General features: G+C 33.9%; 5 protein-coding genes across 15 annotated transcripts in view; 3 read left to right on the forward strand and 2 right to left on the reverse strand.

The window, feature by feature from the left end:
• Window positions 1-69487: 69487 nt before the first annotated feature.
• CDC73 (cell division cycle 73) lies at window positions 69488-189212 on the reverse strand. Its single transcript, XM_051998727.1, has 17 exons — window positions 188836-189212; window positions 183693-183798; window positions 180746-180815; window positions 179315-179377; window positions 179174-179226; window positions 173189-173277; window positions 168264-168480; window positions 150319-150417; window positions 148673-148751; window positions 142292-142356; window positions 90764-90821; window positions 84915-84950; window positions 83921-84008; window positions 76194-76355; window positions 74725-74825; window positions 71802-71943; window positions 69488-69782 (listed from the first exon to the last, which is right to left on the reverse strand). Exons 1-17 carry the CDS (start codon window positions 188964-188966, stop codon window positions 69746-69748), a joined length of 1596 nt encoding a protein of 531 aa, XP_051854687.1. The 5' UTR covers window positions 188967-189212; the 3' UTR covers window positions 69488-69745.
• Window positions 113903-123156, forward strand: B3GALT2 (beta-1,3-galactosyltransferase 2). Its single transcript, XM_051998728.1, has 2 exons — window positions 113903-114509; window positions 119233-123156. Exon 2 carries the CDS (start codon window positions 119367-119369, stop codon window positions 120633-120635), a length of 1269 nt encoding a protein of 422 aa, XP_051854688.1. The 5' UTR covers window positions 113903-114509; window positions 119233-119366; the 3' UTR covers window positions 120636-123156.
• A 15902-nt stretch (window positions 189213-205114) lies between the features above and the next one.
• GLRX2 (glutaredoxin 2) lies at window positions 205115-218943 on the forward strand. 7 transcript variants are annotated; one of them, XM_051998738.1, is made up of 6 exons: window positions 205276-205293; window positions 206587-206743; window positions 208114-208203; window positions 211075-211138; window positions 216497-216673; window positions 218659-218943. In XM_051998738.1, exons 4-6 carry the CDS (start codon window positions 211076-211078, stop codon window positions 218794-218796), a joined length of 378 nt encoding a protein of 125 aa, XP_051854698.1. In that variant the 5' UTR covers window positions 205276-205293; window positions 206587-206743; window positions 208114-208203; window position 211075; the 3' UTR covers window positions 218797-218943. The 7 variants fall into 7 exon arrangements, with proteins under 7 accessions (XP_051854695.1, XP_051854697.1, XP_051854698.1 ...); XM_051998741.1 differs by lacking the exon at window positions 205276-205293 and adding an exon at window positions 209626-209724; XM_051998737.1 differs by lacking the exon at window positions 206587-206743 and having other exon boundaries at window positions 205195-205293.
• A 1710-nt stretch (window positions 218944-220653) lies between these two features.
• RO60 (Ro60, Y RNA binding protein) lies at window positions 220654-266130 on the reverse strand. 4 transcript variants are annotated; one of them, XM_051998731.1, is made up of 10 exons: window positions 266042-266130; window positions 264866-264929; window positions 258665-259287; window positions 248427-248647; window positions 248137-248283; window positions 245007-245144; window positions 235527-235643; window positions 234204-234317; window positions 231711-231857; window positions 220654-230625 (listed from the first exon to the last, which is right to left on the reverse strand). In XM_051998731.1, the coding sequence occupies exons 3-10, from the start codon at window positions 259242-259244 to the stop codon at window positions 230473-230475; spliced, it is 1617 nt and encodes a 538-aa protein (XP_051854691.1). In that variant the 5' UTR covers window positions 259245-259287; window positions 264866-264929; window positions 266042-266130; the 3' UTR covers window positions 220654-230472. The 4 variants fall into 4 exon arrangements, with proteins under 4 accessions (XP_051854691.1, XP_051854690.1, XP_051854689.1 ...); XM_051998730.1 differs by lacking the exon at window positions 266042-266130 and adding an exon at window positions 265777-266023; XM_051998729.1 differs by lacking the exons at window positions 264866-264929; window positions 266042-266130 and adding an exon at window positions 265777-266021.
• Window positions 266131-266293: 163 nt separating this feature from the next.
• The window catches only part of UCHL5 (ubiquitin C-terminal hydrolase L5), a 36981-nt gene continuing 14916 nt past the window's right edge, over window positions 266294-288358 (forward strand). Inside the window, exons 1-3 of one of the 2 annotated variants that reach the window (XM_051998733.1) lie at window positions 266294-266385; window positions 269944-270007; window positions 275617-275722. In XM_051998733.1, the coding sequence (XP_051854693.1) occupies window positions 266310-266385; window positions 269944-270007; window positions 275617-275722 (246 nt within the window). In that variant the 5' untranslated portion in view covers window positions 266294-266309. Of the gene's footprint in view, window positions 266386-269943; window positions 270008-272347; window positions 272464-275616; window positions 275723-288358 lie in introns of those variants that run through there. The other variant, XM_051998734.1, reaches the window with a different exon arrangement.

The raw sequence follows: 288358 nt of genomic DNA on the forward strand, positions 1-288358 counted from the left end.
AATTAATGGGAGTTACTATCCTTCAGTGTTCCTGTTATGGCAGGAGATATTATCATTTCTCTTCAAATACAGGGAAAGATGATTGTGTTTAATGAATAAATTCTTAATTATAGACAAGGTCCTCAATATTTTTTCCAGAGTCTTGAATATAAATATAACAAAATTAATCAATTAATCAATGATCAACAATTTTTTAAGTGCCTACTTTATACCAAGCATTGTGTTTGGCACTAGAGATATAAAAACAAAAATAAAATAGCTTCTGCCTCCAAGGAATTTACATTCTAACATATACCCAAATGAATGTCATTCTTCCAAATAGTCCTTTGTGAAGCCATATACTTATTCAAATTATAAATTTCACATTTTGAAGAATTATTTTAGAGCCTATTTATGAACCTCACAAGAAAATTACATTATTATTTTATATATATAATTCCTTTTTTCTTTTAAAAGAAAAGCAATGTTCCCCAACTTGATCCTTCAATTTATCTATAAAAATTGATTCTAAATTACCTTGAACTATTTCCAAAGTCCAAATTTTCCTTCTAAAGATAAAGATCCCTCAGTGAGCAGATTGTGATTATTATTAATAAACAATCTTAATAATTCATATTTATTATTTGCTAGGCAATTTTAAAGCTTTACTCTCTAAAATACTGTGTATATAATATTTTAATTAAATTAAATTAAACTTAATTAATTTAGTTAAAAATATGTAATATTTTTACCCTCAATTTTTAGAGGGCACTGAATGAGGTTGTTATTTACTCCAAATCCCATAATAAGTGGCCAGAACTTGAACATAGGCCCTCTTATTTTAAGGACAAGGTTCTTTCTGCTAGGCCATGAATGAAAAAGTGTATAAATTAATGAGCACTTATTTAACTCTTACTATGTGCAAATCAAAAGTGATAGGAATACTAATAGAAAAACAAGACAAATCTCTGCTCTGAAGGAGTTCACATTCTAATGGGGGAGATTATTATATACAAGAGGTTTCAGGTATAAGTCAGATGGAAAGGCTCCACAGTCATTAGGGCATGTCAGCAAAACAAATGGTGATGCATAATAAATAATAATCTTTCTAATGATAGCTAATGATATCTCTTTCTGATGTTAAATTATTTGATAGCATCAAGGACTTTAACATGGAGAACTTTCTTTTCTGGGCTTTCAGTTTTTTTCAGGCCAATGAAGAGGCTACAACATCTGGAGAAGTCATTAATAGGTAACATCTTCAAAAAGATTGTTCCTTGTGGTTCTTTCCAACAATGAGATGATTGGTGCCAGTTCCAATGATCTTGTGATGAAGAGAGCCATTTACACTTAGAGAGAGCACTGTGGGAACTGAATGTGGATCACAACATAGCATTCTAACTCCTTTTGTTATTGTTCACTTGCATTTTGTTTTCTTCATTCATTTTCTTTTTTTTAACCTGATTTCTCTTGTACAGCAAGAGAATTGTATAAATATGTTTATATATATATATATATACACACATAACATATTTTAACATGTTTAACATATATTGAATTGCTTGCCATCTAGGGGAGGGGGTGGGGGTTAGGAGAAGAAAATCTGAAATACAAATGTCAAATTACCCGTGCATATGTTTTAAAAATAAAAATAAAAAGCTTTGTAGAAAAAAAAAAAGAATGAGTCGGTGAACAATTAAAAAAAACAAAAGATTGTTCCTTTGGATGATGAGCTCAAGATCTGAGCAGATAACAGGCACTACTCTTGGGCTTACTTACTTCTTGGTTGCCATTAACTAGTGGTCGGTTTTGGCTAGTGTTGGAGATGGATGACTTCTCCACAAGGCTACTCCCCTCTGATGATGAATATGGAAGCCAAGCTGGAAATAGTCTATGGTTTGAGGCGCACTTCAATTCTTAGGTCTCTCTCTCTGGGACCTGGACTATCTCTACCAATTTCCGAGGAGAGGTTGGTCAAGGTGAAGGCAGTGATTTAACAGGCCAGATCAGGACAAAAAAAAATGTTTAAAAGATTCATTAGATCCAACTTTAGTACCCTCTCTCAGCTCACTTTCCTAACTGAGTTTACTGATACTGGCAGGTTGGATTCACATGCCATAGGCTCCTTTAAACCCATTGCTCTCAATCCAGACCCACCAATGTCATACTTCAAAAGTGTCAATCCTTTCCATTGGGCTCTCTGGAATATTTTGTCCATAGGTAATAAACTATTTCTTTCCCATTTCCTCTATCATTTTGTACCTCCTGATGACACAGCTTCCAATTCTGGAAGTACTTTTAATCATGCTTCTCATGGAGGGAGTTGGATATCACTTGCTCATTGACACCTGTCAGCTCCCCCTCTACCACCATCACTCAGTAACTTCTCTTCTTTTGAAATTCATACAATCCATATTTATCACCCAATCATAATTCCAGTGGTTATTGTCTATCAGTCTCCAGAACACTTTTCTTCCCTCCTTAATGAGTTTATTACTGCATCACAATCTTTCTTTTCTCCTTAACTCCTGCCTTTAAGCTAGGGAACTTACTTCAATATCCATGCTGATACTACCTTAAACTCTAACTTTTCAAACCCTTAACTCATTTCCTGTGACTTACTGTTCCACCCTACCCCAGCTGCACACAGAAATGGTTATACCTTTGATGTTGTTATCACTCACAAATGCTGCACTTCTACATTTATGAACTCTGAAATTTATTTGATTGACTTATCATGATCTATCACTCCACCTCTTCTCCAATGTCTTGAAATCCAACTTAAGATAGAGAGCTGAGCCTGTGATCAAGATGACCTGAGTTCAAATTCAATCTTAGATGTTTACTAGATATGTAAATCTAGGCAGGTCACTTAATCTCTGTATGCCTCAAATTCCTCATCTATAAAATGAGCATAATAGCAGTACTTCCCCAAGATTGTTGTAAAGAACAAAAGAGATAATATTTATAATGTACTCAGTGTCATTCCTCCTACATAATATGCATTTAATAAATTCTTGCTTTGTTCCTTCCATTCTCATCATGATCTCCAATTCTTTTGCTCCTCAGTTTTCCCCCAGGTTTTTACCCCTACACCAGCTTTACTTTCCTTCCTTCTTCATGTTGATCCCTTATATCAACTATTGATATAGTAGGGATATACTATATCTTCATGTTGCTGAACTATTTCAAATTTATATTGCTCCCTGACTCCCTTGTTCTAATAAAAATCTTTCATTGTTAAGCCTCAACTTTGGATTACTCCTACCATCCACTGTGGCCTTTTCTCCAATTCACATGTTATTGAATAAAGTTGTAAAAAAATCATGAAACAATGCTGACTGAATTTATTATAAATTTGTGTTGTATAATCTCAACTGAGTCCTCACTGTAGCACTCTCTAATTGACTCATTATTCCACTGACCACTGTTGCTTTTCTATATCTTTTTATTCTTTCTCAAAGATCCCATAGCTCTGCCTCCCCCACTCTCTCAAATGAGAACCTTACTTCATATTTCATTGAAAAAAAAATTGAGGTCATTCACTGAGCTCCCTATTCTTCCCTTCTCCTTGTTGCACATAACCCAGATGCTTTCAGCCACTTTCTCTTCCTTCCCCTCTGTTTCACATGAAGAAATGGCCCTTCTTGCCAATGCCAACTATTCCACATACACAAGTGATCTTTTTGCCACATAGGAAGTGATTGCTTTTTCTACTGTCCACAATCTCTAACTTTTCTTCAATTTCTCCCTATTTAATGGCTGCTATCCTACTTTTCTATTATCTACAAACATGCTCACATCTCCACCATCCTCAAAAAAAAAAAAAATCCTCATTTGATCTACATATTTTCTCCCTTTTCTGGCTAACGTCCTTAAGAAGGTTATTTAGAATCGTGCTGACCTCTAGTTTTACTGAAACTACTCTTTCCAAAATTCCCATTCATTAATAAGTCTAATGGCCTTTTATCAAACCTCATACTTCTTGATAGCTCTGCAGTCTTTGATACTGTTATTCACTTCTTTTCCTTCACATTCTCTTCTCTCTAAGTTTTCACAAGACTAGTTCTCTTAGTTCTCCTAATGTTCTGATCATTTTTATTCAATGTCCTTTGGTGAATCTTCATCCAGGTCCCTCTTGCCTTGTTTTGGGCTCTTTTCTTTTCACCTTCTACACTTTTTGTCACTTTGTGATCTCTTTGGCTCCACAGATTCAAATATCATCTCTATATAGATGATTCTCAGATTTATTTGTCTAGATCTAAACTCTTTCCTGACCTTTTCAATCTTACAGCTTCAACTGCCTTTCAAACATTTCTAACTGTGTGTCTTGTACATACCTTAAACTCAATATTTCAAAAACTGAATTCATCCTCTTTCCCTCCTAAACTCTTCCCTCTTCGAAAATTTCCTATTACTGTGAATGGTATTACCATCCTCGCATTAAGCCAGGCTCACCACTGAATGAGTTGAGGTGAGATTTTTTAAGCCAGTTGTGAAAATCTAGTAAGGCTTCATCGACTTCAGAGTTTGAGTAGGTCTGAAGGACTTTAAGCTTTAAGTCAAGGGCATACTTAAGTCCCCTCCCTGTTACCCTCCTAAGGGCATACTTAAGTCCCCTTCTTGTTATCCTCCTATGACATCAGTGTCTTTCTGTTGCGGTCAAATATGGGCAACTATGTATTTATTGGTCAAGTTCAATTTCTTGGGTAGTTCCTGCCTTTAGAATGTAAGATCCTCGGCCAATAAGGATTATCTGTTCAATGGGTGGGACGCCCAATTCTCCAGAGAACGTGTAATAAACTTTACTTTGCTTTGCTTCTAGAGCTCTCTCCAGGTTTTTTTATTAAATGATTTCTGACCCACACACTACCTAGGTGTTATTCTTGACTCCTCATCTTATCACCCTCTCCCACATTCAATAAATTGCCTAATTTATTTTCATCTTTGTAACAACTCTAATATAATTCCCCTGAAACTACCTTGGTGCAGGCTATCATCACCACACCCCAGGATTCTTACAACAGCTTGTTGCTTGACCTACCTGTCAAACAAATCTTTTATTTAATTTTTAAAGCCCTCAATAACCTGGATCTTTCTTACTTTTCCAGTGCCCTTACACTTTACATGTACTTCAGACTCTTCCCTATCTCACCCTTGGGTGATCCAGTTATTCTGGATTCAGTTACACTGGCCTTCTTGCTGTTCCATGTTCTAGACACTCCACCTCCCAAATCAAGGCATTTTTACTTGCTGTATGCCATCCTTGAAATTCTCTCCTTTCTCATCTCTACCTTCTAGCTATTCTGATGTCCTTCAAGTTTCATCTAAAATCTCACATCCTACAAGAAGCCTTTTCTAATTCTTCTTAATATTAGTGATTTCTCTCCATGGTTATCTCCTGTTTATCCTGTATATGTCTTTTTGTACATTGTCATTTGCACAATACTACCTCTATTAGACTAAAAACTCCTTGGGAACAAGGGTCTCTTTTTTGCCTTTCTTTATATCCTCAGAATTCAACACAGCACCTGACATTAAATAGATCATTCATAAGTGCTTGTTGACTGGTAATTTCAAAAGTGAAATTCCAAACACATTTCTGTAATGGTAGCATTGTGAGCAAAATTCATTAAAATTCTTAAATTCTAGTGTGTTTTTTTTTAATATTAGTCTCATTCCCTTAAAATCACTTACTATCCTTTGTTCTAGAGAACCAAAATAACATCATTATATTGGAATCAAAGTACATGTCTGAATATGGCTGATCAGACCAATATGAGCTTGGACCTTGAACATATCCTTCATCCCTCCCCTAAAGTCACAACTCATGTATATGCAATGAATTAAACACATTTGTTTGGAAGACTGAAAAAAAGTAATATTAAAACTTTTAACTGTAGGTTTTAAGTTCTGCAGCATAATTATCATAGACATAAGTCAAATGCAACTGAACTTCAAATAAAGCATATAATGTAATACTCCTTTGCTTGCTTGGTAAAAAAATTAAAAAAATAAAAATGTATCAGGTGTAGCTAAGTGGTGTAGTGGATAGAGCACCAGACCTGAAGTCAGGAGGACCCAAGTTCAAATTTGGTCTCAAACACTTCACATGTCCTAGATGTGTGACCTTGGGCAAGTCACTTGACCCCAATTGTCTCAGCCAAAGTCCCAAGCTGGAAACAAATAAAACCCTAAAATCTCATCCACGGTAAAGCCAAGACTAAGAACAGATATGAAGATCTTCTGGATCATATGAGCAATAGTATGGCAGACTAAATGTTTTCTTCACAACCTCTCCAACAGAAATTATGCACCTAAGAACAACCAGCAATTACCACAGAACTAGCGACAATCAACCAACAGGTGTTCAAGATCAAGGGGTAATGACTGACAAAAACTATATTCAACACCCATACATCTAGAAGATTCTGACAATGAATATATCAGTATTCATCAATATTCATCAGTATCAGTAAGACAAGCAGGGAGAAGTCCTGGTAAGAGCATCATAATATCGCTTGAAAGATATCATCAATCCAACAGTGTCAAAGGCATGGCGTCTCTTTCTATACATGTATCCTGATCATAACTCTTCTTTATATGTGTGCTTCTCTTTGTTGGTTCTGTGTGGTTCCATCTTTTCATTCTTCCTATTGGTTGAAAATAGTGGTAGTATAATATGAAAACACACATCTTTTATTTCTGTTTATCTGTCTGGATCTATGATTGCATTGGTGCAAGGAGTTCGGATAAGGTGATTCTTTCTGCCTATGCAGATCAGCAATTGTTTAGCAATTTATTTAAGGAGAACTGATAAGTTAACTAACTTCTCCAGAGTTATGCAATCAGTAAGTATCAGTGACAATAATTCTATTAGGTCATTTTGCTTAACTCTTTTCAGAGAAAATAATTTGTATGTCTGGTGAGTGTATTTGTAGGTAATGCTTGTTTGTTAGCCTAATGTCTGTTTTTTCAAACCAAAAGATATCAATGACTTTTTTGAAAAACATTTCTTTGTTTACTTACCATATAAAATTTCATACTTCATGTAAAATAACCACGTTTAAAGTAGTGACCTTTTTCTAGAACAGAGGGGGTTACTTAGATTCTTTTACATGAACTGATGCTGAGTGAAATGAACAGGACCCAGGGGATCATTATATACTTCAACAACAATACTATATGATGATCAATTCTGATGAAATTGAACCAGCTACACCCAGCAAAAGAACTCTGGGAGATGACTATGAACAACTACATAGATTTCCCAATTCCTCTATTTTTGTCCACCTGCATTTTTGATTTCCTTCACAGGCTAATTGCACACTATTTCAAAGTCCAATTCTTTTTGTACAGCAAAATAAACTGTTTGGACATGTATAATTATATTGTATTTAATTTATATTTTAACATATTTAACATGTATTGGCAACCTGCCATCTGGGGGAGGGGGTGGGGAGAAGGAGGGGAAGAATTGCAACAAAAGGTTTGGCAATTGTCAATGCTGTAAAATTACCCATGTATATAACTTGTAAATAAAAAGCTATAATAAAAAAGTTTTCACAGATTATAAATACTTTGATTTTTATGTCATATCAATAACAAAAAAAAAGTTAATAAAAGTTAAATAATTAATGACCAGGAAAAGATAGATGAAAAGGGGGGGAAGGGAGACAAAAACTTCTCCTTTCAAAGGATTGCCTAGTCCAAATAAGTTCCCAAGATTATGAGTTTCTTTCAATAGGAGCTTGAAATTTGGGATCAATTGAAAGTTGACCCTATTTCATCAGATGAGAAACTAATTTATTCTAAATGAAAATTTCTCTAATGGATTCCTGAAGTAATAGTACAGTTCAAATGGAGATACCATACCAAAATGTTTCCAATAAATCTGGTGGCACACAGGACAATCAAAAATCCCCTTTCCTTCATGTAGGAGTTTAGATTCATATATATCAGAAGTGAGTGCAAGGGATAATGTTGTAAAAAATTACCCTAGCATGGGTTCTGTCAATAAAAAGTTATTAAGAAAAAAAGAAAAAAATAAGAAAAATCAGGCATAGGCATGATATACTTGGCCTAGAGAGATAATTCAGTGAGTCAATGAACATTTATTAAGCTCCTACTACATCTCAGGAACTATATTAACTTTCAGAATACAAAACTGAAAAATAATCTTTGCCTTTGAATAATTCACAATCTAATGGAAGTAGGACAACACGAGAAAGAAGGGGATATGGAGAAGTCTTGAAGTTGGATTAATGTCCTGGCCACCCTCCCATGGAAGATCTGTGTATTTCTAATGTCCACCTTATTTTATTTTATTTTATTTTATTTGCCAATCTAAGGCAGGGAGTGGCCCACAGGTATGAGTTGCAGATATGTTCCAGTCTTGCAAAAATAAATGAGTTTTTTGGAGACAATGATGAAGTCCAAGAGAGCAGTCATGTGAGATATGATGAGGTGAGAGCCCTGGGGCCCATGAAATGCTCACCAATGTCCATGCTCCAAATTTCTCCAATCAGAGGCAAGAAGGTATCTTTGGAAGCATAGGGGAAATTTTATGGAAAATGTTCATGAAGCCAAACTCATACAGATGACGGAATTTTGTTGTTGGTGTTTCTTAGGAAGCACAGGTTCAAAATTTAGCCTTTTTAAGAGAAGAAGGGAGATTTGTTGAGCAGCATCCTATGAGTAATGCCAAATTCAAGAGTTTAAGGATCAAACAAAGGTAGGGAAAGAAAGAGGCTTCCTGATGGAGCATGCTTCTTGGAGAAAGAAGAGAATTGTCTACATAGCTCTTCTGAAGCAGCTAAGTGTCAAAGTGGAGAGAGTGTTGACCCTGGAGTTGTAAAGATACAAGTACAACTGTGACCTCAGATAATTTCTAGTTGTGTAAACCTGAGCAAGTCATTTAACGTCTACCTGCCTCAGTTTCTGTAACATAAAATGGGGGTAATAGAAGCCCCCATCTCTCAGAGTCGTTGTGAGGCTCAAATGGGATAATATTAGTACTTAGCATAGTGCCTGACATATAGTAGCTGTATAAGTGATTATTTTTTCCCTTTCTCTCATATTATTTCAAGAGCAAAGTGATTTTTCTGGATAATGAAGGTTCAATAGGAAGAAGACTGTTTATTCAGCAGCTCCCAAGAAGACTCTAAAACAAAGTCATACTATAACTCTTGGGTAAGGAAAAATGAACTCACCAGAATGTTAAAGGATTCTATTTTGGGGCAAATGGAGAATGTAATTTGAGTTCCTTATGGGTTTTCTATTCCTGTTTATAATTTCCTTTGAATATTTTGACTCTTACCCTTTTTTTTTTTAACTTATGGTGAAATAAAATCTGTCCTTTAGCCAATAAGAATTTATATCTTCGGTGTTTATTTTGAAATTAATGACCTCTTTCACCAGGAAATATTTACCCCAGGTTCAAGGATCTTATGGATTTACAATTCTAAAACTGTGGTTTGAGAGTCCCCATCAATGAGTTTACTTTCAGTAGTTAGCCATAGAGCACAATTAGCTTAAAGCAAAGGCATTTATTGGAATAATATATTCAGAAACAACAACTTCTGCTACAAACCTGGGACACACTCCAACAAATAGATACAGTGTCAGTAGGAAGAGTGAATAGAGTTCATAAGTAAGAAAGTATATATAGAGAGGATACATGATACCAAGGTATTTCAAGGAGGAGCAACTCAAATTTCTAATGCTGAAGGGCTGCTGATAACCTCAAATTGATTTCATTGACCTTGGTCACATAGTATCCATTGAATGATGTTCCTCTGGTTGTCAGTAATGACCACTGCCTCCACCTCCTGCCCACCACCCCATAATTCCCATGACCTTAGTTGAAGAACTTCTTCAATTCTTACCGTTAGATTGTAGTAAAATTCAATACCTCTTTTTCATCATATTTTTTAAAACTTTTTTAAAAAATCTTCTATTCCTTGTAATAGAAGTTAATTTCAATAAGTTAGAACTAGAAACATAGCATTGGTTGTCTAAAATGCAAGTTTAATTTACTGCTCTGCAATTTTCTGGTAAAAGCCTTACTCTGGTATTAGCAAGTGGCTCTGGTGCTTGCAGGGTCTTAGCTTTAAGCAACAGACACTACATTCTCTTCACTAGTCTGATCAATTCCACTGTAGAGACGGACTCTCTAGAACTCTATAATCCTTGAACCTCTACATAAATATTAAAGGTTCAGGAAACAATGTCCTTGAATTCCCTTTTTAAGCTACATAAAAGATGCCATTATCAATGATGGAGCTGGAATTCCAGAAAAGACTTCCTTATCTTGTTACACTCTAGAAGAAAATGATGGGTAAGAATAAATAAGGGCCATCTTGGGAGTTGAGTTCTCCTTCCATAGCTGACTTCTCAACTTCCAGAGTTCACTTTGCCTTTTTTTATATAGGCTCGAGAGACTGATCCTCACAGCCATTACTAAAAATAATCTATGTGGTTGCTTCCAACCAATGCCCACCACCCCATAATTCCCATGACCTTAATTGAAGAACTTCTTCAATTCTTACCGTTAGATTGTAGTAAAATTCAATACCTCTTTTTCATCATATTTTTAAAAACTTTTTTAAAAAATCTTCTATTCCTTGTAATAGAAGTTAATTTCAATAAGTTAGAACTAGAAACATAGCATTGGATTATGAGAAACTGTACATAGAATCATAACTGGAAATGTTGCCTTTGTAACCCCTTGTTGAAAAGAATTTCATAGGGCATGCAGCAATAACCAGCAAATCAGTTTCTTGGAACAATGAGGCATAATCTTCTAAAACAGTAAATCACTATGATTTCTTTCTTTCTTTTCTCACCTTGAAGAACTGCTACTGGGTTCACAGAGACTGCAGGACTGTATCACTCACTCCCTGCCTTTATAGCAAATGTGCAATTTGGAGAGGGTTCAGGTCTATGGAGGCTGCCTCTAATGACAGGGGTTAAGCTCCCTATTCTCACACTCTTTGGCCTATTAAATCCCCTTACCTGTGCCCCAGGGGATGATTTACTTTTTTGGCTCATGTCTGATACCTCCTCAGAAAGGAGAAATGAAAGGGAAAAAAAAAGTATACAACAATCAAGAGGAATCAGATATGGGGCAGGTAATTTATTCATACACACAAAAAGAAAACTAAATGTGAGACATTTACTTATTTTGACCAAAATAAGCAAAAGAGTATTCCATAATAATTTGTAATTACTGATAGAATTTTCTGAAAGACTAAAACTTAAACCCCATTAGAACATATTGTAGTTTGTGGAGCTGCTAATAAGTATCTTACATTTTATCTTATTTTTGTACTTTCGCCCTATTCCAAGCCCATACCGCCTCTGAAATTTCATACTAAGCTGATTCTACAATCAACCATGTTTGCTTCTGCCAAAACCAATTGCTCTTATTGCCACAACCAACATTCCTCTCATTAAACCCAAGATCTCCAGACTTATTGTACTCTATGTTTCTAAGCCTTGATATATTTGACCGTAGACTAATTGCTTAAGAAAGAAAACATATACCCAATAGCAGGAGGAAAGTCAGAGATTGAGCTATATACTATTCCTTCTTTTAACTAAGGCAGAATCACATAGCCTCTGTCATTGTCATAAGGAAGAAGTAGGACTATGGGGATCACTCAGAGTTCATCATAATAGCTTCTAGCACTGGGCCATGACCTTTTTATGAGACAAAACTCCCTTGAGCTAACTGGAAGCAAGCCCCAAAGTTCTCATGGAATAGAACAGAGACAAGAAAGATGTTTCTGAAAATGCTTGTGAGATGGCTCCTTTGCTCACACTCTCTGTCTCTTTCTCTGAGAGAGTCTGTCTCTCAGTCTCTTTTTCTCTCTCATTCTTTCTACCCTTGTTCTTCTTTTCTTCCCTACCTCCTTCCCTTTCTCTCTCTTTCTCCCCTTCTCATTCTCTCTCCTGCCCTAAGCAATATAACATTTAAAAATAAAAAACAAAAACTAAACTACAGCATCTCAGGAGTTACCCATCCAGAACACAGAGGTAACTAAGATAGAAAATAATCTTATCATCCTCTTCAGAAAAAATCCTGGCAGTGCCAGGTTAGAATCACTGCAATTCCTTCTCCCTGCCAAGCTTGTCCTTTAAGTAACCTCTCCCTATACAGGATGGATTGAGCATCTCTCAGCAATGCTGACCAACTGGAAACTGAATAAACTGTCTACTTAGAAGAGTACTACTCAGGCCATATTCTAAAAATGACATACAGATGGCACACATAGCACATGCAAGATCTTAAATAACTGCTTTTCCAAATGGGCAGGCTTGAGTTACAGCAGAGCAAGGGAGTTTGTTTGGCATGAAAAGGACTACACTTATAGCTCCCCCAGAGACTTCACCTGGCTCCCCAGAGACCTCAACAAAATTTTTGGTACTTTCTGGCTGAGTCTTTCCCTTCCCCAAACATAGACATTTCCACATCAGAAATTAGAAGAGCACTGAAAAAGCATTAATGACAGAAGGAGCTTATAAAGGTCTGGATTATCTCAGTATCCTCTCCCTATCTAGAGCTAGCCTAACTATTCTGGGAACTCAATTCAGAAATCTGAAAGGCTTTATCTCCTCTACTCAATAACTAAAAGAATGTACTTGACTTTGTAATAATCCTAAATGTCTGAGATGTAACTAAAACAACAGTGGTGAGATAATTCATCAAGTCATTTTTGTAAAGTATTTCTAACTCCTTAAAGGAGAAAATGTATAAACTATTATGGTATGTTATTAATTACTATGCAACTTTCTCATATAGCAGCAATGAGTCAAATTAGAGACAAGCTTCATATAAGTCAAGAGACCTTGATCTGCAAACTTGAACATCTGTTAAAGCTTTATAGTGAGATCTGGACCATTAATTAAAAACTGAAATATATAAAGAGATTGTCATAGATGACTCCTCTTTGCTAACACAAACACTAAATGGGAGGAGGAGAGAAATACCAACTAGAAGATTAAATTTCTTTAAGATGTCAAAGACCTTTAATTTAACATTTTAATAAACCTCTAAGGGCAATGGGGTAGTTTTCTGCAGTTTCCTTTTATAATTCACACACACACACACACACACACACACACACAAGAATAACACATAATTAGGAGCAAAATATGCTTAGGCTGACATGTTTCTCATATTAATTCCTTATCTTTATGCTAAAGAATTAGACACAAGGGTAAAGGGATTAAAGAACTGGCTTTATTAAGGTAACTAGTTCCAATGAGAAGCTAATATTTAACAAATGCAACAGATACATTAAAAACCCAGCATGGATTAATCCTTGCTTTCCATCCTACAGAAAACACTTTGAGGGATTCATGCAAGTATAAATAATTGTACTCTGGGAATAAATTCTACAATTAAATACCTTCTAATTTTTAATCTGAAAAATTCCCAAACAGGCATAGTAGTCATACATTTCCAGGGATTTCATCCTTCCCTTAAATTAGGTGTGGTGTATCCTTCCTTTATATTCCTGGATCTTATCTACTAGTTCTAAAAAAGTTAAACAAAGGCCACTTTTCTCTGCAGCATGCAGCACTGCATTTTGGTGACAACTGCAGCAAACAGGTTCTTCCCTTTTGAGTACTTGGATTGTATATTCTGAGTTCTCAGTTGTGATTCCTCCAAAGAAGAAGAAATAATAGCGCTTCATAAGGAATTTTCTCTTACAATGAGCAAGACATGCCACTTGAGGAAAAATCCCATTTGTTCAGGCAGAGTCTGAATTTTAGCCCAAAATCTTTCACTGAGTGCTATTAGAAAGCTTATATCAGGGTTAATAAAAATGTTAAAGTCTGTCATAGTTGGTTAGCAGGTGGAATTTTAAGAAAGTTACCACTCCTTCATTCACTTAAAGGGTAAATGATTCCTCAAAGAAAAAGAAACTTGATGCTATATAATTATCATGACCACACTTGGACTCAGAGAAAATTGAGAAATTACCTTCCTCCCTTCCAAGCAGAGGTAGAGACTAGCAGAAAACAATTGATTGATGTTGGTATTGGTTGGTTTTGCTAAACTGCCTCCTCCCTCTCTCTTTTTTAAGAGAGGTAGAATTACATAATGAATAGATGTGCTGGCCTTAAAGCCAGGAAGACAATTGTCTGTGATACATACAGGCTATTCTGTAAGCAATTCTGTAAGACTATAAACAGGCAGCAAGGTAGTGCAGTTGTATAAAATACCAGACCAAAGTCATCTTCCTGAGTTCAAATCTGGCTTCAGACACTTAACTAGCTGGGTGTAGGGGCAGAGGAAGAGAAAATATATTTGGAAGGAAAGTAATATAAAAATGAAAGGTACCAATAAACATGAGACAGAATTTGAGAAAGGAGAAAAAACTAAAATGAGATAAGAGGAAAATAAAATGTATTTTTAAATTGTAGAAAAGATGTCAGTTGGATAAGAATAAAAAGATAGTAACAATATAATTCTAAGCAACTTATCCCCTAACAACCACTGTGCTCCTAAATACAAGCACTGAACGTGAGTTTCAGTTCAAAAGCCACTTAGAAAAATGTCTAATAGCCTGTCCTCCAAAGTTCTGTATTTCCCATGATATATAGTTATTGCTTAATGCTTCTTCTTCAAGCTGACCCCAGATGATTGTGTTTGTTCTAATTCTTTATATTCCTAGAACTTAGCACAATGACTGGCACAAAGTAACTACTTAACAAACACTTGTTGGTGATGATATGTGAATACAGGACCATAGATTTAGGACTGGAAGGAGTTAATTTTGTTTCCCAAAGATCAATTTGAACATGGCCCTACTCTTAGATGCACATTGGCTGACAGAGATCCTAATTAGTTTCCAGTGAAAAGGGATGAATTTTAAATGGTTGACTGAGGGAGCCTTAAGCAACTGAACTATATTTGTAAGCGGAATTCCTTTATGCCAACCTATAATGCAGAACAATAGCCTACTCTCTGTCCAATTTTGGTCTTTTCTAACTTTTGTCCTTTTTATCCAATATACCCTGTATCTTCCTCCCTACTACTCACCCCAATCTTGGTTATTTATAGTAATTTATAGCAGAAATATACAAATACAATATTTCAATGGGCTCAGGAGAGTTGAGGCTCCATCTGGTGCCAAAGTCTCTACCATAGTGCTCCTCTTACACATGTATCCATATAAATCTTGTTCATTTCATTCATGTGTAACTCTTAAAGATGCTATTTGGGGTTTTCTTTGCAAAGATACTGAAGTGGTTTAGCATTTCCTTCTCCACCTTACTTTGCAGATGAGGAACTTTACAGTATTAAGTGACTTGCCCAGAGTCACATAGCCAGTAAGTGTCCGAGGCCAGATTCAAACTCAGGAAGATATCTTCCTGATTTCATGCCTAAGACTATATGCATTAGGTTAAATCTTGGGAGATGCTGATTCTCTAGAAAAAGGAAATGAGGTCTTTTTTTTCTAGAATTCTCTGGCTCACCTTGGATCCCTAATAATCATTTTGAAGCTTAGGCTTTACTCATACTCCGGGTCTCCCTAAAATGAAAGGATACTCAATGGACAATATGAATGAGGAGTATAGAATAGCTTTCTATTTCCCTTCCACCAAAAGGAAAGAAAATGCTTACCACAAAAATATTCACAAACAGCCATTAACAAAGCCTTTAAATAAAAGTAGTAACCTATAACTACTGCTATTCTCCCAAGAGGTTGAGATTAAAATTTTAAAAGATGAAATATCATATAGGACTGCAGAATAAGCATTTTACCTTTTCCCCACCCCTTATGGGACTTTCCATAGTAGTAGTCATCATGATTCACATTCTAGAGTGAAGAAGGGAAGTAGACAGAGATAGAAACAAAGAGAGAGAAATGGAGACAGACAGACTCCCTTTTTAAAGTCTACTGAGTCAGTAGTTCATTATATAGGTACCTCCTGTTACCAATAGAGGACCAAGGAAATAACAAAGTGGGTGCCTGTATCCTTATGAGTCAGTACAAGTGACCAGCTGGAATCATCCAGGACCGCTAAGTACATCCCCACTCATGCTCCATGGGATGTATTCTTAACCTCACCTTACTATGTAGGAATCACAGAATCATTGATTTAGAGCTAGATAGATCATTTACTCCAATCCTCTCTTTTTATAGATTAGGAAACTGATTCAGAGACTGTAACTTGCCCAAGATCACACAAGCTGGATAGTTAAGACTTCAGCTTGCCCATGGCCTAAGAATGCCAGTGTATAATTTAACCAGGATAAAAGAGGTCAGTATCCAGAGCACAGATCAAACTCCTTTAAGAGCACATGACAGAAGCTGACATGTGAGTCCCTTCATAGCTCAAATGGGTAGTCTGTGGGCAATGTCCTGAACACAAACTTCTTAATTAGAAAAAGGGAGGAGAGAAGAAATCATGTAATTTTCTAAACAGCACAACATCAGAACTGGGCCTTCTAACCAAAGTGGGAAAATTTCCTGGGGAATGTCAGTCTTAAGGTTACCTAATAAATGATTCTTGGATTTAAGTTTGAAAAGCTGATTTTCCATATAGAGAAATGGATTACCTAAATAATACGCTTCTTAAACAAAGAAGAAAATCACCCAGAACACACACACACACACACACACACACACACACACACACACTCTCTTCCACTATTACAGGTGTGATTTGATCAGTGCCAGTCAGGGGTGTTGCTTGTTCAATAACCCCCAAATATAAAGTATCCTTGTGATGAAAGGAAATTTATGGGCCATTTGAATGCTTTGTTTATGTGTTCTGAATCTGCTTATGAACTCCTGTAAAATCTTTGAGATCTTTATGTGTTTTTTGGTATCTTTTTACAGGTCCCTGTGAGTGAGTCATTACATTTTCTGTGGAGTAAAATAAAGGCTTCCCCATACCTGATATCTATATTGTTACTTTGAGGACTTGTATGAGAGCTAGGAACTCCTTTTAGACATTTCTATAGAAACTCAGACTCAAAATATAATGAGTTGTTATATTTGATCCATGTGAGCCCAGAGTCTATGGAGGCAGGATATATGGCAGGGTCTTAATCATGAGTTAAATATGTCGAAATGCATTGCCAATAGTAGAGGCCTATATAAATGCTAAGAAGCAAGCAGCATAGTGTAGTAGGAGGGAGTAAACGTTGAAGTCAGAAGGATCTGATTTCAAGTCTTGCCTCTGACACATACTGCTTGTGAGAGTTAAATTTGGGCTGAATATGAATATGAATATGATGACTGAGTTAACAATGAGATGACCATCTGCATCAATGATGGGAGTTTTCACACCAGGAGTTAACCACACAAATGAAAGAGATATAACAGAAAGACACATTTAACCTTAGTAGCACTAATCATTTGAATGTGAAAATGGGTGAAGGCAGATTGCAGCAAAGTGACCATATTTTTCGAAGGTAAAATCAGGACACTTGATCTGACCAAGGATTTTTCTTCTGATTTGCTGGCAGTAGTGGCACTGCATTTGTGAATTTTATGACTAGAAATGACATGGCCAATCAGCATCACTGCAGTGCTGCCAGGATCTCACCATCTGCACTCCATGCATAATATATACTCTATGCATAGCAACAGACATCCATATACAAAAGAGCATGTTCCCATCTTTGTGGAAAAGTTTTGGGTTTTTTTTGACTGTGAGTTTTTACGTCTTTTATGGCCCTCCACACTTTAGTGAAATACCAATTTTATTGTAAAACAGATTTCTTATCTGAATTTTAATTGATAGTTGACTATCAAAAAGCATTTGTTTTAATGGAGCAATATAACACCTGAAAGGCTCTCCTTAAGTCTCCTATGCATATATCAATATCACATAAGGCTTCTTGATAGATAAAAACAAAGATAACTTTGCTTGATGGTCCTCTGATGACTAATTTCAAGCAAAATGCAAAATAGGGAGATATATGTTTGCCAAAAGTGCCTGCTGTAATCATGGAAGACACAGTACATATGCAAGAAGAATTCCTTAGAAATGAAGAAGTCCTCCAGAAGCTCTTGTTTTCAGGTGATATTGTTCATTTTATCAAGCCATTGAATGTTCCAGAGACTTCCAAATGAGATTCATAACCACTAAAAAGTAGCAATCTAATTATCCATATTCATAAAAAAAATCAACAACAAGGAGGAAAAGAATATCTACTGCTCAGATTATACAATATATTAGTAGCCGGGAACTCACTGGTCATCATTGTGGCAGTCATCACTATATCACTTGAATATATCTAGTTAGACCATCATCGTTAGAACAAAATCAAAATCAACATTAGATTAAAAGGAATAAAAATGAGAATATTTGGTATGCATTTAAAGCAGCTCCAACTTGACCTGTTTTTTTTTTTAAACTATTAATGTAAATCATTTTTTAAAGCAATACAAAGAAATAATTGGAAAAAATATTCTAAATCACAAGATGCAAATTAAAACAATCCTGAAGTATCACTTTACACAAGCCAACAACAATAGGAAAAGATGTGAAAACATTGCTGGAGGTGCTGCAGAAAGATACAAAGACTAGCTCACTATCCGTGGAGTTGTGAATTAGTTCAACTGTTTCTGAAAAACAGTTTGGAATTATTCAAGAAAAGTTACTAAATTGTTCATACCCTTTGACATGAATTCTACTATTAGCACAATCACTAAATAAGGTTGCTGACAGCCAGAAAAGATGCATTTGTTTAATGTTCACAGAATTTTTTATGATTAAAAATCTGGGGCAAAATATATGTATGTGCTCACCAGTTGAAGAAAAGCTCAGCAAATTATGGCCTAAAATTGTAATGGAATAGTTAATACTGAACTAGTAAATATGGATTACACAGGTACAAAGTCTCCTTTTTAATCCTAAAAGCAGTATTGATTCTCTACAATTCTTTGAGTAGAGGAATGACTTGGTCAGATCTCTATTTAGGAATATCACTTTGACCTCTGTGTGGATGGATTAGAGAGGAAAGGAGAAATGAGGTAGGAATATCAATTTGAGAGGCTACTGAAATAGCCTGAGTAAGAATTGTTGAAATCCCAAACTAGTAAGTTGTACATGAAGATAAACAGAGGAATTTGAGAGAATGTCTGATTTAAAGCAATTTAAAATGTTTTGAGGGAAGACGATGGAAATTTCCAACGCAAAATATTCCAGAGGTTGTTTAATCTGGAGAAAAAAAAATTAATACAAGCAATAAATATCTTCAAGTACAAGAAAAAGTGGCCAAGTGGAAAAGGGATGAGACTTTACGAAAGTAAAGGCAGAACCAAAACATAAACTCTGATGACAACAATGTAAATAAAGACAACATGAAATGATAAACAAAAGTCTGATCAAATACAATGATATGACTGGTACTAACTTGCTAACGTTACATACCTCTTCTAACAAATAAAGTTCATTCATAGAATGATACATTTATTGTTTTTTGACAATACTCTTGTATTCTGTTTTGCGAAACTATTTGAGTGGAATATACTATGTTGGTGATTTATTTGTGTGTTTGTTCTGTTTGATCTTTTCTGTTAAAATAAAGGTCATCAATAACCAAGGAAGTTGTAAAAAAAAAAAAAAAAAGACCTTTTGAGGCTCTATATAAGAAAAAATGTTATAGCAATTAAAACTACTCAAGAATAAAACAAGATGCCTTGAAAAGCAGTTAGATGGTACAATCAATTGAGCAGTGAATCTGGAATCAGGAGTGCCTGTGTCCAAAACCAATCTCAGATATTTTCTAACTATAGGATACTGAGCAAATCATTCAATGTCTACTTTCCTCAGTTTCCTCAATACTGAAATGGAGTCAATAACAATGCTCACCTTGCAGTCTTGTTGAGAAGATCAAATGAGATAACATTTATAAAGTCCTTAGGTTTATATAATGCCTGGAATTTAGTAAACACAACATAAATGCTTATTCCCTTCCTCCTCACACCTTAGAAAGTAGTAGGCTCATGCTTACTGAAAGTTTTCCACAAAGGGGATAGAGCAATTGTTAGAATTGTCATAAAAGGAATTTTTGTTCAAAAACAGATTGGAATGGGTATCTTCTAAGATTCATTACAAGGCTGAGAGTCTGCTATCCTTTGAAGATGGTGCCTTCCTTTAATAAATTAATGGATATTTAACCTGACTCCCAGAGAAACTTCTTCTATTTGGCAGTATAGGACCTCCAGGCTGAGCCAAGTGAGATGAAGATCTTAGGGGTCCTCAAACTTTTAAAATAGGGAGCCAGTTCACTGTCCCTCAGACTGTTAGAGGGCCAGACTATAGTAAAAACAAAAACTTTGTTTTGTGGGCCTTTAAATAAAAAAATTTCATAGCCTTGGGTGAGGGAGATAATCGTCCTCAGCTGCCGCATCTGACCTGCGGGCAGTAGTTTGAGGACTTCTGATAACTTAATGGATAATTACAAGAAGTTAAGAGGGCTTTTTAGTGAAATTGGAAGTTTAGTAGGAATGTCCAGGAAAATATCAAATAAATTGATGTAGAATAGAGAGAATGCCCATCGTAAGAACTTATTAGAGTTGATATGATGATGTAATGATCTATTATCTCTCCCTAGTCACTAATATGTTTAAAGAATTGCATCGTCTATCCAGGTTCCTTGTCTTGGGATAGTTCTGTCTTTCTAAGGCAAATCCTAAAACAACATCACCTAAAAAAGGTCAAGTTTGGGTTACAAAGTTTGGGATCCTGTTTCATCCATTAATTAAACAGTGATCAGAAATTAGTTTGAACCTGAAAATCACACCCCCTAGACTACCAACATATAAGGGAACAGATAGATATAATGCTAGCCCATACCCCCACCTTTTGTTTTCATTCTTGGCAGGAATCAAAATTTCCTTTGAGGAAGAGTCAGGGAGAAGAAATTAGATGTCTACTCTACTTATTTTTTGTCACACAACACCTCGATGCAATATATAGAAAATAGCCCTCATAACTCATAGACAACTTCTTTTTACCACTTAGATGTTTTGTGACCTAATTGGTATAGTTTCTCTGATGTCATAGTTGATGTTTAAGAGGAAGAATGACCCAAAAAGCAATTCCTTTTCAAGAAACTGCTTTTTCTTCCTCTTCTGACTCTTAACTATTAAACCTAAAATCTTCAAGTCCTAAACTGGAAGCTTCCACCTCTTGAATAGCAAGCTCCTAAACTAACTTGCTATTTTTTATACATAAAGGGTATGATTTATTCTTTCTAACAATCACAAAATGTTTCTTATGTATTGATATTTACCTTTATCCAATAGCCAAAACCCTATAATCTTTTCAAATTAATTAGAGATTTATTCACATATTGTAGTGAAATTGTAGAAAAATCCTTAACACCAGCTTTACACTTTGTTATTAAAATATTCTGGATCTTCTTTGATTAAATTAATTGAGGTGGGGGTATGCAGAACCCTCTCCTTAGCAACAGGAAATGCCATACAACGTTTGGCAATATAAAATTACATGCAATCCACTCTTGCTGAAATGGATCCCCCTTATGATAGTTTACCCCTATTGAATAAAATATAGAATCCCATTTGTCTGACTGGCATTTGACCTACTTAAAAAGAAGACTATGAAACACCACAAGTTTGGGCCTAGAGTGAATTAATATACAAACAATAGGCACATTGATTACCAACAATAGGGATCTGTCCTTGGCCCTGTTCTGTTGAACATTTTTTACCATAAGTGGCATAGCTACCCATTTTGGACCAAATACAAAACTGAAAGGAATAGTTAATAAATTGGATGAAAAAATTGGAATCCCAAAAGGAATTTTTCCAGGCTTAAATGACATAACTGACAGCTTAAATGATGGGATGAGTCTAATAAAATGAAGTGTAATCGAGATGAATATAAAGTCCTATTCCCGAGTTTCAAAAATCAACAATACTATAAAGGGCAGAGTTTGCCTTTACAAAAGTTCTTTGTATAGCACTTTCATGATACAAATGTTCATTTTAAAAAAATTGAGGATTTTAATGAGCCAGCACTTTGACATAGCCAAAAAATTAAAATAAAAAAAATCAATATAACATAATATCGGACAGCATTAATGGGAGCATAATGTTTAGAATGAAAGAGATTAGCATCTTCCTGGACTCTTTCCTAATCAGACAATATCTGAAGCATTGTATTTATTGTACTTATTTTTTAAAAAGACATTAACAAACTAGAATTTAGTCATCAAAGTGGTAAGGGATTTCAAAATTACAATATAAAAAAACTGGTTGAAAAAAATAGGCATAGTCTGGACAAAATAAACTCAAGGAAAACATGTTTATAATCTTCAAATATTTAAAAGCTTGTCATTTGAAAGAAAGGTTTGACTTTGTCATGCAAATTTGGGTGGAGTTCAGATGAATGTCTTTCAGGGACAATGAGAGAGGTTAGAATGTTTTATTGATAACACAGTTATGCATTGAATTATAAGGTATATATAATTCAGTTTAGGAAAAAGTCACTAGTGGCCTCCCTTACCTCCATAATCCCATGATGCAAATGCTGGCCAGTACACATACACATATAAGTCCTTTTGGATACCTTCTTCACATCACAGGTATAAGTAGTGTAACTAAGTCAGGGAAGGTATGTCAATAGAGAAAGGTGAGGTTTATGAAAATTAAGCAATAAAGACTACTCAAGATGAGAGATTTATAATTGTCATATTGATGAGGTTAAGATTTGGAGTACCCAAATGAAATTAGGGTTTCTGGTGGTCAGGGAGTTAAATAAGGTCTAAATGAGGTCTAGTGGTGGCATAAGGATAAGGAGTTCTGGGATTCCCTTCTGACGGTGCAAGAGTCCCCTGTAAAGGAATTTATAGACCCAAAAACCTAGATTAATAAAAGAGGTTTATTATGGGGATTGGAAGTAAGGTTAAAGTCTAGTTAAGGAAATAGGTGAGAGTAAAGAGGCACCAGAAACAATATTCCAGTGGGCAGAAACCCTTGGGGTTGGAACCTCTGCAAAGACAGGGTTTTAGTTTGGCTCTTTTATAATAGGGGCCTTTGGCTACAAGCTGAAGGGGCTCATGGGTGGAGTCCCAAGTTGGTTTCTTTTAGCTAGGACTAGAATTTGAATTGAATTCAATGGGTTTCGGGACTGAGCCCACCCTACCCAGATAACAAAGATGAAACTGTTTGTGCTTGGGATGAAGTCCCCTCACTGAGGCAGAGTCGAAGAAGGCTTTCTCCTTTAAGGATTTTCAGTTGTGGGGTTCTCTCTTCAATATCAGCAAGCATTTGGAAGAGTAACTAATTTTAACTAGAATTGGATGCAGTTTACTTCTTCAGCATACCAGAATTCTGTGATAAGAGACTGTCCTAGGAGAGTGAGACCATAGAATACTCTGGTTATACAGACTTTATTTTGTTCCCAGAAAGCAGAATGGAAAATAGTTGGTAAAAGTTGCAAGAAATAGACTCAGATTTAAGGATCAACTTGCTAATAATTACAAGTGTCCCAAAGTGGAAGGAGGGTCAAATTATTTCATTCTCAGTATTTTCATTCACAGTATAGCTTCTGGCACATAGGAGGCACTTAATAAATCCTTATCAATTAAATGATTAATTAAGTGAGCTGCTCTAAAAGGTCATGAAGGATAATAGAGAGCAAAGAGTAGAAGATCATTTGTCAGGGATGTCATATAGGACTTTTCTGTCTAAGATCCCTTCTAACTCTGAGGTTACATAATTGTATGATTGTGTAGTTGTTAGTTTAACACTTCTGTCGAGGCAGCAAAGTGATGGCCAAACACAGCAACAAAACAGCCTGAGAATTGCAGTCTATGGAAAAGCAACTTACTGGCATAATGTAGCTTTGTCAATTATCTTGTCACACAGCAATTGCAAACAGTAACTGTCATACCAAACTATAAGTGATTTATATATGAAGCTACAAGAGCACTTAAAATCTGAAATGTAATGAAATGAGATATACTAACAGATTGCATGTTCTGTGGTTATTACCAAAGAGAATAAAAAAGAACAACTTTCAACAAGAAATAACTATTTAAGAGCAATCAGCTCCAAAGTATGAATCGCTTCCTAACTCCCAACTCCAGGAATATTCAACCAATAGATCAATCTGACTAGTTTAATCATCCCTTGGTTTTTCACCCAGAGTAACAATAGATACTACATTCCTATTGAGTACCAGTTTGTTTGCAGCTGACAAAAATCCCAAAGTCTTTGCTACAGGCAAGAAAATTAAAGATAGGTTATCAGTTTTAGTTTCAGTGACCAAATGTGTGATGATCAATTATGTAGGAGCCAATCTTCGCATTTCTGGAGGTTTAATCTTCAGATTCCCACCTTTAGATAGAAGTATTTGAGCATTTATGCTTCCTTTTGCTAAAATCCAAAATAAAGTTAGTTCAAAAACAGGTATTGATCACATAACTAGTTCATTCAGTTGAGGAGTATGGGTTGTTCAGGGAGGACCAACTCTGTAATGACCGAGTATTTAAAATCAGCCGGAGTCAGGAATTCAGCTTAAGGGAAAAATCTTCGATCTTTATTGAAGTGAAGAGGTGAAAAAAGATTGCGATAGCAATATGGGCAGCTGCGACAGGAAGCCACCTAGCAGAGAGAGACCTGAGCTGACAAGCCGTCGCAATGGCAATGCAAGCAGCTGTATCAAAACGCCAGCCAGCAGTCTCTCCTTCCCCTTCCTTTTCCACTCCCCTGCCTCCACCCACCAAAATCGTCATTTCCTATACAACACATCAGGACTTGCACAAAGAGTGGGCGGGGGCCATTCTTTCTCCAAGCTTATATATTAATAGAGTATGGTCCAATTACTATTTAGCCTCATGTGCTTGGGACCTCAGTGCATCAACATGAGCCTCAGCCCATTACACAATTCCTCTTATGGGAGGACTTGCTGAAACCTTTTCGAAGCTGCTTGCCCAACTTTGTTATCTACTCTCGCCTCTCACCTGTGGCTCTAAGAAACTATAGAAGCCAGTTCTCTAAAAAACCATAATGGACAAGTCTCAAAATTATTGATGAATTAGGGGAGTATCTACCTAAGCACTGAAGACTTTTTCCAGCAGAATGAGTAGTCAAGAACTATTTTATTTCAATGGCCATGAAGGTGACTGAAGCAGGTACCATGTATTGCTCAGAACTCGTCACTGGATATTGATGACTGGAAAACAGGGTGAGGCTGATGACCTTGTGCAACTCTGACTCACTTAAATCAAATTCACATGCAAGTCAAGACATTGGCCTTCATGTACAACTTTATCCATCTTGAAGTCCTTTGGTAACTGGCAGGTGAAGAAACATCAGCTAAGAATACACTGGGAACTCTAGCCACCACCCTACACATAGGTGGCTCAGAGAATCGGGTGATCTTCTAATTGGAGTGAAGCTGTAGAATTCAAAGCCCCCCTGCATTCAACAGCAGCCCTTTTAAGGACCACCCTGATCAACATAATAGGAAAGGTCTGAAAAAGCCACCATAAAAATTGTCTGCTTTCCCCAACCCTGACCTGCTTACTGCTGCAAGCAGGGAATCCCAAGCTGTAATTGAAATACACACACACACACACACACACACACACACACACATTTTTTGGTAAAGGTTATTCCACATTCTATCAGTTTATGGAGTGTGCATACTCTCACTGACAACATGAGATCCAGTAGATCTGAGAGATCAACAGCTCTTGTTGTAAGAGAACTCGGTAAGTATAGCAGCCCTGAGTGAAACAGTGGTTGGCAAAGGAAATACCAACTTGCTGGAAATAAGTTTTTCTTGAATAACACCATGAAGAAGAACACTGTGAAACAGAAATAGGTTTTGCAAACAGATCTAATCTAATCAGCAAGACTGCATGTCTCCCAAAAGGAGTGAATAATAGACTTACAAGAATGTAACTAATACTTGCAGAAAAGCTCCATTCTACCATTTTTAGTGCACATACTCCCACCATTGACAAACCCTGTTGAGGTTAAGGAAAAATTACATGAAGACTTGGAAATCCTCATCATCAGTGTGCCAAAAGTGAACAAGCTTATAATTCTGGACGATTTTTAATACCAGAGTAGTCACAGACTTGGGAGAAATAGTTGGAAATAATACCACTGCTCACTTACTATTGAAGACTTGTGCATCTCATGACCTCTTCACCAACACTATCTTAACACCAACTTAACCACAATAAAAATGTCATGGATGCAACCTTGTAGCAAGCACTGCAATTTAATAGACTCTATCATTGTTAGAAGAAGAGACAAGCAGGATGTGAAATATTGAAAATGATGTGTAACACAGAGTACTGGACCTATCACAGATTCATCCTTTCCAAGCTAAACATTTGCATTCAGCAAAAATAGTCCCTCCAGGACAAGACAACTGTCAGGAAATTCAACTTCAATAGATTAAAGCATCTTTCCTTATGTGAACAGTTTATTGCTGCTCTGCAAGGAAAGCTGAATCAGCACACAGTCAGCAGCAGTGCAGCAGAAGAAGACTGAACAGCTTTCAGAAATTCAGTGTATAGTACTGCATTTGCTCATCTGGGGCAGAACACTTGCAAACACCAGGGATGGTTTAACAAAAATGATAGGAAAATTCAGAAGCTGTTAAAAGAGAAATGAGAACTCCGTGGGGTTTATCAGATGGAGATCCTGTCCAGTCTCTGAGAAGGCAGCTTTAAACTCCATTAAAAACAAAGTGTAAGTGAAGTATACAGGGAGATCTAGTATTCTTTTATCTGCAAGAAGGCAGATGATATTTAATTATATGCTGATAGCAGTAATCCCAAACACTTAAAAAATATATAACATATTACAAATTATTTATATTTTTATTAATTTTTTAAAATCTCAAATTAAAATTTTAATTAATTAATTTTATATTAAATTATATAATTATATATTGTGTATATATAATTTTCCCCAATTACATTAAAAAAACTTTTAAGTTTTGAGTTCCAAATTCTATCCGTTTCTTACCCCCAGTCTTCCAATCCCAAATACTTCTATATATATAATTTTCCCCAATTATATTTTAAAAATTTTAAGTTTTTATTTCCAAATTCTATTTTTTTCTTACCCTCATTCTTCCCCTTCCTGATCCAATATAGCTTATGCATGTGCAATCACATAAAACATTTCCATATTAATAATTTTGTATAGGAAGAATCAAAAGAAAAAATAAAAGAAAGTGAAAATAGTATGTTTCAGTCTCTATTAAAACAAAATAAATTCTTTCTGTAGAAGCAGATAATATGCTTCATCATCAGATCTTTGGAACTGACTTGGATCACTGTATTGCTGAGAATAACTAAATCATTAACAATTCTTCATAGAATAACATTATTGATGTTGTAAAAAATTACCCATGCATATGTACTGTCAATAAAAAGTTATTTTTAAAAATAATAATAATAAACATATGTGCAAAAAAATCCAGAGAGAGAATTATAAAGACTAAAAATCTATAAAAGCATACTATTTTTAACTTAAAAAAAAAGAATAACATTATTGTTACTGTGCGTAATGTTTTCCTGGTTCTGTTCACTTCACTTTGTATCAGTGCAGGTATGGTGTTCTTCTTCTTTTTTATAATATAGGATTGGTTCTCTGGGAGCAGGTTTTTTGGGGAGGTTTTCTGGAGGCACCTTTAGTTTCAGTTCAGAGTAATAATCACCTCAAATATAGCCAGCTGATAAAATCCAAACATTTATTTCTTATCTCTTTCCTTGGGCCTAGTTAGCTTTCTTAGAGGCCTATCTCTCTGCTTAGTTCCAAGAGCTCTTGCCCCTAATCTTTTGCCTCTGCCAGCTTTGGCTTCTCTTCTTCCAAATGTCTCCAGCCAGCATCAAGGTAAAATCTGACTTCGCCTCTGAGAGTGGGCTTGTGGGCTTCCTCTCAGACTGCTCTGTGGCCCTAAAAACTCTTGCTTATATGAGCTCTCTAAAGGTGTGAACACAAGCATTGTTTCTATCAGTTCCACTTATTACCTTGTTTCAAGTTCTGGCCCATAACATCTCCTTGTAAGATCAGATCAATCATACTGAACTATGCTAAATTAGATAATTATTGTCTCTATCAATTCTAATGACTTAACAGCTTGTAAGGATTCTAACATGCAGGTTTTTCTGAAATCATCCTGCTTGTCATTTCTTATAGCACAATAACATTCCATTACAATCATATGTCAGCTTGTTTGGCCATTCTCCATTTGATGGGCATCCCTTTGATTTCAAATTCTTAGCTGTTGCAGCCAGCACAATAAATGGGCTAGTAATGGCAGTTGAAAATAAGGAGACAGGGTTGCTGATAATTCAACAGAGCCGTTTAATGAGAGAAATCATGTTGCTTATATATCTTAAAACAATATGTTAGTATGAAAAGCATTGTTCTATACCAACCCTGGTTTCCATTTTCTATGATCTAACACTCTGAAACGCTGTTAGTTTCTAGGGACTCAGTCTTATTTAAAATTCACAATGCCCCAATAATTGTGCCAGGACCTTATGTTTTTTCATGATTTCAAACTTAAATGCACTCTTGATTAATCTTAGAAGGAGAACATCCCAATTACTAATGTTTCTAGTTTTCTGAGAGTTCTCTACACTTAGCTACCACAAAAAGAACTGCTATAAATATTTTTCTACAAATAGAACCTTTTACCCTTTTTTTTTTTTTTTTTTGGATATCTTTGGGATATAGACCTAGTAGTGGAATTACTGGATCAAAGTGTATGCATAGTTTTATAGTCTTTGGGGCATAGTTCTAAATTGTTCTCTAGAATGGTTAGATTAGTTCACAATGGCACCAACAATGAATTAGTGTCCCAGTTTCCCCATATTTTTCCCAACATCCATCATTTTCCTTTTTTGGTCATATTAGCTGATTTGATAGATATGAGGTAATACCTCAGAGTTGTTTTAATTTGATTTATTTGATCAATAGAGATTTAGAGCATTTTTTCATATGACTATAGAGAGCTTTGATTTCTTTGTCTGAAAATGATCTTTACACATCCTTTGGTCATTTATCAATTGGAGAATAAATTGCATTTTTATAAATTATACTCAGTTCTCTATATATTGAGAAATGAGGCCTTTATCAAAGATATGTGTTGCAAAAAAATATCCCCAGTTTTCTCCTTCCCTTATAATTTTAGTTGCATTGGTTTTGCTTGTCAAAACTTTTTAATTTTATATAATCAAAATTATCTATTACATTTTATTTTACTCTCTATAGCTTCTTTGGTTACAAATTCTTCCTTTATCTCTATACCCAACAGATAAGACTATTTCATATTCTCTTAATTTGCTTATGGTTATTACTCTTCATATGTAAATCATTTATCCTTTTTGATCTTATCTAAAGTATAAGGTATAAACTGTTGATCTATATCTAGTTTCTGCCATACAGTTTTCCAATTTTTTCACAAGTTTTTATCAAATAATGAGTTTTTATTCCCAAAACTTACATCTTTGGGATTATCATATGCCAGATTACTATGGTCATTTACTATAATGTAATTTGTATCTAATCTATTCCACTGATTCACCACTCTATTTCTTAGTCAATACCAGATTGTTTTGATAATTAACACTTTGTAATATAGTTTGAGATCTGGTATGGTTAGACCACAGTCCTTCATATTTTTTAATTGATATCCTTTACCTTTGGTCTTTCAGAGGAATTGTACTATTTTTTTCTAGTTCCATAAAATAAATTTTGGTACTTTGATTGGTATGACATTGAATAGATAATGATATTGAATAGATAATTTATGTAGAATTGTTTTTATTATATTGACTCAGCTTATCCACAAGCAAATAATACTCTTCTAAATGTTTAGATCTGACTTTATTTGTGTGAAAAGCATTTTGAAGTTGTGTTCATATAGCTTCTAGATTTGTCTTTTACTGTTTTGGCTTTTCTGGTTTCGGTTTCAACATCATAATTCATAAAAGAAATTTTATAGGACTCCTTTTCCTAGACGGGAGGCTCCCCTTATGTCTTGTACTGGGGGATGCGGCTTCCTCGGATGTAAGGTTTCTCTGCAGGCCTGTGCCAGGGACAGGGTGTTGCTGGATTCCTATGGAAACAATTTTTCTGCTGGTTGTCCCTGAGGGAGGGATCTTGTTGCTGGTCTTCCCCAAGGACGAGGTCCTATTGCTGTGTAGCTGTGGAAAAAATGGTTCTTTGACGGAAATCCTTGGGGACTGGTCTCACTGTTGATTAGCCCTGAAGTAGAGTCTCACTACTGGCTAGCAAAGGAATCAAGGCTTGGATAGTGGTTTGTACTGGGAGTGGAGCTTCTGGGATGGGGCCTAACTGTCTGCAGAGACTGCTGGTTTGCCCAAGGAGCTGCTGGTGGGCTGGTAGATTGCCCAAGACTCAGCTCCCTACCAGAGGCCCTCTGTTATGAGGCTGGCTGCTGTTCCTCTCAGACTTTGCTTTCCTTCTACCTCAATGAGGCAGTCCTTTCCTCCTATACTGATAAGCTGCTTTTCTATTCCTAATTCAATTCTGAGGCAGTTTTCAAGTTATTGGGAGGGGAATTTTAGAGGGCTTCAGAGGGCTCCTTCCTCACTTTGTCATCTTGACACCAGAGGTATCTCAAGCATTTTTATCATGTACTGAAGACAATTCATGGCCCAAAGACCTTTGGTATATCTCAACTATTCATCACTGATGGAGTCACATTGGTCACTGACAAGAAGTAATGGGCTGCATATCAAACTGAAGGTCTACAATGACATTGTTCTGACTTCATCCATTAACTATGCTGCATTTGGAAATGGGAAGTGAGATGAATGCTTTGTAGCAGCCACATTAAGTCTGATCACACTCTCCCAGGACCAGAGAAATATAGGAAATAGTGAACCCCCAGTTCAGGGAGGATATTTTGTACTCCTATTCTTCCTATATTTTGCCACTAAAAATCTCTTTGTAAAAGTTAATTGATATGAATTGGTTAAATGAGGCAATGAGCATTAAGCCAATCAATGACATAAGGAAAAATTAGCTATATCAGTGTGGAGGGCTGGAAGGATTGCAGAGGGCTGGAACTCTGAAAAGGTGTACTTGAATCTAAGACTGCAGAGCACTTAAGGCTAATTACTTACTCAATGTGAGCTAATGGCTCTATAAACATATATTTAGATGATATGGAGATATGATGACTCTCCTCACCATTGGTGTTTGCTGAATGTGTTGTGGTGAGGTAATCATAGAGAGGGATTGGAGGGCTGAGGGAGAGAGTCTTCCAGACTCCAGAGTCCAGGATCCATCTTTGACAAGCCACGTGGCAGCTTGCCTGCCTCCTTCACTTCTCCTCCTAAAGACCAAGGACTTTGACTGACCCTGAGGCCCTCCAGAGAGCTAGCCCAGACATTATAACTCGGAGATTGATTTTGAGGAGAAAAGTGGAATGGAGGCTTGACTCAGAAGGATTAGAGAATAATTCTAAACTCTTTTGGGCACCCAGAGAAAACTAAGGAAAGATGTGATATTATTCTTGGAACCTAACTTCCCAATGGAAAAAAGACCCAAAGATTTGGACAGACCACAGACATGTTATTTTGTTGCTGTTTAATTGTTTCAATCACATTTACCCCTTTGTAAGTCCATTTTAGGGTTTCTTTGGCAAAGATACTAAAGGGTTTTGCCATTTCCTTCTCCTGATCATTTTATATATGAGAAAACTTAGGCAAACAGGGTTAAGTGACTTGTGCAGGATCACATAGCTAATTTCTGAGGCCAGATTTGAACTCATCAAGATGAAGCTTTCTGACACCAGGTCTGGCATTGTATCCACTAGGCCACCTAGCCTCCCCAGGTCCAAAAACATACTGAATATAAAAAAAATAAATTTTACTTATCCTCTAGTTTTATCCTTTAGTTAGGCTTAGTTCCTAGAATGATTCCTGAAAATAACCTACAATTTTTTCTTAATTTCTAATTTTTCCATGTCTAGATCCATAAAAGAACACATTTGAATATTTAAAATTAAGGGATGTACCTAGCAAAAGGCATGATTTGAAGCAAGCCAGAAAACTGAACTGCTTCTACTTGAATTATCTCAGGAAGACCCTGAAAATTACCTGTCAAGAAAAGATACTGGACACAGAAGTCCTCTCTAAAGCTGAAATACCAAGTGCTCAAATTCTATTGCACAGATTGCAATTCCACTGGGCTGACCACTGGTAGTTTCAATGCCAAACAAATACTTACCCATTAGTGTATTTTTATGGAGAGCTTGCACAAGGTAAGAATACGCATAGTGGCTAGACAACTTGGTATAAGGACACTCTCAAGGTATTTCTGAAGAATTTTAGCCTTGACTAAGAGACATGGAAAATGCTGGCACAGGCCAATGCACAGGCTCACATCAAACAATGAACAAAGCAGAATTGAAATGGCCCAAAGGAAATGTGAGCCCAGCAAATTCAGAGCTGCCTCCACTCTAAACATTCTAACAGACCTCTCATATCTGATCTATAGTAGTGCTTTATGAACTTGTTTTGAACTAATCATCCAGAGCCAAACACACTGTACTCTGACTCCAGCATCATGATGTCATTAGTTTTCTTTGAAAATAAAAGGTGAACAACTGCAGCTTATTCAGTAAATGCTATTGCATTCAAAGTTTCTAATACTTCCTGACTATCAATGTTACTTTAGTAGGCATTTAATAAGTACTTAGTGACTCACTGATTTCTACATTTCTCTCTCTTTTCAGTTACTTTTCTTTACTCCAACTTTTGTATATGATCTTTGTATATGGTGTACTGGTTTGGGTATCAAGAAGACTATGGTTCAAATCCTGCCTCTTGCTAGTCAAATCACTTAATTTTTCTGAGCCTGTTTCCTCATTTATGAAATGGTATAATAGTACCAGCCCAATAGGGTACTATGAGGATCACAGATAAACAGAAGTCATATAGTTCATCCCTTCATTCCCATTTTAGAGATAAGGAAAATAAGACTCCAAGAAAGTAGTGAATTGCTCAAAGCCAGAGATTTGGGGATTTGAATCCAGGTCCTCTGCCTCCCAATCCAATTTTTTTCCTCTACCCCATGATCAAATGAGAGAATGGGAAAAAATTGCTTCAAAGACAGGAAAGTGCTATGCAAATATTAATTTTCATTATATATATTACTCTTACTCCTGCACTATTTAAAAATTTCCCATTACTTGTATTCTTTTGGACTAAACCCCATCATAGTCCCATCACCAGGAAAAGAAACAGCATTAGAGATTTCAACAACCTTCCTCTGCTCACTCATCAGTACTGACTGCCCCTTTAATGAGAAGGCTGGAGGGAAGAGCAAAGAACTCTTTTTCAAAGAGAGTTCCCAGGCCAACTATCTCTTCATTTTCCACCAGCTCCACAATTTTGAACTAGATTCCATCATACACTAGCACCTTGTGTAGCTTCTCTCCCCTTTTACAACTTCCTTTTGTGAGATGTCTTCTCCTATTAGATTGTCAATTTCTTGAAGGAATTTCTTTTTTACATCTGTATTTTCAGAATTTAGCACAGTATCTAGTACACAGTAAGTGCTTAATAAATGTTTATTGGCTGACTCCTTATTTTATTTATTTCAATGCTAGATCACTTTAGATGCATAGATTTTTATCGTTGTCTTCCTGCCCTTTGTTTGATATCATTCCTTTTAATTCTTATTCTATTTTCGACTTGTTCTTGCAATTTTTTTCTTGTGCTTTATGGTTATTTTTCTTACTTTCTCCTCTGGCACTGTCCACTCTCAAGTTCATAAGTGTAAAGAAAATGTAAAGTTGTCTCATGATACTGTTTCTAGTCTTCCTCAGTAAAAATTCCCGCTTACTTTTCAGCTGTCCAACTTGATGCCTTTGCGTTAAGCAAAGGAGACTAGGCTACCTCAGCTCAGTCAGAAATCTATCATACATAATTGAAGATAATATGGAACAATTGTGAATTATTCTTGCTCATTTGGAAGAGACATTGTGTTCTTTATTTAATGGAAAAGACAGAGGGGGAAGGAGAGACACAAAGAATAAAAAGGGAGGGAAAGAGAGACAGGGAAAGAGGGAGGGAGGGAGAGAATGGGGGGCGAGAGAGAGAGAGAAAGAGAGAGAGAGAGAAAGAGAGAGAGAGAGAATAAAAGGAAAGATCACATTCTAGATCCTAAAAAAGAGAAAGAGATGAACTACTGAAGTGAGAATTATTATTTTTATGGAATTCAGTGAACATTAAAACAACAAAGCAAAAAAAAAAAAAAAAAAAACCTACCCTTGTAAGTAGGCACAGAGAATTTGCTTTAAAAAATGGAAAACATGGGAAGAGTCTGATGCTTGAAGTTGAGTTTGGTGCCTGTAGAAGAAATTGCTTTTTAATTCTTTCACTGCCAAGGGGCAATTTCAATCTTGGCACATTTTATGAATCAAGGTGATCTATTGTATACTCTTTATTGTATTTTTTTTAATCACACATATCTTTTCTCAACACATCTTGTACTTTATTTTTTATATTGAAAGTAACTTTTGGTAATTCCCATTAAGGACCAGAAAAATCTCTTGAAAATGTAAAATTATTCAGTTCTACTTGACCTATACTGCTGAACCATATTGTCCCAATATCAACAATGCCACACTGAATATAAATTAGAATAAAACATATGAAGCAAACTTTTCTAGTTCCTAGATTACTACCACATCTGCTACTGGACTCTTTTAGGAATTTAAACACTATTTAATAGATTGCTAAAAATAATGTTATTTGGGGGTATAGCTTCAGGGAATTGTGTTTAAGGCTTACCTAAGTCATAAGAAGCTTTTGCAATCTGCATTGGTGGAAGGAGTTTCCATGCCAGAAATTCCCTATGTTGACAAAATAGCATAACCTTTGCTAATTCATATATTGGGTATTAAGAGAAGGGGGTATGGCACAGTGGAAAGAGCACTTGCTCTGCAGAGGATATGGATTAAAATCCTACCTCGGAAGCTTATGTGACCTTGGGCAAATTATTAACCATCCTGTGCGTTGGGGATTGGATTTAATGGTTTCTGAGGACCTTTGCAGTTCTAGGGCTATGAGCTTATAAATTATATATTCCCTGGGAGTAAATTGTTTATTATATTTGTCCCAGTAGCCTCAGGACTTACTATATTTAATGCAAATCATTAAATTTTATTTTAATATTTCAATTGTATCCTTGATTTCAAGAATTTAGGGCTATATCCAGTCATTTTAATCTATATCTTGCTACTGGACCCAAATGGCTCTGGAGGGGAAAGTGAGGCTAGTAACCTCGCACAGCTCTCCCTCACTTAAACCCAACTACTTAAATGTCAGGGCATCTTGTTATCATGGTCATCTTCCTGAACAAAGGACAAACAACAAGATCTCTCCAGGAATACAGACTGTAGCCCTCTTCCCACTCAATACATTTTGTCAATATGATTCTTGCTTCTACCTATCTATAAATTCTCAATAGAATATAAATCCAAATCACTGGAGGACTTTTTCTTGTTCCTTTGATATTTCATGTTTGGTGCAATCTCAATCCCTCAGTATTCATGCATGCTAACATTACTCACTCTACCTCCCACTTACTCCTAGCCTTTTGCTGAATGGTGTGGTAAAAATGAGGCTCAGGGGTGTATTGATTCAGCCAAGATCATTCTGTTGTTTGTATTTTCAGATTGTATGTTCCTTGAGCTCAGGGACTTCATTAGTCTTCTTTCCCTGTCTGATTCAATAAGTATTTGTTGAATGAATGAGTGAAATATACTTGTAAATATAATCATCAATTCCACAAACATCTATGGGAAGTTGTAGTAAAATCAACTTTAGCGATTACACAAAACAATGGGAGAAAGTTATATACTATCTTACAGCCACAATAACCTCAGTTTGTCATTTGGTTGAAAGAATGCTTGTCATTTTGTAATTAGAGAAAGAGAAAGTTGTAGGAAATAAATGTCCTTTCTTGAATCCCACATTATATACCTGAACTGATTTGACATAATGTCTTCATAATCTACTTCTATGCAAATGCTATCACAAAGACTTTTAAAGATTAATCAAAGACACTTAAACATTTGGTTGTACTTACTTTCATTTATAATGGGGGAAAAAGGGAATTTTTATGAGAAGGCTGATTTGTGATAATTCCATTATTTCATAGCTTACATCTGTATCAATCAACTCCACAGCGTCCTAACTTTACTTTTGATGATAACAATAAAGTTAACTAAAAAGGAAAAAAATCTCTTACCTTTTCATATGAAATTTGCTGTCTTCCAGATTGACTGGTCAGGACGTATAGACTCATGAAAAAAGCATTACTTTGAGGTGGAAGAAGAAGAAAAAAGGAAAACTTTCTGAAATCTTTTTCCATTATCTAGAATGCCCATTCACCTGCTGAACTCAGGGGAATACTTCAGGAGTCTGCTAGATAACATTGGTTATTAGCTGTCTTGTGATGTTTTATCTGCTATTCCAATATTTGGCTCTTGTGAGAAAAGTTGTAAGACTAAAGGCATTTTATCGTAAGTGGAAATTTAAGTAGAATCTGTGCATATGACATTGAATCCAGGTATTTACTGGGCTAGTCATGTTATAGAAAAAGTGTAAAAAATTAATTTCTTAGATAGAAAGGAAGAAGCAAGAAGAGATGACATGCACAGTAGTACATCTGCCCACACATAAGAAAAAAATACAAAATGTAAGAAATTGATTTTTGATATTTGTTCTGACAAGATAAAATTTATTTTAAAAAAAGTATATGATATAGACAGTTAGGATTTTTGACCTGGAGGCTTTGACAAGTGTCATTTATACAAAGCAAAAAGAGTAACTTCCAATAGGTTGTTTCCCCACTCATTCCTATGGGAAACTCATTCATCAGTTGAAGTCATTTATAATTCAACAATGAATAGTACGTCCAAAGTTATAGAATCTGAGAATTGGAAGGGCCAGAAATAATTTAATCTGATCTAGACCCAAGTAGGAATCTTCTCCACAACTTCACAAGGTGGTCATATGATCTCTGTGGAGACCACCAATGAGAAGGACTTTGGGATATCACTATTTTTTTTTTTCATATCAGTCTGAAATCTTCCACTTTGTAATTTCTACCCAATAGTTAATAGTAAAATGGAAAAACTATCAACTCTGAAGTCAGAGGACCTGAGTCTGAGTTTCTGTTCTGGGGAACTAGTTTTAGGGTAAACATCTTGGCTGTTACTCATCACACCATCTGGTAGCAGGTGATCACTATATCTATATTTCTTGAAATTTTGTATCAAACTGCCTTTCCTCCATAAATCTTTCCCTGAACAAGACAACCCAGTGATCATTCTCTCCACTTTGCTCTTACAGCAGAGGATAATAAGTTTAGCACTTAATTATTCTTAATTATTTTATGAGTTAGTCTTGCCTGCTAAATATATGGTAAATTCTTTTGAGAAGAAAGGCAATATTTTATACTCTTTCCTTACATAACACATAGTTTAGTACGAGGCATGCAGTTAATGTTAAATTTGTTGATGATTAATCAAAAATGCTCATACCTTGATATAGCTTTGCTAATTTACAATAATTATAATAATATTTTATATTTATTTAGCACTTCAAGGTTTATACAACATTATACTCAGGACCAATTTCTGATAGGATAGGGAGATAAGTAACATAAATATCATTTCTCCATTATTACAGTTGCCATGTGTTGGCACTGGAATTTAAACCAAGATTTTCAAGTCCAGTTTGATTTCCATGGCATTAAACTAATTCTCTTTAACTTTTCCAAGTTTATTTTTATATTTCTTGTGAGAGATCACCCACAGTCTGATTTGTCTTTCAACAATGTTATTATATTAAAGACTAAATAATAATTAAAATGTGGAAATAATTTTTGTGAGAATCACTGACCGCAATTAAAGAACAATTCTTAGCAATTAACTACGATTATGACCAGAGTAAGATAAATCAAATCAAATAGCAAAAGATCCCTTCTCCCTACTGTCTTAATATTCTAATTACCAATATGGTGTCTGTGTAAGTATGTTTATATATAGTGTGTATAAATATCATATTTGTAAATTTATGCATATTTGTGTATGTGTGCATGTGTATGTGTGGGGAGGGAGACACTAGATGGCTCAATGGGATAGAGAACTAGGCCTGGAGCCAGGAAGACATGAGTTTAAATATGTTCTTAATCACTAGCTATGTGATTCTGAGCAGGTAATTTAACTTTTGTTTGCCTTAATCTATGGGAGAAGTAAAGGACAAACCAATCTCGTATCTTTTCCAAGAAAGCAGTATGGTCCATGAGGTCATGAGAGTTGGATACAATTGAACAACAATATGTGCATATAGACACACACACACACACACACACACACACACACACACACATATATATATAATATTAATTATTTTATATATTCACATGTATGCTAAACTTTCCCCCAAAATCTTGCTTCTTAAATTATTCATACATATATTTATGTATGTATATAGTATGTATGCAGTATATATATTAATAAGAATGGTTAACATTTATACAGCATGTACTATATGCCAGACATAATGCTAAGAACATAATAATTATTATTTCACTTTATCCTCACAAAAATACTGGGAGGTAAGTGCTATTATTATCCCCATTTCACAGATGAAGAAACTGAGGTAAGACAAAGATAAAGTGACTTTTCCAAGGTCATATAGTTAGTATCTGGCTGGATTTGCACTTTAGTCTTCTTGATTCCATATATTGATCAAATGGGAGGTGAACAAGAAGATGAAAAAAACATAATGTATGAGCATAAGTTGAAGAAATGTGTCTGTATAGTATGAATAAAAAATGATTTAGTGGGGTAAAGTGAAATTCAACATTTTCAAATATTTGAAGATCTTGTCCCATAGAGAAAGGAATAAACTCTATTTGGTCCCAGAAGACAAAAATAGGAACAACTGATGTTTCCAAAGAAAGTTTTCAGCTTAACCTAAGGATAATTTTTCTACTAGAAGTCTTCAATCAAGCGCTGGCTAATGTTTGTATGAGATATTATAGAGGGAATTCCTTTTTGAGTATGGGTTGAATTAGATGATCTCTGAGGTCTCTTCCTAATCTTACATTCTGCATCTCTTGGAATTTAGCTAGGCAAATGCTTGCCTAGCATCTATATAGCATATCACCACATTTATATCCAATGACTGCAGTTCTGTAGGACTTCCTGGAGTTTGTACTTCATTACCAATTCCTTTGAGAACCTGGGACTAACACCATACTACATTAAAATATTGAGGTAAGGCTTTAAAGGAAGAGATATGACTTCAGCCTAATAATGCTTTTAAATTTAAAATTAAAATCATACTACACTTATGTCAATTAATAACTATACCAACAAGTTTACCTATAGTAATTACCAACAAAGTTAGAATGTGTTTTCCCTTAGGAATTCATTCTAATTGTGAAGCATTTCTTCTTTCTTCTGACTGTATTTTCCAAAGGTATTATGCATTTAAAAATATAACAATCAGGCTTTTTTCAAGTGAAAAAAAAAACATATATATTTTTTTTAACTCTGTTGTAATTGTCTGCATGGTCATGCATGGTGATCTCTTGTTCCTGTGCTCTCTCAGGCACAGAATGTGTCCAGTTCCAATCATCTGTAAACTCTCTCTTGAGCTGATATTTTGACAAGTGCCTGCTCTGCTAAAGTTGTTGTAAGACATTTTTTTCTTTTAGTAGAGGAGTTGGAGTAACCACAGATTTCATGTATCACCTCCCTGCCAATCCATATTTTCACTTCTGTGGTTTTCAATGACAGGCAACAGTTTGATGTATACAACACTGTATGAAAAGGCAGCAACCCTTTCATCTCCTCAAATTTGACTTGAAAACTAGATGGGAAACATTCTGCTTTCATCTTCACTTTTGATATCACAATGCCTCCACTTCCAATTAGATATAACCTATGAAATTAAGGTTGTCATTAGAAAAGATGTCTGGTGAAAATGAAAACGTACTTAAAACTAACATTTGGAATTCCTCCTTGGATGTGTGTGTGTGTGTGTGTGTGTGTGTGTGTGTGTGTGTGTGTGTATTTTCAGGTGATCTTTGATTTGGTCTGTTTTGCAGATCTAAAATTATTCAACATTTTCTATTTAAGGTAAAAAGCAGAAAGGAAAACAAACTACTTTTTGAAGGGCAATTCAAAACATATATACATCATTCTGACCTTAAATGATAGGAAACAGAGCTATATATAACTATATGATTATCTAATCCAACTCCATTTTATAGATAAAAAAGTAATACCTAGGATGTCAAGTGACTAGACCAAGCCCACATAGCTAGCCAGGATTTAAATCTATAATAATTTATTGGTATTAAGTTCTCAAAAGTTGAAAGCAAAATTAAGGACTTGCCTCCAACTTTTGTAAGGAAAACAAGGATGTGTTTTAGCTTCAGTAATGAAGAATCCTGCCTCATCCAGTGGTAAGTGCTTTCTTGAGACTTACCAAATCACTGCTAATTCGTGTTATTAGTTGTGACCTTCATACTCCTAGAATCTCTTGTTTCTGTCAAGACTCATCTCAATAACTATAATAATAATTAATATTTACCTATAATTTTATGGATTAAAATTACATGTATTGGTATATTTGATGCTCACAATAACCCTGGAAGTTAGGTGCTATTATTATTCTCATTTTATAAATGCAGAAATTGAGACTATCAGATTTGCCCAGCATCCCACAGATGTCTGAAAAACAGAAGGTGAACTCAGGTTTTTGCAATATGCCAACCAGTTGCCATCATCTTCTATATGTCAAAATCAAGAGAAATAGCCAGTAACCCATGCATAAGTATCCCTAAGGGCTTCATATTGACAGTTTCAAAATACAATATTATCAGTGTTTTATTGTATTCTATTTATCTTGTTAAATATTTCCAGTTACATTTTAATCTAGTTCAGACCATACTCAGGAGTTTCTGGACTACATATGTTCTAACACCTTTGTTCTACACGAATCCTTTCCTGATTCCTGAAGATTCTAAGATAGCATCTTAGATTTGGAGGTAGGAGAATCTAAGTTCAAAACTGATTTCAGTATAAAATGGAAATAATAATAGCACTTACCTTTCAGGGCTGTTATGAGAAACAATATTTGTAAAGTTTCTAGCACAATGACTGTCACATAGTAGACATTTTGTGTCCTTTCTGGCTCCCAAAAGTGATAATAACAAAACTAGCATTTATATAGTGTTTAAAGATTTTCAAATGTTATCCTTACAACAACCCTGGGAAGTGCTAATATTATTCCAATTTTCCAGTCTAGAAGACTAAGGAAAATAGGTTAAGTGACTTGCCCAAAGATATACAGTCAGTAAGTGTCTTGAGGCAAGATTTAAACCCAAATATTCCTAACTCTGACAGTAGATACAGTGAATCACCTCATTGTTTTCTATTTATAATATACATAATGTGTGTATGTGTGTATGTGTGTGTGTGCGTGTGTGTGTGTTTGTGTGTTATATCCCCTATTTAAACACAAACTCCTTGAAAACAGGGATGACTTCATTTTTTGTTTTTTCATCCCCAAAGCCTAGAAGAGGGAATTGCAAAGCTACTCAAGACAATTTCTGCAAATGGAATAGTTACTTTTCAGAAAATACCCTGAAAATCCAACTGTGCTTACAAATGCACAAGAAAGATGGAATTGGATTAAATCTCACTACCACTCCAGTGCCAACCAAAAGACATGGAAGTTCTGAGCAACATTAAAAGGAGAGAGTAGGACAAGTGTTCATATCCCAGGCTGATACCTTGGAAGAAAACCAAATAGGTACATGTTGCCCAGGATTCAGGTCAGGACTCAATAAAGAATAGGAAGTGCCTGCTTTTTTTTTTCTCAACCAGCAGTAGGACAATATATGTCAAATATTTACCTGTTCTATTTTTTCAACCAGAGGACATGCAATATAGGTCAATTGTCAGATGCCTATTCCTAGGTTCAGATTGCCCTTTCTAGAAATGACCTTTTTCTAAGACCTGTCACTAATCCCAAATCCTTCTAATACCTTAGTAGTGAAGTTGCCATCTGAACTCTATATTGGCCTATTGCCAATATGAGCATTTACACCTCCGAAATGCTACAAACCAGGGTTTGATTTATTGTTCTATTGATTGTCTAGACTTAAGAAAATGATTCAGAAAATGTTAATTACAAAGATTAAACCGAAAAGTATATTGTGCTTTTTAGAGAGTCAATTTGCTGGCATAATGTGCCTATAGTCCTCTGATTCCCTAGGAGTTATTGCTCTTTAGAAGATAGGTTAGTTTGACTCAGAGAATTTTTGTGCTATCATCAACTCAAAAGATACTCACTTGTCCAGATAAACCCTTTTCATTTTCAGTCAGGTTTCCCAGATCCAAAAAAGGGCACAGCTAAGAATTGCACAAAATCAAGGTTTTATACTACACCATTGAGAAAGTAAACAATCCAATAAAATAATAAATCCCATGTCATAGGAAAAGTAAATATAATTTTGCCTACCTCATTTCAGATCAGAAAAAGTCTATTTCTCAGGAACTAATATAATAATAGCAGTTTATATTTATTTAGCTTTTCACAGTTTATAAAGCTCTTTTACATAAATTATCTCATTGGATCCTTATGATTAACTATGAAGTAGGCAGGGTCATACATTATTAACCCCATTTTTCAGGTGAAAAAAATAAAGGTTCAGAAGCATTTGCCCAAGGTCACATGACTAGTAAGCAATACTACTACAGTAAAACCAAAATTGTCTTTCCTTTTCCAACCAAGGTCTTTCCAGGGTAGATTCTGTATTATGAACACATAAAAAAAATTCTTTGGTGAATTTAAGCTTGGATAGAACCTTTTTCCTAATAATAACATATCAGAATCTAGTAATATCTTTTCATAATATAAGAATCTTTTAAAACATGGAAGATAACATTTAGGTATAGTTTTCCATCTGAGACTTTGTGACACTGCTTTCCTGGCTCTCTTTCTATAGATCAAACCTTTTTCTCATTCTCTCTCTCTCTCCCTGACTCCCTTCCTCCCTCTTCCTTCCTCCTTCCTCTTCTCCCTCCTCTCTGCCTCTCTCTCTCCGTTCCCCTCCCTCTTTCCCTTTCTCTCTCTCTCTCTCCCTCTCTCTTTCTCTCTCTCTTCGTGTGTATGTGTGTGTGTGTGTGTGTGTGTGTGTGTGTGTGTGTGTTTTGAAGGCATTGCCATTCTGGTTACAAAGATGAACAATTTTGGAGCCATTCATTCATTCATTAATCTTCACTTACTCAACTTCCATAAGCAAACAATTGCCAAGTGTTATTTACTTTTATACAGCTATAATGATTCTTATACCTGTCTCCATTCTCTCTCCTCATATGACTACCATTCCAATTCAGGATATCATTATCTAAACTCTTGCAATATCAGATCAGTCTCTTTTCCTACTCCCAATCCATCTTCTATTCATAGTTTTCTACCTCTCCTGTCCATACTCCAGGTTAGTCCTACCCCCTCCCTTGGTAACAACAGCTTCCCAGCAGCAGCCTCATGATCTACCCTTATCTTATCTTATCTGTCTCCCCTCAGCAGCATTATTACTACCTCTATAGGGCCTTGTGTCCCAAGCTCCAAAGTTTCTTTTAGCCCAAACTGAATGTCTTAGTACTTGTCCTAGGCCCCAGAACTGCTAGTTATGGCTTTGTGTGCCCTCAGCAAAGTGTAATTTTCCAAAGTGCAAGGAACAGTTGCCCATAAACAGGTGTTTAATTAATACTTTGCATTATAATGAACTTATTGAACTAATGAGCAAGGTAAGGACTAGAGGATCAAAAATACCCTTTCCATGGAATAAAAACATGTTAACAGGTCCTGCATAAGAAGGATCAATTAGCTATGAAGTTCAAGTAACAAAGTTCCCTGAATATTTTTTAAAGAATCTTGACAAAAAATATCTAGGAAATATTCAACAACAAGTAAAAAAGGAGCCTCCCTAAAAACCCATTTTATACAATTCATGCTTCAACTCTTGAAGGTAGTGATTTTACCCTTTCTTGACCATGCCTTTTCCCTTTGTATACTTTTTTTTTTTTTTGCTTTTCAAAGAAAATGAAGAAAAGTATTTATGTGTTTGTGGAGGAGATAGCTATTATAATTGAAATAGAACTAGACTTAGAATCAGAAGTTTGGGGTTCAAATCTGACATCTATATTCTAATGTGTGACCTTGGGCAAATCACTTAACCTTATGGTCTCAGTTTCTCTATCTGTAAAATTAGGAAATAGATGGCCTCTCCAATCCTTTCTAGCTATGATACCATGATACCATTTATTTTTCTATAAAGGAGTCTACCTTTTCATCAAGACTGGAAATGATCCTAGTTTTCCAAGGTGAATCCTAAACTCTACCAAGCTAGAAAGATAGATTCTATTAATCTGGAAGGCCTTAGATTACAGAACTATTAATAGAACGTGGTCTGAAGATTGGTCTAATTTCAGAAAGCCTCATTTCCAGAGGTTTGGCTACAAGTTCATACAATTTTCCAGGCTTCAAAAATGTTTATAATCCATTTTATGATGTATATGTTGGAGGTAAAGTTGTCAATGGGACTGAAATCTGCATGGCTAGAAGGAATAGCCCATAAGTGAAATCACAGATTTTTTTTTTCCTGAAGAAACTACATCTTTGCTGAATTTTCCCATTAGCGACCATTTGATATCTCTATGATTTTTTTCAGAGATTAAAAGAAAAGTGAATTATAGATATAAATATAGACAAGTACAGATGTCATTTTAGATGATATATATAGATGATAGATACTTGCATACATCAAGATAGATAGATGACAGAGCTAGCACCTGATTAATGTGAATCATGAATTTCCCCTGAAATAGTAATATTATTTGACTTTTAACTGAAGATATTTATTGGACTGGTACCAACTACCATTTTAAAAAATATGATTATAACTTCTATGAAAACAAATTTTAATGCATAAGACCACTTCAAAGGGTCTATTATTTGCATTAATTAGGACCTAGTTTATATCTATATGTGTATATACACAAGCATACACATAGCTATGTATGTATATATATGTGTATATATGTATGTATGTATACATATACAAACATATATATGTGCACAGATATATACATCTAAGTCAATAGTAATGGAAATAGGTCAGATTTTAACTTGTAGTTTAAAAAAGAAGTAGAAGTTTTCATCAAGCTTTTTTCATACTGTATAGATTCACATCCAGTAGTAAATTAGTAAGTAGTTCAGTTTTTGTGCTCATTCAGGTTTGGACCTTTCCTGCTAAGACTGACAATGAGGAAAGCTATAGCAGTAGCAATTTTTGTGATGCCGCCATTAGTCTACTAGAAATTGGATTGAGAACAACTCATTCTGCACAGAACATCCAACCATCTGCTGATAACATTCAATCAGTATCAAGTTGTACTAGATTTGGAATAATGAAAAAGGGGGGGGGGGGCGGGGAGTGTGTGAAGCTATTGCTTATATTCCCTTGGAAATCCTGACTCTATTTTGTCCCATTTTTCATTTGAACATTTTTTGACTTGGAATACTGACTTGATTAGATTAATTCAATAATTAATATTACTTTAAGGAGCAGATATAAACAAACGCTTGTTTTATAAGAAAAGGGATGATGGACAGATCAAAGAACACCAGCTCTAGGGTCAAAAAAACTGAGTTTAAATTCTTCCCCTTTTGCTTACTACCTATACTTGATACCTACCCTCAGTTTCCATTTGGACAATATAATGTCTGAAATCCTTTCTAGTTCCAGATCTATGATCCTACAAATTTAAAGAGATAGAAATTAGATTTTTAGTAATGGTATGCCATAACTATATTTTAAAGTTAATTATCAAAAATACTCATTTAAAAAAATTCAGTCTCAAGTTGATGAACTCTTAAAACTTAGAGCCTTACATTAATCCTTGGAGATTGTTTAGCCAAAAATTCTTAACCTGGGATATGTAAACTAAAGAAAAATTTGCTTATAATTTTTATATAATTTTCTTTTCTAACACTATGTATTTAATTTTATGCATTTAAAAATGTTATTCTGAAAAGTGATTCAAAGATTCTCCTAGATTGCCAATTGTCCTCCTTACCAAACCCCCTTTAATACCTCTATTACTCTGCCTTTTCATTCTAATAGCCTAAGAACAACTCCATTCTATGATCCTTAAAAAAATAATAAAGTTGTTACTTCTTCAAGGACCTATGATTTTGTTGATGTGAGTAACTACTTCCCTTCCCTGAACCAGATCTCATGTCTAAATAATACAATTCATTAAAAGAGATTTTATATATATATATATATATACACACATAAAATATATATGTATATATAATATACATTATCTTGTAACTCTAATGGTACTATGAATATTAGCCATTATTATGAAGACAAATTACTAAGATATATCAATGTTGGAAAAAATTATAGTACTTTTCATATTCATTCATAGATTTAAATCCACACCAATGGCTTTTTTTTAATATGAACTAAAGAAAAAAACATTTGCATAGAAAAATATAAACAAATAGGCAAAAATTCAAGATGCTCTTTTGAGAGAAATAAACAACATTGCATGGCACACAATAAGCACTTATTAAATACTTGTTATCTGACCAGCTGAGTGGCAAAAAGTTGATTAAGATAGACTTGTTCTCCTAGACTTTAAAGCATATTGAAAAGTGGTTATGGTACTTTCAAAGATATTTTAAACAAGTTAATGAAATTCTCTAGTGCCACCCTGATACTCATCCAAATGCTCAAATTATTTTTATCAGTGAATACTAGCATAGGGTGTGTATTCACCTATGTATTTATGTGTATATGTACCCATATATACACATATACACATGTATATGTTGATAATAATGGAAGTGGAAGCCTATATTTTAATTTTAAGGTAGTTAAAAGGCATTTTCCTACATTCCTTGAACAACTGCAAACTCATAGGATCTTTTTGAAGAGCAGCACAGCATACTCAAGAATACCAGAAATAATCATACCCTTTGACTCAAAAAATCCCATATAAGGAATCAAGTGATTTTGGTTGCTAATGAAAAACTGAATAAAGATCACCTGTTCTATCTGGGTCTTTTCAACATTGCTGTCATTTGCACATCAACCAAATTGAAAATGAAGAGATCCATGCTAGTGACTTAAGGATTCAACAAGACTTAAAAGAAAGTTCAGATCAAACAATGGGAGCTAGCAAAGACTTTGGTTTGACATTTTCAGTCCCTTACAATTTGTCTCCAGGTTACCTTTCCATGTTTATTTTACCTTTCTTTAAAGTACTCTATATCGCGGCCAAAGGACTCTTCTACTTGATAACACTCTTGCGTATAAATTCCCACCTCCATGTCTTTGTATAAGCATGCCCAGAATGTTTTCTCTTACTTCTACTTTTTTTTTGATCAAAGCTCAGTTCAGGTGCCACCTCGTATACAAAGTGTTTCTTGGTTCCCTATTCCCATTCCCAAATTGTTACTATTCTTCCCTTTGGAAAATTACTTTGTATTTATCTGTGTATATGTTGTATCTCTCTCTCTCACACTCCTTCACTAAAACAAATGCATTAATATGATAGGGCCTGTTTTGTTTTTGTTTTTGTATCCTCAGAGGTTAGCTTAGTGCCTTGAACACTGTGGAGACTCAAAATATTGTTGAATTTAACTTGTCAATAGCCAATTGTGAGGATTCAGTAGCTCTACAGAGAAGCAAGTCATTGACATGATCTGTGTAGAATCCAAACAGCCATTTACCCAAAGGACCATAATGATTTTAATCCATTCTGCTAACTAATTCAGTTTTATGGGTGAGTTCATAATGGGCATAAGTAGTCTATAGCACAATTTTAGTGATGACTTCAGCAAGAGGACACTGGCTCAAGGGGTAACAAGAGGATAATCTGAGTAGTACAATGAGTGTTACATGCAAAATATGGTTAAATCCTCTTTAGAATGTATCTGAAAACAAGGATAAATGAAAGTGGATAGATTTTGCTTGGCTAATACTCAAATCAATGAAATTGGCAAGTAATTGTATTATTAAGGTATTCACTCTTATAATCACTGCTACCTTGCATCACTTTGATTAATGTTTCCTTCCCCAAATCCCACAATCATTCAACCAATCAGCATTTTCTCCATTAGCTATGATGTGGAAAAGGCAGCATTTTTTGAAGCAATACAACATAGATTCTGGATCTATGTAAAAATGCATAAACACGTATTTATATTCATATTTATGTAAATGTAGAATCTATGGCTCAATTGCTTAAAAAAAGTTCCTTTCCTTTATACATATGTATGTGTGTATATATATATATATATGTGTGTGTGTGTGTGTATGTGTAAATCTTCATATCCATACCCATACACACACATAAATCCCCCTGAATTTAGAATTCATTTGTAAAATGGATCCACCAACAGTTCCTTAATTTTCAGGGTCAGGAAGCTAACTATAACACTGTCTTTGAAAACAGTACCTGAAGGGGTTTATTCATAACAGCTTTTATGACTGCAGTAGTGATTTTTTTTACCTTGCTTTATAGTTCTGATTTCAGTGATGTAATATTCTTAAATTTGGGGGTAAGATGCCCTTGATATATATTTAAAATTAGTAGTGTCTTTTATAAAAGAACTTGTCTTACTACTTCATAAAATAATGGAGTAATCAATAATCAAATATCCATTGATTCTGAGGCCATTCAACCCCATTCTTGACATTTCTACATTTGTGGCAATTGAGGAAATTTTATCTTAAAAATGTTTGTTACTTCAGTATAGATAATATTTCATGACTACTAAGCATTGTATCTAATGCTCTTTACAAGGCACATTTTTCTCATTCTCATAGACTTCATATGGATTAGATTTTATTTTTTTTCCTCACATGGTTGTGTTTATTATCATATCAAAGAATACTAATGTTTCCTCAGTATTTTGAATGTAGCTAAGAACTTACCATGGCATTCAACCAACTCTCATTGAAATCAAATCATAATATTTATATACACTTTACTGTATGTTATGCACTCTGCTAACCATTTTAGAAATGTTATCTCCTTACAACTACTCTGGAAGGTAGATCCTCATTTTACACGAGGTAACTGAAGCAAATAGAGGTTAAGTGACTGCCCAGGACCACACAGATAACTTTACATTCAATTCCTTTAGAGATCTATCATATTTAACTTTTCCAGAATTTTATTCACCTTTTTCCTTTCCTTTTCTTTCTTTTTAATTTTTCTAGTTTTGGGAGGGGAAAGTTGAGGTCCTCCACTAGTATAATTTTAATGTCTATTTTCCTCTTGTAATTCATTCAACTTCAAGAATTTAGATTTCACATTTGTATATATGTATTTAGTGTATATATTTGGTATTGATATAACTTCATTGTCTATGGTATCTTTTAGCAAGATGAAACTATCTGTTTTTGCTTTTGTTTTGTCTGAGATCATGACTGATACTCCTGCTTTCTTTGCTTGAACTGAAGCATAATAGATTCTGGTTCCAGCCCCTCAACTTTATCCAATGTATATCTCTCTGCAATGAGTTTCTTAGAAATTACACATTGTAGGATTCTGGTTTTAATTCATTTTGCTAATTTAGTTTTATGGATGAGTTCATCCCATTCACATTTATAGTTTTGATAACCATGTATTTCCTTCTAGGCTATTTTTCTATTCTTATCCCTCTCCCTTGTTTGTCCCCCTTTTTTTCCCTTTTCACAAGTGTTCTATTTCTGATCGTCTTGCCTCCTTTTTATCAGTCCACTCTGCTCTATTATCCTTGTCTCTTTTTTACTTCTTTATCTGATAACTTGGATTTATATATCCAAACTGAGTATGTTACTATGTCTTTTGAGTGTTTTGAAGAGAGTTCAGTTTAAGCTTTTTCCAGCCAACCTTCCCTCCCAACCCCATCTTCTTCTCCATCAAAATAGCTTTTTCATATGTCTTTTTTTTTGTGGGATCATTTACCCCTATTTATTCTCCCATTTCCTTCTTCTAGTGCAATCCCCACCCCATTTTGGGGAGGTATAATCATGTCATTAAAATCACCTTATATCCACACCTTCTGTTTACATGTACTCCATTCAGTTGCTTTTATAATAAAGTTGCTGTTACAATTATCTTGTCACATAAGGAATAAAGTTTAACCTTATTGAATTTCTTATATATTTTTTTTTGTTTCTTGTTTATTAGTTTGTTTCCCTTAAGTCTTATATTTAGAAGTCAAATTTTTTATTTAGTTATGGTCTTTTAATTAAAATGCTCAAAGCCTCTCATTAAATTTTTTTTTTTTGCTTAAAGATCATATTTAATTTTGCTAGATGGATTATTGGCTGTAATCCTAACTTCTTTGCCTTCTGGTATATCATATTTTAAGCCCTCCAGTTCTTCAATGTGGAAGTTGCCAAATTCTGTGTAATTCTAACTCCATAATATTTCAAACTTTTCTTTTTGGCTGCTTGCAATACTTTCTCCTTGATCTGTGAGTTCTGGAATTTGGTTATACCTGGGAGTTTTCATTTTGGGATGGAGGTGGTGATTGCTGAATTCTTTCAGTTTCTATTTTGTCCTTTGGTTTTAATATATCATGGCAGTTTTCCCTGATAATTTTTTGAAAGATGTTATCCAGGCCTTTCTTTTTTTAATCATGGCTTTCAAATATTTCAGTAATTTTTATTATCTCTCAGATTTTCTAGATCAATTATTTTGCCAATGAAAATTTAACATATTTAAAAAAAATTATGATATGTCATGAAGTGTTTCGTTTCCACTTGTTCAATTCTAATTTTTAAGAAATTATTTTCTTTAGTGAGTTTTAAAACTTTTTTTCCATTTAACCAATTCTATTTTTGGGGGGAGTTGTTTTTCTCGATAAATTTATGTATTTTCCCATGCTATTGACTTTTTTCATGCTTTTTTTTTTGCAGTGCTCTCATTTCTTTCCCCAATTTTTCTTCTATTCTATTTGCTTTTTAAAATTCTTTTACACTCTTCCAGGAATTCTATGTCCCGCCTAGACCAAATCACATTTTTCTTTGAAGTTTTACACGTAACTTTTTGAACATGTTTATCTTCTAAGTTTATGTTTTCTATAGTTAAACTTTTTTTTTTTGGGGGGGGGTTTGCTAATTTTTTCTGCCATTTTGGTTATTCAGTGTTTTTATGTGAGAGTTGGGTTCTGGTTCTGCACTGTCCCAAGCTTTTTGTGCTGGGGCTCTGAGTCTTCCTGCTGCTTTCATGGGACTTCAGGGCTTAGTTGCTTGCTTTCTCAGGTTAGACTTCTGTACTGAGGGAGTGACGCCAATCCCTATTGGCTTTCCCAGTGCATGGGATTTAGTTGCTAGTCTGCTCCAGGAGTGTGGTCTTGCTTCTTAGTCGCTATGGTATCAGAGTCTTTTTAGTGGCTAGTCCAAGAGTAGAGATCTTGTTGCTAGTCAGCCCCAGGGTGGGGACTTGCTGTTAGGTTGCTACGGAAACAGTGCCCCTCTGTTAGCTGACCTTGAAGGAGCCATCTTGTTGCTGATCTTACAAGTGTAGTGCAGGTCCCCTACAGTAAGGCGGGTGACTACTTTTGCTGCTGTTCTTGCTCTTGGACTTCACTTCCCCTCCCACCCAGTGAGGTAGGCCTTTCCTGACAAGCTGGTAAGCTGCTTCTCTGCTCCTAGACCAATTCTGAGACCGTTTTCAAGTTGTCTGGAGGGCTTCAGCAAATTCCTTTCTTATTCCACCATCTTGGTCTCTTTAATTTTTAATACACATACTTTCCATCAATACCACAGTTCCCTTCTCCTTTCCTATTATTTGTGGTTTCAGCATAAATTAATGACTGCTGCTTTAAAGTTTGCATCGCAATTGCATGTCAACATCCAGCTCAGAAAATTCCTTTATTTGATCAACAATGTTATCTATATTATATGAGATGAATCAGTTTGTAAAATGCTTTACCTATATTATCTCGTTTGGATTTCACGGCACTCTTTATAAAAGGGAGATGCTACAGGTATGATCCACCAAAAAGTATGTCAAGTTCCACACAATTCCCAAGATTTCATCTTAAATCTTACCTTCTTCACAAGTGGTTGAACCCGATAACAGATTACAGATGAGCTTTGTATGTCCCAAATATATTTGGGGAGATGGAGGAGAGCAGCAAGGAAATATGATCTAGTCTTAAAGTATAGTAATAGAGAGGAAGTAATATAAGGTGGGAAAATAAGGGCCATATCATAAAAGACTCTGAGTGCTAGACTAAAGAATTGAGACAATTTTACAAGCAAAAAGGGGTTGCTTTGCAGGATTGTAAGCAGGAAACATGACCAGAGTTGCATATTTGAATGGTGATGCTGGTAGTGGTGTGTAAGATAGATTAGAGTGGACAGAGATTGGTGGTAGGGAATCTAAGAAAATGTTACAAGAAATTATTTAACATAAAAAATAAAAACAAAGCAATTGAAGTGGGACACTAGCATCTTTGGGCTGAGAGTGGGGAATGATAAAAGTCTTATGTAGAAGATGACTTTTGAGTTGACTTTTAAGAATACACCAGAGATTTTAAGATAGGGTGGAGGGTAGCCATGGGGTAAAGTCAGTGCAAATGTTCAATATGAAAATAGCAAAAAAAAAAAAAAAAAACAATAAGACCTGATAGTATAGAGAAGGCAATAGTTTATGTATACAAGTATATAATTATTATATATGTTATATATGCTATTATATATTCGTCTTTCTCTCTTCTGACAATGCCATCACTCCAGCACAGGTTCCTTATAACCTTGAACCTGGATTATTTCAATACTCAACTAGTTGGTCTCTCTTTCTAGTGTCTCGCCACCCTACTCTATCCTCCATTCAGCTGTCAAATTGATCTTCCTAAGGACAGGTCTGAACGTATCATTCTGCTATTCAGTAATCTCTAGGTATTCTGCTATAATAGTTATTTTGAAAATGCAAATTTGTTCCAAGGCCATCGACATGTAGGGGACATATAGAGTATATTTTAAACACTTATTTATGTCTATTTCTTCACTAAGAGAACCAAACACAAAATGAAAACATGCATATACTTCAAATGGGTTAAAGAGGGAATAACATATACATACAGAATGGTATAAAAGTCTTCCTACACTCCTGTAGGTCTGTAGGACCTCCCATTTTTAAGGGACACCAAGCACAGCTGTGCTGAACAGAAGTATCTTGAAATGGGTTGCTGCTAAAGGAAAGGAATGTAGCTAGCATACACCAACTGAGTGTAGTAGCAGAAGAGCAGGACCTGATGGCTGTAGGTACTTGCAGATGAGCAGAATCTCTGGTTTCAGTTCCAGGCAAGGAAAGACAAGTGTAGTTTGAAGCCACTAGAGTGTACAGGGAGTAAGTGTGACAATGGGCTCCAGAAGAGAGCAAGGTTAATCCTTGGGACAGATTTCAGAAAATAACTGTAAGAAGGATATTAAGTTTGGGGCACTATTCCCCGTATCTCAGAACTAGAACTTGATCACATTAATAGCTGCACAATATAAAACAAAAAAAATAATAAAAACAAGCAAAGAAGAAAGAATCTAACCATAAATAGTTACTATGGGGATAGAGATAAGGGTCCATGTTTAGAAGAAAATAACAAACTAAAAAAGCCATTTCTTTTTCAATGAGAAAATGAAGAAAATTATGAAATGAAATGAAAGTCAATTAACTTGAAACAGAGAACCAAAAACTTAAAAGAAGAAAATAATTTCCTGAAAACTAGAGTTCAGCAAAGGGAAGCCGATGATATTCTAAGACACGAAGAAATAATAAAACAAAATCAAAAGGTTGAGAAAATAGAAAATATAAAACCTAATAAAAAAAATTGATCTTGAGAGCAGATTGAGAAATAATACAAAAATAGACTTCCTGAAAATTATATAACAAAAAAGAATCTTGATACAATATTACAGGAACTATAAAGGAAAATTGCCCTTTAGTTCTAAAAGAGGAAGGCAAAGCAAAAGTAGGAAAATTCATCTGAAAGAGATCCGTATTTGGGTAGTTAGAAAGAAAGGCTTGGGCTGAGCAGAGTATGATGGGGATGATTCTAAAAAAAAGTAGGAAACTGTAAGGAGAGAGATAAAAAAGGAGCAAATATCTTTTAGTAATGAGGCAAAAATGGATTAATAAATACAAAAGAAGCTAGTAGGGGAATGGTAGGTAATGCTGAAACCTTACTGATTAAGAATGGTTTAAAAAGAAAACGACATGTACATAAAGTATATGGTATAAAAGTCTCCTAAATTCAGAAACAAATAAGAAGGCAAGGGATAGGGTTGGGAGAGGATAAGGGAGCATTCTTGGAAAGGTGAGTAGGTTAAGAAATAGGAGAGCAAGGTAGCAGGTAAAAGTAAGCAGAGGAGTGAGGAAGGATAGGAATAGAGTAAAAAGGATAGGGAAGAAAAGTAGGAAGGAGGAAAATATACAAGTAATTATATAACAGGATATGAATGGAATAAATTTAGCCATATACAAATATAAACATAAAACACTTTTTATACCAATAAAGTTAGATCTAAAAAATTGAAGTAATATTTATTATTCATAGATCGGGTAAAGTCAGTAATGACAATTTTATTTAACCATTTATACAATGCCATCCTAATTACTAAAAATTATTTTACTTAGAAAAAAAATACCACCATAAGGTAAAAACATTGTTGAAGTGTAAAATAGATAATTTTGATTATTTTAAATTAAAATTTTCTTGTATAAGTAAGATCTATGTAGCCAAGAATAAAAGTAACAGAGAAAAAAGGGGAGAAAAACTACAATCTCTCAGAACGTGGGTGGGTTTGGAATACTGCTGTGTTCTACATGCATGTATACACACACACACACACACACATACACACACGTGAGTGTATATATGTATCTTTATAGATAGCAATGGCTATATGTAAATATGTGCATATGCATAGATACATATGTAGTTATACATACATACATACGTGTATGTCTATATTTAACTATAGCCTTCTTTGGGGAAGTGAGTTGTGGGAGGAATGTAGGAGAGGGCAGAAAAAAATAAAGTAATAAAGTAAAAATTTCAATGCAGAGAATAAAAGAAAACCTGTAAGGAAGCAAAAAAAAAAAGTTGGATAGCTATGAAAACGTAAGGTATTTATCATACAGTTTTCTTGAAATGGAAATTTATTGCTTTATACTGAATCTTCTCTTATGTTCTGCTGTGTACATGACAATGTTTTCTTTCTTTTCCTCTTATTCTATATTTAAATTTTAAATAAATTTAAAATAATAAAATAAAATGAGCTTCCAGGGAATTGACAAGAAATCAGAGAAATCCCAAAGTGGTACATCCAGGTCTGAGCTGAGCTCCATCCTTAAATGGAAGTTTTGGAGTTCATGGCTCTCCCCATCACAAGCTGCAATCCTTCCTACATCCACTTCCATGAGCAAACATCTATGTCTTTTTCAAGGTAAAGTGTCATTATTTATTGTATATCTTCTGGTGCAGTAGAAGAAGCAGGCAGAAGAGGACTGATGCCTTTCCACTACTCTTCTATCTCCCTCCATTAAATAAACAGGTTTTCTTTGATAAATAATTCTAACCAAAATCAAGTTCTTCCTCTCCTGATTACAACGGTACTTAAAGATAAAATGATATTAAGAGTAATAGTAGGTCTTCTGAAGCCCAGTTCATCCTCTGGGGGGAACCAGATGAGTGAGGACGGGGGAGATGAAAAATTTGCCAAGTTAAGAGAACACCAACAAAAGCAATGTCAAAGAGGGACTTTGTGTGATCCGGGAATGCTCTAATAGCTGTACAGGCCTAGGAAATACCCTAAAATCTTGAACATGTGGAGTCTAGAGAGACCATATTGATTCAGTATTTGATCACTGTGATGAATTGCTCCTAGGAATCTAAGAAATAGACTAGGCAGCAATAGTATTGCTAACTCATCTGACATGAAAATTTCATGATGACAGCATAGTGACTGGCACTCATTTATATTCTGGTACCACAAAAAGGCATGATACAGCAAAACATTTTTTTAATGCCACATTCCAAAAATAAGTTCAGTACAGATATTTCCCCTCCCTGATAAAGCAGGGAAACCACTATTGCACAAGAAGTAGGTTCCAGTACTATACTGAAACTGGATACAGATGTCAACATTTTAGCAAATACTCTTTAAGTCACATAACAGGATACGGACAATATTGATTAAAAAAAAATAAAACCATAAATAACTCTTTTTCACTCTAGAATAAAAATAATGAATGATGAAATTCAGGCGCTATTAAAATTTGGAGGAAAATTTGAAGAATCTGAGTCTTCACTTAATGTGATCTCCTGAAATTATTATTAATAAATATAAGACAAAATAGCATCAGTATCTCAAATAATTTTGAAAAAGGAGATAGATGTATTTATACTAGAATTTTGAATAGAGTTTGGTGGCAAGAATCCATAAAAGTTGGTCGCATACAAAACCAAATGATTTAAGAGAACTATGAAAGAACTGAAAAATGATTTTGTTCAATTATATCAATACATCTAGCATGTAAACAGAGCTAAAAAAAATAAAACACAACCTTAAATGACATGTTACTTGATTAAAAACATGTTTACAAATTCAATGGGGAATAGATACATAAAAGAAAGCAAGAATGGATAGGGGATGAGATAAATACATTGTTCTGTGGAACTGAAACCAAGTAGAGCTGGAGAGTAAAGTAGAATGGGTTGGAAATCCAAAATCTGCCCTCTATAAAGGAAAGCTTTGGCAGGAGTTTTAAACATTCTAGAAGGAAGGTGTGGATTATCAAAGCCTGAATTAACAGCATGGTGATAAGATCAGAGATGATCAGTTATGTTCCCTGGAGTAAAACCAAGCAGAGCTACGTATGAAGAGTCTGGATGTCTGGAAAATATTCCTTCTGCATCTTTGCCTGATATTCAAGAACAAATACTACTTGTGTCTTCTCACTAACTTTTGTTGTTGTTTAGTTGTTTTTCAGTTGTGTCTGATTCTTTGTGACCCCTCTGGAATTTTCTTGGCAAAGGTGAAGTGCTTTGCCATCATTTCCTTCTCCAGTTCATTTTATAAATGAGGAAGTAAGGCAATTAGGGTTAGGTGACATGCTCAAAGTCAGAGCATTAATAAATGTATGAAGTCAGATTTGAATTCAGAAGATGAGTCTTCCTGATTCCAAGCCCAGCTGCTCTATCCTGCTGTACCCTACTTCTTAATAGATTTGAGCTACGTAACTATAATCTTAAATGAAAAAGAATGATGTCTCAATTTGAGTTTTGTTTACACCAAGTAAGTACAGATTTACTAAAAGTAGTTACTGTTTTACTGTTTGTTTTCTGAAGCCATAGGATAAAAAAATCCCTCTTTCTTAAATAATTAATTTATTACCAAGTAGTTGGACCTCATTTACAAAACCTCAACTTTTAAAAATGTAAAGTTAAGACTTGAATCTGATTACTCATTTCTTAATTAGAAATTCAGACACTCATTTAAAAACAGAAAGATAAAAGAATCAAAGAAGAGACTAAAATCCACATATTAGAAAGCATCTATAAATTGAATGAAAATTAAATTCCAATATAGTTCATTAAATATCATAAAAAGAATTCTTATTACTTCGAGTTACTTAAATTATGCCATTGATGATCTGATCATGCTCAAATGATTATTTTACTTTTTAATTGGTTAAAATCAAAACTTTAACAAAAATGTAAAGACAATGCTATTAATAAGGATATGTCCCCAATTTATTAGAGTGAGGAACCATATAACCAGACAAGAGCATATACTTTATTACTGTATCCCAAGGTCTTAGCATGTATCAAAAGAACAATTAAATATTATTTCAACCTTATCATCTGACTAAAATTCCAGATAACTTTTTTTAGTTTTCTTGGAAAAGAAGATACAGCCTGATGCTTTTAAGAAAAGCTAACAATGATACTGGTAAGATGCAACAAAATTTATTTGGATTTTTAGAGTCACAAATAAAAACTGCAATGGGATTAAATCATCTTTCAATCCAATAATCATCTAAATTCTGCAAGGATTTAAATATAAAGAATGAAATCCTACTTTGTCAGGAGCCCCAGACAGACAAAAGTTCTGTATATTGACAAATTTCAAGAACTATTTCATTTTTAAATTCACCTATGTCAGACACTGGATCTAGAATCAGAAGACCTGTTTGTTTGACTCTTGGTTTTAATACTGAGAAGAGGCATGCTCTTGGGCAAGTTTTTCTTTGAATCTTCGTTTCCTTCGCTGTCCAATCTATGACCCTCTAAGGTTCTGCCCTATATTACAGATTCTAACCAAGAGACAAGAGTCCCTTCTTTCTGAAATCCAAATGCAGTGTTTTATGTTTTCTTAAAACAAGCATTGAAACACAAAAGAATCCAGGTTAAAATGGCATCAAAATAAGAGTATTTTGATTAGGCCATATGGCAAGTTCAAATTTAAGCTTTGTTAAAGAACTGCTTGCTCAAGGAGGAACACAAATCTGCCCTCAGAATGTGACACAATTTGATCATTAAACACTATTCCTGCTGTGTGTATGCTGACTACAGTATATATTAAGCACTATAATCAAGTTTCCCATTTAAGTAGCTTTTAGATAAATTTAAGTAGAGGGAAACAGAATTAAATAGATGCAAACAAAATCCAAAAAGAATGACAATTTGTTGAAGATTTTACATACTATCTACTTACTTTTAATTCTGGCGACAAAACTTTAAATTCAGTAGCTTTATCCATTTAAGAAGGCTTACAGAATTCTGTGTAAATGTTCACATTTATGAGTCTTGAAATGCTTAGTATGGTATCTGTAAGTACATCTGCAAATCCTAAAACGACATTTTAACATCAGTTCTGAAAAAACACAGAGAATCTAAAATAATTCAGTACCTTGAAGCTGCCCTCTTCCTCCGACCCTCATCCATCATCATCTGATTCTTAGCAGTTAACCCTAGTAAATGTCATTTCTATCATAAAAATCAAGGAATGACTTTTTCTTTTGTTTGAAAAATTTCCTCAAACACCAAAGTCCTGTGCAATACACCATCCTCCCAAATATTCCCAACAATGTGCCTGATACTGTATTAAGGATGGGGGAGATAAAAAGAAAAGGTAATCTTGTCCTTGAAGAATTCACAATTTATCATGGGAGATAATAAGCAAATAATTGTGCAGAAATAAGTTATATATAGGATAAATAAGAAATAATCAATGGAGAGAAAGCAGTAGAGAATTAAGAAATGTTGAGAAAATTTTTTCTGAAGGTTGAATTTTAAGCAGGTTCTTGAAGCCTAGAGGTCTTGAATGAAGAGGTGGAGAGTTCCAGACTTAGGGAAAAATCATTCAAAGTCTGAAAAGTAGGGAGATGGAGTATCTTTTTTTCAAGAAACAGCAAGGAGGGCAGTGTGAATGTATCAAAAAGTACATGGGGAAGAAAAGGTGTAAACCACTGAAAAAGGTGTGCACATTGGGAGAGCAGTTTGGTTATAAATAGCACTGAAAGCCAAAAAAGGATTTTTAAAATATGATCCTGAAGGTAATAAGGAGATACAGGAGTTTACTGAAAGACATGGTTAAACGTGGAGTATTTTTAAGGTAGGCAGACCAAACCACAAACTATTTCAATAATCCAGGCATCAGGTATCGAGGTTCTACACCAAAGTCTCGTTAGAGGAGGGATATTTATTAAAGAGGTTTATCAAAGGTGAAATTAACAGATCTTGGCAACAGATTACAAATGGAAAACAAAGGGATAGGATTCAAAGATGATGGCTAAGGATGGAACTCTGGGGCACTGGAAAAATGGTGATTCTCTTGACAGTAACAAGGATATGTAGATGGGAAAGGAGGGGATTTGTGGGGAAGAGGAAGATGAGTTCAGTTTTGGAAAGTAAAACTTAAGATGTTCAATAGGTAGCTGAAAATATGAGATGGAACACAGGACAGAGGTTCTAGTTTAACAAATCAAAAAATAATTTGCATAGTGATCACTGAAACTATGGGAGTTGATAAAATTACAAGTAAAATGATATAGGAGATGGTAGAGAAGGCTTAGGATAGAATACTTTAGGATACTTATAGGATGTGATCTAAATGAAGATCCAGCAAAGGAGACTGAAAAAGTGAATCAGAGTAGTAGTCTGAAAATACAAAGAGAAGAGACTATCAAGAAGAGTATGACTGGCTATAGAGAAGATTGAAAAAGGCTGCTGGACTTGACTATGAAGAGATCATTGCTAATTTTGGAGAGAATGGCTTTACTTCACCGATGAAGTCACAATTGTAGAATTAACAAGTAACAAGAGAGTGAGAGGAGACAAAATGGAGATGGCAGGGATGAAAGGATCAAGTGAGTAGGAGGAAACACAGGCATATTTTCAGATAGTATACAGGATATGACTGAAGATAAGTGAGAAAGTAAGGATGAAAAAGGAGTAAATTTGAAACAGGAATAGAATGGGGTCACCTGTGCATGTAAAATAGCGAGCAAGGAGCATCATCACATGAGAGTGAGAAAGATTGGGAGATGCAGAGGAACTTCTCTATAAAAGGTCTCAATTTTTGAGGTTTTACTAATGTGAGCCAAGAGAGTATGGGGGAAGAGCCATGATAGGTTGGAGAAGCATGAACAAGAATGGAAAAGCCATTCTAATGAGTGGGATAGTGATTTAATTACTGCCAAACCACAAAGACAGCATTCCACGGGTTCACCGGTGGGTCAAGGAGGAGCAGATGGTTAGTGCATGGCTGATGGCAGGGGAGAAAAGGGGCCAGGAGATAGGAAGTCTTGATACAGATGAAAACCAAAGGAAAGGAGAAAGGGAGGTGGAAATCCAATAATGATCAGATAATTTCAGTGTTCATGGAGATGGTGTGAGAAAAAGCGGATGGTATGGTCATCTTTGTAGGTGACTTCATTGGGTAGAGTAAATCATGGGAAATGATGTGATGAATTGAGAGGTTTTAGTGTTTGGAGGATAGACACTTGGTGAAGCCCCCTGCTTCAAGAGTTTGCAGAGGCTGAGAATTTGGTATTAAATCCATTGAGGAAGGGAAGTGTTCTCCTGGAGCTCCATATATTTCAGTAAACAGGATTTTGATGTTCAAATGGTCAGTGTGGATTATGTGCATCTCAAGAGAGGGGTTACTGAGTAATGGGAGTCACCGGAAACAAGTATTTCAACTTCTAACCATCATCAATGAGTTGGGGGGAATGAGTAAAAGTACAGCTGGAAGTTTGCGTCATGAATGAGCCAGGTCTTGAGCAGGAAGACTTAAGATGAAAGTACATTTGCTGTCTGTGGATCACTCATTCAACAGAACACAATGGAACAGGCTGGAGCCTTTTTTTTTTTTTTTTTTTTTTTTTGAGGGGGGGAGGTTAAGTCTGAATGGAATAGGAAAAAGGAATCAGGCAATGGGAAGTACAGAATGGATTTTGGATGATGATCTAGAGGGTTCAAAATCATTTAAATAGTACAGTATAAGCAGTGAGGAGTTAAGCCTTACAGCATTATAAACTGAGGGTGGGAAGGGCACGATAGAATGGCACTTCTGAGGCTGAAGATCAGGCAGGAAGTAGTATGGCCCCCATCTTGTCCCTTCTTACCCACACCAGAAGCACAGTATCTAGCCATACCCTTCCCACTCTCACAAGGAAAATGAACTAGGTAGGAAAATTGAGAGGTGGGAGAGGAAGGGGAAGGACATGATGGTAATGCACCTTTCTCATTTCTTCTCTCCAGAAGCTGGGGGTTAGGCTGGAGATGGAGAATGATGGCACAGAACCCAACTGTCCTTCTCCCGTGGGAGACTTATGGAGATTAGGAAACAAACCAGGAGCAAATTCTTTCACATCCACAGTGACAGTAGGATAAACCATGCACAACAGCTAGCATCCACAACTATGACATCTCTTAATGTCCAATCACAATGACCCTCATGGAAGAACTATACTTAAACACAGGAATATTCTTGCTAAATATGTAATGAAAATCCAGGAAGAAATCCCAAGTAACAGAAAGGCAGCTAGCAGGAAGAGAATTGAATAAAAGAACAGTAGATGGTTGAGTTTCACTGGGCATGGAAAGGCAACAAGAAATATTTTGCGAGACATTTCTGTAATTCCTTTTCAGGCTTTTGCAGGTCACCACAAATACATAACTACCATTCAAAAAATTGCTGCTTGTGTGCTAACAATCCACTGCACAGGATGAAGAATAGAAAAAGTTCTATGATGAACTAGAATATTCAAATACGTAATTCAACAGATACCTTAATATTTTTAAATTTTATTTAAGAAAGTGGATCCAGGGGAAAATGATGAAAACAATGTTGGAAAACATGACTCAGAATTAATAAATAAGAGGGTAAAAACATGGGGAATGTACATCACAGACTCTTTTTTGGAAAAGCACTGCAAAGTGATAAAGCAGGGTGAGTGGCAACCAAGCAGCATCATAAGAAAATTCTATCTTAAGAGAAAAAAAATGGCTAAAGCAAGTGTCAAAAATATCATTTTTTTAAAAGGATAAGATGAAAAACTTATTCCATGGAATTAATACCAACTCTAGTATCTTAGGATGCTTTTTTTTTGGATGTCAACACTGAACACATACAAAGAAGTAAAAGAAAAAACTCCAACATATACCACAAACATTCTTAGCATATCTGCATATTTGTGTATACGTGTGTATACAAAGAATTATCGTATACAAACATGGGAGTTAAATGGGCATGGAAGTTTGGGCATATCCCGAGAAACAGCATAGACCACTAGTTTGACAGCACTAGAAAGTGCAGGAAAAACAAGTTGCAAAGTACTTGTGGATCTGTATTGGTGAAGGAAATGTCCTTACTGAGAGGTCTCTTTGGCACTGGAATTACAGCTCTATATCCCTGCTTTAACCCAAGACATAAGATGTTTAACAGGAGCAAAAGTCCAATTAATTCTACTGACTAATCTTAGAACCTGGGAACAGATTAGACATATCCTTCCTGCCCCTGACAAGAGGCAAAATGCTATAGGTGCAAAATGTTGCATATGCTATCAGAAGAGGATCTATTGTTTTTGTTGGGGAAAAAAAGAGCTTTTATGTTAGGGAGTGGGATGCTATAATCAGAAATGATGATGCTTTTAAGGATGTAAAAACAAAAAGCATTTCAATAGCAAAGATAAGTAAATCAGCTATTTTTGGTTTTTTAAAAAAAAAATCTGGATCTGTAATTTCAATAATACAGGTATGGAAACCATCTCCAATCAATGCAATTCACCAACGCTATACCTTATAGTTTTAAATAATTGCTTACAGCACAGAGAGCTTAAGTGATTTACTCATGGTTCACCAGAGGCAGGACTTGAATCGTTTCCCAAGACCACTATCTCAAGTGGCTTCTGACTCTCAAAAATGAGAAATGCATGAAAAGACATTGGTTTTTTTTTTTTTTTTAATCAATCCCTAGAAAAAATTTAAAACATGTACAAGTCATCACAACGAAATAGAACGACTTCTCAGCATCACAAACTTGCTGCCAAATAGAAAAATGACAGACATGGACAACTTTCCAACTTGACAACAGCAGAATGAATAAATAACAGTGTGTGTGCACACACATGGTCAGAATAACTTGATGGAAAGAATGCAGTATTTGGGAGTCAAAAGAGATAGGGGACATAAATATTAAACATCACAGGTGTGCCATATGCTCATAAGTAAGTCAAACTGTGAGCCTTATTTTTCCTCATTGACAAAATTAAGATACCTATAGTACATCTCTATCACAGGATGGCAAAGATCAAGTATTGTGCTGTGCCTCGTAAACCTTAAAGTGACAAGTCAGTTGATTATAAAGATGTATTTGTGCAAGGAGATCCTGAGAAGCATCAGGAAGAACATTTGGGCAAGGATCAATAAAGAAGAAAAGCATAATCAATAGTTTTCGGATTTATTTATAGTCTGGCTAGCAAGTAAAATGGATGATGAGTTCCAGGAGCAGACAGCTGTCACATAAAAAAAGGATATGGTAATGATGAAGAACTTCCAATTATTTGGACATCTTAGAAGTTGAATTAGTAGTATTCTCTAAGATAGCAAGATCCCATCAAGTTAACTTCATCTCCCTCCCTACTCCCCCCCCCCCCAAATCCTCTCACCCTCTGGTCTTAAGTTTAATAGATTGGTAGAAATGTCATATAGGTAGTAGTTTATTTGAATTTAGTTAACACATTTAAAAATGTCTTATGACATCCTTGTGGACAAGATGGAAAATTACAGACTGGAAGTAGCAAGAGATGTTTTTAGCACTTGTTAAATGATTGAGCTGAGTTATGTGTTACCTCAAAAAGGAGGACGAGTTACGTAGATTTATGAGATTTAATTATGAGAGCTCAAGTCTTACAGTGGTATCTTAACTTACAAAAAAGTAAAAAAAAAAAAAAAAAAAAAGAAAAAAGTTTGGAAGATGAAAACTCCTGGAGTTAAGATCTGCACTAATCAACATAGTGCCTATATTCCCCCCATGTTGGATAAATGACAAGAGATGAAACATAAATTAGATCTTAGATCTACAATTAAGTAGTAGCAATGAACTGGATCACAATTGGGAAAGTTTAGTACTTTGTGAAATGAGGGCGTTGCATTTACTAATTCATAAGTCAACCATTCCTCAGAATCTCATCTCTCTCTTTTCATAGATTTTTCTAGAGGCCTGTTTCTTTCCTCCTCTTCTTTATTTTTCTTTTGCAGGACAACTGGGATTGTGATTTGCCCAGGATCATATGGCTATTAAGTGTCTAGTGTCTGAGGCTGGATTTGAATTAAGGTTCTCTTCACAGCAGGTCCAATATGCTATCCATACACCACCTAGCTACCCCACTTTTCTTTATTAAAAAAAAAAAAAAACACAAAAAAACTTTAGGCTATCAGTAGCCCATGAGCTATCCTTATCTCATATTACTTTCCATATTAAGTCCAGAAAAGGTAGTAGTTTGATTTTATATTGAGAATGTGCAGCCTTAAAGAGCAGTACTGATAGGCCTGGGACATAAAACGAATCTAAAGAAAACCTCTAAAACTTTGGGTGGATCTTCTACTTAGTATTTGTAGGGAGAAATGAGCAATAATCACAAAGGCTGAAAAGGTGTGAGAATGACTAATTTACATCAGTGGTTAAATTTACAGACTCACCTTAGTATTCAATATGTAGTCTTATTTTTCTTTAATGAAGGAATTTTTTACGATCTAGAAAGTTGCATACTACTCAGAAACAGGGCACTTTACCTAACCCAGTGAGTTTTAATGTCCACTTTTAATGCCCTACATACTGAGGCAGAGTAGAGAGTAATTTAGATTCAAGTGCTATTCCTGACCCACCCCAGCTGTGTGACCACGGACAAGTCACTTCACCGCTAAGAATTCTAACAGGCTCTCAAACTGTAAGAGTCTCCCCTGTCTTGTTAAGAAGGGACTACTTAATAACAGTGAAATATCAGGTCAAGTCAGTCTCATCTTCTCACTCCCTCATTCCTATCTTCTTTGCAAAGAGAATCTTCCATGAACTTAGTCATTCTATTTTAAATAACTAAGAACTAAATTCAAGCAGAAGGAATAGATACAATTTTAAATAAAGCAACTAAAGCTAACAAAATTAATCTTTTTTCTACTGTTTTCTTTTCCATAAAAAATTAGCAATTTACTGCCAACATTTCAAAATACAAAAAGCCAAATTTCTATGGCATTTGTTAGTTTACAGATGATTTGTTTTTTCACATTGTGCACAAACTTTAACCTAATAGGCCAACTATTTCCTGAGGCTGGGATTTTAAATTTTTTTCATGAACACATTGCTTTAAATAAAGTAGTCTGCATGAGCTATAGCTTTTGCATTAAAATGAGCAGCCTCAAAACATTAAATTTTAAAATCACAATATAAACCATTAATTATGACCTTTTTATAAAAATATTTGCAAAATAAGACACAAGTCATTTTTAGCCTTTTGTTGTTGTTCAGTCATGTCCAACTCTTCTAGGACCCCACTTCCATCCTCCACTATACTATCTTCTGAAGTTTGCCCAAGTTCATGTTTATTACTTCCCTAATGCTTTCTTTCCATCTCACCCTCTGTTGGATATCCCCCCTTTCCTTTTGCCTTCAATTTTCCCCATCATAGTCTTTTCCAAAAAGAGTCTTATTAAGCATTTAAGTTTCAGCTTCAGTATATGACCTTTCAATGAAACAGTCTGAATTAATTTCTTTAAATATTGATTTGATCTCCTGACTACCATGGAACTCTCAAAAGTTAACTTTTTTTTTTTAAGTAATGTTTAAAGTTTTACATACTAATAAAATGAATCCAAAACCAAATAAGACGTTCAAAGAAATATTTATCTGACAGAAATATCACATTATCTTTAACCATCAACAAGCCACTTTAGAAACATACCCTATAGTATATTAATATTACCTTTAGGTGATAAGAATATGGGTTAATTTACAAAAAAGAAAAAAATAATAATAAAATAAATAAAAGCTATAATTCCCATTCTTCCCCAACCTTTTTTTAAAAAAAGAAGCTTATAGTTCAAACTGACTTGTGAATCATAAAAGAATTTTATTTAGGAAAAATATTTCCTGGAATTGACCACTAGATAATTAATCCTACTTAACTGAAGGATTTAGCTTTTAATGTACAGATTCATTTTAAAATGACCTTTTTATTTTCAAAAGCAAAGTGCTTTTGTTTTATTCTGCATGGCAGATAAGAAATGGTTTTACTTCTTTCCACCTTAAATATTCAAGAAAAGTTTCCTTTTAGAAATATCCTTCCTGTTCCACCAGCACCCCAAACCCCATCCCCAACCTTCTAGGATTAATGAAATATTGCCTTGTCTTTTAAAGTTAACATCTGATATGGAAACACGGGGAACAAACTTTAAGCTTTAATACTAATTAAATGAAACATATATTAAACATTGTTTAAATATTAAACAGTAAAATGCTTTCTTCTACATTAAATAAGTATTGACATCTTAGTTTGTAATTAATGGAACCCTGAAAAGACCACTGCCCATATCGCCACCAAGTGATCCAAGGGCAAAGGACAGTAACCAATAGAAAAAATAAGAAACATAATATTTAATAATTATGTTTTCCGTTTTCAATGTCAATTTACATTTGAAAAGAAATTTCTCAAAAGCACCAAATTTAGGAGCATATCCTGCACAAATGAAATCCAGTTTTCCCTTTATAAGGCCTGAAAAGCATCTCTATTTATATTAACTAAATCTTATAGTCATATTTATTAATTCATAATTCAGTTTTTTAAAAATTTTGCTTATGCATCTTCATTCCTCATAAACTGTTTTTGCATACCAACACCAAGCAGTTGTCCAATCAAAGAATTCTGTGAAACATGAGCTGCACTAAAAGTGTATCATTCATTCATGCAACAAATACTTACTGAGAGCTTACTATGTGCAAGGCACTGTGCTGTGTGCTGCTCTAAGACTCACAATGACTTTTTTTACGTGTGAATGAATAGTGATTGCCTGATAACTGCTTCCCATCCAAAGTTAGCCTGGACTGAAATCAGGTACCCAGCTTCAAAACAAAAAGCATACAAATCCACACAAAGTATAGAATATTTCCATTTTGTCTCATGTTCCTTACAGCATTTGAGTCTGTATAGATGTAAGGCAAATAAAAGAGGGGGGAAAAATCCTGTTGAAAGTGTATGCTCCCACGTCTGCATAAATTGAAATTCATAACACACATAGGTATACATACTAAAAATATTTATGGAAAAGGTAGTTGGTACCTACATATAGTAGTCTTAACAAATATAATTAATGGATATTTTACCATTACAGTTTACAACCCAGGACTACAGTATTTTATCATGGCAAGAGTTTTACAAAATACATAATTATGCCTCAAGACTCAAAAACCAAATCAATACTGTTGAGAAATTGTGCTGTGGAAAACTCAAAAGTATATCTGGGGGTTGGGAAGGGAGTGTTAGAAGGAGGAGAAGGGATTGTCCCAATTTTTCAAAAATAGAAAAACCTTGTAATACAAAATTCAACCAGAAAACTTGCTACAGAGTTTGAGTTCCACACAGTAAATATACTATTTCCCTCTTCATTACTGGTGTGGATTTTTGTGACTAAAAAGTTTCCAATTCTATATTACTTTTAAATTTCAACATGAGCCCTAAGCAATGCCCAGTCTAGCACAGATGAAAGTGCATTTTTTAAAAAAAGCCATGCTACCCAAAAGAAGTGATTTGAGAAAATGATGTAAAACAGAATGATTATTACTCAATTTATGAAGACTGAAAATCTTCACACTTTTAATTAATGAAAGAGGAAATCACAAGTGAAAAATGTTATTTTGTTGTACTTCTCAGACAACAATGGTCTAAAGTGAAGAAAGAGGAAAAGTGGTATATACCTAGAAACTTAAAATTACAATTCATACTTATTTTGTGTGATATTGAAGGAACACACAGAAATACCAGTGTTCTTTTACTTCCATTATGTTCATAATTTTGAATTATTAAATGTGTTCTTTGGTGTATAGGAAATTTCTTCAATACTAGTGGATAGCATGGGATAGGAATCTAAGACCAAAATATAATGAAAGAATCACTTAAAACCTTTTTTGCCACAAAAAATAAATGAAAATGATGACTGTTAAGGATTTTACATCTGTATGGCTGATGCACTGAATGAAGATTCCATTCCAAAAATCATACTCTGGCTCTCAAAATAAAATGTATTACAATCTATTCAATCTGGGGGTTTTAGACTTCTATTTAGAAAGGTACTCCAGTATATGCCATTATAAATATTCTAAGTTTTCATCACTGAAGTCAGTGGGAAGAATGAACATTCTTAAATGTTCTCATAATAAAGATTTCTTAGAATGAACAGTTTAGCCACAGCCAAAGGGCAGTTCTTGATTTTTCATTATCCCTTTTTAAACAAAGACTAACAAAATATTTAGTACATATACAGGTTGACATTTTGATTCACTCAAAATAGTCATTTCACTTTGCTTAGTTTTTCAAATTCTATGGCTAAAATTTAATATCATTCACAACATAGTATTTTCAAAAAGTAAAACAATGAAGCAATGAAAAAAAATGAGAAAATCAGAAGCAAAGTGGCTAACAGCCTCATTACATCTACACACACACCCACACACACACACACACACACCCACACCCACACACCCCACACACACACCCACACCCTGTATTATCTTCTAAAGAGGAACAAAACTTTTTAAGTGATGCTAATTTAACCAATGGAGAAAACTTCTATCAAAATATACAATTTCCATTACAGACTAGAAGGCTAATATTATTATTATTATTAAAAAAATAGTCGTAAGCAAAAAACTTTTGCTTATAATGGTGACAGAAATCGGCCTGTCAAAGCACGAAACATCAAATAAGGTCTTAGAAAAAAAGATTCATTTGTGACCTCCATTTGCAAAGTTCTTGACAAATTCATAAATCAAGAGCCTCAGTTCCCAGAATGGAGCAGTTTCATGCTTCTTAATCCAAATTTCTAGAGGAGAAATGGTAGTCAAGTCATTCAGAATCTCAAATGGGATTTATGCTTCACCATGTACCTATAAAATAAATAAAAACAGAGCATTATTGTAAATAAGTATAATCTTGAGGCAAAAAAGCTGGGATTAAATCCTTCCCTTACCATTATCTATTTATATATAACCTTTGCCAACTATCTAATCTTAACAATCTAAGTTTCCTACTCATAAAAGGGGCTGGATGACCTTTCTGAGGTATCTTCCAGCTGTAGATCTATGAGCAAATATGAAATGTAGGTAGCAAAAAAATTTTGAACTACAAAGTATGCATATTAAGCAATGCATATGGTCACTGAGTCATTGAATTATAGAACTATTCCTTAAAAAGATCTCAAAGCCTATCTAATTCACAGATTCTGAGTTTGGGATCTGTGAACTTAAAAAATATATATTTATATTTTGACAACTACATTTCAAATTCCAATGCATTTTTTGCATTAAACATTCTAAGAAGGGGCCTGGCCTGTATGCTTTACCAGATTGCCAAAGGGGTCTATGGAACAAAAAAAGTTAATAACGCTTGATGAATCGCAACCTCTTCATTTTTTCAATTAAGGAAACGGAGGTCCACTTAAAAAGGGTAAATGAGTTAATTGTCCAAGGTCACAAAAGTAATAAACATTGGAAATGCTTGCCACCTAGCCAAGTTCTTTGATTGCAAAGTGAGGTTTCACTTACATTCTGATCAAGTGTTATCAGTCAAAATAAACAAGTAAAAATAAAGGAATTTCATATCATGAAAGTATGACACTTATAGAAAAAAGCAAGATCAAGAGTGTGACTTTACCTATGTTTTGCTGAAGGCACAGTGAAGCACATGATCATGGAAACTGAGTACTTCAAGAAATTGGGAAGCTATGTTACTTGAAGGGACAGTAATCTGTACATTGATATGCCCCAGGAGGAGGGTAAGAATTGGGATAAAGAGAGAGAATGAAGGTATGAAATTTGTTTTATATCTGAGAGGGGGAAAAGTGTCCATAAATATCTAGGAGACCAGTGAGATCTATTGGAGGGATACCTTAAAATTATGTGAGCCATTTCTAGAGCAAGAAGTGAGGAAATGAATTCTAGGCATGGGAGGACTGCATGTGTAAAGGCCCAGAGGTAGCAGGTAGAATTTTATGTATGGGCTTTAGGTGGTGTGATGGTTCAACTAGATCACGTCCATTTGAGGATCCTTCCAAGGAAATCCAGAGAGTACTATATAAAACATATACATATTTTATATAGTACTCTAATTTATATAAACATTTTAGAGCCTTGGAAGTTATGGGAAGAGAATACTCAGAAAAGTAGTACATGATCAACAGTGACAGATGCAAAGTAAGGATTGTGAAGCGTATTCCTCTTTGAAAAACTAGTAGCAGAAAAGGAAGGGGACAAAGCAAGACTGCAAGGGTTTGACAATCAAGCAAAATGAAAAAGCAAAGACACAGGTACACACAAACACACATTCTTGTAGGTAAATGGAAAGGCATGGGGCAGATAGGCAATACAAGTCTGAATAGGCTATTCTTCAAAGTTCCTTCCAGCTCAGCAGAGAGAACCTAGAACTGAAGTAAGGAAGACTCATGTTTAAATCTAGTCTCGGATCCTTCCTAGCTTGTGACCCTGGGGAGGTCACCAATCACTGTCCACCTCAATTTCCCCACATGTAAAATGAGGACAATAATAGCACCTGTTTTGCAGAATGATTGTAAGGATCCAATGAGACACTTATCACAGTGTCTGGCACGTAACAAACACTTTTATTATTGTAGAGAGAAATGAGAACGTAGCATAGCTATGACATCTTCATATAAAAGGACAGAAGGAATGAGATTGAGGGATCAGTATGATCAAATAAAAGGGAGAGCGGTTAATCTTAGCAATTTGGAAAAATACTTTATCCTCTCATATAAAAGGAATAAGGACGAAAAAGTAAAATTAAGTTTTGAGAATTTTGTGCTACTTTCAAATTTATAATCTAAATAGAAAAACAAACAACTTGATAACTAAATAGCAATACTTTTTACATGTTTTACTATTTAGATTTACCTGTCCAATGTTTCCCAAAAACGCAAAAACACTGGTCTGTCCAAATGACGTTTGTGATAGCTTAATTCTAATACTGTTACATCCCATTTCTGTACATTTGGATCTAGGCGTACTTCATCATACTTTAGATGGAAGGCTTTAACTAGAAGGGAAATAAAACAAAAGATTACATTGAAGAAAAAATTATGATATTTTACATGAGATGAAAAACAAATTCATTTATATAATACAAGAATAAACCAGAAAATTTACAAAATAATTTCAATAATTTTTCCACATATGCACTATAGTTATGGTTAGAAGAAGTTAAGATTACTATTTTCAGAGGGGGGAAAATCTAGGTCTCCAAAAAGAAATCTGCAATTCACTCTAAGTAAGGCAACATAAGATTTCATTGTATTTTATATTTTAATATGTAAATAAGGAGGTGGGTAACAATTCATATGGTAACAAATCTGATAATAATGTGGATTAAAAGCACAACTGTGATATGTGAGCACATAGTCTTTACTCATTGAAAAATCAGAAATACACAGCATTTTGAAAATATCGAGTGAAAAATACCAATAGGAAACAAAATAACATGACTAGTATTTAAAGCTGATACGTCTTTTATATTCTGCCATTAAAAAATCAATTAGTCGGTAAAATTAAGTATTTTCTAACATGTTAAATTTGATTCACATCATAATAAAATTTCTACTCAATAGAGCCTATCTCTCAGAATTATTTAGAAAATTATACAAGAATAACAAACTGCATGGAAACTTAAAGTCTTCTACTTTTGATGGTTAAAAAAAAATAATCTATCAACATCTTTACTAGTTCTCTTCATCTGAGAATGTCAAAAACATACAGCATTAAGCATCCTATAATGATAGTTTATTCTCTTGGTTCAGATTTTTGGTTTTACTGGAAAAATGGAAATACTAAAAATAAAACTTCTTTTACCAATACAGACGATAAAGTCAATTGCAACAGTCAGAATGGCTAGGGGTACTGAGAAATTATGTTACTTGACTGATAGTCAAACCAGTCTGTCAATGGCAGGGTATGAACCAATACCTTCCTGATTCCAAGACTAGCCCTATGCTACAAAATATTAACCCTCAATGATGATGATGAAGATAATAACAATAATGACAACAGAGCAGGCACTTAATGACTATGTGGAAACATTACTAAGTGGTATTAGGATAAAGTGCTAGGCCTGGAATTAAGAAGAACAGGTCAAATCTAAGACACACTGACTAGCTGTGAGAAAGTCATGTAACCTCTATTTGCTTTAGTTTCCTCAATTGTAAAAAGATATAATGGTAACTATTTTATAAGATTACTGTGAAGATCAAATAAGGTAATATATGTGCTCAGTATATTTCACTAAGTCACCAACAAAATATCACAATATCTCAAGTAATCATTTTGTATTTTTATATTAACCTATACCAACATTCTCAACAAAAATGCAAGTAACTGAGTTTTGCTTATAAATCCATTCATTCAAGTCAACTCAATAAATTCTTCTTCTATGAAACTATTGTGCAATGGGAAGAACTAAATTTGAAAGTAAATGAGCTGGAGCAGCTGGGTGGCACAGTAGATAGAGCACTAGTCCTGTATTCACTAGGACCTGAGTTCAAATCAATGCTCAAACAATTGATACTAACTCTGTGAAACCCTTGGCAAGTCATTTAATCCCAAAAGTTTCGAAAAAACAAAACCAAAACGATCTGTGCTAGGAGCTTAAGGGCCATCTTGCATGACTCATTTAGTCTATTTTACTCTAATTTTTAAATTGAAAGTTTTGGACTAGAAAATTTCTAAGCTTAAGTTTGAAATCTATCATTCTTTGTGTAAAGTACTATGAATATAGATAAAAATGAAAATGCTTGCTGTCTTTAAGGAACTTACATTCCTACTGGAGGGGTGGAAGGGTCAGAGAAGGAAGGCAACACACTGTCAAAATGGTAGAGCATGAAAGGGGAGAAGGAAAGGAAGGAAGATAAAGATTTTCAAAGGCAGAGAAGAGGAAAGCACTTACTATAGGCAAAGGGAGCTGGTTTGTTTAAATACACCATGGCAAAAAATGTTAAGTAGCCCATCAGCCCAGTTTGGAAAGCAAAGTAAAAAGCTAGGTTTACAGCCAAACATCTGAATACTTTGAAAACCAAGTCAAAATTTTAATTTCATCTCAGAGCAAACTGGAAGCCATTGAAAGTATAATTTTAAAATGAATGAAACAAATCCAATCTAGGCAAAGTACACAATGAAAAACTTACTGTTCAAATTAAGGCTGAATGAAATAGATTTCTACATGCATATGAAAAATATAAGCATATAAAAAATCTTCAAATCAATTTTTCACATTCATAATTAAAGCCTTTAAGCTTATTTAATTTAAAATTAAAAATAAATCTTACAGTTACAACAAACTATTACTAAACCCAGATTGGTATTATAGTCAAGAAAAGTTTGATCTACTCAATTTAAAAACTTCTACCTGGAAAAGTTACATGTAAAGTTTTACAAATGACCAAAATGGGAATGAATGGATTAGCTCAATGACAATTTCTTGAGTACTAATGACATAAAAAAATACACTATTAAGAGTTTGTTGTATCTTCTAAGTGTGTGAATATAAAATCAAGAACAGATAACTGCCAATATCAAATACCAAGGTCTTGCAGGGACTGTACCTGAAAGTTTCAACCATGTATTCAGTGCCTGCTCTATAACAAAAATTATGGTAGGTGCTAGAGATACAAATCAAAAGGGAGACAGTTCTAGCCCTCAAGGATGGAACATACAATTGACAGCTACCAAAAATACAATCATTCTTTTTTTTTCTACCAAATTTCTAGGAGGAAAAAATAATTCATAAATAATATAAGGGGAAAATTATATAAAAAAGAGAGAAATTCACTTTTAGCAAATATGTCAACTGGTGATCCATCAGGTAACAGCCATGGCCAACCTTTGAACTGCCATGCAGGGCCCTGTACAAAAACTGCCACAACACGATCCCTATAAATAGAAAAGAAGGAAAAGACACTCTTATTAAAGACCTTGAGTTTTAGTTACTGTAAATCCCTAAGGAACCACTCTTATAATTATTCATGTGACAGAGTCTGCTGTCAACACTACTGTGAGGCAAACAGCACATTAGCATAATTTCTCTTTATAATGTCACTGTTATAGCACATTAATGACTACTATACCACTAGTGCATCTGCTTTTTTTTTTTTTTTTTTTTTTTGCAGTTATAGGTCTTTTCAGCATAAATACACACAAAGCTATTTTTATGTATGACCCTAAATTTGTGCCTGTTCCTTTGCTAACTGCAAAGTGATCTTAAATTTTACTCTAAGACAAATCTTTTTTGATTGTTACCAGAATTAACTGACTTTAATAAAGAAATCACATTGATCTTAAGTGAAATTTTACAATAAAATAGACACTGAATATATTGAAAAGAAAGTGAGCTGTATTTCTTTTTTTAAAGCAGTGGAATAATTTGTAATCTCTATTTTCATTCAAGTGGTTGCAAGAACTAATCTGCTGATATTATATTCAATAGTGACATTAAGGAGAAACAATACCAATACACTGCCTTTTTCACAGTGAGATTATAGATCCAGAAAACAGATCCAAAAAGGAACTCAGAAGCCAAGAAGTCCTAAAACTCCTTTTACATAGAAGGAAACTGATGTCCAAGGAAATTAGGTGACTTGCCAAACATCATACAGTATTAAGTACATGATCAATATTTAAGCCTGGTTCCTCTGACATCAGAACCAGCATTCTTTCAATTGCACCATAAATATTACTGTGCTTTTATAATATACTTAACATTATTAAATTTTTCTATTTCTTCAAATGTAGCCTTATGGTTAAGGAAAAACATAGCTTCAAACTTCTATTAAAAGAGATGTTTAAAAATGTTTTTCTATTATATAGGATAAGTATTAAAGTCATCAAGTTTTTTAAATCTTTGAAGTAAACTATCATTTAATTCTACTTTGGCAAAACATACTGATGACCAGATTCAAATATAAATACTTGAAAATATCCAAATACTGGGGAGAAAAAAAATAATTTTAAATACATTATAAAAGGAGAAGGTATGTAATGTGTGTTGTACATGTAAGCACAAATTATTTATACTGATCAAACTTTCAGAAAGTATTTTATAATTAAAATAAAAATTCATATTATCTAACTTTTTCAAATAAAAATGCATATATTATTACAATGAGAAACAAACCAGTTTTTCTAAGTTATTAAGATAGACTTATATTTCAAAGATCAAAAAGATTTGTTTATATTGAAAAACTAAAATTCAACTCGAAAGATTATAAATTAAACAATAAAAAAAGTTAAAGGCATATTTACCAGTCTTGAGGCATAAGTTTGAGAGGCTGATCTACGACTCGATAGGGGACAGTTACACTTATGGCAGTACCTCCAGGCTGCATCTGATCTTTTCGTCTCTGGATAAGTGTTTCATTTTCTCGTTGGCAGCCTTGTTTTTTCTTTTCATCTGATGGAACAAATCTTCCAGAAAACAGGGATATTCTGAGATTAACTTAATAAATTATCAGAGTTAGGATGGACTAGATATTATCTAATCCAAGCATACTTAAACAATGTATTTTAATTTCTACAATTTTATCACAGACTTTAAAGTAATACCAATTTTCAAATATTAATAATCTAAATATGAATATTAAAGTCAAAAGAGAAATATAAATCTTTTTTTAAAAGTACAAAATTCAACATGGTAAAATTCTATGTATTTATGTATACATATCTTATGTATTCTGATAGACAATACTTAATTCTATTCTAATTTACATATCCCATTTGCTCTGCTTTAAACTGGCAACCCAAATTCAACTTTTAAGACTTCAATGCTCTCCAAGTGCTTCAGAGAAATATGAATACTACAGAGAAATAATTAGATTATATTACCCACTAATAAACAGCTGACAATGGCACCCAAACCATGACAAACGTTTAGACACTGTACCAGGGAGAATGAAAAGGAAGCACATATTAAATCAAGGGGCGATAGATCAAAGGAATATTGTCTTTATGCCTGCTCTCATCACTTTAAAGAAGGGGAGAGGAGAGGGCTCATCATCAGGTATTCTATTAATGCTAAGTGCCTAACACTTAAAATCAAAGGTCAAGAACATGTTTTAACAAAAGCAATAGCTTTAATATGTTATATATTAAAGCTATTATAATTTATTTAACAAATATTTAAGCTTCTCATATATAATGTTCTGTGTCAAGCACTGTATAAAATAGCAAAAAGAGCTCTTGATAAATTGCATGACAGTGCAAAATAAAAATTATATATTAATATATCTGCTCAGTTGCTAGGACAGGAATATTATATAAGAGCAGCTTTAGGAAAAAATGTTATTCAAGATTAGATTGATTGGCCTTTTAATTTAATAATTATTAATACTTCAAATTGATGATTTTCAATAGAAATCTCTGAAATAATAGTGTAAATATCAATGAATAATATAAAATACTATTCCATGATCAATGCTAAAAAAACATTTATACCTAGACAAAACATTTTATCAATTCAACTTTCTGGTTTATTTATTTCTAAATAACACTTCTGCCAAGCAAGTTTCTCCATATTTCACATGTCCTAACTCTCTAAAACACACACACACACACACACACACACACACACACACACACACACACACACGAAAATAAGGAAGAGGAGGAATGATAAGGGGAAAGAGAAGCTAATCGTGGGAGTTAGGTTTTTCTTTTCTCTATTTCACTTGATTCTTTTATCAGTTCCCAAAGTATCAACTGTCATCTCTATGCAGATGAATCTCAGATCTAATTGCTCAATTCTGTTTTCTCTCTGGATATCTGAACTTGCAACTCCAACTATCAGACATTTTGAAATTGATGTCCTATAAACATCTTAAACTCAACATGACCAAACTTGAACTTCTCTTTCCCTCCAAATCTTCTCCTCCCTTCTAGACTCCTTTATTACTTTCAAGAGAAATACATTCCTCCTTGTCACACAAACTTGCAACTTAGGTAACAATCTAGTGAAACAGCTCCTGTCATTTCTACCTTCCTAATACCTTTTGAAAATACACCTTCTTTCCTGACATTATCCCCAACTGAAGTGCAGGCCCTCAATCACTTTTTGCCCAGAGTGCAACATAGCCTGATGTTTGATCTCCCTGCCTGAAGCCTTTCCCTACTCCAATATATCCCTCCACTCCATTGTTAAACTGAACTTCCAAAAGCATAGGACTAAACATATTAATAAACTGCATTCATAAGTTCAATAAAGATCAAACATGAAATCTTCTTTTTGACTTTTAAAGTCCTTCATAATCTGGCCTCTCCTTATTTTTTCAGTCGTTTTACCATTACTACACTTCATATACTTCATAATCCAGTGATATTTGATTTTTTGCTGTTTGTTCCTTACATAGAATACTTCTTTTCCTGGTATTGAGAATTTTCACTTAAAAAACTGGCTGTTCAACAAAACTGGAACTTTCTCTCTTCTCTTCTCTCTTTCAAATATTAGCTAAAATCTAAATTTTGCAAAAAGCTGTTACCAGTTCTTCATATATCAGTGTCTTCCCTTCTTGGATGATTCTCAATTTAATCTTTTTAACATAATGTGTTTGTACATAGTTGTGTGCATGTTGTCTCCCTTATTAAACAGTGAGTTCCTCAAGAGGGGAGACTGGTATTTTTTGCCCTTCTTTGTATCCTTAGCAAAGTACCTAGGCACTTAACACTGATGATTCTACCAAGGAAATTAAAATCAACCTGATAGGAAGCTATTTCACTCATGCAATATCAAAGTCAAACTAAGGATACATCAGTTTTGCTATCTTTATAACTGCAGTTCTAGAATCTTGTGACAATGAAGCTCTTCTCCTGTGGAAAAGTGTGTGTGTGTGTGTGTGTGTGTGTGTGTGTGTGTGTGACAGACACACCTACCTATACCTGATTCAAAAGTCCACTTGTCTCAGAAGTAAAGGTAAAAATTCAGCCAATTTTTTGTATTACCCTGGCTAGCTTATTAAAAAAAAAAGAAAAAGAAAAAAAAAAGCCTTATTTCATGTCTTTTGCAACAATCTCAAGAAATCTAAAGTTATCATCCTTTACTACTTTCCTGTGTGATTAGTACTGATCTATGTTATAAAAAACTCAAAGCAAATGATCATAGCATACATAACAGATTCACAAAAAACTTAAAAAATGAATTTCATTATTTGAATTTATGCTTTAATTTATTTTGGCAGATTGGCACAATGGATAAACAGTACTGGACTAGGAATCAGGAAGATCTCAGTATAATCCTATCTGACATTTACTGTAAAACCACAGATAAGTCATATAAAATCTATGAGTCTGAACTGTAAATGAAGGACACCAAGAGCTGCATTTGTAGCATTCTGTTTATCATAGGATAGCTGAGTTCAGGTAAGATCAAAGTTGGACAACATTTTGGATACTGTAAAATCTTACATAAATACCAATTACTGTTACTATCAAGAACATTAACATTTCAATGCAGTAACTAGGTTTTTAAAAGTTGGCATGTTTTAATTTAAAAATTCATATAACCAAGATAAATTGTTTAATACCTATTTAGCATCATATTTGAAAAAAGCAAAGCCAAACAGCCCAAGAGGCCACAATCTTAAGGAAAAACAGTCTTAATTTTACTTTTAAGCTTAAGTATTTCAATGTTTAATACCTCAGTGCAACTGACAGCTTCCCTGTAGTGTAAATCAGCTGGAGGCCTTGCTATATAATTAATGCATAATTGAAAACCCCCCTCAATACAATTATAGAACCAGCTGTAGCCCATAGTTCATGTTGGCATAGATTCAATTTGGGTTCTGCATAAAGTTGAGTATTCTTTTTTTTTTTTTTGGGGGGGGTGTTATTTCTTCAAATAGTCCCAATTTTTAAAAATGCCTAGTTCAGAACTTGTAAAATTTAAGTTTATAAATTAATACTATAACCATTATCAATTATTAAAACATATGATATGGAAATAAATTTTATTTTGACTCAAAATATCAAAACAAAACATGCATTATAAAACAAAACAATTCCCTAATTAAAACACCCTAAACACTGTTTTAAAATACATTTTTAAAGAGAATACAACTTTCTCCTCTATAATACTTGTCAACCTTCACTGTTTCCCTAAAGACATATCAAAAAAGGAAAAGTAAAATAATTTCTAAGGAAAATAATAATTTTGGAATGTTGTATAAGTAATTTACAATTTACACTGTATAAATATGCATTTATACATTTTACATTAATATCCATAGCATTCCTAGGATTACATTATACCAATTCATCAGGAAAATCCAATTCTCACTTCTGTTGTTTGTAAACACAATCATTTTAATCATCTCAATTCAGAAAGCAAAGCACTAAAACTAAAGACAACATTACTTTTCCATCAAAATTACATTACATGTGATGTAAAAAGATTAAGTTAGAAATAGTTAAGTGCATTAAGTTGGTTTGAAAAACAAATTGCATGATAATTGCAGTTACAGCTAAATTTAAATTTCTTACTCCTTTTCTAGTTCCTAAAAAATCATAAATTAGACCCAAATCAGATCTGTAATAAATATATTAGAACTAAAAACAAACAAAAAAAACCAAAATTAATTATTTAGGAAACTAGATATGAAGGTTAGCTAATAAGCATGTATAGCATATTCTATGCTTTTTTCTATTAATGATTCATTAATATGAATCAAAAATGTTTCTAATAGATAGTATAACTGTAGCAAGTTTTAAGGATGACATCTTTATAAGGCCACTACAAATCCTTATAACTATTAAGTCCTTCTCTGTTGCCTCAAACATGGTGTTTCAATGTGGTATGGAAATGACTATGAGAACTCAATGGCTAATTACAAGAGGATCTATCAAACTGGAAAAGGCTCCTATAATAATTTTAGTGACAGACTATGTCAAGTTCCATACAAGGAACTCTGGTATTGAGTTCCTGGCCGTGGCAAGCCAAGAAACAAACAAACATCAAAAAATGAAATAATAGGTACTAGGGGAGGATTGTAAAAAGTTATTAGAAAAAGGCTCAGAATAAGACAAAGGCTTGTAGATTTACAAAAAAACTTCAACTCACATATCACAAACACTCTCATCAAGAAGCAGGGAGACTTTCAATATAGGTACATCAAACAACATCATAAACAGTCAAACAATGTATCTTTAACAGAAAGGATAAGACTGTTTCTCAAAATCAGAGTATATTTGAATTGGGAGAGAATTTTCTTCCAACTACATCTGAACAATAAAACTTTATCAGACAGATCCTATCTCTGACACAAACTAGTTGTAGGTCATTAGACATATGTGAAGCTTTACAATGAAGATCACGTCCTCTCTAATAATACCTATCTGATTTAAGGATCCAATGAAATAATGTACTATATATGGCACTTTGCAAACTTTAAAGCACTCAACAAATGTTCCACCTGTAGAACATTTTTTTAAAAAACACTCAACAAGACATTTTACCTCTATGACTCATTTTCATCTATAAAATGGAAAAATAATTCTTGTGCCACATGAATCTGTATTATGTAAGATAATTTGTAGCTGAAAAGAGCTACATAAAAATGAGCTATTTGTTAAAAGTAAATATTAGTAGATAATGGCAATGAAGATAGGCTGTTCCCAATACAAATACAAACTTTTAATAAAGTGAATATATTTAAAACTTAAGACTTCTGTGAATGTAGAAGCCATTTCCAAAAAACTCTCTCTACATAGTAGATCATCACAGTATGTCATAACAAAGATTAAAGTTAACTCAAAATTATAAGACTAAAATTAAGAAGATATAGTTTATATCTAAAAACAACTCCATGCTGGCCTGTACCAAATAAAAGGATCTGTATTTTGTTCTACAATTAAGTGCGTGCCACTTTTTTACACAGAGTAACATGGAGAGGCCTGTATTTTGTGAGTTATCGGTTTAGCAGTACTATAGAAAATGTGGTGTTAAAGAGAAACAAAGACCTACACGGTTGCATATTGACTCAGAAAACCACAAACTGACAATCTTTGTTCAATTATATTTTTATGTATTTTGTTAAAATATTTTCCAAAAACATTTTAATTTGATTAGGGAAATTCTAGATTTTGACACTTATGGGTTAGAGAAAGGAACTACCAGACCAGGAGACCAATCAGGATGCTTTTGCAGTTATTGGGATAAATTTTAAGACCAGAGCCAGAAAAGCCACATGAGCAGAAAGAAAAAAAGAACAGATGAAATAGGTCTTGTGGAAAATGACTTGACAAGGTTTGGCAAGTGATTAGAGAATGGGAAGAGTCAAACAAACCAAAAAGTTATAGATTTGAATAAAACAATAATGATGAATTAGTATGGGAAGGAAATATAATGAGCTGCTTGGTGATTTCAGCACTTGACACGTTTACTGAACATTTAGGAAGAGATGTCAGCTACATTTATTAAGCATTTACTGTGTCCCATGTACTGGGATAAATTGCAAAGAAAGACAAAAACCTAGTCCCTGTTCTCAAGCAGCTCATTGGAGGAGACCACATGTAAACAATTATGTAAAAAAACCAAACAGCATAAATTTAGGGGTAATCTCAAAGGGAAGGCATTAAGTTTAAGGATTAGCCACATTTACTTGTTACAGAAAGGAGGTTATTATGAAGGCATAAATGACAAGACTTGGTAACTGATTGGATGTGGGAAATGAGACAAAGTGAGAAGTGAAGACTGACTGGCATCTCAACAATACTGGAAGACAGCAAGTAATATGAGAACAGAATTCAGATAACAGAATAATTGTTGGCATTCACAGAATGCTTTAAGGTTTGCAAAGTTATCTCATTTGAGTTTCACAACAGTCCCATATTACTATTATCACCCCAATCTACCAGATAAGGAAACAGAGGCTGAGAGAGGTTAAGTGATTTGCCCAGGATGACACAGATGACAAGTGTCCTTGGTTAAATTTACACTCAGGTCTTCCTTACTCCACATTCCAACACTCTTACTCACAATGTCATCTCCCTGTCTCTAAGCAGGAAGGACCATTTCTGAGCTAAATGGATAAAATTAAGTAAGATTTATTTTTAAAATATGCACACTCACATTGATTTAATATTGATATTTGATGCAATTGGTTTCCTTTGAAATCCTCTGCACTGTATTTTATACATTTAGAAATAACATTCTGAGAAGGAATCCTATAATGTCAAAGTAGTCAATGACATACAAAAAAGGTTAAGAACCTTACATAAAATTTAAAACAAACAAAATTTATACATTTTTATTATAAAAGTTTTTTTTTTTTTTTTTTACTAGAACACCTAGTAAATCAAGTGTTGGTCCTTCCACTAACTGGCTGAAAGAGATTTAATTATATTTAAATTGTATCTTTTTTTATAATCACTAAGTTACTTGTTTCCCTAGCCTTTTAACAGTTAAGGACACAAAATACACCTGAATGTTGAAACTTCATAAAATTAAGAAAGATATATACCATTTCAGATAGCTAAATGGTAAAGTGGATAGAATGCTGGGCCTGAAGTCAGGATAATTCATCTTCCTGATTTCAAATCTGGCCTCAGAGCTATCTCACAGATATCTGTGAGACACTGAGCAAGTCACATAACTGTGTGCCTCAGTTTTCCATCTATAAAATGATCTGGAAAAGGCAATGGTGAACCGCTCCAATATCTTTGCTTTGAAAACCCCCAAAAGGAATCATGAAATTGAACACAACTGAAATGAATGAACAACATTATATACTATTTAAAAAAACTTACTTTATGAGTCTTGATTTAATTACATGGTTGATATTATATGAAATGTTATGACAATGTTAAAGACATTAAATAAGGGACAAATAACATTTAAATATTTTTAAAGTCTCCAGTCATACAGGACTAATGTCATTCTAAGTGATAAGTACACATCATCCCACTAGGAAAAAAAAAAAATAAATGGAGTCACTTTTATATCTGAAGATAATCTTTTAGAAAACACATGTTCATCAACTACTTACTTTAGGTCCTGGAGAAGGTCTTTTGCATTAAGCATAGTTATTAAAGAGGTGGTAGCTGCTGGAATAATGATAATAGGTGTTCGAGATCCTAGAAACAAGAAGAAATGTAACAAATGTTTTGTTATATAAAAGAAATGAAAATCAAAAACAGCTATAAAGTGCTACCTCATCTGAAATACCCCAAACAGAAAAGGCAATAGTTATTTTTAGAGGGCTTGAAAGACAGTTTGTAGAACTATGAACCAGTCCAACCATTCTTGAAATTAATTTGTAATCATGCAAGAAAGGTCACTAAACTGCTCATACTTTGATCCATTCTGCTACTGGTTATATAAATCCCAATAATGTCAATGACAGAAGAAAATGTTGCATATATACCAAAATATCCAGTCATACCTCCTGTGGTAAACAAAATAAAACAAAAATTCATCTGGAAATAAAAGAAGTACCCAATGAGTAGGGAATAGTTGGGCAAACTAAAGCATATGAATGCAGCAGAGAATCATTATATTGAAATGAATGGAAGAATTCAGAGAAGCCTTATATGAAGTGAAGGAAAGTTGAAGTACAACTAGAATAAATACACAGAGCAACTATAAAAATGTAATAGAATACAATATTAAAAGATAACCATAGATCAAAGGCACTAGTCAATACTGCTTCCAGAAGGATGAGTTTGGAATATATTTAGTTATTTCTAACAGAAAAGTAGTAGATTATGAATGAGTTAGAAAATGTTATGTGCTATTAGTTGTACTCAACAGTATTACAGAGATCTACTTAGCTTTTATCATGAAGGAAGGAAGAATTAATGCATAATTGAGGGTGAGGAATTAGTAAGGAAGTAACAGTAAAATATACAATGAATTTAAGGTATTTTACAACAACTGAAATGGTGATCATTTAATCAAATAAATTTTCTTCCTTTGCTGAAAACTATCTATAGTGGTCACATTTATTTTTGAGGGGAAAGAATTTAGAACCACATACATACCTTTCTTCTGGTTTGGAGGTGGTCTTGCTTGGGAAACTGTAAAATTTGGAATGTTACAAAAACTGAATTATTTTTAAAAAGTCAAGATGATCTAAAAATATGAAAAAAAAATCACAAAAATGAGACTAATATAATAATGGTCTAGTGAAAAGAACATAATAAGCCCCAATTCAAGGACTGTGATAATTCATGACAGTGATCATCAATTGATAATGACATATGGTAATGATAATTCATTATCATTTCTCTACAAATACATCAGAATCTCAAAGTACCAGATTTAGCCTCTGCTCAAAAGTTATCACAATATAACAATTTTATGAGATTTTCTGTTGAGAATTCATCCATAATCAAGTTTCACAACATTATTAGTTTTATAATAAAGATATTTAAGTTTTGTCCCTTTTTATGTGTAAGAAGGCTATCAACAGAAAAAGAATTAATTTTTGTAAAGGATTGTTTAGCCAATATCTTTAATATGGTGTATAAAATAAGATGTATTGCATTCAGCCCATCAAAATAAAATAGGTAATTAAAAAAATAAATGCAGATGAATGATATATTATTCTAAAAACTCTAGAAATAGCCTTCAAGACAGAATACATAGAAGGGAGAAAAGAAGTCCATGCCTAAATCAGTAGCTAGGTAAAAAAAACTCTTTAAGAATAACTGATTAGGTAGTTTTGCTACTTGTCAGTAATTAAGGCAAAAGATTTAGTTTCAAGCAGGTTTTAAATTACTGGCCAAAAGAAAAATATATACATTACCTGTAAGCTTCTTTGACCTTGTCAACTATTTCATTATCAATGGAAAACTGAGGCCATCCCTTATTAGTCCATTAGCTCCTATCTAGTTCAGGCCTTTATTACCTCATGTCCTGGTTATTATTTCAACAGTTGCCAGTTTCTTTTCCCTCTCTACGCCATTTGCCTTCTTCCATGAGACTAATTTTGTTCAAGAACACACTCTGATCTTATTGTTTTCCTACTCAGAATCCATCAGTAATTCATCTATTAATACTGATCCATCAGTAGTTCATCAATTAATACCCTCCTGAATAAAGTTCACATTTTTTGGCATGATTCTATAACCCGGTTTCAAACAATAGAAAAAGTGGATTAAGTTGGGAAGCAGAAAACACATGTTAGAATCCTAACTCTACAAAAGGGTGAATTTTATAAAATATTTCTTCTATAAAAATTTTTAACAATATTTATATTACTTCACAGGGCTTTCCATAATGATCAAATAAGTAAACGTGTTTTATATAATGTCATATAAATCTAAGTTGCTATTATTAACTTCCTATGCTGTACTCCAATTGTTCTACTCAAGTAACAGCCACAACTTCTAGAATGTTACTCTTCAAAATCACACTCATAATATAATAGCTTTAGAATTGGAAGGGATCCTAGATATCATCTAGAATCCTAGAAATCATCATTTTATAGATGAGGAAACTCATATGTAATGACAGAAGCAGTTACTAAATTTAGTTTCTCTGAATCAAAAGTCTGTGGTCTTTCTTGTTACTCCCTCCTTGTCCCCATACTTATTGCTTCCAAAATTACCTTTCATTTACACTGTATTTATAGGGAAGTTATGTTTGACTTTTTTGTTTATTTATTCTCTTTTGTCTCTTCCTGTATTAGAAGGTTAAGTTCCCTTAGATCAAAGCTGGTATATATAACCTTTCTTTGCACCCTCAGAGCTTAGCACAGTACTTAATTTTGGTCACCTTTCATTTTCAAAGAGGACCAAACCAATGATATCACATGTCTTGCATATAAATCTAAGGATTTAGATTTAAGTAAGGCAAAGTTGCACAGAGCTGTCAGTCCCACTCTACCCAAGTACTTGAAATCCAATGGCAACACAAAAGTCAAGACAACTGGATGACGGCCAGGATGTAGTGGGTATATAATAAATGTTCTCTTTTTCTGCCCCTTAATTTCATCCCATCCCATTGTACCTACTGAACCTGTTTTTCAAGGGCCAGTTCAAATGATATCATCTGACATTAAATGATGATTGCCTTCAAAACTTTTAGAGTTTATTATTTGTGCCCCATGTAGGCACAATTACTGAATGTACAGAAAAGAAAGTTTTCTGCAGTCATGGGAATTGTGAAATAGTTCAACAATATAAATGGACATAGTTTTATCAGTGGAAATGACCTCAAAGAATATATTATCATCTCTTTTTCCATAAAAGCTTTACCATCTAACTTACTTGAACCTATATATGCTGTGTTTACCTCAGAATGTGAATTCTTTAAGAGCAAGGATTGCCTCTACTTTTCTTTTTGTATCCCAGAGCTTAGCAAGAGCTTTAGAGCTTTGCACACAGTAAGCAGTATTAAACATATTTTTACTGATTGATTGCAGTTGCCTATATAAACATTAATGTATAATTTGTGTACATATTTAATTCACTCAACTATATTATAAATTCATGTTTTAAACTTCTTTTTTATTCAATTCAGTTCCACAATTTTTACTAAGCTCTTATTCTGTACATTAACATACTAGGTGCTAGAGACGCAAATAAAAAATTCATAGTTCTTGCTGCTTGGATGTGGGTGAGGAGACTGGACTGTAGAGAAAAAATGATATATACAGAGTATGATACAAAGTAGAAAATGGAGTGAAGTGCTAGAAGAAATTACAGCAAGGCCAGGCCTTATTTGTCAGAAGCAGTGGATGCAGCACATTACAAGGTAGAGATGGCATATACTTGTATATTTTAAGAAGAGAGGGTCTTCAATTCTTTCCACAGTGACAATAATAGAACTTCTCACATGGTTTGGATTCAAAAAGGAAGAGAGTGTGAGATGGGAACTGGAACTACGATTTCACTGGTACATAAAACTCCAGATGAGAAAATAACTTCTATTGCTATAAACTGGAACCTTCTCTGCAATTTATATCAAAAGTGTTGCCTAGGTTATGGAGAACTTAAGGGACCCGCTGAGGATACAAATACAGTCTATCAAAAGCAAAGCTAGATTTTCCGGACTTTAAAGCAAGATCTATTTACTCATTAAGCATCTGCTAGATGAGGAATGGAGTATATGAAAGGAAGATATTCTGTTCTTCTATAAAACTACAGTGAAGGAAAATTTGATATGCCCTGTTTAACTCTAGAAAACATAACTTAAGAAAGGCAAAATTAGGTTCTAGGAAAGAAAATGTCCTCAGTAAGATAGTATTTCAATAAGACAGTTTGGTAAGATGGATTTCCAACTGGACCCAGAGAGAATAGTAATTAACGGGTTGATGGCTACTTGTACCAGTCTGAAGGATGAGCTCTAGAGTTTAATGTCATACAACTCAGTTTTTAGCCTTTCTTTTTCTCCACAGGGTTTTCAATGAATTGAAAATACAAAGATATAATATATGCTTATCAAGTTTTGGGGATCAAGTTGACAAGGACTGCTTAACATACTAAATGACAGAAGTGGGTTTAAAAGCTCTTTCAAAGATAGAAGGATGGACATACTCCAATATGAACCTCACAATCAGTCAAGAAAAATTTTAAATGTCCTTAATTATTGGCAAACATGGAATTTTTGACACTTTCCCCTTGCTCACCACGAGGCTAGATAATGGGGGGCGGGGGGAAGAGGGAGGGAAAGACGGAATCAAAGAAGGAAGGAAGAAAGGAAGAAGGGAAGGAGGCAGGGAGGGAGAAAGGAGGAAGGGAGGAAGAAAAGAGGAGGGAGAGAAGGAGGAAGGAAAGGAGAGAGGGAGGGAGGAGGGAGGGAGAAAGAAAGGGAAAGAGGAAGGGAGGAAGGAAAGGAGGGAAGAAGAAAGGAAGGAAGGAGGAAGGGAAGGAAAGAAAGAGGGAAGGAAGGAAGGAGGGAGGAAGGGAGGGAGGAAAGTGGGCATGACTGTAATTGTACTGACCAAATCTAGATCTGGAGAAAAGTGAAGAAAATTTACTCACTTTTCTTTATTATGCCTTTGGGGTGATGAATACTGTATATAATACAGACACCTTGGCTGGTGGTCATTGGTTTTACTGCTCAAGACTTGGAAGTTCAACTTTAGCATCTAACAAATACTGATATATGATCCTGGGTAAAACATTTAATTCCTCAGTGCTCTAGACAATTTTCTAAGACTGATTCTAAGTTTCAAAAAAGGTTCTGACCTGAACTGGTAGGAACACCTTATAACTATCATAAATCAAGTCCTTATTCTCTATTCCTAGCCCATTATTAGAAAAGTAGAATAAGAAAATCAGAGTAGTACAACTTTAGATACTAACCTTCTCACTTCAATAATTGTAGTCCTTAAAATCAGTGTACAAGGTGAAGCATATGAACATATATTTGAAGGGCAAGTTTCTTTAAAAAAATCTATTCAATGACTCAGGCTTCATTGCTTCATTTAATGGAATCCCAAGATAATATATAACATGGGACCGACCACACACATTTAAATACATCATACAATGCCAATAGATCTAACTGTATTACCGATATAAGTGAAGCCCAATTTATATGTACTATGATTCAGAAACTTTGGTTTTTAGATAGTTAGATATAACTTATATTATATGCTTTCCTACAAGTGAGTTTTAAAAACTGGTAACTGAGTTTCCAGGAGAGTATACAAAAGTAAATTTAATTCATGACAGCACACTAAATAATGCTTTAGAATCAAACTATCATTTCTATGGGAAACTTATTCTGAATTTAAAACTTCTAGAACCTTTCTATCTTCTTACCACTGAAAGCTTTAAAATGTCATTTTATTTATAAAGTTGTTTTATTTTTAAAAACTCTAATATGACTGTCTTCTTTTGTCTCTTTTTATTTATATGGTTATTTATAAAAGCAGAATCACCAAGACACTAGTAGCAATAAGCTAAAAAATAAGAAAGAAGACAGGCATTATAAAGTGGTCAAGCTTATGTAATACCAATGCATAGGAAAAGAGAAATTTCAATGGATGATCAAAAAGCAACTACATTAACTAGGAGAATATTAATATTTAGAACCTGAATTATATGTGACAAACTAGGCTAGACTGGAGAAGGGCAGGTGCAGAGCAGGGAGAAACAATTGTAGAAAATAAAGACAAAGTAGAATAACATTGCAATAACAGAAAGGAAAATATGCTTGCTAAATATTCTGAAACAATGATCTTCCACATATCACATGATCACATTATTTAAAGTTAAGAGACAAAATAATACTAGAGTTTTAAAATTCTAGTGGGATTTTCTTTTAAAAGGATGATTTAGAAAGTGTTGAGCACTAAGGATTTAAATTAAAGCTACATAAGAAAAATTTCTGCCTAAATACTATGTTTTTTGTCCTTCTCATAAATGAAGAACACTTTCTGAAAAATTTATGCCTACTCAAGTTTCAAAAATGTCATTCCACAAACGTTTTGGCTGTATCCTGTATCTTATTTAAATGTATTCACACATCACTGGGGAAGACTTTTTTTTTTTTTTAAAGGATCAAGTTAAAAAAGCTTTAAAGTTATATTTAACCTATGATAACATCAATCAAAGTACTAAATGAAGAAAAGAAATTACCTTTTAAAAATTATAAAGCAATTGTTCACTTGGGAGATTTATACAGCAAGACAGGAATATGTGTACTATGCATCTTTTTTAAAAAAGGTATTATTGCTTGTACAAAAACATAAGGATAGGACACAATTCTAAAATCCCTTTGTGTATCCTTAAAAGATTTTAAGAACAAATTTTAAGAATAAAATGCATTAACACACAATTTCTACATACTGAATTTTTAACTTTTCCAAGTCATTAAATATAATTTTCACTGGTATATTAGTTTTAAAATATGGCACAATTCATAATAATTTTACCTGGTCTTGGTACTGGTTGTGCAGCTGGAGTTTGAGTCTTACGAGCTGATGCGCCCTCCTTTAAAACAAACAAATAAAAGTCAAAATTTCAAACTATCTCAACCAAAACCAAAACATTTAAATGAATGAAAATACCTAAGGGCTAAAATATCCATCTTTAATGCTTAATTAAAGCATCTGTTTTATTCTTGGCTCTTGATGCCAAAAAACATTTGGGTTAGAAATTTTAAAAGATTTAGTGAAAGCCAAAGAATTTTGTTACTCCCTGCTTCTGTGAAACACCTATTCTCCTTTTTATCCCTTGTACAAATGGATTTAGTAGTATGGCATCCCCTTCCCTTGACTAAGATCACAAGTGATTGTCCTTGCTTACTTTCTGACAGGGCTACTCGGAAGCCTCCAATAAGAAGCAAGTACAAGCAATATGGCAACAATACAGTTCAAAAGTTTATTTAAAAGCAACACATGACTTACTACCAAAGATTTCTGGGTGCCATTTCCAGCGACAGCTTCTACAGGGAAATGACCACCCACCATGCTAGTCTTCCAAAATCAGATTTAAGCCATCATGGTTGGACAAACTTTTTTCTTTAGTTAGTCCAAGTCAATAATTTATAACAACTCTACTAGAATCTTCAAAGTCCATAGGAACTTTGTAGGTTGATTCTAGCATTATCATTTGGGACCTCTCTCAGGTCACCTTGATTCAGTGACACTGGCATCTTGGCTATTCCTTGAAGAAGACACTTCCATTTCCTGACTAAGAAGACTCTATGCATGTAAAGATTTCTGGAGTGCAGATGCCTCATTTATTTCCTCAGAGTAGGCTGAAAACCCAACAAAGGTCCCTTTCAATTCTCAATCTGTGAACTGATGATTATCTAATTTGATTTCTACAATGGTGCTATGAAGAAAGTACTATAGATAATATTATTTTTCCTTTTATATATAAAGAAACTGAAGCTTAGAGAGGTAAAGTATTTTGTCTATGATCACAAAGCTAGTAAGTTCTAGAAATGAGGTATGGACCTAGTTTTTTCTTAACTAAAAATCCAGTCCTCTTACCATTGCATCATGATGCCAAATTCAACAGGCATTTCAAATTTTTAAAGATTTATTGTATACCAGTGCATATTCCAAGCTATGTTACCTTTAAGTTTGGCTAAATAATTGGCTTATCTTTTTCTTTCCAATAGCATTTTTATTGATTTTAATACCACAACATTTCTTTTGTACAAGTCAAAAATAAAAAAATTATATCTTACTTAAGTATGATATAGATCTCCAGTAGTATATGTATGTATGTACATATAAAAATGTAAACTTAAACTCAAACATGTAATTAATTAAATATACTTCTTAAATATTTAAGAAAAATGATTAAAATGTTCCAAGTTTGTGAATCATACTTCACCTTCAATGGACTTCGAATCATGATTTAAGAAGATAGCCAAGTCGTACCTATGCTATATTTGGTCAAGGTAATTTTTCCTCTCAATTCATAATGAGAACAAAATAGGAGAACCAGAAAATATTTAGAAATTGATGCTTAAATGAGATATGGTACCCTTATGACATTGCTAAGTGGTTTTTAAGATTTTATAAACTATTCCAATCTCTTTACTATCGCTACTTCCATAACAATTCACAAGACCTCTTTTATTTTTTTAAGATACAGATAAGATATTTATTAAAAACAAATTTAATTATTTCAGAGTAATAGCACTACCAGATTGTTATTCTAATAACATAATTGACTTATTTGTGTTAAAGTCAGGAAGGCCAAACGCAATTCTAAAAAATATAAAAAGATGCTTCTAAAAGTGCTTGAGAAACTTAATAAAACCTGGTTTCTTACATCGAATAATACAAATATGTCCTAGGTAATCTTATTTGAACAATTATTTTGCTAAAGAAACTATTTCTTCAGAGACTACAAATATAAACTTTAGTCCAACTATGCTTGATTCATCATAAATCCAGTAAAATTCAGTGAGTTTTAATTGTACATGTACAAAGTCAAGATTAACACTTCCATCAGACTTCAAATCAATATTTTATTATGTCCATTGTATAAATTATTCTACAGTATTAGAATAACAGTAGTTTCAAATACTTATTCATTTTATCATATGAAATTATGTACCCTCTTCAAAAAATGAGCGATTTAAATTAAATGATAAATTGTCATCATCTGGTACAACATGTTGTCATTTGGCATCTGTTTTGTTATGAGTGATAACAAAAGCAAATCCTAAGAATATATTTCATTCTTGATGAACAGATAGATTAACTCTTAAAATTTTAAGAGTTTAAGTTTATTTTAGTTATTCCAGCAGCAACTACCTTCTCTTCCCCCTGTAAAACACAATGTATTTGGAGTCAGAAACTCTTAGACCTCATCAATTTAATTTCCTCATTAATTTATTTGGTTTCTGTTTTCTAATCTATAAAATTAGGTTGACGGAGTAGCTGAATTAAGAAGTTCTCAGTACATTACACTTTTGGATAATTCTTAATGTCTTTTTTTTTTGGGGGGGGGGAATTAAGGATTTCCTTATGGAAGCTGTAGACTAAATCTGGGTGGGTGGGAGAGTACAGTGCTATATAACATTTGATTTGTAATCAAATGATGCTGAGTTTGAATTTCTGGCTACTATAGCATATGACCAAAGACAGGTAACACAATCTCTCAGCTGTTCAATTTCTTCATCTAAAAACTAGAGGGCTGAATCTTTAATTTCTAACTCTAAATGCATTGCTCTTATAATTTCAAATTTTCATATTTCATGCCTTTACATCAAATAAGAACTGATTAGCCTGAAAAAGGTCACCAGCATTAAACTTATTTCAGAAGAAAAAGTAAATCAGTACAAAAAATATAAAACAAAGTTCTTAGGGATTTTGTTTGTGGTAGTACTAGTGCTTAATGAAGGAAAAAATAAATGAGGCATATTTTTAGTCCTGTGTCAAATCTAAAGAAATGTGCCATACCATTCCTAACAGCTTTATATTATAAACCAGCTCTGGTTGTGTTGTCATTTTGTCTAAAAAATATTTCACTCATTATTGACAAATGATTATAGCATTCTATTCAAATAATTCATGTTTGACAGATAGCTATGAATTAGCCAAAACAGCTGAGTATGTATTTTCTGCAATTTTTTGTATTTTTATTCTGGTAGAATGGTAGAGATCCAATATTACAACAAGAAAAAAAAACAACAAACATTTCTAATTAGTGGAGTGGATCCCATAACTGGAAAATACTAGCAGTTGTGAAAACCAAAAAAGATCCTATCATAAAGAACCAAGTGGTATAAGTGGTACTTTTTTATAGGACAGTAAGGTACTTCACCAAGACTTTAAAAAACAACAAAACTTTTAATAGCTTAAAGTACACAGCACAGAGATTAAATGGTCTCATACTTAAAATGACAGAAGCATTAGTTAAACAATATGGATACTAGAGTATTTGAGAGAATAAAATAAGATGAAATCCTGAAGGCAAGAAATTTCCTGGTTTTCTTAGGAAAATTGAAAAAAAATTTTTTTCTTTACCCTTTTTGAATCAAAGATTAATAAAAATGAAAAGATATTCTAAACAATCACTTTAAACAAGTTTTTAATCCTATTAATTATTCTAAACCAAAAGTTCTTAAAATGAAATCACTGAACTTTAAAAAATAACTATTAGTTCATAATTGATTTCTTGTGTAATCTGTATTTCATTGTATGCATTTAAAATATAATTCTGATAAGAAATCCATAGACTACAACAGAATGCCAAAAGGCCCATGACACAAAAGATTGATTTTTGTTCTAAAATAAATACAAATCATTAATAATAAATTAATTAATTAAACATGACTTTGAAAAACTTTTTTTTAGCGTTCTTCTGGCCTTGAGTAATATGATTTACATTCTATAGGCTCACAAACTCAATGGAGGAAATGACTATTCTATCCACATCACAGTGAAGTTATGAGGAAAGAATTTTGAAAATTTTAAAAAGACATTTTACACATGAGTTATAATCAGTATAATAATCATTAAACTAACAACTATTAAGTACCTTCTATGGAAAATCATGAAGTTTTGGATTTTGAACAAATCTTATGAGATTATTTATCTAAATCTTTTTATTTTAGCAAAAATAAAGATTCAATAACTTGCCCAAGATTACATATATATAACTGATATGAATCCAGAATTACTGATATTTGACAAAAAAAAAAACCCTGATCATTATGATTCAATATTGAGTTTTTCAAAATATTTGGAAAACATGTGAAAAATACTATCTAGCAGGGGGCAGCTAGTTGGTGCAGTAGATAGAGCATCAGCCCTGAACCATGATCTGAGATCAAATTTGACCTCAACTTAATACTTCTTAGCTATGTGACCCTGGGCAAGTCACTTAACCCCAATTGCCTGAGCCCTCCCCCCAAAACAAAACAAACAAACAAAATAAAACAAAACAAAAACCCTCTATCTAGCCAGGAGAAGAAAGGCATCAGCACAACACACACAGAAAAACTCTAAAACAATTGTCTTGGCCTACAACAACAACAAATCCTATCTAGCCAGGAGAAGAACGGCATCAACACCAACACACCAAATAAAATCTTTAAACAAAACAAAACAAACAAAAGGAGTTGACAAGACATGTTAACTAGAGAGGAAAACCTGCTTTTTTCACTAAAGTGAGAGAAATTCTCATAATTTCTGCCAAGACTCCTGGCAGTTTTAATAAGAAAAAAAAAAGGGGAGGGGGAGAAGGGAGAGAAACACTTAGAATTAAAATAAAAGGAGCCAAATACTAGATTCACAATTGCAAACTGGCAGAAAACAGCAGGACATAGAACACCTGGTATTTAAATTCTCAATGACTTTTTCAATAAACTAATATTATACCATGTATCCCAGAAAAAGTAAATAATATGTTATTTTATCAGAGAAGCAGGTAATTTAGTTTTCAAAAAAAAATACAATTTATATTAATAATATTGAAAAATATGGTATTATGTAGTTTAAACTCCAGGAATTATACTGTGTTTAGGGTGGACAAAACACAAAAACACCATGCCTAATTCATATGCCAATATTGTGCAAGCTAAAGTTAAGGCTACTAAATAGTACAATATGAATATTCATAAAAAACTAATTTAGAAACAAAACCATGCAATTTGAACAAAAAACTTCTGTCTTTAAAAGATTACTTACATCATATTTGAATAATAATAAAAATGAGTATGTTAAGTCTGATTTTCCTACTTTACTAGGAAAGTTATGTTTAAAAACTTAAAAAATTCTTAATCATTTGGGAGTAACAAACTAATGGGTCAATGAAAGGATAAAAGCAATGAGTTCTAATTGCTCAGTATTAGTCTGAAGATATGGTTTATTGTTAAATATCTAGACATGCAGGGCTCAATTATGTCAGTCACAGCAGTCCAAACACAATCTAGCATGACAAAATTTTCATTGCTATGCTAATAGTGTCTGAAGAATATTCAACTTTAGTAAAATATACTAAAATCAAAACCAAAAAGGAGGGATTCAAAGTAATATTCAATATTCTTATTTCTTTAAAAATATTTATTTTCTAAGAAATAGAACAAGCTATTAATCAACTCCTTAAGAAAAAATTCCCAGGACCAGATGGATTTACATGTGAATTCTATCAAACATTTAAAGAACATTTAACTCCAATGCTATATAAACTATCTGGAAAAAATAGTGATTGAAAGAGTCCTACCAAATTCCTTTTATGACACAGACATGGTACTGATACCTAAACAAGGTAGGTTGAAAACAAAGAAAATTATAGACCAATCTCCCTAATGAATATTGAAATTCATTAATATTCCACCCCCAAAATATTAAATAAAATATTAGCAAAAAGATTACAGAAAATCATCATCAGGATAATACACTATGACCAAGTAAGGTTTATACCAGGAAGCAGGGCTGCTTCAATGTTAGGAAAACTATTAGCATGACTGACTATATCAATAACCAAACTGACTAATCAAAAACCATATGATCATTTCAATAAATGCAAAAAAAGCATTTGATGAAATCCATCAAGAATATTTATTTTCTTTATATAACACCTAGATTATAGTGGATAGGCATTTCCAAAGGGAATGATTTTTTAGAAAAAAAGAAAACTCTCCCTCACCACCTACTTCCAAGCATCACGGGAAGAAATTTTGCACTTTTAAGATAGGCACATAAAGTCTAATTCTACTGTTGTACATAAACACAAATATATTAATTTAAATGAATATTTTAACAATACTAGAGAGTTAAACCACAAAAACATCATAGCTATAAGAAACACCAGAGATGGAAGTATCAGAACTTTGTTAATATAAACATTTAAGATTAGATGAAAATTTCATTCCTGATGTAAGAATCTATTTTTTTTTTAAATTACAAAAACCTTATTTCCCTTCCAATATTTACAACCCATTTCTTGTAGTTTGCTTTGGTCATTTTCTGTTGAATTCATTTTTTAATGACTGAATGATATAAATAATGTTTTATAGTCTAATAATTTCCAAAACATTTTTCCTTTTGTGTCGTGGGATTTAATGGTTCTTAACTGATTAAATTTCTGCTAAACTTCATCTATTTTTGTTCCCCAAAACTATTTTACCATTGTTACTACTAATAAAAAAAAATAGGTATTTCACAACTATATAATTTTCCTTTTCTATATAGTATAGAGAAACAAGATTTGGGAGAAGCAAAAACATTAAAAAATTGCTTTAGTTAGTTTAGTTAGTTATCAGAGAACACAACTGCCTTTCAGTCTCCTTGTATCATCATCCTCCTCTCACATGAAGAGATGCATTCTACAGGTCTGAGTTAGACCTCCAGCAGCCACTGGCAGGTGGCTCCTATATGACAATAATTAATGGAGACAATACATACATGTGCAGATAATACAAAATGTATATAAAAAGGTAATTTTGAAAGATAAGACATTAATAACTGAGGGGAATTAGGAAAAGTTTTAGGGAGAAGATGCCACAATTCTGATCTGGAAGGAACCTTGTAAATGACACTGTGCTGATTTCATCAAGTCATAGAATACTTCAGAATCTCTTGGAAGAAATCTCTCTTCCACTCAAGAACCTGGCTAGTGCACCTACCTCCATAACCAAGAGCAAACACATGAATGTAGATAGGCAGTACAGTAAATAGAGTACTGGCCTAAAGGCAGAAGGATCTGAGTTCAAATATCGTCTCATACACATGACACTTATGTGTTACCCTGGGCAAGTGACAAATCCAATTGCCTCCCAGCAAAAACAAGCCAGAAAACAGACAAACAAACAAACAACAACAACAAAAAATGAAAGAACTGAAAGACTGAGCTATCTGGATGGGGCCTGGCAATTTTTCTACTCAATTCTTAATTTAATCCCTCATCACTTCTTTTGCCAACATCTTTAAAATGATATACTTGCCTCAAGTTTCTTACCAAACCAATGAGTCCCACTGTCAAAGTATTTTCCTTAAACAAAGATATGACCATGCCATAATTGTTTTCCATCAAATTCAGCAGTATAAAATATAGAAATGTTCTATTTAATTTGTAAAAGCTCAAGTGAAATGACCAGAACTAGAAGATCATCATTGATGATTCAAACCAGTTTTAATTATTCAGTAATAAAGAGTCATCTATACTCTATAGGAAATGAGTATGGACCACAACATAGCATTTCCACTCTTCTAGTATGGACCACAATGTAGCATTTCCACTCTCTATTATTGTTTGCTTGAATTTGTTTTCCTTTTCAGGTTTTTTCTTTCTTTCTAGATCTGATTTTTCCTGTGCAGCAAGATAACTGTGTAAATATGTATACATATATTGGATTTAACATATATTTTAACATATTTAACATGTATTGGACTACCTGACATCTAGGGGAGGGGGTGGAGGGAAGGCGGGGCAAATTTGGAACAGAAGGTTTTGCAAGGGTCAACGTTAAAAAATTACCCATGCATGTTTTGTAAATAAAAGCTATAATAATAATTTTTTAAAAATTAAGAAAAAATTAATTTGTAAAGCTCTTCACAACTTGACTCAAACTATCTGGATATTATTCTCCTTCCTGTTTCTATAACCCAGGCAAATAGGCCTTCTCTTTATTCCTCACAAACAACAAGTATTCCTCTCTTTGACTGAACATAAGTTTCTTGAAAATTAGGGTTGCTTTTGATAGTTGTATCCATGGAGCTTAGAAGAGTGCCTAACCCACAGCAGATGCTTAATAAATTTTTGCTGACTGACAGCGCAGACAATCAGTTCAACCTACATTTGTACAGGAAGAGGAGAGTAGAATATGAAAATTAAGTAGCTATAAAGCTACTTAAATGTCATCAAGTTTCTTCCAGAAATAAAGCTCATCTTTTTAAAGCCAATATTATAGTGGTGTTGCTGTGTGGCAGTGAGAACACAACAGTCTTTAATAAAAGAGTTTAAATGAATTCATAAAAATGCATATCACATAGAGGATAATGGAGAGGCACAAAATGGGGCCGAGGTCACTGATTCATATAAACAATGAGGAACTTTGAAGAACAAGAGTAAAAAATACAGGGAGATTCATGCCAAGTAAAGAAAATGGAAAAGAGCCAATGATAATGGCTAACAGATAGAGAGCCAAATATTCTAGTAGGATATAGCGGGAATCTAATAAATGCTTAGTGATTAACTGATATAACATGAAGTTAATTATGATGGTAAATTTAAATATAAGTTCAAAATCCTTTATTTAAAAAAAACAAAAGTGAAGTTATCTTTATAATGTAGAAATTATTAATATTATATACTTAGACATAGTTATGATATTATGTATTAACAGTATGTGCAGTTTTAGGAAAATAATGTCCATAAATACTTTAAAGGTCCTTTTAGTAACTGATTCACCTTTCTACTTTGCAATTCTTCAGCTAGTCTCTCCAAATACTTTAAAAAGTCTTCTCTATTTAAATACATAATAGTATTATATTACTAAATTCACCAATTACATGTTATACATGATTACTACATATAAGGCACTGAAAAGACCTGAAATCGTAGTAAGAAAATCTAAGTTTATTTTTCAGTCATCTAACCTACACACCATTTAATGTTCTCCAATTTCCTCTACCTTATATCTCTATGCCTTGAGCCAACATTTTCCTGCCCCTTGCCTATTATTATTGCCTATTATATATCTGCAATTCATGTTCTTTCACTGACTCTAGAGCTACATCTTCCAAGTTTTCCCAATTCTGATCCTCAGAGAGTAATGACATTCTCTCTCTTCTAAGCTATTAAACTACTCTACTTAAAACTTCTATATATTTATCATGATGCTATTTATGCAGTCTTATCCCTTTTTCTATAGACTAGAAACTCATCGAAGATGGTCTTTTTTTCATTTACATATCTGAGATGCATTGGATAAAATAATTAAATTATTTATTCAACTAAATAGCAGGACTAAAGTCCTCAAGACAAAATGGTTAATTGACTGAATAAATGCTTTATATCCCAATTTTATTCCTTCATGCAATTGTACAAAAGCTTTCTATACCTAGAAATTAAATGAGAAAAGAAAGTGAACTTAGTGTTTCAACAATGACTTGACTCACTTAAAAGGAAAGGGGAAAAAAAAGATTCTAAACCAAAGTAATTTAAAGAATGAGGAACGTGATGGAGACAAAAAAGAAAAGGAAAGAAATTTTGTTTCTACTGCCTCAGTAAACATGGTCAGAAAATGTTGGCATGCTCACTGAAGCTTTCCCCCTGTGCGTCACTGAATCATACATAGGTTATATTCTGAGAACAGCACATTCTCTAAGCTACCAAAGAGTTACTGCTGGAGCAAGTATGCATTAGAAAATTGAAATACTTCATAAAAACATGGGGAAAAAAATTGAAACATTACCCTCTTTCTCCAGCCCAAGACTATACTTTACAAAATCTCTGCAATCTATTCATTCTTTTCCTTTCCTACTTCCAATTTTCTATTTCATATATCACAAACTACTCAAATAATCTCTTTAAGTAGTGACCCTCCCCGACTCTCTCTAGGACCTCCTGCCTCCAATTCATTCTGCATACCACTACCAAATCAGTTTTCTCATCAATCAGCAAAAGTATTTATTAAATATCATCTACACCTTGTATACTAAGTCCAGGTCAAAATTCTCAATGGCTCCCATTACCTATCTTGTAAAATAACATACCACTCAAGATTCTGCCTGACATGACTTTCTAGAATTATTTCTACTATTCCCTGTCACATACCATATGTGCTAGACGTTTCTGTAGCTTTATTAATTCTATTCCTTATGTCTTGCCACCTATTCTTTGCCACCTATAGCCCTAAATCTGCCTATGTTGTGTATTGCCATTTTACTCACAAGTTAAGGCCCAGATCAAAGTTCTTCTTCTATGCCTGGCACTTGGATGAAACTTTTCTTTTAACAGACCACTCCTAAGCTCATCATTCAGTTTATAAAGAAGACCAGTTCATTAAATGAGCAGTGTTTAGATTCTATTGTCTGGCATATAATAAATGCTTGTTGACTAATTAATTAGGCCAAGGAAATGAAAAAATTCAACTTTTTCTATACTGAAGTTATTTGTTGTCTTATTCCCTCTCCTGTTCAGCTGATGACAGTTGTTCAGTCATTAAATTGTATCTGACTCTTCTTGACCTCATTTTAGGGTTTTTCTTGGCAAAGATACGGAAAAGGTTTGCCACTTCCTTCTCCAGCTCAATTCACAGATGAGGAAACTGAGGTAAACAGGATTAATGATTTCCCCAGGGATACAGAGCTACTAAATATGTCAGGCTACAGTTGAACTCAGATCTTCCTGACTCCAGACCAGTATTCTATCCACTGTGCCACCTTGCTGGGCACTGACAGTAGTAGAGCTAATCAATGGGTAAACTGGAATGTTTTAAATGCATGCAAAAAGACAAAACATATAAAGAAAAATATAAATTATTTTCATTATCTCATTTGTCTCTACTGATAAGAATCTAAAATTAAGTTCCATGAATTTTCAGTTCCAAGTCACAAAACAGTTCTAAGGAGTTAGTACAAAATAAGCAAAAACACTTTTTTGTATCACTGTCGAGCACTCAAATTGTTAAAATTTTTTAAAGTTATATTTATATATGGGATGATATGGCTTTGTCTGAATTAATGGGATAACTTTCTTCTCTGAGAAAAATAAGAGAGAATAGTACCTAGAGACACAGATTTGACAGATGTAACACAAATAACAAGGTAGACAAGTCTACAACTGTAGGAAAATGTCTAGAAATTAACAAGATATTTTAATGATTCTGAATTTTAACTCAAAATTAATTTCAAATTGCTAAATATAATTCACTAAGCATATTTCATTAAGAATAAGCTCAGAAGATAACTTCTTACATCAAACAAAAACTTCCAATATTTAACATTAAATTACTCTCATACTCCAAAATATGACAAAATGAAATGTTGTAGAAATCACATTAATATTAAAGAAAAAACAGACCATTAATACAATGAATGAAAATTCATCCTGTACACTTTTTTCAGAGAAATGTGCTAACATAAGAATCTTTAAAAAGAAACAATATACCACAAATTCAGAATATGTGAAAACAAACATATTTAACAGTATTTAAGCAAAATCAATCTACAAAAGCATTTATTAAGCTCCCCCTAAATGCCAAGTTTTGTGCTAGGCACTAGAAATGAGTCAAGTTGACAGAGACTCAATTTCTTCAGTTACTTAAAAAGAGGGGAGATGACAACCAAACTCCTAGAAAAATCTCTTTATTTCCTTCCCTTCCCCCTCCTCCATTCATTTCTAAAACCTTTTCAATCTGCCCTTCGATCTTAAATTCATCAATCCCTTTCTCTATGGTTGCCAATAATTTCTAAAGATAACTAATTCAGACTGACTTTTCTCAAGACACATTTCTTTACATGTAAAGAGAACATGGAGAACAAAGAAAAAGAGACATATAAGGGAAATATATAACGATAAATAAAAGAAAATGTGATCATAAGAGGCTGGAGAAAAATCAATTATGTTTCAGCTGAACTCAAAACACAAAAGGAGCAAATCAAAATCTCAGACAAGGCAAAAGAGAAGGAAAAAGAGACTCGATTAAAAGGGATGAATGGAGAAATAATATTTTAATAGAAAGACATAAATATTGAGTCAATTTCAATGAATCATAAAACATATGGGACAGCCACTTAAATATTTGTAAGAATACCTAAAAGGGTTAATGGAAGAGTTAATAGTTTTACTTTCTATTTCCCCTTAATTCTATCAAGTGAGAAATTTCAAGCTACCCTTTTTTAAAAGCTAGAGAAACAAACAAAAACATGACTAAGAAAGCACTTAAGGATCTAGAATATAATTCTAGAACATTTAAGACACATATCTCTGGAAATGGGAATAAAAAGGAATATACTTATTTCTCATTGTGCATTGAACCTTTATCAAAAATGAGTATTGTATATGAAAACCCCAACAAAAAATTGCAGAAATATTAAACACACCCTTTATTAACCACAATGAGATTGTGGGAAAAGTGTTCAATACATAATAACTGAAGAATGGATAAAAAATTAAGAAACAAAATAACTTAATCCTAAAGAACTGGAAGTCAAAGAACAAATCAAAAACAATAGATCATTTCACTAAAGGTAAAACAGCAATGAGACAACATAATATTTCTGGACTTGTAGCCAAAGCATTACTTAAAGGAAAATTCATATTTCTAATCATTTAGATCAACAAAAGTCAAGAACAGATCTGAGAATTAGGAATAGAATTTAAAACATATAACCAAAAAAAAAAAAAAAAAAGTTTGAAACTCCAATTAAACAACAAAACAAAATTTTAAAAATCGGAACCCTATCCTCCAAAAAGAAAAACCTACCACATACTGATAAAGCTGGAGGCTGGTTTTCTGAAGAAGAAAAAATGAAACAGATAACTCATCAACTAACAACTTTTCAAAAAAAGAAAACCAAATAGCCAATGCAATAATATGGGAAATACGAACAACTTTGATAAAATAACCACCCATAATTTCCAAAGGACTCATGATAAAACATGCTATGCACATCTGATAAAGAGGTGATGGACTCCGAGTACAGACTTGGACATGACATGGCAAATATGAAAGCCCAGCGTGGGCTCAATGAGGGAATTTGTTTTGATTTGCTACAAATGGATTTTGTTCTTTCTTTTTGTCAATAAAAGTACTATAAAAAAGATGCAGCTAGGTGGCATAATGGATCCAGGTCTCAAGACTTATATTTCTGAATTCAAAACTAGGTTCAGACATTTATTATCTATGTGGCCCTAGCAAAGTCTTTTAATCTTGTTTGCCTCAGTTCTTCATCTGGAAAATGAGCTAAAGAAAGAAGTATCTGTGCAAGATAACTTCAAATGGGTTCATGAAGTCAGACACAACTGAAAAAACAATAGTATCAAAAAAAGTAAAAGAGAAAAAGCAGATTTTCATTTTTTTAAAAGTGTGTGTGTGTGTGTGTGTGTGTGTGTGTGTGGTGTGTGTGTATGCGCGTGTGTTTTTAAACATTCCAATCGGGAGAAAACTACACATAAAAGGAAGCATTAAAATAAGGAGATTTGTTAAAGACAGAGAGGAAGCATCCATGCAGGGATGTGATGCTCAAATTCAAAGTGGCAGAAGCAGAACCAGAAGGGAAATAAAGAACCAACTTGGGGCTTTCCTGAAAATAGAGGTTCTAGGGGAAATTCATTAGTGGAAGCGAAAAGGGATGTCCCAAAGTGTGAAGGTTGTAAGAGATGAAGGAAATTCTGGGATGAGAAGACAGCTGAAGTAATATGGGAGCAGAATCCAGAAAGTTAGAAAGAAAGCCAAAGGAAAAGTAATAGGGGCCAATAAATAAGCTAAGCTTGGGGATACAAAGACAAGTATAATACACCCCCTTAATGAATTCACTTTCTAATCCTATCTAAGAAGAGGAATAATAAGCCCTTATGTGATACTTTGTCCAGGCACTATGTGAAGGGCTTTTTATAAATATCTCATTTGACCTTCTCAATAGCCCTGTGATATAGGTGCTATTAACACTATTTTATAATTGAGGTAGTTGAGGCAAACAGAAGTTAAATGACTTTCTGAAAGTCATACAACCAGTAAGCAACTGCAGATGGGTTTTAATTCAGTTCTTCTGGTGCTCAAATACTTTCCGGCCTTTTCTGCAAAGAGAAGCTCTTCCATCAACTTCAGGCCTTCACTCTCCTGTCACACTTATCTTTTGGGGACAAAGGAAGGGCATCTTCTACTCAAAAATGAGCATCCTTATACTCCGTCACACCTATTACATCCTAATGAATTTTAATTCCTGAAAATCTTAATCCAAACCCCATTCCTCATTACAATCTCTCTCTTCTCAACTCCTCATCCCAGGGCACTTCAATCTACTGTTTATTTTCCTTCAAACACCCCTCATCACTCAGTTCTTCAACCTACTCCCCTCGTATAAGCTAATCCCCCACCCCACGTAGACAACACACATCTTGCCACACCTACAAAGGTACTAACTCCACATTCAAGAATTTTGAAATCCTCTTCTCTGATAATCATGTTAGATTTTTTGCCTCTTTTTCTGCCTTCCTCCCTTACATAATTCTACTCACAATCTGCACTGTACCATGACTTCCTGTCTCTTGACTCCTCAATTCTCTTCGAGGCCATTTCCCCTGAACTAGCCATCCTATTCTTCTCTCAATCTTGATTACTTAGTAAGCTAATTCAGCTCTGCTGTATTCTCTCTTGAATCTCTAGCCCTTTTATATCAATAATAGCCAGTCAAGTGTCAACTTTGGATCACTCTCACAATTCATCACCTTTATGACTACACATGTGCTGTTGAACAAGGATGGATTAGGGAAAAAAAAAAAAAACCAAAAAAAACAAACAAACCCTGTACAAGTCTTCTGACTAGGTGCACTACAAATTTATATTATATAAGCTCAAGTTGGTACTCACTGCTGCTAGGAAATCCTACTATATGACATCTTCATTATCAACTATTCCATTCTCCACTGGCCCTTCTAAATTTTTTCATCACTCTTCAAATGTGCCATGGTCACCACTTCCTTCCCCCTCTTTAGCCAAGAACCTCATTTCAGAAAAAACTGAGACCATTTGACAAGAAATCCCTTTACTCATTCTCTCATATCCTATCCCTTGGATACCTTGCACCATGTTCTTCCTTCACCTATGTCTCATGTGATGGAGTGGCCTTAGTCCTTACCCAGGCTAACCTTCCTCCTACCAGTCCTGTCAATTCCATCCCATCCCATCCCATTTCCCTCTACAGATTTTCTCTTCTGTCAACCTTGCCCCCAATCTCTTTGATCATGTCTTTCTGCCTACAAACACATGCATGTTTCCCCTATTCTAGGGTAGGGGGAGGGAGAATTTGATTCCTCTATCCTTGGTAACTATAGTTCTTCTCTTCTGCCCTTTGTGGCTAAATTCCATCTATAATAACTGTCTCCACTTTCTTTTCTCTCACTCTTTTCTTATACCCCTATAATCTGGTTTTCAACTTTATTCCAAAGAAACTGCTCTCTCCAAAGTACTTAGGATTTCTTAAGAGCTGCCAAATTCAATGGCCTTTTTCCAATGCACATTCTCCTTGATTTCTTTGTGGCCTTTTACACTTTTGATCACTCGCTCTTCCTTAATACACTCCTTCTTTCTAGGTTTTCGAAACACAAAATGTCTCCTGGTTTTCCTCCTAACTGTTCCTTTTTTATATAAGCTTTGTTGTATCCTTCTTCAGATTACATTCTCTAACCAGAAATGTCCCTCAGTATTCCATCCAGGACACTCTTTTCTTTTCCCTCTATACTATTTCATTTGGTGATCACTTAGCTCTCATGGATTTAATTATTTATCATGTCCAAGCTAATGATTTTCAAATCCACCTTTCCTGTTCCAATCTCTCTGCTAAATTCTAATCTCACAATTCCAAATGTCTTGCATACTATCTCAAACAAGATATGCAGTAAACTTCTTAAACTCAATATGTCCAAAACAGAACTCATTATCTTTTCCCCTAATCCCTTTCTCATTACCTATCTTCCCTATTACCGTAGGGGACTATAGCTTCCTTCAGGCTTGCCATCTAGGAGTCATTGTGGATTCCTCTCTCAGTCCACCAAGCTGCTGCCAAGCCATGTCAGTCTCACGCATTTCTCTAATACACCCTTTCTCTCCTCTGAAACTACCACTACTCTAGTACAGTCTCTCACCATAAACACTTTGACTTGTGCAATATCCTGCAGATGAATCTGTTTACTTCAAGTCTCCAATTTTCCACCATTCAGCAACTAAAATGATTTTTCTAAAGCTAAAAAGTGACCATTCTATCTTCTTCTCAATAAACTCCAGTGACTTCCTATTGCCTTCAGATTCAACTGCAGCATCTTCTACCATAACTTAACTCCCTCCCTGATACAACACACTATGATCGAGGACACTGCCTTCTTGGCTGTACACCATACAACACACTACATTTCTCAGACCTAGGCATTCTTTCTTGCTGTCATTCCCCCACTCTTGGAATGCTCTCCCTTCACTAATCTAAGACATTCCTGGCTTCCCTGAAGGCCCAAATTTCTCAGTTTCTCCTAATTCTGGTGTTTTCCCTCTACTATTTACTTCCAATTTACCCTGAATAAATCTTGACATATATATGTATGTATGTATGTATGTATGTATGTATGTATGTATTCGTTTGCATGTTGTCTCTTTCATCTGGAAAAGCAGAAAGAGAACCATGAGAGTATAATATAAAAGTCAAGGAAGGTGAGAATATCAAAGAATCAGGTAGTCAACAAAGTGCAATACTGGAGAGGGGGGAGGGGAAAGGGAGGGAGGGATGGTTCATGGATGAGAAAAAGAGCTATGAACTTTTGCAAGCAGGAGGCCATGGTAATCTGTGAAAAAGAAGTTTCAATAGGATTCAAAAAGTAAGAGTTCAAGGAATATCCTTAAAGTGATTGAGGAATAGACTGAAAATTAGAAGCAACACAGAGGCTACTCTTTCTAGGAATTTTATAAGATGAAAACAAAGTATCAGTAATGTGAAAGAATAGTAAAATCACAAAAAAGACTTTTTTAAAAACAGGTTTGTAAACATAGGTAGAAACTGATCATAAAAGGGGGGGAGAATAAGCAGTTGAAGAGGGAGAAGAGGAAGAAAAAATATATGATTACAAAAACTCTAAAAGAAATAAGGGATGAAATAAAAAACTGTCATTGTCAAAGTGTTACCCATCCATCTTTAGTATGTGTCACACACACACACCAAATGAAAGACACACCCACCATAAAAATACAAGTATTAGATACAGCTTTTTAACATAAAGCCAGCTCTGGCAGAGGGAAAGGAAGTAGTGCTACCACAGCCTGTTTTCAATAGCTGACATGACCTAAAGAACCCCATGAATAAATGACAGGTTAATAAGCAAACCACACATATTAAAAATATTCTTACTACTTACCTAAATAACTAACATAAATTATGGGTTTGCTAAGTGCTTTACATGTAAGGAAGCTCTCCTTCTAACTAACAAAACAAATAAAAATTCTAAGCATAATAAAGCTCAGAAGATCATTGAATCAGGAGTAGTCAAAGGATTAACATTTGAATTCTGGTTCTGTCACTTACTATCTAAATTATCTTATACAAGTCACTTAACTGCCCCAAGTCCTAGGACTCCTAATTTTACTAGGAGGGCCTTAAGATCACTGCTGTTTGAAGAGTTTCATATTCCATTCCAAATGACTTCTAAAATCTTCTTAAATCTAGATCAATGATCTTAATATAGTACAACATACAGTTGGGGATATGTAATCACACATGCAAAACTAACAAATACCCAGTACCTTCCAGCTTTTCATGTTTGGATTTCCACTACTACATATTAGAATATAATTGGTGCACTTATGAATAACTCATATATGGAATCAGTCATAACTACTATACCAGTCCATGCTGCTCCTTAGAACTCTTAGGAAAAATTAGAAAATTTACAGGTTATGAAGTTTAGACTTCTCAGGCAAATCTAAGATTCTCCATCAGTGATTTTTTTTTTTAATTTCTCTTTGTTAGACAGCTAGAAATTTTACCAGAGATATTTATCCACCTGAAAAATATATTCTTTTAAAATCTCTTAAAGTTTTTTATTTTCAAAACATATGCATAGTTTTCAACACTCACCCTTGCAAAACCTTTTGTTCCAAATTTTTTTCTCTATCCCTTTCCTCCACTCCCTCCCCTAGATAGCAAGTAATCCAATAAATGTTAAGCATGTGCAATTCTTCTATACATATCTCCACAAATATGCTGCACAAGAAAAATCAGATCTAAAAGGAAAAAATGAGAAAGAAAACAAAAAGCCAGCAAACAAAAAGAGTGAAAATATTATGTTGTAATTCACAGTCAGTTTCCATAGTCCTCTCTCTGGGTGTAGATGGTTCTTCTCTTCATCACAAGACTATTGGAACTGGCCTGAATCATCACACTGGTGAAAAAGGCCACATCTATCAGAGTTGATCGTTGAACAATCTCTGACAAATATATTTTCTTTTTTCTTTTTCTTTCTTTCTTTCTTTTTTTTTTTTGCTGAGGCAATTGGGGTTAAGTCATTTGCCCGGGGTCACATAGTTAAGCAGTATTAAGTGTCTGAGGGAAGATCTGAACTCAGGCCCTCTTAATTTCAGGGCTGGTGTTCTATCCACTGCGCTACCTAGCTGCCTAGACAAATAAAATCTTAATAATACAAATATTCCAGAGAGAACTGGGTAGCCACCAATCACACATTGGTATGAATTATTATAAATATTTTCCTCTTAATATTTAGTAGAAATTTGCTTCATAAAGAGTTTGTAAATTCTCACTGGGGGGAAATGGATATAGGTTACTTTGGTAAAGCTACTGAAGTGAAAGGATTAGGTAGCTTGAGATTTAAAATATATTGCAAAAAGTTTTTTTTATTTTAATTTTTAAATTTTTATTATTACTTATAGCTTAACTACAGTTACCTATTAAAGAGGATTTAGTGAATTACTCTAAGAAATCAACTACACACTATAACATCATTTCTATGGGAAAATACCTTTTCAATTTCCAAATTATCATTTTCCAAACATAGTATCAGAATACAACACATCTAGTGAATTATCAACTACATAAGCTATTCTTAATAGATAGAACAGAATGAGATTATTCCTCATATAGCTGTGTCTCGTCCCTTAGATACATATTACGTGAAAATATTCAAAGCTCACATGTACTTTTTAACAATTTTTATTTGAGTACTCTACATCAGGATAAATCACACTAAGTTAAAATGATTAGCTTTGAAAGTAATATTTTAAAATATTGCTTCTTTTAAAGTCAAGATTAATCTTAATCAAAACACCTCATCAGGGTACACCATAACATCACAGGTACTTAGTAATTATTGAAAGAATGAAGCAATAGTTTTTTTTTGTTTTTGTTTTTTTTTACTACATATTAGTTTCTGAGCAACTGGGAAAAATCTCAGCAAGAAAATAAGTCAGGCAACACTGACACATGTGGTCGTTTTGAGATTGCCAATTTGCAAAGAGTTAAGCTAATTCTTAAATTATCTAAGTTAATGCAAAGGCAAAACAACCACAAAACATTAATTCCTTTTCAAATAAAAATACTAAAAAGGACATGTATATCTGGTGTGTATATCTGCATTTGTACACAATAGTATAAATTAATTTCCTTATAAAATGTAAAAATATTACCATTTACCCAGAAAATAAATTTAAAAATTAAATCTCAAATGAAAAAATTTATACAAAAAGAAATTTGCTGTATTTTTGCTTACTTTAGCTATATAGAATAAACTGATGAAAACAATGACTGCAAATCTTCATTTGTCAGCAATAAAGCATTTAAAATGGTCATTAAAACAAATTATGAATTATTAAATACATCACAATTTATAGACTTAACCATTTAAAACAACAACTCCTCTACAATTGAGGAGTCACATTTCCAAAACAGCATCATGAGAAACACACCAGAAGCACTACAGATTAGTAACATCTTACTTTCAGAAATTCTTATCTTTATGAAAACTTTCACAAGAACTTTACAAAATAACAACTTAAATATTTAATGCCAAATAAACTTTTTATATGTCAAAATCTAGAATAGTTATATGCCACATAACATTACTCTAACCAACATCATTTTCCAGTACATTATAAATAAGTCCACTTAATTAGCCCTGTGATGAATATAGGAGAAATAAAGATAAAAGTAAAAGTGTTTGCTCTCAAGAAGCTTATATTCTACAAGAGTAAAACAAAAGCACAAAATATACACAAAGTACTTACACACATTCACATTACGCAAAGTAATTGCAAGAGAGTGTGGGTGTCCAAGTGACAACTCATCTGAGTCTTGAAGGAAGCTAGGAATTCCAAAAGACAGAGGGAGGAAAACACCCCAGTCATGAGGCACACAATATCACATATAGGAAGTTACAACTTATACCCATATAAGTAAATAGTAGTCATTAATACTTGGTATAAAACTATTCATACATGAAATACTTAATAAAACATTAAGACAAATTAGTCATTTTACAGGGAGGGATAGAGTGCAGGGTGTACAATTTATCTACCATCTGAGTTCAAATCCTTAGTGGCTGTGTGACAGTGGGCAAAATCACTTAACTTGTTTGACTCAGATTCTTCACTGTAAAATGGGGATAGTAATAATGCCTATTTTCCTGGGGTGGTTGTGAAGCTCAAATAAGATGATAATTGTAAAGTCATAGCACAACATCTGACACATGGTAAGTGCTATATAAATGTTAACTATTATTACTATTCTTATTAATACCTTTGTGAAAGGGAACAGAAGAATTTGTTGGTTCTTCTCGAAAGCTTTGAAAAGATTTTTAAGAGTGCTATTAAAATAAATAGTTACAATATGTGTCAGCTAGGAAAAGCAGTAGATAAAGGACAAGTCTTATAGTTAAGATACTTTAATTCTAATCACTTCAAATTAATAAATGTGTATTACTTATCTCTCTCAGCCTCAGCTTCTTAATCTGTAAAAATGAGGATATTAACAGCTGCCTCCTAAAGGCTCTTGTGGGGATCAAATGAGATAATATATGTAATATTTTTGCAAACATTTTGCAAAATGTCTTTAAAGTGATGACAGTTATTATTTTTTAAATTATTAACAAAAGGATTTGGAGACTTCAGCCCTTCAACTGCTGCTTCCCAAAGTTATTTTTTTAAATTCCCAAATACATAAAAAACCATCATTTACATGACATTCTTGCTTTTTTTGAAATTATCCTGTACCTATACTCTACATTAAATGTCACACTGTCTCTTGAAACAGTTATAAATAGATTAGCTCCAAGTGTGTATACATCAATAATGTTTAGGTGTACACCTACATTTTGTCATGTACGTGTACTTGCATGACAGAATCTAAGACTATCAATAATGTCTGGGGAGCAGGAATTCACTTTCTGGACCCAAATGGATTTATCTCAAATGTATGTATGACAGAGGTAAATATTATAATTAATGTTTTCTTCATAATAATTATCACTTTTGGAGAACCAATTATTTTAAGGAAGTACTCTAGAGTTATTACTAAACTTCTCAATTTTATCTTATAGATAGAATAAAATACCACTTGAATTAGAAAACCTGGTTCTATTGGTCACTGTGACTTTGGGTTAATCATTTAATATCTCTGGAACTCAGTTTCCTTCTCTAAGTTTTCTTTCTGCTCTAAATTCTATAATACTGATATAAACATATATATGTGCATGCAAATATGTATATATTTAAATTTTTAATGGGACTATATATAGAACATCAAGTGGAGGATAAAACATATCTTAATGCAATTGAGGAGATAAGATACTTCCACAGATATTTAAGGGAGGGGATGTGCTCAGCACATTTTCTGGGACTTGTAGGAACCAGTTATTGTTCCAAACTCTTATCACTAAAACTTAAAATGGAAACTATTACAAAGACAATTTTCCCTAAAGCTCTTTAAAAAGAGAGAGAGAGAGAGAGAGAGAGAGAGAGAAGAGAGAGAGAGAGAGAGAGAGAGAGAGAGAGAGAGAGAGGGGTCCAGAAGGAGGACCAAAGAAAATCTTTTATATTTAATCAAAACTTTAATATCTAAAGTTGTCACATGCTGGCAAGAAAATAACATACAACCATTTTGAAAGTTTTAAATATGTAAATATAATAAAACCCCATTACCCTATAGAAAGCATCTTTTCCCAATAAGCCCCATCTGATCTAGTAAAATGATAGAGAATACATTCTAACATGTTTTTAAGGAAAAATATAAAAAATTTTAAAAATTCAACATTAAAAACTATTAATTACCCTCACGCATACCAGAAAAGCATGAGGTAAGACACTGACAATACAACAATTAAAAAAAAAAAAAAGACTACCTTATATCCTGATATCAGTAAAGAAATTAAAACCAACTGATTTAGATCAACTTCAGAAATGAGGAAAAACTTCTAAAGCTTTGGCAGGGGAGAACGTGAATAGTAGTATTTGGGTCTGAGATAGGAAACAGTAAATGAAAAAATTCTGGGGATGAAGATTGAAGGAAGAAACTGGTGCTATAAAGGGTTAAATCAAACTAAGTTACATAAAAAAGCTTTTTATTTCTTACGCACTGCAGAAGTGTGTTATGAATATGAAAACAAATATCTAACATTAAAAGCATTTAGGAATCCACAGTTTAGGAACAAAGGAAAATAAAGGTAATATTTTAAAAAATGTTCATAAACCATGTATTTCATGATCTTCCCACTTTCATATTATTCACTCATCACTACACTTGTACTGAATATGGATCATTTATCAAATAGAAGTAAAACCTCCAAGCCTCCTCCCTGCCTTGGGATTTTAGTCAAAATGAATGCAAACAATCACGTGGGATTCAGCCAAGCAGTGACGTTAAATTCTGCTCTGTCAGAAGACAGCATCTGTCAAAGCCCACATTTAAACTGCTGCCTGCCCGTGCAGCAGCTGAGGAACCATGGATTTCATTTTATAGAGCAAAACCACAGTAAAACTGCTCAAAATCCTTCCTGCAGCTGTTTGGCAACAATGAAAGAAGAGAGGTAAATCCTATTTTTTAAAAAATATAATCAGACCAATACATTCTAGCTCTAGCTGCTTCACATTGCAGCTCACCACTAAAAAATATGGATACTGAGAAGAGAATACAGCACTGCATTGTCCGACAAGGAAAATACGAGATGTAAAAAGCTTCAATGCATCAATTGTGGGGGGTAGACAGAAGTGCTCCAAGGAGAATGGACAACTAAAGCTCTTTTGTTTAAAATTTAAAAGGAAAAGGGAAAAACCCAAAAATATCTCAGAAGACCACCACACATATGAACAAGGAAGATAACTTGGAGACAAGCAGACAGATGGACAAATTGGATCCTGTGAAAAGCAATCGCAGGAAGCAGACTGTTGGGGGATGTGCGCATGTTCGATAGCATCTTTTTTGCTGAAGTGATGGCGTGCCAAAAGTATTTTCAGTGAGCATAATCCTCTCACCATAAATGGCTTGACCAAGGAAGGTATGTCAAAACCGTGTGTGTGATATTCTTTTGATTTTGTTACCTAGAGGTACAGAGCACTGAGCATGCTTAACACTGAGTTCTATAAATTACTGTGTTAAAACAGATAATGGATTTCTAATGTGTGCCTTTTTAGTTTTGTATTGCTTTGAAAAAGAAAATATATCACTATTTTATTCAGTTAAGTTTGTAGTGTATAGTCATTTTGTAGTACATAAGTACAAAGGGAAAGAAATTGACAGTACTAACACAGATATACTTGCAGAATTCATCGGGAAATTCAACTTTCAAAAAATCTCCAAGAGGGAGGTGGGGTAGGGGAGAGAAGAGAATGGAATATTAAAACAATCCTTTATTAACTCAATTCACCCTGAATCATTATCTCAAGAAAATTAAAGTAGTGATTTAAAAAAAAAAAAAAAAAAAAAGGGAGGGGGGGAACGACTATATAATCCTATCATTAAACCATCAATCTATAGCATGTAGACAAATTATACTAAGTAGCTTCAAATTGTAGTACTATGAAATGTTTTTCCTTGTACTTTAAAAATATACAAATGTCATATACAAAATTAGGCTTAGCTACTATTTAATGTTTTCTCTAACATAATTACCTCTACTTTAAATATAAAAATAATAGTCTCATACACTAGCTCTATTAGTTAGTTACCTGACACACTACTGAGCTGAAGATCTTCACTAAAGAAGAATCTTCACTATAAGATGGAAGTAACCTACAACATGGCATCACAATAAATTGCCCGTTTTCCAACTAATGGCTAAAATGCAACTCTGTATAGACACTAATATTATGTAATTAAAGTAATTTGACTTGACATAATTATCTTTTCTCTCTTAAATATACTTGACTGATAAAAATACATACATACATACATGATATTAAGTTTACTAGGAAAAAACCCATCAATATCAAAATTCAAAGAAATATGCAGAATCCAAGTGATTTCCTACAAAATTTACCAATAAACCAAAATAAGAAATTAGAAAGTTAAAATTACTCTGCTTATAGGTTATGCTAAAAATATAATAAAACTGATGCAACTCTGTGCTGAGTCAAGTATGTTGAAATCCAATTAAATATTTTAACAAATTACTATTAAGAATAAGAATGAAAATTTATTGTTAAAGATTCCAAGTGTATTTCTCAAACCTGCCAAGGAAATTGGCAATATCCAACATGGTAAACTTTTCTTCCGTTCACTAAAATTGCTAAATAGGGTGTCCATGTTAACTAATAATAAAAGGTGAACAACATGTGCAAGAATTAAGTAGATTACTAAACTCCAAGGTCTATTTTTGATTGATTTTTGGCATGATGCAATAACAATTATGAGTACTTATTTAACAACTCCCAATCATTCTATCAATTTTCTTTTTAATAAAGAGCTCAGAAGGTAAATATAAAAATAAACTCATTCCATTATCCTAATAGTTAAAAGAACAATATCAATATGATTCCATTAGCAAACTACAAACTAAATATTTGAAAATAAAAATAATGCTTTTAAAAGCTGGAGCAATTAAATTTAGCATTGCTTTAGTATGATAAAGGAATAACAAGAACAGTTTTCAAAAGACAAATGAAAATACTTTGAAATGATATTTACTATTAAATAGAATTTTAAAAAACCAAAATGCAAACAGAAAAAATAAAAATTTCACATAGTGAAATTAATAATTTTCCAAAGCACCATATACTTTTAAAAACAAACACCACTGCCTTATCGTAGAATACAAAAGCTAGATTTCTTTTGACAGCTGGATAATATCTAGCCTAACCCAATATTTCAAACATATAAAATGAGAAAATTTAAAGAGAATCAGAATGACTTACTATAAATTATTATAAAGTGCCCTTATCATAACAAATATCTTTCAAAATTTTATTTTTCACAAGCATGAAACACCTCAAAAACTTCTAATAGGGCATCTAAAAGAGCTACACATATTTTTAAAAACAGTTTCATTTTTAGAGAGAACTAAATTCCATTATCTAACTACAGCATTAGGATGTATAAGTAAAGATACAGACTAATATTTAACATGTATAAAATGTGAATGCAATGAGATTCTACAAATGTAAAAGTTATTATTAGATTCTGACTATGAAGTTGCATGGGATGCTTTTCCATAAAGGGTTTATTTTTAAAGATCTAAAAATTCTTTAAAGATTTGAAAGATTAAAGAGCTATAGTTTTTGGCTTATCTAGGTTTTAAGAATAAGAATAATAAAAGCAGCTGTAATAAACTGTCACTTAGGCTGATAAGTAATAATTTATTTTGGGCTCTGAGAAGGCACTAATTAAAGTTCATTTCCTCAAAATAAAAAAGAACTCATGAAATTTAAGGAATCATTCCTTTGAAATAAAATGGTTGGATATAGTTTCCTATTACAGAAATAAATATTGACTAAGTATTTATAAGTTAAGTGGGGACATGTTAAAATGAGAACATTCAGCACTAACTTAAATAGGGCATAGTTGTAAGAAAATGTTTTTCTGATAAAATAAGATAGCTTTGCATTTTCTTTATAGTATAATGAAATCATGTAATTAAATTCCAATTAAAAAAACAATTCCACACAAACTATCTAATCTTAAAGTTTTTAAAGAGGTCCAATTCTTTTGTTTATATTACTTATATTGAAAATGTACAAATAAAATTCTCACCATGAAAACAGCTGAAAAAAACTCAAAATACTTGCTAAACTCAGAAACTTAAAAAGATCACAAACTATGGCCTGTATAGTAGCATGGAATAACTAAGAAATCAGTTAAAATTTCCTATTTTCTTGCTCCCCCTAGTGGCTGTTAATAAGACAATCACAAATCACTTTCATTCATATACTCCAACCATTTCATGCAAGTATCAAGTTTACACATGAATGACAAGTAGATTAAGTAAAAATCTCATTAGCAAATTAAATAAAAATGTCTACCTTGTATCTAAGTTTCTATTTCTAGGTATGTCCATTTTCTTTTCTTTGTCAAGGTTAGTCATGAAATTAAAATTAGTCATGAATTTAATATAATCAAAATCTAACAATTCCCAAACATATTATCAAATTTATCTACATTAAAATTATCCATAATTAACTAAGAATAATTAGATATTTCAGATTGGTCAGAAAGATCTTTGGAAGACAATAAGTAAATCCCAAATTTAACAAAAATATTTTCTAACTTATAATGAAATTCACGCTATGATTACTTGATTTTTTCCCCACCCTGCTCAGAAATGAGTTCAGCGTAAACAGGAATTTTAAAAACTATAAATAAATCTGTACACACTGTGCAATAAATGGATTGATTTTGTTAAGTGATCACTTTTTAATATTCAGCATCATAAATTTGCCCCAATGATTCCCTTTAAGTTAAAAAAAAAACAGTATATAATACAACGGAAAGTTGTAATTATGTAACTTTCTGTGTGCAAATAAGATGCAACACTGAATTTTAAGTTTCTGGAGTGAACTGCATATAGAACTATATGGCTCCTCCTACAATAAGAGCCATATCCTAGGCTTTATATTTTAAGCAACAAATCACTAAGAGTAGTTCTTTATTCAATTCTATTTAGATTATAATTATAAAATCATCTGTTTTGCCAAAACCAGACAACATAAGATAATTAAATGTTGAATTTCAAAATTAATACAAAGACCCAGGCAACAAAATGTTGTTAAAGAGACAAAGTCATGGTAGAAAGGATGATGGACTGGGAGAGGGAATGTGAGAGAAGACAGGAATGATTTCTAGTGTGAGCCCTGCTACAAATTAGCTGTTTGATTGTGAATAAGCCATGTTATAACTCTGGGTCTCAATTTCCTCAAGAAAATTAAGGACTTTGGTTAGCTGATCAATCAATAAATAACATTAAGTGTTTACTACGTAAATACTAAAAGAACTTTCTGAATCTGAAAGTTGATGAATATGTTTTTTTTAAGTATTTAAAATTATTCACCATTTATTGCTGTCTAAAAAGCTCAGTACAGAGGTTACCAGACCCTGAAAATTAATTTTGACAGGTGCATCTTCTCATTGACTTTCTGAACACAGTAGGGGCCAATGGAAACATGCCAAGCAGTGTACTGTGACTAAGTGAACTCTGTTATAATCAACCTTGTACCGTCTGTCCCACTACTAATACATGACCATTTTACCCCCCCCAAAAAAAAAGGAAAGAAAGAAAGAAAGAAAGGCAGCTGACTGTGCACCATACCACCCCACTATATGTCAAATCAATTTTAATTAATACCAATAAACCTTCCATATGCTAACAAGGCACTTTTCAAATGGACTCTCACAGGACATGGAGAATAATTCTCTCTTCAAAATGGATACAGCTGCTTTAAGTCATTAATTTGGGTCAAATGTACAACTATGCCAGAGCTTCTGTGAGCAATAGAAAATGGCTGAAAAGAAAATCCTTTTAAGGATTTAAGAAGTTTACTCAAGACTAGTAGTTTTGGCTCACTTTAATTTAGTTCAATTAGGTGAAAACAGTTATATTTCATTCCAATCAGTTACTGTATAATCTATTTTAATATAATGCATTAACAAACTTTCAGTATGTTTTTGTAATTCTCTTTTCAAAATTAAAAAAAACTTAGCCGAGTTCACTAATATAATTCTGAATCAACCTAACAAGACAATTAAAAACCATGAACATTTTGAAATATTTTATTCTTTCACTTTTACAGAGTGATTTAAGAGGAAAGCCCTTAAGATCGGACACAATTTAAAAATGATTACCAAAGAATAGCACTGGTTCAGAAGAGAGAACCGTCATTTTGTTCTGCCATTATCCCATCCCCCATCATTGGATATTTACAACATGCTTCAGTGGAGGAGGCGACATTGCTGCTTTGCTAAGATGACCTGGAACGCCAAGAGGTCTCTGTTCCGCACCCACCTCGTTGGTCTGCTCTCTCTCGTCTGTCTTTTTGCTGTATTTCTTTTCTTTAATCATCATGACTGGCTCCCAGGCAGAGCCGGCTTCAAAGAAAACCCCGTAACCTATACCATCCGAGGGTTCCGATCCACAAAGGGCGAGACGAACCATAGCTCCCTGAGGAACATCTGGAAAGATGCGGTCCCTCAGACTCTACGGCCTCAAACTGCCACCAACGCCAATCACACAGATTTGTCCCCACAAGGAGTCACTGGCCTAGAGAACACACTCAGTGCCAATGGAAGCATTTACAATGAAAAGGGCACTGGACATCCACATCTGTATCATTTCAAGTACATCATAAATGAACCTGAAAAGTGCCAAGAGAAAAGCCCTTTCTTAATCCTGCTTATAGCTGCAGAACCTGGACAAGCAGAAGCAAGACGGGCCATTCGACAAACTTGGGGAAATGAAAGCCTGGCACCTGGAATTCAAATTGCTCGCATTTTTTTATTGGGCTTAAATGTTAAGTTGAATGGCCACCTTCAGCGCGCCATACTGGAAGAAAGTAGGCAATACCATGACATTATTCAACAGGAATATTTAGACACTTATTACAATTTGACCATTAAGACCCTAATGGGCATGAACTGGGTTGCAACCTACTGCCCACACATTCCTTATGTTATGAAAACTGATAGTGATATGTTTGTCAACACTGAGTACTTAATACATAAGCTATTAAAGCCAGATCTGCCTCCCAGGCATAACTACTTCACAGGGTACCTGATGAGGGGGTATGCGCCCAATCGCAACAAAGACAGCAAATGGTATATGCCGCCAGATCTCTACCCAAGTGAGCGTTACCCTGTGTTCTGCTCTGGGACTGGGTACGTTTTTTCTGGAGATTTAGCAGAAAAGATCTTCAAAGTCTCTTTAAGCATCAGACGTTTGCATTTAGAAGATGTCTATGTGGGGATCTGTCTCGCCAAGCTGAGAATTGACCCTGTGCCCCCTCCCAATGAATTTGTCTTCAATCACTGGCGAGTTTCTTACTCAAGTTGTAAATACAGTCACCTAATTACCTCTCATCAGTTCCAGCCTAGTGAACTGATCAAATACTGGAACCACTTACAACAGAATAAGCACAACGCCTGTGCCAATGCAGCAAAAGAAAAGGCAGGCAGGTATCGTCACCGTAAACTGCACTGACAAGTTGTATCCCATGTGCAATCTGTAAATACTGCGGAAAGCATGTAGAGTAAAAGCTGATGAGTTTCATGGGGCAGTTTTTAGTTAATTCCCCTCAAAGGATGGAATTAAAAATATATTTTTTAATTTTTGAAGAGTTTAATTATTAAGACGAAAAACAAACAACAAAAACAAACCAAAAGGCATCCCCAGAGAAATCTGTGAAACAATCTGAATAAAATCCTACTGTGTGCAAATATGCAGTAATAAGCAGGCACACTTCAGTGGTACAATTTCTAGTTTATGTGCCAATAAAATATAATCCACTCTATTTTCCACACACAGTTTAGAGAGATGGAGATTGAGTCACAAAACCCACTTCATTTCTCAATCAGTTTTCTGTTATAAAAGATTACTGTAAATACAAACATATACAACCTGTTTTAAGAAAACTTAAAACTGTACAAAGAAAAATCTTTCTTTGGCCTACTACTCTAAAGTATTTTCATAGCTATACTCCATGAAATAAAACTTAGTTGAATTATCCCATAAAACATTTACAAAGATCAAAAGTTTCACAATATAAATCTCATCAAGTTACAATTTTTAACTACTGAAATAATCATTTTAATTTAACACTGCTCACAAAAACCAGAGAAGTATTATACTGATATGACATGTGAAAGAATGTGAACATCAGTGTCTCAGGCTACAGTTTAAAAACAAAGTCACTAAACAGTATCATGTTCACAAAGTCTATTTCCTTCTAACAGCATTCATTTCTTAACTCATTCTGACTAGATCTGCTTGGTGCATCCTTCTAAAGAGTGCCATCTTTTAGTTGCAAACATATTTGATTCTAAAAGATTGATCATATTCCTTTAAATGAAGGAAAAATGAATGAAGAACAATGAGGATATATTATTGAAAAGGATGAAGAGTGCAGAAGCAGTTTCATTCAATACATTTTAAAGATGCATGTCTGCCAAAGTGCAGCATATGGGAAGCTCATTTCCTGACAGCAGGTGTGCACATGCTGATACTTAATCATTTTATGGCACTATTTCTGTTGTCAGAGTGCCAAGTTTACAATCCTACAATTTTGTTTTTGTGGATGACATTCTGCCATCCTCAAATAGGACCTTTTTGGGGGTGGGGAAGGCTGGACAAATGTTTGATGAACATTTGATTCTAGTACTAAAAAAATGTGTATGATGCACTTTTATCAAAATTTTTAATAAAAAAGAGTAAATAAGAAACCCCAAAAAGTTTTGTTGAGTTTCATGAGTACAATGAATTCATAGTAATTTTATATCCTTTGGTCATTAATTTGAAAATGTAAAGAAGCTAAATTATGATGACAATATCTGTTGCTTCCAAATCACTTCTGGTATGTAAATATATCAATCAATCTTCATTTAAAATTGATGCCATTTTTCTGGTACTTTCGTTTTAACTATTTCTTAGAAAAATTCTGAAAAGAATTTTGATTATTACATTTAAAAGTTTCCATTAGTTTTTTTTTTTTTTTTTAACATTTCCTATTTGTTTTTGCTCAAAATCCATGCATCATGTTTTTCAGATTAGTCTGTTAAATGTTCAGTATACTCTACGGATGATCAATATACATTTACTCCTAATTCAGACTTGCTGCTTCTTTTATTTGGAAGACCAAAATGACTAATTAATATGTTAAAACTTAAAGAGCATCATTGAAATGACAAATATTGTAAGATAATCAATGCTAAATTTAGATTAATAAATAAAACTTGATGGTCAAAGGCAAATTCAAGACTTTTCTCAGCACATCATAAATCCACACACCTTCAATGAATACCATTTTCTGTTTGTTCACATTGTTATTACAAGAAGAAACCTTGGATCTATCTTTTTGTCTGGAAAACTGATTTTTAAAAATTATATAAAAGACCTGTATATTTAATTCTTGGGGGGCACACACACTTAGCTCCTGTTCTTTCAGGCAAAAATTTCTAATCATTCCAATGTCAATTATGATCTTAGGTCTTTGAAGAGTCAGAATTTTCAAATGAGCAAGATGTAAAGATACTAAGTTTCTAGGAAGTCACCAAAAGGTATTAATTTTTTTTTAAACTGACTTTTTCTTCTTATTCTACATTAAGTATTTTATTAGATGAAAATAATGAACTTTCCCCCCAAACTGTTTTTTTAAAAATAAACTATATTTCCATTTAAATCCATAAACCAGTATAATAATGTTATATGTATTTTAATACTGCAAAGATCCATGATTTCCTTGGTTTCAATTCCCTCCTCTGATGGAGATCAAACATGCCTTAAAATAAAATATATTTGTGAGTTCCAGGGGTTAAAAAAAAAAGATATCATATGGTGATCAACTTTGAGACACTTTAGTGAAAGATGGGATGGATGGTGAGTAACCAATAAATATAAACTAAAAAAGACAAGCTACAATTGATACTTAATTGGGGGGAAAGGGGAGCGCAATGTGCACTAGGTGATGTCTATTGAATTCAATAAAACAATTTCTCATTATGGAGAAGCATGTCTTAAACCAAGATTTTCTTAATCAAAGGAGTAAAATCAAGTATCTGGCCTAAAACGGTCTTCAAAATCACTTCCAGTGCTATGAATCTAGCCACGATTTAAACTTGAGTTTGCCTACAAATCTGCCAACCAAATCTGTTGTTCTTTCATATGAAAGGAAGTAGGAATCAAAAGATGTAAGAATGCATTATATTAAGACAATACATCAATTGCCCTAGTTGTGTATCCCTGTAAAACTGGTAGCAGGATCCATGTAGTAGCAAAAAATCTTCTAACTCTAGGAATAAACTCTGCATGTGAAAAAGAGATTAGGTTTGGGGAAGTGGTAAAGAGTGGGGGCTGGAAAGGGCAACATGCCCCAAGAGACCTAAAGAAACTTACAAGATCACATGTGACAATATCATCTTCAGTTCTAACAGAAAGTGGCTAAACTGAAACAAATATCTTGATATCAGTCTGTTACAACTGTTGAAATCAATTCTATGATTGCCAGCAGTAACCTGAAAAGTTTTAGTCCTACCCATACATTTAGACAATGTGGAGAAATAGAGTATTGGACTTGAATTCAGAGAACCTGGGTTTGAATACTGCTCACTATATTGAGACTTGACTTGAAGTGTATCTTTTATCCATTTCGCTACCAAGTTGCCTTATTTATTTTCAAATGCATGATATAATAAAAATTCTTTTGAAGTTAAGTAGAGGTGATAATGCCACCTAATAGAATTAATCAGTCCCTCCAAATCACGAGCACTTTTTATAAGCAGCATCAGGTTTACTTACTACACACACACACAGACACACACACACACAAACTCTCACATAAGTAACAAGCGATATGGCGACTGATGATAAAGGAGAATTTTGATCAGAAAGAATTAAGTTAAACATGAACTCTGATAATCACTCTCTAAGATAGTCCAAAAATACTAGATGAATGACTTTATGGTAAAGTTTGGCTACAAAATAAATGACTTTACAATGAAATATTTTTTAAGTGCAAAGTTACTAAAATTGAATATATTTGGGATCAGAGTATCACAAGTCAAGAGATGAAAGGCTCTCAGAAGTTATTGAATGCACCTGCTTCTATTTAAGTGAGAGTCAAGATTACAAAGCACTAACTTAGAGAGGCAAAATTTGAATCCAGTTTCATTGACTCCAGTGCTGATGTCCTTCCTTTTGTGCCTCCCAATTAGCTCACACATTATAAGTGAAACATAATGGCTAATTTCATGGGGCAATTAAGATTCAAATAAAATATTTCAATAGAAAAAACCAACAAGATTACCATGTTGCCATGGAAATGTCTTCTAAATATTTAGGATTTAAGTTTTTCATTTCAAAAGAAAGTAAATGATAATTGATTATGCTATGTTAAGGCTGGATCTTTGCCATTCACAGTCACACATTCACATAAAATTTTAGAGCAAATATCAACTAACTTCAAAAAAATCCCTAACAATTTTAGTAGACTTTCAAATTAAATTATGCTACTCTCAAACAATTTACCCAAATTAAATTAGAGAGACACTATAATGTAATATTCAGTGAGAAGACCTTATCTAATAACAAGATTCTTTTAATGTATCACATTTAAAAATCTTCAGACAGAGGTTCAAGGCAAAATAGATTACTACTGAACTTGACTCTAGGAATACACTTTAGTGTATTTTATTCTATATTTTATTTTTCTATATTTTAAAACAAGCTAAAGCTACAAGGCATTCAAAATCATAAACTGAGGGAAGGATTACAGACAAAATCCCATTAAAAAAAAAAAAAAAGCAGATATCAAAAAATGTTAAACTCCATTACAAAGTATACTTAAATGGAAATCTACAATTACTACATTTAGAACTATTATATATTTCCTTTTGTTAAAATAAAGCTCACATCTAAGTGTACATCATACTCAAAATTATAACTTTTCTAGATTTTCAATAGCCTCATGAAGAGTAATTGATAAAACAAATAGCATTCTGAGATTTATGCTATTATGCTATAAAGTATAGGTTAATTTCCTCTTTGTACACTATTGTATCCTTTGGTTCTGTAATTCCCCAACCTCCACTGTATAGCTATAATCTTCTATAGACCTACTGGTACCTCACCATTTCTACAATTTGTACACTCACAGATAAAAACAAATACAAAGTCAAATTTACTTCAGAGAACAAGAGAATTTCAGAGCTGGAAGAAATCTCAGAAGCTCTCTAGGAAAATGGTTATTCAAAAGGAATCTCCACTATCATATACCAAGAGTGATCTCCACACTATACTAAAGACCACTAAGGGGAAGCAACATCTGAAGTTAGGTTGTTGCCTCAAATTGAATGACAGTGCTGCTGCATGCATGCATTTATGTATAAACATACATATGTTTGTAATGCATCTTCCACCAAATTTAATAGGATTTACTGGTGCTAAGTCAACTAGTAATCTTAAAAATGACAAGCATCTTTAATAGAATCTTAAAATAAAAAGGCTAAAAATGAGATTTCTATTATTATCACCCATACATAAATTATGTTTATCACAAGAAATTCAATGTAATGGAATAAAGCATATATCTCTACATGTATAAAAATGAAGATCAGCCATCTAAGAAAACTCGCATGCTTCTTTCTTTCTGTAAAACTTTAGATAAACTACAACTGAAGCCTTTTACCAATTAATCAAAATGAATTTGTGTCTCCAAAGTGTTAGGTACAGTGGATACAAATAATACCTACTATATCCAAGAGTTTTACCATACCCTAAGCAACCTATTTTATTATCCAAAAAGTTTTACACAACAATGCCTAGATTGTCTACTATTTACCATTGGGATTTAAGAGTTGCAGACCTGCAACTATTCAACATGATGATTATGGAGAAGATTTTATCGCAGGCTAAGTAAAAGGAAAAGTTCTCTATTCTAAATGTATTTTTGTTTTTTCTTTATGGGTGAGTTATAAATATCAGATGGGAGAGAGAGGTTAAGTATGTTAAATGATTAGCATGAAGTGTCAAAGGGAAAAGTAAGACTCATTTTATTTAAGACTACAATAGGTCATCAATAAAAAGTTATAATTAAAAAAAAAAGACTACAATAGGTCAAAGAGTATTTATCAAAATCATATGAATTTTGAAAAATTATATGAATCTCCCTCTCCACAGACTCCTACATCTAAAAATGTCATAAATTGTTTTACCATGTTTAGAGTGACTATAAAGGTCAATATGAAAATAGGCTGGCTCACTGTAAACAGTTTTTTAAAATAGCAGTATCAAATACTTTTTAAAAACACCCAAAGTTTCATTAATGAGTTTTAAAAATAAATCTTAAAAATTATTTTAAAGTAATTTTTTAAATGCTCCAATTTTTAAAATATTCATTCATTCACCAATCTGGGAGATGGGTCTCCTAATCTCACCCAGGCCCAATCCTAGTACCGAGCGGCAGAAGCTTCCTGCTCTTTCCTGATCCAGGCCAGTCCACTGCTTCTCAGTAGCTAGTGGGCCTTACTGATCCTAAGGCTTTACCAAGTCCAGACAGTGGTTAAGGCTGTTAGCTTGGAATGCCAAAATTTCCACTCAATAGGCCTCAGCTTCTGGGGCAGCAAGAACAATATAAGTGTGCTACACACTTAGCTCCATTACACTTTTAAATTCCAAATTTGTTCTAAAACTAGGGCAGACAAATTTTCCATGTTACAAACAGGGTAAGTCTTTTGAAAATCAGTGAATTTCTCTGAAAATCAAAATTAACAAAGAAGAAAAAAGAAAAGTCTTAAGATGACATTTCTAATTGTTTTTTTCTTTTTTAAATAACTTTCTATTGACAGAACCCATTTCAGGGTAATTTTTTACAACATTATCCCTTTCACTCACTTCTGTTCCGATTTTCCTCCTCCCTCCTTCCACCCCCTCCCCCAGATGGCAAGCAGTCCTTTACATGTTAAATAGGTTACAGTATATCCCAGATACAATATATGTGTGCAGAACCAAACAGTTCTCTTGTTGCACAGGGAGAATTGGATTCGGAAGGTATAAATAACCCAGGAAGAAAAACAAAAAATGCAAGCATTTTATATTCATTTCCCAGTGTTCTTTCTTTGAGTGTAATTGCTTCTGTCCATCCTTGATCAATTGAAACTGAATTAGATCTCTTTATCGAAGAGATCCACTTCCATCAGAATACATCCTCAAAGGTATATAATAATCTCCTGGTTCTGCTCATTTCACTTAGCATAAGATGACATTTCTAAAAACCAGAAATGAAAATGGAATAAATCTATTGGTATCAAAAAGCAAAGTAAAAAAATAAAAAGAATGTACTGGGATCACCTCCTTAAAGGAGGCCAAGAGGAAAAATCTCAGAAACATTACAACCCCAAAATCAAGATCTTGGATCAAAGAAAAAATACTGCAACGATAGAGAGTGAAGTAGTTTAAATACCAAAGGACCAATCCGAATCACGTTAGTTTTTACTTAAAAGGAGAGAGACAGCAAGACAGGCAATTAGAAAGCCATCTTGGAATATAATATTACAGAAGGCAAAAGAGAAATCAAAGCTAAGTAAGAACTATGAAATGCAAACATGAGAATCAAGAGAAACCTAGAAAGGTAAATTTACTTGAGCAATGAAAAGTAGATAAGAAAAAGCCACTCTAGCAGTATGAGGACAAAGGTTCCTTTAGAAGTTCAGTGCCTTCAAAGAGTACTGACTATGTTAAATAAGAACAAGGGTCCTGGAAGTAGACTAGCTTTGTTCTTAAGAGTTTGAAAAAGGGAAAGTAAATCAATTAATTAATCAGCAAGTATTTATTAAAAACCTACTCTACACTGGTCATTGTGCTAGATTCTGGGGATGTTAAGTACTCACAAGGAATTTACATGTTAATGGGAGACAAAGAGTATTAAAAAAAATGGCATAAAGGGATAGTGAATAAATATGAGAGTATATACTACACACACAAACACACACACACACACGTTAAATAAGATACTACAGAAGGGAGAGCACTCTTATTTGGGCAATTATGAAAGATTATGTGAAACATGGTGACCAATGCATTTTAAAGGAAGAGGACTACATGAGTCAGACGTAAAGTAGGCGTGCATTTTAGGTATGAGGAACAGCCAGTTCAAAAAGTAAAGAGATCAGAAATGAATGGTCCTAAATGAGGAGAAGAGAGAAGGCCAGTTTGGCTTGATTAGAGAATGCAGGAGAAGGAGTAAATGCTCCTAGAACAGGGGCTATCATTTTATTGTTTGTATCCCCAATTAAAGTGTAGCACAGAGCCTAGGCCATAAAAGGTCCTTAAGTAAATATTTAATGACTGACCAAAAATAAGGCTGGAAAGTTGAGTTGAGGACAGCTTGTGCATCACTTTAAAAGATAAATAGAAGATTTATATTTTATTCTAGGGCAACAAGAAGCCACTGAAGTTAGTTGAGTGAGAGAGTCACATGTTAGACCTGCCTTAAGGAAAATTATTTACACAGCAGATTACAGAATGGTTGGAGAAATGAAAGACTTGCAGTTAGAAAACCAATAAGAAGAATGCTATTAATAACTGAAATATAAGAAATAGTGAGGGTCTAAACTAAAAGTACTTGCTTTCTTTGGAAATGGAGAGAAATGATCTGATGTGAGAAATGTGAAAGCAGAAAAGGGAAGATTTTACAAATAATTAGATAAATAGGGTGAGAGTCAGGAGCCAAGAATAACAGGGATTATGAACCTGACATACTAGAAGAGTAGGAGTGCTTTCAAAAGATTTAAGGAATTTTGGAAGAAGGTAGGGTTTAAGGGGAAAGACAGTGAGTTCAGTTTTAGACATGTTAAGATTAGGAAATCTCTTGAATATTTGATTTGAAAATATCCAATAGGCAAATGGAGTGCCACAGGGTCATATATAAACCCTCTTTTTGTGTTCTGTTCTATATATGGAAATGCTCTCTTTTTTGGTGTTTTAACTTCAGAAAAAAAAAAAATTATAAAGATTCGGACTCAGAAAACCTGATTCTGATATTTATCAATTCACTTATTCTACATTATCCCAGACAACACAATGTCCTCTAAACACAATTCTCATAGTGTTGTTGTTCTAATGTCTCACCCCCCCGCAAAAAATAATAAAAGAGAAATATATAAATGTGAATTGTTGTTATTAGTACGCATCTCTCATTTTATATGTGAAGATATTTTAGATCAAGGAAGTGAAATGATTTACTCAAGATTGTAAAACTATTAACAGCAGACCCAGGATTAAAACCTCAATCTCTTTGCAATACTATGTAAGCTATCTCCTGTCAGTCAGTCATACAGTCAATAAACATTTATTATGTACTTACTATGTGGCAGGCACTGCTAAGCATTGAGGATATGAAAAAGAAAACAAAGAAGCAAGACATTCCCAGTCCTCATAAAAAAAATTATATACAAACAAGCTACATATTGGATAAATGGGAAAATAAAAGGAAGGCCCTAGATATAAAGGAGATCAGGAAAGGCTTCTGGAAACTTGTACATACTATTCAATTTGCTATGTTATTCGTTTTACACACACACACACACACACACACACACACACACACACACACACACACACACACAAACACACACACCTCTCTAAACCTAAAAATCACTGAAATAAGTGATTGCTTGCCCTAGTGAATCATGAGATAGACCAAATGGTATAAAATAAATTAGCCACAGAATGCTATCAATTTTACAATCTTGCACATCAAAATGAAACATATGACTCTTAAAGTTTCTTTTAAATTACTGATTTTTTTTTCTGTGTGAAAAAGAGCATACACTGCACAAGACTCTGGCTTATAAGTTATATAAGTAGCTATCTTTAATGTCATGAAACAACCAATTTGATTAAAAAACAGAAATGATTTCTGAGTAAAATTCAAAGAATAGGCTGATATAAAACAATGAATTATACTTTTTTCTAAAGAATTTATTTTAGAAATAAAGCAGATATTTGAATGGTCATAAAGAGCCATTATAATTTAGGTGTCTAGGAGACAAAATTTTAAACAAGACTTTTAAGTTAAAGACTAAATACAATTGTTGTCAAACTCATATACCATCCGGGACTATCCTATTTTCTATTCTTCCCTTTTGATCCTAGTGTCTCCTTTCCTTATTAGTAAAAGTGATTATGGTGACTTATTGACTGAATTTCATAGGAGTATAATAAAGTAGAAAAAATGCATAAAATAATCTAAAATCAGAAGAAAATTTCCATAAAATCTGTCACTTTTGCTCATCAAAACTGCCTCACTCTTTGCAATTATATTAAATATATTCATATCTCTCAAATAAATATAGCATAACATTTTTGAGAGCTGTTAGGCTCCAAATATATAAAAAATTCATCTTCTAACTTTTAGACAACAAAATTATTTTAAAATCTTTAAAATTTCAATATTGGTAAGATAATAAATAGTTATTACACATCTATTATGTGTCAGGCACTGTATTAAGTGCTGAAGAAACCAAAAAACGACAAAAGATACAAAAATTACCAGAGAGTTCATGCTATTTGGGAAAACAACACATAAATAATTATGTATACACAAGACTTTATAAGGATAAATTGGAGATAATCAAGAGAGGGAAAGCACAAAAATTAAGGAGGACTCTGTGGAAGTCCTGATGTGTTATATAGGAAATGACAATTTTGGTGGGTGGAGGCACGGGAGTGGAAAAGGAAGGGGAAGGAGAGACTTTTGGCATTGCCATTGTGACAGTTTGCTCAGCTCAGATCTCTCTCTATTAGCTGGCTTCCTGTCGCAACTGCCCATATTGCTATCGCAATCTTTCTTGCCTATATTTGCTATCGCAATCCTTATTCATCTCTTCACTTCAATAAATATTGAAGATTTTTCCCTTAACCTGAATTCCTGACTCCAGCTGATTTTAAATACGCGGTCATTACAGGGTAGAAAAAGGGATACAGACATAAGCCCTTCAATTTTATCCATAACTCTAACCAATATGAATCAATTGCCATGACAAGAAGAATATAAGAGCATTATTTTTAAAAGGAGGAAGGGGGAAGGCAGCAGCTTTTGTTAAGAAAAACCTGACTTATTTGCCAAGGAAGGAGAAATGGCAGATAAAGACAAATTTCAAGAAAATTTTGTCCCTTTAAAATAAGCAAAGGCAAATTATGATAATGTAGAATTAAAAAATAGGAAGACAATGTTTCTAAGTGGAAAAAAGACATGAAAAATTTTTGAACAAACTAACTTCACCATAAAAGTTAGTTAGGAGAACCATCACTCTTGAACTCAAACATCACAGAACTGGAGTTATAAATGGAAGAACAACAAAGAAAAGACAGAAAAAAATGTTCTAACACCACATGAAGTAGAGAAGGTCCATGCTGGAGACAACAATATTGTCAGGGAACTGAAGGGTCAATTCACCAAGGAAGAAAACAAAAATGTGGGGAAAACATGATCATATCAATCCCGAAAAACAACGAATGGTTTTTATTTTAATGTTCCCATTAACCTAAGATTTCTATGAGAATGATCTAATCATAAATCATATGAGATACTTAAAAGAAGTTACTGGTAGAGAATAAGAAGGCTTTCTTATAAGAAATAGGAAGGTTTTTTTCATAAGCAATATAACTCATCAAATCTTATCTTTATCATCAAATTACTGAACAAAAACTAAAGTAAATGAAAGGTTCTATAGAGCAGGGGTCCTCAAACTACGGCCGGAGGTCAGATGAAGCAGCTGAGGATGATTCCCCCTCACTCAGGGCTATGAAATTTCTTTATTTAAAGGCCCACAAAACAAAGTTTTTGTTTTTACTATAGTCCAGTCTTCCAACAGTCTGAGGGACAGTGAACTGGACCCCTATTTAAAAAGTTTGAGGACCCCTGCTATAGAGTTTACTATTGTATTTGTAAAAAAAAGATTTAGTAAAGCAAAATCTACAATTCTATATATCTTCCACTCATACATAAAAGCTACCTTAACTTACGACATTAAGATAATAATTATCTCAAACAATATAAAACAAGGAGATGAAATTTCACCAAATGTATTCACCACTATAATTTAGCAGATGCAAATGGAATCAATGTTAAAAGAAAGATTCCCTATGAATGTTGAGGTTTTCTGTTTTCTGTTTGCAGGGACTGCAATGTGACTGCTAATCAAGCCCCAAACATGTACAGAGCCTTTTGGAAGAGAACTATCACAATAATTAGACTTAAACATTCACAAAAAGGGAAAAAAGCCAAAATAAATATGCATAAGGAAGCCCATATTTTAAGACTCAGAGAAAACAAGCAGAGCCTGTCCAACAACTTATGTAACTGCAACATAGTAAAACAACTGAGTTAGGTACACAAACTAGAGGAGGTAAGAGAGATTGGAGTACCCTCAAAAAATTGCACAACTTCTTTACTGACTTCAAACTTCTCTCAGAAATAAATGCTCAGCTATTAGTCATGCAACAATCTCTGAGAAATTAAAAATAAGTTGGAAATCTTGCATCAATAAAAATAATTAAATGGATTTTTAATAAAAATTTAATATTATTAAATAATTTATTATTTTTATATTTAAATGCAACTATTTATAGGTATGTGTGATATGCATATAATTATTTATTAAAATGTAATTATAATTTATTAAATAAATTTAATATCTAATTAAATTACTGCTTAAATTAAATAAATTAGAGATAATTTAAGTTCTTGAATATCTGTAGTCTATTGATCTCTACCCTCATAAATTTATCATATTTTCAATTTCTGGGAAATAGCATAGTAATAAAGTAAAGAGACCATTCATTGGATTTAGAACCTTTATTCCAGCATTTTGGTTTTAAAAAAGGGAGAAGATATAGGTTAATAATTTGATTGGGAATGAAAGATTTAAGTAATGGTTTTAGTGTTAATTTAATTTTTTTCTTTTCCATGATGTCTCATAAATGAGTTTTATTCACTTGCTTCAACAAAAAGTGGCTTTAAATGCATTTTGGGGAGGCTGCAGACTTTAAAGAAATCCCTAGTGCAGGAATTTTTAACCTGGGGTCTTTAAATTTTTTATACTATTATTATAACTTTTAAATTATAATGGATTTTCCACTTAAAACATTTAAGGATCCCCTGGTTTTCACCAGATTTACCATTTTTTTCTATCAAGTATATCCTGTAAGTGTCTATCCAAGATAATATAATGTACATATATGTAACATAAACGTACATTGTGTAATTTTTCTATAAGACCCCTAATAGCTAAGAATGTGATGAACAAATGGATTTCAAAAGATGAACTACAAACTGTCAACAACTATATTAAATCTGTTCTAAGCTACAATCAACAATTTTTAAAAATGCAAGTTGAAACAAGTCTGAGGTTTCACTTCACACCCGGCAAACTTCACTACACTATAGAAATAGTGTATAACAAAAAGCTGTTTGTGGAGTTATAGATTGATCCAATTGGTCTGGAAAAGAACTTGTCATTAAGCTCCCAAAGAGAACAAGATGTTAATTTTTTGGAGCAGTAGAATTTGGAAAATACTTTGAGCTATAATACTAAAGATTTACTCCCACTATGATCATGGGTAAATGGCATTATCTTTCTGGGTCTGTTTATCTTTGAACTTATCTTAGAAATGAGGGATGTTGGACCAAGATTACTTTAAGCACTAGCTCCATGGCTTTATGATTGTATTAGCATTTATCTCAGAAATCCCACTGCTAGATATATAACAAGATCACATATACACCAAACTATTCATTCCAACACATTAGTGGGTGCACCACTAATATGGAACAGCTAAATACACTATGACTGTGTAAATGATTCTACAATACTGTGCCAGAAAACATGAATATAAAGAATTCAGAGAAATACATAACACTTATGTGAATGAATATAGAATAAAGTAAGAAGAACCAGGAAAACATTATATACTGTGGCAATAATGTAAGCTAATCTATTAAGTATTTATTATACTTCCCTTCCCTTAGTACTGGTGATACAATGACAAAAATATAATAGTCCCTGCCCTCAAATAACTCACCTTCTGTCAGGAGGAACATGAATGTACACAAAAGTATGTACAAAATCTCGATAAAATAAATACAAAATAATGGAGTATGTAGAAGAGGCACTAGAATCTCAGGTACCAGAAAAGAAAAGGACCCCATGGAGGAGGCAAATTTGAGCTGAGATTGAAGGGAAATAGGGATCCTAAGAGGTAGAAAAACACTTGGAATACACTTTAGCACAAAAATGGAGATGGTTTGTCATATGAGAACTATAGTGAGAAAACAAGGTTGGCAGGAATATAGAAGAGACAAGGAGTATTGTATAATAAAGATTGGTAAATTAGAGCCAGGATGTGAAGGGCTATAGAGGCCAAAAAGAGGAGTTTGTAGATTTATCTCAGAGGTAATAGGGAGTCACTGCAATCTACTGAGTAGACTAAAAATGTGCTCTAATGTATTTTTATGAATATCATTCTGGAAAATGTATGGTGAACAGAGTTTTGAAGAAGGCTATACAAAGAGGTTGTTTGTAATCTAGTGCAAAAAGTGAACCTAAACTAGAATGGTAACTATGAGAGGGGAAAGGGATGAATGTAAAAGATACTGAGAAGCAGAAGAAAGATAAACAGATAATAGAAGTGAACAGATGAGCATGATTCAAAGATTGAGAACCTGGATGCCTAGAAAAAGAAATCTAGAAGAAGTCCTCCAGACTGGGGGAAATAACTTCTATTTTGGAGATATTAAGTTTGAGAAGCCTACAGCACATGGAGTTTGAAGAGTCTAATAGTTAGCTGGTGATGTGGAACCAAAGAAAAGGAGAACGACTAAGTTGGAGAAGTAGATTGGGAGGACATTTTCATAGAGATGATAAATTCATGGAGACTGAAGAAAAGAAGACCCAGAGCAAGTCTTGGCAAACAACAATTGGTTGATAACTGGATACATGAATGATGATCCAGCAAAGGAGACCAAGAAGGAATGATCACATGAAAGTAAGAAAATAAAAAAAGACAGGATATTTGTAATTGTTTCTACTGTTTTATTTATTAGTGACTTAGCATCTGCATCACAATTTAAGATTAAGTATTTAAAGAAATAGCAAAAAAGATAGGATATTGTGCAGTAGGGGGTACTCAACAGTATCAAATGCCACAAAAAGATTCAGAAGGATGAAGACTAAGAAAAGATCATCATAACTGGCAATTAAGGGATGAGTAGTAAACTTTGAAGAAGGCAGTTTTTTGCTGAATGATGAGATTAGAAGCCAGAGTAGTAGGGTCAAGAAGTGACTGTGAGGAGAAAAAAGCACAAGAAATGAGTGCAAACAGGTTTTTTTTTTTTTTAAAGTAACTATTGAAATAAAATAAAGACAAAGGGAATAGTAAGATCAAGTGAGGGTTTGATGATATTCAAAAATCAGATTATTTGAATATAAAAGTTCAGGGTCAATCTTGACCATCTTAAAAAAAAATCACCGAGGCTGGTGTAATATGTTGTAATAAATCAGAAAATTGTTTTGAAAATTTTACCAAATAATTACTTAAAATAATTTTAATTATTATTTTTAATTTATCATGATAAGCTTTATGCCTCCGTCTTTCAATCTAAATCAACTGGAAGTCATGACATTTAAATCCTTTTAGGATAACCAAAGCCTTTACAAAAATTATAAAAGGCTATTCATTTATAAAAATAGCTCAAAAGCACATCCATAGTTTTATATTTTAATTCTCTCAGACTAGTATAATCAACGATTATTTCCCTATCCTTTGTCCTCCTCCAAAAGATCCCGTATGTCGTCATTTCTGAGATTTATTCATTTGATGCACAGATCTAATGAAATCACTCCTCTAATTAAAACCTTTAATGGTACCTACAATATCTAGAAAACAAAGTTCAAAATCTGTAAGTCTATTTTTACTCAAGGCTTTCCAAGAATCTAACACTCCCTTTATCTCAAAACTATTCTCAATTACTCTATGCTTTAGACAAACTGCACATCTTGTATGCTCCAATTTCTGTGCCTTTGTAATTCTCCACATGTCAATATTCTACTAAGACAATTTTTAAGGTATATTACACACACACACACACACACACACACACACACACACACACACACACACACACACACCTTTAAGTTATTACTCAGATACCACTCTGTGAAGTTCCTGATGCAAGTGATTCCTCCTTCAAATTATCTCTCAGCATTTTCTTTTTGAAATTACATTTTTCTAATTACCTCTGCTTTTATTATATGTATATTTGTATGATATTTACACAGGAAATGTCTAACCATTCCTTATTTGTTCATAAGATCCCTAAGGGCAGGAATCATGGTTATATTTTTATTTTTCCTTAAGTGTATAAAACAATATAAACATGTTAAACAAGTGAAAAAATAAATCCGCTGACAAATTAACTTTGTTTAGGATGAATGAAATTATCTTTAATATTTTAAAGAATTTTTTTTTTTGCTAATTTCCCTTTTTCGCCCATTCCCCTACTTATGCCTATACAACTTTATTTTATAAGCCATCAACCTGAAATTTTCATGAGACAATGTACTAGTAAATTTTTTTTGAAAAGTTTGAGGGTCACTTAAGGGCTTAATAAATTATAAAGTACTTAAAGTAATTAAAAAAAAAAAAACCTGTAGACTCTCCTGTAGAAAAGCTTATTAATCAACAATTAGATTATTTTTTTCATCTGTGTTGACAGTACAGTTAAGTATCTGCAAAGGTTAACAAGAATATATGTACATTAGAGATATCAAAATCGACAAGGACAACTTTCTCACTACAGATTTTTAGAGAGAATAAGCTCCCTGTCTCTAAAAGCACAAAGTTTGAGAAAATAAATGACAAGGAATTTGTCTGAATCCAGACTTCACTATTTGTAGAGGAATCGATGTGAAAAGGCTCTGATCAAGTATTTCAGGATGAAATGATGACTTAAATTAAATCTATATTAACCTTAGTAGTCTATAAGGCTGAAGGATGAATATGCTGCAAAGAAGAGAAGATATTTGTTTATTAGCTCCAATGAGAGTACTGCAAGGCTGTAAGATAAATTCCCAACAACTAATTGCTTTAACTTTTGCCTCTTTTTAAAATAAAAAGCAAATAAAAAGTACAAGTTCCTCAAGAATATGAGATGATTATATCTTCAACTACTTTAAAGATACTATGTTAAAAACTGAAATATACTTAATTTCCATCCTAAAACAGTAAGGTATGGCCAGACCAAAAGCAAATAGAATTTCAAACACAGATTTTTTTTTTTTTAAATAAATGAGGGAACAGTCAACACTCACAGAGGAACATGAGAAGCAGGAAAGACAAGAGGAAGAACAACACTAAAAGAAACAGCCATCAAGAAAAAGACCTGAAAAAGAAATCAAAACTTAGAATTAAACATTAAACTAGAAAAAAAGACCACTAGATAATCCAACTAACACTGACAAAAATAAGAGAATGTCACCTAAAGAGCTAAAAGAAAAAGGAATGTTTTAAATATTTCACTAAAATCTTGACTAGCACAAAATATATCCCTGAATCAATAAGAGTAAGACATCAGAGTGACCGAAAGAATAATTGACTATTTTTAAAAATCTATCAACTGCAAATAATTTAATTCTAATTCAGGGAATATAAGATTAAATTTTATAATTAAATTTTATCTTCAAGATATTTACAGTTAAGAAAAAATTGGTCACATATTTGACAAATTATTTATAGTGGTTACATAATGGTTACTGTGAAGCACTTTTAATTATAAATAATAAAATAAGATTTGTTTTTAGTTAAAAAGCTCTATTAATGAGGACACAATGAATTATAGACAGAAAGCCATAGAAGAGAATTTTAAAAATTAAGTTAATTTTTGCAGCATGTGAAAAAATTAAAGTACTTTATCAAATATAAATTTTTTCTCAAATGTTTAAATTTAATGTTAGATTTCTAAAAAGCATTTCTCTTTAATTATTATTATAAATATACAAACTCTTACTCTATTTCCCAAGTTTCTTTAGGTATTTTCTCAAAATATCTTTCTTGTTTTAAACCATTTTAATGCTCAATCTCAAGAGTATAGAAGATGTAGGTCCACATAAAATATTATATTCTAAAATGTGGTATTATTGAGTTTAATTTAAAAATATAATTTGGGTAAAACAATTTATTTCTTATAAGCTCATTTTTAATACTCAGAATATTTGCACAATTCAGAAATTATTTTGATAAAATATCTAAAAAGTTCTTAAAGAAATACTTTCTTATTCAGTTTTTTTCATTTCCTCATTTTCCCTTTCTTCCCTGAATCTCATGCATTAGCATGATATAATATAATATCACCTATTCCTGTAAGGTCTACAAGTTGCTTGATCAGGACTTCATGACCTTTGGAAAAGCTCTATTGGTTACTTTATTTGTGCCGTAATAGTCATTGCAAATAAGTAGAAGATATATGTTTTGACACAAATCTCAGGATGTTTTCTGTTAAGAAGAAAGTAGATTTTTACATAATTGCTATAAACCTGAAAAATAGCTGCCCAACTACTCTCTAACCAGTGAGGGATACTTAACTATTGTTCTTATCCCACTGACTTTTACTGGATGATTCTTCAAATAGCACAATCTGAAAAATGACTTTATCATTCATTCCCTAGAATACCACTGAGTACCCAACTCCCTTCTTTAAGGAAGCATTTAAGGATCTCATTTGTTCTTAGCTTCAAGTGATCCTTCTTCATTTCTCTGTAATATTCTTCCACCATCCAATTTTCAGACACAAGCCAGGATTCACCTTTGCCTCTTCACATCCCTTTTTCTTCTCAGTTATCAAGAGGTTAAAATAAGTTATCTTTGAAAAAATAATTATAATTTATAAAGCACCTAAGCCTTAAAGACTTTACAAAATGGAAAGAAACAAAAGATCATTAAACTTCAGGCAAGAGGAATTTAGTTAAGAAGGTAACAGGTTAATACTAGGCTAGGGAAGGTACTCAGTTAATTGTAGAGGTGTCTATTTGAAATGGAAAAATGATCACCAATAAAATTAAGTTCTTTTTTGTTCAAATGGGACCTCATTTGAATTCTGCTAATACCTAGATGTGCATTTTGATGTTTATCTTCTGTCATGAGGGACAATAAAACAGTTATATAAAGGTTATAAATATTGTATATGCAAGTCATGGGTGACTTCATTATTCCTATTAAGTTAGCTGACAGCTTGTTTGTGATGACCTTTAAAATCTCATCAAACTGTGGTGAAAGCAAAATACTTCATGTTTTCTGGTTTCAGCAATGCTACTGTCATAGAATTCAGTTTTATATGTATAATTCAGTAAGTGATCTACTTCAAAGAAAGTATAGTAAATGTAGACTTACTTTACATTTCCTTCTATCTTACAGTTCAATTTGGCTTCTTTCTAACTTTAAAAACGTTACTAAAATAATGCAACAAAAAATTTTGAGCCATTAATGTTAAGGCATATCAATTACAATGAAAAGAAAAATGTTCATTTATTTAATTTATCCTTTCATATGAGTTAAGTTCTTAGAACCTGCCAGCCATTCCAAAAGAATAAAATATCTATAAACTGGGTTTTGTCAATATGTGAGGTTAGGTTAAGAACAAACATCTACATTAATTAAAATCCAAATCACCAAAAGAAAACTAGGAAACAATTACCCGAATGTCTCAGGTCTGTGGGATTTTGGATCGGGGTCTACTCCTACCTTTGAGGTCACTCTTAATTTGACTTCCATCTTCTCCTCTTTTTACAATCCCAGGAAAATAACTAAGTTTTTCTAGAATTGTTTTGTCACTATAAAAATGAGGGGGTTGAACAATGTAACCTTTATATCAATGATCTTATTATCTTATGAATCAGTCCTCTGTCATATGGACATGGACTGTCCTCTATACCCATTGTTATCGTCAGTATTCAGCACACAGTAGGATATTAATTCTACCATCTAAGTACAAGAACCAAGGACAATTACTTCCCTCTGGGTCATCTCTAAACTTAAAAAAACTCCAAACAAACCACATACAATTAGTTTTTTGTCCCTTTGCATATTTTATATAGGATGCTAAAGGCAACATCAACACCACCACAGCTACTCACTAAAATAGTTGCTATCAGAGGAACAAACTATGCAAAACAAAGAGCTAGATTTTAATTTTTATTGGCATAATCACATTTTGTAAGCAAAAGCATACTTATGTCAAAAATACATCATAAGTATATAAAATATATGACTTGTATAATAAATACATTGTCTGGAATAATAGTATCAAACTCAGAAATGGATCCCCTGAAGCCACATATCTAGACTTAGAAAGTTATAAATTAAAATCATTCATGTTGTATTATATTTTTTATCATTTTGTTAAAGATTACCCAATTACAATATAATCTAGTTCCTTAAACTAGTTCGTTGTTCACCTACTTAGAGAACTCAGGAGTTTTACAGCCAAACTAGTACCAAAGTTTGAAACGTTTATCTAGCTTACAATTCATGTCCCAGAATTAATTTTTACTTAATGAAAATTGTTGAAGGAACTTTGCTCAACTTTAAAATAGGAAAAATAGGATGGCTTGGAATTCACACTTCCCACATCTTTGTCTTTCAGAATCCTTATCTTCCTTCAACCTTCAGTTTTCATCTCTTCTGTAAAGTCTTACCTGAGTTTTCAGCATTAATATTCACTCTCCCCTTCAAATTGCCTGTTATTAGGTGTATATTAAATTCATGGAAAAGATTTCTTACTTGTAATACAGTGCATTGTATTTAATGGACACTTATTGTTTTAGTGAATTGAAAAGGAATGCAAAGTGGACTGTATTTTTTGAAATTTCATCAGAACCTGCTATAAGATTACATATGTGATGAATCACTTGAACACTAATGTTCAGAAATACATGTACAGTATAGATAACGGCTACTCTAAAGATGGCCACCTCAGAGCAAAAAGACATCTGGTTCAAATAACATGTGACACGAGAGAAAAATTCCTTCATAGTACATCCCTGAGAGTCACTCATCTTTTCAAATCAGTCATCAATCAGATGGTATACTTCTAACTTTTGATACTGTGAGATTCTCATGATTTTTCCAATAAATTAAAGACAAGAAGGAAAACTGAAAAAAGAGAAATAATTCAGTTTCCTCCTTAGAAATAAAGTATGTAGCAGTCCTATATCTCTTGAGTTTATTGTAATTTGCTAATGCTTATTTAAAATAAAATAAGAGAATTCCATTAAAAGAAGAGCCATTATGAGAAACCATCAAATATTTCTTTAAAACCCTTCAATAATTTAAAAAATTATTATGTTTAAAAAGCACGGCATATACGTATGTTAAATTACATGCTATGGTCCTTTCAAATAAAGCATTTTTAGTATCACAACTAACATCAAAATCTTCCTATTTCACTTCTTCCTTATTAACTTAAAACAGGCAAAATATATCGAAAAACTTCAAATTTAGGTTTATAAATTCTTACTTTTAAATGAAACATAAATGTATCTCCATATAGGTGATGTCACTAGTCAATAAAAAGCTAATAACATACAAAGGAATTTTATATTTAACTAAGGAAGTTCAAGTCAGCAAGAATTTAAGTGATTACATTTACATCCTATTGAATTTAAGAGGAAGAACAAGAAGTAGATATCAAGATATAAAAGAATGTTTAGTGTGTCTATTCATCACCAATGATGATACTGGTCCACAGATGATAAAAATTCTTAATGATGTCCCCTCATCCTTTAACATCTGTCCTAACAGCATCTATTTGAATACATACACAACCCAGTTTTGCAAATAGTGAAAAGGTAAAATAAAGAATTTAAGTTACTCTCAAATTCTTCAGTCTTCAAAGATCAGCACTGAGTAGTGCTTAAAAGGTATAAAATGTCAATTACAAGTAGTATTCAATGATACATTTGAAATATAAAACACTTGAATTGTTAATTTTTATAAACATATGCTACTGACACAAATCTCCTGTGGCAAAAGGAATCACACCATTGGTTACTTAAATCAAAGTCTAGGTCAAAAATGAGTAAGTATTCACTGACCGTTACAGATTTTAGAGTCATTCCATGGTAGGTGCCCATTGTATCAATTTTGAAGCCTTCCGTTTCTGTAGAGAAAAAGGGTTTTAAGTTAAATCTTCTGCACTTCATAGACAAGTACTACTCTATTATAATTGATATATATTGACATGGCCAATGAATGGTAGCACAATATTAAATGTATTTTTTATTTTACACATTGGTTAAAATGTTTCACCAATGTTAAAACAGCAAAAACTCCAATACCTTACAAAATTTCCTCTAGGTATATATATTTGTATACATAAGTATAAGGATGTGTGTAATGAAGTTTTAAAATATACAGGAGTGAAGAATTTATAAAATCTGTAACCAAAGTGCCTAGAATTTGAGCTAGAATTGACCTGAACTCTATTTATTTTAAGCTTCCAATTATATATGAACATGTTTGAGTCTCCTTAATGTGATTCCTAATGGTAAAATACTATTCCACAAGCAAATAGTACTTAATAGTTTTAATAGTTCTGTATTAATTCCAATCACTGCCTTAATCTGATAGTGACAGTACTCTCCAATCTAAACTTGTACATATTTTTCCATTTGTTTCCCACTGTTTTGATTCCATATACTACATACCAGCCAAACTTAATTATATACTTTTCATCAAAATTACTCTACCATTTTCCTACTTGTATGCCTTTGCTCCCAATTTTTTCTCATGATTAGTATGAATTTCCCACCTCTCTCCTTTATCTCCATTTGTTAAATTCAAATTCATCTATCCAACAAAAAACACCTAAAATACTATTAGGTCAAACAAGATAAAATACATAAAGTGATTGATGATCTTTAATATGCTATAGCAATGTTGGCTGTTATTATTACCATCTAAATAAGGTCTTTCTTAATTCTGCATAGAAGTTATTTATAATCTTTCTTGAAATTTCTTCAGAATTTTAGAGAACCTCTCCATTTATTATATCCAGTTTTTATTATATTCATTTTGTTTATATGTTATCTTCCCTATTCTACTAGAGGCATAATGGCAGGAGACTGGGCTTTATTTAATTTACCATAATAATTTTCATATATTTGACAATTATCATTTGGTGAAATGTGATTAAATGTATGTGTATGTAATATGTATTTACTAACATTACTCAAGTTAACCTTAAATACTGATATGAAAATAAGCAGTTGTAATTAAAAAAAAAAAAAAAAAAAAAAGTAGCCGCAAAAGCATTCGACCAAGAAGAAGTGTTAGTGAATCAAGAATATGTATAAAAAGCAGGAAGGAAAAGGGTCAAACAGAAAGAGGAAATTAGGCAGGCTGCAATCAAGATTGAAGTAAGAAGACTAATATCCAAAACATATGTGAAAGATACAACAAAAAACACAAATCCATTCCCCAGCATTTATGGTAAAAAGACACATACAAGCAGTTGCAAAAGAAAAGCAAATTATCAAAAGTCATGCAGAAAGTGCTCTAATCTCTTCATGGTCATTAGTTTGGTAAATATGACAAAAAAGTAAAGTAACAACTGTTGGAGAATCGGAAGGAGAACAGCAAAGCTAGCTAAGGCAATACTGATTAAGGAAACAAATGGTCTATTTTGCAATGAAATTTGCAACTATACCCAACTCATTAAACTCTGAATGTGGGTCTAACCTATGAAATACCATCACCATGCATGATTCTCAAAGGGGTCAAATAAGGAGGATTTCCATAGATATAAAAATATTTACAGCAGCACTTTTTGCTGAGGCAAAGAAATGTTGAGGGAAAAGAGATGAGGATGAAACAAACATCAAAATATATATAGAAAAGGCCACCGACAAGGAAGACAATTTTTGTTACAAGTGGTAAATTTAACATTGTCTTTGAATTTATTTCATTTTTAATTTATAGAATAAATATTTCTATAATATAGTATAATAAAAAAAGATTATTGTACATGCAACTGCAAATCTATTGTGTGCAACTTGCTATTCCTTTTAAATATATAATAAAGTTAGTATGCAAATGTCTTTTTTTCCTTTGAATATAGAAATGTTCATGGTTTTTGATGTTTGTTAAATTCATAATAGAAAAACTTTTTTCTTTTTTTTCCAAAGAGGAGGCTATATTCATCTGATGTCAATTCTAACCCTCTCTGCCAGCCCAATGCCAGGCAGGTTTCTAAGTAAATAAATCTCATATCCCAAAATGAAGAGGCTGAAGCATTCTACCCAGCAGCAAAGGAAAGGGGCCTGCAAGTGGGTGATGGAAAAGTACCCCCTCCCAAAATGGCAGAAAACAACAAAGGTATTAAAAGAGAAAATCAAAATAAATGTCCAGGACAAAACAAACAAAAAAAAAAAATAACAGAAAGGATTCTATGATCCGAAAGAAGAATTTTAAAAGTCTCAAAAAGAATATAAAACTCTCATATGGGCCTAATTAGGCCTATTTTATAGGGCCTAATTAAAGACAGAATGTCATGAGTTCTCCAGAAAGCATAAGTGTTAAGGTTAATATCTTAACCTCCCCAAATCCTACAGAGGTTAAGCTAGTATTTCCTTTGAAAGTATTGAAGCTATCCCTAAGATCTGACTGGTTCAGGAACTAAAGGTTCAGGTTACAAATAACAATATGTACATGACACTTACTATGTGCTAGGCACTGTGCTAAGCACCTCACAAAACTATCTTGTTTGATCCTCAAAACAATGCTGGAAGGGAGGTACTGTGATCATACTTATTTTACAGATGAAGACACTGAGGCAAACAGAGATAAAATGATTTGTCAAGGGTCACACAGTTAGGAAAAATCTAAGGCCACATTGTATTCAGGTCTTTTGGACTCCCAACCCGGGACTCTATCTACTGCCTCACCTGGTTACCTTTGTTCCAATAAAGTACAAAATAGCAAGAGATATAATTTAGAGACAGGTGAAATTAACTGAAGCGAATCAACTCAATGTGCTCTTAAGGGATATACTTGTTAAATACTGTGCTTTTTCTATTGCTTCTTAATTAACTTTTGAATAATCTATAAGGATCTACAAGAGTATGGTTCAACCTAAAATAATATGGAACATAGACACTTCAGAATGGTCCAACAAAGAAATCCCTAAAAAATGAAAAACTAAGCTACTACTAAAGAAGAGAAAAATTTGGTACAGCAGAAGGAAGAAATGTTAAAGGAATATAAAACTTCTACACAAGCTAAAGAAACAAAGTTTGAAGACAGGAGGGTCTTGGAGTTGAGGGTAACTTAATTACCAGATCTTTTAAAAGAACAAGGCAGGTATTGCTTATCTGATAAAGACCTTATACCCAAGTTATAAAAGTAATTGAAACAAATGTATAAGATTAAAAAACATTTCCCAAGAGGTAAGTGGTCAAATGTTACAAACAAAAAATAGCCAATTATTAAAAATATAAAAATATTTTCCAATAGAAATAACTCTTAGTCCAGCATATTAGATATTAAGTGACAGAACAATGATTCAATCAGAGATGTGATCATTTCACAAGAAAATTATCTAAGCAAAGTCAAGTGAGCAGCCTAAAAGATGCAAAAGAACTTTGGGAATGTTATTCTAAAAAGAAGGCTTCCAGCACAACAGGTAGCTTCTCCTCAATAGTAGTTTTTGAGGAAAATTGTATAGAATCAACTGAGAAGGCCTGAATAGATTGTGTTCTGAACCAATGGAGATAATATCCATATTGATATGATGAAATAAATACAGTGAAATATACAAAAAAGGGACTCTTTTATGATGGTTTACTACCTGTCAGAATTTTACTCTAAAATATGCTTCAAATATAATTGTTTCACACTAGTAGAAAATATTCCTCTTATGTTTTCTAATTTACTTATGAATCTTTTGTTCCATGCCCAAATGAGATGCTGCAAATTCTTTGGCTATTAAAAGATTAGTGAAATATTTTTTAAAACATTTCAAATAAACTTTTTCAATTAAGAAAAATTAAGATTACTTTTTAGTTTTTTTATTACTAATTCAATTAAGATGATTAGTAATCTCTATTAAATTGTTTTTACCCAATATCTAAACTGAAAATGGTTTCAAAACATTCTTAAGATAATTGTCCAAAAATTATTTTTGCTATATCTGACATAATGGGGAAAGTACTAAGGAAGTTAGGTACTAGTCTAAATTCTACTGGAATGACTGGATGAGTCAAAAAATTGGACTAGATGAGTCATTGAGCCATATCTAACACTGTCTACTAAGATAAGATTGAAATGGGTTCATGATCTAGACATAAAGAATGATATTATAAACAAATTAGAAGAACATAGGATAGTTTACTTCTCAGTTCTGTGGAGGAAGAATAAACTTGTGACCAAAGAAGAACTAGAAATCATTACTGATCACAAAATAATTTTGATTATGTTCAGTTTAAAAAGTTCTTGTACAAACAAAACTAATGCAGACAAGATTAGAGGGGAAGCAATAAACTGGGAAAACATCTTTACATTTAAAGGTTCTGATAAAGGCTTCATTTCTAAAATATATAGAGAACTAATTCAAATTTATAAGAATTCAAGCCATTCTCCAATTGATAAATGGGTCAAAGGATATGAAAAGAATTTTCAGATGAAGAAATTGAAACTATTTTTAATAATATGAAAAGGTGCTCCAAATCACTATTAATCAGAGAAATGCAAATTAAGACATCTCTGAGATACCATTGAAACCTATCAGATTGACTAAGATGACAGGAAAAGCTAATGATGAATGTTGGAGGGGATGTGCGCAAACTGGTACATTAATACAGTATTGGTGGAACTGTAACAGATTCAACCATTCTGGAGAACAATTTGAAACTATGCTCAGTTATCAAATTGTGCATATACCCTTTGAACCAGGCAGTGTTTCTACTGGGCTTATATCCCAAAGAAATCTTAATGGAGGGAAAGGGCCCCATGTGTGCAAAAATGTTTGTGGCAGCCCTTGTTGTAGTGGCCAGAAACTGGAATTTCTAGCCCATCAATTGAAGAATGGCTGAATAAATTGTGGTATATGAATGTTATGGAATATCATTATTCTGTAAGAAACGACCAACAAGATGATTTCAGAGAGGCCTTCAGAGACTTACTTGAACTGATGCTAAGTGAAATGAGCAGAAGCAGGACATCATTATAAACAGCAACAAGTCTATAAGATGATCAATTCTGATGGACATGGCTCTCTTCAACAATGAGATGATTCAAACCAGTTCCAACTGTTCAGTGATGAAGAAAGCCACATACATCCAGAGAGGCCTGTGGCAACTTAGTATAGCCCACAACATAACATTTTTCACTCTTTCTGTTGATGTCTGCTTGCATTTTGTTTATCTTCTCAGGTTTTTTTTTCTTTCTATATACAATTTTTCTTGTGCAGCAAGATAACTATGTAAATATGTATACATATATTGGATTTAACATATTTTAATATATATAACATGTATTGGACTAAACAAAGTGGTGAGGGGAAGGAGGGAAAAATTTGGAACAGAAAGTTTTGCAAGGGTCAATGTTGAAAAATTACCCATAAACATGTTTTGCAAATAAAAAATAAAAGATAAAAAATAAATTTTAAAAATTGGACTACATGGCCTTAGAAGTTCCATCTAGCTCTAGATCTATAATTCTAAAAAACCTAGGTAGAAATAATCTTAAGAGAAGGCAAACCCTTCAGGAAAATGAAGACCAAAGAGATTAAGCATTTTAACAGCTCACAGATTCTTTGCATATGAAAGCACAGACTGAACTGAGAGCATACTGGACAGAGTTCTAGGCTTGGAGTCATAAAAATTTAGTTTGTTGTAAATGCCACCAATAACATTTACTACCATGTGCCCATGGATTTGAAACCCCTATGTACCTCAATTAACTATGTGGTAATTTCTTCTTAACTTCTAGACAAATTTTCAGTAGAATAAATTACTAAACTAGTTATTCCCTGCAATAACAAAACTCACACATCCTTCACTTAAGAGGTAGACAGGTGGTATGGTTGGAAAAAGTGCTGGATCTGCACTTTACTTTGTGAATCATAAAAGCAACAGTTTAAAAAAAAAAAAAACATGTTTAGATCTCCATTTCTTAAGAAACTGCTGCAGCAATACTGAATATTCCAAATTATTCATGGAAATAGGAATTTTTTCATTGTAATCAACTCTTCTGATATCATGAATTTATTTCATAGAGATTGTCTAGTCCCATCATCTCACTGAGAGCCAAAAAAGAACACAAAGACAATAAGCAAATTTCAACTTATATCATCTGATTTGAAATTTTACTTTACAATCAACTTTCCACTAAGAGATTGAAAATGTACAATTAAAGTTATTACCAACAGTCAAGATGTATGCAGCAATGATATGGAAAAGTACAAATTGGATACTGACCTTCTTTTCCTTTGAATCTTTCCTGGTCATATCTGTTGTAGGCAGCTGGAATAGGAGGTTTATTCCGCAACGTAGGATCCTTGAAAGAAAAGTACAATTGGACATATTGTTCAAAGCAAGGAACATCACACAGCAAAAAGAACGTCAGAACTTGCATATTAATTTGAAGGTTTTCCTCTTATATAACTATGAACAAAAGAAAGAAAGAAAGAATATTTGTTCCCAAAGATTGGGTTAAAAAGCATTCTCAAAAACTGCTGAAAATTACTACTACCTGTCCAAATTTGGACCAAGAATCCAATAAATAGCAGAAGGGGAAAAAAAATCAACCCACAAATATGTCAAATGTACTTTGCTGAAGTAATATAATAAGAATGTTTGCAAATAAATAAATGTTTACATAGTTTTTAATTATGCCTTTTAACTTAATAATGAGACACGTGGGAAAACTGCTTATTTTTATATTAAAGTAACTTAATTGATGCCTTTCTTTGTATCCCAAACACTTAGTCTGGCACATAAATGCTAGTTGGCTGACTTCGTTATAAAAGGAGAAAGATATGATAATTCTTAAATTTTTTTCAAAGAACTACACAAATGCAAGGAATCACCATATAATAAACAATATTAATACTTTTTCAACTTTCAAATAAATTCTATTTTACTGAATTCATTCAATAATTCTTTTCCTGGTGATTTCATTAGTCAAATTAATTGCACTGATGCTTATTTGACTGCAATATCAAGTATTTTAGTAATTTGCATTACAAAACTCAGAATAAATTATTTCTTGTTCAAAATACATATGTCTTGCTCAAAAACAGAATTAAATGAAAATGTTTAACCTATAAAAGGATTATTACCAGGTTAAAAGAGCATAAAATTATTTTTATAAAATTTTTTTGAAGAATAAAATTGTTTTAATTACAATCCTTTCAAGAATATTTGAGAAATATTTCTAAGACTGCTTCTAGGATAGAAGTTGCCGATACATCCAACTGAAATACCTAGATATTTTCTGCAAAATTAAATCATATGCCACATTTGGAATTTTATACATTTAAATATGTAACTGTTACTCTACTCAAAAACACTAGTAACTTTTATGTTCCAGTGTTTTGTAACCACTGGAACAAATGAAATGTTCTTAGCCAACTCAGCCACTCCATATGTAAAAAATAAGTTAATCTACAGTAAGCATTAATTTTCCAAATTAATTCTAATGTCTAGAAAAATTACACAAACTCAGTGTCTTGATTAACATACTAAAAATGCTCTTTATTGTGACTTTTGCTTCCTACTCATAACCACAGACAAAAGTTAAATTCCTGGAAAACATCAACCAATTGATACAGCTAATAGTAAGGATCAATAATCAGGGAAGAGATTTTCTCAAACATCAAAAAAAAAAAAAAAAGTTTTACTTTTAAATATTACTACTCATAAAAGTACAAAAGAAAAAATTTTCTCTTGGTTATTACAAACAATGTTAAGATGAAATTTTCACTATCCAAGATAAAACTGAATTAAAACCAAAGCAGTTGACAGTGATTGACCATTTTAATTAATATTTTATAGTACTTTTCAAAACATGTCGTTTAATTAAAATGATACCATTTAGTCAATAAGCACAGAAAGATTCTTACCACAGGTGCTGTATTAGGTGCAGGTCTCTGCTCAGGTGCCCGTCCTTCCTCTCTGGCTTTTACAGACTGAAGAATTGCAAAAATATTCTTGGCAAAATTCTAAAATTTAAATACGACTTTTTATTAATCTCATTAAAACAAACAAACAAGATTTCAAAGAGCTACATTTTAAAATATTCTCTTTAAGCCTAAAATATTTAATTCAACATTCTTCCTTAATATAGTGTAACAGAATTTCAGGGCAATAATTTTAACTTCTGAATTCAGTTTATAACTAATACAGGAAGTTATATTTTCAATCTATCAAAATCATTATTTGCTCTCACAACCAGATATTTAAAGATTTAAGATTGCTTTTTAAAGCTCAAAATCTATAAACCTATTAAATCTTATATCAAATTATGAATTAGCTCAATATCCTATTCAGAAATGTTGCAACATGAGAAAATGATATTTATTATTCTTGGCTACTATCCCCCAATGGCTAATGTGGAAATATGTTATATATGATTTCATATGTCTAATGGACATTTCTTGTTTTCCCAATGCATAAGGGAGGGATGGAAGAAGAGAGAATTTGGAACTTAAAAGAAAAAGTTTAATTAACAATAAAGCTACCAGAGATTTTATTATTTCAAAAAAAGAGAATGATTTTCTTCAGATATGACAGCTTCCACTTATGGTGAGGGAGAGTCCCTAGGACATGTGACCATGGGGGGGTCTAGTCATCTCTTTTCCTAGAATTCTTTGTGTTAAGGTTAACTTTACTGTATCACTCTTATAATTCTTGCCTCCACTTTTCCCATGTTTATCTTATTTTTGCTCAACCATGGTGATTTCCATGAGACATCTGTCTCTAACTGGTAGCTTTCATGCAAATCTGGTCATAGATGAATCATGGTCTTAAATAAACTTTCAGCTAACCCCAATTTTAGAAAGGGCAATATATGTGAGAAATGATAATAACCAATTGCAGTTTTTCCCCTTCTAAATTCTTTATTTTACTAAGTCCAGCTGTTTGAAGGCAATTAATGATAATGAGATTGCATCAACTCGCTTCATCTAGGTCAGATTCCACCCAACCTTAATGTGGAATTTAATCTGAAGTGGAGAAGCTTGGATGGAGACAGATCCTTTTATCTAGATAGGACAAGGTTCTGGGTGGTCTGAGTAGAGATAATTTCTTGGTTCAGGGATGACAAGTTGTCATTAGCAGCCCCTTATTGCTCTGGAGGACATATAAACAATAAGCTTGCCCCCATGATTCTCTTTAGTCTTAAGAAAGATAGACAAATAAATGATCATGATTAAATTAACCTGGAAGATGTCTCTCCCAAACCTTTTTAAAGGTCACATCCAGGGGCAGCTAGGTGGTGCAGTGTCTAGAGCACCAGCCCTGAAATCAGGAGGACCTGAGTTCAAATCTGATCTCAGGCATTTAACACAAACTTAGCATTTAAACACATAAATAAAAATAAAGCTCGCATCCAGTGGAAGTTGCTAGCTAGCTCAGTGGGTCTGGAGGCAGGAAAACTGGGGTTTTCATATATGCGCTTAGACATTTACTAATTGTGTGACCCTGACAATTATTCCCTATCTGTAAATTGAGGGCATCTTAAATATAAGAAAAATTTTACTGTCCTAATATGAAGGACAAGACTGGGTACAGAGTGAGAGTAGAGAAAAGAAGGCATACTAGGAATCTATTATAATAGTCCAGGATAATGAGGGCCTGTAGTAGAATGATAGCACTGACAAGTAAGAGGAGAAATGCAAAAGGAATTGTGGAGATGAAATAAGCAGTAATTATTGACAGACTAAGTTGGAGAATAGATGGAGAAATTAGAGTCAAAGTTGTATAGCCAGAGTCAAAGTTGTATAGCCAGAAGGGCATAGACTCTGGGTGGAAATCCTGGCTCTATTTTTTACATATGTAATTGTGGACAATTACTGAACAAGTCAGAAAGAAGACAAGGAATTAATAAAGAAAATAGAGATGCAGGAAGAGAATGTGTTGTATCTAATCCTTAACTCTGTATTTTTTCTCACTCTACATTCATATCAGTAACCAAATCTTGTTATTGAAATCCTTCTCTTTGACATCTCTCATGGGCACTTTCTTTTTTCTCCACTTACACTGCCACTATAATAGTTCAGGCCCTCACTATTTCGTACTTTAATATAGCTTTGACTTGTCTCTGTCTCAAGTCTATTCCAAATTCAACCCATGCTGCTCAATCTAACTGAACCCTAACAAAATAACTTTGGGCAATTCACTTATCCTCACTAAACCTCAGTTGTCTCACAGATCTGCTATGAAGATCAAATGAAATCATACAAATTGTTTTATTAACTTTAAGGATAAGGAAGAAAAGAGGTGGTAATAGCCTTTTGGATACAAAGTATCTTTGATTCTCAAAATTATTCCTTCAGTTATTTTAATAGATAGCCTTACTTGTATGCTCTTGAAGAGCACTTAAAACATTATAAATCACTGAATGCTAGGGAAATCCACATAAACACGGGATCAGAGGCATACAATAACTCTAGTTTTGTTTTGATTTGTAGGCATGTCATCTTTACCCTACCAAACTGTTCAGTTATTGGTAATTATTGACGCAGATATAAATAATTAACAAGGATTCTACTGTGATTTGAATAACATTCTTCCAACTCAACTGTGGTATCCACTTGGAAGTGAAATTATTTCTTGACAGCAATCCCAAGGGTTAACCTGTATCCCCAATAAGCTGAGAGCTGTAATCTGTTAAAACTTCAATTCAAATCCCTTAACTAAAGAAATTTTCTTCAGGAAGCAGGAGAGTAATTTCAGTTAAAAATTTTTAATGAGATAATATTAAATTATTTTTTTAATCATTTGTAGGTATAGCTATGCAATTCTTCCTCCCCCATCACAAAGATGCTGCTAGCTAGCACTCTGGCTCCTAAAACCAACTGTTGAAATGGATCAGTCAAAAATTTCTGAAAAACAAATTAGGCTCAGAAGAATTTATAAGTATACAGCGAAGAAGAACCTGAGACCCAGAGGTTATGACTTACCTACAAACTGCTAGCAAATACTTGATACATAAAGGATGAAAATAAAAGTAAGTAACCTCTAAGGTCTTTGAAAGAAGAGAACAATAATTCTGTAATTCTCACTCTAAAGATCCAACAACACCTACCATAATGCCTTATTCACAAGGGGTATTTAATAAATGTTGATTCTTCAATTCAATTCAACAATCACAGATTCAAAACTTGGAATTTCCTAAATCCTCATTGTCCCTTCCGCTGTCAAATCTTACAATTTCCAACTCCATGATATTTTTCAATTTATATATCCCAATATTTCCACCAAAATCTCATTATCTTTCACCTATACTACTTCAATTTTTTCTTTCTAATTTATCTTCCTGCCCCAGATCTCTCACCACTCCAATCCAGTCTATAACCCAATCAGTCAATAAGTACTTATTAGATGCTTAGTACATGTCAGGTGCTATATTAAACTATCCTCTACACTATGTCCAAGTGCAGATCTAATAATATCACTTTCTTATTCAATAAACTCCAGTTGCTCTCTATTGCTTCTAGGACAAAAGTGTCTTCTCTTTGGCTCTTAAACATAACCTATCTTTGCAATAGATAAATAAATAGACAGACAGACAGATGGATGGATATCGATATATCTCTCCCATTCCCAAATGCTGTGGGACATTCAAACTGCCCTTCACACTGGTTACTGACATATGGGTCTCCAACTTCAGTCTCTGGTACTTTTGTATTGGTCATCATTCATGCCTAAAATAATTCACCTCCACACCTCTGCTTCAGACTTCCTTTCTTTGTCCAAGACACATCTTCAACTTCTTTGTGAAGTCCTACCTAATCCTACCACAACTCCTAGTGTACCCTAATGTGTACTCTGTATGTGCTTATCATATAAGTACTCAAAAAAGATTCATTGTATGTCTATATACACATGTACACATCATTCTTGTCTTTCTCTTTAAAATATAAATTCTATTTATAAATAATAAATTCTTTATTATATCATTCTTTTTATTTGTACCTCCCAACATGAAGTACATTGTCTGGAATATTGTAGAAGTTTATTAATAAATGTTCACTAATTGATGGAGTACTGACTGTAAAATAAAACTTCACACATAGAAGTTATATTATAAAAATACTGTAACTTAAATATCTATACCTTTGTCAAAAAGATTCTACAACTAAGCATATGAAGAAAGAAAATCAATGACAAAAATTTAAAAATCTCCCAAGCACCTTTGTAGCAGCAGCAAAGGAAAAAAGTACATGCTCTTTGATTGGAGGCAGATTAAACAAGCTGTGGTCTGTGAATAAAGGGGAATTGTCATCATACATAAGAAATGATAAAGGTGATAAATAAAGAGAAGCACAGAAAGACACATGAACTGATATACCAAGTGAACTAAGCAAAATCAGAAAAAATAATATATATAATGACTACTAGAACATAAATGAAAAGTGAACCCTAGAAAACTCTAATACAAAAACATTTTTTTAATGTTTACAATTTTTTGTTATTGAAAAAAATATAAAACTTGTTTTAAAAAAGAAAGGGGTAGCTAGGTGGTGCAGTAGGTAGACACCAGCCCTAAATTCAGAAGGACCTGAGAGTTCAAATTTGGCCCCAGACACTTAACACTTCCTAGCTGTGTGACTCTGGGCAAATCATTTGACCCCAACTGCCTCAGCAAAAAAAGAAAGAAAGGAAAAGTAACAGTACAATAAAACAATTTCTGGAGCACAATAAAATCAGATTCTGTGTTTTAAAAAATGTTCTTCAATGCTTATTAGGAAAAAAATAAATTAGAATTCATTCATCTGTACGAGCAGAAGTGAATCAAGTATCTAAATGTCTCCTAAATATAAAGAGTAAAGTAGAAGCAGTTCTTTTCTTCAATTTGAACAATGATCAAAAACAACAATGAAGGGGACTGAGTATTTCTCTAAGTAACCCTAAAAATATGGACAAGGAAAAGCCATCAAAATAGGATTAACAAAACCAGTCATAACTGTTGGACCCCAGGTCCACTTTTCAACAGAAACACAATAAAAGAACAGTTGTCAGTCCTTACAGGATTTTCTTTTCTCCAAGTTTTGGGACTCCCATCTTTTTTGGGAAATGACAGACTAGCAGACTTAAAAAGGTACTTATTTAGACAGTAACCAGGCAGGAGATCAAAAATAAAGAAAAAAAATCTAACCATTACCATTAGAAGTGCAAGAATTTCATTTTTTTAAATGGGGGATTTGACATCATTTTACATGAATTATGTTAAATAAATTAGTTTATAAGCTCTTCAAGAGTAGGGAATTGTCTTGCCTGTCTTGGATTTCCTGGCACTTAATATAGTTCTTAGAATGCAGTCATTTATAAGAAAATTTATAATAAAAGGCCATTACAAGTAACATTTTGAATACTTTTTATAAAAAAGACAAAACTATTTATTTTAAATGTTCAGAAAAAGTGAAAAATAGCACCAAAAAAGTAATTTAGTCACATCTCTTAAAATAAGACATGTATTTCTTATCCTTTGCTCCTAACAAATCTAAAAATTATGGCACCCATATAAGACACTTATCTGAAACCATGGTGCCTTATCTACTAATTTTAATACCACAAAACGAAAGCATTATATTCTGAATCATCACTCAAAATATTTATATTTATGATTTTTTAACAGTTGACTATGGATAATAAAAAGGGAAGGGGGCAACAAAATTATTTTCCATTTAGTCTACTAGACAAGCCTGAAATTCATTAAGTTATTTGAAGTACAAAAATAATAAAATCATGATACAATTCTGCCACCTACAGCTCAAAGAAAATCATTCATCTGGTGATTCCCGGTTTGAAGTGCTAATTAAGTCTGAAAAATAAGAGAATTTAACTTAACATTTGTTTTTCTCATTCACTACTTGAATATCATTTCTTCCAAAAGATTTAACACCCATGTTTTGCCTCACTGAAATTCAAGAGCAAATGATATTCAACATCAGTTTAAGTGCACAAACTGCAACTCTGAAATACTCTTTTGTCACAAAAGTAAACAGCAAATAGTGTCAGCATATCATCCTTCAGTATCAATGATGGCAAAAAAAAAAAAAAAAAAAAAAAAAAAAAAAAAAAAAAAAAAAAAAGCAAAATAAAATAAAGTGTTCTCAGATCACTTAAATAACTACAGAACTCTGAAATATATGCTGTATAATTACCTACCTTCAATTTACCTTTAACTCATAAAAGGTATTTTATGACTAAAAGGATATAAAGAGCTTCAGGAATAAACCAGGTTAGAAAGAGAAATTTTCTACATTTTCTAAGAGAGTGTCTGAAGGTTACATCTTATCCATTACTCAGATATAAATTTTTATAGCTAACTGCTGGTCACTTAATGAAGTTAAGTAGATAAATACTAAATTTGGTTGGAACTGTTAAGTGACTTTTCAAGGATACTTCAGGTGACACCAAAAAAAGGATTTAAATCCAGAGATTTCTAACTCTAAGCGAATTAAAAAAGAAGAAAATTCTGTACAACTGCCTCAAAACTGATGATGACAGTAAGGGAATAAACTAGCCAGATAAATAAGTGATTTAAAATTCTTATAATAAGAGAAAAGAGTGCCCAAAGATACAAAAGACCCTTGGAGTAATTTTTTCTATGAAATGACATTGAATAAGTGAAAAACATTCATTTAAAGCTGGCACTAGAGATACAAATAGAAGATAGTTCCTGCTCAAAAAAACCTCACATTCTCAGATCCTTATTAAAGGAAGATGTTCAACTAAGAATAAAACAATGTTCATCAAAACAATACTATACATTTGAAATTTCAAAATATTATTATCCTCAGCATAGAAAACAGCATGACACTGTGAATAAAGTAAGCATCAAGAGAATTGAGTCCTGGTTCTACCACTGTTTCACTGAGTAAATATGGGCACTTTTGAAACCCTCTAACCTCTAATTTCCTCATCAGTGGAAAAAGGAGATTATGGACCAAATTATCTCAAAATGCCCTGATCAGCTAATCTCATAATTTTACTGGCACCGTTTTAATTCATGCCCTTCCTAGAAAACCCTGGGATTACCAAAAGAGCTTCCTCAGTGGCTCTCAAACCTATGAGTTCTACTTCTTTATCTATGTCTAATATTGCTAGCAAATAAATTTTATGTGCAGATTTGGTTATTATAATTTATACATACATATATTATTATTATAATCTAAAAAAAAAGAAAGAAAATGATCTGCTATATTCAATTATCCTCTATTTGATATTCATTCCATATGCTTTCTTCAGGTTTTTAATTTTCTTTTTTATCAAAAAATTGATAGATATCAACAAACATGAATATTTTCCACACAAAGAACAGAAAAAGAAAACTGCCTAAAAAACTATGAATCTCAATTTATGTACCTTTTGAAGTTTTTTTAAAAGGACATTTCAAATTTAATGTGAAAATTCTAATATAGCCTGGGTCTCAGCCTCTCATTCTGAATTTCCTTTTGTTTGCTGTTTTCTATTCATTTTTAAAAGAAGATTTAATGACTCTTTTTCACTATCATAACTTCCCTTTGTGACACATTGCTCCCTTAGTAAAGAGGCTCCCTTGAAAAATATATGTATGCACACTAAGTCCAGACTGGCTGTTTTAAAAGATGTATTATTCAGCACCTTTAATCCATTACCTTTCTGCCAAAAATGGTGAAAAATATGATTCATAATCCTTCTATTTAAGTAGTGACTGGTTACTGCATTCCTAAATCTTTCATTTTACTTTACAATGTTGTAGATACATTATTCCTCAGGTTAGCTATTAATTCATACCTGTCTTCCTAGGTTTTTCCAAATCCATGCTATGAAACATTTCTTATTGCCCATATCATTACATTCATATACCATAATTTGCTGAGCCACTCCCAAAATGATGGGTACCTCTTGTTACCAATCTTTTGCCACAGCTACAAGTGCTATTATAAATATTTTTTTAATACAAGAATCTTTTTCCCTCTTTCTAAAATCTCTTTGGAATATAAGCCTCATTGCAGTATTCAATCAATCAATAAACATTTATTAAATACTTACTATGTGCTGGGCACTGTGCTAATGCTGGATACAAAATGAGGCAAAATACAATTTCCTACCCTCAATGAAAAATCTAATGGAGGGCAACACCATGCAAACAAATAAATAAAACCACTTATAAGCTGGAAAATTAGAAAATAACTGAAATAGAGAAGGTACTACAACTCAAAGAGGTAAGACTTCCTATACAAAGTGTAACTTTAGTTGTGATTTGAAAGAAGCTACTGAAGTAGGCAGAAAAATCAGAAGGTACAGCAATTCCAGGCATGAGGGACAGCTAGAAAAATATTGAAATTTGAGATATGAAGTGTTTTGTTCAAGGAAAAACAAGGTCAGTACTGGATTGAAGAGTATGTGTACAGCAGAGGGGAAGAGATATAAGGGAGAAAAAAAAAAAAGACAACTAGTTCAGAATGTCTGAAAGTCACTTGGAGATGCAAAATTAGAAACAGGGCAAACAGGTGGATTTGAAAATCATCAAGCACAGAGATGATAAATTAAACTTATGGGAGCTGCTGAAATCATCTGTGAAGTAAGTAATAGAAAAGAGAAGAGGGCCCAGGATAAAACCTAGTGAGACACCTTTAATTTGGGAAAGCATGACCCCGGGAAAGAAGACTAAGATGGAACAGGTTGATAAGTAGAGTAAGAATTAAGAGAGGGATGGCATTTCCTACACCCAAAAAATATAATAACTCTGCACTAACAAATACTGTCAGAGATGAGAGAGGGAAGAGGAAAAATTTGAAACTTGAAATTTTATTTTAAAATGAAAATTGTTTTTACTTGTAGTTGGAAAAAATAAAATACTATTAAAAAATTTTAAAAAAAAAATTTAAAAATTATTCCTATAGCTCAGGCGTGGGGAACTTTTTTCTGCCAAAGGCAGAAAACATCATTCACAGGCCACACAAAATTACCAATTTATAGAACTCAAGCAATGAGAGGCTGTTGTATCCAGCTTTCAGGTCATCATCACCTGCAACTGCCTTAGCAAATTATTTGGTGGGGTGGATATTTCCCACTACTGTTAAATAAATTGGTCTTTTATTCCTTCAGATGAATTTCATCACAATTTTTGTTCTAGTTCTATAAAGTAATCTTTTGCTAACTTGATTGTAAGGATGATAATGATGATGATAACATTAAAATGCTACAGAAAGGATGATGATAGTTTTCAAACTGTTTCTCAATTATCTAATTTTATCTTCACAACAAACCATGGAAGGAGGTACCATTATTTTTCTCATTCTGTAAATGAGAAAGCTGAGGCAGAGAGAGGTAGACTTGCCTAAAGTCACACAGCAATAACAGTATAAATCTAAATTTTATTTCAGACTTTCCCAACTCCAAATGATGATATTGTCATTGTCATCATAGCCTAAACAGTGAGCAATTAAAATTTTCTCCAATGACTTACATCAGTTTTTAATTATGTAAACTATTTCTATAGTTGTAGTCACATACAGTCACAAAGCCTGTGCCTTTTTGCAGATGGCTCTAAAATAATTTTCTTTTTTGAATACTTTGTATAGTTATCTTAAATGGAATTTTGCTCTTCCTGCTGGATCACTAATAATATGAAGAAATGCTAATGAGTTTCTAAGTGTATATTCAGCACTGTTAAAAAATATAAAATATACATCCAAGGTTTCTAATAAATGTCTCATTTCTAAAATATAGAGAATTGACTCAAATTTATTAAAACACAAGCCATTTTCCAAGTGATAAATGGTCATAAGATATGAACAATTTTCAGACAAAGAAAATAAAACCATGTCTAGTCATATGAAAAAAATGTCCTAAGTCACCATTGATCAAAGAAAAGCAAATTAAGACAACTCTGAGCTACCACACTATACACCTTTCAGACTGACTAAGATGACAGATAATGAGAAATGTTGAAGTGGATGTGAGAAAACTGGCTCACTAATACTGTTGGAATCTTTACAAACTGCTAACTAATTAGAGTTGATCTGATCTTACAAGAAGATGTTTTGGGCCAGAACCTGAAACAAGGTACTAAGCAGAACTAATTAGTACAATGCTTGTGTTTACACCTTGACTCATCAGAGTTCACAAGTATGCCAGATTCACAAAGTAAACTTTATAACTTTGTGAATTCACACCTCCCTTAAAGCTCTTAGGGCCAGAGAGCACTATGGGAGAAAACCCATAATCCCTCTCTCTCGTATCCCACAATTTCTCCCTCTTGTATAAAAGAAACAGACAGAGGCTCTCGGGGAGATTTCAGCTGAATTACACCAGAAGCCCTCTCTCCGAGGCAAGACAGATTCAACTTGGAGCTGGATTGAAGGCTGAAGAAAGCAGAGGCAGAAGCAAAGGACAAAACTGCAAGAGCTCTTGGAACCAAGTAGAGAGATAGGCTTCAACTAACCGGGCTATTTTGGAAGGAGAAAATAAACGTTTGTATTTTTACCAGCTGGCTGCGTTTTGGGTGATTATTACTTTCAACTGCAACTAAGACTGTCTCCAAGAAAACCTCCCCGGAGAAACCTGCACCTCTCCCCCAGAGAGAACTATTCTACATATTTTAAAAGAACAAGATCACCACATTTTAATACATTGGTTAGTGGAGTTGTGAACTGATACAATCATTCTGGAGAGCAATTTGAAACTATGCTCAAAGGGCTATCAAACTGTGCATACTCTTCTAAAGGTTAGGGACAGATACATAGATACAAAGAGAGGCAAAAAGTAGTTCTTGCCCTCAAGGATTATATACTATGTCAAAACCTACATATAAAGAAGTTATATATTTGGTAAATTATCTAAAATGAAAAGGCATGAACAGCTAGAAAAACAGAAAAACCTCCTATAGAAAGTGGGGTTAGGGCAGAGCCTTCAAAATAGCCTGGGAAATCAAAAGTGGAGAAAAGGAAAGAGCATTCAATAGAACATCAACGCAAAAGCATGAAAACAGAATACAAAGTCTCATGTTTCAAAAACCGTTAAATACAACTAGAGCAGAGTGCATGGGATAAAAAATAAAAGATAGGAAAAATAGGCACCCATCATTTGGAAGCCTGAGCCCAGCCACACATAACAGAGTAGTGCTCAGATTAGTACAATGGCAATACATCTAAGTCACATCAGCAGAAAGAACCAGAATATCACTTGGGAAACAAAATAACTAAGATCTTGCTGGAGAAGCCTTTTAGTAGAGCAATAAAAAATACTTATCAGACCAGTCAGAGTCAGAAAAAGGGATAGTGCCAACTCTAGGCTCTATTGTGTGCAATGACATAGGGCAGGGGACAGGTTGAGTCACCAGTTCTTGCATCATAAAATTGATTCAAACCTATGAATTCCTACAGAAGGTAGGGTCCAGTCTTGTTTGCCACATCTAAGAAAAAACAAAGCCCGCCTACACCATCCAAAGATGCTAGAGATAAGAATAGAGGAAAAGATGTGCCCAGAGAAGAAATCTGGATTGAGACTAGCCCAAGAGGCCAATCCAGAAAGGTAATCACATAAAATATCCAGGTAGAAAATCAGAGGAAAATGTCCTGACTACAAGAGTACCTGGAAAAATTAAGCAAAAAATACAAAATGTAAATGAACAACCTCTAAGAGTTAAATAAAATGAGGAGGAGAATGGCATGGAGAATTAAAAGCTTAGAGGATATGGTAATTCTTACCTATGAAAGCTTGTTCTGTCTGGGATAGCAGCTTGTTTACTTGCTCAACTGAACCCTGTACAACCCCAGCTCAGGCAGATTAGTAAGGAGTAGTGGCAATGGAGGCAGGGGACAAGAATATATGTGATGTTTGGCAAGGCATGAAGCAAAAGGGATTGGCATTTAAAGATGAAGCCAGGGTCATTTTTTCTTATAAGTCATCTGGGACAGAGATTGTGGTCAGTGAAAGGTGAATATTCTGGTATGAGAGAGAGTAGATAGCTTTAAGGTCCAGGATGGGAGTTGGAAGATGGGAAGACAGGCCAGGGGAAAGGATTCCCTTCTAAAGTAGGAATATATAAAGAGAAAATATAAAGAAAAAAAAAAGAGAGACTTAATTTACCAAAGATCTAAGGAAGAGAACTCAGTTAAAGACCTTGAGCATAAACTCAATTATCCTTCTATTAATAATAGAAGTGAATATGGACTCTGGATCTGTTAAACAAGTCCAGATATTTATGAATAAATATTGCAAGATCAAAATGAACCAACATCTGAGGAGACAGAAATTCCATTAGATTCCCAACCAAGCATGAAACTAAGAACAGAATATTCCCAAACGACTTAGAGAAATAAGATTTATGAAAGCAAATTTATCATTTACAGAGGGAATGAAGGAGGGACAAAGGAATGAAGGAAAGAAGGAAGGAAAAGAGAAAGGAAGGAAAAGAAAGAAGGAAGGAAGAAAAAGAAAAGAAAAATTCAAATCCACGGTGGCACACTTCACTGTAAACAAAGGACAAACCGGAAGAGAAGCAGAAAACCATTAATATTAAAAGAAAACATGAAGTCTATAACAAGTAAGAAATCTTCACCTTGAAAATAATATGGAATTAGACAACTTAGAGATCACAGAAATCCCAGAAGTAAAAATAAAAATAACATGTAAACCATAATCCAAGAAATAAATATAAAAAAAATGCCCCAATTTTATGGACACAGAAAATAAAATGCCAATTCAAAGTATCCACACGTTATCTTCAGGAAAAAAAAAAAAACTGGATTCTGAAAATTCCAAGGCATAGTGTCTACAATAAATAATTCTGATAATAAATTCTCAGTGTAACTAGAAGATATAAAGGAAAGGAAATCTAATAACACAAAGCCTATTTTATACTCACTAGAAACTTAAGGAAAGAATGGACTAATATGTTGCAAAGTCCAGAAGAAACCAAGATATACCCCAAAATAACATTGTGAAAAGCTAAACCAAATCATCATTGAAAAAATAAGGATATTCAATAAAAGAAAGGCATTTAAAGCACTCGTATAAATAATACTAGATCTCAGCAAATATTTGCTTTGCTAACATTCCTTAAAGACAATACAGAGAATCAAGACTGAAAGAAGCAGCCAACCTAGAACAAGAAGAAACTAGTGCAGAAGATAACACAATGTGGTAGGTATTGAAGAACTGCTTTACAAGGTATCTAAGGGAGGTAAAGACATCATAGCTATAGAATATATTGGAGAATTAGTTCTAGTGATCAATATAATTTTGAGTAAAAGAATACTGTAAATTTTTTCTTAGTATTGTGAGTTATTTCCTTTCTATTCCAAATCTGTAGACATACAAATAACAGGCACAGAATAAGGGGTAAAGGGGGAAGAAAAAAAGGGATAGGAAAAATAAATTTAGAAAGTTTTTGCTAACAAAATTTCACTATTTTTTTTTCATGTATCCCCAGTATATAGCAGAATGATTGGCACATACTAAGTGTTTAATTAAATAAATATTTACTGATTTCTTTTGGGTAGACAATAAAAACTTTTTAAAAGTCATGCTCAGTGACAGAGGAAGTTAATAGTATATTTTTGCCATCAAAATGATCAAGAGGCAAAGTTTCTTTAAAAATGTATAAATGGGGCAGCTGGGGGGGCGGGGAGGAGGAGTGGATAGAGCACCAGCCCTGAAGCCAGGAGGACCTGAGTTCAAATTTGAACTCAGACACTTAACACTTCCTAGCTGTGTTACCTTGGGCAAGTCACTTGACTCCAATTGACCCAGCAAAAATAAATAAATAAAATAAAAATGTACAGATTTAGCCAGTACATACTCAAATTAAGATAAAAAAATTCAATGCAAATATGTCTCATTATGAAGTTACAGAAAAGATGACTCTAAACTGAAAAAAACCCAGGAAGAGTTGATCTACTAAGAAAGAAAAACAGGACCAGAATACTATATATGATTACAATAATGTAAACAAAAAGAAAACTAAAACAAAGCTGAATTCTGCACCATTTTAAAGACTGATTCTTACCCTAGAACCACAGGCTAAACACACTCCCCTCCCCTTTTTAGCAGAGATGGAAGAACAAAGTTGAAGAAGCTATCAACTGCTTGAGCTTAAAGAGCTTTGCTTGGTTACAAAAAATTGTTCACTGAAAAAGAGGGATACATATCAGAAATAAGTAAAAACAGAAAAGTTTCAAAAAACTTGTCTAAACTAAGTAAATAAAAAAAGAGGAATAAAATTATTTTTGATATTTCCCTATTAACTTCTATTAAGAAGAAATGTCCCAATAATTTTAAAAAAAATCTAAAAATTCATCACATTTTAAAATAAAATTAAAAAAAAAAATCCAGATATAAAGGATAAATATTTGTGGTACCATTAGTTTTTATAAGAGATGAGGGAACTAAACCTATGATTTCATTTTTATGAATTTCGAATGGGAAAACTCCATCAACAATTAGTGCCTCTTCTACAAATTATACTTTTAAAGTCTTACTTAGGAGTACCACAGCCAGTGTGTGTCAAAAGTGGAAGTTGAATCAACTACCCATTACTTTACACTGCCTGCCTTTCCAAAAAATATTATACAATATTTTATATTCAATAAATTAACAAAACACCACTACCACAATAAAATGCAAAATATATTTTAATAGCCTGTTTCAAAAAAGTTCAGTTAATTCTCCCTTTTCTGATGCAACTCTATTCTTATCATTCTCTATCTCCCTCTATCCCTCTTTTACCCTCCCTCTCTCCTTCCCTCTTTCCCTCTTCTACATTTACTTGATATTCTCTCTTTTGGAAACTTCAAGTCCAATGGAACTAATTATCATTTCTATGCAGGTAACTCCGTACTATATATCCAATACTGGTCATTCCTGAGCTTTAGTCCATTATTACTAACTTGCTAACCAGACCTTTCAAACTTGACAGGCTGGAAATTGCTCTGTCCAAAATGAAATCCATTATTTTCTCCCCCACATCTCTTACAACTCCCCTATTACTGGCAAAGGCCATTATGTATCATGGAGTCAAAACCTCAACATTATTCTCTGCTCCTCATGTTTCTTCAACCCCATAGATCCAATCTATGCTAAACCTTGAAGTCTTTCCCTCCCTATGTCTCTACCTCCCCCTCTCTCTCATTCAGTTACTTATTACTATGTTCTTATAAAACCACCTTAGTTCAAGTCCTCATCCCCTTTTGCCTCGATTACTCCAAAAGCCTACCAACCAACCTTTACACCTTAAGTTTGTTCTATCTACTGCTGCCACAATGTGGCCCATGTCACTCCTCCACTGAATTAACTCCAATAATTCCACAAAATTCTTTATTTTAAAAATATAAATATATCTTTTGGGATTTTAAAGCCTTTCACAACCAGGATCCAACCTCCAACTTTTCCAATCACAAGTTACTCCCTCTGCCATACTCTACAATCCAGCTAAACTAATCTTATCTCTATTCCTCAGAAAACACCCCATCTTGCCTCTGCCTTTGCACTGGATCTTCTCCTACAATGAAATCCTTTTCCTCTTTCAAGATGCAGCTTTTTCTGAATGCCACTGCTAGTACTGTCCCTCCCATACTATCTTATTATTAATTTGTATCTATTCTCTATATAAGAGTTTGCATATACTTATGTATAAACTCACTATCTCCCATATTATAATGTAAAACTCTCTGAATGTGGATATTGGTTCATTTTTTCTATTTCTATCCACAGCCCCGAGCATATTGCTTGGCATATAACATGCTTATTATTCTACCTGTGGCACTAAGGTAGGTTTTGATATGCCAGCACTGGCCTCAGCGAATTTAGCTCCAGACTACCATAGCACTTCCAGGGCATCTCCAGGCACATAAACACTGTTTTTCCAATTCCCTCTTCCCAGGATTCTTAATACAAATATTAAGGCAGGTGTTGCTAGTATTGTTATCTCAGTTTTATAGAGAAGAAAACAGGCTCAGGGAAATGAGGTTGTTTGTCCAAGTCTACCACAATGCTTGATTACTTAGAACTTACTTAACATTTTATCAATCTAGTTGATTAATTGAATAATATTCTAGAGAAGGATTACAGTATCTAAAATAAAACTAATGAATTTTATGCCAAATGGGGAATTTAAAAAAAATGTTGCAAAGTGAACATATACATTAGGGTTTATGCTGATTCCACACAAAAAGAGTATTGAGTTTGACTTTTCATTTTAAAACTTATGATTAACTACACTCTATGAAAGCTGATTAGGCAAACCCTTACCCTTGCCTAATTATAATTAATACAATTATAACTGAATTAAAGAGCTATAACATAAAGTGACAATCAGAGATATAAAATATAACTTCCTTAAGCAAACTGTTGAATTTTTTTCAAACATCTGTCTGAACTTTTTTTAGAAAAGTAAAAAAAAAAAGCTGAAAAAGGAAATGTCAAGCAATTGGCAGCCACATAATCGCTTCCTAAATTTCTAATCAAAATGCCCACAAAAGTTTTGCTAATACAAAGGTAATATTACTAAAATCTCCAAACCAATAATATCCTTTTACAACTGTTCTATTAATCATCACTGCTCCCAAGGCAAGTACTTGACCAACATTAAAAATTCTGGCAAGTAGACTCCTTATACTTTTAACAGAGAATTGGAGATGAAGTTAGATACATATAAATGAAGAGATAATTTCTGATTTGTAAGGCTCACTTATGAAATAATTATCTAAGAAGAATAAGATAATTTTGTTACTATAATATAAAAAAAAAAGAGAAATGTAAAATATCAATGTAGGCCACTGTAACTGAATTATTACTAACTGATTGACTCACATAATATTTAAACTCAAATATGACTAGTGATTAAGGCAAGTAAAAATAGGTTTGGAGCCATAAAATAATTAGTATTTTATACATATTTTGCACCAAAAGTAATGATTTTTTTAAAGGTTTATTTATATTTTAGTAAAATGACAAAATATCACCCATTTAGGACTTTTAAGAGATATCTAAAGAGCTGTGATGTTATTTTAAAAATTGATTACCATTCTAAGATATAGTTGTACCAATTACAGAACATAACTACTATTCTACTCTTAACCAAAATAATACTAATTCTGTAAAATAATTATTAAAGGATCTATAACACTGGTTAGCACTAATGTCACATATATTATATTATCTCACTAAACAACACTACTTGCATTCCTTAGCAGGTATAATTTGTAACATAATGAAAAGAACACTGGATTTGAATTCATCAGATTTAAGTTTAAATCCCAATTCTGTCTGTTACAAGCTGTGCAAACAGGCAAACAAATTTCCCAGAATATTTTTTCTTATCTATAAAGCTAAGATAGTAGCTATAATACCTACCTCATAACAAATGTAACAAGGATCAAATTTTCTTATATACATACATAGCTTTCTCCTGGTAGAATGAACTCCTTGAGGACTAGAAATGTTTTATTTTTGCCTATTTTAATTTATAGATCCCCAGCATCTATTATAATGCTTTGTCCATTTAAATTTAAGTGCTGTTTATTTGTTAAAAGCAGATGGATTGTAAATTTAGAGTGTATTCTAAGATATTATAAACCTTAGAACCATTATGTCAATGTCAGCTAATCAAGTAGAAATAAAGGATTTTTTTTTAAACAAGGAAAAATGTTGGCATGTCACTAAAACACTTCTGGGGTTGCTGGGAAATGTCAGAGCAAAGTTAGTTAATGTACAAAAGAATGAAACTGAAGACCTCAACTTCATGACATCCAGCTTTAACCAATGAGTACAATAAATTCCAAGTTAAAAGAAAAGGATGATACTAGAATACAAAACATTACATATAAATTCTAAAATTTTAAAACATTACCTTTCCTGTGCTTTGTAAAATAGTAGTTCTTGTCCTCCATACTCTCTCACGACTCACAATGTCTCTGGTCACATCTACCTCAGCATCCACAAAACTTCTTTGTTTAAGTGCAGTTATGTCATCATCTAGATCAGTCTTGATAGTAGATCTTTTCTTGGCCATAATTTTAGCTTTGATTGCAGCTATTTTTTCCACAGACATAGCCTCAGATAAGGATCTAAAGACAAAAACATTGATTTCTTTTCATCAAAGAGGAAAAAAACTACCTGATATAATAAATTATAGTAACATTTTCTTTATCCTTAGAAGTACCTCTTTAAAGAGATTGCAAATAAAAACCACAGAAATTAAAATTATATTTAGACTCTTTTCTTCAATAATTCAACAGATTTTTAAATCCCCACTAAGTGATAGTCATTAAGATTCTAGACAATGAGGTTATAAAGACCAAAAAAAAAAAAAAAAAGAATCTCTCCTCTCAAAGAAGATACTCTACTGGGACAAAAGAATATATTCACAGGTAAGTATACAAAAAACAAATAAACAAAATAAATAGTTACTTCACGAAGGGAAAAAATAAAAATTGGAGATTCCGATAAGGCTTCTTGTATGAATGAAGCAATTAAACTTCAGTGAGAAGATAGTGCATTTCAGGGATGAGGGCTATAGCATATAAAAGAAAAAACATTGTAAACCACAAACAACTGAAAAATAGGCCAGCTTAACTGGAACATAAGAGTACATATAAGAGAGAAATACTATGAAATAATACTAGAAAAATAAGTTGCCGTCGGATCCTAGAAGGCAAACAAAGCACCTAGGACAGACCTCTGGAACACACCTACACACTATGAAAGATGAAACTGAAAAGGACTATAAAAAGGAGTAATCAGACAAGAAGAAACAGTATATAAAAAAACCTTAGAAAGTGAGAGTACCTAAGAGAAGGGAGCAGTTCATATCAAATGCTACAGAAGTAAAAAAGGATAAGGATTAAGGAAAAAAGCCATTTGACTTAATTTAAAAATCATTAGTAACTTTGGAGAATTTCAATTTAGTGGTGCAATTGGAAACCAGACTGCAAGGAAATGAAAAGTAAGAGGTAAGGAAAGGAAAGCAAAAAGCATAAGTTTTTTTTTTTTTTTTTTTAAATGAATCTGGACACGAAAGGAAGGCAAAACTAAGGATAGTAAGTTGAGAATACAGTAAAATCAAATGAAGATTTTTAAAGATCAGGACGTTTGCAAGTAGACATAGGGTGATAAAGTAGATAAGAAACTGAAAATGATGATAAAGGGTATGACTGGTTCATACCTATCTCTGCCTTTTGCTTTTAAGTATTTGTATATTGGTTTTTCCTTCCATGATTATAGGCATCTTAAGGGCAACATCTAAGTTCATATTTATTTTTCTATCACAAAAACCTAGCACAATGCCTCACACAGAGTAGGTACTTAATGAAATATATGCTCACTAAATCCAGATATTTATGTTAAATGGCTGAAAAGAGCACTTATTAATTTCATCTCATTTCAGGAATCAAAAGAATTTTTTTAAAAAGCTTAAGAGTTTCCTAAAAAAATTTATTTCAAGATTTCAAACTATGATATAAAGTAATTCTTCATAAAGAATCTTTTATGAATTGTATGGGTTAGCAGAGTAAAATGAACTGCAATATTTCAAGGCTGCTTATAAAAAGGACAAGTGGTCTGCTATCCAAAATACAAAAATATGTTGAATCTTAAAGTTTAAGTTTTATATAATGGCAACTTGGGACTATTTGACTAAAACAAACAGGATAAGTGCAATGAAACACTGTTATATGAAGGTAAGAATTCACTGGATATTTCTATCTGAAAGACACAGGTAGAGAAATTTCCAGAAACTAAAACTTAAGATGCTAGTAACATCTTAAGGATTCTTTCATTTACTTTTTGTTGTTGTTGAGGCAATTGGGGTTAAGTGACTTGCCGAGGATCACACAGGAAGGAAGTATTAAGTGTTTAAGACCAGATTTGAACTCAGGTCCTCCCAACTTCAGGGCTGGTGCTCTATCCATTGTGCCAACTAGTTGCCCCACTCATTTACTTTTATGCACAGAAACAGCTCAGTACACACCTGACAAATGTCATGCTTTAGACTGTACTTTATAATCTTTTTTCTCTAGAGAATGAAATACAATTGCACAGTTTAAAAACAACATTTTTCTTACTTTTTCTAAAATAAAACTTCAATATGTAATCAATTTCATTTGAGAGACATAAAGAGATTCTAACAAAGATATAAATAAGACAACATAAGTTATAAATATGGTAGCATTAGAAAATGAAAATGAATTTTCCTGGCAAACCTACATTACTCATACTTCATGATTTTTTGAAAAGGTATATTTGTTGACCAGCAGGATGAATACAGAGAGGACTGGCGAGACTTACATGAACTGATGCTAAGTGAAATGAGCAGAACCAGGAGAGCATTATACACTTCGACAACGATACTGTATGAGGACATATTTTGATGGAAGTGGATTTCTTTGACAAAGAGACCTAACTGAGTTTCAATTGATAAATGACGGACAGAAGCAGCTACACCCAAAGAAAGAACACTGGGAAACGAATGTAAACTATCTGCATTTTTGTTTTTCTTCCCGGGTTATTTATACCTTCTGAATCCAATTCTCCCTGTGCAACAAGAGTACTGTTCGGTCCTATAAACATATATTGTATCTAGGATATACTGCAACATATCTAATATGTATAGGACTGCTTGCCATCTAGGGAAGGGGGTGGAGGGAGGGAGAGGAAAAATCGGAACAGAAACGAGTGCAAGGGATAATGTTGTAAAAAAAAATTACCCTGGCATGGATTCTGTCAATATAAAGTAATTATTAAATAAAAATTAAAAAAAAAAAAGAAAAGGTATATTTGTACAGCTTTTAAACAGTTTTAAAAGTATGAGACATAAAACAAAAGCTTTATTTGTGCATGGTTTAAATAAGTGATTGGACACATACAAGAAAAAAAATTTATCTGACTGGTCCTTCCATTAGTATGGAAGAGTTTAAAAGTTTAAATTAATATTTTAAAGCAAGGGTTCTCAAAAGTGTGGCTTTTCAGAGGGTTCACAAAGCCAAAATTATTTTCATAATAATATCAGAACAAAAATATATAGCAACAGATTAAATTCAGAAGCATGTAAGGACTTAGCAGTTTTCTTTTAAGCTATATAAGAGATTTGCAAAAAATATTTAAAACAATGACATTCTCACTAATTTTGTTTTAGAAAAGCTATTTTTCATTTTAAATGTTATTGAAGCTCACATGTAATGAGTGGTTGTTTTTAAATGGATTAACATTTTAAAATTTATAATACAGTAGAAGAAAAACTGCAGTTTACAATAATTTTTAAGAATGTAAGGGGTTCACTCAAAGTCAAAGGGATACCAATCAGAGAACAACTGAGTAAGTTGTAATATGTTTGTGATGGAATATTATTATGTTATAAAAAATGACAAGCAGGATGATATCAGAAAAACCTGGAAGACTTATTATGAATTGATGAAAGATGAAGTGAGCAGAGTCAGGAAAAAACATTGTGAATAGTAACAGCAATACTTTATGATGACTTAGTAATTCTCAGCAATACAATGATATGATATAACAATTCTGAAGAACTCATGAAGAAAATGCTATCTATTTCCAGAGATGGGAATCATGACACTTTTTAAACTTTATTTTTCTGGGATTTTTTTTTTTTTTTGGGGGGGGGGGGGAGAAGGAGAATGGTCTGTGTTCTCTTCTACAATATGGCTAATCTGGAAATAAGTTTTGTATGACTGTACATGTATATTTTCTTTCAAAATACTTGCCTTCTGGAATGGAAGGAGAGGTAGGGGAAGGAATTTTGAACTCAAAAATTATAAAAACAAACGTCAAAAAATTGTGTTTACTTGTAACTAAGAAAAAATAAATAAAAACATTCAAGAAAAAAAAAAAGGAATGTAAAAGAGACTAAGACCAAAAGCTTCAATTTTTTAAAGGAATATAAGGGTCAGTCTGCTCTTTCCTACAATAAACCTAGAAGGGTAATTCCCATTGTGAGGTTAAAAAAAAGAGGAATGTGTAGGAACATTATATGTGGCTTCACTGCTGCTATTGTCACCTCAACACTCTCAAGTAAATGTCAATACTCTTCTTTCTTTAGAAACTACCTTAAAAATACCCCAAAGAAAGGAATCCCTCTTTTTTATCACAGTCAGTGGACTCCGTAATACATTACAACAGAGATGTTCAAAGCACAGCCCACACTTCTGACTGTAACTTGAACTAAATTAAAATGTAAATGAGATATATGTTTAACTGCTAAAAATACAATAAAACATAGATTATGTTGCATTTTATAACTAAATCAATAGGTGACCCAAAGGGATCCTTATGTATAGGTTAATGGCCCCATTTTCCTTGGGTTTGACACCCCTGCATTACTAGAATTTTTAAATTTGCCTGCTACAATCTTCCTTCTCTGATTAAATTTAAGAGCATTTCAACACTAGGAAATATATTTAAGAGTATACACACAGACCTGTCCTTAAAGAAATTATTATTTGGTTATAACAGTAATCTATACACAAAAATAATTTAAGTAAAGAATACAAAGTAGTCTACAATTTAAATGTCAAAATGAAATCCTGGGAGTTTTAAAGAAGGAAAAATGTAAATGTAGGATAAAATGGTCAAGGAAATTTTTTCAGACATCAGTTTATCTAATATAATAGACCCAGTAGCCCACCCTCTGTTTTACTAAACAAGTGTACTTTTAAACTAAAAATGCAGGTTTAAAAGTAAAGTCAAACTAAATATTAAACTACCCAGACAAAAATACAACTATCCACACAAAAGTCAATCTGAATTAAGAAAATTCTTTACCTAATCTGCTCTGTTTGAACAATCCCTTCTTTGTGACCTTCCAAACGAGCAGCCAATCGCTCCTTATCAAGACGTACACACTCTTCATCCTAGTAACATTAAAAATTGATAAGTCATGAAGCAAAACTTTTAACTCAATACTGATATAAAATGTTTCTGCTAAGTATTATTTTTTTAAGTCTCCGTTAGGGTCTTCAGTAATTAGTAAGTGGGATAACAATCAGTTGCATCATTACATAGTGCAAAATACAAATGATCACAAATGTATAATAGATTTAATAAAAGTTCATAAGCAAAATATGCCTGTAATATAAAATAAGGAATTAAGACAAATATGTAATTACCATAAAGCAAGCATACATATGTACACACATTCTACCAATTAAAGTCTTAGATAGGAGGTAGACTTTAAGATTCAAATAAATTTTACTCTTTCACAAAACAAATGTTATCAATGTAATGAATTTAAATTTAATAAATTCTCAAATATTTTTTGTTTGTTCAAATGAAACAGATGCTGTTTCATGCAGATCCAAAAACTTAGCCATCAAAAGATTTTTACCTCTACAATCTGAAATTATACTATATTGCTATAGATCTGACTTAACAGTGACTTTTTTATTCATTCAGCTAATGGTACTATTATTTTTAAAAGCACAAGTTACAAATAGCTTAAAAAGATACAATATAATATTACTGAATCATAAGGAGCTAGGAATTCAGAAAAAGCTAGGACAATCAGTATGAACCGATTCAAGGTAAGGACAGAACTGAAAGAAAAACTATACATAATGACTATAATAATGTAAATGAAAAGTATAAAATTAAATTGAACTGTAATTAAAATGATTAAGCTTTAAAACAAAATATAGGGGAGAAAATGTACTTTTCTTTCATGAAGAAAGGAAGAACTAATGGTATAGAATCTTGTATTATATCAAAAAAAATCACTTTGTTGATGGGTTTTGCTTAACTTTTTTTCCCCCCTTTCTTTCCTATAAGTAAAGGTTTACAAGAAGGGAATGTAGTATATTTGAAAATGACTGATACAAAAATAAATGACATCAATAAAATTTTTGTTTTTAAAACACAAGTTTCATGCTTTCACTAGTTAACAAATACAAGCTATAAATTACATTATAATATGATGGCAGGACTTATTATGCTACATGATTAGAAGCAAGATAATAAAATATTACATCACAAAATCTGTATAGATGCAGAGAATAGACTAAAGAGATATCAAAGAGTGATGAATTGTTAGTACTGAGATAAGTCTTTAGTCTTAAATGCTGCCAGAGTATGAGATAATTAAATATGAGTGACTTGGTATAGAAAGAGCTATGAGTTCAGTCAGAAGATTGGTTCAAATAAGGGCTATTAATTACTACCTTTCCCTAATCTCTTAACATTCAGTACACTCATCTGTGAAATGAGCTGGACTATAAAATTATTAAGGCCTTTTCAATCTATAATTTAAAAAGCAATCTATTAAGTAAAATATAATAAATTTTGAATCAAAAAGTTCAATTTCAAATCCTAGCCCTACTGTTTACTGATTCTGACAAAATCACATAAGCTCTTGGAGCTTCAGCTTCCTCATTTATCTAAGTGAAAGAGTTGGACTAGACCTCTAAAGTCTCTTTTAACTTTAAATTTAAAATCCTATACTTTGGAGAAAGTTTAAAACCTATTTCTAAGATAATTTACTTTTTTTCCCTTTGTTATAAAACTTACTCCATGCTTATTTGATTAATTACATGTATAAAAGCCTCATCTCTTTTAATGAATGTAGGAAAAAGGAAAGCAAAAATAGGGAACATTGGGAGAATTGAAAGTAAAATGCATTTCCAGAATTTTTAAAAATATTTCTCCTTCTTGATCAGATAGACTAAAGTCAAAGCTATCTAGAAGACACAGCAAACTTTTAGCTGTACTTTTTTCTCATTAAAAGAACTCTGTAAAATGTTTTCATATTTGGTTAGAAAGCTATTCTCCAAACTATTAAAAAAAAAATCCTTAAAATTTTTAAAGAGGTTCAACATTTTCATTCTTATTTAGAGCTCCCAAAATAAATGGACAATAAAACTAAACTATTATAAATTCTATGGCCTCAATATGACATGCCCTCTGTTTATTTTTTTTTAATACTTTATTAAAACTACACACTATTTTTTTTTTTGTGCTTTTTAGCAGAGAAAGAAAGAATACATTATTACTAAGCTTTTATTATACACCACACTCTATGCTAAGCACTTTACAAATGCCTCATTTGATGTTCACAACAATCCTAGGAGGTAAGTACTATTATAACCCCCATTTTAAAGGAAACTGAGGCAGACAAAAGTTAATTAATTTGCCCAGCATCATACAGCTAGTGTCTGAGGCCAGATTTGAATTGAAATCTTCTTGATTCCAGGCTCAGCATTCTATTTACTGCCTCATTCTATTTAGCTGCCTCAGAATAATATATATTCTTAGACTAGCTAATATGCTGGACAAAAGAATAAGAATCCAAAAATACCTCGGAAAGAATATACTTCAGGGAGAAAAAAGTTATGTCTTCAAACATTTAAAAGGCTGTCAAGTAGGAGAGTAGGATTATCTTTGTTCCACTGGATAGAACTAGAAGAAATAAATCTAAGTTTAAATGAAGATTTAGCCTCAACATATCAAAATGCTTCCCAATCATTAGAGCTCTTTAAGAGTGGTACAGGTTGCCTTCCAGGACTGACTAGATGAACATTTCATCAAGGGATGTTTATTCTTCAATCACCTGATTGGATTAGATGATCTCCAGGAGGTTCTTTCCAACTCTAAGATTCAATGACTACATATCATTCTAAATTACTTTATTTTTATGTATCACATTCTTTAATTACCAAATTAACACTTAAGAAATTAGAATTTAAAACCTATTCTAAGAACCTTAAGAATCTTAAATTAAAATTAAATCTTTAGCCTTAGAAACATTTTTTAAAAATGACATATACATTTTTAGTAAGATTCTTGCTGTCATACTCTAAGATATAAATTAGTCTTATTTAAACTTTAAACTTTTAATTTTATTATTCCACTCAGTAGCATGTAGTTAGAAGAAGGAAAGAGAAACCTTTTTTTGAATCCTAATTAAAGAGAGGAGAGAAACCCAGAATTATAAGCCCTTCTAAGAAATGGCTGGGTTAGGCTGACTTTAAAGATAATAATCAAAAGGATGAGTTAATGGGAAAAGAAGAGGAATTATAAAAGATTAAGCCCATTTCCATGTATTTACCAGTAAAGACTAAGGTTATCTAATTCCAATATTTTGTTCTTTTCCTTAGTTTGGCATTGTTTAAATTCAGGCTAAACCAATTAATGAACAATCTTGGACAAGTCACTAAGTTACCTAACCCCTCTATATTTAAAATAAAGCAAGCTCAACTTAATGACCTAACTAGGTTCCTTCCTGCTAAATCTGAAGGTCTTATTTTAAATACCAGTTTCCCTTTCCCTGTAGTTACTAAAGCAATTAAATAAAACAATGAAAAAATCTTCAAGAAATCTAAAGAAGTACTGCATGTTTATTTCAAAGACAATGAGCTTGGAAAGGAATCAGAAACAGAGCTTCATTTTCCTCATGAGGATTTTTGTAAGAAGTCATTCCGAAGGAAAAATAGAAATGGAAAAGATAGGGGGACTTATTGGGACTTATTCCCAAATCTTAGAGTTCCCCAAAGGAAACAAAGCATTCCAGAGGAGATAAATAATGTATCAAATTCAGTTGCATATTGAAAGAATGTATAACCAGAGATAACCCAAACAAAATAAATCTGATATTTTAAAATGGTATTAGTTGTCAAAACAGATAGCAGATTTCCCCAAACTATGTACTCAAGTATAGATTAGAAGAAAATCAACTTTGGACAACACACAAAAAAGGGATTCATGCTTCAAGTAAGGTTTGAACTTGGCCTTGACTTATTTACAAATCTGTAGTGACACAAATCTAAGATGGATAACTAACATGTTGGATAACAGCCAGGATACAAAAATTTTTTGAAATGACATCACTGGGAACAAAGAGTAAAAGATAACATTTTAGGGATAAATGGTGTTCAATTATGAGCATTACATTTTAGGAACAGAATTAAATTGAAGGGCTTCAAGAGGAGGGTAACCACAAGTGCAAAGCCTTGAGACCATTTCATATAGGAATTATGCTGAAGAAATGGGGATGTTTAGTCTAAACAAGGAAAAACTAAGGTGGTATACAATAACTATTTTCAATAAATCAAGGCATGTCACTTACCTTCTAATCTCATACACGAGATTTTTTTTCAGCTTGATCCAAAGAAAGTAGGAATCATGTTACATTTATTGCTATTCAATCTTATCATATTAGATCTATCTCCATGTTTTTGGCTGGTTTAGAATCTTGATTTCATTATCTAATGTGTTAGCTGCCAATCATTAGAACTGCCAAACATAGATCTCCAGAGAACTCCACCAGACACCTTCTCCAAGTTGATATATGAATAGGACAATACAAATCATTCAATCCAATGCACACCTGAACAGAAATGCCCTCTTTTTAGCATAACCAATAGTCAATTAGCCTGTGCTTAAAGAGTCTCATGTGAAAGGAAATTCATTGCCATATGAGGTAGTCTGATTTACTTCTGGATAGTGTTCATAAAGAATTTTGTTTCCCCTGGTCAAATCTAATTTCCTCTTTGCATAATATGTAATCATAGAAATAACACTGGACTAAGAGTCAGAAGACAAAGATTTTAGCCTGTATCTTACCAATGACTATTTTGTAGGACAGGGCAAAACAGAACTATGTTAAGTTGTTCCTCTGTTTATTAGAAGATATCCTTTGCCTTACCTATCTTCACTGGAATATTGTGATGATTAAATAAGATGAATATACTTCAAAGAAATAACCCATATGGAAAAATAATAACAACTTGGATAAAGATATTCAGACAAAATTGTTTATAACAATGAAAAACTGAAAACAAACCAAATACCTATGGTGATAGATTTGTAGTCAAGAGACTTAAAGCTAAAATTAGTTAAATGGTAAGACCCAAAGGTGATTAATGTTTGAAGATGGACTAGGTCTTTTAAAGAGTACCCTAGGAATCTGTGCTTGGTTCTATTGTATTTAACAAAGAGGTAAAAGGGAACCTTAATAGTCAAGTCAATCCAATTCTCCTTAGAGATGAAGAAACTGAAATCCAGAGAGATCAGATAACTTTATCATGAGCCAAATGTAGTATGTGGCAAAGCCTGGATACCATTATTTTTTACATTTTGGATAAAATCATAGATGCCATGACTCTTAAAATCACAAATAACACAAAGTTAGGAGGAATCATTAACATGGTGACCAATCAAATCAAGATCTAAAGAGATTATGACACTATAACTTTAGGCTAAATGTAATAAAATAAAACAGTAGAGGACAAAGAACAAAAAGGCATCCTTGAGGAAGTAGGTTACCTCTTGTTAGAGATCTTCAAGCAATGTCTGAAAAAATAATTATAGAGAGAATTCTTGAACTAGACAGCCTCTAGGGTTTCTTCTCATTTTAAGAAATTTTGTCTGTGAAATTTTGTCAGACACTTATTAGTTGAGGAACCATAAACAAATCCCTTAGTCTCTCAGTGTTTCAAGCTCTCTCTCTCTTAAAATTATTTGTATTAGTTTCTCTCAGAGTTGTTGTGAATAAAGCACTTCACAGACTTTAAAACACAATAGTTATCACTAATATTAGTATAGCATACTAATAACACGACAAATGTGTGGAATATGCTGATATAGGAAATAGTATGTACACTAGCCTAAAAGTCTAGAAAAATACAATTAATGCAAAGATATAATCAAGTAAAAATGTAATGTAAATAAGGCTTTATATACAAAGTTTTTGTAATTCAAACAAAAACATGAATCTAACTACAATCTGTTATAATAATAATCTCATTTAATTATCATTACCTCAATTCGTGGTTTCTTTGCCTCCGCTAATATTTCATCTGCTGCTCTTTTTACTGAAAGAAAAAAAACGGGGTAATTTTAAGTAAACTGCTTCCAAATAAATTAGAATTTAATTTGAAGAAATTAATATTTCAGACATACCTTGTGTGGATCGCTGAAGACCTATTTCAAGGGGTGCACTTCTGTCGATACTTGCAGATGTTGCTAAAGTTTCAAAAAGATTCATTCAGAAAGTTCAATATTTACAGTTTGCTATGACTATGGCTTTTGTTTTCACATTCATTGTTTCATTTGATCTTTACAAATTACAACCTGATAACCCTAGGAAAAATACAGCAGTCCATCACACAAAACAGGTTTACCACATTGCAGAATTTCAACAAAATCCCCTATTTCTTAGATCCTCTAGTGTATTCCAATCCTGAAAGACAGGACTTTGACAAGACTACTGATATAGAAGGAACCTCGGAGACCATCTAGTCCAATCCCCTCATTTTAAGAGAAAAAGAAATTGAAGTCCAGGAAGTTTAAATCATTTGTATATACAGTGACAATCTCCTTAGAGTCCTGATGCACATTTTGCACTATACCATACTGCATCCTTTTATAGCAAGTTTATTTAAATTCCTAGTTAGGAATGTTACTAAATGGTATATAATGTAATCTTATATATGATATATCAATATCTGTGTATCTGTCACATCTATAAGCTCCATGAGACCAGAGAGCACATCATATTTATTATTCAATTTCTCTCAGGAGCTAGCATAATGCTTTGAACAAAGCAACATATATATTCATTAAACTACTGAAAATTTATCTTAAGAATCTTTAAGATCTGTTTTCCCACTTGACTTAAGACTTACTTTCAGTTTTTAGTGTTTTATATACTCATTTTTAAAAGCATTTATCAATCTATATATGATGAACTCTTAACAGTGATTCCCTTTTAGTTTTTTGATCATTTAATAATTTTTTATAACAGAAAAAATTGAACTATTAAACCATATGGTTAATTTTTTTTTAATATTACCAAATTGATGTAGTGCTTCTTATCTTAAGATCTGTGAACTTTTCATGTGAAAACTGTTAGTGAATAAATTTCAATATATAATATTGAAATAATAAATTAGTGAAGTGCCTATAGTATAAAGTACAAGGCAAACAAATAAAATCACAGACTTTTCCCTCCTAGAATTCATCTAGTAAGAAAATAAGGCAATTACATTAAAAAAAAAAAGTTCCAAATCTTAAAACTAACTACACCCAAAGTCTCACAGCCATTTTCTGTTCTTGTTTTCCCTTCTATCCTGAAGAGGCTCTGACAACGTTCTACTCTGTACTCTTTGTCCCTTATTATCACACTGTTCATAGAACCAACTCCTGAGATATGGAGCCCAAAATGATGAAACAAATCAATAAGTCCTTTAACAGTGTCTCATAATTCAAAGATACAAATCAGCTATATCAGAAAGTAGGTAAAATGCATATTAATACAGGTTAAAGTTAACATAATTTCCCTTTTTGTATGCCAGATAGCCTATTATCCAATGAACAATCGTGATTACTCACACGTTTCACCATTTAAATATGCAAGTAAATCTTTTCTATCCGGTCTTCTAACCACAGGAATGTTTTCAGTCTAAAGAGAAAATTAAAGATTTGACATCAGCAAACAGTACTTTAAAATTTAAGAAATATGCTCAATTAAAAAACATATAGCTTCTTGAATTTCAATCAAATACAAATATTTTTAAATGTGATCATTATAGAAGTCAAAAGACTAATGTATCTAAACTTTTTTTCAGACATAAAATTTTCAAATTCATAGATCATTTAGAAATATTTTCTCTTGAGGCAGCTAGGTAGCTCAGTGGATAGAGCATTAGCTCTGAATTCAGGAGGACCTGAGTTCAAATCTAATCTCAAACACTTAACACTTTCTACCTGTGTGACCTTGGGCAAGTCACTTAATCCTAATTGCCTCTCTTCTCTCTCTCTCTCTCTATATATATATATTTAAAAAAATTTTTTTTCTTTTGAAAAGCAACTAGAACAGTGATATGTATTTATGTATGGCTTTAAGATTTACAAAGCAATTTTTAATATAACAATTGTCAGAATACAGATAAAAGAACCAGTGTCAGGTGTAACTTCCCCAAGCACAAAGCTAGTAAGTGTTGGAACTAGGGTCTTAAACCAAGATTTCTGATTTTAAAAATTCTTTTCACTTTCCTCTGTGAAAGTGAAAGTGCTTTACAGCCCACTTTCTTAAACTGTGGTTTGCAACCCCATATGGGGTCTCATCAATGAATGTGGGGGGAAGGGTATTATGAAATTATGACTTATTACCAGTAAATGTTTGATCTGTGCATGTATATGCATGTGTATAATTACATATGTGTATAGTGTGCACACTACACACATATATACACATACATACATATATATACCTCTATATTAGGGGATACATAAAAATTTCTCAATTTATTTGAATGAATCCAATAATTTTTACAGTTTCTATCTCATTTCATTTTCTAAACCCAACTCTGATCATTCATGAGTTTATCATAGATGTATCATATTTTTCACATGAGAGGAGCAGTTTATTTCACTCCCCAAACTAAAGATATTTCCTTCCAAATTGGTTCTTAGCCCATCAAATGCCTTTTTGTTTCCTCTATCTCAATTAGTGCTTTACAGCCCACTTTCTTAAACTGTGGTTTGCAACCCCATATGGGGTCTCATCAATGAATGTGGGGGGAAGGGTATTATGAAATTATGATTTATTACCAGTAAATGTTTGATCTGTGCATGTATATGCATGTGTATAATTACATATGTGTATAGTGTGCACACTACACACATATATACACATACATACATATATATACCTCTATATTAGGGGATACATAAAAATTTCTCAATAGAAAAGGGATCATGATTGGAAAAAGTTTAAGAAATCTGCTTTACAGGATCAAGATTTGGACTGGATCTAGAGCTAAAAGAGTTCTTAGGGTTAGCCCAATCCCCTTAGAGCTTGGGGATTCAGGGAATGAAATGAAGGCTCAGAAAAATTAAGTTACTTGCCCTCTAGATTACATATACTAAGTACCAGAGTCAGAGTATGAATTTGTAAATTCTCTAATTCCAAACCAAGCTTCCATTTATATAGTTTCCTTTTCTCCCGTATAGTTTCCCCTTTAATAAAGTTTCATATACACAAAAACAAACTACCCTTCTCAAATAACTATGTGGGCAATCTCAGAAGGATGGAAAATAAGCTTTAATAAAACTAAAATGCTACAAATATCTACACTTTAGACAATCATTCAGATGTCTACATTTTAAAAATCACCACCACCAAGGCAGGTAGAAGTAAAAAACCCAAAATAAATAAATAAAATAAAATAAAATAAATAAATAAATGAAGCTACCAACACCAAAAGACATTAGGCAAATTTTCAAAGTAAAATAAATTGGAGGGAGGATGAAGGGGGTCTAAAGCAACTGGATGTTATAATTGCTTCAATTTTCTACTTTATTTTCCTAATATGTACTCATCCATAGGATTAGCGATTTTCTTTCCAGTGGCAAGGACAAATATTCCAATTTTATCAACAATTAGGCTACATCATGACATGCAAGAACCGTACCAACTAGCTAAAAAGAGCTTAAGCATGCATTTTGGTCTGTCTCATTCTACATAGTGTATCCATTTCATTGTTAAATGTAGTACAGAAGTCAGTGCCAGATACGCTGTGAAAATCTCATGATAAAGATAATCAAAGAAATTAAAGCATTTATACTTTACAAATTCCTATGTCTGTCATAAAAATGTAAAGCTAATTCTTAATTCAATTTTATAAATTGACTACACATGATCAATTTGGAAGTTCTTTTTTGAAAAACAAGCCAACTTTGCAATAGTAAACTCTAACAATAATTTTACATTAACATTTTTAATTACTCTGAAAACACTGTTAAATTTTGTATTACTGTCATACTTTTAAAAACATACAAAGAAAAGTTTCTCATGATTATTTTTAAAGTTTATTTAGCAAAACATCTGTTTCTAAAAGACATAAAGTTATTGATGAAACTACCATAACTCTATTGAAGTTATAGGGTCATAGAATTTTAGAACTAGAATTCTGTTCTTTTATACCTTTTGAAAGACTACCAAATATACAACATACCACAAAAGATCACCTATCATCAAATGCCCTGATAGAATTCTATCACACGGGGGAATAAGAATAATTTCTAGCAATTTCTTCCTGTTTTTGTTAGTGTGAACATAAAGAACAAAATTCCTATGAAAATTCTATCAATCATAGACATTACCCAGGCTTCTTGTCATCTGTGCTCTTGTATGTGTAACTTTCCCTCCCGTTTATTCTTTTAAAGTTACAAACACAAAAATTAAAAATTTAACTAGAAAGTTAACTGCCCCATATAAGTAATATAAAAATAGCAGTTCCAATAGCATTGAACTATTGAAACGAGTTCTACTTACTGCTGCACGGCGGACATATACAGGATGAGAAAGATGTACATTATTAAGCAGGAACAAGATAGAATCCAAAGTGTAGTACTCTCTGGGTTGGCCTTCCTTTCCTGTCCTGAAGTAAACAAAGTAAAGAGTTTTACTCACAAGTAGTAAAGTGTATTGGGAAAAATAAAAAGTTAAGATATCCCAAATCAAATCCCAACTCTACAACCCAATGGCTGGCCTTGACATGCTACAACCCCACTAATCCTCAATTTCTTTATCTATAAAATAAGTTAAATTAGATTAATTACTCTGGTGTTCACTCTAGCTCTAAGTTTTATGATCTTACTGAACTATTATGTTGACAAGATTACTAGCATCCTAACACATTTTCCTAGCATCTACTTCCTCCCCAAATCTCCTTTTTAATCTATCCTTCATATAGAGGCAAAATTTAGCTTTCTTAAGCAGACTTGATCCTTATCATTTCTCAACTTAAAAATTCTCCCAATTCTTCCATTAGCATCCAAAGTCTTCTTTTCTAGCTTTATCTCATATTAATTCACTCCAATGTATTCCAAATTCTAAAATAACCTTTCTCCAAATATTCTAACCATTTTTATCTCCACATCTTCCTCTATGCCTAAAAAAGTTTTCCTTCACTCAGATCAATCTACTGAAAATCTACACTCATTCTTTAAACTCCATGCTAAAATACCATCTTCTCTATGACTCTTTCTGAGCTTCCCTTATCCACATTTACCTTCTTTTTGGATCTAACAGCACAGCACTTTACATTTCTATGTACTAATGAGGTAACATTCTGTATTATGTTATATTTATTATGCTGTATTTCCTATTTGAAGCTCTATGAGATCAGAGGCTGACTTGTCAATTTTTGCACATTCCCTAGAGCTACACACCACAATAGCATTAATAAGTATTCACCATGTTAGTGCTCAATTATGCTAGCAAAATATTTCACTATAAATATTTCACTATAAACTCTGATCCAATAAATGCAAACTTAAAACCCTTAAAAATAAAATACTCATAAAAATTATTTTGAGAAATTTAGATCACTGATAACAATATATGTAACAATTTAAAATCTAACTGTTAAGAAATTTCACTTTTTTTAAATTGAATTTTCATTTACATCAGCTTCTTTGATGGAGGACAATTATTGCATTTATGCAAGGCTTTAAAGTTTATAAAATGATTTATATAAATTATCTAATTTGGGCCTCGTAATTTTGTAATAGCTCACTTAGAACAGAAAGGTCAAAGTTACCCTCCCAAATTGGATGCTGGTATGTAACTCAAAACAGATTAATATTTAACGGGGAAATATTTGATAAAATAGCAATGTAATGTAAATAATTTTATTTTGTAGTTTTCTAGGTCAATATGCATTCAACAGGTTTGAATTAAATAAATTGAATAAAATTATTTATCCTACATATATAAAAAACAATTTAATTAGAAATTTTAACTCTTTGACCACTAAAAATCTTGAGAAGGAATAAAAAATAATCTCACAAGGTAAAACATATTTGATAATCAAGCATAACCACTACTATTGACATATATTGTTTTAACTTTATATTGTACTTTGCATCTATCATCTAACTCATCCTTTGAGGTAATTACCAAAGATCTAATTTGACCCATTTTACAGAACACTTCACTTTGATGCACAATAAATGGAACATTAGACAAGAGAAAATGGGTTCAAATCTCATACCTCATCAGAATACTAGTATAGCACAACACAAAGGATTGTTCCAGGAGTTTTTTGCAAATCTTAAATTACTACATAATTTTGAGTTTTTATTATTAGTTAAGTCATGTAAAGTATCATAACAACAAAATGGCACAGTCAGCTTTTGTCTTTTACTATCTTGAAGCAACAGGAAAATAGCTCATCCACATCTTCAAAAATCTTTTGAATCAAGAGGATCCCACTAGATCTAAATACTGAAAGTTTTTTTTGTGATTTCTACTCACAACTTAAAACAGATTTCTAAAACCTGAAAAAATATACTTTCCACAAATAACCAAAATATATCTTGAACTGCTCAGTTCTTTTTGAGTCAAGTTCCTAAATTCTCAGGAAAAAAAAAAAACAAAAACAAAAACATTTATGATCTGGATCTAATGTTTTTCTCCATCTATCATTTGAAGTGCTTGTGCTATATTTTATCTACCCATCTCCAAACCTTAGATCTCCCCTCCAAGTAAACCATTCACTAAAACAAACCAGAGAACATGCTGTTCTCTCAAAACTACTTCATCAGGCATTAATTGCTCCATCCCACTTATTACAGGCCCAAACCTTGAACAAAAACCTTTACAGTATTTCCATGAAGATATACAGGGTCAGCAGCATATTTTGTAACTACCTCAAAACATTAGGGTAAGAAATGATCAAAATTGTGTGTTTTCATCACAGCATAAAAAAAAAATAGTTTTGAGCTTCTGATGTTCTCTTTCCCTTTAGTTTTATGAGAAAATTAATAAACTATCTTGGACAATTTTTAAATTAATAGAATGCCATATGAAATAGTTTCAATCTTTTGATGGGAAAAATGTTACTATATTACATTCTTCATGTCACTGTTAGGTCACATTTAATGTTTCTGTACAAAGTGTATACAAAATACCTTTATCTAAAGCAAGGTCTTTAGTGTATACATTCACTATACAGCAAAGTATGTTGGACTCCCCCCCAAAAGGGTACACATGTGTGTATGTACACTTACACACGCACTTTCATAAGACGATTTCCAATCGGTTAGTTAATTCTAAGAAGCCCATGCTACAGGTTTAAGTTACAAAATCAATTGTTATGGTTTAAATAACATAAGATTTTTTTCAATCCATTCTCATTCAAGAGTTTGGGTCATCTAGTGAGTTCACATACTAGGAATTTCACTGTGAGCATTTCCTTCAGATGATGGAAAACATGAAATTAAGATCAATACATCAAGCTAATTTATTATAAAGTTTATTAGGGGCACTGTTACTTAATAGACTTGCAGGAGGGAAGAACCGGATTTACCTACTTACCTACCTCTGGTACTTATTACAGAGGGAATGTTGTACAGAGGAAAGAATAGTGAATTTAGATTCAGAAGACTTCAATTCAAATTCTCCCTCTAACATTTGCTCCCTTCCAAGTCATTTAACATACATAGACTTAATACTCCTCATTTGTAAAATGAAGGGAGTTGTACTAGTTGACCTCAGAAGTATCTTCCAGATGGAAATCAATGATCCCATAACTTCTCAGTGCTTCAAGAACTGCCTAGGACTTTATTTGCTAAAGGTTCTCAGGCCTGCAATGAAGACAAGAGCTCCTTCCTTCTAAATGTTGCTAAAAATTTTTTTTCACTTATTAAAATGAAGGTCTTAGAACAGAAAAATTAGTAAGTATGCATATATATTACATACATACAAATTGAAATATAGCTCTGATAACAATCTATACAATGCCCCCCCCCCAAAAAAAAAAGGGAGAGGAAGAAAACAAAGCCCCATACTTCAGCCAAAACAATGTTCATTAGTAATACGATTTTGATTAGGTGCTTTAATGGTTTCTATAATTAAGTCCCAATGTAGCTTTCTATCCCGGTTTCCTATTATTTTTCTAATCCCCCTCTTCCCCCAAACTGGATTACTTCCTCAAACATATCCTGTTATCTTGCCTCTATGCTATTACACATGCAATTCATCTTCCTTTAAAGTCCTCCCCTCCCAAGTCCCACTTGTGTAAATTACATAGCCTTCAAGAACCAGATCAAATATAGTCAAGAGTGATCATTCCTTCTCTGCAGTCCCAAAGGGTTTATCACGGAGTAATAAATATCTATGTAAATATTACACCTAATGTACTATAATCTCCTCAAATAAAGGTTATACTCATTTTTTTTGTCTCCCTACAACTCTAGCAGCTCAGTGAATGTTTCATAAAACAAAAACACACAACGATTAAAAAATAAAAATGAGCTTCGAGAGCAAGCCTGTTTACACATTCTATTAAGGAGTTACTTACATTTAAGAAAAGCCGAGTATAACATTAAAAATCAACCAACTATCTTTTGGTGCCTAATACACTGTGGTGTAGTCGTGAATATACCCATTTAAGACTTTGTCTTAGGTCAAGATGTTATGTCAATATAAGAAAAGTCACCCAAGAATGATTGAATTCTGCCTGGCCTTTCAACTACGGTGCACACTTGCTTTTCTCTTGGTGAGGATTGAAGTTTTTGCTCCCAACCCTTGACAAGCTTGAGACTGACATAAGTATGATCAGTGACAGTAAGGGTTCTAGTATAATCTTCTCGATCAATCACAATTGTAGTAGAGCAAAAAACAAACAAACAAAAAAATCCCCCCAAAAAACCCTCAGTTGTTATAATGCGCCAAAAACCAAATGTAAAAAAGGTAAATGCAGGCCCCCAAATACAATCCTAGCCTTTGGCTCCACCACCCCAACTTTTAAGCATGCTCACCCCTTCTGTCGACTGCATCTCCATTTGGCTGCTTGGGGGGAGGCACTGTGTTTTCTGCCTTCAGTGAGCGTCGGCTGTAGAAGGTGCTACCTTGCTGTTATCCCCGACGGGGCGTCCACCTCCCAAACTTCCAATGACAAGCCTCTACTATGGCTAAAAGTTCCCTGGAACATCCCCCTCCCCAAACTCTTTAGTTCCTCCCGAGGACACCCGCCCCAGCCCCCGGTTCCCTATCTCGGGGTGACTCCCCCAGCTTGCAAAGCTCGGGCCCGCGGAGGGGGAGAAAGAGAATGCGGGCAGAGTGCGCGGGCCTGGGGCGAGCGGACGGGGCCACACATGGTTAGCCGCCAGAGCCTGGGGCCCCGAGGAGGTGAGTCCGTAAGTGAGGGGCTGCGGAAAGGCCCGCGCCCCTTAGAGTCCTCTTGGTCCCGCCCCTCCAGGCTCCCGAAAGATTTAAAAGATATAGACATCTGCCGCGACGGCCTTACTCCTGCCTCTCTCGCCCCCAGAGTCAACTCCAGCTTTGGGGGAAACTTTCCCCACCGTACGCTTCCTCTCCCCCCTTTCCTGGGATCCAGGCAGAAGAGTGAGAAGGTGCTGCTTTTCCGATCGCCCGCCCTCCCTTTGGGCCGCAGCCGCGCTTCACTTACCCCCAAATCACATAGTTGGTCTTGACATTCTTGGGCCAGGAGAACTCGCCGAAGATCACCTCATCTCCCTTCACCACGATCTCCTTCTTCTGGATGTTGTACTGGCGCAGGACGCTCAGCACGTCCGCCATCTTCCCCCCCCACCCCCCTGCGCTTCGGCCGCTGCCGCTACCTCGGCCGCCGCCGCTCAGCCGGTCCCACCGCCTCTGCGCCTCCGCCGCCGCCTTGGCCGCTTCCTTACTCCGGGCTGAAGCTCTGCTCCTCCTGGCCGGCAGCCGTCACCACCACCACAGCGCACCAACAGGAGCTGCACTAACAGCCGCCCGCGAAGACGACGGCACTAGACACCTAGGCAGCTGAGGACCCCGCGCTATCGGGCAAGGCCCCGCCGCTGGCTGCCCGAGCTGAACGCCTGAGCTCCAGTGCCGCTGCTGCTGCCGCCGCCGCCGCCGCCGTCGCCGCCGCGGTCCCGCTGCCGCCAGGGGGAGCCAAGGTCTCCTGTGAAAGAAGCTCGGCCAGACACGCACGCGACGCCGCAGACAGCGCAACACTCACACGCTCAGTCTAGACTGACCCAGGGTACGCGCCTATGGTGCGCGTGCGCGCGTGGCCCGAGCGCACCCGGACTAAGCGCGCACCGCCACGCGCCGGTTACAAACAAGCCGACTCCTGGGCGTGGCTAAAGCGCCGAAATCCGCCAGCTCTGGCACGCCTTGGCCCAGTGTCCCGTTCCCGGGCTTCAAATTTTACCACTATCTCAGTTGTGTTCTGCGGTTGCTAGTGGTTGCTAGGTGGCTATCCCTGACTCCTCCCTGGTCATGCCCACTCTGCATTTACTCTTGACCAGCGGAGGTGGGATGTTTCGGCGTGTTTCATTTGCAAAATGCTACTCTTCCTCTGAGAAATCTCTGCTGAGATTATCTACTAGGCTCTGGGACACCGGGAGGTGTCTGTTTTAGTCCTAGTACTATCAAGTCCAGTCTACAAGCATTTATTGAAAAAGGCAAATTACAATTCCTGCTCTTTAGGAGTCAGTCAATAAATATTCATCAAGTATCTATTATCGCCCAGGCATTATGCTAATTACCGTGTAAACTAGGGTTTTTAAAAGTCTCTTTCCTCAAGGAGTTTACAATTTAATGTGGAAAGCCACAGATAAACAACTATGCACAAACAAGACATATACAGGACAAATTGGAAATTATCCCAAAGAGTAGGCTTTAGTATTAAGGGAAAACGGGAAAAGCTTCTAGAAGAAGGTAAAGTTTTATCTGAAGCTTACAAGAATCCGGGAGGTAGAGATGAAGAAAGAGAATTCCCGGATCTGGGAAATATAATGTCTGATGGAAGGAACAACTTGGACCCCATGCAGGGGAAATGGGGTAAAAGACCCTTCACTGATGTTAGACAAGTTGTTAAAGAAAAGCTCTTTGCAAGCCTTAGAGAGGTTAAAGTAATAATTAGGGTTGTAGTAGGATTATTATGGAAAGGACAGCACCTGCTATGTGCCAGGCACTTAGCTAAGCTCTTTATAACTCAATTGATCCTAAAATCCTGAAAGGTAAGTGCCATTTTTACCTCTCTTTCACAAATGAAAAAATTCGGCCCAGTTAGGCTAACAACTTGTGCAAAGTCATGCAATTAGGGTAAAGCTAATAGGCTCCTTTTACCTGACTCCACAATTTTGTAGTAGTACAGTGAACAGATGTTTAAAAACACGACACTGAGGGTGTCACTGGTGCTGTTTTCCCTCTCTGTACAATAGGAATGATAACAGTAAGAATAAGACTTAAAAAGAAGTTTGGTGTAGTCCTGGATAGAAATCTGAACTTGGAATCTGAATTTTGGATTTTGTCTCAAGCATTTTACTGCCGTGTGACTTAGGTCTAGTCACTTAAGTTTTCAAGATTTCAGTTTTCTCAATTATAAAATTAAGGGAAATGGACTGACTTCTAAGGATCCCTTTCTACTCTGGGACATCTATCTATTCAATGGAGTAGTGGTATGATATGTAGTTTATTTGCATAGTATTTACTTATATTTATATATTTTTAAATATATGTTTATATGCTTTATGCACATCATGGCTGAAGGACTGTTTGGGGGTGACATCTATAATGAAATTAGTTTAAGACTAATATTCAAAACCTGTATTCATAAACTTTGTTTAAATTTTGTTCAAAATGTGATGCTATTTTGTAAGGAATAACTTTTAAAAAATATTCTAAGAAAAAATTATCAGTCAAAGAAGTTTGTGAAGAAACCATAACTACCACCAACTGGCAGGTGGGGTGTTCCCCATTGTAATCAGTTTATAACAGAGCAATCAAATAGGTTATATTAGCTGTAAACTCACTATGTCAATATCTACTTGGTAAATTAGCTTACTACCTTAGGTGCGGGGCAGTGGGCTAAAAGTGGTCGATTCACAGAAATGCAAAAATAGTTCGCACTTTTAGGCTCGCATATTCCAAAACCGAAGACACCTAAGAATCTAGAAAGAAGGGAATGCCGGAATTAGGTTCCCTGCGAAAACTGGGATTTGAACTCTGACTAGTAGGCTAAAGAACCGCGGGCTAAAATGCGGGAGGGAGTCAGTCCATTCTGGGCGTGAGAGGGGAACTCTAGGTTAATTAACTTGGAAAATAAAGCATCTTGTAAAGGAATTGCAGCAGCTTAAAATAATTCTAAGCCAAATTGTAGAGGAAGTGATTAAAGAAATATGCATAAGGACGTTGGGGGGAAAACTCCACATTCATAGCTTAAAAAAAAAAGAGAATGTGATGACTACTTAGAAACATATATTCTCAACACTACTAAAACCACTATCGCTTAAGGTCCTCTCCTGCCACTGAGCAGAGAGCCGCTTTTGGCAGCATCAGCAAAGCATTTTTCATTCACCCTAATTAAGTTGGGGGAAGGTGGGGAGGAAGGGAAGGTAGGGAGGCGGGGGAGGTGGACAAAAGTAATCTTATCAAAATAAAAACAACTGCCGCTGTATGAGATTGCCCAGGAGAGCTTTGTCATCAAGGTAACTGAAACCAGGAGTCCTTGGTACTTGGGGCTACAACTTTAAATTCAGTACGAGTTTGATAAAGTTTTTTTAGACACAGATTTCTTTAAAATCGATCTTCTCCCTTTACCTTTTCCTGGAATAATATGAATCTCTCCTTTGTTTCCATTTCTGTGTACCTTGTATTATGTATTTCTTCTGTACGTTTTATATCTTCTCCTCCCCTCTTTCTCTAGTAAGATGTAAACTCCTAGAGTATAGTAACTATCGTTTTGAAATATTGATATCTTCCATGCTTACCCCACTTAGAGGGAGGAACTGGGGAATCTCCCTAGCAAGGGAAATCTTTACACATATACAGATCATAAGTAAAACAGATTGCTTTAAATGACTTGTCCGGGATAATGACACTGCTAAGTGGCAGGACAGGATTTAAATTCAAGTTTTCCTGCTTCCAAATCTTGTGAGTGCTTAATACTACATTGAACTGAAATTATATTTGCATTGAGTGGTTAATATTAAGATCAGCTGATTTCATAGAATGATGATGCATTTAGAGATAAAAGTGTCCTTAGAGACAATAAGATCCAAAATCCCCCCTCCCATTTTTCAAATGAGAAAATTGAGGCACAGAGCAATTAAATTATCTATCCATGGTTATATAAAGTATTATTTTGTGCTATTAATGTGTGAAAAACTTTCCATTAGAAATAGCACCAGGCTTAAGGAGCACATACTCTTTGATATAAAATGGAATTGGGGAGGAGTTTGGGTTTGATAGCCTCAAGGACCCTTTTAACTCTAAATTTATTATCCTATAAAAACAACTCCTCTTAATATTAACCAATCTTAAAGTATGTATTTTTCTTGTAATTCCATGTGACAGGCACAACTGCCACTAGCTATTAGCCTACTTAAATTATAGGGGTGAAATAACTGCTGTTAAAAGTTTAATCTATAAACCTAGAACTATAAAATGACAGCACATTTAACATTGTCATTATTTCAATGCTTACTATTTTAGTGAATGATTGCTGTTCCCCCTGTGGATATTCAAGTATCCTGTGCAACACTTACTAGTCCATGTCCTCCCTATTGGAAAAAAGAAAAAATCACTACTCTTTGCTTTTAGACACGTTTGCCAGAAACTATTTAAGATTAAGGAAATTTTTAGCCATTTCTGATTTAAAGATGTCCAAAATGGCAGTTTCTCCATATCCTTCCTTTATGCATTTGTTTTAAGTAAGATATATAGTAGGCTAAGAAGAAAAACTAAAATATGCAACAGTTCACCTCTGGATTAACATGCCTAATAGTTGTCGCATTTTGGATGGAACAGAAGACTCCTGCTAAGCAATAGAGCATATGTGTTGAGTCTCTTTGAAAATATAATGTGGCATCACTGCCACCTAGTGGCTTGATTACTAAATTGCAGGGGTGACTTTTTAAAATAATGCACTAAGTTCTCTAATCAGTGTACATAAAGAAAAGTAAGTATTTTTCTTTAAAAAGAATTAAATAAAAGGCAGCTATGTGGAGCAGTGGATAGAGCACCAGCCCTGAAGTCAGAAGTACCTGAGTTCAAATCTGGCCTCAGATTTGACACTAACTAGCTGTATGACCCTGGGTAAGTCACTTTTTTAAAAAAATTTAATTTTTTAAAAAAGATTTTTTACTATATAAATATTTTATACTAAATAAATAAATATTATATTAATATTTTATAATAAACAAATAAATATTATATAAATATTTTTATTATAGCTTTTTATTTACAAGATATATACATAGATAATTTTTCAGCATTGACAGTTGCGAATTCTTTTGTTTCAACTTTTTCCTTTCTTTCCCCCACCCCTTCCCTCAGATGGCAGGATGATGACCAATACATGTTAAATATGTTAAAGTATAAGTTAAATACAATATACATGTCCAGTTATTTTGCTGTACAAAAAGAGTCGGACTTTGAAATAGTGTACAATTAACCTGTGAAAGAAATAAAAAATGCAGGCGACAAAAATAGAGGGATTGGGAATTCTATGTAATGGTTCATAGTCATCTCCCAGAGTCCTTTTGCTGGGCGTAGCTGGTTTAGTTCATTACTGCTCCAATGGAACTGATTTGGTTCATCTCATTGCTGAGGATGGCCAGGTCCATCAGAATTGGTCATCATATAGTATTTGTTGTTGAAGAATATAATGATCTCCTGGTCCTGCTCGTTTCACTCAGCATCAGTTCATGTAAGTCTTTCCAGGTCTTTCTGAAATCATCTTGTGGATCATTTCTTACCAAACAATAATATTCCCATAATATTCATATACCACAATTTATTCAGCCATTCTCCAATTAATGGGCATCTACTCAGTTTTCAGTTTCTGGCACTACAAAGAGGGCTGCCACAAACATTCTTGCACGTACAAGTCCCTTTCCCTTCTTTATGATCTCTTTGGGATATAAGTCCAGTAGTAACACTGCTGGGTCAAAGGGTATGCACAGTTTGATAGCTTTTTGAGCATAGTTCCAAATTGCTCTCCAGAATGGTTGGATGTATTCACAATTCCACCAACAATGTATCAGTGTCCCAGTTTTCCTACATCCCCTCCAACATTCTGCATTATCTTTCCCTGTCATTCTAGCCAATCTGACAGGTGTGTAGTGGTATCTCAGAGTTGTCTTAATTTGCATTTCTCTGATTAATAATGACTTGGAGTAGCTTCTCATCTGGCTAGAAATAGTTTCAGTTTCTTCATCTGAAAATTGTCTGTTCATATCCTTTGACCATTTATGAATTGGAGAATGGCTTGATTTCTTATAAATTAGAGTCAATTCTTTATATATTTTGGAAATGAGGCCTTCATTAGAACCTTTGATTGTAAAAATGTTTTCCCAGTTTATTGCTTCCCTTCTAATTTTGTCCACATTAGTCCTGGATAAGTCACAACCCCAATTGCTGCAGGGTTAAAAAAAGGAGTCAAATAAGGTATTTGTAAAGTGCTTAATCAGCCATTTTGATTCAGGTTCTCTTTATACCTGTCCTCTTTTATTGCAGTGGCACTCAGTAACTCCCTTCTGAACCTACTTCGGTCATTCTCACTCACATTTAGGGACAGGATTCTCTAAGAGTGACTTACTATTATTCTCCACAGGGCTCCTAAGTTAACCCTGAAGAGATTGCTGTCATGACCTTGAGATCCCACTGTTGTTCTCCTTAGCAAAAACTGATAAATTTTTCTCAGATTTGGAAGTATTAGCTGTATATTGAATATTTTAATTTAATGTGGACTTTTTGAATATGGAATTATTTGATTACTGAATTGTCCTTTGCCAAAATATTGTTGCTCTTTTCATCTTGTATGGTTGCCACATTTTCAGTGAATATGTGTCTTATTTTTAATAATGTCATTTTTAGGGAAAACATGTAAATATTCAATATAATAGCCTGATTTAAAGTAAAAATTGTGTTTATTCTATACTAAGACTCCAAACATGCAAAAAATCACACTATTTTAATTAAATTAAGCAAATATTTATTGAATGTTAAGCAAATATCTCAATTACATGCTTACTGTCATCACTTAAAACAAAATTCATGTAGTGAAGTTTTACTCATAACACTGGATTTTTAGTTGGGGAAATTAAACAGCTGTTATGATAGCAGGCCTTGTCTGTAATATCATTTTGTACTTGTCTTTAGATTAATGGATTTTTCTCCATTTAGATTCATAGCACATTCATAATTTTGTCTCTGATTTCTAGAATATCACACTTTCAGTAAAATGATGATTGGGAATAATGATTACAGTGAAGGAAGCTCAGATGAACTATTCACTTAGTCCTTTCAGAGGCTAATCCTGTGATGTGTATTATGGCTCTAAATATTTAGGAGAATCTAAAATCAAACTAATAACTAAGTTCTTATCAAACTGCACAAGAAAAGGAAGATCTAGATAAAACAGAATAGATTTTAAAGCTTGTGGGAAAATTGGATGCTAGATATTTTCTCCAGTGCCTTGTAATCAGAGTTATTTGTAATCTTCAGTAAGTCACTGAATAGTTCTAGGTCTACTTTATTTAGTCACAAGGAATTTACATAGTACAAGAGATGAGACATCATTATGATGAAAAATTGTTGTGGTTCAATTCCTTTTCAGTCATTTTCCACTTTTTGTAATCACTTGGAGTTTTCTTGACAAAAGTACTGAAGTGGTTTGCCATTTGCTTCTCTAGATCCTTTTATAGATATTAAGGAATGTTAAAGATCTCCTGAATCTGTTTTTTTTTTTTGAGTTGCCATATTTTCCAGAAATCCTGAACCCAGAGTATATAAGAGATGCTCAAAGGGTCAAGGATGAAACCCTCTCCCTGCATTGTCTCCCGACCCCAACTGACAAAATTAGTTGTTTGCATCTCAAGCTGGACTCTTTGTGTGTCCTTAGGAGGCACCAGTCAGTCTACAGAAGGCTGGGAAATTGCTTGTGCAGCTAGAACCCTTGTAGATAAACAGACCATCCTATCTTTATGGTCTAGCAATTCTCAAGAGAAAAGAATTCAACTCTTGCCATTGCCTTGTCTCCCCTTTAGAAGGGGTTTTGTCCATTTCAAACCTTTACTGCACCTTTTGCCCTCCCCTGGTGGAAGGGATTTTTGATATCTTCTCCTTCCTGATCCTGCTGTTATAAAAATATAAACATCTGTATGGATTATGAACTCTTTTGGTCTCACAAACATGTTCATTTCTCTTGTAATAAACCTAATCATTACAAAGTTGTGATTGACTGTTAATACAGATGAGAAAGCTGAGGTCACACAATTAGTTAGAGTCCAAAGTCAGATTTGAACTCAAAAGAAGTAATCTTCCTGTTTTAGGGCTTAGTATTCTAACTACTGTACTGCCTAAGTGCCCATGATGCAAAATAGAACATGATAAATACATACATACACACACACACACACACACACACATATATATAAAATAAATGTTATAAAGAATTTAAAGGAAATATATATATATATATAATAAATGTTATAATTTAAAGGAAATATAAGTCCTTATGGAGGAAGTTCCACAATATGATGGCCAGCTTAAAGGAGAAAATTTTATTTAAACCAGGTTTTGAAGGATGGGTATGATTTTACTAAGTAGAGTTGCTGGGAGTGGGTATTCTAGGCAGTAGAAATAATTAACAAAGTTTTGGAGATTAGGGGTTTCATATTGTGTTTATAAAATGGTTATATAATTATGTATAATTTTTTTTTAAATTCTCACAAATAAATTAATAAGAAGATGGAAAATAGCTTAGAGCAGTTGTGTCAAACTCAATCCTGGTGAGCTACATATTTTGACTTAGAAAACCACAAAGTAACATTACTTATTTGTACTTAATTTGCTAAATTTTTCACAATGATATTTTAATCTGGTTCTGCAGTACTGTGGATTTTTATTCTTGGCAACAGTGACATATCTGGTTTAAAGAATACCTAGTCTAGGGGCAGCTAGGTGGTACAGTGGATTGAGCACCAACCCTGAAGTCAGGAGGACCTGAGTTCAAATCCAGCCTCAGACACTTAATAGGTACCTTGCCTGTTTAACCCCAATTGCCTGGGGGGGGTGGGTGGAAAGAATGCAAATAGCTAGTCTAACCTTCCATACAATATAGGAATATAATAAGTAGTTTAACAGTCACTTAGTGCTACGTGCCAGGCACTGTGCTGGGTAGTGAGGATGGAAGGTCAAAAGTGAAAAGAATTCTTGCCATCAAAAATTTATAATCTCTTGGAGAGATGCAAGTATACATAAAAGTGCAATACAAGGTTTGAGAACTTAGTGGTATCCTGGAATATATAATTCAAAGATATAAAATTCCCTTCAGAGAGCCTTGAAAGTAATTTGAGACTATCATAATTTTTGAGTTGTAAAGGTGTAATTGAATCACATTATGAGAGTTCTTACAGGGACAAACATGATCTTCAAGAAACAGACTGATAATAAGAAAGTAAACCTCAAGAGCCAAGCAACAGCAGCAGCAATATGGATCCAGATCGCAAGCTGATCCAGAAAGAATCAAAAGCTCAGGGACATCAGGAGAAACAAATAAATGAAAGAAGTAATAAGCCTGCTCCTGTTGCCATCTCAGAGCAAATGACTAGGCTGAAGCTAGTAATATTGTACCCACCTCTTCAAGGATTCAGGAAAGCTTACATATAAAGATATTTGTATTTAAATACAAATAAACTAGATTAGATATCTGAGGGACCACCTAGACTCATGAAACCATTATATTACCAATAAGCTAAAAAATGAGATGTGTTCTTTAGTGTAAGTGACTTAGAGCTCCAGAGCCAAGGAAGGTAGAGAGGACTTGGAGTAAGGAGATATAATAAGAAGAGGGGCAAGGAAAACATGATCTGAGGTTTGGATACAAGGAAAGGGAGGACTGATTGTAGAAAAATAAACTTAGAGCTAGAACACATGGTATCACTGACAAAAATATAATTCCCAGATGAGTTTGTTAAAGGAAGGAAAGAAACGGACACTAACAATGGGAGAATGGACTCAGGCATAAGACCATGTGTCTAGCAGCAACCCAGTATGTGTGGGCCCCATTGAGGAAAATTATCTCTTACCTCTGCAGAACAAACGTCCTATAGAATTATCTTGTACAGACTGGACTATCCATTACTGACCCTCAGTGTTACCCATACATAATTTGGAGGTTAATTAAGCTATAGACTTCAACTACTCAAGCTGTCATATATAAACGGTACAACTATGAGTACCAGTTAACTTACTGATGCACAAAATTAGCATACTTAGAATACCAGGCTCTGGGTTATTTCAAAAGGTCTTGCCTCTCTCCTTGTAAGTTACTGGTTCCTCTAAGGAATTTTATCTCCTTTTATGCCATTATAATAAACTTTGCCCCTTGACTTGGAGCGATCTGACCTTGGGAATTCTCTTACTTCATGACACTGATCTGGAATCCTCAATATTTGGGATCCCCAAACTCCAGCACTATCTTGAGGGAATATTATGACCATGGGAAAGTTTCTTTTAGTATATGGAAAACCTAAAACTGTTTTTAAGTAGAATGCAAGAAGCCATTTGAGAAGAGTGCTTTTTAAGATTTATAAACATTATATACATATTTTATTTGGCTCTCACAACTGTGTGAAGTAAGGACCATAAGTATTATGATCCCTCTTTTCAAGAATAAACCTAACACTACCTCTAAGATGAGACATTAAAACAAGAATCTGGAGAAACTAAGAGGGGATAAGTGAGCCTGAAGGCTTAGTTTTGGAAAAATGAGAGGAATACCTTTTCTTTCAAGAAAAAGAGTGAAAATGCTGAAAAGTGGCAAGAAATTCAGAAAAAACTCACATTGTATGTCGACAATTTCACCAAGATAAGTAGGAGGTAAGGTCATCTGTAGAATAAGGGACTTAGGAGAATGTAGTAGGGATAAAGGATGGGAGGGAATGTTTGAAATTACTTTGGGGAATTAAAAATCAACTAAAGATTTGCTGAATAGATCTGAAGGTTCAATTAAATTACATAAACAATAGTAGAACTAATTTACTTATTGTTCTGTTCTCTAAAAAGACTAAGATTGCAAAAACTTTAAAGCAAAAATTAATGAGTATTGCCACTAGCCAAAATTTCTAGTGTAATTTGATTGGTATACCATAACAACCTTATTGTATCTCTGTGATGGAAACCACTTAATTATATCAACTTAGCTGATTCAATATGAAAAATGCTAAGGTCAGGATTGGTTTTGTTTTTTTTTTTTTTTTTTTGGTGGGGGGGGGGTCTTTTGAGCAGACCTGATTTGCTGAAGATAGACCCTATTCTGCCAATACCTTATATAGTTTTATTGTTTGGCTGTTGATAACTTTAAAAGTGCCACACTCCTAGCGTTTTACTATTATCCACCTATGTTTTTGACTTTTCTATGTGTTATTCCTTATGTTGATACCATGAATGAAATTGATAAATAGGAGAAATTTGTCCTTTCCCTTCTCTCCTTTTTATCTCAGCAAGAAATGGGTTTGGGGGATGTTTGTTTTAGATTTGTATTTCTTCCTCAGCTTCAGTATGCCAAAGATGAACCTCTCTCCCAAATCCAGGAATTTGAGCCATGATCATCTTGGTGCCAGGACTGTAGATTTTACAGCAACTAGCCTTCTCAATATGGAAACTTGAGAAGCTAGAGTTCCTGGCATTCAATGCCAACTGGGGTTTTCTCCAAGACAGAAGTAGCACAAAGGGGAGGGACTGGAGGGAGTATGTTTAATTATTTATGATATACCCTTTGAAGTATTCATTTATTAAAGCTCCACTGTGTCACCTAAGTATCTTTAATCTTCAGAACATAATAATAAAAATATTAGATCTATGAAATGGATTTATTATTTATCCTGTATATTACTTATGGCTTAAAGTTATTTTTAAAAGATTTAATGCAATTTATAAAACAGATATGAAGAAAATTGTGTCTACTATTTTTCTCAACTGAATTGTATTTCTTGAATCTTTGATCATTTATCAAGAAGGAATTCTAAATGAGAGGTTGGACTAGATGTTCTCCAATGTCCCTTCTGGGAAAAAATCAAATCAACCAAACAATTCTTAGATTATTGGTGTTCTCTTAGATTTTTAGTTCTAGACTCCTTCCTCATTTTTTCTCTGTGAACTTTTTTAAAAAAAGATAAAAAAAAGATCCAAACAGTATTTTATCCTTTAGACAAAAGGAAAAAAGGGAATGGTTAATATTGGTTACTTGTAATGATAAGGGGAAAAGTTCCAGAGAATAAATGTAATAGTCAATGCCACATTTTGAACACCAGATGGCACTGAATATAATTTTTAAAAAAAATTTTTAATCCTTTAAATAAGCTCTTTTAAAAACATCTTTCCACTTCCTAATAGAAAGCATTTTGTGTTGATTTCTTAAAACTACAAAGACTGTGGGACTAGAAAACATTCATTTTGTGGCTATAAGAATGTTCTTTAAATAGATGATGCAAGGTAGTGGTCAGGAAAAAGCTCATGCAAATTAGTTTGTTCTACTATACAAGCAGTTAATTTCTTTTATATTTGGGTATCTCTACAACATTAGGAAAGAGGTGATGAAAGTTATGGATTTTCAGGACTAATTCCATAGATCAACTCCCTGCCTGCTTCTTCAGTGGTATATTACTCCACAAGCATTTCAACAAATATTAAGCACTTACTATGTGTTAGATATTGTCTTAAATATAGGAAATATACAAGAAGGAGGACAAATCCCTGGCCTCAAGGAGCATACATTCTAATGGAGGAATACAACCCAAAAAGTTGAAAGACCAAGAAGGAATAGACAGTTATATCTTGTACTTTTAGAATAAAGCTAGGAGAAGCTTGAAAACACTGGCCTGGGTCCCTTTCTAAGCTGGAGGCTCTGGAGGACCTATCCAATTAGGATTACATAGACCAGGATACTTGTGAATTCTAAAGAATTCAGCTGTACTGAACTTGGAGCACAGAAAAATCAGTGTATCCTGGAGAGGAAGGAAGACCATCCATTCAGTTCCTTAGGTTCACAGCTGTTATACTTGACTCCTCACCAACTTTCATCCTCCATATGCAATCTATATTGCCAAGACATGTCAATTTGCATCATATCTCTAATACACCCCCTTCTCTCCTGAAACTATCACTTTGGTGCAGGCCCTCCTTACCTCACACCTGGACTATAGCCATACATTGGTCTCCCTGTCACAAGTCTCTCCCTGATCCAGTCCATCCTCCACCAAGGCCAAAGTGATTTTCCTAAACTCAGATCTGACCATGTCTCCCCTCTGCTCAATAATCTGCAGTGGCTATCACCTACAGATTAAAATAATCAAAAGCCTCTGTTTAGTATTCAAAACTCTTAATAACATAGTCCCTCCCCACCCTTCACTCCTTCTCTAGTCTTATATTCTCCCACATATTCTTTGATCCAAATACTGGCTTTCTTGTCATCGCTCCATTAAGATATTAAATCAAAATTTTCTCTGGTTGTTCTCCATTCTTGACCTCCTGGTCTCTTTCAAATCCTAAATACAATTCAATCTTTTCCAGGAAGCCTTGCCCCTTTCCTCTTAATTCTAGTGCTTTCTCTCCATTTCTTATTTCCTATTTATCCTGTGCATACTTTATTTGTACATAATCACTTGTTATTCTCTGCATATGTTTTGCTCTTTGAAGGCAGGGACTTTTTTTCATCCCAATCAATTAGCATTATGTTTTCTCACACGGGCACTTTATACTGACAGGGCTTGCCTGGAGACAGACCTTTATATATATACACGCAGTTCAGACCTCATTTTGGAACCTTATTTAGGAATATTTCTGCCCCTGCTTTTCTAATTTTCTCCATTTAGAAACACAGTGCCTCATATATTTGGGGGCGAGGGAGAGAATTAGAGCTTTTAAGTGCTTTCACCTGAACACTTGAAGACTAAAAAAAAAAAAAAATCTCTACACACATCATTTTTTTTTAGCAGATAATGCCAAACGACAGGTAGTTATTTCAATTATTTAATTCTTATATAGGATAGCAGGTTGGACTGACAGGACTTATAGTTTCTTTTGACTGACATTTAATATAACAATCTAAAACACTAGTTAACATGTATTAGTACTTAGAGCTAACTCTCATGCTGTTTTTATGTACATAAAAAAAAAAGAAAACTTTATGACTTAAATTCCAAATAACCTGAAAGTCATTAGTCATTCTAAATGTTTGTGATTTTTCTTGTAATATATTCTAAACATCATGTTGACTCATGGAAAATTATAGCAGCAGGTGTATCTTTCATAATCTAAATTCAAAATTCCAGTGCTTAGTATAATGCCTGGCACATAGCAGATACTTAATATATGCTTGCTGACTTCATTGAATTATGTTTACATTGTTTTCTGGGGCTGATAGCTTGTGTGTTAATTTGATTTAAATAAGACAAAATTGCACCAAGTTGTAGGCCTCACTCTTTCAGAATCATTAAAGTTCAATGGAAGACAAAGGTTAGGATAACTAATGATAGTCTGGATGGCAGTGGAATGACCTTGGCATCCCAGATACCTGTCTAAATTCTAAGTGCTCTACATTGCCTGCTTTCTGGAACCTTCATGGCTATAGGAACAAATTGTTCTCATCTGATCATTCCTGTGGAAAAGACAATGGAGACAGGCTGTCAGTTACCCTCAATCTGGTTTAGCCCTTGCTTGAGAAGGCTCACCCAGAGTGTGGCTGTTATGCATAACAGCTACTTGGGAACCACAAGTGAGAATTAAGACACTAGTTGGACACTAAATGTAGAAAAACAGCCTTGTAAAGGGCTTAATATGCCTGCATACCAGAGATGCTAGTTCTTTTTTAACACCTCATACATTCCATGTGTACAAGTGCAAATCAACAGAAGAACCAGAAACATCTTAGTATGGTCTGGGGGTCATTACAGCTTTTATTAAAAAAAAAAAAATCTACTCTTAATAGCTGTCTCAGTATTCTGAGGAAAATGTGAAAAAGAAGTTATTGGTGTAAATGTATTCAATAGTCCATCCAATATGCAAACCTTGAAATAACCAATGACCTGACAAATATTGCACTTGATCTAGACTTCATCTACAATGTACAATTTTTTAAGAACTGGTCCCATTCTCGTCAAGTGATGATTATTACCCTTTGATTTTTATACAGTACTCAGCTATGTCATGATATAATTAGTGAAGACACTATTCTCAGCCTTTAGGTTTAAAGAATCATAGGATTTAGAACTTGAAGATTTATAATCTGTGTTTGTGTTTTTTTTTTTTTTAAACATGGTTCCCTCCTTCCCCTCATTATTGTCATTCTCAATAAGTCTCAACAGAACCCTCTCTTATTACAAAGTAAAGTTAAGCAAAATAAATGAACACATTGACTGTGTCTGACAGCCTGTTTCATTCTCCGATTGTTATTTTACCATTTAGGTTGTACCACTGAGAAGTACCCACCTCGGTGAAATCACAAACCTCTAGAAGTATTTGTGACAGTCTGTGTTTTATGGGTTACTATGCAATATGAAAACAAAGAACCCAATCAGAAACAATTACAATTTGTATCTCAGCAATCACAATCATAAACTCAGCTATTTTATCATGAAGAATAAAACAATCCAGATGGTTTCAATAAGTGCTTCTGAAATTTCAGGGGCAATTTTTGCCATCGGCTTCCATAAAGTCCTTATATTATGTCTTTAAAAGCAAGTTATAAAATTGTCCTATAAGTAAAATACAAAAGATGTCGAGAAACCTCTCCGTAATTATGTAGCTGAGAATTGTATAAAACCCAAAGGTCTGTTATTGCTTGGCTTGGTAAATGACATTCAAATTAACTGCGATAGTATGTCTTTAGGGTCACATACCAAATTGGTTATTTCTCCCCCCCCCCCAAAAAAAAAAGAAAGAAAATTAATGTTGTAGAGTCTAAAGAACACGTTGATCATCAAGCAAACACGCAATGTCTATTAAGCCCTTTCTTGCTAGGTGCCTGGGACAGTGCTAACTAATTGCAAATTGGAAATACAAGCAGAGGTGAGGTCCATGGGTGTAGACATTACATAGACAATCCGACTTTTCCCGGGATACTGTTTGGTTGATTTGTTTTTTTCTCCTTTAGAAAACTTGTTACACGGGAGTTAAGGGATAAAGAAATGTAGGGTTTGCAAAATCAAAAAATAGTAACATTTATCTTTAACGATTAGCTTTTTCAAGGTATTATTCTTCCCCCGTCTGCAGCCTGGACTCTAGGTTGCATACAGTGAATGCAGTTTAGTGGCGGACTAGCATCTCAAGATCGCAAGTGCCAGACGCCATCCTCCAAGCCGGTGGCACTCTCTCCCACCACCGAATTCTCACCGCTCCCAGGGCTGAGCTCGGATTGCGATAAAGGCCGCCCAGCCGAGACCCGGAGCTCACTCCCGGAGCCCGTCGACTCACTGGGCACATCAGAAGGTGAAGCAGCATTGGTATCCACTGCGCCCGCGCCTCCCATGCCAGGTAGGCGCAACCTACGCGCCGCGGCATCGGAGGCGCGGGGAGAAGCGTACACGAGACTGGGAGGAACCGTGGCGACGCTGGTAAAACCGGTCACGGCGTCGCCAGCAGGGCCTGGGAACAGGGCGGGGTTGGGCGACGCGGCGTCCGCTTCCTCTGACGCACTAGGTCGGCCCCGGAAGGGAATGGGGGTGGGGGGCGGATTTCTTCTGACCACTGACTCCACGGGCTCCCCGGGCCGCGGGCGAACTGGGGGGGTTGAGGGGAGGCCTTGCCGCCGGCGGAGGGGCCCTGTCCCTTCCCGGGCCATGTTCCTGCCCAGAGCTGTGGCGATCGCGGGGGCGAGCCGCTGGGGCTCGAACACCTCAGTCACCTTAGGGTACGGTGTCGGAGAGGGAGGGGAGAAGTCGTGCGGTTTTGGAGGGTGGGCGGCCCCAGTATCGGGGTCGGGGGAGTAGAGGGTGTAAGCCTCAGGCCTGAGGGAATTGTCTCAGCGCCCCCGAAACGAGCTTTTGAGGGGGGGTCCTTGCGCCTAGGAAGGGAGCTGTTCCTGCCTGATGCTCTCCGAGGGGTCGCGGTGGGTAGACAGCCTCAGCGTTGGGGGGAGGGGAGATGGTCACATAATTGTGGGTTTGTCTACGTAGCGGTTCTGACGTAGGCCGGGGGTTCCCTTTCTCCTGTAGGCTGGGGTCTTCCTTTTCACCTCCCTTCTTCTGGACGCCAGAAACTGCGAGGGTGGGGTTCGAGAGGCTACCACCCTCGAAATCTATTTTCTGGGCCACTTAAGAACTCCCGAGACAAGTAGGGGACGAGTTCCTAGCTTCTGTCCACTGTTTTTAAAATTTATTTTATCTTTTACCCGCAAACTGGGGGGAAAGGGGGGCGGGGAAGGGGAAAGAGAAGGAAGAGACGGGAAGAAGTTAGTTTTCCATTAGGAATTTAATTGCTCCCCACCACCTTCACCCTCTAAAAATAAAAGCTAGTTAGCTTTTATGGCTAGAATTTATATATCACTTTAGAGTCTGTAATAATTCTTCTGGAGTCAGGAAAATTTGGAGTTCAAATTTGACTAGATAGTGGTGGCTTGGGGAAGTCACTTGTCTTACTTGTGAAATGAAGATAATAGCATCTATCTTAGGTGGATAGTTTGGGAGATAAAATGAGGTAATTTGGCTTCTCTGTTTGTGACATTGATGTGCTAGCAATTGTTAAAAATGATTTCCTTGTTCCCTGAGGGAAGAGGAAATAAGACCAGGACTCTTTATATGTAGCTGGTAAGTGCTTTGAGCAACTAGAGAGGGGTCATTTGTTGATCCCTTCCTTACTCGGCATCTAAAGGGAATTTGGAGGAAGTTGTTCTTCTTTTTGAAGAATTGGACCCCAGAATTCCTGGACAGCGGAAAAGGGACATTCAGGAAGGTTAGAAAAAGAATTGAATCAATCAAGGATTTTTATAAAAATCTAAGAGATTTAGTAAGGATCATCCCTGCCCATAGATCTGGAGGAGGGGGAGGGAGGAATAAAACTGCTAACGATCATATAGAATCTTTTTTTTAGTTACATTTGAGCAGAAAAACAAGAAAGGGAAGACCTTCTATTTGCAGGAGTATAATGTTAACTTGTTAGCATAAAACAGAACCACTTTGTTCTTTTATGTTTCCATTGGGCAAAGATACTGGCATATGAACTGGAAGTGTTAGAATATATGTAATGAGGAAATTGCAAAGGAAGTTAATGAGAAGATAGTGAAGGAATATCTGTAAATGAGATCATCTGTCCAGCTTAAGATGACACATATTAACCTCTTCTGGTCCTGAAAGATTTTGAAGGTGAGATATTGGGAACACATTTTGTTTTTAGTAATGTTGAAAAAAGTAGAAGAGCTCAGAAGATAGGAGGAGAGCATGTTTGATTTTTCTACGAGGATTCTAAAAACTACACAAGAAATTTAACATCAATTCCTGATGTAATTCTAGGTCATATTATTAAGTAGATCGTTTGTAAATATTCATAGTCCTTGGGAGTGGGAAGAAAAGTACCCTCCAAATATAAAGAACTAAAATTGTCATTCTAAAATTGGAGCTTATAAAGAACAAAATGGTTGAGATTAGCTGATAGTAGAAATAATACACCCTAAGAAAGGGCGGCATATGAGTAGGCTGATCTGTAGAAAGTAAGTTGTTATCTACTCAGTTGCTTTTTTATATGCAAAGGATACTTTGGTGGTAATCTTATGGTTAAATTGTAATGGTTAAATTGTAAGCTTTTCGGACTGTCTTTTGCCTATTTTGGTATTCCTGATAGTTAGTACAGTGTCTGGTGACAGAAGGTGCTTTAAAAAAAAAAAAAAAAAGTTTATTGATTTATTGATCTCCATGGAGTCAAGAAAAAGAGCCATATAGCAAGGAGGTTTTAGTATTTATCCTGCACTGGATATAGTGAAGTACAAATCCTAGTTTTTTAGACAAAAATTCCTGAAGTGGATATAAACAGTTTTATTAATCAAATCTACTTGGGGGGAAGGGAGGATATCATTTCTAAAGAATTTTAAGATTTTCTCTTTATAATAGCTAACATTTATAGAAGTTATGCAGAAATATTTTGCATCTGTTAATTGATCCTCACAACAATCCTGTGAAGTAGGTGCTGTTATTATCTCCATTTTACAGATGAAGAAATTGACTTGCCCTAAGTCACAGCCAGTAAATGTCTGAGGCAGAAATGAAACTTGGGTCTTCCTAACTCCAAAGTCCAATATGCTATTTACTGCATCAGCTAGCTATGGAAAAAGAAGGAGCCCTTAAAAACATCTAACTACTTTTGTCTTAAGTTTATGTTGGACAAATAATTTTTTTAATCTTTTAAAGCTATGAAAGATTAATGAAGAGATTATTGTATGTGGACTTGGGGGAAGTAAGCTGGTGAAAATGGAATAATAAGATTTGGAGGTAGGTTGATGATTTGGAGTAATTAGTAAGGAATCATACAACTTAGCTCTTACCTTGATTCCATTTTCTCTTCCATGGTAAGTAAAATTTCTTGAAGTAGAATAGGACAGAGTAGTTAGAGCCTTAAAGCCTAAGTTAAGAGATTAGATGGTTAGGCAACAATTTTTGATTCCCCATGCCTTGATACCCTAGACCTTTGAAAGAACGTCCAGATATCAAGCATTTTATTTTATTTTTTTGAATGATCTTAGAAAATGAGTGGTGTATTAGAGGACTAGAGAAGTGGAAAATGTCCCAGTTTTCAAAAAGAGAAGATGGTGAGGCCTACAAACTATAGACAAGTAAGTTTCATTCATATTCTTGGCAAAATTAAAAAAAAAACAAAACATATTAAGGAGATACTTTTGTGCTAAAATCTAAGTACCAAGTCTAGTCATCCTTACATAAAAAAAAAAAAAAAAAAAGTCTGCCAAACTCTATTCTTAATGCTAGTTTTTAGTGATCATTTTCCATTTTTGAGAAAAGCATAGTGTCTGGAACAATGAGGTTATAATTTTGATATATCCTGTCCTAGAGTATTGTTTTTAATTCTGATTGCCAATTTTACCACATGATGTAGACAAGCTGAATGTATTCAGAAGACAGTCCTCAGAAAAAAGCAAAAGGAATGAAAATATGCCATGTAGGATCAGTTCAAGGAATTGTACATTTCCAGATCCTGGAGGAGAGGAAGACATTGGAACATGATAGCAGTTTTCTGGTATTTAAAGGACTATCCTCTGGAAGAGGAATTAATCTTATTCTGCTTGCCTCTAGAAGACCTAACCAGAAGTAAAGTAATGAGTTTAAGGGAAATTTCAAAGTACATTTAGGCCCACTATATAGAATAAATTTCTAACTATTCAAGTAATTCCTAAGTGGATTGGGATGAGGTGAATAACAGTTTATTGAGAATTCTTTTTCAGGATTAAATAGTCTGGATTAGATAGCCTCTAATGTCCCTACTTTCTGTGATTAACTTTACCACCAGGAATTTTATAGACTTTATGGATTGTAAAGAAAATAAAGAACACCAGTTTTCTTTCTAAGTATATCACTCACTCTAAAGTTAATTTGTGTAGTAATAGAGATCAGTTCCCTAGAGTTTTTCTGGATAGGCAGTTAAAACTTTCCTGGACTTGTTGAGCTGAGAAATAGACAATAGCTAATACCAGAAGTGTATGTTTATCCTGAGCTTTTTAAGTACTGCCTTTTTAAAGTTTTATTGTGAGAAAGACACTGGTTGGGGGAGTGAAGAGACTAGGTTTGTTCCTTAGGTAAGTGACTTCATCACTCTAGGTCTATTTTTATGTATGTAATTTTAGGGAGTTCTACTACATGACTTAGCGTGGTATGGTGGTAAGGCCTTGCCTGGAAATCAGGAAGAGAGTTTCTGATTATGCCATAATTACATAAATAATAATTGACAAGTCATTAAATCTCTGTGCCTGAGTTTCCTCATCTGTGAAAAGATAGGGTCAGACTTAATATGTGATCCTGTGTTCTGTGAGATCCTATTCAACTGAGAAATTGTAATTCTTTTCTGATCATCTATTAAAACTATTTCAGAAAGGAAAAATTAGTAATTATTAGGAGTTGATTATCTTGGATCATAGGATGAAACATGAGCTAGATGGTGCTAGTACTGTTAAATGGATTTCCAATCATTTGGGTAAAGTACCCCCAAAATTTTGATTAATGCTTTGATGTCATCTCATATCTAGGATCACCATGGTTTTCCAGTAAATTCGAAGTACTTCAAATGACTTGGATGTGACTATAGGTGGAGGAAAGTTATGCCAGCAGAGAGAGCATAAGCTCTGGCAAGTCTTGCTTTAATATTAGAAAGGCTTTGGGGATGGGCTTGATGACAAGGTGTCATCTGAGGATTGGTTTAACCTTATTTGAGAAATCTTGTCACCAATAGAGGATCGGATGTGATGATTTTATTGTTTAGGATTTTATTGTTTATTTTGAAGACTGAGACAATTTGTTAAACTTTTGCTAAGGGATGGGGATTGTCCTATGCATTAACTGAAGAAAGAATTCATATGGATGAAACCACAGATCTTTGAAGTATTGAAATCAGACTGAAGGTCTGTGTTTATTACAATGCTATGGAGATGTTGGCCCTATTATCCATTCTACTGTCATCAGTGATTGTATGAAAGCGTAGGTATGATTACCAAATTTTCAATTGGCACAAAGCTGGAAAGAGAAACAATATAACATGACAAATCATTTTAATTAAAATCTCAAGATAAAATGAATTTCATGACTTGTTTGGGGGGAGGGGGAATCACTTGATAGCAAATCTCCTTATTAAACAAACCTCTGAATACTAATCTTTTGCTATTTGACATCTTTAAAACAGTCTTAAGAAATCTACTTTTATGTCCACACCATAAGAACTTTTGTGGACAGCAAATTTAAAATCCTAGTTTGTGTTTAAAAATCAATTGCCCAAATACTGGCTCAACATTAATTTGTGCTAAATATACTTTAGGACTGCAGTGTAGTTATGAAAGGAAGGAAGGAAGAAAAAGATGTTGCGAAATAGTGTTTAGATTAGGGGAATAGAGGTGCCATTTTTTATTTTATACATACAAGATTTTTTTTCTAGGGTAGTACAGGCTTGCAAAGTGACAATAGGACAGTAGTACTTTACCCATAGTGTTGTTTTTTTTTTTTTTTTTAAGATAGTAAAAAATGTATGCAAAAAAAATTCTCAAATTTTCAGCACAAAATTGCTAAACTTTGGGTTATGTAAGAAAATTAAATTTAAAATAGAAACAAGTTTACTGAACTTAAGTTGATATGGATATGTTTTCTTGATTAATTCATATGGAATTATAATTTACGAGAACTGAGGTATATTGTGCTTTGCACAGTAAATTCTTTTAAATTGAAGAGAATGCATATTAAATGCACTTGAGTTAGAGGTGGAAAATTTACTATTCAAATTTACTCTTCAATAAATAAATACTTTGATTAAATGATCTCTCTCTTTTTTTTTTTTTTTTTTTTTTGGTGTTGTGAATGGCCTTCACCTAATTTATCTGTTTTGTGACTTATATTTTTTTTACTTGTCTTAAAATACGTATATAATTTGTTAGCCTTAAAATGTATAAAATAACCCATAAATATATAATACTAATTTTCCCCTATTTTAGGATGGGGAACAGAACATCCTCTTCCATGGATAAATCAGAAATTACTCCTATAAATCAGATCCAGGTGAGTGCAATTTAATATCTAATTTTTGATTATGGAAAGAGAATTTTGTAATGTTCTCCTTGGTTCGGTTTCCCTGGGGGTCTCTGGGAGCAGCCTTCGTTTCAGTTCAGTAATCACCACACGAGTAGCCAGGTGTTAAAAGTCCAAATCCTTTATTATCTCGTTCAAAAAGTCTTGTCTCCTTTCCTGGGGCTCAGTTAGCTTTCTTAGAGGCCTCTCTCTCTTCTTGGTTCCAAGAGCTTGCCGCCAGTCCTTTTACCTCTCTGTCTTTGCCAGCTTCTAGTGTGCTTGTCTTCTGTGGCTTCTGATCTCCCTGAATTGAATCCTGGCTGAGGCTCCTAGCTTATATGCTCTATATTGAGTATAAACTAATCATTATATCACTAGTAGACCATTAATTGTTGTAGGATTAAATCAGTCATATTGAACCATGCTAAATGTCTCCTCAATTCCACTAACTTAGCACCTTGTAAGAATCTTTATTTCAAGTTCAGAGTTCTGGCCCATAACAGATAACAGAATTCAGAATCTTAATTGAGTGAATGGATTTACTCAAAATTTCACTTTACATCATTAGTACTGCAGAATATTTGCTAATTCAGTAAATATTTTAAGATCTGCTATTAAAAAAAAATATGAAAAATATAGTCCTTGCATCTAAGGAGTCCTAGATTTCACCTTCAGATCTTTGTATAATAAAGCCTTTCCATTGATTCTATACAAGTGTTGATGTAGGAAGCATAATCAAATTGGTACCTCTTCACTACAGTCTCTTCTTAGATTGTGCAATACCATTTTGCCTCCTTCCTCTTTTGTTCTCCCATTTTCACTCTTTTCTCTCATACAGCCTTTTTAATCTTTTCTTTTTTCCCTTTCCTTTTCAGCTTTAGCTGAAGTTAGTTCAGTAAAATCTGCCTTCTATTTTTCTCTTCCTTCATTCCATTAATGTACTAAAAGTGTCTTATGAGTTATAATCATCTTAAAAAACATGTTAAAGTTAATGTCTGTATCAAGAAATTTAAACATTAAAAAAGTTGAATTCTACAAGATGAAATTTTAAAAATCAGAAATTATTTATCAGAAATAATTTACCATATACCTGATAGGAAATTTATACTAGGATTCTACTTAAAACTTCTAAGTTGTTTCCTCTCAAAGTAATTCATTCATCTCTTGAGAAGCTCTAATTTGTTAGGAAGTTTTTCCTTAAAGTAAATTGAAATCTGTCCTTTTGCATTTCTGCCCATCTCTTGAAGTTCTATACTGAAGCAGAGATAAGCAGAACATGTTTGTGGATAAAAAATTGTACTTGAAAGTCAGAAAGCCTTGCGTTAAAATCTTGCCTGTCACTTATCATCTATGTGACTCTGAGTAAGCCATTTAATCTCTCTCAGCCTCAGTTTCTTTATCTGTATAATAAGAGTAATAAATAACATTGATCCTCACAGGATGGTAGTGAAGATCAAATAAGAATATATGTAAAACACTTTATAAATGTTAAAGCAATATGTGTTTATTATTATTCTACATGTAATCCCGCAAATATTCGAAGATAGCCATCATATATCGTTCCATTGTGAGGGATGTAGAAGACCCTTATCCAGAGTGACTACTCAGAGATCATTTAGTAAAAAGCAGAAAAGTTGTTTATTGAAAACTTCCAGAGGATGAGCCGTCCCATCACGAGATAATTTATTAAATTATTTTTTATTAAAATTAAAAATGTCTTATCAATTATATTATCATTTATTTCTTCTCTTGTATTGTACATGTTTATTGGTTCTGCTTTTTTGATTTGCTTTATTTTGTAAAAGTCTTCAAATTTCTTTCTATCCCAGATACTTTGTGTCTTATTTGCTTTATATTCCTATTTTTGTTTCCCTTATCTTCTAGTCACTAATATTTTGCAATCATTGAGATATATTTGATACCTCTGTTTCCCCTCTCCATATATCCAGTCAGTTACCAAGTCTTATTTTAGCAGTACTTAACATTTATTAAGCACATACTATGGCACTGTATTTTTGAGGGTCCAAAGGGAGGAAAAGGACAGTTCCTTCCTTCAAGGACCTTATGACTTATTGTGAGAAACTTCATGCAAACAAGTATATTCCAAGCAAACCACAAGTAGAATAAATAATTAATAATTAACAGAGAGAAGGCTCTGGAATTAGGAGTTAGGAAAACTTGTTGTAAAAGGTGATATTTTGATTGGGACTTAAAGGCAGGGAAGCCACTTGGTGAAACTGAGGAAGGAGAGTATTCACAGCTTAGAGCATAGAAAAAAATGCCCAGAATTGAGAGGGGTATTTTATGATTGGAGCTTCCAGGAGGGAGACCAATGTTACTTGATGAAAGAGCATGTAGCAGGGAGAGTAAGGTGCCAAAAAGGATTGTAAATGTAGAAGGGAGCAAGGTTATGAAGGGCTTTGAATGCCTAACAGCAAGGTTTTATTTGACCTTGGGAGCAAGATAGCCAATGAAAGTTATTGGGTAGAGATTTTATTGGTTTGAACTTTCGGACTTTAGGAAAATTACTTTAGTGACTGAATGGAGGATGGATTGAACTTGGGAGAGACTTGAGGCAGGCAAACCCACCAGGAGGCTATTAAAATAGTTGAAACATGAAGTGATAGGACCAGCCTAGAGTGGGCAGTGTCAGAGGAAAAAAGAGGGTACACTGGAGAGATGTTGCCAGGGTGGGGTGAGAGATGGTGAGGAATCCAAGATGACTCCTAAATTGCAAGCCTGAGGAATTGTGAAGATGGTATTGCCCTCTTAGTAAAAGTGAAGTTGAGAAGGGAGGGTTTTGGGGAAAAGACAAGTTCCATTTCAGAGAGAATTTAAGATGTTTACTGGACATCCAGTTTGAGATATCCAAAAGTCAGTTGGAGATAAGAGATTGAAGTTCAGAGAAATTGGAGCAACATAGATTTGAGAATTATCAGCATAAAGATCAAAATTAAATTAAAAGGAGCTGATGAGATCACCAAATGAAATAGTATAGTTTTTTCTATAGAGGGAGACGAGACGAGACGTGGACTCAGGAGAGAACCCTGAGGGACACCTGGGGTAGGTAGAAGGCTGATCTGAATGTTATTCAGCAAAGAAACCTGAGAAGGTCAGATATGTAGGGGGAGAATGAGGAGAAAATATCCTGAAAACCTAGAGAGAAGAGAGTATCAAAGAGGAGAAAGTAATACTCAGTGTTGTTTGAGACTGCAGAGTGGTTAAAGAGAATGAGTCAGAAAAAGCCATTGGATTTGGCAACTAAAAGATCTTTTGTAACTTTTCAGAGGGCAGTTCCAGTGGAATGATAAGGCTGGATATCCATACAGTTATTTTGTTGCACAAGAAGAATTGGACTTTGAAATAATGTAAAATTAACCTGTGAAGGAGATAAAAAATGGAAGCAGACAAAAACACAGGGATTAGAAATGCTATGTAGTGGTTCACACTCATTTCTCAGAGTTCTTTTGCTGGGTGTAGCTGGTTCTATTCATTATTGAACAAATGGAACTAATTTGGTTCATCTTCATCTCTTTGTTGAAGAGGGCCACGTCCATCAGAATTGATCATCATATAGTATTGTTGTAGAAGTATATAGTGATCTCCTGGTCCTGCTCTTTTCACTCAGCATCAATTCATGTAAGTCTCTCCAGGCCTTTTTTTGAAATCATCCTATTGGTCATTCCTTACAGAACAATAATATTCCATAACATTCATATACCACAATTTATTCAGCCATTCTCCAATTGATAAGCATCCACTCAATTTCCAGTTCCTAGCCACTACAAAAAGGGCTGCCACAAACATTTTTGCACATACAGGTCCCTTTCCCTTTTTTAAGATTTCTTTGGGATATAAGCCCAGGAGTAGCCCTGCAGGATCAAAGGGTATGCACAGTTTGATAACTTTTTGAGCATAATTTCAGATTGCTCTCCAGAATGGCTGGATTCGTTCACAACTCCACCAACCAATGCATCAGTGTCCTAGTTTTTCTACATCCCCTCCAACATTCATCATTATTTTTTCCTGTCATCCTAGCCAATATGAGAGGGATGTAGTGGTATCTCAGAGTTGTCTTAATTTTTATTTCTCTGATCAATAGTGATTTAGAGCACTTTTTCATATGGCTAGAAATAGTTTCAATTTCTTCATATGAAAATTGTCTTTCATATTTTTTGACCATTTATCAATTGGAGAATGGCTTGATTTCTTATAAATTAGAGTCAGTTCTCTATATATTTTGAAAATGAGGCCTTTGTCAGAACCTTTGATTGTAAAAATGTTTTCCCAGTTTATTGTTTCCCTTCTGATCTTGTCTACATTAATTTTGTTTGTACAAAAGCTTTTCAGTTTGATATCAAAAATCAAGATTTTCTATTTTGTGATCAACAATGATCTCTAGTTCTTCTTTGGTCACAAATTCCTTCCTCCTTCACAGGTCTTTATAATCTCATTCTTTATGCCTATATCATGAACCCGTTTTGACCTTATTTTGGTGTACATTATTAAGTGTGGGTCAATGCCTAGTTTCTGCCATACTAATTTCTAATTTTCCCAGCAGTTTTTGTCAAATAGTGAATTCTTATCCCAAAAACTGGGGTCTTTGGGTTTGTCAAACACTATATTATTTAAGTTATTGATTATTTTATCCTTTGAATCTAACCTATTCCACTGATCAATGAGTCTGTTTCTTAGCCTATACCAAATGGTTTTTGTTACCGCTGCTTTATAAAATAGTTTAGATCTGGTACAGCTAGGCCACCTTCATTTGACTTTTTTTTTTTTTTTTTTTTTGCATTAGTTCCCTTGAACGTCTTGACCTTTGAACGGATATTTTTTAATGTTTATTTTCATAATACTTTTAGATTAGATTCCTGACATTGGAATTGTTGGGTTAAATGATATTTTTTATTTTTGTAACTTTTATTGTGAATTAACTAATTTCCCTCTTAGAAAAAGCAGTTTTGCAATTCCTTCAATAATAAATGAAAACCTATCACCTCTTCAAGAATCTTTTGTTATATATATAAAAGACTGCTTGCCATCTAGGGGAGGGGGTGGAGGAAGGGAGGGGAAAAATTGGAACAGAAGCGAGTGCAAGGGATAATGTTGTAAAAAAATTACCCTGGCATGGGTTCTGTCAATAAAAGTTATTATTAAAAAAAAAAGAATCTTCTGTTATTTAAAAAAAAAAGTTTTTTTTTTTTATGCCAATCATAAAAGAAAGGATCTTATTGTTTTAATTTTAATTTTGATTATTAGTGCCATTAAAATGCCTAAACCACCTCGTGAAAGTCACTTTCACAACAAAAAGTCAAGAGACTTATAAATTTATGCATTTTATTACAGGAAACAATTACACATAATTGTGTAGTGATATTCTCAAAAACATCCTGTTCTTATTGCACAATGGCAAAAAAGCTTTTTAATGACATGGATATAAAATATACCGCAGTGGAATTGGACATGCATAAATATGGAAGCCAGTTTCAGGATGCTCTTCACAAAATGACTGGTGCAAGGACTGTGAGTAAATTCTTTAAATTCCATATTGTGAAACGATGAACTTTTTTTTTTTTTTTAAGTATTTCATTTATGCTTCTCTTAAGACAGTCTACTTTATATAGAGATGTATGTACATAGCTGCTCATCCTTAAGTTCATTATGATCCATCTGGAAAGTAAAGACTATGCCAAAGTTATTTTTGTATTTCCTTCATTACTTAACACAATACCTGACCTATGTATGGCTAGTCCCCCACAGACATTTAAGTCTCTGGTTACAGATAATTGGAGGTCTAGGTCCTCAAGTCAAGTAAGTGGGACTTTCCTGTTAAAGGGGAAACCTTCTAGTACTCTTTGGATACCAGAACTAGAAGGCAAGACAAGAAAACAGCACCGTTAATTCAAAGTGTAGATTTTTCTTCTGACCTCTTTGGTGAGAGGGTGAGGAAAATGCATCAGAATTTTTTTTTCTTAGCAAGCTAATCTTTGTGTGACCTTTTAAAATTTCTTCAATAAGTGTTCACATGGACACTAAACTCTATGTAATTTATTCTATTGGTTTCTTTGGACAGTTTTGTCCATTAAACATATTATTGAAAGCTTACTGTTTCCCTTCTAATTATATATTTTCTATCTTGTTTAGGTTATTTTTGTTTTCATTCCACTAATACAATTGAATTTATATAATTTACAATAATGGGGAGCTTAGCCAGTCTTCCAAATGTTTTAGCCTCAGAAACTTAGAGGTTTTCATAATATTTAACCATCAAATAGCTGTCAATTCAGTCACTTTTCGAAGATTTATAAGTGTGAGGCATTCTGCTAAGTTCTATAAGAGATAGAGATGAATAAGATACTACTCCTGCCCTTAAGAAAGGGAAAAGTGCACATAAAACACTAAAATGCCACATAGGAGAGGTATGAGCCATAAAAGTGGTACTGGGTACTGTGAGAGTCAGAAGAGAGATCAAGCCAGACTGTGGAGACCAGAGGGGTGCTATGGAGTTGCAGTTTGGGGCATTTCAGACAGAGGAGAGAGAGGGCAACAAATGGGGACATAATTCAATTTGGTTTTAGCATATATGTAAGCAGAGTTTTGAGAGAAAACCAGAAAGGTAGGTTGATGTACATGTGTATAAAACACAACCTATATTTCAAACTGTACAACACTGGGATTACATTGTGCCAGTAACACTAGTTAGAATTCTTACTGCACTTTTAAGTTTGTAAAGAACTTGTTATCTCATTTGATCTGTAATGAGAGGTTGGTGCTATTATCTCCATTTTTACAGAAAAGGAAACTGAGGCAGACAAAAGTTAAGTGATTTGCCCAGGGTCACTCTGCTAGTGTCTGAGGTTCCATTTGAACTTAAATCTTCCTGACACCAAGTTCACCACTATTTACTCTATTTCCTGGTTGCATTAGAGAAGTCTGAAATACATCTGGAAGGAAAGACTATTAAATTGATTAGGATGGGTGAGGGAAAATGACCTGAAAGGGGATGGCATTTACATTGGCTTGGATCTTGATGTCCTAATTATATGAGCCAGGAGAAGTCACTTCACCTTTCTGAAAACCATTTTTCTTATTTATAAAAAAAAATTATAAGACTATATAATTTCTTTTGGTTTGCATGACTACACATGTATATATAACCTTTTATCAAATTGCTTGCTTCCTCAGTGAGAGAAGGGAAGGAGAAGGGAGAAAATTTGGAACTTAAAAAAAAAAAAAGGAATGTAAAAAATTGTTTTTACTTGTTATTACATGCTTTACATGTAAAAAAAAATTAGATGATTTTCAAATAAGAGCTCTTCCACCTTTACGATCCTGTGTAGAGATATGCATTTTTTAGCATTTGTATGCTAAAACTTTTGATAATGTTCAAGCATTATATTTATGTGCATTATGATTACTTATGATATTTTAGTGTATAAATTATGCAGTATTATGTGTACATTACAGAAAAAAGATAAAATAATAAATGATTTATTTTTTGTATCCAGGTTCCGAGAATTTTTGTCAATGGGACTTTTATTGGAGGAGCAACTGATACTCATAGGCTTCACAAAGAAGGCAAGCTGCTTCCATTAGTTCATCAGTGTTACCTAAAAAAGTTCGGATCAAAGAATTTCAGACAGTAATGTAGACTGCCTTGACTGTGCTGGCAAATGTCAGCTTTTTAGTCATTCTGCTTATAAAATGTTTTAAAAAATTCTTTGAAAATGTGAAATCTTTCGCAAAGAATGGCCTATGAAATGAACAATAAAGATGTGTGGAAACCTATTAAATATTCTTATTCTTAAAGTCCTTTAAGGTTAGACTAAGTTTTTTGGCAACATGGAGACTGTTACTTTGTATTTTTAATTTGTGTATGAGCAGTGAAACCACACAATAATTGAATACAACTTTTTTTTTTTTTTTTGGGCTGAGGCATTTGGGTTAAGTGATCTCGCCAGGGTCACACAGCTAGGAAGTGGTGAGTTCAAATTTGAACTCAGGTCCTCTTGACTTCAAGGCTGGTGCTCTATTCACAGCGCCACCTAGCTGCCTTTGGAATATAACTTTTTCTTTTCCTTTTTTTTTTGTTTTTTTAATTATAGTTTTTTATTGATAGAACATGCATGAGTAATTTTTATAACATTGTCTCTTGCACTCACTTCTGTTCCAACTTTTCCCTTTCCTCCCTCCACCTCCCCCTCCCCTAGATAGCAGGCAGTCTTATTGTATGTTAAACATGTTAAAGTATATTTTAGATACAATATATATGTGCGGATCCGTACAGTTCTCTTGTTGCACAAAAAAAATTGGATTCTGTAGGTAAAAATAACTTGGGAAGAAAAAGAAAAATGCAAGTAGTCCACATTCATTTCCCAGTGTTCCTTCTCTGGGTTTAGCTGATTCTGTCCATCATTGATCAATTGGAACTGAATTGGATCTTCTCTTTGTTGAAGAAACCCACTTCCATCAGAATACATCTTCATGCAGTATTGTTGTGTATAACGATATCCTGGTTCTGCTCATTTCACTTAGCATCAGTTCCTGTAAATCTCTCCAAGCCTCTCTGTATTCTTCCTAATGGCCATTTCTTACAGAACAATAATGGAATACAACTTTTCTTATGTGAAAACTGAATATTAAATGTTAGGATTAGTGATTTGCTGTCTACAGATTTGATACTTTACTTCCATCTTGATCATCGACTATGCAGCCTCTGTGTAATGTTAGGAAAATAGAATGGGAATCAGTCTTGAAAAGATAATCTTTATTAACTTACTCTCCAGATTCCAGTGTACAACTAAGTGCTAGACATTACATGGATATTGTTTTTGGTATATTAAAAGGTAAAGAATTTTATATTGATTAGAAATATCCCAAAATAGAATGGCTATTTTGTGAGGAGGTAATATATTTCCTATTGTAAAAAATGCTTAGGCAGACGTTGTTTTACAGTTTGTCTGGGATGTTATAAAGAAGATTATTACATTGGATGGGAGTTTCAATTAAAAATTTTATAAGTGTATGCCTAAAGATGGTTATACATCTGAAACCCAAACTAGTAACCCGGAGTTTATTAAATATTTCAGCTTAAACAAGCTCCTTAATCCAGATTTGAAACGCAAGAGGAAATCAGCTTACAACATAAATAAGAAAAAGTATGTCTTAATTCCTATTTTATCAAGTTTTATCTTCATTCTCTTTTATTACTACTACTTTATTCAGTGTCTGCTTTGTGCAGAGTAGGACACTATTTTAAGTTACATGACATCTAGAGAAGAGTTGGGTACACACGTTTATATCAGGATGGTTAAGAATCCATAGGGAGAAAGCATCTTCTCAGAAAGATAGATTTCTGTAGGCAAAAAAATGTAACTTCTGTATCCCCGATTAACAATACTCCATTTAAAAAGTGATAGCTCAATTAAGGTTTTCCTAGCAAGATTTTTTTTTCCTTTCAAACTTACATGCACTACACAGAAAACACCAAAGACACTTTGAACTTTATAGTTGAGTCCAAAAATCATTTATTAAGAAACGTCTTATGCTAAATGTTGAAAGTACAAAGACAAAAAATGAAACAGGCCTATTTTCAGGGACTTACATTTTACTGGGAAATAATGTTTGTATATGATAATTTGAAAAAAGATGAGAAAGAACTTAACTATATAAAAAAAGCAAGATATAAAGAACTCTAGATATTCCAGGAAAAACTTTTAACAGCTTTGACTATTCCTAATTATGGATAAGGGATTTTGTTCTTTGCCATTGGTGTAAAAACAGAACATTTTGTTCTAAAAATCCTAAATTTCCTTTTTTAAAAAGCAAACCTGGTTTTATATTTTACAATATTCATGCGATTTGAAGAACTCTTAGAGCAGGAATAAGAGCAGCTGTTAATTTAGTGTTATTTTCATGCAATTTACCTGTGGGCCTATGGTGGGTCTCAGCGCTCCCTGCCTGGCTCAGCCTGTTTTATCAGAACAATTTGCTTTGGCAATACTTATTTTTTTTTTAATTTTTTATTTAATAATTACTTTATATTGACACTCGTTTCTGTTCCGATTTTTTTTTTCCCCTCCCTCCCTCCACCCCCTCCCCTAGATGGCAAGCAGTCCTTTATATGTTGGATATGTTGCAGTATATCCTAGATACAATATATGTTGCTTTGGCAATACTTATTGCTGAACTTTGTGATTCATCTCAATTCTGCCTTACAGATTAATAAGTGTCTTTTTAATCTAGGACCCATAAATCTCTTCATAGGTTTCAGAGTGGCAGGATCTGTGAATGTAGATTGGGGAAAAAAAATCTTAAAATTCACCAACCTCTGACAAAAATTTAGCATTTCCTCCAATTATAATTTTAAAAAAATTCTGACAAGGTTCCATAAGTTTCACTAGACTGCCAGAGGGATCCAAGAAAAAAGATCAAGAATCATCTCTGCTGCTGATTCCCATACACTAAAGTTATGTGTGTTGTGTTGGAGGAGGAAGCACTATAATGTTAATTATATTAATACTTTACATTTACTGAATCTTTTAAAATCATTTTGTCAGAATTTTAGAATTGAAACCCAAGTCTCTTGAGGTTATTGTATATGTCTCTTTGCCTCCTGGGCCAGTGCATTTTTTGCATTATACAAGACCTCATTCCATTATAATCTTAATTTTTATGTTGTAAGAGGTGAAGCTAGGGTAGTGTTCTTTTAAAATATGGCTTGTTTCATTTACTGTGTTTGTCAATACCTTTCTTTGCTTTTACTTAAAATGTTAGGAAAGTTAGAGGGAAGAAGTGAAATGCTCATTTGAGAAGAGAGGAAATTACCAGTAGAACAGTAAGATGGAAATGTGATGAATAACTGACACTTAAAGTGATTTCTTATAAAACTGAGGGATAAAGCAGTGCAAATATAATCCGTTTTACAGATGCAGGAAACAGATGTGGAGAAATAAAATTATTACTGATGGTCACACAACTGAAATATTGGAATGGGATCGAACCTATAGTGTGGGGTTTTCTATCAAAACAATTTGCACAGCTTTTTCCACTTTCCCTATATGTGGTCACATTTGCATATTGAGGAAAATGTTTTCAAATACATATATTCAAAAATAAATGTAATTGGATTTCTTTCAGTGGCTTAATGACAGTAAAGATTATTCATAAAGAAAATTGTAATTTTAAGTTTCTTTTCAGAATATCTTTGGTTGTTGCTAAATTTGGAACTCTTGCAATTGGTTTCTAAAATAACTAATAAACTGGCCTGAATTTGAGTATTATTTCAGACAAATAAAAAAGAATTTAATTGCTTACTGTGGGCCACATTCTATGGAATAGTGCTAAACACTGAAATAAAGGTTAGAGATTTTACTTTGGAGAGCTGGAATACATTAACATACCCTTTCAAGTAGCAGTAATCCTGTGACTTAATAACTGCAGAGTGGCTGTGAGTGATCCACTTTAAAATGAACCAGGCAGTCAATAATTAGGGTCATGATGGAAACTACAGAACTTAAAGGATATTTTACAATCTAGTCACTGATTCCAGGGGTCAGCTGTGTTACTATAAACTCAAGAGGAAAAGTTACTTGGGCATTAGTTAATGCCCAATTTTTTTTTTTTTTTTTTATCCACAGATAATGGTTTTTATGTTATAAATAACCTGAGAGAAGTGATGTTTATAGAACTCATGATTATGTTATATGCCTATCTTTAGTTACTGTAATTTTTTTTTTTTGCTGAGGCATTTGAGGTTAAGTGACTTGCCCAGGGTCACACAGCCAGGAAGTATTGTGTCTGATGCTAGACTTGAATTCAAGTCGTCCTGACTTCAAGACTGGTACTCTATCCACTGTGCCACCTAGCTGCCCTTAGTTACTGTATTTTTATTACACATTATACTACTCATTTTCTTTTCCTTGGATAATCATTATTGCACAATAAAGAGGTATCCCAAGCCACATTTTCTAGTAAAATTCTTAGATGAATTTTAGGTGAATTTTTAGTTATTAAATATTAATTTTGCTGTGTCTTCTGTTCAAATTTCTTAACATGATGAATTGCTATATAACAGCCTATTATCTTTTCTGTAAAACACCTTTAAATTTGTTTAAACTATTAAGCACTTATATTTTATCAAAAGTAAAAATAACAATTTGTAGTTTATTCATTGTTCCTTTTAAGTAATAGTTTGTTGTCAACTAGCATTTCACAAAGGTTTAATGTTTTTCTTGTAGTCTCTAAAGAATGACTTATTAATTGCGTTTATCCTATCAAGACTTAGAGGTAAGGTAAAAGCCTTAAATAAAGTATCTGGAGAATTATCCTATAATACCACAATTAATAAATATTAACATTTTCTTGGGGAAAAAAATGACAAACTACAAGGATTTTATAAAGCACCAATTAGGAAAAATCTCAATTTATAATCTATGTGTGTACTCCAATTTTAAGCCAGTATTGTTTATAGATTAGCTGACCTTTTAATATTAAAAACTTTCCGTTTTGAAAAACCGAAGGAACTTAATTTGACTAAACCTGGATTTTTTATTTTAATTGTTAATACATTTTAGTTTGATTTTTATTTGTGAATTACATACATGAAATGTGTGCTTTTTATATGCTGATTTTTATATACTTGTCTATGTATTATACACACAGATTCACTCACACACACATATGCATGCATAAATTCTGAATAAATAAACTAAATTGTTTTCTGAAATTTATTGTTCTTGGAGATAAGCTTCTAGAGGTTATGTCCCATACACAGAGGACATGTATTAGTAACACAACATGGTTCTAAGAGGTCATCTAACAATTTTCTACTTATGTTATTTAAAATGATGAAAGCCAATAAAAAAAAAAGAACTCGAACCATTATATGGTTCCTAGATGTTTTAAAAGAATACCGTAGTGATATAAATATGAGCACCCTCCTAAAATGAGATCTTTGAAAGAGGAAAAAAAAGACCACAGGTATATGACAAAAATAGGCAAAATTATATGAAAGTTAAAAATTTCAAAAAACAAAGATTCTATTCATTTATCATTTTTGTCTATATTCATTATTCATTTTCCTCACCTTTGTTTCTAATCTTTTCACCAAGAATACAATGTTTTTACACAAGTCAGATTTAAAGGAGGAGTTGCCCATGTTTTGACTAGTGTGATATATGCAAAATACGAAAGTGCCCATGATTGCTTAAAAAAAGGATAAACTAATGTATAGTAAAATTTCTAAATTTAAAGTTTATTTCCAGCCATTACAAAACTAGAGAGCCTCAGTTTAAAAGAACCTGCTGAACATTTGTATCCCAGAAATACTAGATAAACATTTTTAAGGCAGTATATGGCAACACTGAGACTCTGTATACTTACTTGTAGTGGAGTGATACTTCTAAAGCAGTAAAAGTTGAAATTTCTACTTTAAGGCTTCTCTAACTACTCTAAAATATTTTAATTTCACTTTCGAGAAACTCCTAACAGCAGCAAAAATGAGATTTTGAAAAGCAATGCCTTAGTATATAGCATACAACTTATTACTTTTGCTGAAGTAAATTATAGTTTCTATATCATCCAGACCTCACACTAGAAGAGTAGTGGAAAAAACTGAAACTCAAGAGCATGATCTTCAGTGGTTATTCTGACATGTACATATTTACTCTTGTTAACACATTAATTCGTGTGTACATTATTCAGAACAACTTAGCACAGCAAAAATATCTTACCCAAGTCTGTTAATAATAATTATGCTAAAGATCAACAGTAATTTGTCTGGGGCCATCAGGTTTCCAAAATTCCATTTATAAATGAATACAAAACAAGTTTTCACTTAAAAACTTTAATAAAGGCTTTGAATTAGTTATTAAATTGCATATTCTAACAATTATGTGTGACCTTGTATATCAATATTAACTCCACTACCCTGACTTTTAAAATAACAAGTTGTATTTTTTTTGTTTGGTTACAAAAGTTAATTTGGTGTAGGTTCTAAATGGAGCAGAAACTCCACTGTTGAGGAAGCAGAGAAGATCAATCAGCTTTATACACTTGCCTTACGCATTGCTAGCCACACAACCTCATCACATTTCACAAAAGAGCATATTTAATTCCACTTTAATTCCCGCAATTTATATTATCCTCTTTTTACTACTTTCTAAATCCTCTAGGACAATATCTTCAATGTTTAGTAAAAAACGTATTACACGTTTATCCAGAAAATAGTTAACACTTGTTCCCTTGTCAGTTTACCATGTAAAAAGTCACACACATGATTAAAACAATATCACATCAGAAAACAAAATGACTTGGTACTTTGTAAAAGTATGAAGATGAATATTGTTATTTGCTCATGGGATTTTCTCATCCCTAAGTGTACAAATTTACTGAGATTTTTAGTAGGAGAAGATTCCAAGTGTTACCCTACTTATGCAGAGTTTTATTGGCTCTCTTTATCTGAGAATACAGAATTCAGATACACCATTTATTTAGAAGATCTATTTCAGGTAATTCTACTTTATCAGAGTAATATTATAAGGTTGGCTCTAATTTTTTTATTTACTTAATTGATTTTAAGACATTTTAGGTAGCTATTAACATACTCTGAGGAAATGCTGGATAAGATATGTTAGTAAAAGATCTCTTCTCCCCAGTAGATTTGCACATTGTTAGATATTGCTAGTATAAAACTAAATATTAAAATCTTACATCTTTAAGGCATTTAAAAGAATAGCCCTATAAGCAAAGAAACTGATAGACACACCAAAACTAAAATTTACTTCTTTTCTGTTCATAATACTACAATTGTGCATACCCCACAAAGCAGGGCTAGAATTAAGATATCAAAAGGGAGATGTTACTTTTCTTTTATGAGGAGGGAATGGAAACTGGATATTAAGATAAAAAGGAATATCATTAAGAGGTAGAAAAGATGAAGCCTAGTTAATTAGTTACCTCAGACTGGAAGTATGTACAGTATGGTTAAACTAATATGTTTTAAATTTGTTTTAAACTGGCGATATTAATTTTATTTACAATGCTTCTAACAAACTATAAAATGTCATATGAACACATTATTGATAAATATTGCCTTTTCACTAGTTTACTTAGATACATACAATGGTTTATGAATCATTAGTTATAACTTTTAAGTTAAATTCAAATTCAGCCATAGATGAGAACCATTTTACTTTAAAAATATATGTTAATCTTGATATTCAGTGTCAAACTTTACTAAATGTCATCCAAAGATAAAAGAGCACCTTCTGTAATCCTGTCCAATTTTTGCATAATTGTTCTTACCACGACAGAAAAAAAAAAAAAAAAAAAACCGGTTATGAAGATTAAGGTCCCTTAAAATAATTTGTAAATTAAAGAGTAAATTCAAAAATTCAAATATCCACCCCTCAAGTAGTTCTCATAATAATTTGTAAACCATTGATCAACAATACAAAGTATATACCTTTTCATTTCCTTTTTCTCACAAGATAATTTAGTTTTAAAGGCCTATTTAAGTAAGTGGTTTTCAAAGTACACTGACCATAGATCATCAACTTACAAGCAGTGTCTTGGAATGATTAATAAAATATTAGAGATTCCCCTTGCCCCCAGATTCTCAAAGTGCTTGACAAAGATTAAAAAAACAAAACAAAAAAAAAACACCCTTTTTCAAGTTACAAGTTACATTTTTATAGCTGGAGAACTGAGTTGTACTGACTCAGCCATGTTGTGATTGGGATGCCAAAGATATATAACAAGTTTTAAAATGTTACAGTTAACTAAACAAAATGATTTAATAGCCCTAAATCAAAAGGATTAATATTTACAGAAAATATTAAATTAAAAGCCTAAGTTATTATAAAACAATAAAATAAAACTGCCATGCCTGTTACTTAGCCTGTAAGGTAGAGCTAGCCAAAAAACCTAGTTTTTATTGATTAAATAATTGAACAATCTCAGTGATGCAAGGGGACAAGTCATTTAACCATTCTGGAATTATTTCTTCATCTGTAAATTTTTTAGGTCATAGGTGTGGGGAGAAAGGGTTGTACTAGATTAACTCTCTGGTCCCTTTCAAAGCAGTAAATTTTATCATATGATTTTATGTAGTAGAATTCCCATCAGAATAAGATTATGATCTACCATATACCTAACAAGTAGTGACCCAATCTGGGCTTAAAGACTTTTACTAGGGAAAGGGGGGTAAGGGGTAATGTTTGAGAGGTATGTGAGAAGAGTGTGTTAGGAACTCTCCTTTTTGCAACTTTCCTATTTGTTCCTAGATTTGTCCTCTGAGACCAACGAAAACAAATTTCAGTCTCTTTACCACAGTATAGTTCTTCAAAAACTTTTAGATGGCTATCAGGTCCCTGTCCCTGATCTTCTAAGATCACTCCACTCTGTTTTGAAAGGTGATACTTGCTTTTCATGGAGTATTAGTCTGTAATTATATACAGACTATATATATATATATAGTATTTAAGATTGTAAAAGCAACCTTTTTTTTCCCTTCATAACTGAAGTAAAGCTAAAAATGATTCACAAAGTATAATTTGTGCCACAGTATATTTATTACAGTGAGGTAAGTTAATAGGACCTTGTTATTCTCATAAACACATTCAACTCTCAAACTGTGCCAACAAGAATTGTGGGGGAAATTGTAGGAGTAACATGGTCCTATAACATTGGCCACAAACTTAGAAAAATCTCCATTTTCCCTTTTCCTAAAACTGTAACCAAAGTGACAAATATTTTTGTAATAAACATCCCAAAAGAACTTTATTATGTCACTAAAGAAAAAAAAAAAAACCCAAAACCAAAGGCCTTAAAAATCAACTTTTTATAATATCTCTAGTTTTTTAATTAAAAAAAAAAAAATCCACCCATGTCATGATCCTCAAATCTTTTAAATTAAACCTACATTTCTCAAGGTCACAAATTATTTCTCTAAATGATTTTGATATTAATTCCTGAAGATACTTATAAAAAGATTGTTGACTTGACAGATACTAAAAAAATATTTTATACATGTAATCTCTTTTTAAATGTTTTATCTCATTTACATTTCTAGGAATAGTCATCCTGTATTTCTAAATTTTTAATTTATGAAGTACTCAAAAAGTAATTTTAATAGTTAATTATATACATCTATCAAATGTTCTTTAAATTCTATCTAAATAGTATGATAGTTGTAGGCATCAAAAACATCTAATATGTAATTACCTGAAATCTTACAGAAAACTAAAAAAAAAAATACTTCAGAAATATGTCTTAAAGTTCGGTTATAATATATCAGAAGTATAGGGTGTAGCAATGCATTTTGAGAAGGATGCTTCCTCGTAAAAGCTTGATTTACTAAAAATATGACCCATATTGTTACAATCTAGGAATTATAGTTACCAAGCTGGAAGGGCTTTTGAGGAGTTACCTGGTTATATAAACTGGTATAAAGGACTATTTAGCTGAATGAAAAGAGGTATATTACCAAGGTATATATTGCAAAAAGTATAATTTTTTTTAGCTATGGCAGATCTCAAAAACTGCCTAGTAACTGACAAATTGTAAGCTATTTTTGTGGAGGAGATAACAGATACCAGTGGAATCACAGATTCTCCAACTATGAAAAGTATTGTAATATAATCCATACAGGAATCAACTTTAAAACTGCTACCACGCTGTCTGAAGTCATGGTTGAAAATAGCTGATTTTATCACAGCTCTAAAATTACTATTCTGAAAAAATGTTCTAAAAAAGTAGAAAAAATTTACATATATAAATTACAATAATACTGTTTGACTCCACCAAACACATACAAATCTCTAATGGCTAAGCAAGTATAGTTAAAAATCTGATTACTAGTTTTACTTCTTGCACAATAATTTTTTAAAAATGACAAATGAAAAATTAAAGTTTTAATATTGAGACTACTGGTGGCATAATCATGTGAAAATTATGAACAATTATTAAGCTTAAAACTTCAGTAGTTATTTTATGATTAAAGAAAATTTCCTATCAAGACTATATTTGTTCCTTAAGTACTCTTTGTTGTACCAAAAAAAAAAAAAATTACCACACTCGATTTTTACAAATTTCCCTGAAGATGTTAATGAATCTATTGCTTTAATTCATAAACAGTCCTTTGCAAAATGTATCATTTACCAGGAGACCTATCTTTTGTCAAGTATTTTCTATGATCAGAAAACAATTTACCAAATTTGTGTTGCCAGACAAAAAAACCTGGCAATATAGGAAGTTAGTGATGGTTTTACCTTGCAGATAATAGAAACTCATTTAAGATGCAATCAACAAGATAATAGTTAAGACATAATTGTTTTAAAAGCTCTACTTTCAAAGTAGGAAAATGTTCATTTCTGAGGGTTAATTTTATATTTTTAATATGGTTTAATTTTGATAATTACTGGAATTGTCCAGACAAATTAAATTATTTAAGTAGTAAATTTATATCAAAATTCTCATAACCTAGAGTAACTTATTCAGTTTTTCTTCTAGAAAACAATTCTTTATTAAAATGTAAATTTATAAAAACTGCTAATCAATGTTGTTTCTGAATACCTACCTTGCATTCTATGAGTGCTAATTTAAAACTGTTAAAAGTTGATTTTCAATATGTAAGAAAACTACTACAAATGTGATCTTAAGAGATCACACAAATTATTTTAGAGATATGATGAAGCTCTGATTATTTCTTCAAATTGCTTGGTGTGATCTTCAACTCTTTTATCTTCTCTATCCCAAGTTGAAAATCTTACAGATCATTTTTATATTCCATCACAGTTACATGGTCTACTGCACCCAAAGAATATACTCAGTATTTGGATTTCAAACAATTTAAGTATCATTAAAATTATCCTTTTCAAATGAGGAAACAGGAAATTTTAAACAACACAGTTTAAGCAAATGTTTATGCTGGCATACAGTCGTGTTGGGGCCATTTTCATTTTTGGCTCTCACCTAATAAATATAGTACTAATGATTTTCTAAAACAAAAGTATCTTCAGTGAATGCATCAGAACACATTTTTTTCTTCTCAGTAGAAATTGGAAATAAAGTTTCTATGCTGAGTTTAGCAGTAGATGCTTTATAAAATATTGGTTGAGTTTAATTTATTAGCAGTTTAAATTATATATAATAGAAAGGAAAGTAATTTTAGGTTTCTTTCCTTTTGAAAAAAGGATAAAAAGTTAAATTTCTGATATGTCTATCATTTTTCAGTTGATTAAATTTAACTGGTAATTAGATCTTTGTAGCAAAATCCACTGCCATCAATGGACATGAAGTGAAGTGCTGGTGCCAGAAGGTTAAATCACATCCATTGTGAAATTTCGAATTACATCCAGAGCTCCAGTATCAAAGCCACACATATCCAACATGCCTCTATCATCTGGGTCTGCAATGGTAAAACCATTTGAGGTCATTCCACAAACAATCAATTTAGCTGGAATGTCCATTTTCTGTAGAAAGAAAAAGATTCACTGGGTAAAATCAAAAAATAGATGAAAATTTTGATCATTTTAAATATGGATTAAATTTCTATACTAAATATACAGCATGTGAAAATTGAACTGCTTTAAAACTCCTCTGTAAAAAATCTAATGAAGACTCTAAAGTTCCTTCCAGTTCTAAATCTATTAACTTATGTCATTGAGTTAAATATTTTTCAAAATATTTATCATGTCAAAGCCCTGGAATTATGATTATGTAATAGCTGGAAATACCCTTTAAAATATGTTGGCATAAAAATTTTAAGTTTATAACTCTAATCTTTTTTTATTTACAAATATATTAAGTACATTAAAAATGTACTTAATTTTAATGCCTTCATGCTTTATCCAAAGGCAGCATTTCACTAAATATTTTAGATTTCATCTCATTTTCTTTATCTGTAAGCTGAGGGACTTCAATTAGATGCTCTACTTGGCAGCATTCACATTAGAAGCATTTATTAAGTGCCTACTAAGTGGCAGACATTTTGTTAAGTGCATTATAAATATCTTATTTGATCCTCTCAACAACCCTGAGAGCTAGGTGTTATTCAATACCATTTTACAGTTAAGGAAACTTGAGGCAGACAGTAGCTAAGTGATTTGCCCAAGGTTACACAGCTAGTGTGTCTGAGGCTAGATAGGAATTTAGATTTCCTTGACTCCAGCGCTCTAAACACTGTACCAATGAAATTTAGATTTGCTGCTTTGGTTTTATGCAAGCCTTTAGTATATTTCAGAAATCCTATTTGAATTTATTAAGCATCTTAAAGTGACTAAAATAAGCACAGTTAAGTTACATGTAAAGCCTTTTCTCCCTACTCTTAGAAATACATGTTTTAAAGGTTAGTAGTTATATGTTTTAAGAATGGCTACAATTAAAAAAAAAATGTTCCTATGCCTATTTAGTTCTATGCCTTAGATATAACCAACATTACTAGAATACCACTTCTTTTTCCTATCCGACTAAGCAAAACTAGATGCTACCAAAATTTTTTCTTTGTATATACTAAATGTATTAAACATAAAAATGAAAATATTAAAATTCAATTCACCATCCGGTAATCCCTCAGAGCCATAGCTGGATGGACACTTCCAAAATAGGTCTCGTTATCAGTGAACACAATGAAGATATCAGCAACTGTATTTGTCTTCTGAGCCCATATCATTGGAAGAGAACAATCAGTACAACCCATTGGAATCTTAAAAAAAAAAAAAAAAAAAAAAACAACCAGTATCTTAGCATGTTAGATAAATCTAACAAACTTAGAATCACTTCACTTATGGATTTGCACATATATTAAATGCTTAAACTGGAGGGCTATATTAGCATGTATTTAAGGTAATTGTTTAGTCTGTTATTGTACCCAATTTGTTACATGAATTTATGAGCCATTTCCTAGATCTGCATCATAAGCACTATAAAGAAACTCCTTTTTACCAAAACTTTTAAGAAAAAACTCCTCCCATTCTTTGTATAAGTGTTATGTATTACCTTTTTTTTTTTTAAAAGCTTATTTGTATAGCCTCTCTCTGGTTTGGTTTGATGAACATAAACCAAAGAAATGACAGAAACAGACAAGAGATGAAATGGTTAGAACACTGTTCCTTTTTTCTAGTATGAGATTCTTTCATATTCAATTCCATCCTATCTTCTTCTGCAGCAGATTGTCTATCCTTCTACCATCCCCACCTCATTTATTTTCAATCTCTTCCTGCCTACTGGCTGCTTTTCAATTACCTACAAATACAAATACATTCAAATTCCCCATTTCTTAAAAAAAAATTCTCCTTTCATCTGTCTATCTCTACTAGCTGGGGTCCCATGGCTTTTCTTGATTTTGTGGCTAAACTCCTTGAGAGGGTTCTCTACAACTGATACACCCCACTTCCTTTCTTCTCACTCTCTTATTAACTCTTTAGTTTGCTGCCATCACTATGTTACTGAAACAGCTCCATCCAAAGCTGTTGCCAAATCTAATGGCTTTTCCTCAGTTTTCATGTTTCTTGATCTGTGCAGCCTATGACATTGTCGAGTGTTCTCTTCTCTTTGATAGTCGCTTCTATTTAGATTTTCATCATACTGGTCTGTCCTAGTTCTCAATATACTTTTTGAGACTGATTCTTCTAATGCGATGCATCTTCATCTAGGAGACACTTAAGTGATGGTGGGTTTCCCTCAAGGGCTCATTCTATTTATTTCTTCTATTATTTTGCTTGGTAATATCATCACCTCCCATGGATTAGATCTCTGTGCTTTTGATTCTCAGTTCCAGGTCATCTATCATTCACCGGTCAAACTGAACTTCCTGAAGCACAAGCCCTGACAAGGCCACTTTTATATTTCATTAGCTCATACCCATTGCCTCTAGAACCAAATATAAAATCCTCAGGCATTCAAAGATCTTCCCAACCCGGCCCCTTCCTGCCTTTTCCAGTCTTTTGACACCTTCTGACCCCCTTCCATATGACACTGTTGGTTGTTCCTCACAACTCTCCCATTCTTATACTTGCATTGGTTGTTCCATGACTGGGATTCTTTTTCTCCTCATCTCTATCTCAAGAAGCCTATTCTAATCCCTCCATTGGCTTGCTCCAATTATTTTCAAGTTAGCCCATATCTTGTTTGTATGTTATTTCTCTCATTAGATTGTGAATTAGAGAAAAGGGTGTGGATTTGAGTTATTTCTAGGGCTTGGCTCTGTGTTTGTCAGGTATTTGATGCTTAATAAATAACTGCTGACTTGATGAATTCCATAGATCAAGATAGTGACTCTTGTGACAATGCTGTTATAATTTCCCACATAAACCTTGAAAATTTATAGTGAGATTTGTCATGGTAATATGTAGGAGATACAAACCAGTTGGAGTCATAACTACTCTTTCAGAATCATTTCCAAAGGAAATAAGTGTCCATATAAATATCTCTGTAACTACAGTGAATTTTATATGTATATCTATCTTCCTTGAACCTACAAGTAACTTGTTTATCTCCACACTATTTTATGCTATAGAATCCTTTGCTCCCAGTTTCATACTATTTCTATGTTATGAAAAGAAAGGTGATACTTCAGGAAACAAAGAAGTGAAGCATAGTGGTACAAACCTGTATTCCTAGCTTCCCCAGATAGTAAGGCAAGCAGGATCGCCTAAGCTTGAGCTGTAGTGGGGCTAAATTAATCAGGAATCTGCACTAAGTTCATATATGACAATTTTTCCCAGGAATGGGAGCACTAAAAAAAGGGGAGGTAGAATGTGAAGAAGCTCAGGCTGGAAGCAGAGAATGATCAGAATGGGATAGGCCTATTAGTAACCTTTATACTTCCAGCCTGGGTAAAATAAGAAAATAAATTAAAAAAAAATAAAGTAGGAAAATTCTGATCAAAGAACATTTCTTCCCTCTTCTTGATGTACATGGTATGAATTTAGTACAATGGAATTTGTTTATCAGCTGCAAAATTTTTTTAAATTATTGGATCAGATTTAATTGTGAAGCAAATTGTATTTATCTTCAAACAAAAATATCATTTATAACAACTGTCACCTACCTCATCCATAACTTTCAATACTTGACACAAAGTCATATCCATAGTCACTGGGCATGGTACCATTTCATGTGAAAATGCAATTATATGGGAATCTTTTTCTGTTCTTACAACAACCTGAAAAAATCCAATTACAGTCATCTTCAGTACATTATTACATCTATAGTAGATATATATGTGTAGAGAGTTGGAACCTTGTTTCAAGTATACTTCTTTCAATTAGTGTGTTATATTACTATGTGCTTGTGTAATACCTCTCACGCTGATGGATTTGTGTATACTTGTTTCAAGTAAGACTCTTCATCCCAGAGGAAATCTGCTAACAATATCTGGTTTGGTGTTCTCACCTTCCTGAGAAATCAGGGAGGGGGTGATCACCTCTTTTTGGGGGTTTTCACCTCTCTTCCTGAGAAGTCAGAGAGGGCATGACCACCTGTGTTCTAAAACAAAAGAAAGCGGGAGATGTAGAGACTGGAACTTTGGAGAAGTATACTTGGAAAAACGGTGTTAAGTCAGTGGAATTGATGAGATAATGGTTTTCTAATTCACATATGTCTAATATGGTATAATGATATAATCATTTTAGTTTGATAAATGATATAATCACTCTAGTCTGGCTTATACTCAGTATACTGTAATGATGTAATTGTAATAGGATATTTACAGGCTGAGAGAACTAGGGACAAAGTCAGACTCAGAATGAGACTGGTTGAGACTGTCAGACTGTCAGACTGCTGGAGGAGACTGGATCAGACTATGACAGACACAGACTGTGAAGGAGGCAATAAAGACTTTAGACTCTATTCTTGTCCATCCTCATGGTGACTATCTTTCTGAGACCAAGGCCCTTCCAGAGAACCTCCAGAAAACTAGCCTGAACATGACATTTATGGTAGATAAAGAAGGTAATATTTCCTTCATTTATAGAGTAGAATACTGAAAATTAAAGCAGTTAAATGAATTATTTAATTGGAGTCATTTAACATACAGTGACAGAATCAATAACAGAACCAAACTTACATCAACTGAGTCCTAGTTTACTTCTTATTCCAAGACTATGTTTATTAAGTAGTTGTAATGAGTATCTAATTCTTAAAAACTATTATTAACATTTAATTCCTCACTATTTAAAAACTATATTTATTTACTATTTTGTCAATAACAAAATCCAATACTGATATAAAAAGTAATAATATTTGTCAAAAAGTAAATATAAGTCTAATTTAATCATCATATCAAAATATATCTTAAAATAATTATTTTACAGCCTAGTTACATAATATTTTAGAACAGAAAAAAATATGAAAAAGTATTAATTTTTCTCACCATACACATTGCTGCAGCAATTGTACTAGCATTGAGTATACTGCCCAAAACTCTTTGATCCATGGAACCACTGACATCAACAGCTAGCAAGAAACGTTTTCCTGTTGGTTCAACTGTCTAAAAGGAGAAAAAAATAATTAGATATTAAAAAAACTTAGCTCTCACTACTGTCACTCTCTGCTCAAGAAATTCCAATGGTTTCTTCTTATTGTTCAGATAAAACACTACATTTTGAAACTTAAAGCCCTATAATATCTAGTTGCAGTCTTTCTAAGCTGATGCATATTAATCTTTTTAAAATTTTTATATTCTAACATTCTAGTCAAATTGGTACACTTAATCTTCTTCAAATACAAAATTTGATTTCCAAACTCTATAACTTTGCACAGATGACAAGTATCTCCTCTTAAGATAAATTCCTCTTATTTCTACATCATAGTCTCTTAATTTTCTTCCTGGAGCAACTTAATTGACTTAGTAAATTCTAATGCCTAATCCAAAAAATTATTTTGTATTTTCTATATCTATGTTTGGTTGTTTTCATCTAATAAAATGCAAGCCATTTGATGATAGTAGTTTTTAGCTTTACATAGCCAGTAAAGTACCCAGAACATGGCAAATACTTAATAAATGACTTCTGAATGATGAATGGAAGATGAATTTGATTTGTCCTGCTTGATCTCAGGAATACAAATAAGGAAAAAAAAGGTAGAAATTACAGAGAAACTCACTGTAGCTTGATGTAAGAAAAAATTCTTAACAAATCAAAGCAGTCATGAAAAAAGCAAATGTACCACACCAATAAAGAGGAAGTTAAAGCAATTACTAGGAATTACTTTGTCCAATGATATGCCATTGGATGAATATTTACAAAAAATATAAATATCCCAGATAAATAGATGAAGAAACAGAATACTTAAATAATCCATTCTTAAAAAATAAAAAATAAACAAGGATGGGCTCCCTAAAAAAAGTGGATTGACAAATGAATTCTATCAAAAATTTAAGGAATAATCAATCCAAATGCTATATTAACTATTTGAAAAAAGAGGTAAATGAGTTCTAATTTCTTTTATGAGACAAATATAAAATGCTAGGGAAACAGACCTAAGATGGTAGATTGAAGATAGGGAGTAGCTGGAGTTCTTTCCCAGGTCCCAACAAATACTTTTAAATAATGACACAAATTTTAGAGCATCAGAACCCACCAAAAGCTGGAATGGAACAACTTTTGAGCTGAAGGACAACTTGGAAATTCTGCTAGAGGGGTGTGTTACCTCGGGTGGGTCTGGTGTACAATCTCAGTGCAGGCTGGGTCAGCACAGTCCAGGCTTAAGGAAACTAGGAAGTGGCAATGATTTACAGACTTCTCAGCCCACAGAAGCCAAGGAAAACTCAGCAAGAAAGGTTTTGGCATCCTAGTAAGGGGAGCCCCAGCCCAGGATGGGGCTTTGGCAGCCTTTGAAGCATCAGTGGTACTAGTAACAAGGTAGCAGCAGAGATCTCAGCACAAAAGCCATCGAAAAGCCTCTGGAATTCTCAGCCCACAATTATGGAGGTGGGGGGGAGAAGGGGACAGCCAGCTGGTTAGAAGGAGATTGCAGGGGCACTGTGGCAGGACTCTGTTGCTTTGCCCATATTCAGACTGGGGTGGCAGTGCTAGCTTCATAGTATAGGTCCCTAGAAGGATCTCTGAAAACAGCTGCACAAAACCCCTGAAGCATGGGACACTGCACCTTCCACCCTGGAAACAGAGCCCTGCTTTAACAAAGAGTTAAAAGTCAAGAAATAGTCTGGGGAAATGAGTAAACATCAGAAAAAGATTCTGACCATAGTCAGACATAGCCTTACAATGGCGATAAGGAAGATCAAAATAAACAGTAGTAATACCATTTTTTGGAAGACAAAGGACTTAGGATTTCAACCAAGAATAAACTACCCAGAGAGACGGAACATATTTTTTATGGGAGGAGCTGGATCTTCAAGGAAGTAGCAGACTTTCAATCATTTCTATTGAAAAGATCGGAACTACACAGAAAATTTGATATTCAATCATAGAACTTAAGAAGCATGAAAAGGTAAAGAGAACTTTGTTATTCTATAGGGAAATAGGAGAAAGGGGAAAGAAAAGAGAGGGCAGAAACACCAGGAAAAAGGGGTAAGAGAAGAAAGGAGAGGTGGTGGAATAATGGTAGAAGGGAAGGTAGGATGGGGTTAGTCAGAGACTAACAAGATGGGAAGAGAAAAAAAGTATATGGAGGGGTGAGGAGGGAAATATAGAGTTGGTAGTCATAACTGTGAATGTGAATGGGATGAACCCTCATAAAATGGAAGCAGAGTAGATTAAAAACCAGAATACTACAATATGTTGTTTGCAAGAAACACATTTGAAATAGACATAGAGTATAGTTGGAATAGAATTTATTATGCTTCAGCTGAAGCAAAAAAAGCAAAAAGAATAGATAGCAATTCTGACATCAGATAAAGCAAAACCAAAAATAGGTATAATTAAAAGAGATAAAGAAGGAAATATCTTGTTAAAGGCTACCATAGACAATGAAATGGTATCAATACTAAACATATGCACTAAATGGTATAGCATCCACATTCTTAGACAAGTTAAATCAATTACAGGAAGAAATACACAGCAAAACTTCAACATCCTTCCCTACCCCCTCCAGAATTAGATAAATCTAACCAAAAAAGAAACAGGAAAGAAACTAGGGAGGTTAAGAGAATCTTACGAAACTTAGCTATGATAGACCTCTGGAGAAAACTGAATAGGGATAGAAAGGAATGTATCTTTTTCTCAACGGCATGTGGCACCTACACAGAAACTGACCATGTTTTGGGACATAAAAACATTAAATACAGAAAAAGCAAAAATAGTAAATTCTTCCTTTTCAGACAACAATGCAATAAAAATTACATTCAATGAAGGACCAGGGAAAGATAGATTAAAAACCAACTGGAAATTAATCTAATTCTAAAGAACAAAGAATCAAACAACAAATAGAAACAATTTCATCCAAGAGAATGTACAATAATGAGAAAACATACCAAAATTTATGGGATGCAGCCAAAGCAGTTCTTAGGGGAAATTTTATATTTCTAAATAGTTACATAAATAAAATAATAGAGAAAGAGGAGATCAATGAAAATACCAAATTAGAAATTCTGAAAATCAAAGGAGATTAATGAAACTGAAAGTAGGAAAACTATAGAATTAAAAAAACTAAGAGTTGCTTTTATGAAAAAAACACAGCAATAAAATAGACAAATCTTTAGCTAATTTGATCAATTTGATTAATTTGAAAAAACAAAGAAAAGCAACCAAATTACTAGCATCAAAATTGAAAAGAGTGAACTTATTAACAATGAAGAATTAAAGCAAAAATTAGGTAGTTTTGTCCAAATGTATGCAGAAAATCTGACAATCTAATTAAAATGGATGAATATTTACAAAAATGTAAATTGCCAAGTTAACAAAAGAGGAACTCAATTACTTAAATAATCCCAATTTAGGGGAAAAAAAAAAAAGAAGAAGAACAAGCCATCAATGACTTCCCTAAGAAAAAATTTCCAAGGCCAAATACATTTACTAGTGAATTCCACTAAACATTTAAAGAACAATTAGTTCTAATATTATGTAAACCATTTGGAAAAATAGGTAAAGAAGGAGTCCTGTCAAATTCCTTCTATGATACAAAAATGGTGATGATACCTAAATCAAGAAGAGGCAAAACAGAGAAAGAAAATCATAGACCAATCTCTCTAATGAATATCGACACAAAAACTTTAAATATTAGAAAAGAGATTATAACTTATCATAAGAATAACATACTACAACCAAGCGGCATTTATACCAGGAATGCAGAGCTGGTTCAATACAAGAAAAACTACTGGCATAATTGACCACATCAATAATAAAACTAACATTAAATCATAAGATAATTGCAATAGATACAGAAAAAAAAAAAAAAAACTTGTGACAAAATAAAACACCCATTCCTATTAAAACCACTAGAGAGCAAAGGGAATAAAGAGAGCTTTCCTTAAAATAATAACAAATATCTAAAACCATCAGCAAGCATTATTTGTAATGGTGAGAACCCAGAAGCAATTCCAATAATTTCAGGAGCAAAACAAGGATACCCATTATTACCACTATTATTCAATATTGTACTACAAATAGAAATGTTGGCTTTAGCAATAAGAAAAAAAAAATTAAATAACTGTTATGCCACAGTTCTCTTTTATGTCCTGACTCAGTTTCCCTAATTATCCTGACCCAGTCCTGACTCAGTTTCTCTAATTATTCTGCTTCAGTTTATAATTATCAGCTTAAAGTCCTGTTAAACCTCCCCTCCCTCTTTATCAGAATATTTGATAAAGATAAAAGATCTTATGTTTTAAAGTATCAGAATGCCTCTCCCCATTCCCAAGCTATAGGAATGTTAGATACTGTCTTATCAAGATGCCTCTCCCCATCTCTGGGGTTCCTCACCCCATTAGGTCATCCCATCGACAGAGGCTTACCCCACCTTGTCAGAGTCCCATCCTACTCTCAGCACCCTGACTCCACCCCTGCCTTGCTCTATCCTGAGTCTGAGCCACATGTATATATGTCATTGAGAACTCACATTATTTGCTGGATTCTTGGAGACGATAGTCTGATTCAGCCCTGGGACCAAAACCATGGATCCATTTGTTCCCAGTAAATCTCTCCCTTTTAAATAAATTATTAACTACTCTCTAATCTCTATCTTGACTCAGTTTCTCCAGCATTACAAGAGTAGCAGTAGAAGAGGTATAATATCACTTTCTATAGATGATACGATAGTATACTTAGGGAAATCTAGAGAATCAACCAAAAAAACAACTCAAAGCAATCAACAGCTTTAGCAAAGTTGCAGAATATAAAACAAATCCACACAAATAATCAGTATTTCTATGTTACTAACAAAGTCTAGCAACAAGAGACAAAAAAGAGAAATTCCATTTACAATAACTGTAGATAAAATAAAACTTTTGGGTGTCTGTCTACCAAGACAAATACAGAATCTATATGAATAAAATTACAAAACACTTCTTTTCACACAAAGTCAAATTTAAACAATTAGAAAAATATTAATTGCTCTTAGATGGGTAGAACTAATATAATAAAAATGGAAATTCTGCCTAAATTTGTCTACTTGTTCAATGGCACACCTATCAAACTGTCAAAAAGTTATTTTATAGAGTTAGGAAAAATAACAAAAAGTCAAGAATAATCAAGGGAATTAATGAAAAAAAATACGATACAAAGTGTAGTTTTTTCTTGTGTTTTTTTTTTCCCCTTTTGTCACTGATTTTTCTCTCCCAACATGATTCACATGGAAACATGTAAAAAGTGAATGTATATGTATAACCAAAAAAAAAAAAAGTACTATTTTACATATAACCAAGGAACAGAAAATTAAAAAAACAAAAAAACAAAAAAAAAAAAAACCAATGCAACAAAATACAAACAAAACAAAAACAAAAACAAGGAAATTCAAGCTCTCTACCAATTATCTCCTGAAAGAAATCTCAAGATGAAAACTCCCATGAATATTAGAGCATTATTCTGGAACTCTCAAGTCAAGGAGAAAATATTGCAAGCATTTAAAAAGAAACAATTCAAAAGCCACAGTCAGCACAACACAAGATTTAGCAGCTCCTACAATAAAGGCCCTAAGGGCTTGGAATGATATTCTAGAGAGCAATGAAAGCAGGATTATAAACAAGAATCACCTACCTAACCAAAGTGAGTATAATCCTTCAGGAGAAAGGGTGGAAATTCAATGGAATAAAAGGACTTTCAAGCATTTGTGATGAACAGATCAGAGCTGAATAGAAAATCTGATTTTCAAATACAGGATTCAGGAGAAGCATAAGGAAGTAATCAGGAAGGAGAAATCATAAGGGACTTAATTAGGTTTATCTGCTTACATGGGAAGATGATATTTGTAATTCATAAGAATTTCTTCATTAATATGGTAATTAGAAGTAGTATGTGTATGTGTGTGTGTGTGTGTGTGTGTGTGTGTGTATGTATACATGTGAGTTGACTATGAAGGGATAATAGCTAAAAAATAAAATAAAATCAAGGAGTGAGAGAGAGCAATGTACTGGGGAAAGTGAAGGGAAAGAGAAGGAGGAAATAAACCTTACTCTCAACAGAACTGGCTCAAAGAGATTTTGGGTATAAAAATCTATCTTATTCTGCAGGAAAGGAGAGGAAGGTGAAAAGAAAAGAGGGGACAGTGATAGAAGACGGCACATTTGGGGAAGGGCTGGTCAGAAGCAAAACACTTTTGAGAAGGGATAGGGTCAAAGGAAAGCCACAAAAGAATAACTGGGTGAAGGGGGATGGCCCGGGGGAAGGGGGAGGGGAGAAGATATAGTTAATAATAGTAATTATGAAAAGAATTTTTAACAAGTTTCTCGGATGATAGATCTCATTTTTCAAATGTATAGGGAACTGAGTCAAATTTATTTTTAAAAAAACCAATTTCCCAAATGATAAATGATCAAAACATATGATCTACACCCAAAAGTATGCAATCCTTTGACCTAACAATATCATTACTAGGCACGAAACCCAAGAGATAAAAAAAAATGACCTATTATGTATAAAAATAGTTAAGCAACTCTTTTCTCAGGGCAAAGAACTGGAATTTGAGGGGATTTTCATCAATTGGGAAATGGCAGAATAAATTGTCGTATGGGATTTTGAAAGAATACTGTCGTTCTATATGAAATGATGAATAGAATGCAATGAGGAAAAAAAAAAACAAAAAACATGGGAAGTCCTCCATGAAATCAAAGTGAGATGTACGGTAATACATATTAATAGGAAAGTTGTAGGATGATCAGCTGTGAATGATTTTGCTATTCTGAGACTACTCTGAAGAATTTATGATGAAAAATGCTATTCATACCCAAGGAAAGAATTGATTGTATGTGAATAGACTGAAGCACACTTTGTTTTAAACTTTCTTTCTTTTTCTTTTTTTTTTTTGGGGGGGGGGAGGAGGCTGGGGAGATATTTATGTTTTCTTTTCCAACATGACTTTTATGGAAATGTTCTACACAACCTCCCGCAGGTCTTCTCAATAGGAGAGTGTGGGGAGGGAGGAGGAGAAGCTGGAACTCATCTGGAATTCAAAATTTTAAAAACAAATGTGAAAAAAAATTTTTTACATGTAGAGGAAAATAAAAAATTTTTTAAAGAGAAGTGATATAATTCATGAATATTTTAAAGTTTACTTTTTAAATATTTTAAAGTTTAAAAATTATTTAACAATTGAGATAATATATTTCTGACAAAAAGGAGAGAAGGTAAATTAAAAATGTAAATGTAAATATCAATATTGCAGTTGTGAAAAAAATAGACTTAGAGAAACCATACATCTCTCATAATGTTCTTCAAAAATGTTGCAAAGCTACCTGTTAGTTACTAAATAAAATTCAAACTTCTCAAAAAAAACTCTAATTATAATATCAACACATATTAATGGCCTGCTGGATGAGGGTATTAAAAAGGTATAAATAGGCTTTTGAAAATGATACCAGTATCACACAAATAACTGAAAGAAAAAAATCCCCCTCTGCTTAGTTGTTGATTACTAAAAATAAAGTAATTGATTAGGAAAGGTAAAATGTCACCTTAGAACTTCTCTTCCTCCAACAAAGTTTCTTCAATACATATTCAAAAATTATATGAGATGATATAAAAGAAATAAACTTGTTTGAAAAGAAGGATGTCAAAAAATATTAATATCAAGCAGAGCATAAAACAGAGAAATGCCAAACGTATTGAAGTAAATTAAACTACAGAGTCCATGCTGAAAACTGCTGCCCTTCCAAATGGGACCTATAATCACACTAGAGTTTGGTCTAATAGTCCGCACAAGAAAAAAAAACAAACAAGTTGATTATGACTGTCCAGTCTATAAATTGCAGCTACAGGGAAAAGCTATAGAGTACATCCACTAGGAGACATATCTTGGCCAGAAACTACAAAGAGAAAATAAGCTGAGCTCAGAATTGAATATGAGGAAGAGTGATGGCTGAGTGGCTTTTGTGAAACAGAAAACCTATTTTAATAACTCTAAATTTTTCTATAAAACAAAAGGTCGTTTTCTTAGTATCATTTTTCTGTTGTATTGCTGTTAAGTCATACAATACTACAGCCTACAAAGAATTAAACTGAAGCTCACTCAAAGAGTAACGAAGAGGCACATACTGGCTCTGAACAGGATACAACAAATTATAAACAAGGCAATATGAAGTAGTACAAAGGATGTCAGCAAAGAAATATACATATGAAAAAGACAAGCTGGTCATATAGTAAATGGGAAAGACAATTAATAGATAGTACATGTATTTCAATAATGTTCTCATGCTTTCAAGAGAAAGAAATGAAAAGTCCCAATCACATCAGGTGACCTAAAACTTCAAAGAGAAGATAAAGAGTCACCAAATGGAGAAAGGAATGGAAGAGCTAGAGTCTACACCAACAGAGACAGATCCATATTGATAATACTGCTACCCTGAATTCATAAGCATTGATTTCTATTTTCCCCTATGAATTTGAAAAACGATAGTTTGCCATGGCTAGATTAATACTAAGTCTGATTAGTCAATCAGTATTGTGAATTTTAGTACTGGCATTTAAATCAGCATTCCATGAGGACAAATTTTAGAGTAATGTTGATACACTTGGAAAATGCATTTTTAAAAATCTGACATTGTTTGTTGTGCTTACTATAATGGCCAGGAAAAGGAAACAAAGACTTCCCTTTCCTTTAAAATCCGGTTGCTTGGACAAAAAAGAACATTTTTCATGTCCCTGTTTCTCAAAGATGAAGCTAGCTAATTAAACATAGAATTCTACTTTATCAATTTAACTTCATATTGAGTGTATTTTAATATTTTAGTATATCCTACAGTATTTAGGTAAATTTCAAAATAAATTAGAACTTTGGAAGAGAAATTATATATTTTAAACTGATTTGAAATATAATGAATACTCTGTCTGCAAACAGATTAACTACTTTTAGAAACAGTAACAAAATTTTAGGCAAGAAATTAAAAAAAAATTACAAGCTAAAAAAAAAAAAAAGCAATGCCTCATCAAAATTGTTCGTTTTCTTTCTTTTTTTTTTCCCTTTTTTGCTGAAGCAATTGGGGTTAAGTGACTTGCCCAGGATCACACAGCTAGAAAGTGTTAAGTGTTTGAAGTCACATTTGAACTCAGGTCCTCCTGACGTCAAGGCTGGTGACCTATCCCCTGCACCACCTAGCTGCCTCTAAAATTGTTCACTTTCAAGGCAAAAATTTACATGTGTTAGTTATGCTATATTTCAGTAGTATTAAATAACATTATATATATATATATATATATATATATATATATGTATATATTTAAACTAAGACAAATAAAACTATTACCTTAAATGTTTTATAAAATGCAGTATTTAATGCTTTTAAAATGTCTTCATCAGGAATCCACTTCAGTTTTCCTCGGAGTCCATGTCCTGTTTTATAAGTTTTCAGTGCAACTAAAACATGGAATGGATGTATACGAGCCTGTCAATAAGATAAAGACATTTAAAAATTATGAATGAAATATTAAAAGTAAAAATAATTATTAAGTATTCCTCTTTAATTTTAAGTCAATGCTTTTTAGGTCAAGTAAAAGGCATTTATGTATTTATTCCAAATGAATTCCCTTTCCTCAAGGAACTTAAAGTGGGGGTGAGATGCAGTGTGGGAAAGGGGTAGATTAGTGTGAATATGATGTATATATAAATATAATACAATGCAGAATGAATAGGAGCTAGATGATGCAGTGAATAGGGCACTGTTCCTAAAATCAGGAAGACCTGAGTTCAAATGTGACCTTGGACCCTTTTTGCCTGCTTATTTATCTGTAAAATGAACTGGAGAAGGAAGTGGCAAACCACTTTGTCAAAGAAAATCTTAAAAGGGGTTACAAAGAGTTGGACATGACTGAAAACAACTAAACAAAAAACAAAGTGGCAATGGAGATCCCAGTAAGGTGTCATGAAAAATATGTCTACAAAATGCTAAGCACTTGAGATTGCTAAGTGCGAAATATGAAAAAAAGACAAAGTCTTTGCTTTCTAGGACCTATAATTTAACACAATAGTGATATGATTCACATCATATTGTATAATATAGCTATGATTCATCAAAGAACTGGTTTTCAAAATTTTAACTAGATAGAATACTAGATTTTATAACTAGCAATCCAAGATCACTGACAATAACACCTGAATAATCATGAAGTTTAACCACCAGTTACTTCAAGAAATGGTTTGTATGATTATTATAACCAAGGAAGAATTATTTAGTACCTGTGAAAGGAGGAGAATCATAAAACTTGAAAGTTGGAACAGACCTCAGTGGTCAGACATCCTATACAACAAAGAAATCTCTATTGTAACATGCCTGTTTTCTAGTTTCTGCTTAAATACTTCAAAGGTGGAGTAATCTAGCAACCCTTGGAACAATCATTCTATGTAGAGGTTCACAGTCAATGGGAAACTCTGGGTGAGGTATAAGATCCTTCAGCCCAGAGGGAGCCTGCTTATAATGTCTGTTTCGGCTCCCCATCTCCCCTAAGGACTCTCAGCCTTCCTGAGAAGTCAGGGGGCGGTGACAACTTGTGTTGAGATTGAAGTAGAGTGGTACCAGGTGGAAAGAGTGATACCAGGTGGCAAACTATGTACAATAGCAAGTTGTTTATGTGATCCCACATAAACAGTGTTGTTTTTGTTACATTATATAAAGAGGAAAGAGCTTGAAATAAAAGGACTCCATTTTTCCACCACCGCTTCTCCAAAGGTATATTTAATCACCCCAGTGTGGGGCTCTAGAAAGCAAGGTATGTTTTGTCACCCCAACTTAGGGGCTCTAGAAAGCAGGATGCAACAATTCTACTTTTGAACAGCTACTATTATTAGGCAGTTTTTCCTGACATCAAACTTAAAATGACCTCTCTACAATTTCTACCTATTGTTCCTCGTTCTGTATTCTAGTTCAAACAGAATAAATCTAATCCCTCTTTCATAAGATAGTTCTTCAAATACCTAAAGACAGCTGTCATGTCCTTCCTGAGTCATCTCTTCTCCAGACTAAATTCATCTAGTCCTTTCAATATGCTCAAATCTTCGTGACATGAATTCATTCACCATTCCATTCTTGTAGCCCTATTCTGGAGTCTCCAGTTAATACTGTCCTTAAAAGGTAGTGCCCAAAACTGAACAAAAACATCCATCAAAAGTACAATACAGTGAGACTATGAGCTCCCTATTCCTGAAAGCTGCTAACGTAATGTTAAGATTAAATTAAGGGTTTTTGTCTGCCACTTCAAACTACACTCATTAATCTTAAAGTCTACTAAACCTTTAAATATTTTTTAGAACTGCTATGTCCCTATATCTCTATCTTGTACTGATACAGATTTTGCATATGGACATATGAATTTACCTTTTCCACTATTGAACTTTAACTTATTAGATTTTGTATGATGTAATAACCTGTTAAGACTATTTTTAATCCCGACTTTGTCATCCATAATGATAGCTATTTTTCTCTCTTTGTGTCATCTGCAATTGATGAGCATACCATCTATGCTTTTACCAAGCCTCTGATATAAATGTTAATAGCACAGATCCATTCTTTTTTCCTCTCTGCTGATAAGCTGTTAGAAAAAGAGTAACTACATTCAATGTGTCTATGTGTATATAACAAGAATAACAATGATAACATTTAAACAGCACCTACTATTTTTGCCAGACATTGTGCTAAATACTTTACAAACTATCTCATTTGATCATCAAAACAATTATCCCCATTTTGCAGTTGAAGAAATCCCCATTTACAGTTTTCAAACAGCTTTTGAGTGATCTCCCAAAGATCACACAACTAATAAGTATATGAGGTTGGATTTGAATTAGAATGTCACTGATTCCAGACTCAGCGCACTATTCAGTGTGCCATTTGATAGCATGATACAATGTGTAGAGAGCTTGCCTCAAGTCACAAAGGTGTGGGTTCAAGTCCCATCTAGGACACATACTGGCCACATGCCTTGGGGAGTCATGGCTAGTGGCATCAAGCTTGAATGAAAACAGAAATCCTTAATCCATACATAAGGATCCCTATGGGTCACATATTGATCTTGTTTTAAAAATGTAATCTATATTTTATTTTCTTAGATATTTTTCAATTACATTTTAATTTGATTTAGGTCAGACTCTAGAGTGTGTGGGCCATGTGTCAACATCTCTGCTCTGGGCAGTGCTCTAAGACTCTAACCTGCGAGAAGGAATGGAACTCTATAGGCAGATGGAGTTTCCACATTGGGAGTTACCTACATCAATGAAAACATGTGTATTTACCCTCATTCTTTTAAAATGGACACAGAACCACAGAATAAAGAAATATCAGAAAGGATGACCTGGTTTATGCACACTCAGAATCACTGAATAAGACATAAATGTTCTGCCCTTTTTATGATCATTCAAAAAGATTCCATTTTAATACTTCTTACCTTCTTTAAAAGTTTATCATTACATAGTCTTTCACATACTGAAGAAACTTCTGAACTTCCTGGCTCAAGCACTGAATTGGCTGTCATCTTCCCGAGATTCCTAAGCAATGCAGTTAGAGGCATTTCCTGCAACAAGGCTTTCCACACCTGTTATATTTATTTAAATAGACATAAAGAAATGAGATCCACTTATACTTACATTGACAATAGCATTAATGTTAATAATGCAAATGGTTGTTTAAATTTATTTTAAAAAAGACTAAATTACTCTAAGAAACTAATTTACTTACCTCTTTAGATTTTAGATGATTAGTCAGAAGATGTTCCCTAACTAATTTATGTTCTTCTATTAGATGAATAACTTCTAATTCATCTTTTGTGTGCTTCACTCTCTCCACAGCTTCCAGATATTTCAGTAATTTTTCTGTCTCTGGGGAAAGTGCCTTATCTTTATATGCTTCCTGTACCTCTTTCCAACCCTTTGTAACATACTTGGTCACAATAGCAAGTCCTTTAAGAAAATGAGACAATTATAGATAGCATGTGAATCTAAGGCTTACATTGGAAAATGAAAGCTTATACAGTTTAATGACAGAGACCCCCAAAAAGGTAATACCCTGTTTTTGTGTACAAAGATAATTTAAGCAATTATTTAGGAGCTTAAAATCAGTTTAAGAAATTGTTTTCCCTCCACTCTGCCTATCTTAAATAGTTCTATTATGGAAGTTTGCATAAAAAGAAACAAGAATCTAATGGAATGTACTGAATGGAGAAATTGAGGGATGACATGGTCACACTTGTGCCTAAGAAAGATCGATTTGTCACAGCTGAGTGGAAGACTGAGGTGAAGAGAGATAAGAAGCAAGGAGACCCAACAACTATCAATGGGCTAGGTGGGAGGGGATGACGGCCTGTACCAGGGTGGAGAAGTGGGGAAGGGTCACAGAAAAAAATCTTAGGAAGATGGAATTGTCAAGACTTTGCCTCAGATTGAATATGGCCTTCCATTTCTCTAATATATATTGAATTGACTCAAATTTATACGAATATAATCTATTTCTGAACTAATAAAGAATATGAACAATTTTCAGATGAAGACATTAAAGCCATTTCTAGTAATATGAAAAAATGCTCTAAATCACTGTTGATCAGAGAAATGCAAATTAAGAAAAGTCTGAGGCACCATTTTACACCTCTCAGATTGGCTGACAGGAAAAGATAATAAATGTTGGGAGGGATGTGGGAAAACTGGAACACTAATGCATTATTGGTGGGAGTTATGAAATGATCCAACCATTCTAGAGAGCAACTGAACTAGCAGTTCTCTTCTGGGTCTATTCCTAGAGATCATAAAAGAGGGAAAAGGCCTCACATGTGCAGCTCCTTTTGTAGTGGCAAAGAATTGGAAATTGAGTGGTTGCCCCGGGGGGGAACAGCTGAATAAATTTTCATATGTGAATGTAATGGAATATTACTGTTCTATAAAGAAATGATGAACAAGCTGATTTCAAAAAAGCCTGGAAAGACTTACATGAATTGATGCTAAGTGAAGTGAGCAGAACCAAGAGAACACTGTATATAACAAGATTATGTGATGATCAACTATGATGGACTTGGCTCTTTTCAACAATTAGGTGATTCGAGGTAATTCCAATAGACATTTTGGAAAGTGTCATCTGCATTTGGAGAGAGAACTGTGGAGATCAAAACATAGTATTTTCATCTTTTTGTTTGCCTTTTTTTCCCCCACTTTTGATCAGATTTTTCTTATGCAGCATAATATGAAAAAATATTTATTAGAATTGCACATTTAACCTACATAGGATTGCTTGGGAAGGGGGAAGGAGGGGAAGAGGACGAAAAATTTGAAACACAAGGTTTTCAAAGGTGAATATTGAAAGGTATCTTTTCATGTATTTGGAAAAATAAAATACTAAAAAAACCACACAAAAAAAGAGAAACAAACCCTTTATCAAGACAACTTGATGCAAAAATTGCTATTCATTGCTTATACTTTTCAACACAATTTATTTTCCCCTGCTTATAAAGCTTATTTAATTTGATCTATTACTGTTTTTTTTTTTATTTCAAATGTTTTTATTAAGTAGTACTTTATTTTTTCCAATTACATGGAAAGATAATTTTAAAGTTTTTTTTGAAATACAAATTTTTCTTCTCATCTCCTCCCAAAAATGGTAAGCAATTTGATGTTATACATGTGCGATCACATAAAACATATTTCCATATTAGTCATGTCATAGAAGAAACACACCAAAAGAAAAACATACATACACACAAAGTGAAAATAGTATGTTTTGATCTCCTTTCAGACTCCCATCAGTTCTCTGAATATGGTGAGAATTTTCCATCTTGGTTTGTATCACTACATTGCAGAGAAAAGACATTCATGGTTAGTTGTCACAATGTACTATGTACGATATTCTCCTGGTTTTGCTTACTTCACTTTGTGTCAGTTTGTGTCTTTCCAGTTTTTCTTAAATCTACTTGTCATTTCTTATATAGTATTCCATTACATTCATACACTTGTTCAGTCATTCCCCAAGTGATGAGTATCCCCTCAAATTTCCAATTTTTTGCTACCACAGAAAGAGGGGCCGTTTTTATTCATCTAGGTCCTTCCCACCTCTTTTAAAATGACTATTGGGATACAAAACTAGTGGTATTGCTGAATCAAAGGGCATGCACAATTTCGTTGCCCTTTAATCATAACTCCAAAGTGCGATCTGAATGATTGGATCAGTTCCCAATTCTACCAATGGTACATTAATGTTCTAATCTTCCCATATCTCCCTCATATTTCATTTTCCTTGTTCATCATATTAACTAATGCAACAGGTATGAGGAAGTATGTCAGAGTTGTTTTAATTTGGATTTCTCTAATCAATGCTGATTTGGAGCCATTTTTTCTTTTGACTATAGATGTGATTTCTTTATCTGACAACTGCCTGTTCATATCCTTTCACCATTTACCAATTTGAGAATGACTTGCATTATTATCAACTCAAGTTGGTTCTCTATATATTTGAGAAATGAAGCTTTTTATCACTTATAAAAATTGTTTCCCAACTTTCTGCTTTCCTTCTTACCTATTGCAATATCTTTAACCCAAATTATTCATTGTACATCTCTATTCTCATATAGAGTTCTTCCCTTCTCCATAGATCTGACAGGGACAGGGACATTATTCCTTGCTCTCCTAAATGTTATGCTATCATTTTTTGTGTGTAAAGCATATGAAGAAACTATACCAAGTTTCTGTTTTCATTTTTCACTTTTCCCAGCATTTTTTGCCAAATAGTTCTTATCCCAGAACCTGGGGTCTTTGGGCTTTTCAAATAATACAGTAATTTATTACTTACTGTTATCTTATGTGCTTAATCTACTCCACTGATCCACTATTAGGCAGTACTAGATACTTTTAAGGATTACTATATTTTTATGAGGTCTTTATCTCGCCTTGCTTTATGTTAAAAAAAAATTAAGTTCACTGACATTCTTGATCTTTTGGATAGTGTGAATGGTATAGCATGGAAAAAACAAAGTAGAAAAGCCTTTTTTATTATATTAACTTGGCCTTCCCATGAGCAAATGATATTTTTCCAATTTTCAGATTTGACTTTATTAGTATAAAGTGTTTTATAATTGTATCCAAATAGTTCCTGGGTTTATCTTGGGAGGCTGACTAACAAGTATTTTATACTGTTTATAGTTCCTTTAAATTGTATTTCTCTGTTGAGCTTTGTTGGTAATATATAGAAATTCTAATGATTTATGTGAGTTTATCTTTCAACTTTACTAAAATTGTTATTTCATTTAAGTTTTTTTGGTTGATCTTCATAAGTATGATTGTATCATCTGCAAAAGAGTAATAGTTCTATTTCTTGTCTTCTATTTTCTTCAATTTCTTTTATTGCTATAGCTAACATTTTTTGTACAAATTTTTTTTTTATTATTTTTAAATTGATTCTTGTTATCTCATGGCATCATTGATTTCCATTTGTCCAATTCTAATTTTTAAAGAATTGTTTCTTTCAGTTAGTTTTTATACTTTTCCAGTTGGTCAGTTCTAGTTTTTTTTTTTTTTTTTAAAAGAGTTGCCTTTAGCAAATTTCTGTATATTTTCCTATTTTTTAGCGCTTCCTTTTATTAAGCTTTTTCAGGATTCTCTTGCATCATCACTCTCATTTCTTTTCCCAATTTTTCTTCTCCTTGAAAACCATTTTTGAATTTTTCTAGGTTTTTTGGGACCTAAAACCAAATCACATTTTTTGAGGCTTTGCACATAGGCATTTTTGTCCTCTTCTAAGTTTGTGCTTTGATCTTCCTCTTGCTACAAGAATTTTCTGTGGTCAGGTTCATTTTTACTCAGTTTTTCCATTACTCAGTTGAACTCTACTGCTGCACCATGCCTGTGTCTGTTTGTGTTGGGGGTGAGGGAAGTGATCATTATGATATATCAGAACCTGTGAATGTGAAAAAGATTGGCTACTTGCCTGCTATTGCACCAGGGCCATGGGTCCTCAGTCACTAAATTGTGCTGGGGTTCAGGAACTCCCACTGTCTTGTTAAGGCAAATCCTGCTGCTGGCTTATCAGGACAATTTCTGCCCTGGACTGCACTCGCCCTTTTACTTGAGTGAGACAGCCCTTTCTTCCCAAACTTCCAAGTTGTTTTGGACTGAAAAATTGTTTTACTCAATTCTTTTTATTGGTTCTGCCATTCCAAATTACCTTTGGGACACTATTTACAATTGTAGGGATATGAATTTGGAAGAGTTCATTTTCCTGCTTATTCCACTATTTTGGTCTCAGTCTTGTAAACAATATATTGTTAGATTCTGATTTCAAATCCATTCTGCAATGTTTCTATTGTTAGTTCATACTATTAAAAAATATCTTTACTAATGGGGTATTTCCCCCCATTCTATTTTTCCTTTGCTTATTTTTCCCCCTCTCTAAATCAGTTTTGGTTCTGAGCAACTGCCTCCTTTAATCCACCCTTTCTTTTATCACTTCCCAATAGCTTACCCCTTGCCATTCATATCCCTACCGGATAATAAAGATTTCTAAACTCAATTAGGTATGTATGTATATACTGAACCAATTCTGACAAGAATGAGGGTCAAGTATTGCCACTATACTCCCACCCCAATTTTCCCCTCACTATAGATCTTCCCTGTGCACCACTTCTACATTAATTTTGCTCATTCTACATCTGTTTTCCCTCTTTCCAGTGGATCTTAACTTTTTTTTTTCCTTGAGAAAGTTAACATTCCAACATAATGAACTCACACCCAGCCTAATAAATCTTACTTCTCCTAGTTCAATTTTCCAGGTCAGCTGCTCTTCCAATGAGTTATTTCACATTTTCTTCTATTTTCTTTCCTTTAATTTGGTTTTTATTGTTCTTTGGTGTCTCGTTGAGCTATTAACTTCTACTTGTTTAATTCTAATTTTCAAGTAATTATTTTCTTCAGTGAGTTTTTGTATGTCTTTTTCCACGAGACCAATTCTGATTTTTTAAGGAGTTCTTTTCTTAAGGAAATTTACTTGTACTTTCTCATTCAGCATACTCTACTTTTAAGAGTTACTTTCTTCAGAGAATTTTTATACCTCACTTACTATTAGGGCTATTGTTTTAAAGGTATTATTTTCTTCAGTATATTTTGTGCCTCTTTTCCAAACTGTTACTTTCCTTTTTATAATTTTCTTGCATCACATCTTTTCCCAATTTTTTCTTTACCACTCTTTATCTCTTTTCTCTTCCAGGAATTCTTGCTGGCCTTGGATCCAATTACCATTTTTAAAAAAAAGTTGTTTTCATATTGTCCTCTTCTTCTCTGTCACTGTAATAGCTTTAAAGGATCAAGCTCTTTTGTTGTTATTTGCTCACTTTTTCAGCCTATTTTTTCACTTTGGACTATATGTAAGTGTAGTTTTGCTCACTTGGTGTTGGGGGAGGCACTGTGCCAAGCTTCAGTCTTTTTCATGGGCTATTTTCAGTCAATGAAAGGAGGAGGGATCTGTAAGTTTTTGGTGTTTCCAAGTTGGTATTATCTTAGGAAACATGTGGTCACTGCTCTCCTTGCTGGCACTCTGATCTTTACCCAGGAAGGCCCCCTGTTCCCCTGCAGCTGCAAGTACTAAGACTCTGCTTTACTTTGGAAGTGTGTCCAGTTCTGCTTTCCTGAATTTGCAGGTGGAGAGCACTTCTCTTCAAGTGTGAACAGGGTACCTACTCCCTTATGATCTCATAAGCAAGCCTCTTTGCCTTGAAAGTGCACCCCAGAACTACTTATGGGCAATAGAGAATTGCCAATCAGTGCTAAGAACACAACATCAGCAAAGATCCCCTATAATCTCTCTCTGATTAGTTGATCTTCTTATTGTCTCTGGATTGAGCCTTCTCACAGCTAATGATGCTGCTGTTACAGCTGCCTTCAAGAACCAGTCAGTACTCCTACCATGCTCTGGGTCTGTACTCACCTATAGATCTCTCCTGTGGGTCTCCTAAGTTGTCTCAGGTTGGATAAATGTCTCCCTCTGACCTTTTGAAGGCTCTGTGACTCCAAGATTTGATTTGAGGTATTAGTACCTCTAACGTGCCATGTTGGCTCCATTCTTTTCTCATATTTCTATTTTCTAGCAGATGAAAATTACTATATGAATCAGTTTCATTTTTTTTTGTCAAGACAGTTTTATATTTACTGAATGATATAATTTATATTTACTGAATGATATAATGATGAATGATTGAACATCAACTTTTGCAATTTCTTCTCTTTCCCCCAATCCCCTATTACAAACTGGAGCACTAGAAGCAGCAGCTGACTCAGATTCAAGAAATTTGGCTTCCAGCCCCCATTTTATCTTCCCTAGTGGGACTGCATCAGTTTCTATAAGGTTATCATTTCTATGCATATGGCTTAGTGATCTACAAATCTAGGCCATCTCTCTCTCCTGATCACCAAATGACCATTAGACATTTCAAACTGGATGTCCCAGAGTTACGTCCAGAAGAAATTTCTGTGCTCACTAGACTAAGGCAAGAGCTTCCTGTCTCAAGTTTCTTTCTATTTCAAATTTATCCTTCATGTAAATGCCAAAATGATTTTCCTAAGTGAAGATTTAGTCATTTCACTGCCATATTCACAGCAAGTTCGACAAATGTAAATAAAGATTTAAGCTTTTTGGGTAAGAATTTACTATTTAGCAAAAATTGTTGGGAAAATTGGAAAGCAAGCATAGACCAATGGCTTGTCTATAATGTGATAAGGTGAAAAGGATACATGACTTAGATGTAACAGGAGATATATATATAAAATAGAAGACCTACCAAACTCATGGTCAGAAGAAATTATGGGGGAAAAAAAAAAAAAGACTATCGTGACATATAAAATGGTTAATTCTGACCACATTTAGAAGATTCTGTATGAATAAAATCAATGTATCTAAGATTAAAAGGAAAGTAGAAAATTTGGGGTGGAGTGTATGGAAATGTGGAAGCAGTTTCTCAGAGGTCTTATATTTCAAATATATAGAAAGAACTTTGTAAGACTAAGAATCATTTTCTAATTGATAAAAGATCAATGGATATGAACATAGGCAAGTTTTTAGAAGAAGAAATCAAAATAATTTGCACTCATATGAAATAATGCTTTAAATCATTATTAGAGAAATGATCATTAAAACATCTTTGAGATATCTCACATGTATCAGACAGGCTAAAAGGATAGAAAGGGGGAAATGATAAATATTGGAGGGGATGTAGAAAAACTGGGACACTAATATACTGTTGATGGTACTATGAATTGATTGAACACTTTTGGAGAGCAATCTGGATTTATACCCAAAGAAATTATAAAAATGTGTATAACTTTTAACCCAGTAATACTACTATTAAGTTTGTTTCCCAAGGTGATTAGGGAAAAAGGAAAAGAACTTATATGTTTTAAAATATTTAGAGCAGCTATCTCTGTGGTAGCAAAGAACTGGAAATGGAAATGATTTCCTTAATTGGGAAATGAATGAACAAGTTGTGGGATATGATTATGATGGAATACTATTGTGCTGTTAAGAAATGATAAGCAGGTTGATTTTGGAAAAACATGGAAAGACAGGTAGCATGAAATAATGAAGAATAAAATGAGCTTAACCAAGAAAACACACATATATATTTTATATATATATATATATATATATATATATATATATATATATATATATATCTATCAACATATTCTAGTGTGAGAGGAAGAGAGAAATTTAGAATAAAATGTAACAATGACATTTTTAAATAAGAAATAAACAAAAGAAATATTTTAAGGAGAAAGATAGGATTGGGAAAAGAGAAGCAGCACTTTAGATTTAGTAAACAGCCAGAGCAAAGGTATAGAGGAAGAAAAGTAATAGATCTTTATGGTAGATAGTGATTAGTGTTGTTTCAGGATGTAGAAGTATATGAAATAAATATGGTGAAATAAAAGATTACTATACTGTGGAAATCTTTGATGCCAGGCACAGGAACTAGAACTGTACTTAGAAATAGCAAGCCATTTGAGATTTTTAAATAGTTACTATAGAACCAAATCTATTCCAAAATGTGAAAAATGGACTGGAAAGGAGAGAAGAGATGTAGAATGGGAAAAAACAAATCATAGAATCTCAGAATTAGAAGGCATCTAGTTCATTACTTGCAGAAAAATCCCCCTCTATTACATTATTGATAAATGTTTATCTAGTTTTTATTTGATAACCTCTAATGAGGTTCCATTCATTTTCAAACAGCTGTTAGAAAGCTTTTCCTGAAAATGAGCCTAAATCTGCCTCTTTTAAATCTTTAACCATAGTTCTCCTCTTCAAAGTCAAACACAAATAAAACAAATAAATTCCCTCTTGGGGTGGGGGGGAGAAAGGGAGTAGGAGGATGGGGCACAGCATCTAGACCTGAACTCTTTGATTCTTTTTTAATCCTTTGATTTTTAAGGGTGATTTTTTTTGTTGTTGTTGTTATATAACCACTGTCAACTCATATTAAGCTGTCGTGTCAGGTTACTTTTGTTGTTACAGATTTTTAGCCCAAGCCTGAGACTTTTATGTTCAAACCAATACATTATCTTAATAGAGGGCTAATAAACTCTGAGGTATAGACCTTGGAGAGACCTCTTTCCAAGCTGACATTTAGGTCTGGTTAGTCCAACAGTAATGAATTTATCTAAGTAAATGAGATAACTCATATAAAGTGTTTGTAAGTCTTAAAAAGCTATATGATAGTATCGCATTATTATTAACCATACCTATACTACATATCGCCATCTTTTCCACAAGAATAGCATAAAGACTATCACGATGCATAGGTAAACTACTGAAAGGCAGCAGGGTATAGTGGAAAGAATATTGGATTTGTAGTCAGAGGACCTGGGTTTGAATTCTGGTTCAGGAATTTATTATTTCTCTGGCCCTCATCTTCATCTGTAAAAACAAAGGGGATAAATAAAATGACCTTTAAGGTTTCTTCAATGTTTAAATCTATAATTCTCTTAAAACACATTTCTACCACCTTCCATTATAGTGAACCTGTCAAAAAGGAAATTGAATGAGTTTAATATTACCCGTTTCTTCATGAAATGATCCACTGTGATCACTATTTCTTTTCTTATATATTCACTAAGTCTTCCATAATATATTATGTAATTTTGCAAGGATCAAAGTCAAACCCACTCACTAGCTAAAAGACTGACAACTATCTATTCTGTCCTTTTGTAAAAAAGTAATTATATGCCTTGTTTCTATCCTGTAGTTATTTCTCTTGTATTCCATGACTTTTCAAAGATGACTAACAGCAGTAATATCCTTCAGTACTTTCAATATGCTGGAATTCTGATTTTTGGGCCACGTAATTTCAACCACTCAACAAGGAGGAAGGAGGTAAGGGAGTGCTCTCTTGCTTTCTTACAATTTATCTTCAAAGTGTAGTATAATAGTCAATAAGAATTGGCCTAGAAGCCAACAAGACCTAAGTCTAAGTTTCATCTACTATACACAGTTTATGTGTCTCATCAAATCACTTACTTCTTAGTGTTCTAGACAAAATCTAAGACTATAAGTTGCAGGGAAGTTGTTTACCTGTACTACTAGAAGTAGTTACATCATCTAGGATTCCTTATTAATAAAATCACAAAGTCAGTCTTATTCAACATCCTATTAACCTTTTTTTTTTGTCTTTTCTAGTCCAAGGTTTTCTCCTTGGCAAATAAAAGAGAAGTATAATGGAAGTCAAATAGCTATACTATTATTTTTCCCATGTGTTATCAAAGTATCATCTACCAGAGGAACAATCCTACCTTTGATCTGCCTTGTTTTCCTCAATCTAACAATAAAAAACTTTTTTCTTATCCTTACATCTTCATTGCCCAGTTAAAAAAAAAGGAATTATCTGTACTATTGCTCGCTTCCTTTCATTAGGACAGAAAATTAAAAGGATACTAAAAATGAAACATTAGTCTTACCTTCATTAGAAGGTTTAAGATGAGACAATCTTAAAAGATCTTTGTGTGACCAGCCATTTCTTTGTTTATATTTTGTAATAGCCAGAGCAAGAGCCATGCCATTTTTTCCATTATACCAGTCTGCTACAGCTTTTCTGAGAGCACGACCCCACATACCACATTTCATACTTTCTTTCAGATCTTTTTTAAATTGAATAAAAGTGAAGAGGTGGGTAGGTATTTGACATACTTCGGAAACTGCTTTAAAGGCTGCTTGTTTTGTGTTTATATCAGAACACTGTGAGCAAATGGCGAGAGCAAAAAGCAATGGCTCGGGCTTTGCTGTTCTCCCTTCTTGACTAAAAGTCTTTATTTCTTGTATTACATCACATCCTTTGCCATCTTCAATCAGTCTAATTAAAGCTTCAGCGTTTTCAAGGCCCAATTTCTGCTCTTTGATGCAGTAAGTACCACCTTCAGAACCAAAACATAAGAAACGGTGTAGTCGATTCATGTCGGTGACCTGCCATATGTGGCCACTGGCAGAATTGGTCACCTGTTTCTCATTCAGTGGCTGCATTTGGCTTATAGATTCCTCCATTGTTTTCTTTCTTTCTTTCTTTCTTTCTTTTTTTTAAGGAAACCTGCCAAAAAGACCACATTGTTACCATTAGGATGTAAAACAGCTAAACAAAAATACACTATTAAAGTACTTTCAATTCTTGCTCATTTGCACTTACATTCTGCATGTATACTCTAAGAATTTAGAACACTCCAAAGGAAACAGTTAAGATAGAACGGGGCAGAGCCCTTCCTGGTACAAGCTAAGAGTGAAGTGGGTGGTATTATTTACCCCCACTTTGCAAAGGAAGAGGTTCTCAGCCTCAAAATGCCAAAGGAATCCAAGACATATACACAAGTCAATAAAGTCTGCCTTGAAATGATTAAAAAAAAAAGTCAAGCTGACTTTGTCTAATGTGGTGAGGACCCAATAAAGAGGCCAAATTTCCAAACATTCTGCCCATTATGTGGGGAGAGGGCTAGAAATAGAAATTATTTATTTCTAAAAGCTCTTTCCTTACAGCTTTTAGTGTATGATTGTAAGGTCCAATTAGAGCAAGCACATAATTATATCAACAAGGATTATATCAGAGGATTTGTGTGGAAATTCTACCTTGTTACTACTTATGGGAATTAGAGTTAACTGCTTAAGTTTTTTTTAGTTTCTGTTCTTATAGGCATGCATTTATTATTATTCTTGTTTTATGGATAAAAACACTAAGGCGGCTAAGACAGCCAGTTACTAGTTGTACGATTTGCCAGGGTTATCAAGCTAAGTAAAAGACCAAAAAAAAAAAAAAAAAAAAAAAAAAAGCCATTTAGTAAAAGTAACAAACATCAATTGAGTCCAGTAGTATATGAACTGATATCACACTCATATTACCCCACCAATGCAGAGGGGGAAAAGATGCATTTTTCTCATTTACTTTTTCTTTAGGAGCCAACTTCAGTCAACATAATAATAAATTATCCCAATATAATTTTGTTTTTCTACAATATTATATAGTCATCATATATACTGATACATGATCTGCCCAGGGTCCCAAAGTTAAGTGGCTGAGGCTGGATTTAAATTCAGGTATTCCTAACATTCAAGTTGAGTACTCTATCTAACTGTCCCACTTAGCTGTCTCTAATGAGAAGATTGGGTCTGATGCCCTGAAAGGTTCCTTTTAGTTCTAACATATGATATAAAAAGCAACATAACAATAAATGCAAATGATATATCAGTAGTAAAGAACATTAAGGACGTTTCTGGAAGTTATTTATAAATGGTACTGTAGAAATAAGAAAAAAAAATAGGAGAGGGATAACTGCACTCCAGGAAGGTATATAAAGAGAATCATAGGGATGAGTACTTTGCTAGTAAAACCAAGATTATCTTGGTGGCAGTTAAACAAACTAGGATGCTAGGGAAAAGAGGATTGGTAAAGGGTAGGAAAAAGGCCTTTGATAATCACTTCAGAGGAAAAAAAAAGTGCTGCTTTTACATCACTTTCATTTTCAAATATTTCCCTCCCCAAACCTCACCTAAAAAGCCATCTCTTATTAACAACAAAAAAATAGGTTCAACAAAATTAGCCAACAACTTATCTGAGTCTAATAGCATATGCAAAACCCTATACACAATTTTCCACATCTGCAAATGAAAGAAGGTAGTAAATTTTCTCATTTCTTTTTTAGGGCCAAGTTCAGTCATCTACCTTCATTTTTGTTATTTTTCCATTTAGGTTGCTGTAGTCATTTTGTACATGGTTTTCCAGACTCTGCTTGTTTACTAATAGTTCATATCCCCATGATTCTCTACATTTTTTATTTTTACCATTTTTTTAATCAAAATTTTTATCAATTTTATGAAAATGATATTCCATTTTGAGTAATACACAACTTAACTAATTTCCCCAATGATAAACATCCAATTTTCAGTTCTTCAGCAATCTTTTTTAAAAGGAACTTTGGACTCATTTTAAAGATTTTTATATACACATATGAAGATACATACACATACACACACATACCACACATACATGTCTTTCCTATCCCTGCTGACTCATTAAATTCTGGCTATTACTTAACCTACCCCACCCAAGAATCCCTCCCTTGTCTTCTCTTTCCTCACCCTTTCCATCGACACATTTTTAAGATAATTTCATTATCATTTCGATTATTAACTTATTTTAAGAATCTCTCTTGAACATAAAGGTACTTTTTAAAAAAGTGCTCTTAACTTCTGAACAGAAAATTTTTCCTACTGATTCTGACATATATTTGAAGACACAATTAAAGTCTTCCTGATTCTAAAGCCAGATTTGACTAATCATATAGGTGTATAACCTAAAAATTGTGAATTGTACCATCTTCTACTTCCCCTCTACCATTTGGCAGTCTCCCGTACATTTTCCATTCTAAACACTTTTAGAGATGCCCTATCAATGTCACCCTGCTCAAACTCCCATTATTTTTACTCTGCCAGAACCCTACATAAAACCATTCTAGCATCATAAAAACCTAGAAATTTTAAGAACCAGGGTTACTCTTCTTGTCATGTCAGAGTAAGGATAATGTAATAGTCTAAGTTCTATTGATAACCTTTGCTTTTTATGTTTTGTCAGAGAGCATAGATTAGGGGAGCTTAGAGGCCATCTAGTCCAATTCTCTCATTTTTAAAATGAAGAAATTGAGGCCCAGAGACAACAAATGTCTAGTATAAGTTCATATATATAATTAGTAACCATCAGTGGGATTCAAAACTAGGTCTTTTGATTTTAAATTGTTTTTTCCACTGTACCCTCTTTAGCTCATCTATCCTCTCTATCTTAGAAAGCTACACAAACAAGTGCTACATACAAAACACCAGAGTTCTTTGGTAGTTCTGTATTTTTGTGTTACAATTATTCTTCAATTACTGGTAGTGATCTAGGCAATAAGAATGACACCCCTTTGTCAAAATATTTAATAAATCAATATAAGAAACTGGCCAAATCTTTTCCTCCTAAAAGGAATCATATCTAATAACTAGTTTCTTACTATAGGTATTAAGAAAACTTTTGATACCCAAGAAATACTAACTTAATTATAGGACTAATTCTAAATTATGTACCTCACTGATAAATTGCTCAGGTATTATTTCTTTTGAAAATTAGGCTTAAGCCTACAGTCTGTCCAGTTATTTGAAATATGTTGAAAATAAATTATCTCAGTAAGACATGGAATAAAACAATTTGATTGTGGATTATATAGTTCATGCAGAATATTTCTATAAAAAGACAAATACAATGAGATATTCACAAATTTTAAGTTAGAAAAACTGAGCAAAAGGAATGCCATACTAATATTTATATTTATACATTAACACTGGTATTTTATTGGCAATCTAGTTCTAAACTTTTATGATTCTGAAATTTTGTAAACTTCCATTATTGATACTTTCTATCTTTTGTCCCATTATAGAATCATAATAAGCTTTTAAAATATTATATCACCCCAACTATAGCTGAAGGATGGCTACAATTATTTAATATCAGAAGAGAATGAGGCAGTGAAATGAACAGTGCTTGGGGCTTGGAGTCATGAAGATTTGAGCTGAAATCTCAAGATACTTAATACTTGTGTGGTCCTGGGCAAATCACTTAAGTTGTTTCAGACTCAATTTTCTCAATTCTAAAATGAGAAAAAAATAGCATATACTCTTCAGGGTTGTTTTAAAGATCAAAGGAGGTGTTCAAAAAATGCTTGTTCTTTTCTCTTTCCCATAAGACTAAGAACTGAGGTTAAATTCTTTACTCAGACATCATTAAATCTGTTTTTCCTTTTGCATATGACCTTACATAATATAATAAGCACATCTGATCATTTTTTAGCAATGATGCTAATAGCTTTGGCTATTTGTGACTCTCCCCATGTGAAAGATGGCTAGTGGATTACATAACTAATGGTAGGAACAAGATAAAATTCTTATATTTTCAGTTTTCTTAAATTTATTTTTGTTATTCTGAACTTGACAAAAATAAGCATTTCCATATACAAAAAATAAACAGAATTGTATTGTAATACCATAGAATTTTATTATGCATAGCTTGCATTTCTTTTCAAATGGTAAAATGAAATGAATAAGTTACTTTTGAAGCTTGTATAGCTGCCTACTTTCCCTCAAACTTTCTTTCTTTTTGAGAAGATGATACAATGATCCTAGTAGCACTTTTTTTTTTTGGGGGGGGGGGGGGAGGAGGAGCGGGGAAGAGAGACATCATTCTCCATAGTCTCTTTTCCAATACTTCACATCCAAATCCCTAACTTAAAAAAAAAAAAAAAAGAATAAACATAATGAGAGAAAACAAATCCATCTATAGGCTATATTTGAAAATGTTAAGTTTCTTTCCTACACTTCTATGGGCCCCCCATTTCTTAAAACAATCAAGGAGTGGATTAACATTGGATTCAGTTAGTCCTCTAAATGACTAACTCAGTTTAACTAGTTATCAAAGTAATTAAAAAAAAAAAGCCCACTATTCATATTTAAATGAGCTCATTTAAATATGAAATTAAAAAGTAGTCATTAATATTGGTTATATGGACAACAAAAGAAATATGCAATGAGTCATTACAAAGAGTAATCTTTGTGTGGATTTGCCAGTGAATGGATTATTTCACGGCCATTTTAAAATTCAGTTTGTTATCCTCCAGCTCAAAGTAATGCTTCTATCTTCTCTGGTAAACCTCATTATCAGCAGATTTAAGATAGACTAGGTCAATGAAAGGAACAGAGGCAATATGCTGGAGGAGTGAACAACATGGGTAATTCTGTAATTAGATAACCTATTTATGGATAATCAGAAGATTGTTTAAAATAGCAAAATTCGTGATTCTTCTTTAAGAGGTGGCCTTAAATGTAAATAATTTAGTTATTCTAACAACTGCATCATTGTAGGGAGTTCTTAAGGATTTTCACTCTTATTTTAATGAAACTGATAAAGTTTCCTTGAGTTTTTTCCCCCCATCAACAGATCAGTTATTAAATACAATACACACCATGAAGTTGTTTGGAACTCAGTTTCAGGATTATGTACAGAAAAAATTACAGGATAAATTAGAGATATTCTTAAAGAGAAGAAACAAATATGGCACAAGCTAAATCTTAGAAAGTTGCTTATGATTCATAGGAATTTAATGATGCCTAGAGTCATATACCAGTATCAGAAATAGGATGTGAAGAACTTTTCTTGACTTTAATCTTAACTCTCTCCACTAGGCAAAGCTAGACACAAATAAAAGCTACTCTCCAAATCATGATGTCTCTGTACTTTCCAATTTAATACCACTGCCATAGTGTTTTAAGCATAATAATGATAGCCGATTAGCATTTACATGGCCATTTACTAGCTTTACTAGTATCTCATTTGAAACTCACAACAGTTCTGCTACTACACCCATTTTATAGAGGAAACTGGGAAACAAGCTATAACTTTCCCAATTCAGATGGCTAGTTGAGTCTCAGGTCGGAGGCAGGATGTAAAAATTCAGTTCTTAACTTCTGGTCCTATTACCCCTTAAGTATTTTATAACACAGAGTGCCACCAAGTCTTAGCGAAGTTCAAGTATATAGAGCACCGGACCTGGAGCCTGAGTTCAAATCCTGGGTGAGTTACTTGTCTGTTTTCTCACCTGTAAAAATGTATAAATAGCACCTGTCTCGCAGAGTGTATGTGAGGATCCAATGAGATATTATCTGTATTTTAAAAAAAAAAAAAAAGGTAAATGCCAGCAAATATTTTTTTAAGCTACTGAAGCTTAGAACGAACGGCATTAAGAGTTTTGGAACACCCTGTGTTTTTAATGTTGACTCTAAAGCAGTGTTATACTCGGACGAGTTTTAAAAGATTCAGTCTCTGCAAGGAAAAGCCCTGTAAACAAGTATGGTGTAGATAACTTTTTAAAGAAATGAAACACTAGACCGTCCCGTCCTCATTTTGGATCACTTCGATTTTCACCTCTCCTAAGGGCTGGACCAACGAGACCGCAAAACTACCCCCTCCCCTCCTTTTTTTAAATAGACCGCTACACTGCCTCCTCTCGCCTTCCGTTTCTAAACAAGTCCTTAAATCAAAACACGTCCACAAACTGCATTTCGCCTTCAGGGATCTCTTTAATCCGGGCGGCGGCAGCAGCAGCGTCTCCACGACCAGGCAATCCGTCCTGGGCCACGGACAAAGACAAGGCTCCATCTCTTCTTCTTCCCCCCCCCGCCCCCTTTCCTAATCTCGGAATGGTGGCGGCCGTAGGAAAGGGGGAGGTGATCGTCCCCTCCCGAAGGGATGTCGGAAGCCATGACCGCCCTAGGGGGATAGGCGAGTGCCCACAACAGCGCAGCTCCGCGAGAGGGAAGCCGGACTCAGCCCCCCACGACTTCCTCCCACGCCGAAGAACTAAACAATCACATCCACGCCTTGCCGCCGCCCACGGGCCGCCCCGAGAGCCCCGCGGGAAGTCGGCCCAAGGCGTGCTAGTCCCACGGGGCTCGCTCCGACCGCACAAAGCCCCCCTCAGGGGGGAGCCGCCTCCAGTAGCTTCCTCACCTGAGCGCAGCCGCGCAGAGTCGGGCGGGGCCCCTCAGGGCAGGCGGCTCCACAACGGGGCCCCCAGCAGAAGCTGGCCTTCGTAGGAAGCTGCGATTGAGGCGGCTACAGCTGTTTTCCCTTCTCCGACCAGTTTCTGTCCCGCCCCCTTTCCGCACGCCTGTTTCCAGGATCCCGGATGTTACCTCTTTTCGGCCCACCCTCCTACCCAGAATCCCTCCCCCTCCTTCGCTCAACCCCTCCCCTCGCCTTCTCTGACGCCTACGGGTCGTGAAAGGAGCCGTTCTGTGATTAGACCTCGTTTCTTCATTTAAGGCTACAGCGGCACTTTGCAGACTGGCGGCGCAGGTGACGGGAGCCCCAAAGGCTGTCGGGAAGTAGGCGCGGTGACGTGGGGTGGAGGACAGCCGCGGCGGATTTGCTGAGCTTGGGGGGCTGCTGCTGGGTCGGGAGTCGGTGTTGGGCGGCCCCAGTTGCAATCGGCTGCCGGGATTTCAGAGGTGGTGAGACAGGAGAGAAGAGCGGCTGGGGCCATGGCGGGCAGCGCCGGGGAGTGGTGCCTCATGGAGAGCGACCCCGGGGTCTTCACTGAACTCATTAAAGGATTCGGTGAGAGCGGAGGGCACCGCGTAGCCTCTGGAGCCAGGGAGGAAACCAGGAGGAGGAGGAGGCGACGGCGGCGGCGGCGGCGGAGGCCGTGGCCCCCGGCCCCGGCGTGGGCTTGACCCGAAGCTTCAGCTTGGGGCGAGGACGGAGCAAGGGCTCCTCCGGGACACCCTCCCGCTCCCCGCCCAGGGCAGGAGCAAGGTCCGCGGCGGCGACTCCTACCCCCTTATCACCCCAGCAGGTCCCTTCCTCCACCTAGTCTTCCCTCCTCCCTCGTTTCCCCCTAGGAGTGCAGGCAAAAAGAGTCTGTAGTACAGCGACCTGCTCGCCTGTGGGACACGAAAGGAAGGGCCCACGCCCCGTGTGAGCCCGAGCCGACTACTTTACTGGCTGAAGCTGCCCCCTTTAGACTTCCTGGGGAAACTGCCTTTGGGACTGACTCGGAGCCCCGCAGATGCCCCGCCCTCTTTTTCCTCCTCTTCCTCCTGCTTATGATGCGAGGCCTCGTGGCTAGCTAGCTTGGTTTCCTGGGAGAAAGTGATCTTTCTGCCCCTGCAAAAAGAAAACAGGAAAAAATTTCCCCCCGATCCCAACAGAAAGCAATCAACTCTTAATAATCTTAGTGTTTGCCTTCTTCACCTCTCGGGTTATGTTTAATAGCCTCTTAATGACGATTTCGTAACTCCTGTATACTATCCATCTTCCCATAAAACTTATAACTGCCTTATAAACTTGTAAAATGCCTTAACTTTAAAGATACAGCTCTCGGACTTAGACGAGTAAGTCTGCTCGCTGCAGTTTCCTCACGTGTAAAGTGGGGCAATAGTAGAATCAATTTTCCAATTCTGTCCTAAGGATAAAATGAAATAATTTTTAAAGTGCTTTGCAAACCTTAAAGTGATGTTTAAATTCTAGCTATTGCCAACAAGCATTTAAAGTCTTAGTTCTATTGTCCATTATGAAAAAATAAAAATTGGGTCGTAATAAAAAGAGTAATACTATGCATTTATATTGTGCTGTAAGATTTGCAAAATGCAACAGTCTTGGGAAATAGGAAACTGAGATAGTGGGTTAGGTGATTTGCAGAAATAACAGTTAACTGCTGAGGCAGGATTTGACCTTGGATATGGCAAAAGTATAGAATTGACTTAAATTCTGGGGATCTGAAATGGAAACAGCAAGTGAATCAGCAATTAAGGACTATTTGTCAGCCATTGTGCTATATATGCTGATAATTCAAAGAAAGACAAAAATATGGTCCCTGTCTTCAAGGAACTCAAGCCATCATACTAATCCTTTTCTTAATGTAAGGGTTTTTTTCTATAACATAAAATACAGATTCTTTAGAGACTTGTTTTATAAGTTTATTTCTTACTCCATTATTAATAAAACTCTTTAACATTCTTGTATTTGACTCAAACCTTTCCCCCAATTCAGCATTTTTTCTTTTTCTTCTGCCCCATCTACACAAAATGCCCCCAATGAGTAGTTATACTTCCTCCTCACTTCTATCTTTTGGAATCTTTTCCATGGAGACTCAAAGTCATACTTCTCTAAGATTTCTTTTGATTCCACTTATTGCTGTTGCTTTCTGGCTCCTCATCTGCTCTTGAATTGTCTAGTTTATGTATATCAAATTGCAAAATATAAGCTCCTTGAGGTTCACTGCTGTTAGTATAGGGTCTTGCACATATCAGAAGTTTAGTAAAGCTGGAGTTTGTTCAGCTAATTACTTCTTGTTTTCAACTTTTTCACTGCAGATTTATTTTTCCAATAGTTGTCTTTCTTCACACTGTATTAGCTGTTAATTTGATCCCTTGTGCTGAAGTTAAATTTCTCATACTGATGCCAGGTAGTATCTGTTCTTTTATCTTCTTGAATGAGATAATAATTGTCCATAAATTAAAGATTTTATTGACTATTGTGATATTTTTAATTGTTAATTTTTCTTTGTGAAAAATAATAGTGGTTTTTAGAAGTTGAAGTTAGGAAAATTTGAGATCATTAAGTATCAAGTAATTTGCCTCTGCTGGTATACTTAATGCATTAAATGCGTTATAAAAATTCATTCATTTGACAAGTTATAATAGCATTAATTTTCCTTTTTTATGGTGAAGATAAAATGGAATAATTTTTTAAGTGCTTTGCAAATCTTAAAATGATGTTTAAATTCTAGCTATTGTAAACAAACATTTATTAGGCAGCTTACTATGTACTAGACATTGCTATAAGTTTTTAAACTTTGTCCATTATAGAAAAAAAAAGTGACAATTAGGTCATGATAAAAGTAGCATCAACCATTTATCTACTGTATAACATACTATTTGAGAAGCTACATGCTAGACCTGTGAGGGCCAGATAAAAGTATAAAACATTTCTTCCTTCAGAGTAATTTAAAAATCCATTACTATAAGGGAGTTGTACATATACCAATGACTATATGTGGTATATCCTATGAAGTGAATGCATGTAAAGTTTTTTATAGATAACTTTTTTTATCTCATTAATTTCTAAATATCCATTTTCCCTTAACAACTACCCTTTATGATAAGAATTTTTATGAAAAGAAAACATTTGAACAAAGCCACTCAGTATATCAGTCATGAGAAGTATATGAAATATTCTATAGCAATATCTCCTCTCCATCCCCTTCACAGCACTATTTCTACAGAGAGAGAAGTACATTCAACTTTTTGACAAGATCACTTTTGATGAGTAATAACAAAAAGCTCCCTGGAGAAGAAGGTTCATATTTAGTTTGGGCCTTGTTTCCTGGGTCAGTTTTGAAAGTCAAAAGTACTCAAATTATCAGCCAGTGTTGGTAACACTTCCAAGTCTGGTGGAAGCTTCAATCTCTCTGAAAACTTGTTTTCCAGTCTTCTTTCTCAGCATTAGTTAGAACTTGTTAACTCACCGATGGCCTAGCTCTCTTGTTCTTGCTGTTCTTGGCCCTTGGGTGAAGAAGACATTTTTCAACTTCTGTGAAGTTTGGGCTAAACTTCGAAGTTTGTCTTATTCTTGCTGAAGGTATCCATCAGACCATACCCTAAAAATTACCTTCATTCTGACCTATTACCTATTTGAAATTGTTGAAGTATATTCACTGACAGTATTCTGAATATACTGAAGTATATTCACTGATTCTACTCTGGTGAAGCTTATCTTCCTCTATCATTACTTTCTGAGGTATTCTTTGTCTCTGTTTTCCATATGGTCATATGGCCTTGATGGAAGAGTCACTCTTCTGGAGTAATTATGCCTTTTTTTTCCTTTTGGCAACCAGAACAGTCAAACCTCTGAATCTAATTTTCAGCCCAACCTATCTATACTATCAGTACTCTGATAATTTTACTCAGCTGTTTCTAAAGAGAAATTTAGTTACATTTAGTGGAGAACTATATTAGACATAAATCTTACCAAAATAAGAACGGATGTTATGTCATAAGGAGTTGAGGTAGTTTGATAAGAGAATAATGTTTACGATTTTTATATGTAATATCTTTAATCTTTGTAAATAAATGTGTAACTTTTCTGAAAAAAAAGTGGTTTCCCTTATTTCAGGTTGTCGAGGAGCACAAGTAGAAGAAATATGGAGTTTGGAGCCAGAGAACTTTGAGAAATTAAAGTAAGCTCTTTAAAAACTTTTAAAAAAAAATTTAGGAAAAAATGTTACTCAATTAAAATTTAAAAACATAAGTATACTATAATATTTTAATTAGATATGTATCTATATGTGTACACTCATGCATACATAAATGTGTATATTATATTGCAGGTCCATGTTTTACATTTCTCGTACAAGCAGTCCTAACTTTAAAATCCATTTTTTAGAAATCTATTTTCTATATACATTTATTCATTCAACAGATGTAATGTGCCTACTTTGTGCAGAGCATTGTGCCAGGCACTGAGGAAGTCACAGAGTTTGATAAGACATAGTCCCTGTCCTTATGGAGCTTGGAGTCTAGTAAGGAAGTAATATACCAACATGTAGAAAAACATAATATACAATATAACCCTATTGGTATATTAGAGTTTAATTACTGCTATGTAATAAAATAAGAGGGAAAAGTTGATTCTTGACCAGAGGCATCATGGAAGGTTTCACTGAAGATATGGCTTTTGAGTAACTATTAAAAGATTGGCTAGGGACTCAGCAAGGTGAGGGGAAAGAAGAGCATTCCAGACATAAAAAACAATTCGCTATCTCTACCTTCCGAAACCCTAACTTCCTTATTTCTCTTGAGAATACCACCATTCTTCTAATCCACCTTGAAGTCATCCACCTTTTTATCATTTTTTATTTCCAGACAATGGATAAATATTATCAAATTTACCACCATGAAATAGCTTCATTTCTTTCCATTCAGTCATCATCCTAATTCAGTCTCATTCTCACCTGGACTTTACAGTAGCCTCCTTTAAAACACTTTTTGGGGCAGCTAGTTGTTGTAGTGGGTAGAGCACCAGCCCTGAAGTCAGGAAGGACCAGAGTTCAAATCTGGCCTCAGACATTTTAACTCTTCCTGGCTGTGTGACTCTGGGCAAGTTACTTAACCCCAATTACCTCGGAGGGGTGGGGGGGGGGTGGAACACCACTTTTTAAATGTCATCTCCCCCCGTTAATAATAATTTTTTTTAAAGGGGGAAAAATTGGTTCAGTAAAGCTAACAAAGACTTTAGCCATGTCTGACAGTTCATATAATATTCCATACCTTGTCGTAGCCTCCTACTAATTGGTTTGTGAATCCTTAACACATAGTTACCAAATTCTTGAGCACAGATCTGACCATTATTCCTTGTCTCTAGAATAAAATACGAATCTCTCTTTGGCCTTTAAAGCTCTTTAAGTTCTGATGTCAGCTCATCTTTCCATGTTTATTTTCACATTAATCTCCACACACCTAACATTACAGCCAAATGTGCCAGGTTGCCATCATCTGCATTTGACCTTCCATCACCTGCCTATGTGCCTTTCACAGCATTTGCCCCATGTCTGGAGTGCATTTCTTCCTTCTCTCTACCTTAGATCCTCAACTTTCATCAAAGCTAGGCTCTGGTGCCACCTCCCACAGAAAGCCTATTCTGGTCCCCTTATTTGTTGGTACCCTTTACCAAGAAATTGCTTGGAATGTATTTTTTACTTAATTTGCTGTGAACATGTTATTTTCCCATAATGGGATGTAAGCTCTTTGAGGGCAGGGGCTATTTTAGTTTTTATTTTTTGAATCTCTAGTGCCTAGCACTGTGACTGGCATGTAAGCACTTAATGAATGTTTATTGTATTGAGCAGATTCACAGAAATGGGAGAGAAAAACACATGCATTTCATAGGGAAAGAGAATAGTTCCAAATTTGTTTGGAATCTGGAGCAATCCGAGTTGAATCTAGGATGGCAGAATCATTTGGGAGTGTGAATGGCAAGTAAAAGAGTCTGTATTTCACTGAAACAAATAAGCAATAGGCAGCTACAAAGGGTTTGTGAGCAGAGGTGTACAATTAAAAATGCACAAATTTCCAAGTTGGAACTTTACCAGTCAGCTGGTGCCACCTATGCTTCCCAGACAACTTCACCATCAGAGTCTGTATGATAGGTGATCATCCCTCCACATGAAAACTTTCATTGGGGGAGATCCTGCTACCTGTTGAGGTTTCTGCATTCTGTTTTTGCATAGCTCTTGACTTTTAGGAAATGTTTCCTAACTCCAAATCTAAGTTTACTTTTTTGGAAGTTTCTGCCTGGTTCTATTCTCTGGGATCCATCAGAATGAGTCTAATTACTTTTTCACATGACAGCCCCTCTGATACTTGAAGACAGGCAATCATGTTCATTCTGAGTCTTCATGTTAAATATCAGTAGATCCTTATATGAAATAACCTCAAAGCCTTCTTAAGGACTTTGAAAAGTTATTTTTTTGTGACATTCTCCAAGCTTAACAATGTCATTCTTAAATTGCGGCACCTAGAACTGAACACAATACTCCAGATGTGGTCTGACCAGGGCAGAGTACAGCAGGACTAACCCTTCCTTATTCCTGGAAGCTGTGCCTCTCTTAATGCAGCCTCACAACAGCTCTGTGAGGTAGGTACTATAGGTGTTATCATCCCCATTTTACAAATGAGGAAACTGAGGCTGAGAAGTTAAATGATTTGTCCTCAACACAGAGTCAGCAAATATTTTAAGTGATAGGCACTGGGGATATAAAGATAAGAGCAAGGAGCTTACATTCTGTTTGAGAGGAAACAACCTATACACAGAAACTTAAATACAGAGTATATACAGAGTAATTTCTTGAGGGAGTACCCTAGCATCTGGCGTGATTCATATAGGCTTCCTGTAGAGGGGGCACTGGAGCCCTGCTTTGATGAAAGCTGTGGCTTCAGTGAGGTGGGAGTAAGGAGCAAGAGTATCATGGGCAGGTGGGGTAGGAGGCAGAGCAACCTGTGCAGAAGCAGGAAAAGGAATGTCATCTGTAAATAATCACAGGCCGGTTTAGTCTACATGTACAATTGATGTGATGGGGACTGATGTGAAAAAAGTCTAAAATGTAAACTGACAGCCAAAACCAAAGATCTTTAAACATCAAACTGAGGATGTTGTATTTTATCCTAGAGGCAAAAGGAGTTACTAAAGATTTTTGAGAAGGAAATAGACATAGTCAGATCTGGGTTTTTGGTATGCCAATTTAACACCGTGACCAAGGTTGAATTGTAGAGAGGTTATTTAGGGAAGTTGTTGCAGTGATCCAAATGGGAGGTGATAAATCCTGAAATAGGATTATGACTGGGTTAGTGGGAGGAAAAAGAATGAGTGTGGGATACTTTTGTGTAGAATGGACATGATATAGTGACTGGAGATGAGAGGGAGAAGTTAGAGTTAAGGATGATTCTTTGGATGTGAATCTAGGCAACTGGAAGAATGCTATTGCCTTCAATAAAAATTACAAAGTTTCTTAACTTTGGGAAAGGAAGATGGCAGAAGAGGGAAGGGTAATGAGTTCTGTGTTGGGCATGAGCTTTTTATGAGCATCTCAAAGTGCCCCTTTTTCTATATTTCCATGGTTGAAAATCTAGTGGCTCTCCGTATCTCTAGGATAAAGCACAAATTCCTCAATTTATCATTTAAAGAACTTCATCATCTATTTTCTATTTACTTTTCAGACTTCTTTTATATTACTCCCTTTGTGTTATCTAGCCTGTCTGAAATTCCCTAAACTTGACATTCTTTATTCTGACTCTTTGTTTTTGTCTATGATGTTTCCCATGCTTAAATGTACTGCCTTCCTATCATTGCCTTTTAGAATCCTGAACTTTTAAAGCACAGCACAGGGCCATCTATTATATGAAGCCATTTCTGATCTCCCAAGTTGTTAATGTTCTCTCCCTCCTGAGATAATTTTGTATTTACTTATTTGTGTAATTGTTACATCCTCCACAATGAAAAGTAAGCTCCTTGAGGTTGGGTTTTCTTTTATTTGTTTTGTTTTATTTCTTTTACTGTCTTGTACATTATTACAATAATAGTACAATTAATAAAAAGTGGTTAATAGATTCTAATTGAATTGAGATCCTTTCCCACCTATGATATTCTGTGTTTAGGTTTCTGGACTGTTTTAGCACATAATGTGCTAAATATACTAAATAAATAACACAGTGTATTTTTATTCCTTCATACATGCACATATTTATTTATATATGTGTATCTCTCAATCTAGAGGATAATAAGATTATTCTCTTTAAGGGGAGGGGAGGGAAAAAGATAGCTGTGGGGTTATGGTAGAGAAAGATCAGTCTTTAAAGTCAAGTCAATTTGGGTTTTAAGTCCAGTTTTGTTACTTGTTGTATGACCCTAGGCAAGTCACTTAACCTCTTAATGCCTCAAGCAACTTTACGTAAGATTAAGTTTAATAAAAATTGCCAACTTCCATTGGTAGAATAAATCTCAGTCCCAGACCAAAAAAACCCCAAATAATCCAACATATATGTACAAACATATATATTTTTGTTACTGTCATGGGATTCTATACATTACGGTAAAACTTGATCATCTTTAATTTTGTTACTGTTCACCAATGTCTTAAACATTTTAGCTGGAGACAATAGAAATATTTTTTCTCTCTCAACAACTATAGTCCCAGTAGCTAGAGCCTGACATTATATTCTGGAATCCCATTACCTCTATAGCTTTAGTGGAGTATCCTACTACACAAGACTGAGCAGATTAATGTGATTTGCAGGACAGCCTCTAGTAACTAAGGCTTCTAGGGTAGAATAACTGGATGTGGTTTGTGATGGGTAAAAATGGATAGTTTTTGTCATGAGAGGATTTTTGACAACTGGGGCTTGAAGGTACATTGGTAGAGGCTCCAGTAGTTTTTAGTTGAATTAACTCTAGTTGGTAGAAAAGATATAGGAAATTGCTCTCTTCAGGGTAGTGAATTTTCAAGATGAGGACACTGACATAAAAATGGAAAGCTGTCTGAGGACAATGATTATGTCTTATCTAATTCTGTATCTTTCCCAGTGTCTAGCACAGTGCTCTGCATGAAGTAGAAAGATATCTTGAAGGTAATATTTGAGTTCAGTTTTGAAATCACTCATTCTTCAGCTGTTGGAGAGCCAAAGCAGAACAGGGACTGGGAAGTTGTATCTTCTATAGCAGGGGCTCCCAAGGGTTAGGGTCACAGGCAGTGACCTTGAGAACATTAACAGCAACTCTTCAGGTATGCTAGAAGTTGGCTTCCTTGACAAAAAAAACTTTGAAAGCTGAGAAGCAGAGACCATTCAGGTGTGTGATTCACTCCTGTCTAGTTGTATAGGGGACTGATTGAATTTGAGTGTAAGCTATCCTTTCATTAATTCCTATAAATGCCCTTCAACTGGTGAACTTCATTTGTGAATTCCATATAAACTATTGAAAAGAGTTATCTTATTTTCCATTCTTAAATGAGTTAATATAATTTAGGACTAAATAATGTATTTGAGGGCAGAGCTTTCATTATATGACAGTAAAAAAGTAAATAATTGTTGAATCCATTTCTTCAAAAAGAATACTTTATTACATAGTAAAACCTACCCCTTTGTGGGGAGGAGGGGTCTAGAAAGCAGGAAAGTGGGAAAGGAATTATCTTTAAGGGTTGTTTCTGATTTCGTTTTAGATTTATATTTAGCTGAACATAACTTACTAAAACTATTTGGCACAAAAGATATCATTAATTTGTATTTTATTTTGTAGGCCAGTTCATGGGTTAATTTTTCTTTTCAAGTGGCAGCCAGGAGAAGAACCAGCAGGCTCTGTGGTTCAGGATTCCAGACTTGACACAATATTTTTTGCAAAGCAGGTATGACAATCCTTACAATAATAGAGGTTTTATGTTACTTAGTACAGTGTTCTCTTATACCAACAGATTTATTGTATGTTAAGCCATTTAAAGAAATTGTATTCTATTCTGATAAATTTTTGATTTTTTTTATGTTTTACTTTTATTAATTAGGTTCCTTCTTTCTTAATCTCTATTTTTCTCTGGCTTTCCCTAGAATTCTCATTGTTTAATTTTCAGAATTTTTTTAATCTAAAGTCTATACTGTAAGAATTAATATAGCTTGAAATAATCTTCATGGTGATGAGGAAATAAGACAGCAGGTAAAAAAAAATCTATTGGAAAAATTTCTTAAAAAGGAGGAAGGAAAAAGATAGCTTGACATTTGAAAGGGGGAACTAGGATTCAGTGATACTGTATTTGAGATTATTTAAGACTTTAGTATATTTATATATTATAGGGAAGGAGCCTATAATAAAGAAAAGAAATTGACACGAGAGAATTGATGATTATGGAAGACCATATTGTTCTTGGGTCTTGGATGAAAGCATGTTTTATCTCTTAATAGAAACTATAGTTTTATGGTGTGTTTTTTGTTTTGTTTTTTTAGAAACTATAGTTTTAAAAAGTGTTTTCACATATTTTAATTTACTGAATACTCTCAGTAATCCTCTAAATGAGGCAGGTCCATATTCTTAACATTGCAGGTGAGAAAAATAAGGTTCTGAGAAGTTAAGGTACCTATACAAGGCCACATTTTCTTTCTGTTATATTGTATTCTCTCTTCAGTTAGTGTAATGTCTGGGCTAGCTCTCTGGAGGGCCTCAGAATCAGTCAAAATCCTTGGTCTTTAGGAGGAGAAGTGAAGGAGGCAGCCAAGCTGCCACGTGGCTCGTCAGAAATGGATCCTGGAGTCTGGACCCTGAAGTCTTCTCTCCTGAGCATGCTGTGCCAGAGAGAATCTGAATCTCTCCCTCAATCCTCAATCCTTCCCTAAGATTATTCACCACTATATATTCAGCAATGGCCAATCTTGAGGAGAGCCATCATGTTACCATATCATTTAAGTATATATTTATAGAACCGTTATATCAGATTGAGTAGGTACTTTGCCTTAAGGACTCTGTTATCTTAGATTCAAGTACACCTTTCCAGTGTTTCAGCCTTCTGCAATCATTCCAGCCGCTTGCTTTTGTTTTAGAACACAGGTGGTCACACCCTCTCTGACTTTTCAGGGAGGTGAAAACCCCAAAAAGGATGATTACTCCTTCCCTGGCTTCTTAGGAAAATGGGTGAGAATCCCAAAAAGGTGATCTCATCCTCCCTGACTTCTCAGGAAAGGGGTTGAAAACACCAAAAAGGAGGTGATCACACCCTTCCTGACTTCTCAGGAAGAGAGATGAAAAATACCAAATGGAAGTGGGAGGTCAAGCCAGATATTGTTAGCAGGTTTCTGGGCTGAAGGGTCTTAATAGAAATGGTTATGCACACACCCATCAGCATGGGAGGTATTACACAAGCACATAGCAATAAAGCACAGGATAGCAGTGATGACTCTGCATTGTATGGTGTAACAAACATGAATTGTACGTGCAAGTAGTGATATAACAATATAAGTCAACATGGTGTAAAAGATTTCCAGAAGTCCTAGAAGGAGGGTATGTAAACAACAATCACACATAATGCCTCCTTCAGCAGCCAAGAGATAGTCCAAAACCAATCTATTGTCCATTGCTTTACGTGTCAGGGAATCCAATGATTCCTGCAGATTTTGAAGTCTTGCAACAGTTTCATCATGTCTCAGGGATTCCAATGATTCCCAAGTGTCTTCACGTCCTGCATCAGTATCATTAACAATTTTTGATGTCCATGAGTCAATTGCCATAACTGCTATGTTCTTTCAGTGATGGGCACAGTCAGCGATGGAACCATCCGATGTTTCTTGGGTCTTCTCCGTTTCAAGGGTCTGCTCCGTCTCTCTCCAATGGACAAGGCAAATACAGCTTGTTGGCACCCATCTGATTCCTTCTCTATCTGTAGAGATACAAACAAACTCTCTCCCCCAAGCAGTTAGCCTCTCTAGTCCCTTCCATTCACCACTTTCTGGGTCTCTCCACATCACCTGCTGATTATCTAAAGATAGTGGGGCTGCTCTCACTGGACACTGCCCTGCCGATAGGTTATAAAACCTATCTGCCAGAGATAGTGCATCTTTGTTAAAAATTAAGAAGTTAATTGTATAGCTAAATTTAAAAGTTCTCTAGGGTTACCTATAGCTCCCCCTTTCTTTTGTTTTTGGAGGAGCGTCTTGATGTCTCTGTTTCTCCTCTCTACTATTGCCTGTCCTTGAGGATTAAAGGGTATGCCAGTGGTGTGTAAAATCTTATACTGTGCACAAAAGTGTGCAAAATTTTTGTATATGCAGCTCCATTATCTGTTTTTATTGCTTGAGGTGCACCCATAATTGCAAATGCTTGTATGAGGAATTCAGTGACTACTCGGGCTATCTCTTGCTGCTGGTGTTGCAAAAGTAAATCCTGAAAAGGTATCTACTACAAAATGGATAAAAGATGAGCAAAAGATTTATAATGAGTCACATCCATTTGCCAAATTTCATTAGGTCTCAAACCACAAGGGTTCTTTCCTGGAGGGTGTGTAGAACGGAAGGCAAGCTATACAGGCCTTCCTCTTTTGTTATCCCAAATTGCAAACATAAAGCTCAAGCAGCCTGATGATATTTAGAATGAGATTCTTGGGCTGCCTGAAATAAAGGAGTATTGGCTAACATGGTTAGAAGGCTGTCTGCCTTTGAATTACTATCAAAAATAGGAACTGGAAGTCCACTATGTGAGTGGACATGCAAGATATAAATCTTACTTGGATGCTTTCTCACTTGCTTTTGAAGTTCCTTAAAGAGCTGATAAATATTAGAAGCTACAAATTTTGGGTCTATGGCAATTCTTTGTACCACACCTATTGAATAGGCTGAATCAGATATTATATTTATATCTCCTGGATAATAAGTAAGAGCTAGAATGATTGCATACAATTCATTCTGCTGAGTGGACTGAAAAGGAGTTCTGACTACTCTCTTAATAGTTAAGTCATGAAAGTATACAGTACAAATATTATGTTTGGATGTATTTGTAAAGATAGTTGGTCCTTTATGAGGAACCTTAGAAACCTTTCCAAGAATCTATTATCAATTATGTAATAGTCTGTTTATCTTTAATGGAGACCCGTCTATGTAAAATTTGGAGCCGGGGCCAATAAAATTTGCCACTCTAGGATGGTTTCACGGTGTACATTAATTTGTGCATTGGTATAAAAGGTGTGTGTCTTGTCAGGTCTTATCCTAGATAATTGTACTACTCCCTTAATGGCTTTTAATAAAATTCTAGCCACAAGCACTGGGTAAGGAGTAAGACTTTGTTTTGGTTGTGCTGGGAGGTTCACCCCCTCTATCACACTCTCCCTGATGAAGGACTGCTGTGGGTGCCTCTTTTGTAGCAAAAACTGATTATTTCCAAGGGTTTTTGAGTGACTCTTTCAACCATATTGGATAAAGCCAGTTCAAGTACTCTCACAGCCTAAAAAGCTTTTTTTGTAAGCTGGCTTGGTGAGATAAAGCACTTTCTCCCCTTAAACTGTCATATAATGGTTGCAATTGATAGGTAGTTAAGCCTAACACTGGACACATCCATTGGAATATCTCCTATCAATTTCTGAAAGTCATTTAAGGTCTTTAACTTCTCTGTTCTTAAGGAAAGTTTTTGTACTGTAAGCACCTTAGGTTGTACTTAATATCCAAAGTATTGAAAAAGAGAGTTCCTTTGAATTATTTCTGGAGCTATGTGCTATTTGTAATTCCTTAGTGTTTCTGTGGTCTTTTGTAGACATGCTTCTAACATTTTGCTCCTCAGGTGCATAGCCCAATGTATTATCCATGTATTGTAATAACATAACTTTTGGAAATGCTTTTCTTATTGGAGTAAAAGCAACAGCAACATGCATTTGACATATAGTAGGGTTTTTTTCTATTCCTGTGGCAAAACTGTCCATTTTTATCTTTTATAAGGCTCAGCTAAATTAACGCTGGGCACTGAAAAGGCAAATCTTTTCATATCCCCTTTATCTAGAGGGATAGAATAGAAACAGTCCTTAATATCTATAACCCAAAGAGGCCATTCTTTAGGCAATTAAGTAGGAGAAGGAAGCCCAGGCTGAAGAATTCCCATAGTTTCCATCTGTTCATTTACTTTTCTTAAATCAGTCAACATCCTCCATTTTCCAGATTTTTTTTTTTTTTTTTTTTTTTTTTTTTTTACAAGAAATACTGGGGATTTCCAAGAACTTAGAGAAGGTTGGAAGTGTCCTTGGTCAAGTTGCTCCTGTACTGTATCTAAAAAGGCCTGAATTTTATCGTTACCTAAGGGCCACTATTCTATCCACACTGGTGTATCAGTTTTCCATTGGATAGGAACAGGTGAGAGTGTTGGCAGGCCTTCAACAGCAGCCCTGCCTAAAAAAATTGAAGTACTGATTTGTAATCCTAACTGTTGTAAGATGTCTCTTCCTCACAGATTGATGGGGATTTTTTCAACCATAAAAGGAGTAAAAATTCCTGTCTCAAGGAATAGCATTAACTTCAGCTGCTATTGATTCTCCTATGCCAGACATATAGTTGTCTGCCTTATTCTTTGGCCAGTGACTGGGCCAGTTGGCACCTCTAATGACTACGATCTGCACCTGTGTCTATCAACCCTTCTAATGGTATGCCATTTAAATAGATAGCGAGCTTAGGATGATCAGTTGTAACAGCTGCACTTCAGAATATTCTTGGATTCTGTTGTTGGGAGTCAAAATCTGGGCAAATATCACCAGATTGCCTATTAGGAATCTATATCAGTAAACCTGATGCTACTTTTTCCCCCGGTTGGTTATACATTGTCAATCTGTATTAGTGACTGGAATATTATCTACACATTCCCCAGTTTCCCACATCAGTGTATGGATGGACACTGTTTTATAAGCACTCTGAGTAGGTGAAATGGTCAAGCCTACTGTGCCTGGAGGCAAGGGATCCATATGCTGCTGGAGAGGAACAGATTTCACCTCCTCAGGGGATATTTCAGTAGTCCCAGCTGCATACAGCTCTATTCTCTGCAATCCTCTTTTTCCATCAGGTTGTTTCTTGGCCGATTGGTCATGTCTGAGTACTGAACTTCTAATGACTCTGGGTGTAGCATAGGCTGCCATCATGCTCCAAGTGTTTTTTGCGTTGGGCCCTGGAGCTGAGCCCCTCATCTCTTTTCCCTGAATCAGTCTACATTCTGAGGCCCAATGGAAAGCCTTTGTTACATTTTGGACATGGGATTTGGGGTCTAGTTCTCCCATCCTGTTTTCTCATTCTGTCTCTGCCAACATTGAGTAGATGCCCTACTTTTACCACACTGAAAGCATTGACGAGTCTCTCTGGAAGTCCCTTGCCAAAAGGGACCCTGTCTTGCCATTATGGGATCTTGGGAAGTCTGCATCACAGCCTGGCTATAAAAGGCATTTGAAAGCCCACTGTGGCACAGCATCTTACGATCTCCTCTAAAGGAGCACCCTTGTGTAGTCCTAATGTAATCATTCTACAAACCTCATTAGCATTTCCTTTAGCAAGTTGTCTTATCATAATTTCTGTTGCTGCATTTTCACCAATAGTTCATATGACAGCTATCTGCAAATATCCTTCAAAATCAGCAAAGGGTTCATTTGGACTTTGGGCTATTTTCGTGAAGGCTTCCCCTCTATCTTGTCTTATTGGGAGGGTGTCCCATGCTTTGATATCAGCAGCGGCAATTTGCTCATATGCTATTATAGGGGTATAACCTCTTACCTCTGAGGGTTCTGATTGCCAGGGCCATACATAGCAATCTTCCTTGGATAAATATGGAGACAAGACTGATGTTAAAATGCCAAATTGTCTTTCATCATTGGTAATCTCTGAACCTCTCTACATCTCTGTCTTTCTCTCCGCATCTTCTTCGCCTATGGCAAAGCTGGCCATTTATATTTACTCTCCTCTGGATTGCCTTGTGCCTAGCTCACTCAGCAGTGAGTAGGTGGATCCACAGAAGAGAGACACCTGGAGTTAGTGCTGAGTCCTAAGAAAAAATCTAGCATGAGGACACACCCTTTGCCATCTAGAGGTAACACTTGTAAGACACAACCTCTGCCTCAGAGGCCAAGCCTCCTTCTACCTCCTGGGTCCACCCTACCAGCTGACATGGCATACATGGCAATTATCAGAAGGAAAGTCTCTAACATGGTAATTAATCTGTGCTAAAGTGTCTGCATAAAGACTACACTTGTTAGTTGGTCACAGGTGATTGGTATATTAACTCCAGTTTGCCTATTTTGTTGGGCTCATATCCTACAGAGTTCACCATACTCTGAAAGCAACAGCAAGTTTGTCCAGGTTTTAAACATGTCCTTGCTATAGATTTCCAATTGTTAGGGGTTAAAACTTCAGAAGATAAATTCTCTCATAACATATTAACATAAGATAATACAGACCCAAAGAGCTTAACTCTTTTTCAGATCCTTGATAATTTCTAGATTAAAAGGAGTATATCTTTGTTTTTCTTGACCTGAAAAGTTAAACTCTTCAATCACAGGATAAGTTTCTCAAATCTCAAATTTCTCACATCAGCTGTATTCTGCCCTTCCTTTTTGGCTTTAATTAGCACCTTTTGTAATCAAGTAATAGGGGATGGGCAGGACTTCTATATGGGCGGTGATGGTGTCACTGCCCTTCCCACTGCTCCTCCCTCCACCCATGAAGACAAAATTGATGGAGGAGCGTCACAAGATGGAGAATGCACTAAGGGTGCCTCCTGGGGTATAGGCAGAGATGAAAGGAGAGGCAGAGGCAGTGCATAGTACTCAACTTGGGTATGCCTGGTTATGCCTTCCAACTGTGTTATCAGTCCATTCCCCCTTCCTCTTTCTCCTCACATTTCCTTTTCAGGCTGTGCTTATGGTACTCAAGATCTAATTCTCCATACTTTCAGCTGCTTTATCAGTGTCCTCCTCTTCTTGTTCTTTCTTCTTTTTCCTTATTCTAAAACTTATGTAATTCCTTAAAGTTAATTGTATTATATTGTGGAAATTACAATTTTGGAAAGGGAACAAGCTAAAAATAAAAGCACCTCTTAATAGTTCTGTTGATAATTCCTTTTCTTTGGTGCTTTAACATTTCTGAAGCACTTTTCCTCAGAATCTTATGAATTAGGTAATATATTAGTCCCTTTTTAATGTAAGTGAAAAAATAAGTGATTGCTTAAGGTCATACAAGTAATTAGGCCTTGATTTTGAACCTATGTCTGTCCTGATTACAAGGCTATTGTTTTGTACAGTGTTCCTTCTCCAGTAATGTCTCTTATTCTTAATTGGCTTTGATTTGAGCTTTTATTGTATTTTAAAAATATGATATATACAATAAAAACTGGTGAAATGGGCAGAGTATTTATTTTTAAATTAAGAAAGCAGATATAAATATAAGATGAAGGTAACTTTTAAAAATTCATGGTGACTGGTTAAGAGCACCACTTATTCTTTTAGTTATCTAGATTTGGGAACACAACTTTGGCATGATATTGACCCCTCATTCTCATGTACCCCACCTTCTATCTCTTTAACAAATCTCTCATAAATCCTTTCCTTTCCAAGATTTTGGCTACCATCTAGATTTTGGCTCTAATCTTCTCTTGCCTATATCAGTATGTTTGTTAGCTTCCTAATTGATTTGCCTACTTGAAGCCTCTCCTCACTCATATCTATCTTTTGTTCTACTTATCATTAAAGTGATTTTCCTCAAATGCAGTTCTAACCATTTCTCACTCCAACTCAACAAATTTCAGTGATTTCTAGTCACTTCTAGGATCAGATAAAAAAATCCTGTATTTGGCACTTAGATCTCAACAGTCTGAATCTTTCTAGTATCCTTATATTTTACTCCCTTCTGTGTACTCTGCAATTTAGTATAGTGGTAAACTTACTATTGTTTTGTTCACAGTGCTTTGACTAGCTGTCTATCATTCCTAGAATGTACTTCCTTCTTACCACCCTAGTTTCCTTTGAAATACAGCTTAACTGTTGTTTTCTACATGAACCCTTTATTCCACCAGCTAACTCATGCACTCTTTTCCAAATCAATCTTTTATTCATTTAAATCATGTTGTGTATACACATATGTATAGGGATACATGTGTGTGTGTTTGACATATATACTTTTCTCTTCCATTAGAATGTAAATTTCATCTTGAAGGCAAAGACCACTTATTCTTTGTATCCTTAGGTGCTACTATCCATAGAATCTATGACTTGAAACATAGATTAAGTGCTTGTTAAATACTTGCTGATTGATTGATTGGGGCCAATCTTCAAATAATTGTTATGTAGAACTCATCCTTTTTTTTTTTTTTTTTTTTTTTGTAATGAAATGCAAAATCCCTGTAACTATAGTATATTCACAAATCACTTAGAAGAATAGTATTTTTTAAATCTTGAGTTTTCTTGATAAGGTAACCTGTAATAAGAGGAAGCATATGATGTAAGAAATCAGAATTCTGGACTTGGAGTCAAAAAGTTTTGAGTTCGTCTTATCTCTTAAGCTTGGCAAGTTTGTTTTAGTTTAAAAAAGTATATTGAGAATTGGCATTTCCCTTTGGGGGCTGAATCAAAGCGCTTCAGGGCTATGGAAGATTGTTGATAACCTGAGAGGGTCTAAAAGAAAGATTCTTTTTCTGGAGTCTGTGAACCTCCCAGAAATCTATGTATAGATTTCAGGAGATTCATTAACTTGGATAGAGGGGAAAAAATACAAATTGTTTTCATTTCTAAGCATTTCTTACAGTTATGATTTTTTTTTTTTTTTTAATGAGGGGGCAGAGCCAAGATGGAGAGGAGACAGAATTTTTCTGAGCTCTTCCTGGCTTCCCTTAGCACAATACTAGATCAGTCCTCTGAATAGATTTTGCAGTGACACAACCCACAGATATTTGGAGTGTAACCAATTTCCAGCATAATATATTTTGGAAAGATTTCAGGGAAGGTTTGTCTCAGTTGAGCAGTAGGGGACTTGGCCCAATGTGGGGAATCTAGTGGGAGGCTCTTAGCCAAAATACAGCAACACTGGCTACTGTGTGCTGGTTCAGAAGCCAGTGAATCTGCAGACTAGCTGTGAGATCTCCATTGCAACTGCAGAAAGCAAATAGGGAGCCCCTGAACTCCAACATAACAAGAAAGACTTGGCCACACCCATCCAGCATGGGAAGGAAACCTGTGGCACCATCAGCCCCAGGGCAGTGTAAGAAAAGGCTCCAGACAATGTCCCCTGAGTCCTTGGAGCAGACCTCACTCAACCTTTTTTAAAAATGATCAAAAAAGACCTCGGATCATAGATAGTTATTATGGAGACAGGGAAAAACAGATCTCAAACTCCTGAGGACACTAAAGACAAAAGTCCTCCAGATGAAGCTTTGAAGGGTGATGTGAATTAGAATTGAAAAGGCTCTTTTAGAAGAATTCTTAAGACTTATAAGAGAGTTTGGAACAGGGAACATATTGAAGAAAACTACTTAAAAATACATATGGTGAAATGGAAAAAGAAGACAACTCCTTGAAAAATAGAATTGGTAAAATGGAAGAAGAGAACAATTCTATTTTAAAAAAAAATGGAAGAGAATCTGTAACCTTCATCAAATTGCCAGAGGAATTCATGACATGCATAAAGAAGTCTGAGAACTTGTCTTTTTCTGGTTTTGTTTCTCTAAAGGTCTTTAAGAAAATGACTGGATTGATATTGGTCAGCAAAATTGTAGAGAACTACCTTTTTTGGTACAAGTTGAATTTCATGGTTTCAGGTCCTTTCGTAATCTGAGATTCAATGAGATCTAGAATTTGACAAGATTATGTTGAAAAATTGCTTGCAAATTAAAGTCTGAAGAAATTGATATAAATGAAAACTGGATAAATAATATTGAAGTTAAACATTTCTTGATATTATAAATATAAAAAATTGATATGTCCTCAGCAACTTGTTATATTGGACGCATGTGATAATGTCAATACACTGGAGCCAGAATCAGAATACAAGATGTTGGTGTGCTAAAAACGTTGATGTGATGTACCAGGTAGATGTACTTGGCTACAAAAAAAAATAAATTTCACAAATATATCTCATATTGAGATGAGAGAGCTTGGATAGTTAGTAGTCAAAAAATATGTAATGGATTTTAGTGTATTGCAAGGTCAGTGAGTCAGCAAGTATGGTATCAATTCTCCCCAAACTTAATGTAATCTCGAGCTTTATTAATTTGTTAGACCTCATCTGGAGTAATATGGTCATTTGGAGTGTTGCAATTTAAGAAAATTGATTAGCTAGAGAGTTTCCTTTCAGCTTTCAATCTTTATGATCTTTAGAGAAGGGCAACCTAGATGGTGAAGGGCTTTGAGTCCATGTCATAGTCAAAATAGTTAAAAGAATTAAGCATAATTAGCTTGAAGAGATGTCAAGTGTAACATGACAGAAAAATATGAAGGTTTGTCATGTGGAGGAGGAATTAGTCTGTTATCAAGTAGGTAGAATCAGATACAGTTTACAGAAGTTGCAAAAAAAATGTTCTTTATACTTGGTGTCAGGAAAAACTTAACAATTAGAGCTTTCTTCTTTTTTTTTTTTTTTAATAACTTTTTATTGATAGAACGCATGCTAGGGTAATTTTTTATAATATTATCCCTTGCATTCACTTCTGTTCCGATTTTTCCCCTCCTTCCCTCCACCCCTTCCCCCAGATGGCAAGCAGTCCTTTACATGTTGAATGGGTTACAGTATATCCTAGATACAATATATGTGTGCAGAACCGACCATTAGAGCTTTCTAAAAGGAGAATGACCTTGTTTTGAAGGTGGTTTACCTTTGTGGAAATCTTCAATCGGTGACTATACAAATCATTTGTTGAGTATGTTATAATGGAGGGGTTTCTTTTCATGTGTGGTTTGTACTAGAGTCCTACTGATATCCCAGCTTTCAAATTCTGTTTTTTGTAATTATACTTTAATGATTGCAAAATACTTTGCATAAATTATCTCTTTTAATCATCACAATAATCCTGTAAAAGGAGATACTCTTGTCTCCATTTTACAGATGAATAAACAAGCTGAGAGCTGTTGACTAGTCTAGAATTTCAAAGCTGCTAATTGTTTAAAGCAGAATTTGAACTTTTATTTTTCAGGCTCCTATAAGTTCAGTTAGCTACACTACACTAACAAGTTAAAGATTGTTTCTGAATTAATAGTATATATTTCAGCCACTTGGTGGCACCAAATTCATTTTTAAAACCTGAGAAGATTTTTTACAAAATCAGCATGGGCCGATTGGTAGGTTATTTTACAGAACTGGCCATATTAAAGAGAATTTTTAAAATAATGGTCTGGCTCCATTGGAAAGAAGTTCAATTATCAATGATGCTTTGGCTGCTTTGTTTAATGTGCTGTTGGAGGTATAAAAATGAAAAAGAGGAATTTATAGAGAGGAGTTAAAAGAGGCATACAAATAATGACAACGTGCAATAGAATATATTTAGTGCTTTTATTGGAGAGTTGTGATATTCTATTTGACTTGAGAAGAGTAAAAAATCAGTTCTGTAGGGGGAGTCAGAAAATTTTATGAAAGAGATGATAACACAACTTGGCCTTGAAAGATGGGTATTTTGATAAGCAGAGATGGTGTGTATTGCAGACAAGTGGGAGTGATATAAATAAATCTCAAGAGACTTAACATTCATATACTGTGTGTTTGGAGAATAGCAAATAGTCTAATTTGGCAGGCACATAGTTAATAGAATGAATATCAGTAGTTGATTATAGCTAGGACTTAGGAAGAAAGTTAAGTCAGAATATTGTTGTAACTATCTAGATAATAGGTTTTGATTTAGCATGGTATTAAGAAAACAGCAAGGGAGGAATTAGAAGCAAGGAACTGTAGCAGTACATTTGAGAAGAAGGTGATAGTTGATTAGAGGTTAGGGGCCCTAAGAGAAAATAAATTATTTTTGAACATTAAGAAATGAATTTTTAACTGAAATTTCAAGTTTGGGTAACAAAATTGTGATGTCCTTTACAGGGAAGTTAAGAGAGGAGTAGGTTTTTGGAAGAAGGTAAGTTTGGTTTGTATATATTTGCATTGAATATCATGCAACAGGAGATGTCTAGGAGACTTTAGAATATGTGGGTCTGGAGCTCCAAAAGATCATCATGACTAGAAATGAGTATTTGTGAAGAGTCATCCTTGAATGGGGTGAAACTGACAGTATATGTATAGCCAAGGAAAATTTGGAACAATTACAAAATTTGCATATTATTCTTGTATAGTGTCAATTTTTATTTTCTATGTGTAGTACATTCTCTATAGACTTATTCCAAAAATATTTAGTATAGATTGCAATCTAAATGTAGAATTGTTTGGTTTGAGTTCCACTCAGTGCTTGACAGTGCTGTTCATGAAGTAGACTTTTAATACAAAGTGATTTACTCATTTATTTATTTTTGCTGTATATGTGGTAAATACTGGCACAGTCTTCTATTTGTACTTACTAGAAAATGGCG

The sequence above is a fragment of the Antechinus flavipes genome, chromosome 4 (genome assembly GCF_016432865.1).
Source record: "Antechinus flavipes isolate AdamAnt ecotype Samford, QLD, Australia chromosome 4, AdamAnt_v2, whole genome shotgun sequence".
NCBI classification, from domain to species: Eukaryota; Metazoa; Chordata; class Mammalia; order Dasyuromorphia; family Dasyuridae; genus Antechinus; species Antechinus flavipes.

Bases quoted from the DNA above. Each gene is read 5' to 3' on its own strand.
- CDC73 (XM_051998727.1), bottom strand. From the start codon at position 188,966: ATGGCGGACGTGCTGAGCGTCCTGCGCCAGTACAACATCCAGAAGAAG. The intron at 179,378-180,745 runs GTGAGTAATCAC...TTGAAACTTTAG, and splicing joins ATATTTAAATGGTGAAACGT to CAACATCTGCAAGTATCGAC. The intron at 179,227-179,314 runs GTATGTCTGAAA...TTTTTCTTTCAG, and splicing joins TCTTCAGCGATCCACACAAG to TAAAAAGAGCAGCAGATGAA.
- RO60 (XM_051998731.1), bottom strand. From the start codon at position 259,244: ATGGAGGAATCTATAAGCCAAATGCAGCCACTGAATGAGAAACAGGTG. The intron at 248,648-258,664 runs GTAAGACTAATG...ATTTTCTTAAAG, and splicing joins TCTTAAACCTTCTAATGAAG to GACTTGCTATTGTGACCAAG. The intron at 235,644-245,006 runs GTAATAGTTTTA...TTCTCCTTTTAG, and splicing joins CATTTTATAAAACATTTAAG to ACAGTTGAACCAACAGGAAA.
- B3GALT2 (XM_051998728.1), top strand. From the start codon at position 119,367: ATGCTTCAGTGGAGGAGGCGACATTGCTGCTTTGCTAAGATGACCTGG.
- GLRX2 (XM_051998735.1), top strand. From the start codon at position 205,223: ATGTTCCTGCCCAGAGCTGTGGCGATCGCGGGGGCGAGCCGCTGGGGC. The intron at 205,294-211,074 runs GTACGGTGTCGG...CCCCTATTTTAG, and splicing joins AACACCTCAGTCACCTTAGG to GATGGGGAACAGAACATCCT. The intron at 216,674-218,658 runs GTGAGTAAATTC...TTTTGTATCCAG, and splicing joins AAATGACTGGTGCAAGGACT to GTTCCGAGAATTTTTGTCAA.